This window comes from Grampus griseus (assembly GCF_964374135.1).
Source record: "Grampus griseus genome assembly, chromosome: 3".
NCBI lineage: Eukaryota > Metazoa > Chordata > Mammalia > Artiodactyla > Delphinidae > Grampus > Grampus griseus.
Genome location: NC_139019.1, coordinates 167,245,447 through 167,518,118, shown reverse-complemented (window position 1 = coordinate 167,518,118; position 272,672 = coordinate 167,245,447). Strand labels below are relative to the sequence as shown.

At 44.5% G+C, this 272,672-nt stretch overlaps 3 protein-coding genes across 4 annotated transcripts; 1 reads left to right on the top strand and 2 right to left on the bottom strand.

Moving 5' to 3' along the window:
- Positions 1-17,107: 17,107 nt before the first annotated feature.
- Positions 17,108-64,299, top strand: ADGRE1 (adhesion G protein-coupled receptor E1; the record flags this gene model as incomplete). The annotated part of the gene is made up of 22 exons (XM_082652082.1): positions 17,108-17,138; positions 20,540-20,602; positions 27,743-27,889; positions 31,277-31,432; positions 31,556-31,675; positions 33,323-33,469; positions 35,570-35,719; positions 36,616-36,756; positions 36,842-36,988; positions 37,699-37,787; positions 39,063-39,146; positions 42,470-42,647; positions 43,292-43,411; positions 45,389-45,588; positions 46,049-46,219; positions 49,252-49,446; positions 51,398-51,633; positions 54,758-54,824; positions 57,113-57,204; positions 60,800-60,968; positions 61,082-61,186; positions 63,926-64,299. 22 exons carry the CDS (start codon positions 17,108-17,110, stop codon positions 63,929-63,931), a joined length of 2,814 nt encoding a protein of 937 aa, XP_082508208.1. The 3' UTR covers positions 63,932-64,299.
- Positions 64,300-69,502: 5,203 nt separating this feature from the next.
- Positions 69,503-72,817, bottom strand: LOC309819976 (methyl-CpG-binding domain protein 3-like 2B; the record flags this gene model as incomplete). The annotated part of the gene is made up of 2 exons (XM_082650404.1): positions 69,503-70,087; positions 72,773-72,817. The coding sequence occupies 2 exons, from the start codon at positions 72,815-72,817 to the stop codon at positions 69,503-69,505; spliced, it is 630 nt and encodes a 209-aa protein (XP_082506530.1).
- A 38,403-nt stretch (positions 72,818-111,220) lies between these two features.
- INSR (insulin receptor) lies at positions 111,221-236,597 on the bottom strand. Of its 2 annotated transcripts, XM_082650447.1 has the most exons (22): positions 236,481-236,597; positions 219,178-219,729; positions 159,592-159,913; positions 153,004-153,152; positions 152,211-152,355; positions 150,832-151,046; positions 149,736-149,862; positions 148,347-148,597; positions 146,176-146,343; positions 140,673-140,874; positions 138,497-138,532; positions 133,613-133,887; positions 131,873-132,012; positions 127,124-127,283; positions 123,546-123,648; positions 122,062-122,129; positions 119,277-119,521; positions 118,147-118,257; positions 117,899-118,058; positions 115,549-115,678; positions 115,086-115,220; positions 111,221-112,502 (listed from the first exon to the last, which is right to left on the bottom strand). In XM_082650447.1, exons 1-22 carry the CDS (start codon positions 236,578-236,580, stop codon positions 112,148-112,150), a joined length of 4,149 nt encoding a protein of 1,382 aa, XP_082506573.1. In that variant the 5' UTR covers positions 236,581-236,597; the 3' UTR covers positions 111,221-112,147. The 2 variants fall into 2 exon arrangements, with proteins under 2 accessions (XP_082506573.1, XP_082506574.1); XM_082650448.1 differs by lacking the exon at positions 138,497-138,532.
- Positions 236,598-272,672: the final 36,075 nt, after the last annotated feature.

The window sequence follows — 272,672 nt, the reverse complement described above, 5'->3', positions numbered from 1 at the left end:
GATCAGTTCCCTTTTCCCTCTCCCACTGTCCCCTGGCAACCACTTTGGCCAGACTTTTATCTAGAGCCCTTGAGGGCTTAGATGGTGGGGGCTCAAAACCCAAGAATAAGCATCTTTAATTAGGCTTTTGAAGTTCGAAAGCCAGGATGGTGCTTTTTTGGTAAATCTCCTGCAGGAATAACTGTTAGGAGGAAAAAAATGATGGTGGCCAAGGCTGAGGATGGCCCATGGGCAATATATTAATTTGATGGAAAATAGTTAATACTTGTGAATATTACTCCACTCCCCTAATGATGGAGGCAGCCCTCATGTTGAACATTCAACGATGCCTGGTACCACGATAGTAAGCTCTTCACAGACGTTATCTAATATAATCTCACAACCAGCTTCTTGGAGAGTTGAGCGTCTTGGCCAAGGTTCCAGGAGGATTCGAAGGTCAGCTCTGCCCTTACAAAGTTAGCTGTCACATGTTGGAAAAGTGACCTCACCTTTCTGAACCAGAGAAAGCTAGATCACCTGTTTGAGAGCATAGTTAGTTTGTGTCTAAGTGTAAAGCCGCCTTCTTCACCTTCTTAACCATTGTTCCAGTAGCTGGTGGGGACCTAATCATTTCCTTGGTTCTCTCCCCAACCCCAGGTAAGCCAGTGCTCAGACAGCACCTGTGTACACCGGGCCAGGTGCAGGATCCAGAGTCTGGTGTGACGTGTGCTCCGTGTTTGAAGGGCTGTGAAACTGGAAACAGGGTATTGGAGAGGGAATGGAGTTCCAAGGGTCAGGGATTATGGGGAGGGGCTTCTGCCCTCCCCCGCAACTTCCTCCTGAGCCATGCCATGAATTTACCTAAGGTGGCTACCTGGGTTGTCTAATTCAATGGTGTCAATGGGGTTGAGGTCATGGACTTATTCTTGGAGGTCTTGAATCACTGTCCTCCAGCCCCAGGCTGAACTTTGAGCTTGAGTTCTAACCCTGGTCTTGGGGGGTCTTCGGTTGGGCCTTTAAGCCCCAGCACAACACGACCTGTATCAGTCACCTTGAGCTGAGTATTGCTGCTGTAACAAATGACTCCCCATCCCAACATCTCACAAACAGCTCCTTCACACATTGGCCTCAACTCTGCTGAAGAAGAAGTTTCTGGAAAGAGAAGGTGCTGCAGGAATCACACTGTTGGAGACCTCCAGCCTTGGGATGTGTCAGGCTTGTGGCAGAAGGAAAAGAGAGATGGCAGGACCACTCAGTTGTTCCTAATGTTTCTTCTTGGGGATGACGAGAAGACATTTCATTGGCCAGAGCAAGTCGTATGGCCCAGAGTAGCATCAGTAGGGCAGAAAGGTTTACTCCTCTTCCAGGGAGAGGCAGTGAATACTTGGAACAAAACCAGAACCTGCCAGAGAGCCCGTTCTATCATTCATTCATTCATTCATTTACTCACTTCATTTATTTATTTGGCTGTGTTGGGTCTTAGTTGCGGCACACGGGGTCTTTGTTACGGAATGAGGGATATTTTGTTGTGGCGCATGAACTTCTCTCTAGTTGTGGCGCGTGGCTTAGTTGCTCCATGGCATGTGGAATCTTAGTTCCCCAACTAAGGATCAAACTCACGTCCCCTGCATTGGAAGGGGGATTCTTAACCACTGGACCACCAGGGAAGTCCCCTCACTCACTTTTGTGACACTGGCAGTTATGGGTTGACTGTGTCCCCACAAATTTGTATGTTGAAGTCCTAACCTTCCCAGGACCTCAGAATGTGACTGTATTTGGAGATGGGTTCTTTTATTTTTGCGTTACGCGGGCCTCTCACTGTCGTGGCCTCTCCCGTTGCGGAGCACAGGCTCCAGACGCGCAGACCCAGCGGCCATGGCTCACGGGCCCAGCCGCTCCACGGCATGTGGGATCTTCCCGGACCGGGGCATGAACCCGTGTCCCCTGCATCGGCAGGCGGACTCTCAACCACAGCGCCACCAGGGAAGCCCTGGAGATGGGTTCTTTAAAGAGGTAATTGAGTTAAAATGAGGTCGAGGTCATTAGGATGGACCCTAATCAAATGTGACTGGTGCCCTTCTAAGAATTGGGATGCACCATCAACAGATGAATGGATAAAGAAGATGTGTGTGTGTGTGTATATCACACACACACACAACGGAATACTACTCAGCCATAAAAAATAAAATAAAGCCATTTGTAGCAACACGGATGGACCTAGAGATTATCATACTAAGTGAGGTAAGTCAGAAAAAGGCATATACTGTATGATATCACTTATATGTGGAATCTAAAAAGTTATACAGATGAATTTATTCACAAAACAGAAACAGACTCACAGACATAGAAGACAAACTTATGGTTGCCAAAGGGGAAAGCATCGGGGGCGGGGATGATTTGGGAGTATGGGATTAACAGATACAAACTACTTTATATAAAATAGATAATCAATGAAGTCCTACTGTATAGCACAGGGAACTATATTCAATATCCTGTAATAAACCATAATGGAAAAGTATATATCTACGTATAACTGAATCACTTTGCTGTACACCTGAAACTAACAATATTGTAAATCAGCTATACTTCAATTTAAAAAGAAAGAAAAATGGGAGGAATTTCGGGGAATGTGCAAATGAGCATTAACTCTGCTTAGAGGGGGAGGGAGAGAGTGAGGGTCTGGAGAAGTGGTTGGACCTGCTTCCTTATGTGCCCCTAGAGGGACCAGGCAGACCTCTGCTGGAGGAGGCCACCTCTTGCTGGCTGGTGGAGGAGGGGCCTCAGGTGTGCCCTGGAGTGGCCCGCTGATGGTTGGAGACGTTGGATCCAGGGAACAGCTGTCACCCGAATATACCGGCAGAGAAAGGTTCAAAAGAACACAGGGCAACCCCATGATGCCCTAACTCGGAAGTTCTCTGGTGCTGGCTGTCAGTTACATCCGGCTGTCACACGCACACACACACACACACACACACACACACACACACACACAGTATTAGCTCACTCAGTCTGCTGTAACAAAGTACAACAAACTGAGTGGCTTAATTAAACAATAGAAATGTATTGTCTCACGGTTCTGGAGACTGGAAGTCCAAGATCAATGTGTTCTCAGTGGGGCAGCGCTCCCTCTGAAGACGCCAGAAAGAAATCTATTTCAGGCATCTCTGTCTCTTACCTCCTGGGAGTTTTCTTAGCCTGTGGTAGCAAAACTCCAGTGTTTACATGGTGTCCTCCCTGTATGCGTTTGTCTGTGCCCAAATTTCTCCCTCCTAGGGAATTCCCTGGCAGTCCATGGGTTAGGACTCCATGCGTTCAGGGCCGAGGGCTGCGAAGCCACAACAAAACAAAACAAATTTTTCCCTCCTATAAGGACACCAGTCATACCAGATGAAGGGTCCACCTTACTCCAGCATGGCCTCAAATGAACTCGTCACATCTGCCAAGACCCTATTTCTAAAAAAGGTCACATTCTGAGGTTCTGGGGGTTAGGACTCCAACATGTGGATTTGTTTTTTTGCGGGGGGGGGAGTGCAATTTAACCCATAACACACATGATGGATACAAAGCCCCTTGTGAAGATACACCCACAAAACAGGCCAAGCATATGCACAGACTGTCATGAAGAAACACAGCCCCCCAAATACACAGAGACGGGCAAATACGGCAAAGAGAGACCAGCAAGAAGACTCACAGGTGGTCATAGACAGACAGACAGACAGACAAAAAGGATCTACTCACATCCACAGCAGATGCACGACACAGAAATACTCCCCCGCACTGCGACAGGCCGACAGACCCCAGACCCGAATACTCCCCTCCCCAAACACCAAAACGGACTGAAATATGAACGGAAACACATACACAGATGTAAAAATACTGACACCTCCTTTCAACCTGCAATTCACAGGTGCACGTATAAAGCTATAGATACAGAGACGTATGTCTACTCAGCCGGGCACGGAAACACACCCCAAACACATAACAGACGGTACCTGAAATAGGAAGACAGACTGACAGATAACACACCTCAAACGTATTCACTCATACACCCAGCCCTGGGACCTTACTAACTCCAATGAAGGCGTCCACGGGTGAAATCGGACAGATACCCATTGGATCAAACATTTATAAACATCCCAAAGACACACACACACACACACACACACACACACACACACACACACACATACACACACACACACACGAGGGCATCACAAAGGCAGATAGCAACAAAGTTAAGCCAAGCTTGCCCCCTGGTGGACACTAGCAGTAGTGCCCCAACCTCTTTGGCTGATACCTGGATCCCTGCTTAAGGCAGGGAGGAGAGACCAGAGAAACGTAGGTGTGTGTGTGTGTGTGTGTGTGTGTGTGCTTGTTCACAAACCTGTCTATATGTGCCTAGGTTTGGGCACCAGAAAGGGCCCCTGATGCTCTTGGCTTTGCAGCATCATCACACTGCCCAGGGGTACGCTCCCCCCACCCCCGATTCATTCACCCAAAAGCACAGGGAAGGGATCCATAGAGGTCTCATTTCAGAGTCTTGTTGGATACAAACACTCACAGCCTCCTGTGGGTGGGGCAAGAGGGAGAAACACAGAGTCGGAGGAGCCTAGAGGGATGAATTTCTTAGAAGGAGAGGTTGGATCTGGGTCTTTGAAGGATAAGCATGTGTTTATACTGTTGAGGAGGCACCTATTGTAGGTGGAGCGGGCTCTACCCAGAGCCTTTTACTGTGGTCCAAAGGCTCTGCCTCTTTAATCCCTTCCAGGGCTCAGTTAGTACCCTGTATCTCCTGGAAGATAAAGTTAAGCCAAAGAAATGACTCTCTAATGGTGGAATGCCAATGAAATCAGGCACAGGGCAAATTTTCTTTCTTTCTTTTAAAACCCAGTTTACTGAGGTATGATTGACATGAAAAATGATACACGTTGAGTGTATACATCACGATGAGTTTGGGGATACGTATCCACCTGCGAAACCGTCACCACCATCAAGACCATCAACACATCCATCACCCCCCAAGGTTTACTCCTGCGGTGGATTTTCATGTTGGGGCCCCATTACATTTCATGGGGACTGTTGACGAAATCCTATCCTCGGGGACCCAGCACGCTGTTTGAGATGCGGCAGGAGGGGATCAGGTCCCGTGAATCCTTCCCCACTGTGTCCTCACTTCACCAGTTTGAAGCTGTGTGCTGCCCCCTTGTTGCCTTCTCCGACTTTAAGCTTTCTGCTTAGACTGTTCCCCGACCAGGCTGGAAGAGCAGACTCCAGGCCAGGCTTACAAGTTTGAGATTTAAACTGCAGGAGGTAGGGAGCCATGGAGTAAGGAGATTTAATCAGTGGATGTTGGCGTGGCATTTTACACCTGCTGTGGCTGATTTAAAGTCATTTAAAGTATCATCACTTTCTTTGTCTCCAGTAATATCTCCCCAATTTCCAATCCATTCTGCAAAAGCACAACCAATATCATAGAGTCCAGGCACCAGGCTGAACCCTTAGGATGACCCACAGGGCCCTATATAATTTGCATCTCCCTTCTTTCCCTGGACACACTGACCTCTGGAAGCAGGAAGGGGCAGGAGAAAAAGCTGAGCAAAGATGCGGCCTCATCTTGAGTTTACTTAGAGATTAGCTTCATGGAGAAAAAGGATGTAGAGTAGCAGGGTAGAGAGTATCTTGATGGTGGTGGGTGGTTATTATTGATCAGGCAGCCACGGAAGCATCTCTGACATTTGAACTGAGACCCTGAGTGAATGGAGAGAGTGCACCATGGAAAGCGGGAAGGAAAAACTTGTGTCTCAAGCAGAGGAAATGGCACGTGAAAAGGCTCTGAGGAGGCTGTTGAATCAGTACCCTGTATTTTCTGGAAGAGAAATGCTTTTAGCCAAAGGAATGACTCTCTAATAGTGGAATTTCAGGCAATGAAGTCAGACATGGGACAGATTTCCTTCTTCTTCTCCTTTTTTTTTAAACCGCTTTATGGAGGTATGAGGAATGATCTTGGTGAAATCAAGAACTAGTAATAAGGTCAAAGTGATCTGAAATAGAGAAAAGAGAGAAGTAAGAGGTTGACAGGGACAAACCATGGTGAAAACTTGGGATTTTTTCTAACCTTAATGGGAAGCCAGTGTTTCTGTATATACTTGCATCCGGTAGAAAAGTGCTTGGTTAGGGGAATAAGGGGATACTGAAACTCATCCTGAGTTAAGCTGCAGGTGTCAAAGGGGGGCATTGTTCTCTAATTCTCACAAAGACTTCTTGCAGAACTTCAGTGGTTACCATAGGAAGCCATTGAAGGTTTATAAAAATTTATAATTTTTTTATTGTGGTGAATATGCATAATATACTCACACCATAGCTTGGACCCAAGTTTGGTTGGGTAACAGATAGATATACCATATTTTGTATGTCCACTCATCTGTTGACAGACATTTGGGCTTTTCCACCTTTTGGCTACTGGGAATAGTGCTTCGACGAGTGTTTTTTACCACTCGTAAATGGTTGAAGAGGGAATTTCCTGGCGGTCCAGTGGTTAGGTTTTTACTGCAGGGGGCGCGGTTTTGATCCCTCGTAGGTGGTAAGATCCTGCAAGCCGCGTGGTACGGCCAAAAGAAAAAAAAATGGTTGAAGAAAATCAAAAGAAAAACAATATTTCATGACAAGTGAAAAGTATATGGAATTTGAATTTCAGAATCCACAGGGAAAGTTTTATTAGCACACAGCCACACTCATTTACATGCCATCTAAGGCTGTTTTCACAGTAAGACGACAAAGTGGCAACAGAGACCCAAAGGCTTCCAAAGTAGAAAATATTTGCTACTTGGACCTTTACAGAAAAAGGTGCTGACCCTTGAGCTAAGGGACCGCAAGCCTGGCTTTTAGCCATCTATTTTGCCAGCTGTGCTTGGATGATATAATAAAACTCTTTTATTGCATTTTATTGTTATGTTCTCCCACGTTTGGGAACTGCAGCCTGACCAAGAGAGCGCCCCACTATCATATCCTGTAATAATAATATACATGTACATGGATGTGTATGTATGTAGTGTGTTGTAACAGTGATAATATAGTTGATGTTTGTTGACTGTGTACTTGTTACTCTAAATGCTTTTGATGTGTTACTTCATTTAGTCCCTATGATAACTTTTGAAGTAGACATATATCTTTTTTAAATTAATTAATTTTTAATTGAAGTATAGTTGATTTATAATGTTTCAGGTGTACAGCAAAGTGATTCAGTTATCTATCTCTACATCTGCATTCATTTTCAGATTCTTTTCCATTATAGGTTATTACAAGATATTGAATATAGTTTCCTGAGCTCTACAGTAAGACCTTGCTGTTTATCTATTTTATGTATAGTAGTGTGCATCTGTTAATCCCAAACTCCTAATTTATCTCTCCCTCCCCTTTCCTCTATGGTAACCATAAGTTTGTTTTCTATGTCTGTGAGTCTATTTCTGTTTTGTAAATAAGTTCATTTGTATCAATTTTTTTAGAGTCCCCATATAAGTGATATCATATGGTATTTGTCTTTCTCTTTCTGACTTACTTTGCTTAGTATAATCTCTAGGTCCATCCATGTTACTGCAAATGGCATGATTTCATTCTTTTTTATGGCTGAGTAATATTCCATTGTATATATGTGCCACATCTTCTTTATCCACTCCTCTGTCGATGGACATTTAGGTTGCTTCCAGAAGTAGACATATTTTTTTAGTAGATAAGAAAAGGGAGGGTCAAAGAGGCTATCACGTTTTAAGGTCACATGCTGAGTGGTTGGAGCTGGAATGTGAGTGTGATGGGTTGAACTGTGTCCCCCCGCAAAGTGTATATGTTGAAGTCCTCACGCCCAGGACCTCAGAATGTGACTGTACTTGGAGAGGAGGGTCTTTACAGAGGTGATTACATTAAATGAATTCATTTAATGGACCCTGATCCAATAGGACTGTGTCCTTAAGAGAAGAGGAGATTAGGACGCAGACACACACAGAGGGATGACCACGTGAGGACACAGGGAGAAGACGGTCGTCTACAAGCCAACGAGAGAGGCCTCAGAGGGAGCCAGCCCTGCCAACACCTTGACTGTGGCCTTCCAGCCTCTATACCATGAGAGAATATATATTTGTTGTGTAAGCCCACAACACCTAGACTGTGGTATTTTGTTAGGGTAGCCCTAGCAAACAAATACACTGAAACTAGTTCTATCTACCGGCATATTCTAAGCTCATGGACTATGAGCTTAGAATATTTCTTGTTTGGGCTGTCTCCTGAAGTTCCTTTCCTTCCAGAATCTTCCTTCCTTTCAGAGGCTCAGACCTCGAGGGCCACTTTCTCCTTACATTGTTGGAGAGCTGCTTCCTCAAATACTGGCTCCTACTAGCTTGCACTTTGGGGTGGGGGTGGGGCCCTAGGTTTAGGGAGCAAATATGATGATGTATTATTTTTCTCTCATAGCTCTGTCTATCCACATCTTCTTCTGGTTCTACTTCTGGTTCTGTCCAAACGAGGTCTAGTTACAATTCTTCTAGCTGTGAGATGGAATGATAACTAGAAAACCATTCAGGGAACTGAGTTTCTGCAGATATTTTGCAGAGGGAGAGTAGGTGTACAGCAGTGCTTGCGAACACCAGTGATGCACCCACAGGGAAATGGAAATGCAAATTATTACACATTCACTATGTAGGTTCAAGGGTGTACCCAGGCTCTAACTACTGATGTGGAAGGATTTCCTAGAAACATTTCTTATCTGTCAGGGTGCAGTTAGGAAACATGAACTGTACTAGTTTTTGTTGTTTCCTTTAAGTTTTAAAGAAAGTATAGATTTAGATGGTTCCTCAACTTGCTAAGGTCATGTGTATTTATCATTGTGAAATAACATGAGAAAGAGACCACACTTCACTGGAGAAACTCTAAACGCATGTCTTCTGATCCCTTTGCATAACATAAAATAATTTGGTCCCTTTAGACACAGTATGCACCATGTAACAATTGTGTCCCTTCACGTGGCATGCACAGTAAAATGATTTGGCGGAATGCTGGGTCTGGGTCCTCTTTCCTTTGGAGCCCATCTTACCAAATTTATGGAGGGGGTGATTTACGTACAACAAACTGCTTCCTTTCACAAGTGTAAAATTGGATGCATTTTGATAACTTCTGCCACAGTCAAGATACAGAATGTTTCCATCACATCCCTAAGTTTTCCTGAGCCCTTTTGTAATCCTTCCCTCCCTCCACTCCTGGCCCTAGGCAACTCTGGAAACTGGCACCTAATTTCCTCTGGACCTCAACCCTTTCCTCTTGTTGATTTTCTTTGTATCTCACTGTGACGATGGCTATAGGCTGAGTTCTGTAAGTCGTCCTAGGGAGTCATTGAACCGGGTGTGGTTCTCGGGGACTGTCAACAAACCACCCCTGCTGGGCAGGGGTCTGAGGAGCCCGGATAACTGGGAATCCTTCTAAGGAAGCTGTGGCTCTGTCCTTCATCAACCGCATCCCTCCTAGGACTCCTGTTCCTTTTGTCCAGCTCCCACGCCCTCAAATCTCTGGTCATCTTTCTGGGACCAGGGGAGGGTCAGGAGATTCAGCAGCTCCTCTTTCTTTCTTCCTTCTCATTTGTTTCTTAATTTTCTGGGATACAACAGCCAACGGAATTCCTTCCCTACCCCAGGGGATGCTCCCAGTCTTTGGAGAGAAACAGACATTCAAACAAGCATAGATCGTACTGAGTGTTGGGATTCGGGGAGCACAGAGGAGGCCTGTGCTAATCCTGAAGTGGAGGGCAGGGAGGGCTTTCTGGAGGAGGTGCAATTTACATGGGAAGGCTCCCTGGAGGAGGTGGTATTTACCCTGGAAACCTTCCTGGAGGAGGTGATCTTTATATTGGAAATCTCCCTCCCCCACTCCCCACGGGAGGAGATGATATTTACATGGGAAAGATGCATAGGCTATGGGGTGAGTACCCATGTCAGACCTGGGGTCAGGAGACAGCTTAGTGGTTAATGGCTGGGAGGGATTCTTAGGCCCTTCTGGAAGCTGACTCTGCCATGAGGATTCTTGTTTCAGGGTTGATTGAGGGAGGGCATTTAGCAGAGGACAAGTGAGGGGAACAGGGTAGGATAGAAGAAAGAGTTGAGCACGGAGGTAGTCCTAGCTGGAGCCCAGCCTCTGCCTGTCCCCATGGGCATCCCTGGAGCCTGAATAACACCACCCAGCTGGCCTCACTTGGTTTTTTTTTGTTTTTTGCGGTACGCGGGCCTCTCACCGCTGTGGCCTCTCCCGTTGCGGAGCACAGGCTCCGGACGCGCAGGCTCAGCGGCCATGGCTCACGGGCCCAGCCGCTCCGCGGCATGTGGGATCTTCCCGGACCGGGGCACGAACCCGTGTCCCCTGCATCAGCAGGCGGACTCTCAACCACTGCGCCACCAGGGAAGCCCTTGACCTCACTTTGGAGTGAGGTTTTGACCTCCATGACCATCGGTTATTGGCCGTGGGCTGGTTCTGAGGGTTTTGCAGGCATTGAACTGGAGAGCAGTTCTCTGGAGAACAGGAAGCTGTGAGCCGTTAGCAGGCAACACCCACAGCAGCTGGCGGATGGGTGTCCAGCTTCAAGGGTGGCTGGACATGCCATCGACAGTGTCCACTACAGGAGACTTTGGTTAGTTTAGGATGACTGAGGCTTTGGAGGGAGAAGGAAACAATGAAGTCAGAGGGGTACCAATATAAGACTAGGCAGAGTATTTTTGTTTTTGTATTTGCATTGTGGTTTTTATTTTATTTTTTAAAAATTTTTATTGGAGTATAGTGGATTTACAACATTGTGTTAGTTTCTACTGTACAGCAAAGTGAATCAGCTATAAGTATACATATATATGCTCTTTTTAAAATCCTTCTCCCATATGGGTCATTACAGAGTATTGAGTAGAGTTCCCTGTGCTATACAGTAAGTCCTAATTAGTTATCTATTTTATATGTAGTGGTGTGTATATGTCAATCCCAATCTCCCAATTTATCCCTCCCTCACTTTACCCCCCCCCCCAGTAATGATAAGTTTGTTTTCCACCTCTGTGTCTCTATTTCTGTTTTGTAAGTTCATTTGTACCATTTTTTTCTAGATTCCACATATAAGCAATATCATATGATAGTTTTCTTTCTCTGCCTGACTTATTTCACTCAGGATGACAATCTGAGTGATAGGCCCATCCATGTTGCTGCAAATGGCATTATTTCATCCTTTTCTATGGCTGAGTAGTATTCCATTCCTCTGTCGATGGACATTTAAGCTGTTTCCATGTCCTGTCTATTGTAAGTAGTGCTGCTATGAACATTGGGATGCATGTTTCTTTTTGAATTATGGTATATTAGGCAGGGTCTTGAGTGCTGTATCAATGAGCCTGCACTTCATCCTGAGGGTACTAGGGAGCCATGGGGGGTTTTAGAGTACAGGAGGAACACGTCAAGTTGGGTAGGGCTGCCCTGGGGCCACCCTCCCTCCGACACCCTCATTAAGAGTGAAGATGAGTATTGGATAAAGAAGATGTGGTACATATATATAATGAAATACTACTCAGCCATAAAAAGGAACGAAATAGTGCTGCCATTTTCAGAGATGTGGATGGACCTAGAGACTGTCATACAGAGTGACGTAAGTCAGAAAGAGAAAAGCAAATATTGTATAATATCGCTTATATATGGAATCTTGAAAAATGGTACAGATGAACTTCTTTGCAAAGCAGAAATAGAGTCACAGATGTAGAGAACAAACTTATGGTTACCAAGGGGGGAAGGGGGGTGGGATGAACTGGAAGATTGGGATTGACATATACACACTACTATGTATAACATAGATAACTAATGAGAACCTACTGTAGAGCACAGGGAACTCTACTCAATGCTCTGTGGTGACCGAAATGGGAAGGAAATCTGAAAAAGAGGGGATATATGTATACGTATGACTGATTCATTTTGCTGTACAGCAGAAACTGACACAACATCGTAAAGCAACTACACTCCAATAAAGAAAGAAGAAGTACAGATGAGTGACGTCTCTGGGGCTCCTCCAGCCTGACTTCTGTCGTCTTGAGTGTCCCTCAATTTCCCCTTTGCCGGGAAAGTCACAATAGTTCGTCTTCCACAAGCCACTTTACTAGAATTGTGCATTTCCTTCCCTTTCTTCGCCCCCTACACCTGCCCTCATCCCCGGAGGATCTCTGCCGTCCAGATTTCATAGCCTCGGTCACTTCTTTAGCGTTTGAAGGGTGACTGGCAGCTTGCATCCCCAATCACTCACCAGGATCCCAGACCCCATCTGCAGTCAGTAGAATAATGAGGCTCCCCCCAACCCCCGCCAGGTTGGCCACATCCTAGTCCCTGGAGGCTGAGAATATAGGACCTTCTACCGCAAAAGGGACTTTGCGGGTGTGATGAAGTTAAGGGTCTTGAGACAGGAGAATATTCTGGGTGATCTGAGTAGGTCTAATGTAATCACAAAATCCTTTTAAAGGGGGGTGGAAGGAGGGTCAGAGAGAGAAGGAGATGGAGAGAGAGAGGGAGAGAGACTGCAGACAGAGGGAATGAGACAAATCTATCATCTATCTATCATCTATCTATCTATCGCCTATCTATCTATTGTCTATCTATCTACCATCTATCTATCTACCTATCTATCTATCCATCTATCCATCTGTCTATCTATCCATCCATCCATGGAGTGAATGTGTGTGTGTGAGAGAGAGAGAGAGAGGGAGAGAGAAAGAGAGAGAGGGATTTTGGAGATACTGCATTGCTGGCTTTGAAGATGGAGGAAGGGGCTTTGAGCCCAGGGATGTCGGCTGTCTCCAGAAGCTGGAAAAGACAAGGAATAGAGTCTCCCTTAGAGCCTCCAGAAGGATCACAACCCTGCTGACATCTTGATTTCAGCCCCGCTAAGACTCATTTGGGACGCTGACCTCGAGACCTGTAATGTAATAAATTTGTGTTATTTCAAGCCACTATGTTTGTGGCGATTTGTTTTGGGAGCATCAGGAAACTCATCCACAACCTCGTCTCGCCCCCAGGCCCCCTGAGGAATCTGGGCTTGGTTGAAAAACCTCACCTCCAAAGGTCAATTCCTCCTTCGGTCCCAGACTCCCCACCTACATCCAGACATCCCCCCATTCTGCTGTTCCTGCCTCCTAAATTCCTCTTCGTCTCCACAGCCCTTGCCCTCCTCCAGGTCATCACACCTTTCTTCTCTCCATCTCCCCACCCATGACCACATCCTGTCTGACACCCATACTACACAACACAAGTGTTGTAAAATACCAATGCGACCGTTACTTCCTTGCTAAAATCTCTTTTACTGTCCTGCGGAGACGGTCTAAACTCTTCCATGTTCAATGGAAGGTCCTGCCTGAAACGGACTTGCTGACTCTTCTAACTGAGTCACTGCTGGCACCATGCCTCCGATCAGTAGCTGTGACCACTTATTATTGACACAATGTCAATAATAACTGATAATATTGAGTATTATTTTTGCCAGGCAGGATCTTATGGCTTTATCACATTAAACCTCAAACCCTATGATGTTATGATGATCCTTTTTTTTTTTTTTTATCTGACAGGGACAATTGCTTCTAAGTGTATCAGTTATCTCCTGCTGCGTAACAAATCACTCTCCAAATGTAACAGCTTAAAACAACACATTTTTAATTTTCTTACAGTTTCTGAGGGTCGGGAATCTGGGGGTGGCTTAGCTGGGTGGAGCTCGATCAGGGTCTTCTCAGGAGGTCACAGTCAAGCTGTTGGCTGGAATCTGAGTTCCCCCTCATGTGGGCTTCTCCGTGGCACTGCTTGAGTGTCCTCACAACATGGTAACTGACGTCCCTTCAGTGAATGATCCTGGAAAGAAGGAGAGAGAGGAAAACCACCATGATGCTTACAACCTCAGATGTCTCAGATCCCACACAAGGTCACATCTTCCTTTCTCTGTTCCTTAGAAACAAGTCACTAAGTCCAGCTCATACTCAAGGAGAGAAGAATTAGGTTTCCCCCTCTTGAAGGGAGGACTATCAAAGAATTTGAGTAATAACCAAGCCTTGGAGATTTTCCTGTGTGTCAGGATTTGTCACATACAGCCATTCCTCTGATGCTCGCCTCAACCCCTGTAATATGTCCTGCTTATCAAGCCCATTTTACAGATGGCATGTTGAGGCATAGAGAAATTAATTGCTGAAGAAGGTGTGGAGAAAAGGGAACCCTCCTATACTGTTGGTGGGAATATAAATTGGTGCAGTCACTATGGAGAACTGAACGGGGGTTCCTTAAAAAACTAAAAGTAGAGTTACCATATGATCTAGCAATCCTACTCCTGGGCGTATATCCAGAGAAAAACATAATTTGAAAAGATACATGCATCCCCAATGTTCACAACAACACTGTTTACAATAACCAAGACATGGAAGCAACCTAAATGTTCATCAACAGGTGAATGGCTAAAGAAGATGTGATATATTTATACAATGGAATATTACTCGGCCATAAAAAGAAGGAAATAATGCCATTTGCAGCAACATGGATGGACTTAGAGATTATCATACTAAGTGAAGTAAGCCAGACAGAGAAAGGCAAATATCATATGATATCACTTATATGTGGAATCTAAATAAGTGATACAAATGAACTTATTGACAAAACAGAAATTGACTCACAGACATAGAAAACAAACTTATAGTTACCAAAGGGGAAAGGGAGGGGAGGGATAAATTAGGAGTTTGGGGTTAACAGATACACATTACTATATATAAACTAGATAAACAACAAGGACCTACTGTATAGTACAGGGAACTATACTCAATATCTTGCAATAACCTATAATGGAACAGAATGTAAAAAAATGAATATATATATATGTATATATATATCTGAATCACTTTGCTGTACACCTGAAAATAGCACAACATTTTAAATCAACTATATTTCAATAAAAAATAAAAAAAGAGTAGGTCTGTGTCTTTATTTCCATCTTGCCCCTAGGTTCTTCATGACTTTTTTTTTTCTTAGATTCCATATATATGTGTTAGCATACACTATTTCTTTTTCTCTCTCTGACTTTCTTCACTCTGTATGACAGACTCTAGGTCCATCCACCTCACTACAAATAACTCAATTTCGTTTCTTTTTATGGCTGAGTAATATTCCATTGTATATAGGTGCCACATCTTCTTTATCCTACTAGAGAATGGACTTGAGGATATGGGGAGGCGGAAGGGTAAGCTGTGACAAAGTGAGAGAGTGGCATGGACGTATATACACTACCAAACGTAAAATAGATAGCTAGTGGGAAGCAGCTGCATAGCACAGGGAGATCATCTCGGTGGTTTGTGACCACCCAGAGGGGTGGGATAGGGAGGGTGGGAGGGAGGGAGATGTAAGAGGGAAGAGATATGGGAACATATGTATATGTATAACTGATTCACTTTGTTATAAAGCAGAAACTAACACACGATTATAAAGCAATTATACTCCAATAAAGATGTTAAAAAAATTAAAAAAAGAACTTCCCCAGGACCACACATAACTAGCAAGCGGTGGAGACAAGATTTGGACCCCTGGCGACCTGGTGCTAGAGTGTTTTTGGCCTCCAGAGCTTCTCTTAACATTGCTCCATTTATCTCCCTTCTTGGTGAACTTTACTGTATTTCTGTGCTGCTCTTAATTGCAGTCTCACTGGGTAGGGTCTCCTGATGAACAGAAGGAACCACCGATGAATCTGCTTCAGCGATCATAACTCCAAGGTGTATATTTTGCCTTGCACAGAGCAATAAAGGAGAACATGAAAACAAGTGGGGCTCTTCTTCCCAAGAACGTGGGGCTGGTCTTTGCACCTAAGTGTTGGCTTGGAGCAGGCGTTCTTGGTGCCCGTCCACACCTATGACCTTCAACCCTTAAGGCACACTAGACTGACATGTGCCGGCCACTGCATTTTGTTATCAACAGGGTTATGAACTGGAGCCCATTCTATCTGCTTGGAGGCCAGGTCTTGGGTTGACACAAGCCTCAATCAGTGACTGACAGTAGCTGGTGGATAAATACCCCAACTCCCTCCCCTGACAGTTGGGATAACTCTGAAGAATGTGCTCTAGGTTACCTTCCAGAGGTCCCCAGCCACATTAAGTTTCAGTTTCTTATTGGGTAACTTGCCTGATAAAATTCACTGCAGGCTCTTTCCCTTCCCTCTCTCACTTCCCCCATCCCCAGCTGGAGTTTTTTGGGGTCACCTCCCTGATGAACTACCTTCACGAGAATCCTTGTCTGAGCATCTGCAACTGGGGGACCCTAACTAAGGCATTCCTAGATCACCGTGTTTATGAGATGGCACGTGTGTGTGTGTGTGTGTGTGTGTGTGTGTGTGTGTGTTGGGTTGGTTTGGGGGCAGTGCTGGGAATGGGGTGTGTCACTGTCCAGTGATTGGTTCTTGTGGGGAGCTAAAGGCAAATGAAATGGTGAAAGCTCTAGACTTTGGAGTCAGAGGGTTCCGGATTCAAAGCTCGGGTCCCGGGAATCTTGGACAAGTCGCATCTCCTCTCTCAACCTTGGTTTCCATTTTAATTGTACTTTTTTGGTGAAATAGGTGGGGGTAGGAATCCCTAGTATACGATGTTGACATGACGGTGAAATTAAATTTTATTGGAAACGTGTTTAGCACAGTGCCTGGTACCTGAGGGCTCTGTTAATGGTTTGTATGGGGGCAGGCTGGGAGGAGACCGTTGAGTTTGGGGCTTGCTCATTGGGTAGTGGAAGCTTATTTATCATTGGGTGCAATAAAATAAGGTGCTGAGAGACAAGAGATAGATGTTGCTGGGGGAAGAAAAAAGTGAGTAGGAAGGAAGGAGAGAGAGAGAGGGAGATAGACCCACACAGGGACCCATCAGCCAGACAAACTTCTCTTCACTGTGGAGAAAGGAGAGGATTAGAGGTTTGTCAGACTCTCCTTTATGAGTGGAGGCAACTCAGCAAAAAGGGCCATGATGCCTTGGGTGCATTGAGCAATGCTGGCTCTGCCCTTCCCCTCTCCCCACACCCTCTGTTACTGAAAACCCTGGGAACAGCGAGAAAGTACTCTTCATTGAACGACAGAACCTGCACTATGTGGAGCTTCAGTTTTCTCCTCTTTTGGGGTGAGTACGAGCCTGAATGGGGGGTCTGGGGAGAGCCTGCACTGGAAATAGACTGTAAGGAAAAGGGAGGGCCTCGACTGTCCAGCCAAGAGATCATAATTCTAGGCTGGACACTGCAAACATCTTCACTGGGGAACCTTTGACCAAAATCAGTCGGTTCAGGGAATTCATCTGTTGAGGAAGAGTTTCGTTATAGTCATTCAGTTGACATGCATTTCCTGAGCACCTACTGTATGCTGGGTGCTGTTTTAGGCACTGAGAATAGAGCAGTGAACAAACAGACAAGGTTTCTGCCCTTGTGAGGCTGACATACCGGTGGGAGGAGATAGGAAGAAAGAAAGCCACTAACGGTAATAGCAACCCCCCAAGTAGCACCGTTCTAAGTTCCTCAAATAGAGAATGTATTCAATCTTCACTAAATGCCTCTGATATTGGGTCAATAATAGTCCCATTTTCTCAGGGTAGTGGGATTGCTGGGTCATATGGTAGTTCCATTTTTAGTTTTTTAAGGAACCTCCATACTGTTCTCCATAGTGGCTGTACCCACTTACATTCCCACCAACAGTGCAAGAGGGTTCCCTTTCCTCCACAACCTCTCCAGTATTTATTGTTTGTAGATTTTTTGACGATGGCCATTCTGACCGGTGTGAGGTGGTACCTCACTGTAGTTTTGATTTGCATTTCTCTAATAATTAGTGATGTTGAGCATCTTTTCATGTGCCTGTTGGCCATCTGTATGTCTTCTTTGGAGAAATGTCTATTTAGGTCTTCCACCCATGTTTTGATTGGGTTGTTTGCTTTTTTGATATTGAGCTGTATGAGCTGTTTGTATATTTTGGAGATTAATCCCTTGTCAGCTTCTTCATTTGCAAATATTTTCTCTGATTCTGAGGGTTGTCTTTTGGTCTTGTTTATGGTGTCCTTTGCTGTGCAAAAGCTTTTAAGTTTCATTAGGTCCCATTTGTTTATTTTTGTTTTTATTTTCAAAATTGGGTCATTTGTAGAGACGTGGATGGACCTAGAGACTGTCCTACAGAGTGAAGTAAGTCAGAAAGAGAAAAACAAATATTGTATATTAGCGCATGTATGTGGAATCTACAAAAGTGGTACAGATGAACCTATTCGCAAAGCAGAAATAGAGACACAGATGTAGAGAACAAACGTATGGACACCAAGGGGCGGAAAGGGCGGGGGTGGGATGAATACGGAGATTGGGATTGACAGATATACACTACTATGTATTAAATAGATAACTAATGAGAACCCTCTGCATAGCACAGGGAACTCTACTCAGTGCTCTGTGGTGCCCTAAATGGGAAGGAAATCCAAAAGAGAGGGGGTCTATGTATACACATAGCTGATTCACTTCGCTGAACAGCAGAAACTAACACAACATTGTAAAGCAACTATACCCCAATTCCAATAAAATAGTCCCATTTTACAAAGGAGAAAAATGAGGCCAAAGAGATTAAATAACTTGCCCGAGACCATTTAGCTAGTAAGGGGTAGAGCTAGGATTTAGAAACAGGCATCCTGGATCCAGAGTCTGTACGTCTCTAAACTATGCCACTCCAAATACCAAATAAACAAAAGCATTTCAGGGAGTGGCAAGCGCTCTGAAAGAAATTGTCATAGAGTGTGACTGGGGCTTACGTAGAAGAGGGAAGTCAGGGGAAGGTATTTCTGCAGCAGTGATGTTTGTGCTGAGGCCTGAACAATGAGATGGAGCCGGGTTTTTTTCCTCAGCTGTCAGTTTTTCTGGGTCTTGCTTATCTTTCATGTCATGGTTTCCTTCACGGGTCTCGTGAGTTTTGGTCTTTGGTTCAAATCTAAGAATGGGAGACCTTATCTAAGCAACACGTGTGGGTTTTCTCTGTGTTGTACATTGGATCCGTTTCCCTTATTTCACTGAGGAGAAAATTTGGTCACAAAGAGATTAGGTAACTTTCCCAAGGCCACGTAGTCTGTAATTGGTGAAGCCAGAGTTTTAAGCCCAAGCATTTTGACCCTAGCGCTGGTATGCTTAAACACTATGTTCTGTTGCCTTTAAAATAAGTAAAGAGCAAGAGAATTTCAGTTAGTGAAAATAAGAAAGTTGGGAGTTTGGGTCTGTGGGACTTGTCGACTGGCAGGTTTCATTAGAAGGAGCAGGTAATTTGTGGACCTCAAATGCTAAGATGCAGACTTGTTTCTTTGGGGTGTCAGCACTGGTGTTGGCCCTTAGCACTCTATTCTGCCCTTAATAAGCAAAGAGTGGTGATGTTGACATTGATGATGGTGGTGATGGTGTTGGTGATGCTGAAGATGATGATAATGATGATGATGGTGACGATGATATGATGTGATGATGGAGAGGAGCTAAATGTTGGGGGGTTGCACTGCCTTTTAGATGTTAAAAAAATTGTCTTACCCTCCCATTAAAATTTAACACTACAGATATACTATATACTTATTTATATATTGTATGTATATCTGTATGTGTCTTACACATGAAGAGTAAGATTTTTTTGCCTCTCTCCAAGAACCAAGTTTTGCTCTTGGGGGCAGATATCATTTCTTTTGAGAATGCATGTTTCAATGTATGGGGATTTTTTTTCTTCTAATTTTTATTGGGGTAGAGTTGATTTACAATATAGTGTTAATTTCAGGTGTACAGCAAAGTGAATCTGTTATACAAATATCCACTCGTTTTTAGATTCTTTTCCAATATAGGTCATTACAAAATATTGAGTAGAGTTCCCTGGGCTGTACAGTAGGTTCTTATTAGTTTTTTTTTTTTTTTCTTTTTGGACGTGCTGCACGGCTTGTGGGAATCTTAGTTCCCCAATGAGGGATCGAACCCATGTTACCTGCAGTGGAAGTGCGGAGTCCTAACCACCGGACCTCCAGGGAATTTCTTCAATGTATGTTTTTGAAAATCATCTGGAACTCTTTGTAAATGAAAAAAAAAATGAAGATAGTACAAACAAAATGAAAATGAAGTGCAGAAAAGCAGGAATGGTGGCTGTGAATGTTATATAAAATAATGTATGCTTGTCATTCACTTGGGACTTTCATCTAAGCTCATCAAACCCGTTTCTCTGAGGCTACACCAAGAGTAGTTTTTCAGGTTGAGTCCAAAGAGCTTCTTTTTTTTTTTTTTTTTTTTTTTTTTTTTTTTTTTACGGTACGCGGGCCTCTCACTGTCGTGGCCTCTCCCATTGCAGAGCACAGGCTCCGGACGCGCAGGCTCAGCGGCCATGGCTCACGGGCCCAGCCGCTCCACGGCATTTGGGATCTTCCCGGACCGGGGCACGAACCCGTGTCCCCTGCATCGGCAGGCGGACTCTCAACCCCTGCGCCACCAGGGAAGCCCAAAGAGCTTCTTGATGGGTCATGGTGTTTTTCTTTTTTTTTCACAGGGTGTTGTGGTATATACACCTGGGGAATGTTCACATTACCCTCACTGGAATCAATGGCAAGACGTAAGTTGGGGAATCTATATGCCCAGTGTGGCGGGGAGGAGAATCTTCTGACCCAGGAGGCTGAGACACAGCTGGACACTTGCCACAAACTAGTCCGTGGCTGAGCAAGGGATAACATCCAGGTCTCCCGGTTCCCACCCAAGCTTTTTCTCTTGTGCCTTAAACTTGCTGTGTGACCTCAGGCCAGTCACACGACCTCTTTGATCTTCAGTTTCCTCAGCTGCGAGATACAGGTAACGAGGGTTCTTACGTCACAGGGATGTTGTGAAGCTTAAAACCAAAGAGGTAACGTTGTATGCTACCTGGCATGTGTGAGAAGAGCTTCATGAATGATGGGGCAGTGGGGATGGGGATGGGATTTATTTAAACTACAACTCAACGTGGGGAAAAAAAGTGCATTTTTAGATGTTTTGTTCAGTATTCTGATCTTCCACACAAGCTCCTGCTGGATCCAGGAGGAGAAACATGGCCAGTTCTGTGTTCTCAGTGTCTCAGTTTCCTGGCCCCGCCTTATTTGGGAAACTCAGCCTTTATGGTACGAAGAGTTAATCTTTCAAATCTCCTCACCCTCCTCTCGTTCCTCCCGAGATGGTGTGTGGGTGTTGGCATAGGGATAGCTTATGGCATCTTGCAGCAGTGAAGTGTGGACTCTGAATGGGGTGTTTTGTCCGCTGGGGAAAAAAACATGGTAACAACTTGGAATAAACTAAATGTATGCTTACACCAGGGGACTGCCTGGTAAATTGTTGCATTTGTGAGACCAGCTCAAGCTACTGTAACAAATAAACTCCAAACTGTCAGTGGCTTAAGAAGAAGAAATTTCATTCTTGTTTGTTTAAGAGTCCAATGAGGATATTTCTGGCTGGTGGGTGGTTTTCCTACATGTAGTGATTCGGGGACCCAGATGCTTTCTGTTTTGTGGCTCAGCCATCCTAGTATCTCAGAGACTCGGCAGACAGTGGCGAAACCACATTATTAAAACTCAGGCTCTGCAGTGACACACGTCAACGGCCGTTCATGGTCACATGACCATACCTGGATGCAAGGTGAGCTGGGAAATGTAGTCCATGGCAGGGTAGTTGCCTCCTACTGTCAATTCTACACCACGGAAACGAGAGTGTGAAGTTTTTGTTTGATCTTGGGCTACCTAGCTATCTCTGGCACAGTTAGAGCCCATGGATATAATGGAGTGCTATACAGCTGATAAAAAGCTTAAGTTTGGTCATGGGAACTGACTTGGAAAATTGCCCCAAACATTATTTTCTTAATTTTTTTAACTATAGAAGTATTTAAACATTCAAAGGTAGGAAAAATAGTATAACAAACTCCCATGTACCCATTGCTCAACTTCAACACTTGGCAAATTTTGCTGCTCTTGGTTACATGAAAAAGAAAGGAATAGTAGAATAGAGCTGTCCAAAAGAACTTTCTATGACAATGAACATGTTCTAGATCTACAGTAGTCACCAGTCAATGGAGCTACTGAGAACTTAAATGAGGCTAGTGCAATTGAAGAATCAATGCTTCATTTTATTTAATTTTAATAATTTCAGTGTAAACAGCCATATATGATGAGTAGCTACTGTGTTGGACAGCACAGTGGACTGTATGTTGAGTGATACCATTTGTGTTCAAAAAATTGTGTGAATTTATAAATTCAATTATATTTAATGTTATATTTACATGACTGAGCTTGTGAATAGGACCTAGCCTTAAAGGATGCACTCTAAGCTTTTGACAGTGGTGACCCCTGAGTATAACGATGGGGCACAGGGAAATCTTCACTTTTAATTTTATATACTTCTGCCTTGTTTGAATTTTTTTACTATAAATAATTATTACCTTCTTTTTTTGTTTTTTTTTTTGCGGTATGCGGGCCTCTCACTGTTGTGGCCTCTCTCTTGCGGAGCACAGGCTCCAGACGCACAGGCTCAGCGGCCATGGCTCACAGGCCCAGCCGCTCCACGGCATGTGGGATCTTCCCGGACCGGGGCACGAACCCGTGTCCCCTGCATCGGCAGGCGGACTCTCAACCACTGCGCCACCAGGGAAGCCCAATTATTACCTTCTTAAAAACAGATAAAGACAAATGAAACAACAGATACACAGCACTATATATAAAATAGATAAGCAACAAGGTCCTACTGTATAGCATGGGGAACTGTATTCAATATCTTGGAATAACCTATAACGGAAAAGAATCTGAAAAAGAATATATATATATGTATATGAACTGAAAGAATATATATATATATAAAAGAATATATATATATATGTATATGAACTGAATCACTTTGCTGTACACCCGAAACTAATACAACGTTGTAAATCAACTATACCTCAATAAAAAAATTTTTTTAAAAACCCAAAGAAACAAAAATAAGGATCACCACCTGCTTTTGGTTAATTTCTATAGAAGCAGAGTCTGAGGTGAGGATTCTTGTGTGAGCAATTTATTAAGGAAGGGCTCTCAGGAGACACTTGTAGGGGAGGGAGGGAAGCAGGATTGGATAGGGGAAGAACAAGCCACTCAGAACGTGTTTCAGGAGAGTTTCAGCCACAGCCTGGTCCCAGGAGGAGCTCTGGAGTGTGAATTACATCACAGAGGTTCACCTGCTCAGAGACCATTACACTCCTGCATCTGTCAGGCAATACTTCTAGGCCAGCGAGACAGTGGCGGGGATGCGATGCCAATCAGGTAAATTGGATGGGGGTAGGGCCGAGAGCCGCTGCTATCCCCCCACCCATATTTTTAAAACTTTTTTTTTTTTGACCTCACCGCGCAGCATGCGGGATCTTAATTCCCCCACCAGGGATTAAACCCATGCCCCCTGCAGTGGAAGCACAGAGTCCTAACCACTGGACTGCCAGAGAATTCCCCCCACCTCCTTTTTTTAAACTGTTTTTAAAAACTGAAGTATAGTTAATATTCAATGTTGTGTTAGTTTCAGGTGTCCAGCAAAATGATTCATTTTTATACACACACACACACACACACACACACACACACACACGTGTATATATATTCCTTTTCAGATTCTTTTCCATTATAGGTTATTACAAGAAATTGAATGTAGTTCCCTGTGCTATACAGTGGGTCCTCGTTTACCTGTTTTATATATAGTAGTGTGTATCTGTTAATCCCAAACTCCTAATGTACCTCTCCCCACCGCCTGCTGTCCCCTTTGGTAACCATAAGTCTGTTTTCTATGTCTGTGAGTCTATTTCTGTTTTGTAAGTAAGTTCATTTGTATCATTTTTTAAAAATTCCACATATAAGTGCTTACTTCACTTAATATGATAATCTCTAGGTCCATCCATGTTGCTGCAAATGACATTATTTCATTCTTTTTTATAACTGAGAAATATTCCATTGTATGTATATGTGTGTGTATATATATATATATCTCACATCTTCTTTATCCATTCATCTGTCTGTGGACATTAGGTTGCTTCCATGTCTTGGCTCTTATAAAAAGTGCTTCCATGAACATTGGAATCCCATCCTTTCTTACTTGGCAAGGTGTGAAGAACTCGTGAGCTGACGGTGGTAAATCCCCAGGAAGAGGCTGGGTTTTCCTCTTCACATCCTCACTCCCTCTTAACACCCGTCCACTCTGCTTGGCTCTTCTCTTGCATCCTGACTCGTGGTGTGACCTGGGAACGGTTTTACAAACTCTCTTGGGCCTCCCTTTCCACATCTGTAGAAAGGAGTCCTAACGTTTACCTTGAAGTAGGGTGACCCACTATCCTGGCTTGACCCAGACTGGAGGGATGGGGTGTTTCCCAGGATGCTGGACTTTGAGTGCTAACACCAGGAAAGTCCTGGGAAAACCAGGATGGCTTGGTCATCTCTCCTCAAAGCATTATCGTGAGGACTGCAGAACATCTAAGGAAGGGGCTGGGCAGGTGGAAGACACCTAGGAAATGGTAGTTCTAGTTATATTTTTAAAAGTCTCTTTGCCTCCTTGAGTCTCATTTTCTATGTTCGTCAATTAAGTGACCATCTATTAAGTTGTTGTGCTCACGGTTGAGGATCATGTGCATGTCTCGGTTGGATTGTTGAAGTGGCTTCTGCCCCAGTCTCCTGTTTCCTTGCCCTTCTAAGAATGTCCAGAGGGCGCCTGTGAGCCCCTGAGTCAGATCCTGCCCCACCTCTGCCCACAGCCGTCCAGGGCTCCCTCCTCCCTCAGGGCAAAAGTCTGAGTCCTCCCTGCTGCCCACAAAGTCCTGCACGACCTGCCCTGTCTCCTCCCTGCCCTCCCTTCCTCCCTCTCTCTCCCCCTCGCTCACTCTGCTCCAGCCACCTGGGTTTCTTTGCTGTTCCTGTAACACACCAGGCACTGTCCTGCCCCAGGGCCTTTGCAGGTGCTGTTCCTTCTGCCTGGAATCTTTTGCTCCCTATATATACATGGCTCCCTCCCTCACCTTCTGTATGCTTCAGCTGATGAGTTATCTTCTCAGTGACTACCCTAGTTTTGACATTGTATGCCTCATCAGATTTTCATCTCCGTGAAGGTGGGGAATTTTGTATGTCTTGTTCCTCTGCTGAATCCACAGGGCTTAGAATATTGCCTGGCATATAGTAGGTGTTTGTATTTGTCAGGGTTATCCAGCGAAACAGAATCAATAGAATGGATAGCTACATATAAGTATATGTAAATATTTATTGTAAGGAATTGGCTCACATGATTCTGGCACGTCTCAAGATCTGCAGGCCAGAAAGAATTTGGAGAACTGAGCAGAGGTGAGTGTGGGTGGTGGGACCAGGTAGAAGATGAGCCAGAGAAGCTAGCAGGTGGCCAGTCACACAGGACCGTGTTGCTATTCTGGTTTGGGGTGGATTTGAGTCCTGAGAGATTGAGCTAGAGGAAGAAAGAAAGTAATGGGAAACTCAGAGTTGAGAGATCACAAGTGGCAATACACAGTAAATCTGCAAAAAGAAATGTTGCCTTTGCAGATGAAAGAGGAAGCTGGAAATGAGAAGAAGATAAAACCTGAGGCATAGTGCAGGGAAGGGAAATAAACAAGGCAGTGTGCAGGCAGCAAAGAGTCTGGGTCTCAAGACCTTAGTAATGAAAATCTGTCCCTTTTGTTTTTGCAGCACTTTATAAATCTGACTAATTGTTGGGGTCACTTCTGTTGACTTCTCTCTTTCTATTACATCCCACATCCAATCCATCGGCAAATCCCATTAGCATTACCTTCTGAATAAACCCAGAATCTTATGTGCGCCCCTGTTCCCACCCGGGCTGTATCCACCATCATCGCTCACCTGGACAAGTGCAGTTGCCTCCTACCTGGTCATCCTACCTCTGCTCCGATACAGTTCATCCTCCAACCAGTGGCCAGAAGGATCATGTGAAAACCCAAGTGATGCTGTATTCCTCCTCTGCTCAAACTCTCCCATGGCTCCCATCTGTCTCTGATAAAAAGCTGAAACCTTACAATGGTCCAGCAGATCCTACGTGATTTTGTCATATCACCTCCTCCCATGCACCTGTCATCCACTCTGCTCCAACCACACCCATCTTGTAATTCCATGACATCACTAGGCATGATCCTGCCACAGGACCTTTGCACTTGCTGTTTCCTCTGCCTTAAATAGTTTCATAACTCACTCACTCAGCTCCCTTAGGTCTTTGCTCAAATGTTACCTTCTCAGTGAGGTCTTCATTACCGAGCACCCACTATGCACTCGGGACACAGCAGTAAATGAGACAGACACAACCCCCTGCCTTCTGGGAGCTTACAGTCCATCAAGACAAAAGACTTGAAACAACCAATTGAAAAAGTTTTTGCATAGAATTGTCTTAGAAATTGCCTGAAAATTTATTCCGTTTCCAGCCAGACCCACCTCTTCTTGCCTAGCAGTAGTGAAAACCACGCACTTTGGATTTTGACAGATCTGCTGCCGCCTCTCACCAGCTGTGTGTCCTTGGGCAAGTCACTGAACGTCTCTGACCCTCAGTTTTCCACAGCTGTATAATGGGATCTGGATTCGTTTTCTGTGGGTGCTGTAACAAATTCCCATAGACTTGGTGGATTAAAATAACAAAAACATTATCTTATGGCTCTGGAGGTCAGAAGTCCGAAATGGGTCCTACTGGGCTAAAATCAAGATGTCAGCAGGTGGGCTTCCCTGGTGGCGCAGGGGTTGAGAGTCCGCCTGCCGATGCAAGGGACACGGGTTCGTGCCCCGGTCCAGGAAGATCCCACATGCCACGGAGCGGCTGGGCCCGTGAGCCACGGCCGCTGAGCCTGAGCGTCCGGAGCCTGTGCTCTGCAGCGGGAGAGGCCACGACAGTCAGGGGCCCGCATACCGCAAAAAAAAAAAAAAAAGATGTCAGCACGGGCTGCAATAAAATCAGTTGCAGGGCTGTAATGTTCGCTCATAACTCTTCTGTCTAGAGCTCTGATGTTCATTCAGGGACTTGTTAACAATGCAGAATCTTAGGTCCATCCTGAGACCCGAATCAGCATCTGATTTCCCAAGATCTCTTGGGGATCCCAGATGAGGCAGATGCTACTGGTCTGTGGACCACACTTGGAGCAGCAAGGGTCTGGGGTCTATAAGGTCCTTCACTGAGCTCCCTTGGTGGCTGTATCAGTTTCCCAGGGCTGCTGAAATTACCACAAACCAGGTGGCTCAAAACAACAGAAATGTATCCTCGCACAGTTCTGGAGACCAGAAGTCTGAAATCGAGGTGCTTTCTCTCAAGGCTGTAGGGGAGAATCTATTCCAAGCTCTCCTAGCTTCTGGCGTTGCTGGTCATGCTTGGTGGTCCTTAGCTTGTAGATGCGCCCTTCTGATCTCTGCCTCCATCATCACGTGCTGTTCTCCCTGTCTCTGTGCCTCGCCTCTTGTTCTTAGAAGGACACCAATCATATCAGGTTAAAGGACCACCCTGCTCCAGTATAATCTCATCTTAATTTAGGTCTTAATTACATTTACAAAGACTCTATTTCCAAATAAGGTCACATTCTCAGGGACCAGCGTTTAGGACTTCAATAACTTCAACATTTTGAGGAGGGGGGACCCAATTCAAGCCATAACAGTCACCTTCCTTCTCTTGCGCTGGCTTCCCTTGCAGCCCCGCTCGGTGCTCTAACCCAAATCCTTTCTTCTCCATTGCCTAGATATGAATGGGTGTACAGACACCACCATGTGTCCGGCGTACGCAACCTGCACCAACACTTCAACAAGTTACTACTGTACTTGCAAAAAAGGCTTCCTGTCCAGCAATGGACAGACGAAGTTCAGGGACCCACAAGTGGAATGCAAAGGTGAGTTCATGCCCCCTCAAAATCCGCTAGCATTTAGTTGGAAAATCAGGTGGAAGCTGGTTGGGCAGCAGATGTAGGTACTTTTTCTTTTTTCCCAAGCGTTATTTCCTCCCTCCTTCCCTCCCTGTCTCTCCCTTTCTTCCTTCCTTCCTTCCTTCCTTCCTTCCTTTCTTTCTTTCTTTCTTTCTTTCTTTCTTTCTTTCTTTCTTTCTTTCTTTCTTTCTCTTTCTTTATTTCTTAATCCCTTCCTTCCTTCCTTCCTCCCTCCCTCCCTCCCTCTCCCTCTCTCTCTCCCCCCTCTCTTTCTCTCTTTCCTTCCTTCTTTCCTTCCTCCCTCCCTCCCTCCCCCTCCCCCCCTCTTTCTTTCTTTCTGTTCCTGGTCACAAAAACCTCCAATGATTAGAGACAGGTGTTAGAATAAAAAGAAACAAAATTATGCTGTTTATCAATATCTGGAAATAACCACTGATTTCCTTCTGGTCGCCTCTCTATGCAAATCACAAGATTTTCTGCACGTATTGAGTGCCAGGCCCTGTGTGAGGGGCTTTACGTGCATTTTCACATTACGTCAAGAGTAGTTGTTGTGATGATCTCCACCGTACAGATGAGAAGACCGAGGCTTGGAGAACTGAAACGACTTCTTTAGGATCAGTCAAACTGGAATTCAAACCCAGGTCTTTTTGAGTGTAACAGAGATCTCTCAACCACTTACCTATATGCCACAGTCCAGTTGTGAAGCGTTGGGAAATTGTATGTAATCTTTCTCAGCCTCACTATTTCCATCTGTAGAATGGGAGTATAAGAGTACCTACATTAAAGGATATTTTAGATTATATGCAGTAGTGTATGCAGTGTGTTAGGCACATGCACAGTCCCAAGAGCTACTATCAACATAAATAATAGAAACTAAAATAATTCCCAGAATAAGCTAAGTTTTTGGTTTGTATCCCTTATATTTAGACCCAAACTCTCCTCTTGACTGTAAAGGTCCGACTATGCCTCTGACGTAGTTTGCAGGGGTCTGCAAACTTTTTCTGTAAGGGGCCAGATAGTAAATATTTTGGAGGTTGCTGGATGAATGATCTCTCTTGACTACTTAGTACTCCAGGGGTAGTGCAAAAGCAGCCATAGATGATACAGAAATAAATGAGTGGGGCTATGTTCTAATAAAACTTTATTTACACAAACAGGGAGCAGGCTGGATTTGACTTATGGGCTGTAAATCATTTGCTGAGCTCTGAACAAGATAACTGATTTGTATTATTATAGTTCCCAGGGAACCCCAAACATACTTTTTTTAAAAATTATTTTTTATTGAAGTATAGTTGTTCTACAATGTTGTGTTAATTTCTGCTATACAGCAAAATGATTCAGCTATATATATATGTATATGTGTGTCTGTGTATGTGTGTGTATATATATATTTTTTCAGATTCTTTTCCATTATGGTTTATTACAGGATATTGAATATAGTTCCCTGTGCTGTACAGTAGGACCTTGTTGTTTATCCACCTATGTGCAATACTTTGCATCTGCTAACCCCAAACTCACATTCCATCCTCCCCTCCACTCCCTTGGCAATGACAAGTCTGTTCTCTATGTCTGGGAGTCTATTTCTGGCTTGCAAATAAATTCATTTGTGTCATATTTTAGATTCCACATACAGGTGGTATCATACGGTATTTGTCTTTCTCTGTCTGACTTCACATAGTATGATAATCTCTAGGTACATCCACATTGCTGCAAATGGCATTATTTCATTCATTGTCATGGCTGAGTAATATTCCATTGTACATATGGACCACATCTTCTTTATCCATTCATCTCTTTATGGACATTTTGGTTGCCTCCATGTCTTGGCTATTGTAAATAGTGCTGCTATGAATATTGGGGTGCATGTATCTTTTCAAATTATGGTTTTGTCCGGATATATGCCCAGGAGTGGGATTGCAGGATCATATGGTAGCTCTATTTTTAGTTGTTTAAGGAACCTCCATACTGTTCTCCATAGTGACTGCACCAATTTACATTCCCACCAACAGTGTTAGGAGGGTTCCCTTTTCTCCACACCCTCTCCAGCCTTTGTTATTTGTAGACTTTTTAATGATGGCCACTCTGACTGGTGTGAGGTGATACCTCATTGTAGTTTTGGTTTGCATTTCTCAAATAATTAGTGATGTTGAGCATCTTTTCATTGGTCATCTGTACAAACATACTTTTTAAAATCTTTAGGCTACAGTTCGTGGGTTATTCAGTAAGCACAGTAGTCTTGTTGGTCCCTTGTTTTTAAATAATGGGTGAGGGCAACATTCCCCATCTACAAAATGGTGGATACTACAGTAAGGATCTTGTCCACTCTATGTCTTTGACCTGTGGTACCTAACACATTGTGAATATTTGATAGATATTTGTCAAATGAAGGACTATGCTACCTTATTCTTTATGTCAACTCCAGACCTAATCACCCTGCAATTGATGGACACTAGGTCTTTCTAATGTTTCATAACTTAAAGTTGGAATGAACATTCCTGTGATCTTATCTTGATATATAGTGGCAGGTACAGATTTCTCTCTAAGAGAGGCACAGTTTCCTGGGAGGGAGCTGCAGGGTACTTGCCTTTAAGTTCTATTTGCACGACAAGTGCATCGTAAGTGTTTATTCAGGGTGACTTGACAGAGTAGGGCTGAAGGAGATTAGGGGAGGACCACCCCATGGTACCATGACTGCACAATTCTATGGGTGCTTCAATGAGTAAATTCCTAGAGGTGGGTTTGGAAACTGTTCTGGTTATCTATTGCTGGGGAGCAGCCAACTTTGTGTATTAAAACACCAGCAATCATTTATTTTGCTCATGAATGAATCTTCCATTTGGACTGAGTTTTGCTGAGGATGACTTGACTTTGTTCTACACATTGTTAGTTGAGTCGGCTTAGCTTGGGGCTGGAGGATCCAGTTTGCAGGGGGCTCACTCAGAAGGCTGGCAAGCTGGTGCTGGCTGTTGGCTGGCTGCTCTGCCAGGGCTGTGGGCTGGAGGTCTTAGTTCTTCTCCACGTGGGCTGCTTTCTCATGGCTGGTTGAGCTTCCTCACAGTGTGGCGGCTGAGTCAAGCACCAGCTTCTCAAGAGAGCAAGGTGGAAGTGTGTGACATTTTTATGACTTGCATGGTATATTTAGGACCTAGTGTCACCACCACCATAGTCACAAGCATGGTCAGATTCAAGGGGAGGAAATGTAGACCCCAGGGCTCGATGGAAGGAATACCAATGAAAGGGCGTTGAATTAAGGGCATATGGGATGGAAGACATTGTTTCAACCAACTTTGGAAAATGCAAACTGTTTCACAAGATGAAGAAAATTTGTAACACTCTGACTCTTTTTCTCTCCAGATATAGATGAATGTTCTCAAAGCCACCCACCATGTGGTCCTAACTCAATCTGCAGAAACCTGCCGGGGAGGTATAAGTGCAATTGTTTGCCTGGTTTCTCTTCTCCCACTGGAAATAACTGGAACCCAGGAAAGCCAGGTCATTTCACCTGTACAGGTAATGCACTCAGGCTCTCAGGCATGGGTCTTTGGTGGACAGCTCCTACTGAGTTGGGTACCTGTGTTTCTAACCATAGACACCTAATCTTTTGTCTTCCCAATGTCCTCCACTGCTCCTCAGACATTAATGAATGCCTCAACAGTGGGATCTGCCCAGAGCACTCTGAGTGTACCAACTCTTTGGGAAGCTACAGGTGCAGCTGTCAAGTTGGATACACCTCTAAAAACTCCATCTGTGAAGGTATAGAGAATCTGATCTTCTTTACCTACTCGATTAATTAAGAACTTCATATAGTGATCCTATGTGGTAGGGATTATGATCCTCATTTTAGAAATAATCCAGTCGAGGCTCAGAGAGGTAAATTCATTTGTTTAAGAATACACAGCTATTAAGTAGAAGAACCTGAATTTGAACTCCCGTTGAGGGTCTACTATGAGTTAAGCAGTGGGTCAGGCAGTACTTGAGAGTAACGGTGGGGGGGAGCTCAATCCTTAGAGTGATTCAGTGACCACCCTGTGGGGGGGAGATATTGACAATGTCTGGAGACATTTTTGGTTGTCACAACTGGTGGCGGAGGTGGGTGGTTTGTGTTACTGTCAACTGGTGGGTAGAGACCAGAGACCCTGCTAAACATCCTCCAATGCACAGAACAGCCTCCCCACAGCCAAGAATGATCTGGTCTGAAGTGTCAGTAGCACTGAGATAAACTCGGTCCTGGGGAGAGCTCAGACCCAAACTTCAAAACTTTTCCCTGAAAGGTATTTGAATGAAGACCTGAGAGTTATTCTTGATCCTCCCTCCCCTTCCATATTAAATCAGTCATCATGTCATTGGGCAAAATGCCTGCTAAATATGTCTTGAATCTCTTCACTCTTTTCCATCCTTGGTTTAGATTTCATCAGTATTGCAACAGCCTCCTCACTAGTCTTTCCCTTTTTCTAGTGTTGATCCCTTGAATCTATCCTCTGCACTGCAGCCAGAATATTCTCACCAAGAGACAAGGGCTCCATCTTCCTGAGTCTGCTGCAGCACTATTATTTATTTAAAGGGAGGGTGACTCTATCAAGCAAGGCATGGAGTGATCAAGCCCTCAACATACCCCCTTGACTTGGATTTAGAGATATTTGAAGTCATCTCTGACTTTTCTGATCTATTTGTAGCAGTTAGCTATTGCTGAGTAACAAATCACCCCAGAAGTTGGTGGTTAAAACAACCACCATTTGTCTAGTTCTGGATTCCACATGTCGGCAGTTTAGGTTGGGCTCTGCTGGTCATTTCTTTGGGTCTCCACTGGGCTTGTTCATGTGTTTGTGGACAGCTGTGGGTCTCACATATCTGGGGCTCATCTGGGATGATCCAACTCTCTTGCACTTTGTCTTTTTTTTTTAAATTAACCTGGGGTTTGTTCATATGGCAGAGGCAAGGGGTCCAAAGTGTGAGCAGAAGCAAGTAAGTTTCTTGAGGTCTAAGTTTGGAACTGGCGCCACATTGCTTCTGCCATATTTATTGACCAACGCAAGTCATAAAACCAGCTACAGTCAAGGGCTGGGGAAACAAACTCATCTTAAAGAGAGGAGTGGCAATGTCGCATGGTACGGCACAAACCTCATCCCATGTTGTGGACACAGGGAGGAGTAAAGGATGACAGCCATTTCTGCAATCTATGATCATTGTGACTTGAAACTATTTGCCACCCTTTTGCTTGCATACGGTTGGCCAGCATTATTCTCAAGACCATGCTTAGATGCAAGGACGTTAGAGAGAAGAGGAAAGTCTGGGCATTGGGGAGCATCAGGTGGAGAACAGGTGGAGTGAATCTCCTGATTGCAGTCTCCTGTCCTCACTGCTTCCTCTGCCTTGACCGGGGTTTCCATTTCCACTCACCAGATGTGGATGAATGTGCTGATCCCAGAACTTGCCCAAAGCATTCAACTTGCCACAATAGTCTTGGAAGCTACTCTTGTGCCTGCAACCCAGGATTTGAATCCAGCAGGGGAAAGATGAGTTTCCAGGGCCTGGGAGAGACTTGTGAAGGTAGGTTCATGGGTCTCTTGGGGAATCAAGTCCAATCTGTTTGCAAAGACAGCGGTGGTGGGGGAGGATTTGAGGTGGGTCTCAGCTGAATTCAAAGCCCTCATCTGCAAAGCTGAAGCCAATAATCATTCATGCATTCATTCAACAAACACTTCCTGAACACCTACTACATGCCAAGCACTATTCTAGAGATGGAGGATACAGCAGTGTGTAATGCAGGCAAAAATACTTGTTGTCATGGAACTTATCATCCAGTGTGGAGAGAGATAGGGAACAAACAAAATACGTTCATGGACATATTGTGTGTCAGGGATAGTTAAAGGAGATGAAGACAAAGAAGGCAGGACAGGTGGGTAGGGAATACTCGAGGGTGAAGTTGTAGTTTTAATAGCGTGGTAGGGAAAAGCCATGCTGAGAAGTTGATAATTGAGAAAAGACCTGAAGGGAGTGAGATACGGGTTATCTGGGGAAGGGTGTTCCAGGAGGGGGAAACAGCAGGTACACAGTCCTAAAGGCAGGATCCCAGCCAAGGCACTAAGCTCTTCCATATATGTGCTCATTCAGTCGTCCCAACAACCTGATGGTATTAGTGGTACTTTATACCCATATTATAGATGAGGAAACTGAGCCTCCATTGTGGTGGAATCACCTCTCCCAAGGTCAAGTAGAAAGGAAATAAGAGAGTCATGGTAGAACTATGCCTAGCGTGACTTCATACCTCAGCCACCATGATCTGCTGCCTCTGAATGAGGCTACACCTGCTGGTAACTCAGGGTGGGCTTGTGCAGGACAGATATCAATTCAATCACCAAATTTCCAGTCTCTGAGACTCAAGACAGCCTGGAAAGCTGTCATGTAAAAATTCCAGAGCCAGACAGAACTTGAATTTAAATCCCGTTGTGCCTTTCACAAGGTATGTGACTTTGCACAATTTTGATGCCTCAGTTTCCTCCTCTGAAAAATGGAAATATTAGTTTGCACCTCACAGGGCTGCTGGGAGCATTTGTTGAGTGGATGCATGTAAAGGATCTTCCTCATTGCCTGCCACAAAGAAAGCTCAACACGTCTGCCATTAACTTTTTATTTTAGTTAACGAATACTTAACCTAGTACTTGCTCTGTCCCAGGTTCTGTTCTGAGTGTTTAAAGATAATGTATCATCTTACGTAATCCTCTGAACAACACTATGGGGTGGGTTCTATGATTACTTCCATTTCACAGATGAGGAAAAGGAGACACATGGAGATGAATTCTCTTGTCCAGTGTATTAGTCAGCTCAGGCTGCCATAACAAAGTACCGGAGACTGGGGGGGCTTTAACAACAGAGATTTATTATCTCACAGTTTTGGAAGCTGGAAGTCCAAGATCAAGGTGTCAGCATGGTAGGGTTCTGGAAACAGCTCTCTTCCTGGCTTGTACACAGCTGTCTTCTTGCTGTGTTCTCCCATGGCAGAGAGAGCTCTTGTGTTTCTTCTCCTTCTCCCTCATGAGGATCCCACCTTCATGACCTCATCTAAACCTAATTATTTTCCACATCCAAATACCATCCCACTGAGGGGTAGGGCTTCAACATATGAATTTGGGGGGAGGTGACGTAATTCACTCCGTAGCACCCAGTAACACACAGATTATAAGGGGGCAGAGCCAGGTTTTGAACTCAAGATGTCCATGCTCTTTACCCCTCCACTCTGATATAGTGATTTCTTGGAGAGGAATTGAGATTCATCAATGGGTTTGAGGCTGAGGAAACACAGGTGAGAGAGAATGAGCCTTTGTGCACCTACAGGTAATCGATGAATCCAGGTCATGAATTATGAAGGGATTAGAAGGAAAGGATGAGCTCAGCTGGGAACAGACTCTTAGGGTCTTATATGTTCTAATGAGGAGTATGGATTCTATCCTGAGCTGTGGGGAGCCTCATCAGAAGATTTGCATGGGTCATACACACGCCTCTAAATGTTTCCTTTTCATAGTGATGCAAATGTGTTTAAGAAGGTGAGCCCGGAGGAGCTGGGGAAACCCATTGGCTTTAGGTCAGTGGTAGGGCTATGAACTGCTGCTGTAGCCTCAGCCTCCTTCATCCTTTTGATTTTCTGCTTAGATGTGGATGAATGTTCCAGGAACTCCACACTTTGTGGTCCCAGTTCCGTCTGTACCAACATCCTGGGAAAATACAGTTGCTCCTGCCTGCCAGGGTTCTTTTCACCTGGTTTGTGGAGCCCTGAGAAACCTGAGGCTTTCAAGTGTACAGGTAACTCTTCCAGCCATTTTGGGGACTTCTCAGCGGAGGTCAAACTACCCTGAAAGGTAGTGGCTTATATCAACAATCAATTGTTCTTGCCCGTGATTCTGTGGGTTGACCATATGGTGTTTCTGGGGCAGTAGGATGGTTAGCAGGTGCAAAGTGACCTTGCTTACATGGCTGGTAGTTGGTACTGGTCTCTGACTGGAAGCTCAGTTGGCCCTTCAGTTTTCCTTATGAACTTTTCCTCATGGCTGCTTGGGCTTCCTCAGAGCATGGCAGCTGGTTCAGAAACCCTCTGAGGGAGATTAGTTGGGTCAGGGTTCCTCAACGTTGGTACTATTGACTTTTGGAGCTGGATAGCTCTTTGTTCTGGGGGACAGTCCTGCGCATTATAGGATCTTTTGCCTCGATCCATTGGATCCCAGCGACCAACAAAAATGTCTCCAGACATTGCCCAAGGTCCCCAGAGGGGCAAATCTCCCTCAGTTGAGAACCACTAGTTCAACATAATAGAAATTTCTTACTCTCAAATGAATCCAATATGGATATACTTGGCCAAAGGGCAGCTTTCCTCCACAAGGTGATATAGGTGTCCAGTCTCCTTGTATCTCTTGGTTCTTCTATCCCTTAGGGCATTAGAATTCCTGGTTCCAGTCAGGGGTGGGGAAAGAGAGAAAAGGCACACCCACTTCTTAACCACCTTGGCCCAGAAGTGACATATGTCATGTTCCCATAAGTGAAAGCTAGTCACATGATCCCATCTAGATGCAGAGGGTTCTGGGAAATGTAGTTCCTGTTTGGGATGCCATGTTTTAGCGACCACTCTCTGCTTTGGAAGGCGAAGCATGATTTTTGTTGGCTTGGTGGCCCACTCTGCCTCATGCCCATTCTCTACTCCACAGATATTGATGAGTGCCTTGATAAGTGCCTTTTCAATGCGACATGCACCAACACCCCCGGGAGCTACTTTTGTACCTGCCACCTTGGCTTTGCACCAAGCAATGGACAGCTCAACTCCATAGACCCAAAAGGGGACTGCATAGGTGAGTGGAGGGTTTGCTGGACGTCCCTGGAAAGAAGTATCTTCTTACTCCTCTGCGTTGTTTGATATTCTTGAGTTCTTCGCAGATATTGACGAATGCCTCCAGGATCCATCACCCTGTGGCCCAAATTCTGTCTGCACCAATACCCTGGGCTCCTACAGCTGTGGCTGCATGGTGGGCTTTCATCCCAATCCAGAAGTCTCCTGGAAATATGGCAACTTCAGCTGCAAAAGTAATAATCTCCTTGCATGTCTTGGCAATGGAATCTGTGTCTTGCTTTGGTTGTAGAATCCTCACTTTTCCCAACCTCTGTACCCTCTTCTTTTTGTACCTCGTCCACCTATTCTCTCTTTTTCTGTTCATTTACTCATTCATTAATCACTCATTTGATAAAGTATTTTTGAAGCATCAATCCATGGAGAAGTTTGAAAGGTTTACATTTTTTTTAATTATGGATTATTTGATATATGAAAAGTATAGATAACTTATATGGAGGCAATGAAGTATAATAATAAAATGAGTATATCTGAGGCCCTTGGCAACATAAGAACGAGAAGATCATCAATGCCACTGAGTTTCCTACATGCGTCTTCCCTACTCCGTACCCCTGACTCCTCCCCAGAGGGAACCACATGGAACTTTTTAATTCCCCTACTTAAAATATTCCCCCTCTAAACATTCCTTCCTTAGTTTGGTTTGCTTTGGAACTTTATAACGATGGTATCATATTATGTATAGTCTTTTCTGATTTGCTTTTTTCACCTACCGTCATGCTTCTCAGAGTTGCTGACGTAGCATGTAGCTGTAGCTTGTTCATTTCCACTGTTGTATAATATGACCATGGATGGATTTCAAGCAGGGGGTGAAGAAATCAGACTTGCCTTTTAATCATATCTTGCTGTGGTTAAGTTTGATTTGGTTGTTTTTGTTTATTCTTCTCAGGGGTTCCCTTCAAGTGTAAAGAAGATGTGATACCCAACAATGAGGGGGCCCAGTTATGCCAAGTGGGAGCAGCAGTGGAGCCTGGATATGTAAGTTTTTTTGAAGGTTCCTAGTTCTTGAAGTTTTCCCAGAAGGCACTTAGGTAGAATGTTGCTGTGCAGCTTTAACAAAGTCAAAAAATACGGTGGCCTAGACCAGATATAAATTTATTTCTCTCTTTGGGACAGTCTGAGTATAAGCTGCTGAGAGCTGACATGATGGCTTCATAATACTCTGCCATCAGCCACACAAGTCTCCCTCATTTTAGTCCAAAATGGCTGCTCCAGCTCTTGACATCAAGTCTGCATTCCAGCTGGTGGGCAGAAGAGAAGGGGAAGTGAAAGGCACAGTCCTTCCCTTTAAGAGTATGACCCAGTATCACTTTTGCTTACACATAGCTTCAAGGACAGCTGGAAGGGAAGGACATTTGTCTATCTAAAACTTGGGGATTCAGTTACTAAAAGAAGAAATGGTATTGGAGTCTCACTATTAGTGAAGGTGTATGTGCTGCATCTGTGTGATATGGGATGGGTGATAACGCAGCCTCCAGGCCAGGCAGAGGAATTTGGATGTCTTGATTCTCTAATGAAGTCGTTCTAGTGAGTAAAGACTCCAGAAGCATCTTCAGGTATTGATGTCACTATATTAAATATGAGTTTGTAAATTAGCTTTGGAATTCCCATGCACTTTGGTTCACTGTTGTTTTTTTTTAAATTGTGAAATGCACATAAAATTCACCATTTAAAGTGTACAATTCAGAGACATTTAGTACACTCACCATGGTGTGCAACCACCACCTCTATCTCCAAAACATTTTCATCACCCCCAGAAGAAGTCCTATGTACCCATTGACAGTTACTCTGTATTCCCCCCTGGCATCAGCCCCCGATAAACAGTAATCTAATTTCTATCTCCATTGATTTACCTATTCCGGATATTTCCTATAAATGGAATCACACACTATGTATCGTTCTGTGTCTGGCTTCTCTCACTGAGCATCATGCTTTCCAGGTCCGTCAGTGTTGTAGCTGTGTCAGTGTTTCAGTCCTTTTCATGGCTGAATTATATTCCACTTGGACCACTGGTCTTTTCCACCCCACTCAATAGTTTTACTGTTGGTTGATGTTTTCTTCTGTTATTTATGGAAGAGAAAGATGCTATGATTCCAATTCTGATCAAAAGGTGAGTTTTCATCTCCCTGAGAATTCTAGAGACTTGTGACACCTCAGGAATCCAGGACCATCCCACGTGGTGGGCTCAATGGCCCAGTTTGTACATTGCACACTTGATCGACGCTCACAAATGCTCTTCCCTCTGGGATGCAGATTTCCTTCTGTGCACTGATGAACGCCACCCTTGGCATTCTGGATGACGTCTGTAGAAACAAAACCACCGTCGTCTCTCTGAAGGTAACAGTGAAGCCTTCATAATCACGTTTCGAGTTTCAAACATATTGGGGGCACACTTCGGGTGCACGAAATCCCCTTTATCATGAATGGGTTGTGAGTTAACGTTTAATCTACTCCAGTTGTCAGGTCTGAAAAATTAACATGCAGGAATATTGCCCTTTTCTGTACAGTTTTGTGAGTTTTATTACCCGAGTAGGTTTGTGTAACTATCACCACAGTCGGACAACAGAACAGTTCCATCCCTCTCCCCTGACCCTCCTCTCCTCCCCCCACCCCCACCAACTCCACTGGGCTTCCTCTTCTTTTTTTAAACTTAATTTTTTTTTAACTTTTTGGCTGTGTAGCGGGGCATGCGGGATCTTAGTTCCTTGACCAGGGATCGAACCCATGCCCCCTGCAGTGGAAGTACAGAGTCTTAACCACTGGACTGCCAGGGAAGTCCTGGGCTTCCTCTTTATAGTCAGATATTCACTCCCTCTACTATTAGCTCCTGTGAATCCCTGATCTGTTCTCTGTCGTTACAGTTTTGTCTTTTCAAGAGTGTTTTGTAAATGGAATCACACAATTAGTGGCCCTTTGAGTCTAGCTTCTTTCACTGAGCACCATGTTTTCAAGTTTCATCCACATTGTAGCCTGTGTCAGTGCTTCACTCCTTTCTATGGCTGAGTAGTGTCGCATTTTCTGGATGGACCACAGTTTGTTTATCCACTCATCTTTGAAGGATATTGGAGTTGTTTCCACTTGACCGAGATCTCTTCATTCCTCCATCCCCACCCCAGCTTTTTTTTTTTTTGCAGTACGTGGGCCTCTCACTGTTGTGGCCCCTCCCGTAGCGGAGCACAGGCTCCGGACGCGCAGGCTCAGCGGCCATGGCTCACGGGCCCAGCCGCTCCGCGGCACGTGGGATCCCCCCAGACCGGGGCACGAACCCGTGTCCCCTGCATCGGCAGGCGGACTCTCAACCACTGCGCCACCAGGGAAGACCCCCACCCCAGCTTTTGGCGATTATCAATAGACCTACTATAAACATTTATCTGTGTGTGTGTGTGTGTGTGTGTGTGTGTGTGTGTGTGTGTGTACTTGAATTTTCATTTTTCTAGGGTAAATACCTAGGAGTGGGATGACTAGGTCATTACAATTGCAGATTAAAAAAAATAGTTTCTCTTAAGACTTTAAGTTGCAACTTACGGATGTTGCTATGTCATTTATAAATCTGTATGAAAATAAGAACACTTTCATTTGTATTCTGGTGAATTTGAAATTAATTTATTAGTATAACGTATTTATTCATGAAGTGTACACTTATTCATAGGGTTTTCAGATGAAATTTGTATAAACAATAAACCCTTTCAACAAATTTATTTAAATTCCCTCCAACATTTTCTACCATGTTTACGAATATTCTCATTTCTCCCCAGATTTTAAGTACTTAATGAGGAGGATTTACAAACCTAAAAGGCAAGGTCACTATGCCCTTAAGGGATTCATAAATCCACCCAGTCACATGCGTAAATATAATAATTCAGAGTTTTTAAAAAATGTGTAATACGGCGTATCAACAGCCGTGTTCTCTTAAATTGTTCATATTGAAATCACGTCTAATAGCTTTTTGCCATGAAATCATGTGGTTAATTGGTCTCCTTTAATGTGTCAAAGTTTTCCAGCCCTTTAAACAATAGATTTCCAAATTATGCCAAAGATTACAAAACCTTGTAAAATTAACACAGAAGTATTACTACTATGGAGTTTTAGCTTGCTTGCTATTTTTTTTTTCTTTCCTGAGGATATAAAATAAACTTCCTAGCTAAACAGAAGAGATTTAATGTCAAAGGGGATTTTGATGAGATTTCATCAGCCACAGAATTGAGAACCACAGTTTTTCAGGATGATTCTAGCTGAGATTTTTTGCTCTGTCGGTGGGGAGGGACCCAAACTCATGCCTTTCATTTGGGATATGGTTACAAAACTCAGTGCATCCTGTTTTTCCCAGACAAACGTCTCTCAAGTTTCACTCTGATCCAGTTTTTATTGAAATTCTTTTCATCTTCTTATCATCAAATTTGGATACATAGAAATTGGTTTCCCTGCTAAGATTTTAGTTAATTTCCTTCACCATTGGATTGGATTCAACTAATTTCTTCCTTTCATTTATTAGGTTGTGAGCTTGTGAATTCTCTTCATATATTTTTGTTGGGATTACATTTTTATAGTCAGTTTATTAACAGTAATCAAGGGCACAGTATCAGCATTAATATTAATATTATTATTGCTAGTCTTTCCTCAACTCTATTCCGTAGGCATAACCAATGTTAACATTTAGATGCATAGTTTTCCATATCTTTTTTTACTTTGTGAATGCTTGCGTAACACACACACACACACACACACACACACACACACACACACACACACATACACGTTGAAGCACATGTTGAGAACCTACTATGAGTGGTTTAGAGCAGTGATTAAGGATTCCACCTCTGAGGCCAGACTGCCAAAGTTCAAATCTTGCCTCTGCTACCTACTAGATATGTATCTTTGTTTTCTCATCCAAAATGGAAATAATAATAGCTTCTATCTCATAAGTATCTTCATAAAATTAAATAAATTAGTATATATAAGGCACTTAATACTTGGCTCATAATAAGTATTGATTATATTTATTTTAAAATCTCCATTAGTGACAGAAACATAAATACCATAAATATAAAATTTTAAATTAAAGTACTTGTTCTTTTTAAACGAAAGGAGGTAATGTAACATGTGATTCTGTAATTTGCTTTACTTGATCGTAGCTCATGGACCTTTCTGCTTGTTCATATACGTAGATATAAAGTCATTCTTTTGTTAACAGCGGTATACTATCCCATGATTTGACTTATCATCTTTTATTTAACCAATCATTTGGACATTCAGGCTTTCCGAATTCTTGCTATCACAAACCACACTGAAATGCACATCATTAGCCAAGATCCTTGCACAATTTTTAAGTATTTCTTGCAGGAGGGATTCCTGGAAGGGAAATCGCTGAGTCAAAGGGGTATGTGCAATCTATGCCGTGACAAGTGCTGACTTACTGCACGCCACGAAGGCTACATCAATTTGCATTCCCAGTGGGGCTTCTCGAATCAGGAAAAGGAGGCTGAGTGAATGTCCTTTTACATTCTTCATTATCCTAGACTGTCAACCCATTCTCTTGATGAGAGAGGGGACAGCTGCTGTTTCACTGATAAGAGAAAGCGAGAGAGAGAGAGAGAGAGAGAGAGAGAGAGAGAGAGAGAGAGAGAGAGCGCAAGAGAGAGCAAACACACCTTTCCTTGCAGAGTACGGCTGAGAGCTTTGCCTCTGTGATTGAACAAACATCCGTGTGGTCCAACTTCACCAAAGAGAAGACATCTACCCTGGCCACAGTCTTACTGGAGAGCGTGGAAAGCACCACTTTAGCAGCTCTTCTGAAACCCTCAGCGAATGTCAGTCAGACGATTCAGACGGACCACTTAGGTAGGACATAGCCTTCGTGTCAAGGTCACACCTGGGGGCTGATTTAGACGGGTGACTTTGGCCATGTGATTCTGCATGACTCTCCCATATACCAGTTCCCCAGCTGTTTCAAACCTCTGAACGTACAGCAAAGCAAGTCCAATGATCGTAACAACGTCTCCCATTTATCGAGTGCCTGGCATTGTGTTAAGTCATTGGTCAAGTTTACACAGCTGGTGAGTGGCGGAGCCAGGCCTCCCAGTTAGTGACTGTGGAACCTGAACCCTTCTTGTCCACTCTGCTGGGCATGCTCCAGACTCTTTCAATTGCCTTTGGCTTTGGAAAACCTGCCTAAATTTGGAGCAGTCAGAGGGCCATGACTCTGCTGCTTTCCCTCATTGTTGACTTCAAGCCCATGTTTCCCTGACGCATCCCCTGAGGATGTGAGCGCTCACTCCTAGAGTTCCAATTGGGTTTCTCATTTATTTGGTGCTGCCATCCTCCTGCCATTCATTAAGGGCCTCAGGATCTTTCCCATGACCAATCGTTCTGTCTGTCCTTTCCTTCTCTTGCAACCAGGGATGCGTCCCTTTCTTGGCCAGAAACCAAATTCAAGACCCACTTTCTGGGTGACCTCCTGTAAATTCTCTCTTTCTCCCTTTTAGACATTGAGAGCAAAATTATCAACAAAGGATGCACTGAAGAGAATGAGGTCTTTAGTTTGAAAGCGAAAGGGGATGAGATGAAGATCTGGTGCTCCACAATCAAAGAATCTGAATCCACAGGTACAGACCCACTCCTGAGAATCGGAGAGGGTGGTTATTGGGCATTCAAGCAGCAAATATTTATTTATTACCTTTTAAAACTTTTTTAAATTAAAAAAAATTTTTTCTAGCAGTCCCCTGTTGGTTATCTATTCTAAATATAGCAGTGTGTTCATGTCAATCCCAAACTCCCAGTCTATCCCTCTCCACCCTTCCCCCCACCCCGGTAACCATAAATTCGTTCTCTAAGTCTGTGAGTCTGTTTCTGTTTTGTAAATAAGTTCATTTGTATCATTGTTTTTTAGATTCTGCCTATAAGGCATATCATATGATATTTGTCTTTCACTGTCTGACTTACTTCACTTAGTATGATAATCTCCAGGTCCATCCATGTTTCTGCAAATGGCATTATTTCATTCTTTTTTATGGCTGAGTAATATTCCATTGTATATATGTACCACATCTTCTTTATCCATTCATCTGTCGATGGACATTTAGGTTGCTTCCATGTCTTGGCTATTGTAGACAGTGCTGCAATGAACATTGGGGTGCATGTATTTATTTTGTTTTTAACTTTAATTTCTTTAGCAAATATTTATTGATCACCTCCTAGGTGCCAAGACCTGTGCCAAGAAGTGAGGGAATCAATGACGGTAGAGGGGGACTTCCCTGACGGTCCAGTGGTTAAGACTCCACACTCCCAATGCAGGGGGCATGGGTTCAATCCCTGGTCGGGGAACTAAGATCCCACATGCCGCAAGGCGTGGCCAAAAAAAAAAAAAGTGATGGGAGAGGCAGAAATAGCCCATGCCCTCAGGGAGTTTTCCATCTGCTAGGGAAGTCAGACATTAACTAAATTATCTCTGGGAATGGAGTCTAGGAGAGAGTAGATATGTGTATATGTATGTTTGGTTCACTTTGCTGTAACAGCAGAAATGAACACAATATTGTAAACCCACTATACTCCAATAAAATATTAATTAAAAAAAATAATCTCACAGTACAGGAGTGTCAAGCCATTTCCTGTCCAATCCAGCAGCCATTGGTCATGTTTTATTATTGAGCACTTCAAGTGTGGTTAGGCTGTGAAGGTGACATACGTACTGGATTTCAAAGTCTTGGTGCCAAAGATGAAGGATGTAAACTATCTTATTAATATTTTTTATATTGACTACATGTTGAAATGGTAATATTTTGTAGGTATTGATTTAATATACAATTAAAATGACCTTTTTTTTTTTTACTGTTCTGAAATGTGGCTACTGGAAAATGTAAAATTGCATATGTGGTTTATGCGATATTTCTGGCAGACAGTGCTAATCTGTATCAGGGATTGGCAAACCTTTCCCGTAGAGCATGGTTTGTAAATATTTTAGGCTTTAAGGACAGTGCAATCTGTCGCAATGATTCAGCTCTACCGTCATAGTGCAAAAGCATTCATAAGCAATATGTAAATGAATGGGTGAGGCTGTGTGGCGATGAAACTTTTATTTACAAAAAACAGGCAATGGCCAGATTAGCTTGTAGGTCATTGTCGATCACTCCCTGATCTATATGCTCTCTGGAGGGCACAAAGAACAGGCTAGGACACATCCCTGGAGACCACCAACATTGAAAGCGGAAGCCCACCAAAGAGACTGAACAAGAATAACCATAAATGTGGGAGGGGAACTTATTTCCCACTGCTGAGTTGAATTGTTCCTTAAAAACACAAATTCAAATTGACTTTTAAATGTAGCCAAGATTTTTTCCAGGTGATAGCACCTCGAGATTTTTTTTTTTTTAAAGGTTATGGTACCTTTGGTACCAGAGCCTCCGGTAGGTGAGGCTCACCTACCTGGAAGTCCACTGGTGTTTCCATTCTCAGAGCAAGCCAGTGGTGCAGAGATGCATGGGATATAAAAGTGTGTATGTGTGTGGATGGGCTGGGTCATCTATAATAACTACTGAGCAAATGATTTCCCCCCGTTTTTTTTTTGCTTTTGGGGGAAATTGCAGGGGTCAACGGGGTGGCTTTTGTCTCCTTTGCGGGTATGGAGTCCGTTTTGGATGAGCGCTTCTTCCAAGACCCTCAGATCCCCTTGGCCAACTCCAAGAGGAAGTTGAAGTTGAATTCTCGCATTGCTGGGGGCATCATAACAGGAGAGAAGAAAGATGGGTTCTCTAAACCAGTCACCTACACCCTGGAGAACATTGAGGTTTGTGAAGAGGTTTCCATTGGACCCCCATCTGCCTTCTGAGAATTCCCCATTCTCAAGTGAGCTTACCTCTCATTTTTGATGGGGACCCATTAAAGCAGCAAGTGTCCACAATTCCTGATAACTCAAGCCACTTCCCAAAATCCACCACTAGAAAAATGAGCTCTCGCATTTCTATGTGGCATTTCCCCATTCATCAATGGGCAAGGTTTAGGTTAGATTAAGTCATGTTGACGCAGGAGCATTTACACGGATATTTACATTAGCCATGACCAAGTTAGTGGTAGAGACAGGTCTGGCACCCAAGACATTTCTTTTCATTACTGCACATTGAAATATCAGCATTTTTCTCCCTTCCCTACAGAACGTACCCACATCTTCTTGAGGTTGATCAAGTTGAATCCTGAATGGATTCCTGAATAGCGGGATTCTCAGGTAACCAAAGCCTTTGAATTTTCAGCCAAAGCGGAAGTTTGAGAGTCCCATCTGCGTTTCCTGGAGCACAGATGTTGAAGGAGGTAGATGGACACCGTCTGGCTGTGCAGTCCTTGAAGTTTCTGAGACGCACACTGGCTGCAGCTGTAATCGAATGGTGAACTTGGCCATCATCATGGCTGCTGGGGAGCTCACGGTCAGTACTGATGCTCTGTACTCTAGCTCCCCAGATCCAGTGGGAAAACATTGACTAAACAGCCATGGTATGCCTCTCATGGCATTGGGTGTTGTGGGAAGGGGTTATGGGGTATAGAAGGGGTGTGTGTCATACTTCTGCCCTTAGAGAATTCATGGTCTGGTTGGGAAGCCATGACACTCGTATATAAAACGATAAATGACCCTAAACAGGTGCAGGCACGATGACAACCACGGACCCCACTTACTGAGCACCTCCTATGGGCTGGACCCTTTATTTATTTTTTATTTTTTTATATTTTTAAATTTTTATTTATTTTTGGCTGCGTTGGGTCTTCGTTGCTGCATGCGGGCTTCCTCTAGTTGCGGCGAGCGGGGACTACTCTTCGTTGTGGCGCGCGGGCTTCTCATTGTGGTGGCTTCTCTTGTGGCGGAGCACGGGCTCTAGGCGCGCGGGCTCAGTAGTGGTGGTACACGGGCTTAGTTGCTCTGCAGCCTGTGGGACCTTCCCGGACCAGGGCTCGAACCCGTGTCCCCTGCATTGGCAGGCGGATTCTTAATCACTGTACCACCAGGGAAGCCCTGGACCCTTTGTTTTAAGTGTTTTTAGACCCATTTTGCAGGATGGGAGACTGGAGCTCAGCAGCCAGTCTAGTCATGAAGCCAGTAATTAGTGGAATTGTGATTTGAACCCAGGATGGTCTGAGTCCAGAAGTCTCTTTCTACAGAATCATCTACAGGCATACCTCGTTTTATTGCACTTTGCAGATACTTGTTTTTGTTTTTTTTTTTAACAAACTGAAGGTTTTGGGTAACCCTGTGTGCATTGAGCAAGTCTATTGGCACCATTTTTCCAGCAGCATTTGCTCACTTCACGCTCTGCAACATATTTTGGTAATTCTCACAATATTTCAAACCTTCCACCAGCAAAAAGATTACGACTCACCGAAGGCTCATACGATGGTAGCATTTTTTAGCAGTAAAATATTTTTTAATTAAGGTATGTACATTTTTTTGACATATGCTATTGTACACTTAGTAGAATATGGTGTAGTGTAAACATAACTTTTATAAGCACTGGGGATAATAATTCGTGTGACTCGCTTTATTGCCAATATTTGCTTTATTGTGGTGGTCTGGAATTGAACCTCCAATATCTCTGAGGTCTGCCTGTAAATGGTGTAAGAATTTGTGCTGTAGGAACTGAGTGTTGTGTCAGTGAGAACTGGGGATAGATCAGGGAGGAGATGGAACCTGAACTAAGCCTTGGTGAGGGGTTAGATTCGATAGAGAGAATAGACATTAGTGCTGTGGTGAGTATCCTTGGTCTATATTACCAGGTGGGAGGTTCTATTCCTTGTCAGGGAGATCCTAAATGCTATTTAGAAGAATGTAAGGCTTAGAACTTAAGAGTATTGGATCCAGAGCAAGACTAGTCTAGTTTCAAGCCCCATGTCTGTCACTTCCTAGCTGTGTTTCCATGGACAAGTCACTCAACCTCTCTGAGCTGAGCCCAGTTCTTTCACCTTAAAACTGAGAACAAGAAGGACTTCCCTGATGCTGGAGTGGTTAAGAATCTGCCTGCCAATGTAGGTGACACTGGTTTAAGCCCTGGTCCAGGAAGATCCCACATGCCACGGAGCAACTAAGCCCGTGTGCCACAACTACTGAGCCTGCGCTCTAGAGCCCGTGTGCCATAACTAATGAAACCCGCGTGCCTGGAGCACATGCTCTGCAACAAGAGAAGCCACCGCAATGAGAAGCCTGCGCACTGCAACGAAGAGTAGCCCCCGCTCACCGCAACTAGAGAAAGCCCACGTGCAGCAACAAAGACCCAACGCAGCCTAAATAAATAAATAAATGAGAACAAGTAAGAAATCATGATGTGAGAGCTCCCAGGCGGTCCACTGGTTAGGACTTGGGGTTTTCACTACCACGGTCCAGGTTCAATCTCTGGTCAGGGAACTAAGATCCCACAAGGTGCAGCCAAAAACCAAAACTAAAAAGCATCAACATTTCATTAAAAAAAAAGAAAAAAGAATGATGAAAATTAACACTTATATCATACATGTTTCCTGCACTGTTGTGAGTACTTTAAGCATTTTCACTGAATCCTCCTAGAACAATTCCATAAGGTAGTTACTGTTAGTATCCTCTTTTTAACAGATGAGGAAACTGAGACACAGAGCAGTTAAGTATCTTGCCCAAGCTCAAACAGAACTGTAGTCAGTTCTCTTAACTGCTACATCACAATATCATAGAGAAGAGCTCATGAGATGGTGCCTGGCATATCTTCAACACACAGAAAGCACCCAAATAAACTTAAAATTAATTACAAATTATGGCATAGAGAAGGACTCAACTTGTCATTTCTACTCCCAGAAGTTGGGGCATCTCTGAACACCTATTATCAGTCCTGGTTCAGAGCAGGAAACAGGAACCACTCAAGGTATTTCAAGCAGAAAAGTATTTAATACAGGGACTTGGATGCTCACAGAATCACAGGAAGGGATGGAGGACTTGAAATCAGGGGGCTGCCATTTGGAGTTTTGGCTTCAAGATCACCCCTCTGCAGCCATAATGCAGAGGTCAAAAACTGCAGCTGTCATTTCACCCCACATCCAGGAAATTAAAGATTAAAGATCGGATAGTCGGAAGGTGGAGTCCAGCCACAGCTCACTCCTGTCTGCAGAAGGCTGGTGTCTGCCTCCATCCTGCCTTTCAAAACCTTCATGCATACATCTCACTGGAGAACCTAAATGACATTCAGGATCTTAACCCCCAAGAGATCATGGGAAATGTCATTTGTAAACGTCCTGCCCTCGCAGAACAGGGCATAGGACAGGGGTGAGAATGGGTGCTGATGGATGCCAAAGGGTGATGATGAACAATATCTAGTTCACACTGAGTGTCAGAGGGAGAAAAGGCCTCCAACCTCTATATATCCAAGCCAGAAGACTGGATAATTCATTTTCCTGCCTGGGGGGTATGTTGATCCTTCTCTGAGACCAACAGTTATCTGTTTCCTGACAGATGGAGTTCACTTTGTACATCATTAGCCACGTGGGCATGATCATCTCTTTGGTGTGTCTCACCGTGGCCATCATCACCTTCCTGCTGTGTCGTACCATCCAAAACCACAACACCTACCTCCACCTGCACCTCTGCGTGTGCCTCTTCTTGGCCAAGATTCTCTTCCTCACCGGTGTAGACAAGACCGACAATCAGGTCTCGTATCCTTCAGACTGTGTCCCCATCCAGCCCCATCATCTCCGAATCTGCCTCTGCTCATCCTTACCCAACTCTGTCTATGCTACTTCCCACCTCAGGACCTTTGCATGTGCTGTGCCCTCTTTCAATACTCGTTCCCCAGCTTCTCATCTAGTTGACTCCATCTTGTGATAGGTCTCAGTTTAAAATCATTTCCCTGATCATGTTATATATTGTAGTGGTCCCTCCTACTACTCTTTAAGCCATTAGTGCTCACCTGGGATGATTCCATCCTCACTCAGGGGACACTTCGCAATATCTGGAGACGTTGTTAGTTGTCACCCCTGGGAGGGGATGCTGCTGGCAGCTAATGGGTGGAGGCCAGGGATGCTGCTAAACACATTACAATGCACAGGACATCCGCCCCCCTTCCCCCAGCAGAAAATAATCTGGCAGTAGTGTTACAAATATCATTAATGCTACAGTGGAGAAATTCTTTTTTTTATTGAAATATAGTTGATTTACAATATTGTGCCAATCTCTGCTGTACTGCAAAGTGACTCAGTTATACACATATATACATTCTTTTTTGTAGTCTTTTCCATTATGGTTTATCACAGTATATTCAATATAGTTCCCTATGCTATACAGTAGGACCTTGTTGGTTATCCATTCTATCTTTAATAGTTTGTATCTACCACCCCCGAACTCCCAGTCCATCCCTCTCCCTCCCCTCTTCCCCCTTGGCAACCACCAGTCTGTTCTCTATGTCTGTGATTCTGTTTCTGTTTCGTAGATAGGTTCATTTGCGCCATATTTTAGATTCCACATATAAGTGATATCATATGTTATTTGCCTTTCTCTTTCTGACTTACTTCACTCAGTATGATAATCTCTAGTTGCATCCACAGCTGAGAAATTCTACTCCTTATCACTCTATTTTGCTTCCTTTCTCAGCACCTATTTGAAACCATATTGATATTTTGGGTTATTTTACTGATTGTGTATCTACCTCCCCCACGAGACCGTGTGCCCCGTGAGAACAAGAACTTTAGCCAATTTACCCCCAGTAACTGTGCCAGAAACAGTAGGCTCTCAGGGTTTTTCCAAAGGGAGCGCTACTGACATTTCAGGTGGGGTGATCATTCTTTTTTTTTTTTTGCGTTACACGAGCCTCTCGCTGTTGTGGCCTCTCCCGTTGCGGAGCACAGGCTCCGGACGCACAGGCTTAGCGGCCATGGCTCACGGGCCCAGCCGCTCCGCGGCATGTGGGATCTTCCCGGACCGGGGCACGAACCCGCGTCCCCTGCATCAGCAGGCGGACTCTCAACCACTGCGCTACTAGGGAAGCCCGGGGGTGATCATTCTTGATGCAGAACTACCCCTCTCACTGCGGGATGTTTCACTTTCCAGACCCCTTGAGAACTAAAGGCTAGTAGTGCGCCTCACTCTCATCACGTGACCAGGGGTGGGCAAACTTTTCCTGTAAAGAGGCAGATATAAATATCTTTGGCTTTGCAGATACTATGGTCTCTGCTGTGACTATTCAGCTCTGCTGTTTCAGTGTGAAAACAGCCATAGAGAATACATAAATGGGGGTGGCTGTATGTCAATGAAACGTTCTTTACAAAACAGGCAGCCGACCCATGGCTGTAGTTTGTGGACCCCTTCCCCTCCCCCATATCTTCAACCATCCCCTAAAGAAGGGCGATCATGTATCTGTTTCCCCCCAAACTCTCCCAATTTTAGCGCTGAAAGTTATACGTCCTGAGAAAACCAGGCAAAGCTGGATGATTGGTTACCCTACCAAAAGGATGGAGCCATCCTTGGTGAAGAATAAGTACTTGTGGAATGAATGAAGGGGCCGTGTTTGGGGATCTCCAATCAAAGTAGCTTCTCCTTTGCCCTCTTCCTCTGAACCTGCTCTCTGGAGTAGGGGATCCTGAACGTGCCCGATTGTTCCCTGCAGATGGGCTGCGCCATCATCGCGGGCTTTCTGCACTACCTTTTCCTCGCTTGCTTCGTCTGGATGCTGGTGGAGGCTGTGATGCTCTTCCTTATGGCCAGGAACCTGAAAGTGGTGAATTACTTCAGCTCTCGAAACATCAAGATGAGGTATCTCTGTGCCTTTGGCTACGGGCTCCCGGCGCTGGTGGTGGCTGTCTCTGCCATCATACAACCACAAGGTTATGGGATGTACAATCGGTAAGTGACATCCTTCTCTCTCCCTGAAAATTATTAACTTTATGTACTGTTGGTCTCAGGGCTGCCATATACAGTAGCACAGGTTGTGCACTGCACAAATCCAGGAGCCATTGTTTGCGCTATAGTATCCGCGGATGGTAGTGATGTAAACAATGAACTTGATGGCACAAGGTTTCCATTCGTGGACTCTGGAACCAACCTGCTTGAGTCTGAATCCTGGCTCCACCACCGTGTTACCTTGGGCAAGTTACTTAAACTCTGTATGCTTTCATTTCATTATCTATTAAATGCAAGCTAATGACAATGCCTGTATCATAGTGTTGTTGTGAGTGTTAAGTGAGTTATTATCTGCAAAACATTTAGACCGTGCTGGGCACAGTGTAAAGCATTATATATGTTATTTTTACCACCATCTTTATTGCCATGGACTGTTTTAAACATGATTCCATTGTATAGACATGATTCCATTGATTCAACTTTTTACTTAAAAAGTTGAGTCAATTTTGAGGGCAAAATTAGGTAAGTGACAGGACAAGTAGTATGTGGATAGGGTAGAGACTGTAATTCAGTGAGTTACTTCATTTCATCCTAGGATGGACCCTTGTTATTGTAATTTACAGATGAGGAAAGTGAGCCTCAGAAGGGTGAAAAGACTTTCTCACTATCACACAGTGAAAAAGTGGCAGGGTGAGGACTAGAATCTGGGTCTTTCCAATCCCAGGGCCCCTGTTTATCACCCTGGTGCTATAGGCACGTTGCTGAGCTGTATTTGGGGGATTAAATATCTAGGTTTCCTCCCTGCCTGCTGATGGCTTATACTTCAGGTGAGGTCATGAGATGAAGGCTGAGGGAATGGAATTCACGTTAAAGGAGTGCCCTTCATAATCTAAACCCTGTAAGCTTTACAAATATATATTATCTCTGGTATTTCTCAACAAAATTTCTATGTTTCCACTGCGTACAGCAACACCATTCAATGACACTACAGTCTTAATACTGCCCTCTAGATTTGTGCGGTGCACAACCTGTGCTACGGTACATGGCGGCCCCAAGACCAACAGTGACTAAAGTAACCGCTTAATAAATGGTAGCTACAGAGGAAACTGAGGCTCAGCACAGTTGCAGGATTTGCCCAGGGTCACATACCTAGTAAGTGTCCAAGTTGAGTTCAGGTCTGACTGCCTTTTAAAAAAATATTCATATTTATTTTTTTGAAGTATAATTGATTTACAATGATTCAGGTGTACAGCAAAGTGATTCAGTTATACATAAGAATATATACATATATTCTTTTTCAGATTCTTTTCATTATAGGTTATTACAAGATATTGAATATAGTTCCCTGTGCTATGCAGTAGGTCCTTGTTGTTTACCTATTTTATATATAGTAGATAAATTCCAAATTTATCCCTCCCCCCTTTTCCCCTTTGGAAACCATAAGTTTGTTTTTTATGTCTGTGAGGTCTATCTTGTCAGGAGATAGTGGTGACAATGCAAGGGCACCATGATGAAGTGCCTGATGTTGGTGTGGGTAGTATAAGCCCTGACACAGACCAGAGAGGGATGAGGGCATATGGGAGTTGGAAAGTTCACGGAAGCCTTCCTGGAGGAGGTAGATTTTGAATGAGGCTTGAAAGCTCTACTGAAATGTACACCTAAGTGAGGACAAATCTTGCCTAAGGGAGAGCTCAAGCTGTATTTGGAGAATAGATGGATTGGATTGGAAGAAGAGGAAATTGCAGCGGGGCATGGAATTTGGTGAATACCTTCTAGGTAGTAGGAACTACAGAAAGTTTTGGAAGAGAGGAGTAGCACTGGCAAGGATTTGAAATGATCTCAGGAGGCACTAGGGAGTGGGGAAGTGAGACAGGGAAGAGAAGGAGGAAATACAGGGTGCATTCCTGAGCAGGTCCTGCTGTAGGTAACTGGGGCTCAATCCCATCAGGTACCTCTGGGGGACTGTGTAGGGCACATACCACAGTTATCCCACCCACGAAGTGAGGGAGCTGGACTATTTATCCAGCTACTGCCCATCAGCCATTGGTTGAGGGCTGCTCCCTGGGGGAACAAATTTTCTAAAGCTTTTAGTCTGATGCCCTCAGGCAGAGATGCAGATGCTAATGAGGAAATTGGCCCGTATTTACTGAAGTAGTTGTCCTTGAAAGGATATGGGCAGCATTTTCTCATGGCGTAAACATTTTCTTGCCTTTTGATCACTCTACTACTGGTGACTTACATTCCAGGGAGAGAACATCTGGTTGGCCAAACTTGATTATTTTCCTTCTCTTTCTGGGGAAGGCACACTTCTGCTAAAGGAATATTGGGATGCTGTTACGAAACATGGCAGAATAGTTGTCAGGTTGTGAAAACAGCCAATATCTACTAGAGGCATGATGGGAAAAGGCAATTAATTCTCCCTCCCTCCTTCCTTTCCCTTCTTCCCTCCCTTCCTTCTTTCCTTCCTTCCTTCCTTCCTTCCGTCTGTCTTTCCTTCCTTACTTCCTTCCCTCCCTCCCTCCCTTCTTCCTTTCTTCCTTCTTTTTCTCCCTTCCCTCCTTCCCTCCCTCCCTTTATTGCTTCATTCCTATTGACAAATAATTATGGAATGCCTCTTCCATGCCAGGATTTGCACTGAGTGCTGGGTATTCAGAGATGAATAAAACGTTCAAAGTCCAAATTCTCATGCAGCTCATAGTCTAGTAGGGGAAGATGGACAATTTACAATATATAAACAACTGAACAAGATAATTTATGATAGGTGCTATAAAAAAAAGCAGCAAGTTCTGTTAGGAAAGGACCAGGGTAGTGGCTTTTCAGAGGAGGTGACGTTCGAGCTGAGATTTGAATGACAAGGTATACTAGCGGAGAGGTCTGGATAAAGGGGTTACAGAGGTTATGGATTGAGAAATGAGCTCTACACAAGGCATTAAGTGAATATTTCAGGAACATTCACCCAGGAAGAAGGTCTGAAAGAGGAAAACTGAAATGTGACCTGGTCCATCATGAAAATTTTCACGTCGGTCTCATCTGCCAATATTCTCTCCCATTAGCACGTCTGGCAGGGTGTGAGTAATTTTAGGGTCAGGACTCTGAGACAATCACTGACTCCTGTTTTTCTCCATAGCTGCTGGCTGAATACAGAGACAGGGTTTATCTGGAGTTTCCTGGGGCCAGTGTGCACAATTATAGTGGTAAGCTGATTGCTTGTTGCAGTGTGTTTTGGAGGAGGATCAAGGAGACCCAAGGGATCAGGCAGTGCCAGTGGATGTTGCAAAGCTCTGGTCACTTATTCCTCAAAAGCGTGCACCATTCTGACCCTTGACTTCTGAGATTTCCAAGTTAGAGTGTCATTCCTTTGATTTGTAATATATTTTTTTAATGCCAGCGTGCAAATCCCCTGGAAGGGACCACAATCTTATCAATCCTTTGTGTTTCAGTAAGAATGGGTCTATTGCTCTCATCTGAGTACAGATGTTGAATAAGAGAAAAGATAGGAAGAAATTAAGAGCAATTGGTTGGTGGCGGGGGGAGTGTTGGAGAGGGAAATGGTGGGAAAGAGGCAAAGGGAAATCTGGAGTTTTTTTTTTTTTTGCTGTGTTGGGTCTTTGTTGCTGCACGCAGGCTTTCTTTAGTTGTGGCGAGCGGGGGCTACTCTTCGTTGCGGTGCACGGGCTTCTCATTGCGGTGGCTTCTCATGTTGCAGAGCACGGGCCCTAGGCACACGGGCTTCAGTAGTTGTGGCACGCGGGCTCAGTAGTTGTGGCTCGCGGGCTCTAGAGCACAGGCTCTGTAGTTGTGGAGCATGGGCTTAGTTGCTCCGCGGCATGTGGGATTTTCCCGGACCAGGGCTCCTGTGTGCCCTGCAGGCGGATTCTTAACCACTGCACCACCAGGGAAGCCCCATGGAGATTTAAAAAAAGTTTTATGGAGGTTTAATCGACAAAAACTATATATATTTAAGGTGTACAACTTGATGTTTTGACGTAGGTATACACTGTGAAATGATCAACGCAATCAACCTAATTAACAAATCCATCACCTCACATACTTACCATTTTTTCCCCTTTTCTTTCTTTGTTGTGAGAACCCTTAAGAGCTACCCTTCTAGCAAATTTCAAGTATATACTACAGTATTGTAACAGAAGTCACCATGTTGTACATTACATCTCTAGAACTTACCTTGCATAACTGAAACTTAGTACCCTTAGACCAACATCTTCCCATCCCCTGGGAGCCACCCTTCTACTCTCTGGGAAGCCTGGGGAGGTTGAGTACCATCTTCTTGCTTCCTTGCCTCCAATCTAGATTCTACAGTCCTGCAAGATGAGAGTCTTCTGACTCTCACTCATGGTGGCTTGTTTCCTTGAGTCATTTGTAATTGTTAATTGTGAGTTCATATTGGACTGAGCTAAATCTTGGGAATTCTTGAGGTTTTATTCCTCCAGAGGGGTTTTGCTTACTTCTATCAGGTTTTGGGGGTCCATGTGTGAGTTTCCTAGGGCTGCCATAACAAAGTATCACAAACTGGGTAGCTTAGAACAACAGAATTTTATTGACTCACAGTTCTGGAGGCTAGAAGTCTGAAATCAAGGGGTCAGCAGGCCATGCTCCATCTGAATCTGTTTCTCCATCTGAATCTGATTCTTCTATAGGGAAGAATCTGTTCCCGTCTACTCTCCAAATTCTGGTAGCCTCAGGCATTCCTTGGCTCGTAGATGTCAGTCTTCTCCCTGTATCTCTTCACATTGTCTTCCCTCTGTGCATGTCTGTCTCTATGTCCAAACTTCCCCTTTTTATAAGGGCACCAGTCATATTGGATTAGGGCCCACCTTAATGACTTCATTTTAATTTGATCATCTCTGTAAAGACCCTATATCCAGATAAGGTAGCATTCTGAGGTCTTGGGGGTTAGGGCTTCAACATATCTTATTTTTTGTGGTGGGGGGACATAATTCAACCCATGATGGGGCACTGGTCTTGATACTAACTTCCCAGATGCATCCAGTGGAAATAAACCAAGGTCTTCCAAGAGCAAGCAAAGGCTGTTTATTAGGAGATTGCTATGGTAAGGGAGTCAACCACTTGCATTGTCAAAGCGCTTGCATTGGTCAGAGACTAAAAAACAGGCAGATGAGTGGGAAAGCTTTATAGAGGAAAAAAGGGAAGGTTTCATGTGTGCCCTGCTTGGAGGCTGTAGGCATGGGGACCCTATGGGTAGGCTAACTGAAAGCAAGGCATTCTATGTGCTTGGTTAGGGTTATGTACTGGCTTTCTCCTTTTGGCCCTAAATTGGAATCAGGGGCAGAAATGAGGGAGGCTGTCAATTATTAGTCAAGTTCTGGTCATTTGGGGTCAGTTATTGTGTGGCTTCCTGCAGTGGTTACTGTAGACTGTGGGTCAGAGTTCTATTTTTATAGATGGTCTGGCCATTATCCTTTTGTATATCCAATCTCTCCATCCCTTCTGCTTGACTCTGTAGATCAATTCCATCCTCCTGACTGGGACACTGTGGATCCTGAGGCAGCAGATTTCTAGCGTCAGTACTGAAGTCTCCAAGCTCAAAGACACCAGGTACCGTCCATCCTTCCTTTCCCCTCCTCTTCTAGGCTCCTTTCCTTCTTTCCCCAAATGTTCACTGAGTACCTTTTGTAAGCCTGGTCCTGTGCCCCAAATGGAATAGCACAGTGTCTAGATCAGGCTGTCTCAAACCTCAGCACTGCCACTTAAAAGCTGTGTGACCTTAGGCAAGTTACATAACCTCTCTGAAACTCAGTTTCCTCATCTGTAGAACAGAGATGCTAACACTGCCCATTTCGTGTGGCTTATGAAGCATTTACTACAGTTCCTAGGAGGAGTGAGTGTTTCCTGTATTAGAACTATTAATATATTCTCTAATTCTTCTACTGTGCATACTTATATGTACATATTTACAAAACCAGAATCATACTATTTTATTTTTATAACCATTTTTCTCTTAACAACATGTAATGAATATTTTTCTATTTTATTAGAAATTGTTGACAATATCTTTTTTTTATATATAGTGTTTCAGTGTAAAGACCTAGCACAATTTATTTAAATCATCCCTTATTTATGGACATTTAAGTTGTTTCTTTTTTTTTCTTTCTTTTTTTTTTTTTTACTACTATAAACCATCCTATCTTGAAATACCCTTGTAGGCAAATCTTCTTACACATCTGTTGTTATTAAATACAATAATAGTATGGAGAACAGTATGGAGGTCCCTTAAAAAACTAAAAATAGAAGTACCATATGACTCAGCAATCCCACTACTGGGCATATACCCAGAGAAGACCATAATTCAAAAAGACACATGCACCCCAATGTTCATTGCAGCACTATATACAATAGCCAGGTCACAGAAGCAACCTAAATGTCCATCGACAGATGAATGGATAAAGAAGATGTGGTACATATATACAATGGAATATTACTCAGCCATAAAAAGGAATGAAACTGGGTAATTTGTAGAGATGTGGATGGACCTAGAGACTGTCAGAGTGAAGTAAGTCAGAAAGAGAAAAACAAATATCGTATATTAACGCATATATGTGGAATCTAGAAAAATGGTACAGATGAACCAGTTTGCAAGGCAGAAATAGAGACACAGATGTAGAGAACAAACATATGGACACCAAGGGTGGAAAGTGGGAGGGGGGATGGTGGTGGGATGAATTGGGAGATTGGGATTGACATGTATACACTGATGTGTATAAAATAGATAACTAATAAGAATCTGCTGTATAAAAATATAAATTAAATAAAATTCAAAAAAATACAATAATAGGCATGAAATTGCCTGAGTCAGAGTAGGTTGGATTGTAACACTGTTAGTATATATTGCAAATCGTTTTCCAGAAAATGTTTCCATTTACAATAGTGCTTGTTTACCTGCAGCTTTGCCAACACTAGTGTTTATCATTTTTATTGTTTTCCTGAATTAATATATGAAATTTACAATCTCATTATTTTAGTTTCATATATATATATTTTATCTTACAGATGTGGGACTTTTTCATATTCTTATAGGCCATTTGTTTTCTTAACTTCATCATTCAACTAAAGTTCATTTTAAGAACCTACTCAAACCAGACATTGTCTAGCTTTTATCAGCAGTAAACTGATAACGTCCTTTACTTATTTTCCTGTCAGTGTCCAGTCCCTCACTCCTCTTGAATATTTTTTTAAAGTTATTTTTTAAAAGTTAGTGCAAAAATTTAAAACAAAGTTAATACATACAATGGTAAGAAAAATTAAGTAGTGAAAAAGGGAACACATATAAAGTCATTCTCTATCTCTCCCCTGACCCCCTGGGTCCCCAGATCCCTCCTACCCTAAGCAGCCATTATTACTTAAGTTGACCTTCCTTCCAGAACATTCTATACTTATATATCCATTACATAAATGATAGGATACTGTACGTATTATTCTGCACTTTGTGTTTTCCACATATTATGTAGCTTACATCATATCAATACTTAAGGTTAAAAACAACTAACAAGGGGCTTCACTGGTGGCGCAGTGGTTGAGAGTCCGCCTGCCGATGCAGGGGACACGGGTTCGTGCCCCGGTCCAGGAAGATCCCACGTGCCGCGGAGCGGCTGGGCCCGTGAGCCATGGCCGCTGAGCCTGCGCATCCGGAGCCTGTGCTCCGCAAAGGGAGAGGCCACAGCAGTGAGAGGCCCGCGTACCGCAAAAAAAAAAAAAAAAAAAAAAAGTTTTTATAATCTACTCTTTATCTCTGTAGATTTGTCTATTCTGGACATTTCTTATCAATTGAATCATACACTATGTGGCCTTTTGTGTCTGGCTTCTCTCACTGAGCAGCATGTTTTCAACGTTCATCCACGTTGTAGCGAGCGTCAGTGCTTCATTACTCTTTATGACTGAATAATATTCTACGGATGGACCACATTGTGTGCATCCGTTCATCTGTTGGTGGACATTTGGGTTGTTTTAGTTGGGGGATAAGTAAATAGGGAATGGCTGCTTGATAGGTACATGGTTTATTTTTGGGGTGATAAAAATGTCTTGGAACTGGACGGTGATGATGTTTGTACGTTGTGGATGTGCTCAATGCCACTGAGTTGCACACGTTCAGTGGCCAAAATGGTTAATCTTATGGTATGTGAGTTTTGCCTCCAATAAAAAGGAAGGCTTCATAGTATTTCATATGATGGCTTCACGGTTCACTTAATGTGTCCCAAATTCTTGGACAGGTAGGTCCTTCTAGCCTTTAAAATTTTTTTTATTGATGTATGGTTGATTTACAATGTTGTGTTAATTTCTGCTGTACAGCAAAGTGACTTAGTTTTATATATATATAGATATATATATTCTTTTTTCATATTCTTTTACATTGTGGTTTATCACAGGATATTGAATATAGTTCCCTGTGCTATACAGTAGGACCTTGTTGTTTATCCATTCTATATATAATAGTTTGCATCTGCTAATCCCAAACCCCAAATCCATCCCTCCCCCTCCCCCCACTTTGGCAACCACATGTCTGTTCTCTATGTCTGTGACTCTTTCTGTTTTGTAGATAAGTTCATCTGTGTCGTATTTTAGATTCCACATGTAAGTGATATCATATGGTATTTGTCTTTCTCTTTCTGACTTACATACTTTATCATACTTAGTATGATAAAAATGGCATTATTTCATTCTTTTTAATGGTTGAGTAAATATTCCATTGTGTGTGTGTGTGTATATATATATATATACACATAGAAATGTACACATATATACACACATATATACATATATATACAACATATATGTGAGATATATATATATACACAAACCACATCTTCTTTATCTGTTGATGGACATTTAGGTTGTTTCCATGTCTTGTCTGTTGTAAATAGTGCCTTCTAGCCTTTTATTACTACAGACAATATTGCATTAAATACATATGTCCACACATCTTTGTGTCCATGTGTATCTGTAGGCCAATTGCCTTTTCAATGTCTGTAGGATTTGATTTTCCTACCTCTAGGCTTGGAGCCTCTGTTCCACGTTTATTCTCACCCAGGTGACGGGTCACATGGTGGCAGCCTCAGGCTAAACCTGGGAGAGTGGTGGCCCATGAGGACAACAGCCACCTCCTAGAACCTTATCCTCTGCAAATCTTCCCCTCCAGGTTACTGACATTCAAAGCCTTTGCTCAGATCTTCATCTTGGGGTGTTCCTGGGTGTTGGGCATTTTCCAGTTTGGACCCATGGCCAATATCATGGCTTACTTGTTCACCATCATCAACAGCCTGCAAGGAGCCTTCATCTTCCTCATTCATTGTCTGCTCAACCGCCAGGTAGGTAGCTGCCGCCTTCCCAGTCCCCTTCCTTCCAGGGCTCATGCCTCTGCCCACACATGCCCCTGCATCTAAGAGTGATTCAACTCCCCGTGATGTGTCTCCACCTTCAGGTACGGGAAGAATACAGAAGATGCATGACCAGGAAGACCAAACCCAGCTCCCAGTCCGAGACCTCAGGGATCGTACTGTCATCTGTTCCCTCCACTTCCAAAACGGTGAGAGTCTGCAGGTTCTAGACAGCACTGTATGTTGAGTACCTACTGTGAGCTAAACATGTACATGGGTATTAACTCATTTGATAAAGTTTGGGGTTTAAGGGTGGGGGTTTGGGAGCCAGACTGCCTGGGTTTAAATGCCAGCTCTGCCCCTCAGTAACTATGCAAACTAAAAGAGACAAAATCATGACTCACAGATATAAAATAAGCATCTGTCAAGGATTTTATTCTGCTCATTAATCAGTGAGGGAAGCAGCAGGTGTTATAACCGGTTCACAAGAGAACGCAAAGAACAGACGTGTATGTATAGTACATCATACATATAATGTGTACAATGTACATAATGTACACGTAACACATAGCACACATATAATGTACACAGTGTTCACAATGTATACATAACACATAATATCACTACTTTATATATATGTATGTTCTTGTGTTCTCTTTTGAACCAATTATAACATCTGCCTGGTTTCCTCATTGATAATTATATGTAATATATAGAACATATAATTATATATTATATAATTATACATATAATTGTAAATATACAGACATTATATATAATTATTCACATTATAATATGTAAATTTTATATTATATAATATATAAATATATATTATATATAAATTTCATATATAATATCTATAAATTATACATAATTGTATTTTATACATAATTATAAACATAAAGCCATTATATATAATTATTAATATATAATATAATCATACATATAATTATATGGACTATATAATTATTAGTATTATATAATATATTTAAAATTCATATATGTGTATTACTTATGTATTAATATATGTGAATTAAATACATATATAATCTCAATAATATTGAAATGAGAGTGCAAGTAAGGGAAAAACAGATTTTTCCATGAAATTATTTTCCATCACTGTCAGTTATTTAAAATTTACAGAATTGTAAAATAGCTCCACCATAGATCAGATAATACCCAAAGGGGTATCCTCTAACAATACATCAGTTTTGTTCGAAGCGCACATTTTCCTCTACACAATGGATCTCATTCAATCTCATGGCTACAAACACCATCTATCAGCAATGACCCCCAAATTATAAATAATGTGCAGTTTAGCCCCCTCTCCTGAATTCTAGACTCATATAACCTGCCACCTACCAAATGCCCCCACTTAGATGTCTGATAGATGTCACAGATGTAACACGTTCCAAATGAGCTTCTGATTCCCCTACCTCTCATTTCCACATAGGGTCCTCTATTTTTCTATTGCTCGGGAGTGAAGGTGTGAAGTTAACCTTGACTCTGCTTTTCTTCTCACTCTCTTCCATCTCTGATTCATCAGCAAATCCTGATGACTTTTTCTCAAAATGGATCCAGAGTCTGATCGCTTCTCTTTCCCTTCATTCCTTCCACTGTGGTCCAAGTCCAAGTCTCTAGCCAGGATGATGGAAATAGCCTCAAAAGGGTTCTTCCTGCTGCCTCTCTTACCTTTTCCCTGCTCTACCTTTGGTCTATTCTCCCTACAGCAGCCAGAGGGCACTCGTGAACCCCTGAGTCAGGTCACATTCCTTCTCTGCCTACAACACTCCATGGCTCCCACCTTAGAGTAAAAGCCAAAGTCCTCCTGGTGGCCCACAAGGCCTTGTTTGATCTGACTCTCTTTTCCTTTTTGACCTTGTCTTCTATTAATTGACCTCTCACTTCACTCTGCTCCACCCTCACTGGCCTGCTCAAGATTCTTCAAACATGGCAGGCTCATTTCCTCCTTAGGAACCTTGAACTGAATGCTCTTGAATGCCTTGAATGTTTTTATCCTGATACCTGCATGGACAACTCCCTCACTTCCCTCACGTCCTTCAAATCTTTGTTCCAGTCATTTCTTATCAATGAAATTTCCTCTGACAACTGTATTTTGTGCAGCCTCCTATTCCCCTACCCTGGTGTTCATGCTTCCTCCACGCACCTTGTCTTGATTTTCTTTTCTATGCTTTCCACTTTCTAACACTATAATTTCCTTATTCATCTCATTTAATTTTTATGGTCTTCCATCCCCCACTAGAAGGTCTTATTTTTTTTCACTGATGTATTCCAAGCACAAGTAACTAAGATCCAGTGGCTTAAATAAATATGAAATTCTTTTTCTTGCAAGAATAGAAGTCCAGAGTTAGGTGTTGCTGGTATTGGTTCTGTTGCTTAGTGGTGTTGTTAAGGATCTAAGCTCTCCCTAGATTTCCTTTCCACTGACAGCATGTTGACTTTTCATCAATTATTTTCATGGTTGCAAGATGGCTGCCATAGCTCCAGACATTGTGACCACATTCAAGGCAGGAAGGAGAGGGATGGGGCAGAGTGGTAAACTCTCCTTTCAACCTTCTCCCTTTAATAGGAAATAATAGCTTTTCCAGAAGCCCCTTAGCAGATTTCCCTTTCACCTAATTGGTCAGAACTGCATCACATGACTACTCATAATTACAAAGGAATTTGAAAAAACAAGCATTCTGCTTTCTAGCTTCTAGAATGGGAATATCAATAGTAAAGAGGTTGAGAATAGCTTTTGGGTCTGCCAACAGTGCCTGCCACACTAGGCGTAATCACTGTTAACATTTAAATGTTTATCCTTCTAGTTTTTATTGCCATATTTATCTCTGTCTGTATTTATAAGACCCATGCCCACATAGATCTGATCCCTGGACCCACATTTGTACTAATCCTGCCACTGTTTCTGATTCTGATTTCTCTCACAGGGTTAAAGTCCTTTCTTGCTTTCAAATACACTATGAAACAACATTTCGGGAAAACAGGTGCCTGCAGGAGCCTTCTCTGAAATCTTTTCTTCTCGGCTTAATATGGAAATGCAGGATCCTGCCAGCCCCAGAGCTCTCTGGGAAATTCGGATCATGGACGGATATGTGGGATGGTCTCCCCATGGCTTCATGCCCTGCTGAGAAACAAGAGTTCCTGTTCCAGCTTACCGTTTTATCTTCTGTGTTCTGCAACTCTTTGACTTTCCAGAGTTTTGCGGAGATAACAGATTGCAGTGCAATGGCGGGACCAAGAACTTCTGGCTACCATTTTGTTTTGTCCTAAGTCCATGGATGTGTGGCTTCAAGAGTGCCTCTCCAGCATCTATCACATGCTTGACACAGAGAGTAGCCCTCAATAAATGATGTGTCTTCTGACTGACTGCCTTACCTTTCAACAAAGAACCCTCCTGCTTTTATAGAAATGGTCAGTAAAATTGTAAGGAGAGCCTCAGGGGATACATAAAGCACACACACTTATAGGCAGAAACACTTAAAAGAGTTATGTTGGTAAGTAGGAGCAGTCAAAGGGAATTAAGAGGTACAAACTTCTAGGTGTAAAATAAATAAGTGACAAAAATGTAAGGTTCAGCAGAGTGAATATAGTCAATATTTTATGATAACTTTATATGGAGTATAATCTATAAAAATATCAAATTACCATGCTGTACACCTGAAAGTAACATAATACTGTAAGTCAACTATACTTCAATTGAAAAAAAAAGAAGGAAGTGAAAATTCAACAGGTAGATCTCCCCTCTGTGGCCACTTTAATAGCTCCCTAATCAAAGTGTAGTCTGTGGACCAGAAGAATCAGCCTCACCTTGTTAGAAAAGTAGGACATCAGGTGCCACCCCAGATCTGCTGAACCAGAGCCTGCATTTTTTTTTTACTTTTTATTTTGTTTTATTTATGTACTTTTTGGCTGCGTTGGGTCTTCGTTGCTGTGCATGGCCTTTCTCTTGTTGCGGTGAATGGGGGCTACTTTTCGTTGTGGTGCACAGGCTGCTCTTTGCGGTGGCTTCTCTTGTTGTGGAGCATGGGCTCTGGGCATGCGGGCTTCAGTAGTTGCAGCACATGGACTCAGTAGTTGCAGCACGTGGGCTCTAGGGCACGTGGGCTTCAGTAGTTGTGGTGTGTGGGCTCAGTAGTTGTGGCTCGCGGGCTTTAGAGCACAGAGAGCCTGCATTTTAATGAGATCCCCAGGGGATTTGTGTTGTACTCATGAATGTTCTAGAATATTCTAGAATATTCTTCTGTTTTCCATGCTGATAGTTCAGCTTGTCTTTAAAGCCAGAAAGGAAACATTTATTTTGGGACTTTACACCTGCCATTCCCTCTTCCTATGACATTTTTCCTCAAAATCTGATTCATTGTTATCCTCTCTTTGAGTCTCAGCTTAGTCATCACTTCCACTAGGAAATATTCTTTGAATCTCTCTTTTTTAAAAAAGTGAAGTATAGTTGATTTACTATATTATATTATTCTTTGAATCTCTTGAAGTAGGATTAGATATCATCTCTGTGTGTCTCCTAAGGCTTTGTTGAGCTGAAACAAATAGACTGTCAGATATTTCTCCAGCAAAAATGGGTTTATTTGGTATCAGTGGAGAATTGCAATTCAGGGTCTGCAATATGCAACGTGTGGTGAGCCACATGCAAGTTCCTGTACAGCAAGGGAAAGAGAACTCTTTTAAAGAGAGGAAAAGGAAGTTAAGAGGGCTATAGTAAACAAAGAGTCCAAGGCTTTTATTGGCTGAGTCCTTGCCAGGAAAGAAGAGAAGTCTTTCTTTTTCTTGGGCTCTGCTATCAACACAGGACTTGAGAACTCCCTTTTTTAACCTCCCAAATCTATTTACTTTAGCACTCTGTTTATTAATTCTTTTTGTACAACTTCATGCTTTCTAGCCCTGTACTATAATTTCCCTTTTTTTGGGGGGGTGTCTCCAACAAACTCTGAACTCCATCTGTACAAAGAATTGTATTTAGTAGGTTCTCCATAAATACGTTGAATGAATGAGGGAATGAATGAATTCTCTCCTTTTTAAGCTGAGACCCAGAGAACTTAAGTACCTTTCTCAGCATTACACAGCTGTAGGTGGCTGAGCTGGGCTTTGAGCTCTTGATAACAGAGCTCCTCTTCCAGACCCCTGGCCCCTTGCCTTCTCTTCCTTTGACCTCAGGAATTCTTGGGGACACAGAGAAGAGACTAAATATTTACTTTGAATCAACTTACCACTCAGGATTCAATTGGCTCAGTAATAATCATGTGTTGGACAATTTGATAGCAACATTAAACTTGGTTGTCAGAGGCTTGGTTTTTGTCATTTGTGGCAGCCACAACTTGGGAGGGGGTTGACACATGTTTACAAACAAGGGTTCATTTATGATAGGTGGGTCTTCAATGCTTGGTTTATCCAGAGTGTTCAGTACAGCGGTGACAGTTCTAAGGGATATTGAAATGAGATTGCACAGCTCTTACATTTAGCCAATATAGGTAGATTGATTGCATCAGTGGCCTCAAGACGTGTCTCCATGTCTCCACACCCCTTCCCCTGCAACTTTGTAACTCCTTCCCACTCTGACTCAGACTTGGCTTTGAGACTCGCTTTGGCCAAAGGAATATTAGCAAGTGTGACTCAGAGGTTTCAAAAGTGAGTGTGCCATTCTTTTTTCCCTTTACATGGTTAATCTTGCTTGATTTAGCATACCTGCCTCTGCCATGAGAATATGCCCAGGATAAACTGCTGGACATATGTGAGAAACATATGGAAGACAGTTTAGTAATCCTATTATACCAGCTGAGGTTTTCCATAATCAGCCACCTAGCCAACTTGTAGCTGACTGTCGTCATATGAGTGAGCCCAGCCAAGATCAGCACACTGCCCCAGCCAACCCACAGACTCAGCAGCAACAATCAAGCCTCATTTTTTTCAGACACTTAGTTTCATGAGTGGTTTGCTATGAAACATTACTTGTGGCAATTGCCCCATCTGACACAGTAGCCAATGGGTTGTCAACATTTTGTATTTGATTGCAACAACTTGAAATAGACAAAGAGAAAGGTTGGATCTCCATTTCCTCTTAGTTATTAGGACCTATAAATCTATAATGGTTGAATTAAAGTTCTTTCTGAAGAAGATCTGTGCAAGGCTTTATCTGTTTCTGCAACAGTGTTACATGTTGGTCTAAAATACAGTCACCTTCAGGAATCCTATATTTCTAAAGTAAGTGGGTAAAGTTGTGATCTCCACAATAGGATTTTTTCTTACTATAAACATCAAGCTTGGTGTATTTATTCACCCCCATGTCTCATATGCCTCCACTAGAGAGAGAAAAGAGACTTAGGATAAAACCTGCATAGTTTTTAAATCCCATAAAGTGCAATAACATTGTCCTCTTACAATCCAAATAATTTATGGCGTCCTCCCACTGCAAAATACAAATCCATCCAGTCAAGTAATATTTATTGACCACTGACAATGTGCCTTCCCATCCCAGATCATTAAAGTAGTTGAAAAAAATTGAAAAGTTGAAATGTAAGGATATTAGGATGTAAAATATTATTTTAAATTTAAATATTTTATTTATAACAACCAGAATTTATGAAAATTTTACTTTCTTTGTTTTACTAGAAGCAAACTCATCAATAATATTTTCAAAATCAAGTTCTAGGGAAAAAAATGAACCTTTAAAAAGTACATTTAAAAAGAGTATGTAAAAATGTTTGCAAATGAAGCAACTGACAAAGGATTAATCTCCAAAATTTACAAGCAGCTCATGCAGCTTAATATCAAAAAACCAAACAATCCAATCCAAAAATGGGCAGAAGACCTAAATAGACATTTTTCCAAAGAATATATACAGGTTGCCAACAAACACATGAAAGAATGCTCAACATCATTAATCATTAGAGAAATGCAAATCAAAACTGCAATGAGATATCATCTCACGCTGGTCAGAATGGCCATAATCAAAAACTCTACAAACAATAAATGCTGGAGAGGGTGTGGAGAAAAGGGAACCCTTTGCACTGTTGGTGGGAATGTAAATTGATACAGCCACTATGGAGAACAGTATGGAGGTTCCTTAAAAAACTAAAAATAGAACTACCATACGACCCAGCAATCCCACTACTGGGCATATACCCTGAGAAAACCATAATTCAAAAAGCGTCATGGGGCTTCCCTGGTGGTGCAGTGGTTGAGAGTCCGCCTGCCAATGCAGGGGACACGGGTTCGTGCCCCGGTCCGGGAGGATCCCACATGCCGCGGAGCGGCTGGGCCCGTGAGCCATGGCCGCTGAGCCTGCGCATCCGGAGCCTGTGCTCCGCAACGGGAGAGGCCACAACAGTGAGAGGCCCGCATACCGGAAAAAAAAAAAAAAAGGCGTCATGTACCAAAATGTTCATTGCAGCTCAATTTACAATAGCCAGGACATGGAAGCAACCTAAGTGTCCATCGACAGATGAATGGATAAAGAAGATGTGGCACATATATACAATGGAATATTACTCAGCCATAAAAAGAAACGAAATTAAGTTATTTGTAGTGAGGTGGATGGACCTAGAGACTGTCATACAGAGTGAAGTAAGTCAGAAAGAGAAAGACAAATACCGTATGCTAACACATATATATAGAATCTAAAACAAACAAACAAACAAAAAAGTTGTTCATGAAGAACCTAGGGGCAAGACGTGAATAAAGACACAGACCTACTAGAGAATGGACTTGAGGATATGGGGAAGGGGAAGGGGAAGCTGGGACAAAGTGAGAGAGTGGCATGGACATATATACACTACCAAACGTAAAATAGATAGCCAGTGGGAAGCAGCCGCATAGCACAGGGAGATCAGCTCGGTGCTTTGTGTCCACCTAGAGGGGTGGGATAGGGAGGGTAGGAGGGAGATGCAAGAGGAAGGGGATATGGGGATATATGTATGTGTATGGCTGATTCACTTTATTGTACAGCAGAAACTAACACACCATTGTAAAGCAATTATACTCCAATAAAGATGTTAAAAAAAAAAGTCATGTCTGATTTAGCATTTGACACAATGACAAAAAAAAGATGTTAAATGAGAAGTAAAAAGCAAGCTTAATAAAATTTTATAGCATTAATATTAAAAAATAATCTCTAGAGTAGGTATCATTTCTTGCCTAAGTGTAAGCAATGTAAGAAAATATTATAACCAAAAACATTAAATAATCCCCCCAGACTACATTACCTCTGTAGAATTCAATAGAGAAATCCTGACAGAGATTGAAGTGTACAAAGATAAGGAAAAATCATTTTGCTTGTCACATGAAACCCAATCTCTCACTCACAAAAACGTTTACTCTTGTCGTTTTTGTCTACCAAGAGTTTAATAGGGTACAATGTTCATCTAACAAAACATCTCAGTCCAGAAACATGGTTGACACTTAAAGAGGCAAGTAGAACGGAGGGCTGTCCTGCAGTGAACCACTTCCCAGGGGCCGCAGCACTCGGCTTCTTCAGGACAGTCTCGTCCATTTTTCACCTAGTTCTCAGGGCTCCTGGCTCTCTCTGTCTCCCTGGCAAGCCTGTCTGCCCTCAAGGCCATACCCAGTCTCTCCCTTGCTCTTTTCACTTTCCGAGCCTGTCGGCGAATATCTGCATATGTTACTCGTTGCCTGTAGAGGGTCTGTGGGAGGAAGAGACCCAATCCTGGGATCATCTCTGCCCCGTCTGAACACTGGGTAGTGATGGTTTCAGGGCTGGTGTGCAGAGACCCGGCACCAGCACGGCCCGGGGATTCACCAGCACCACGCAGGGCAATTACTCCGAAAATAATTGCGCTGTCCAACGTGCTGAAAGGTTCTCCTTCAGGGCTGTAGACCTGGAGCCCCTGCAGTCTCCTGAATGCACAGGCTTGCTGGGGCTTCTCCAACGTCCCCTCGCATCGACGGCGCCTGACTGCATTGTCAGGATGAGAAGTTATCTTCGTGACTTGCCTCTTGAAAATGCAGCTGGTCAGCCTCATAGGAAGTGCAGTTCCTTCACGATGTCTCTGCTTGGCCTTGGCTAAATGGTCTTGTCTTTTCTTCTCCAACGTCTCAGGCATCATATTTCTTTTGAGCTTCCCCTGTGAAAACAAAACGAAATGTACCATTTGAATAAAGTGGGGGATGAAACCACTGCCAGTCATGGAGAATGTCCTCAGCTCGTTTGGATAACCGCTCTCCTGTCTCCCTAGAGAAATGAATCTCAATTTACTCTGCGTCACAGTCTTTCAGAGGGTTGTTAGAACTCAGATTTCCGGATCTCAATGCAAGTCAGTCTGGGGTGGGGACAAGAAATTGCGTTTCTAGGTGATTCCAACTGACGCTGATGCTGCTAGTACCGGCACCACACATTGAGAACTGAAGCCTGGGACATCAAACAGATAGGAGTCAGGGACAGAAATCTCCAGGTCATTGCCCAGTACCAATTCCAGACTTTTCCCCTCCACCATCCTTCTTTGAGGATGTTTTCCTCTTACCACCCCTGTCACTGTCAACTCCGCACATGCTGGTACCCCCTAATCCAACACTATCTGGACAAAGAGATCACAGGGTTCTTTGAATACCAAGACATTAAACTTTTTTATATCTCTTTTTTACTTTGCTTTAAGACATGCAATCACCTAGTTTTCATAGTTCTTTAGTGCTTCATCTTCAGGGAGATCATGTACCTCTCAACACTCCAATACTTTTCTTTCAAACTCAAGTCCCATCTTCACTCAAATATCCTCCTGCTCATAACATAACTTAGAAAGGCCACATTCTCATCATAAAGTTCCTTTTTTCCACTGTAAATAACTTTTTTTTTTTTTTTTTTTTTTTTTTTTGCGGTACGCGGGCCTCTCACTGTTGTGGCCTCTCCCGTTGCGGAGCACAGGCTCCGGGCGTGCAGGCTCAGCGGCCATGGCTCACGGGCCCAGCTGCTCCACGGCATGTGGGATCTTCCCGGACCGGGGCACGAACCCGCATCCCCTGCATCGGCAGGCGGACTCTCCTCCACTGCGCCACCAGGGAAGTCCTGTAAATAACAATGTTTACTCCCTGACTCCCATCCTCCCCTCCTCCTCCTCCTCTCTCTACTATCTCAACACAACAATTGATGCTTCTTAGAAGTCGGTCCTGCTCTCACATCTGTTCTACATCCAAACCTTCTTCTAGGCAATCCCATCCGTTCCCCTGCCTTCAAATACCATTAATGAACTAGGAATGCTCACAGATTCACCGATCTGGCTTCAACTCTAAGACCCAAATATCCATCTGCCTACCCACCAGATCAGTGATAATATCCATGACCCAACTCACTGTGACCAGGTCCCAAGTTGAACCAGCCAATTCCCCAAATAGTTCATCCTTATCTCAATGTCTCCACAAACTCACTTGTTGGAAGTAATATCGCATTTGCCCCTGAATGGCATTCTGGACGCCCTACCACCCCACATTCTCATACCAATTAGCCATCCATTTGCCCTCCTGAATCCACCTGAAGATTCCCAACTTTTGAATAATTCTTAAGCATCTTTCATTTGACCTACAAAATGCCACAGAATTACCTTTCCTGTTCCCGTATCAAAATTAATCTTACATTTTCTCTGTGTAAATTTTTTTAATTGTATGTGGCATATTATGTACTTATTTGCGATTGCTTTTCTCACTAAGTTGGGTACTCAATGAAGAGAGGATAATAAGAATTTTAATGTTTCCACTGATACAGTCATTTAGTGTTTTGGTTTTCCAAGGTGCTCAGATATCTTTTTTTAAGAGAAGTTATGCAAACTCCAAAAACTACTTTCCAAATGTTTCTAATAAACGCACACAGCTACAATGATAAAAAGAGTTAGTCTGTTTTGGGGTGGACTGCAATCAAAGATTTCAATCCTTTCTCTCTGTGATCCATTCTGTCTCCTCACAATAATCTGTTTAAACTGTGAACCTAATCAGTGCACCTTTCCTTTTAAACCTCACACTTCTGTCTTCGAAGATATTTTTTTAAAGGGAAAACATAAAACTCACTTTATTCCTGTTGTCCTGACATTATAATTAATACTACCCCTTTCATTACTCAAAATGTAATGAAATGTTTGATAGAAAAATGTTTGATAGAACAATGATCTGCCTATTTATAGAGCAGCTGTTATATGCCCAGTTGTGTACTAAAACACACTACTCGGAATTTAACTTAACAAAGTCATTGCCCTAGATTATTTTAATCTTGGTAAGAGAAAAGGGTTATAGACTAAGGAATGTCTAGTAATAGCGTTAGGTATAATTAGGTGCTATGATCTATAGCAAGGCCAACACAAAGACAGAGAGGGAAGGAGCGGAATAGGGAGGAATAGAAGTGAGAAGGGAGAGTAGGAAAAAGAAATTAACTACAATGATGGATGACAAAGAAACTGGAGAGCCCTGTTTGAAGCAGAGAACAGAATTTTTTTAAAAAGAAGAAAAAAAGACCAAACACACTGTGGGCAAATAATTGTCCATAGAGGAGAACGATTTAAACACTCTAGGGCCAAATACTACTTCCACTACCTAATGATTTTGGTTAAAACACACACACACACACCACATTTCATGTATTATCCAAAAAAACTTCATATACAAAAATATACACAATCTTGACTATTTCTTAAGAAACATTAACACCTGGGAAATAACTTTCAATGAGATACCTTCTTGTTTTTGGAGCTAAATTCTGCTAAATTAGATTTTACAGAAGAAAACAGCATCCTAATGTACACTCTTGCCATCGGTATGGATTCCACACTCACCGGAAGAGGCTGGCTTGGAAAACTGGTCCATTCAGGTTCCCCCATCTTCCGAGAGCTGTCCTTGGACCCACCCTTGAGATGCAGACAGCCTGTGTCTTGCTGGAAAGTGCAGTGAATTCTGCCTCTGATTCCCCCTTTTATAGGGGAAGAGGGTGGACAACCCAATCAGGAGACAACCCAATCGAGAGGACACACTCTATCTCAGATCAGAGGCATTGGAGAGATTCCCAAATCTCTCCACACAAACACAAGAATTTGGGGCTATTGACAATATTAGACACTATTGAATAATATGAAATACTATATGAAAAAATTTAATACATTTGTGAATGGGGGTGCTGTTTGTACTTTCTGTCAAAAATTTAATGTTTCCTTTTTCACTCAGTATGGATACCTTCTACAAAACAAGTTATGGACGTTCCTATATGCTAAAATTTCCACACAACTTATGTTTTCATAGAAAAAACTACGATTGTATAAATGTTTATCAATAAAAGAATGTCCAAAATATTTACTCACAAGTCTATGAAGTCTATATCACAGAATCATTGAAAAGAACCCAATATTTTGTACATTTACATTTCACCTAATTACTGGTAAATTCGAGACTATTTCAACCATCTTACTCCTTCCCTACCCTCTGACATAAACAGTCTCTTTACTGTCTTTATTTCACTATAATTTAATTCTTTTATTTTTACATTTTCTCTCTGTAAACTTGCTAGTTGCAGTCATATACAGAACTTGTGAAGTTACTTTAGGGATAAAATTCTGACTCCTTTAACTAATATAGACTAATCCAGTTAATTGCTCTTACCACATCTCCCAAATGCTAATACCTTAGAACACTTTTAATTCCATTTCAGCTTTCCTGACTTTTCTGTTACTGTTGTCATGCATCTTAATTCTACATGTATTTTAATCTCCATGAGAGAGTTCCAGAATTGCTTTATGAAACAAACTTCACTTATATTTATTTCTAAATTATTCTTTCCTTTTCTTTTCATTTCCTCCTGCATTCCTGGCTTTTGATCTGAGATATTTTCCTTTGGACTTCATAACTCATTCTAGTATTTTGTCCAATTCAAGACTACTAACAATGAAATGCTTTACTTTAAGTTTTCAAAGAATCTTAATTTGGGGCAATATCGATGCTGGGTATAGAATTCTGATTTGATATGACTTTTGACCACTTTAAAAATGGTGCTCTGGGCTTCCCTGGTGGCGCAGTGGTTGAGAGTCCGCCTGCCGATGCAGGGGACACGGGTTCGTGCCCCGTTCCGGGAAGATCCCACATGCCGCGGAGCGGCTGGGCCCGTGAGCCATGACCGCTGAGCCTGCGCATCCGGAGCCTGTGCTCCGCAACGGGAGAGGCCACAACAGTGAGAGGCCCGCGTACCGAAAAAAAAAAAAAAAAAAAATGGTGCTCTGTTGATCTATATCTTATTTATGTTTAGACATCCCCAATTAGCATTTTCTTGCTTATTTGGTCTTTGCATTTTCTAAAATCTTTGATATTCACTCTGATTTTTAGACCATAGTGTAGCTCATTATTGTTTCCCATGTATTTTCTTTGCTTAAAGAATGTTGAGTTAATTACATGTGTGGGTTGACGTCTTTCATCCGTTTGGAACATGCTTGTGTATATTTTCATTGTGATATCAATTCCTCATCAAATTCCCTCTGCTCCCCCTTTTAATCACATCCCACTTCTCTTTTAACTCTGTCCTGAGTTTTTCAATATTGTTCACACTGTGCTTTTGTTGGGATATTTACTCTTGAACTGTCTTGCAGTTTTAATCCAGTCTTTTGCTGGAATCAAAACCTTCATAATCACTTAAATGCTTAATTTCACTCTAACAAAAACAAAATATATAGCTTTTTTTTTTTTTATTGCGGTACTCGGGCCTCTCACTGTTGTGGCCTCTCCCGTTGCGGAGCACAGGCTTCGGACGCGCAGGCTCAGTGGCCATAGCTCACGGGCCCAGCCGCTCCGCGGCATGTGGGATCTTCCCGGACCGGGGTACGAACCCGTGTCCCCGGCATCGGCAAGTGGACTCTCAACCACTGCGCCACCAGGGAAGCCCTATAGCTTTATTTTTAAAGAAAAGAGACAGCAGTTTCACAATGAGGGGGGAGATTATTCCTTTTGATACAATTAAACGCAAATAGATAAAAAAAAAATTGTAACTTCCATCACGTTAAGCTATATTCGGAGTCAAAGTTCACCAAAATTCACTAGGAAGACAGAAGAGATGGAAACTATGAGTGGGAAAAAGTTTTGAGTTACATACATCTGGAGAGTCACATTCTTTTTTTTTTGGCCGCACTGTACGGCATGTGGTGTCTTAGTTCCCCAGCCAGGGACTGATCCCATGTCCCCTTCAGTGGAAGGGCAGAGTCTTAAGTACTGGACCACCAGGAAAGTCTCTGGGTTACCCTCATCTGGTAAAGTACATCAAGACATTATATAAAGATAGTAATTCTGTCATGAAACAATGCTAAAACTGGTCTAGAAAAATGAGTCAAACTCTAGAATAGACATTCATAAAAGAGGATTAAAAAATACTTTGTGGGCTTCCCTGGTGGCACAGTGGTTGGGAGTCCGCCTGCCGATGCGGGGGACACGGGTTCGTGCCCCAGTCCGGGAAGATCCCACATGCCGCGGAGCGGCTGGGCCCGTGAGCCATGGCTGCTGGGCCTGCGCGTCCAGAGCCTGTGCGCCGCAGCGGGAGAGGCCACAACAGTGAGAGGCCCACGTACCACAAAAAAACAAAACAAAACAAAAAAACTTTGTGTGAATCTTTCTTACTACTGGATATCTTATAAAATCTAGATACAGATCAAATTTAACTTTTGAACTAGATGGGCTGTAATGTTAAAATACTATTTCAAGGCTCAGAAACATATCTTGCACTTCATTCTGATGGGGCTACATTTTGAAATGATAATATTAAATTTCTTCGGTTAAATAAAAGGGTTAAAAAACAGTTTCCTCTATTCGTGTTTACTTTCCTCAATGTGTGTTCCACCAAATTTAAAATTATGTCGGCCACGTTGTTCTAATTCTATTGCTGTTGGCTGGATAAAACCTTGCGGTTCATCACAGAAGTTATTTCTATATAGCATGTTATAAATTCTGTGCGCTTTTTATAACTCTTTCCTCTCAGTAAGGTTAACTTCAACAGGGGCAGTGAGTCTCTTTAGTTTATTTCTGGATCACAGATTTTACCCCAGAGTTTGCACATAATGTGTGTGCTCTATAAAAGGGGAGATCAAATAATTGTCCCTCTCAACTGGGATATATTGGGGAATGAAAAGGGCAGTGTTAATAATTATGATAGGAAAACAGGGTAAATATCTGCTGAAGACATAAATGAAAAGATTAAAAGTACCCTGCTATATTTAAAATGGATAACCAAAAAGGACTTACTGTATAGCACAGGGAACTCTGCTCAAATATTAGGTAACAACCTAAATGGGAAAAGAATTTGAAAAAGAATAGAAACATGTATATGTATAACGGAATCACTTTGCTGAAAGTGACTGAAACTAACACATCATTGAAACTAACTAACACATCATTGTTAATCAACTATACTGAAACTAACTAACCTGAAACTAACACATCATTGTTAATCAACTATACTCCAATGTATAGCTAAAAGTTTTTAAAAAAGATATTTAAGACTTTTTAAAAGTAAGGTAACTGATCAGGTTTGCATTTTAGATTGATGATGGTGTCTAGAATCTCATGATTGGATTACGGAGGGAAAGTTTGGAATCTTAAGCTATAATTGCTCATTTATCGCAGTGTATCACTTAAAAGATGATACCTTGGAGACCCTCAAGATGGCGGAGGAGTAAGACGCGGAGATCACCTTCCTCCCCACAGATACATCAGAAATACATCTACATGTGGAACAACTCCTATAGAACACCCACTGAACGCTGGCAGGAGACCTCAGACCTCCCAAAAGGCAAGAAACTCCCCACGTACCTGGGTAGGGCAAAAGAAAAAAGAAAAAACAGAGACAAAAGGATAGGGACAGGACCTGCACCAGTGGGAGGGAGCTATGAAGGAGGAAAGGTTTTCACACACTAGGAAGCCCCTTGGCGGGCGGAGGCGGGGGAGCTTCGAAGCCGCGGAGGAGAGCACAGCAACAGAGGTGCGGAAGGCAAAGTGGAGAGATTCCCGCACAGAGGATCGGTGCCGACCGGCACTCACCAGGCCGAGAGGCTTGTCTGCTCCCCCGCCGGGGCGGGCGGGGCTGGGAGCTGAGGCTCGGGCTTCCATCGGAGCGCAGGGAGAGGACTGGGGTTGGCGGCATGAACACAGCCTGAAGGGGGTTAGTGCGCCACGGCTGGCCGGGAGGGAGTCCAGGGGAAAGTCTGGACCTGCCAAAGAGGCAAGAGACCATTGTTTCGAGGTGCGCAAGGAGAGGGGATTCAGAGCACCGCCTAAACGAGCTCCAGAGATGGGCGCGAGCCGCGGCTAACAGCGCGGACCCCAGAGACCGGCATGAGACGCTAAGGCTGCTGCTGCCGCCACCAAGAAGCTTGTGTGCGAGCACAGGTCACTCTCCACACCTCCCTTCCGGAGAGCCTGTGCAGCCCGCCACTGCCAGGGTCCTGGGATCCAGGGACAACTTCCCCGGGAGAACGCACGGCGCGCCTCAGGCTGCAACGTCACGCCGGCCTCTGCCGCCGCAGGCTCGCCCCGCACTCCGTGCCCCTCCCTCCCCCCAGCCTGAGTGAGCCAGAGCCCCCGAATCAGCCGCTACTTTAACCCCGTCCTGTCTGAGCAAAGAACAGATGCCCTCAGGCGACCTACACGCAGAGGCGGGGCCAAATCCAAAGCTGAACCCCAGGAACTGTGCAAACAAAGAAGAGAAAGGGAGATCTCTCCCAGCAGCCTCAGGAACAGTGGATTAAATCTCCACAGTCAACTTGATGTACCTGCATCTGTGGAATACCTGAATAGACAACGAATCATCCCAAAATTGAGGCAGTGGACTTTGAGAACAAGGATATATATATTTTTTTCCTTTTGCTCTTTCTGTGAGTGTGTATGTATATGCTTCTGTGTGTAATTTTGTCTGTATAGCTTTGCTTTTACCATTTGTCTTAGGGTTCTGTCTGTCCTTTTTTTTTTAGTATAGTTTTTATTGCTTCTTATCACTGGTGGATTTGTTTTTTGTCTTGGTTGCTCTCTTTTTTTTAATTACTTCTTAATTTTTAATAACTATTTTTTATTTTAATAAGTTTATTTTATTTCTTTTTTTCTCTTTCTTTCTTTCTTTTTTTTCTTCATTTTCTTCTGAGCTGTGTGGCTGACAGGATCTTGGTCCTCTGACCAGGTGTCAGGCCTGTGCCTCTGAGGTGGGAGAGCCAAGTTCAGGACATTGGTCCACCAGAGACCTCCTGGCCCCACGAAATATCAAATGGTGAAAGCTTTCCCAAGCTCTCCATCTCAACGCTAGGACCCAGCTCCACTCAACGACCAGCAAGCTCCAGTGCTGGACACCCCATGCCAAACAACTAACAAGACAGGAACACAACCCCCACCCATTAGCAGAGAGGCTGCTTAAAATCATAAGGTCACAGACACCCCAAAACACACCACCAGATGCAGTCCTGCCCACCAGAAAGACAAGATCCAGCCTCATCCACCAGAACACAGGCACTAGTCCCCTCCACCAGGAAGCCTACACAAGCCACTGAACCAACCTTAGCCACTGGGGTCAGACACCAAAAACACTGGGAACTACAAACCTGCAGCCTGCAAAAAGGAGACCCCAAACACAGTAAGTTAAGCAAAATGAGAAGACAGAGAAACACAAAGGAGATGAAGGGGCAAGGTAAAAACGCACCAGACCAAACAAATGAAGAGGAAATAGGTAGCCTACCTGAAAAAGAATTCAGAGTAATGACAGTAAAGATGATCCAAAATCTTGGAAATAGAATGGAGAAAATACAAGGAACGTTTTAACAAGGACTTAGAAGAACAGTAAACAAACAATGATGAACACACAATAAATGAAATTAAAAATTCTCTAGAAGGAATCAATAGCAGAATAACTGAGGCAGAAGAACTGATAAGTGACCTGGAAGATAAAATAGTGGAAATAACTACTGCAGAGCAGAATAAAGAAAAAAGAATGAAAAGAATTGAGGACAATCTCAGAGACCTCTGGGACAACATTAAACACACCAACATTTGAATTATAGGGGTCCCAGACGATGAAGAGAAAAAGTAAGGGACTCAGAAAATATTTGAAAAGATTATAGTTAAAAACTTCCCTAATATGGGAAAGGAAATAGGTAATAAGTCCAGGAAGCACAGAGAGTCCCATGCAGGATAAATGCAAGGAAAAACATGTCAAGACACATATTAATCAAACTATCAAAAATTAAATACAAAGAAAAAATATTAAAAGCAGCAAGGGAAGAACAACAAATAACATATAGGGGAATCCCCATATGGTTAACAGGTGACCTTTCAGCAGAAACTCTACAAGCCAGAAGGGAGTGGCAGGACATATTTAAAGTGATGAAAGGGAAAAACCTACAACCAAGATTACTCTATCTAGCAAGGATCTCATTCAGATTCGATGGAGAAATTAAAACCTTTAAGGACAAGCAAAAGCTAAGGGAGTTCAGCACCACCAAACCAGCTAAAGGAACTTCTCTAGGCAGGAAACATAAGAGAAGGAAAAGACCTACAAAAACAAACCCAAAACAATTAAGAAAATGGTAATAGGAACATACATATTGATAATTACCTTAAATGTAAATGGATTAAATGCTCCAACCAAAACACATAGACTGGTTGAATGCATACAAAAACAAGACCCATATATGCTGCCTACAAGAGCCCACCTCAGACCTAGGGACACATACAGACTGAAAGTAAGGATAGGAAAAAGATATTCCATGCAAATGGAAACCAAAAGAAAGCTGGAGTAGCAATTCTCATATCAGACAAAATAAACTTTAAAATAAAGACTATTACAAGAGACAAAGAAGGACACTACATAATGATCAAGGGATCAATCCAAGAAGAAGATATAACAATTATAAATATTTATGCACCCAATATAGGAGCCCCTCAATACATAAGGACAATGCTAACAGCCATAAAAGGGGAAATCGACAGTAACACAATCATAGTGGGGGACTTTTAACACCCCACTTTCACCAATGGACAGATATCCAAAATGAAAATAAGGAAACACAAGCTTTAAAAGATACATTAAACAAAATGGATTTAATTGATATTTATAGGACATTCCATCCAAAAACAACAGAATACACTTTCTTCTCACGTGCTTATGGAACATTCTCCAGGATAGATCACATCTTGGGTCACAAATCAAGCCTTGATAAATTTAAGAAAATTGAAATCGTATCAAGTATCTTTTCTGACCACAACGCTATGAGACTAAACATCAATTACAGGAAAAAAATCTGTAAAAAATACAAACACATGGAAGCTAAACAATACACTACTTAATAACCAATACTGAAGAAATCAAAGAGGAAATCGAAAAATACCTAGAAACAAATGACAATGAAAACACGATGCCCCAAAACCTATGGGATGCAGCAAAAGCAGTTCTAAGAGGGAAGTTTATACCAATACAATCCTACCTCAAGAAACAAGAAACCACTCAAATAAACAATCTAACCTTACACCTGAAGCAATTAGAGAAAGAAGAACAAAAAAACACCAAAGTTAGCAGAAGGAAAGAAATCATAAATATCAGATCAGAAATAAATGAAAAATAAATGAAGGAAACTATAGCAAAGATCAATAAAACTAAAAGCTGGTTCTTTGAGAAGATAAACAAGATTGATAAACCATTAGCCAGACTCATCAAGAAAAAAAGGGAGAAGATTCAAATAAATAGAATTAGAAATGAAAAAGGAGAAGTAACAACTGACACTGTAGAAATACAAAGGACCATGAGAGATTGCTACAAACACCTATATGCCCATAAAATGGACAGCCTGGAAGATATGGACAAATTCTTAGAAAAGTAAAACCTTCCGAGACTGAACCAGGAAGAAACAGAAACTATAACCAGATCAACACAAGCACTGAAATCGAAACTGTGATTTTAAATCTTCCAACAAACAAAAGGTCAGGACAACATGCTTGACAGGCAAATTCTATCAAACATTTAGAGAAGAGCTAACACCTATCCTTCTCAAACTCTTCCAAAATATAGCAGAGGGAGGAACACTCCCAAACTCATTCTACGAGGCCACCATCACCCTGATACCAAAACAAGACAAGGATGTCACAAAGAAAGAAAACTACAGGCCAATATCACTGATGAACATAGATGCAAAAATCCTCAACAAAATACTAGCAAACAGAATCCAACAGCACATTAAAAGGATCCTACACCATGATCAAATGGGGTTTATCCCAGGAATGCAAGGATTCTTCAGTATACACAAATCAATCAATGTGATACACCATATTCACAAATTGAACAATAAAAACCATATGATCATCTCCATAGATGCAGAAAAATCTTTCGACAAAATTCAACACCCATTCATGATAAAAACCCTCCAGAAAGTAGGTCGAGGGAACTTATCTCAACATAAAAAAGGCCATATATGACAAACCCACAGCCAACATCATTCTCAATGGTGAAAAACTGAAACCATTTCCACTAAGATCAGGAGCAAGACAAGGTTGCCCACTCTCACCACTATTATTCAACATAGTTTTGGAAGTTTTAGCCACAGCAATCAGAGAAGAAAAGGAAATAACAGGAATCCAAATAGGAAAAGAAGAAGTAAATCTGTCACTGTTTGCAGATGACATGATACTATACATAGAGAATCTTAAGATGCTACCAGAAAACTACTAGAGCTAATAATGAATTTGGTAAAGTTGCAGGATACAAAATTAATGCACAGAAATCTCTGGCATTCCTATACACTAATGATGAAAACTCTGAAAGTGAAATCAAGAAAACATTCTCATTTACCATTGCAACAAAAAGAATAAAATATCTAGGAATAAACCTACCTAAGGAGACAGAAGACCTGTATGCAGAAAATTATAAGACACTGATGAAAGAAATTAAAGATGATACAAATAGATGGAGAGATATACCATGTTCTTGGATTGGAAGAATCAACATTGTGAAAATGACTCTACTACCCAAAGCAATCTACAGATTCAATGCAATCCCTATCAAACTGCCACTGGCATTTTTCACAGAACTAGAACAAAAAATTTCACAATTTGTATGGAAACACAAAAGATCCCGAATAGCCAAAGCAATCTTGAGAACGAAAAACGGTGCTGGAGGAATCAGGCTCCCTGACTTCAGACTATACTACAAAGCTACAGTAATCAAGACAGTATGGTACTGGCACAAAAACAGAAAGATAGATCAATGGAACAGGATAGAAAGCCCAGAGATAAACCCACGCACATATGGTCACCTTATCTTTGATAAAGGAGGCAGGAATGTACAGTGGAGAAAGGACAGCCTCTTCAATAAGTGGTGCTGGGAAAACTGGACAGCTGCATGTAAAAGTATGAGATTAGATCACTCCCTAACACCATACACAAAAATAAGCTCAAAATGGATTAAAGACCTAAATGTAAGGCCAGAAACTATCAAACTCTTAGAGGAAAACATAGGCAGAACACTCTATGACATAAATCACAGCAAGATCCTTTTTGACCCACCTCCTAGAGAAATGGAAATAAAAATTTAAAAATGAGACCTAATGAAACTTCAAAGCTTTTGCACAGCAAAGGAAACCATAAACAAGACCAAAAGACAACCTCAGAATGGGAGAAAATATTTGCAAATGAGGCAACTGACAAAGGATTAATTTCCAAACTTTACAAGCAGCTCATGCAGCTCAATAACAAAAAACCAAACAACCCAATCCAAAAATGGGCAGAAGACCTAAATAGACATTTCTCCAAAGAAGATATACAGACTGCCAACAAACACATGAAAGAATGCTCAACATAATTAATCATTAGAGAAATGCAAATCAAAACTACAATGAGATATCATCTCACACCAGTCAGAATGGCCATCATCAAAAATTCTAGAAACAATAAATGCTGGAGAGGGTGTGGAGAAAAGGGAACACTCTTGCACTGCTGGTGGGAATGTGAATTGGTACAGCCACTATGGAGAACAGTATGGAGGTTCCTGAAAAAACTACAAATAGAACTACCATATGACCCAGCAATCCCACTACTGGGCATATACCCAGAGAAAACCATAATTCAAAAAGAGTCATGTACCAAAATGTTCATTGCAGCTCTATTTACAATAGCCCGGAGATGGAAACAACCTAAGTGCCCATCATCGGATGAATGGATAAAGAAGGTGTGGCACATATATACAATGGAATATTACTCAGCCATAAAAAGAAATGAAATTGAGCTATTTGTAATGAGGTGGATAGACCTAGAGTCTGTCATACAGAGCGAAGTAAGTCAGAAGGAGAAAGACAAATACTGTATGCTAACACGTATATATGGAATTTAAGAAAAAATGTCATGAAGAACCTAGGGTAGACAGGAATAAAGATACAGACCTACTAGAGAACGGACTTGAGGATATGGGGAGGGGGAAGGGTGAGCTGTGACAAAGCGAGAGAGAGGCATGGACATATATACACTACCAAACGTAAGGTAGATAGCTAGTGGGAAGCAGCCGCATAGCACAGGGAGATCAGCTTGGTGCTTTGTGACCGCCTGGAGGGGTGGGATAGGGAGGGTGGAGGGAGGGAGACGCAAGAGGGAAGAGATATGGGAACATATGTATATGTATAACTGATTCATTTTGTTATAAAGCAGAAACTAACACACCATTGTAAAGCAATTATACCCCAATAAAGATGTTTTAAAAAATAAATTAATAAAAATTTTTAAAATAAAATTAATTAATAAAAATAACCACTGCGCCAGGGAAGCCCCCATAGTGATTTTTAAGTACAGATGCCTTATTATGTTGTTTAGTTGTTATTTGTTTATTTATAGGTTTCTCTCAATCCAGTGTATTTCTAATGCCACATACCTTGAGTCTCATAATTTAATGCAATAATAGAATAATAATGATGATAATAATAATAAACACTTCCCTGGACTCATCCTCCTTGGGACCCCCTGCCAAAAAATAAAAAATAAAATAAAATCTGTCCTTCCTAAACCCAAAGTCTTTCTCCATAGCTGTTTCCCCATTTCTCTGCTAATCTTCAAGGCAAACATTTGCAAGGATTGTTACTGTTCAAATATTCCTCTCTCCCACGCCCCATTCTTTTCTCAACCCACTGAAATCTGGTCTGTTCCAACTACACCACCCAATCCGTGCTGTCAAGGATGTCGACAATTTCTATTAAGCCAAATTCAACAGTTTTTCTTTTTAATCCTCATTTTACTTCACTGTGCAGTGTTCACTTCACTGTCCAGCTGACAGCTGTGCCTTTAAGACTCTACTTTCTGAGTGTTTTCATTTCTCGAATTTCTCTGTATTATTCCTATCTCACGTACGTCTCTCTGGAACTCCTATATTGTAGCCTCTTTATTTTATGAACCTTTAAATGTTTGGTACTTCTGGGAAATTGGAAACTCTGACCATGGCAAGACTGAGCCCGCCGTAGGCCAGGCCTGCAGAGACAGGCAAAACTGTGTCTCTCTCTCTTTTTTTAAATTTTATTCAATTTAAGTTGATTTACAATGTTGTGTTAATTTCTGCTGTACAGCAAAATGATTCAGTTATGCATACAGTATATATATTCTTTTTCATAGTCTTTTCCATTACAGTTTATCACAGGATATTGAATATAGTTCCCTGTGCTGTACAGTAGGACCTTATTGTTTATCCATCTTATATATAATAGTTTGTGTCTGCTAATCCCAAACTCCCAATCCTTCCCTTCCCCAACCCCCTTTCACCCAATCAAAACAGCAGACAGAAAGCTAAATTTTTTTAAATGAAAGCAATATAACAGAACTATGGGTTATATAAAGCATGCCTATCTACACATAATAGGGATCCCAGAAGGAGAAGAAAGCTGGGTCTCTTGATGTTTCTAATCCAGCCACCGCCAGGGAGGGTTCCACCAAACCTGTTAAGATTGTGAGATACAGTTAGTCTTTGCCTTTTAATTTATTAAATTAAAAATATTGTGGAAAAAATAAAATAAATGTTTGGGTCTTTTCTTTCATGGTTAGTTCTTTTGATTTCCTGTTAAAAAATTTTTTTTATATTTTGCTTCCCTCAATGGAGATATTGGACATCTTCTAAGGTTTTGTGTTTTACATTCTACCTTTAGATCTTAAATCCACTGCAAATTGATTTTTTATGCATATTGTGAAATAGGAGTTATGCTTCTTTTTTTAATATAAATATCTAGTTATGCACCACTGACTAAAAGACTGTCCTCTGTCTACTTCTCTGCAGTGGCATCTTTGACATAAGCCAGAGTTCCATTTATCAGCATGTGTATTTGCAGACTCTATATTCTGTTCCATCTTTTTTATCTTTGCACACAAGCCACACACTCTAAACTATTGTAGTTTTATGCTAAGTCGATATCTGGCAGTATACATTCTCCACGTTACTTCTTTAAGAACACCTTGGATATTCGTGATCCTTTTCATGTCCATATAAATTGTATTTGTTTTCGAGGTCATTGATTTTTGTTCTTTGGCTTACTTTGTGCTTATAGTGCTCTTTTCCTTTTTCTAATTTCCTGAGGTGGGAGTTTTGATTACTGATTTGAGACATTTCTTGTTTTCTAATATACATATTTAGTATTGTAAATTTTCTCTTGTCACTGTTTTAGCTGCAGCTCACCAATTTTGACATGTATCTTCATTTTCACTTGGTTCTGTTTATTTTTATTTCCTTTGAGAGTTCCCATCTGAACCATGGATTATTTACAAATGTGTACATTTCCGATTGTTTGCTGATTTTTCAGACAAAATTAATTTGAGATACGGTCAGAGAACATACTCTGTATGATTTCAATTCTTCTAAATTTATTGAAGTTTATTTCATGACCCAGAATATAATCTATCTTAGTGAATACTCCGTGGGTGCTTGAATAGAATGTGTGATGTTGGGTGACGTGTCCTACAAACGTCAACTGAGTGGCTTACAAAAGTCAATTGAGGGACTTCCCTGGCAGTCCAGTGATTAAGACTTTGCCTTCCAGTGCAGGGGGTGTGGGTTCCATCCCTGGTGGGGGAGCTAAGATCCCACATGCCTCGCAGCCAAAAAACCAGAACATAAAACAAAAGCAACATTGTAATAAATTCAGTAAAGACTTAAAAAATGGTCCACATCGACAACAAAAAAAAAGTCAATTGATACTGTTGTGTGATGGCATTGTTCGGTACTTGTCTATTCTTGTTTCTCTAATAATACTATCAGTTGTGGAGGGAGAAGTTGAGAGGGGGTGTGGAAGTTCCCAGCTGTAATTTTGGATTTGTCTATTTCTCCTTTCAGTAATATTAGTTTTTAATACATGTATACTGACGTTCTGTTGCAATTACCGTCTTCTTGATGGGTTGACCCTTTTTTCACGGTACATCATCCCTTAGTCACTAGTAATTTTCTTTGATCGGTAAACCATTTTATTTGACATTAGTATAGACACTTGGCTTTTTTTTAAATCAGTGTTTGCACGGTGTAAGTTTCCCTCCTTCTACTTTCCATGTAGAAAAGAGCCCCATCCCATCCCACACTCCACCCTAGCCTTATCCTTGCCACACATTCGTCTAGGAAACCTGCCACCCGCTCCCAGCTCCGCCCCTGGAGAGCCACGCCCATCGGGCCGGGGGCCACCCACAGCCTGGTCCCCGCCCACGGCGTCCCTCTTCAGCACGGTCACTCCCAGGTGGACCCCACCCCACAGCTGACCCAGCCCACAGCCCAACCTTGTACAAACTAAGCAAACTAAAAGGCCTCGTCCAGAGGCTGGGATGCGCAGGCGCCGCCCCCGCCAGCACACTCAGCAAGAGCCGAGACCGGAAGCGGAAGTGCGATGGCGTCGGGGTAGGGGCCAGGGGCTGGGCCGGCGAGGGGGTGGGAGCTTGGAATCTCGACAAGGGCACCTGGTCTCCTGGTGTCGGGATGTCCTAGCCAAAGCCCGAATGGCGGGCAGGACTCCGTGAGCGGCGGGCGGCCGGGCAGAGGGCTCTGATAGGAGTTCGGGGAGGGGGCATGGGTCGCACGCAGCCCCCGGTCACCGGCTCCGGAGCCCCCATACCTCCCCTGGGGCCTCAGGTCATTCCCTCAGGTTGGAGAAGCTGTTGTTTTCAACCAGCTCAGGACGCGCTGCCACCTCCTCAGAGAGTCTCCCGCATCACCCTCACCTATGGGCCATTCTGCGCCCCATCCCTACCCCAGGGTACTTTGGGCCATGTCTGGACATGCTTTGGGTTGTCGCAAACTGGGAAGGAGAGAGGGCGTGGTGGCCAGGGATGATGTTCAACCTTCCACAGTGCACAGGACGGCCCCCACGACAAGGAATTTTCCAGCCCCAATTGTCAGCAGCACCCAGGTTGGGAAACCCAGCTCAAGAGCCTTAAATGCTCCAAAGTCCTGAATGAACTGTGGAAATTGTTTGCAATTCAGCTGAGTCACGTATAGGGTCCCAGAGTGACAAGCTATGTTTAAAGTGTCCGGAGTCGCCATAAAATCTCTGTGCAGCCAAATGAGTTGAGCAAGTCAAATGCACACAATGTGACGCTGTCTTCTCCACTTGGGGAGCAAATGGCTGGCTAGGATTCAGGAAAACCCAGCCATGGTCAACAGTTAAATCAGTACGTACACACACAAAAGGTGAATGGGGGGAGGGGGTCTTTCTATCCAATAACTGTATTACTCGCTATGAAAAGCCTCAAAAGCAATATTTGTACTTTTTTTTTTTCCCAGACAAGAAACTCATCTCTGGAGCTCAAGCTTGTTTTGAAAATAGCCTCAAGTTCTACCTGTGCTCGCTGCTCTGTGGTTTTCTATGTGACCAGGTGAGTATTATGTGCAACTTATAACGACAGGTTCTGTTGCCGACCAGGGCCCTTGGACTCTTTAATCAATAGAAATCGATAAGAGGTCAGACGAGGAATTGAGGCAAGGCTTTTTGGGACTCAAGGGAGAGAAAACAAGTAATCAGTTCCCTTGCTCGCTCCCAGAGCGGGATGGAGGGCGTGCAAGCTGGTCCCTTAAATGGGGTGAGGGTGGGGGCAGATGGAGTATCATTGCTTCTAGGACCTCTCCACTGGATATAGCTAGGAAATATATATATATGTATATATATATATATATATATATATATATATTTTTTTTTTTTTTTGCGGTACATGGGCCTCTCACTGCTGTGGCCTCTCCCGTTGCGGAGCACAGGCTCCGGACACGCAGGCTCAGCGGCCATGGCTCACGGGTCCGCGGCATGTGGAATCTTCCCAGACCGGGGCATGAACCCGTGTCCCCTGCATCGGCAGGCGGACTCTCAACCACTGCGCCACCAGGGAAGCCCTATATATATTTTTAATCATGAATTTAAGATGATATTTCTAATTGAAATTTAACTTCACAGTGGTTTTTTTCTTCTTTGATTTTATATTAATCCCTTATATGTTATATTAAAAATATCGGTTCCTAATAACATTAATTTATTTAGTTAATGATATTTTCCCTCAGTATATATAACAAATTACACTCAGAAATTTTGCTGTTCTTACCTGGCAGTCTCACTTCTGGAAAGATACTCTGAACATAGACCTCCCAAAGTACAAAACAACATATACACACGAGTTTATTCATGGGAGTATTACTTGCAGCAGCAAAAGATGAGAAACAATTCACACGTCCATCAGTAGGAAACTGGCTGAATTAGCAATGTGCTTTGTTTGAAAGTCAGGTGAAAGCATTCTTTTTCAAACTGTGTTGTAATCCTGTTTCCAAGTTGATGTGCAATTAGGCTCATTTAGTTATTTGTTTTCAGTTTTGAGGATTACAGTTGTATTTTTAAAATATAGTTCCAAAGTCAAAAACATATAAAAAAACGTGTTCAGGGAAGTCTAGATTCAATTCCTGTCTCCTCAGTTATTCTTCTTCCCTTATTGGTTACCATTTACATACGTTTGTTTTATCCTCTCAGCATGTCTTTTGCATCTACCTGTATAAGCAGGTAGGGGGGTGTGTGTGTGTGTGTGAGAGAGATATCTCCTGGCCTTTCCCTTCTTATAAAAAGGAAACATTCCATACAGTGTTTTGTACCTTGATTTTCCCCCCTTATATTTACTGGGGAAAATTATCTCTATGAATACCTAGAGATATGCTTATATTTTAATGGTCACATGATTCTTTATTATGTGGATATCCCATAGTTTATTCCACCAGTTCCCTATCGATGGTCATTTGTGTCATTTCTAGTCATTTGCTGTTATAAATAATGCCACATTAAATAGTCTTACACGTGTCTTTTACTATCTCTGTGTCTTTGAGATAAAGTCCTAGAAGTGGTATTGATGGAGAAAAAAGTAAAAGGTTTTGCAGTTTTTCTTGATGGTGACAAATTTCCTTCTGTAGGAGTTGTACCCCAGCTGGGTATGAGAGTGCCTTTCCAGACAGACTTTTCAATAAAGGATTTTTCTTGATCTGATAGATAAGAAATAGTATCAGTATAGTTGCAGTCTGCATCTGTGTTACTAGAATAATATCACCAGGGAGTCTACCAAGGACATTGTCGTTGGATTGTTGTTGGTAGAAACCAGAAAACCAGAATGTACTGTGTTGAGTGAGCAATAGGGGAGAAAATGAGATAAAGTGAAAAAAACTTTGGCTGATGAGGGAGAGAGACTGGGTAGTAACTGGAAAGAAAACTGCTCTTAGGATAGATTTATTTCACTACCAAAAATACTTCATTGAGGGACTTCCGTGGTGGCACAGTCGTTAAGAACCCACCTGCCAATGTGGGGGACACAGGTTCAAGCCCTGGTTTGAGATGCAGGACCATCTACTAAAAGTGAGGCTGTATTCATTATCTATTGCTGCATGAAAAATTATCCCAAACCTTAGTCACTCAAAACAAACACATGAGGGAGTGTAGCTGGGAGTGTGTTTGTGACAACCACATAGATGGGAAGAATGTGCCCTGAGACACAGCACAGGCGAGGTTTTAAGGTGGATGGAGAAGTAGCCACCATTGTGGGCAGAGGCAGACGCGTTTTGCCATCACGTGATCCTGAGCTCATCACCTGCTAAGCAAAATGAAGACCCAGTATTAAAATATAGTACAGTTTGAAGGAGGACATGACAGACAGGCTGAGAAAGATTCATCCTCAGTAAACGGGAGAGGAAGAGAGGCTGTGAAGACTTCGTATTTTCCCGTTTATCCCAGAGCCCTGTCCTGAGTGCACTGTGGGGATAAGAGGAGGATCGTCCTTGTTCTGCTCCCTGTTGTTCAGGAAAACGTACCGTCTGAATCACAGGATGGCGACCATGGTTGTATCCCCCACTTGTGGTGAGTTGTGGGATCCTCACAGCCCAGGCGTTTAAGGCCCCTGCACCACAGAGCACATGCAGGGCAGGGGGCTGAGCAGGTGAGGTAGGCGTGGAGACGCAGGAGCCCTGAGGTTTCTGGTACCTGATTATGTGGTTCAGGGCTTTGGGACTTTGTGGTCATTTGAGTGTCTGTGGAGATGTCACCTTGGTGGTGAGTGTGCAGAAGCTTTTGAATTGTGCCTCTGATTCTTTCTACAAACTTGATAAAATAACAGTGATATCCCTCGAACTTCAGTTTCTTCATCTGTGAAATGGGAATGATAATCTCTTCCTTGAGTGCATTAAGACGCTTGGCCCTCTCTTCCGGCTGTGGGTGAGGCAGGGCTGTGCTCTGGTTTCTTATGAAAGCTCTGTGTGTGTGTGTGTGTGTGTGTGTGTGTGTGTGTGTGTGTGTGTGTTGGGGATACAGTCAATCACAAGTAGGTGGGGGAGCCTCCAGATTTGTGAGTTTGAGAACAGGGGGCAAGCCTGGATTCTTGGGACATTTCTTCTTCTCCAGCTCAGTCTTCCCTATACCCAGCCTCTCACCAGAAAGGATGCACAGAGGAGGAAGGGTTGGCTAATGGCCTCCTGACAGACTGGTTACAGGTGAGTCCGATATTCCTGTTTCCAAATCATTATTCCTTTGACCAGAAGTTGGACTTGTTATCCTTCAATGACCTGCAGGATCAGAGCCAAATCAGGTCTTCGGGCATCTGATGGAGGGTTTGGGGCAACCCAAACAGTGTTAGCATATGTCAGCATTTACTGCAATGTAGAGCTTCCTCCAGGGTCACTGTCTACACCGTGTTCTGCTGAGAGTTTTGAAGCAAAGACTTGACTGTGTCCTAAACTCAAGAAATTGATGATGACCATTGAGAAATCATTCATTCATTTACCAAGTGTTTCTCTGATTTTGACAGTATCCCAGGCCTATGCTCAAACTTGAAGATTGAGGGAAATAAGATTGCAGGAGCTCACACATTTTTTTTCTCAAAGGAAATGAAAATCACCTGCATGTTAGAGATGCATTGAACCTTGGGAGTGGGCACAAGTAGACAGGAGGTGAGCGTTGAGGGCTGAGCTGAGAAGCAAATGAGAGCAGAGCTTAGAACCCAGTCTACACAACTTGTGCTTTGGGTTTCTCATCCCTAGTTCTGTCATCCTCGGCCCTTTTCCTCTCAACTTTGGTGAAGGTGGTCCTTGGCTAGCCATGATGTTAGTGATGGTTTAGCACTTTGTGACCTTCAAGGATGTGGCCAGACAGTTTACCCAGGAAGAGTGGGCACTGTTGGACCCTTCTCAAAGAACACTGTATAAAGATGTGGTGCTGGAGAACTGCAGGAACCTGGCATCACTCGGTAAACCTAACATCATTCCTGCATTTATTTAATGACTCAGGTAACAAGACTTTAAAAAAAATTCATATAACATTAACAGATCAGAAAAATTCACCATTTTACTATTTTTAAATGTACAATTCAATGACTTTTAGTAATGTCACAGTGTTGGGCAACCATCACTACTATCTAATTCCAGAACATTTTTATCACACCAAAAATAAACCCCATAATCATCGTGTCTAGCCCCAGCCACTGGCCACCATTTATTTACTCTCTGTCCCTATGGATTTTCCTTTTCTAGTCATTGCATCTAAATGGAATCATATAATACATGGCCTTTGTGTGTGGCTTCTTTTGCTTAGCATAATGTTTTCAAGGTTCAGCCATCCTGTAGCATGGATTCATTCTTTGTTTTATGGTTGAGTGTTATTCTGTTGTATATATAAACCACTTTTTGAGTATCCACTTATCAGCTGATGGACATCTGAGTTGTCTCTACCTTTTGGCTATTGTGAATAGGGCTGCTGCAAACATTCACATATAAATTTTTGCTTGAACACTTGTTTTCAGTTCTCTTGAGCGTATACCTAGGAATGGAATTGCTGAATCATATGGTCATTCTGCTAACTTTTTGAGGACCCTCCAAACTGTTCTCCATAGTAGCTGCACCATTTACATTCCCACAACAATATATGAAAGTTTCAGTTCTCCACATCCTCACCAACACTTGTTTATTTTTCTTTTCTCTTCTTTCTTTCTTTTTTTTTTATTACTATAGTCATCCTTGTATGTGCAAAGTAGTATCTATCTCATTGTTGGTTTTATTTTTATTTCTTTAGAGAACAATGAGATCAATCATCTTTTCATATACTTGTTTGTCATTTGTATATCTTCTTTGGAGAAATATTTATTCAAGTCCTTTGCCCATTTTGGGAGGGATGGACTGATTTGTCTTTTTGTTGCTGAGTTGTAGGAGTTCTTTATATATTCTGAATGCTGGACCCTTGTCAAATATACGGTCCACAAATATTTTTTCAGTTCTATGGATTGTCTTTTCATTTTCTTGAAGGATAGTTTTGCCAGAGATAGAGTTCTTGTGTGACAGGTTTTTTTGTTTTGCTTTCAGTACTTTGAATATGTCGCTCCACTGCCTTATGGCCTTCATGATTTCTGATGAGAAATCAGCTGTTAATCTTATTGATTATCCCTTATACATGAAGAGTTTCTTCTCTCTAGCTGCTTTCAGGATACTCTTTTTGTCTTTGGCTTTCAACAGTTTGATTATTATATGTCTCAGTGTGGATCTCTTTGAGTTTATCCTGTTTGGAGTTTCTTAAGTTTCTTAGATATGTAGATTCATGACTTTCATCAGTTGGGGAATTTTTGGGGCCGTTATTTTTTTCAAATACTGTTTCTTCCCCTTTCTCTGTCTCCTCTGTCTCTCCTGCATAAAAGGAATCCCATTATGCATATATTGGATGTCTGATGGTATCCCAAAGGTTTCTTATGCTCTGTTGGTTTTCCTTTTTTTTTTTTTTTTTTTTTGTCATCTTCAGATTTGGCAGTATCAATTGATCTATCTTCAGGTTCATTGATTCTTTCTCCTGCCAGATCAAGTCTGCTAATGAACTGCTCTACTGAATTTTCATTTCAGTTGTTGTACTTGTCAACTCCCAAATTTCTATTTGGCTCCTTTTTATAATTTCTCTCTCTTTGTGATGGTGTATATTTGGTGAGAATTCAGTTTCCTTTAGTCCTTTGAATGTGGTTTCCTTTAACTCTTTGAGCACACTAGAAATAGCTGATCTGAAGTCTTTGTCTACTAAGTTCCTTCCTAGGGGACAGTTTCTATTAATTTTCTTTTCCTGTAATGGGCCATGCTTTTTTTGTTTCTTTGCATGCCTCATAATTATTTTATTGAAAACTATACATTTGGAATATTATAATATGGCAATTCCATAAATCAAAGATTCCCCCATCCCCAAGGCTTGTTGTTACTTGTTGCTGTTGGTGGTGTTTGGTGACATTTCTGAACTAATTTTGTAATGTCTGTGTTTGTTGTGTGTGGCCACTGAAATCTCTATTCTGTTAGCTTAATGGTCAGCTAGTGATTTGTCATAGATTCCCTTAAACACCTGGAATCCCCAAACTCTCAGTCTTTTTAGATGGTCTCTGTGTGTATGTAGGACCATGCCTTCAAAACAGGCAGTTTACAACTCTGCTTTAGCCTTTACTTCTTGCTTGTGCAGAGCCTGAAGGTCAATCAGAGGTGAGGTCTTAGTGCCTTCTCAGGTCTTTCCTGAACATGTACCCAACTGTACCCAGCTGTGGCTATGTGCATGGCCTTCTATATTCCTAGGAATATGTGAGAGCTTTTCAAAGCCCTTTTTCCCCAAAGCATCTAATTCCCTACTTTTGCTCCCAGACCTTTTGGTTAGTCTTACATTTGCTTCAATGATTTTCCCTTGCCCCAGGCAGCAGTGGCTGATACATTTAAATGTGTTCAGCCCATGCTCTGGTCCTCCATTCCCTGTTGCCACCTCAGCCCTGGGAGAGTTTGAAGTTAGACAAAATAAAAGCAAACCCTTTGAGCCAATCCTTCAGGAGCCACCAGATAGGTCAAAACAAACAACCACAATTCTTTGAGCACAAGATCCATTCTGCTCCCACCAATACTAGGAACGCAGACTGTTGATTTCAGTGTGGCTGCCAAAGTGAGGAGCAGGTGATGAGGCCAGGGTTAGTGAAAATGTCACAAAGCTCTCTTACCAGATTCACCTTTTGGTCTTGATTAAGTATTTTCCTGATTGCTGTAAACTTACGATAACTTTCAAGACTTTCAGTAAAGTTGATGCTGACAGTTTTTGCCAGTTTATTTCCTGTTTTTCTGTGGTGTATTGGACTCTGGGGGTTCCCTGCTCCACCATTTTTACTGACATCACTTCTCACAAGTCTTTTTTTTAATTCTTTTTTTATTGAAGTATAGCTGATTTACAATGTTATGTTAATTACTGCTGTTGAGCAAAGTGATTCAGTTATACACATATATACATTCTTTATATATATATATATATATATCCTTTTCCATTATGATTTATCATAAGATATTGAATATAGTTCTCTCTGCTGTACAGTAGGACCTTGTTGTTTATCCATTCTATATATAAAAGCTTACATCTGCTAACCCCAACCTCCCACTCCATTCCTCCCCCATCCCCATCCCCCTTGACAGCCACCAGTCTGTTCTCTATGTCCATGATTCTGTTTCTGTTTCATAGATAGGTTCATTTCACAAGTCTTTTCTTAAGCACCTCTGTGTACATAGGTCTGTGCTAGGAATTAGGAATACAGTGGTGAATGAGACACATATGGTCCCTACCCGCATGGGTAATCTAATCTCTTCCCTATGAACTGAAGATCTATTCCATGCCCTGACTATGGATAAAAGTTTTGGGGCTTTTAAGTCTGCATTTGAATTTGTGCATGAGCTTCTGGAACCAGTTATCCCCAAATCACCCTAGATATATTGACTGAGGACACTTGCATTTTTTTTATGAAAGATAAGTGGTTACTATATTATTCAAATTTAGGGATAAATATTCCATTGCTCCTGCCTGCTCATCTTCAGAAGTGTTGGCTTCAGTTTCACTGTTTTCCCCTGCATAGTCTCCCTATATCATGTATGCTTTCTCCATATATTGGTAATCAAATTGATAAACCCAGTCAGATCTCCAAATTGGAGCAAGAAGATAAAGTGATGACAGAGGAGAGAGGAATTACCCCAGACACCTGTCCAGGTGAGTACAAGGTAGATATGACTCCTTGTGAGGAATATCTCCCGTGGCTTGGGAGTTTAGTATTACATTAGGAAATGTCCTGGGAAACACTGTAAAATGCCCTTTTTTTCTGACAAGTCCAAGACCATTTGGTATGAGCTTCCTTGTGTACTTTCTTTTCCTTTCTCTTTAACTTTCTGTTCATCATCTCACACCTTATTTTGGCTTCAGATGAATACCTAAAACTTCATACCCATGTCCCTCTTATTGCAAACCTCCTAAAAAACCCTAATCCCTTAGTGAAGGGTCTGCCTTCACTAATATATGCTTTATACCTTTTCTTTTCTCATCAACTTAAATTTATTTTCAATTTTTTTCAGATTTGGAGGTTCTACTTAAAGCCAAAGGGTTAACTTCTAAGCAGCATGTTTTTAGAAAAGAGCAATCTAAAGGTATCACAATAGTAAGAGTTCTGATTTTCCACAGTGGAAAGATGCCATAAATTAGAAAAGCCACAAAGTTACCAAGAGAGTCATTTTCCCAAGAGAAAATGTTACCTCTGGAGAGATACCATGAAACTGTTGTGAATTTGGAGTAAAGTATAAGTTATCTCCAAAATTATTTTTTCTTTGAGCATTCCTACAAGTAATTGTTTGCATAAATGTGACTCAGATATTGAGTGTTTCAAACATAAATCAGTCTTAAACTTATCAGAAAATGCTCTGTGAATAGGATAAAGGCTTTGATGTGGCAAAACATCTATCTTTTTTAGCTTCTAAGAACTCAGACTAGCAGAAACCATATACAAGCACTCAGTGTAGCAAACACACAAATTATAATAATTTTATATATAACAGAGTCCCTGGGAGGGAGAATTCCTATGATAGCATTGAATATTAAAAGTACTGTAAATTATAGTTGTCATTCATCTCATAATCAACAGGAGAAACGTCTTCTTGGAGTGAAGCTCAAGGAATGTAATCAGTGTTTTAAAGTCTTCAGCATAAAATTAAACCTTACTCAGCAGAAGACAATTCATACTGGAGAAGAACCCTATCATTGTAATCAATGTGGCAAATCCTTCAGCAGCAGATCCTACCTCACTGTTCATAAGAGAATACATAATGGGGAAAAACCCTATGGATGCAACGACTGTGGGAAAACCTTCAATAATCCCTCAGACTGCATGTGAGAACTCACACTGGAGAAACCCCTATTCATGTAACCAGTGTTTTCATGTTTTCCGCACCAGATGTATCCTCAAAAGGCACAGGAGAATTCATACAAGGGAGAATCATTATGAATGTAATCAGTGTGGAAAGCCTTCAGCATGAGGTCCTTCCTTACTGGGTACAATAGAATCCATATGGGGGAGAAATTTATGAATGCAGTGATTGTGGGAAAACCTTTAGGAAGAGCTCACATCTGATGCAGCATGTGAGAACTCATACTGGAGAAAAACCCTGTGAATTTAATGATTATGGAAAATCCTGCAGCAGTAGCTTTTCTCTTACAGTGCACAAGAGAACACATAATAGAGAGAAACCCTATAAATGTAGTGACTGTGGGAAAGCCTTTAATAATCTCTCATCTGTTAAGAAACACATGAGAACTCGCACTGGAGAAAAACCCTATGGATGTAATCATTGTGGGAAATCTTTCAGTAGTAACTCCTACCTTTCTGTGCACAAGAGAATCCATAATAGGTAGATATGAATGCAGTGGCTCTGGGAAAGCGTTTGCTGACCTCTCATCCCTCAGACATCTTGGGAACTCTCGCTGGATGTGTAAATTATCTGTTGTGTAACAAATGAGCCCCAAAACTTATTGGTTTAAAACAACAGACATAATCTCACAATTTATGTAGACCACAAGTTCAGAAACAGATGAGCTATGTAGTTCTAGCTCAGGCTCCCTCATAAAGTTGCAGTCAAGATGCAGCCAGGGGACTTCCCTGGTGGCACAGTGGTTAAGAATCCTCCTGCCAATGCAGGGGACGTGGGTTTGATCCCTGGTCCGGGACAATCCCACATGCTGCGGAGCAACTAAGCCTGCGCGCCACAACTACTGAAGCCCACGCGCCTAGAGCCTGTGCTCCACAACAAGAGAAGCCACCACAATGAGAAGCCCGCACACCACAACAAAGAGTAGTCTCTGCTCGCCACAACTAGAGAAAGCCCGCACGTATCAATGAAGACCCAACACAGCCATAAATAAACAAACAAAAAGATACAGCCAGAACTAGAGAAAGCCCGCATGCATCAATGAAGACCCAACACAGCCATAAATAAATAAATAAAACAAATAAAAAGATGCAGCCAGATGGAGGTCAGCAGGAAGCATAAAACATGAGTAAATATAAATAAATATTGACCATATAAAACACCCTGTGTGGTTTTATAACTTCTTTGGAAATCTAAAATTTTTTAAAAGAATGTTCTAAAATCTCATTGAACCGACCCCCCAAAACTAGGGGTGTTGGAGGAGACACAGCAAGTGACCCCCCAGCTCACCCTCTAAGACTAGAGCTTATAGGAAGCCCACAAGGTGATGCTCAAAGTCTGCATCCAACTCTGGAGCTTACAGAAGCCCTATGAAGTGACCACCCGTCCCCTCCCAACACTAGAGGCAACAGGATCTCAGGTAGCAATCCCCCAGTCACCCCAAGCACAAAAGACAGGGTCCTAACAAGCAACACCTCTATTCCTTCAAAATGAGAGATGTTGGGAATTCCAACAAGCACCCCATAGTCACTTCAAATTCTAGAAATGACAGCAGCCCCAGAAGGGACTCCTTCAGCTTCCCTGCATCACTAGAGAATGGGCAACTCACTCCAGTAACCCACCCAACCTATACCAACAATACAGACAAGAGGAGTCCCAGAGAGTGACTCTTTCAGCCCCCCAACCAGAGATAAGTGGAGCCCCATCTAATGCCCCCAAACTTGTCCCCAAACTAGAGACAAGAGAATCTCCAGCCAGTAACTGTGTCAAGTCCACCCAACACTAGAAAAGATAAGAGCGCCAAGCAATAACCACCACCCCCCCCAGATCTCCAGACCAGAAATGGCAGGAGCCTCAGCCTATGACACCCCACCCCCACTTATCCCAACATTAGAGACAGAAGAACTTCATCAAACGATCCATATGCATCCAACGTAAATGATGATGGAAACCCCCGAAAGGAACAACCAATCCCCTACACGCCAAAGAAGAAAGGACACCCAGGAAACACCACACCATCCTCACCCAAACCACACCCCAGCCTGCTTCTCTTGTCTTCCCAAGACAAGATGTGAGTATCCCCAGCGATGATCAGAATCTCAACAAGTGTTCAAGAGGCAACCCACTAGGTTCTCCAACCTAAGTGACAAACAGAGTCCCAGAATACTTCCTCTCTTTGTCCCAAAATAAGAATTGGTAGAAACACCAGCAACCAACACCCTCAACCAAACAAGAAGCCACAAGTTAAAAAGTAATAAATTTGTGTTCATTAAAACAAACAAACCAAAAAGACCCCACATGGCAAAGACAAAAGACAGAGGGAAATGCAACTCATCACAAAGGCTAATTTATTAATATTAAAGAACTCCTACCAAGCAATAAGAAAAAGACCAAGAATCCATGAGAGAAAAGGGCGAATTTTAAGAACACACAGTTCACCAAAAAATTCAAATGGCTCTCGTAAAAAGAAAACTATAAAGTGAAACACCAAAATTCCTTTCATCATTTATCAATGAGAATTTTTTTTTAAGTTTAATAAGATCATGTAATGGCCAAGATGTGGAGAAAATGGCAATCACATACCATAATAAGGGGGACGTGAATTAATCCAGTTCCCCTCCACATGGACCTTTCCCTGGGGCTGCTTGAGTATCTTCATGGCATGGTGGATGGCTTCTAGAAAGGCAGCAACTTAGACCAAAGAGTAAGCTTCAGTGTTGTAATAGGGAAGAACCTTTGTATTCTATTACAAAGGGATGTTGCCTATAAGCTTAAATTATACATAATGGCCCATCTCTGGGAACCCTGCTTCCCAGGTGAAGAGCACGAAGCTAAACTATTATACCTCTTTTTTTAGCTCACAGGAAACCTCCTGACCAGCCCACCTGTGAATGGCTGCAGGAAGGAAGAAATTAACACATCCCCTCAAGAATCTGGCCAGAACCAAGAAATATTGATATTTGCAACAACTTACTGCCTTTTTTACTTTACCTCCTCACCTCCCACTCTTTGTTCTATAAAAGAAACTAGCATCCAAACCTGGGCAAGATGGTTCTTTGGGACCTAGCCCACCATCTTCTCGGTCTGCTGGCTTTCTGAATAAAGTCGCTATTCCTTAACCCAACAACTCATCTCTCGATATTTTGGCCTGCCATGCAGCGAGCAGTACGAGCTTGGACTCGGTAACACAAGAAATCAGCCAGGGGAATAACTACCCCGCCCTCCCTCTCCCCACTCTCCACCCTTCCAGGTCTCCACCTTGACAATGAAGAGCAACGTTACTGTCAGAACCCACTGAAGCCAGAGGGCAAGGGTGCCTGTTGCAGTCCACATAGGTCGGCCTTTGTGGGCAGAGAACATGGTGAAATAGCATGGAGAGTGGTCCTGGGGAGGGACAAACAGAAGCCATCAGCTTAGCATTTGATCCAAATCCAAACTCCCTTCCTGATAAACAGTGAATAAAATAGGAATTTGCACTACTTCCCCAATGTGATAGAAAAGCATATAAATTCACACTTCAATCACCAGGCATTGTGCTAAGGGCTTTCAGGTATTAACTCATTTAACCCTCTCACCATCCCTATAAGGAAGATATCATTATCCCTTTTTTCAGCCGTCATGCGCTGCTCAGATCTCCCTTTTTGAGAACCTGTCATGGGGATACAATAAATTGACCACCTCCAGCTGCTGCACCTTCAGACCTGCTTCAGGGTTCACACCAAAGCCACGTTGTCCCTGGGCTGCTCCCAACTAATACCTGAGCCTGATGGATGGGAGGACCAGAGCCAGGTCATTTCTGCCCAATGCAGGACACCTCTGACAGGCACTCTTTGCCCTGGGGCACCCCATTGGCCTTACAGAGACTTTCTCAGCACTGCGCTGAGAGCTCCTTTTCCCATTTATCCACACATCTGAGTCTGTTTTGGTGTCTGCTTTTCAGAGAACCTGAGTTACGATGCGATTTTTCAGATGAGGAAACAGAGACAGGGAGGCACAGAGGGATTAAATGACTTGCCCAAGGTCACGCAGCTCCTAAGAGATTAAAAATCTGACAATCTCACTCCAGAATCAGTACTCTTAAGCATTCTGCTACAAGAGACAGAGAGAGAAAGAGAAAGAGAGAGAGAGAAACAGAAGAGAAGCAAAACATCTGAAAGGATCCTTATCATCATGATTTTGTAATCTCTCTAGCCCATTTGAATTAGGATTTTCTGCTACTTTGATCCATTTTTCCAAAGGCTAAAAACAAAAACACCTGTAGAACACCCTTCTTTTAAATTCCCAAATACGCTCTGAAGATGGCAGTGTTTCACCACTCTAAACCCACAAACCAAAATGTTTCTAGAAACAAGGGTAGTAACCAGTGAGGCAGTACTTTGTTTTGTAACCTGCAGATACTGATTGTAGAGTACACATTGGTTAACTAATCCAGAAAGGAATTTCTTTTTCTTTCAGCATATGTATCAACTAACCAGAGGACCCAAACCCAAAATAACAACAAAGTAAAAGCAAGAAATGGGAATGCTCTCTATAGTCATCAGTATGAGAGACGTTAATTCACATTTGTTTTGGTAACAGGTGGTCCCCATGGACATGGAGTGACTAAAAAGAAACTGGGATCCTAGTATGGTGTCAAACAGCCTGGTTACAATGTATGAGAAGCATCTACATTTCAGGCTCATTTCTTTGTTCACAACCCAGATAACAGAGCAAAAACAGTTAATGATTGCAGTGAACTGTCTGTTGGCGCTGGCCAGCAGAATCATCTTTTCATCTCTTTGTGGCTTCAAGCTCTTGTTAAAATGCCTCGCCTGATGACCATCCTCTGAAACCCACCATCACCAATTAGACATTTAAGTCAATTAGCGCTTGATTTCTTTCATCCTCCCATTAAGAACCATAAATCGATCTTCTAGAATCCAACTACAAAATGATTCACTCAGAACAAGGGAAATTTCTTAAACATGATAGCCATGACATTTGTGAAAATCATGATCACTTGCCCAACAGTCACTGTTTCTGTGGTCATCTTATTTAAAAATGCAACCCCTCAGCCCCCTGTAACAGATTGAATGTGTCCCCCCAGAATTCATATGTTGAAGCCCTAACACCCAGTGTGGCTGTATTTGGAGATGGTGCTTCTAAGGAAGTAATTAAAGTTAAATGAAGTCAGCAGGGGCCAAATCCAGTAGGATTTGTTTCCTTATAAGAGGAGACACCAGATAGCTCACTCTCTTTCCCACTGAAAGGCCATGTGAGGATGCGACAAGAAAGCAGCCGTCTGCAAGCCAGAAAGAAAGCTCTCCCCAGGATCTGAATCAGCCAGCATCTGGATCTGGGACCTTCAGCCTCCAACACTGTGAGAAAAAAGATTTCTGTGGTTTAAACCACCCAGTCTGTGGTATTTTGTTAAGGCAGCCCTAGGAAACTAATACACTCCATACCCACTTTCTCTGTATTTTCCTCCTAGAACAGATCACTTCTAACATACTGTATATAACTTTCTTATTTCTGTTTTCATAGTCAGAAATGTACAACCTGAGATGCCTACAATTGAAAAGAAAAAAAAAAGCTGAAAACAAATGAGACCAATATCCAGCTTAAGAAATTATAAACAGAACAACACAATAAACAAGTAGAATGAGGGCAATAATAAAGACGACAAAGCAAAAAATTTAAAACAAAGATACAGGGAGAGATAAATTAGGAGTTTGGGATTACCATATACACACCACTATATATAAAATAGGCAGACAACAAGGACCTACTGTATAGCACAGTGGACTATATATATATATTTTGTTTGTTTGTTTGTTTTGTTTTGTTTTTGCGGTTCGCGGGCCTCTCACTGTTGTGGCCTCTCCCGTTGCGGAGCACAGGCTCCGGACGTGCAGGCTCAGTGGCCATGGCTCACGGGCCCAGCCGCTCCACGGCATATGGGATCTTCCCAGACCGGGGCACGAACCTGTGTCCCCTGCATCGGCAGGCGGACTCTCAACCACTGCGCCACCAGGGAAGCCCCTCAATATTTTTTAATAACCTATAAAGGGGTGGGGGTGGGTGAAATGAGTGAAGGGGGTCACAAGGTACAGACTTATAGCTATAAAATAAATAATTCCTGGAGATGTAATGTACAGCATGGTGATACAGTTAATGATACTCTTGTATATTTGAACGTTGCTAAGACAGGAGATCTTAAAAGTCCTCATCACAAGAAAAAAAATGTAACTGTATGGTGACAGATGTTAACTAAATTTATCGTGGTGATAATTTCATAGTATATATAAATATTGAACCATTATGTTGTGCATCTGAAACTAACATAATGTATGTCAGTTATACATCAATTTAAAAGAAAATGAGGATTCACATTTAAAAACAAAGACTGGCACATGAGGATGCCTTCTGCCAGGAGCATCTTGACAATATCAACGCTGGTGATGAGTATTAGCTAACACTTAGCAAGGACTCTCTATGCCCCATACACAAAATAACTCTTAATCTACAAGATATCTCGAATCAGGTAACTCTGCTATTGTATTAGTTTTCTACTTTTTTTCTCATGAAAATTTTTATTGAAATAGAGTTGATTTACAATGTTGTGTCAGTTTCAGGTGCACAGCAAAGTAATTCAGATAGATAGGTAATAGATAGATAGATAGATAGATTCTTTTTAGACTCTCTTTCATTATAGGTTATTAGAAGATATTGAGTATATTTCCCTGTGCTATACAGTAGGTCCTTGTTGGTTATCTATTTTATACAGAATAGTGTGTATCTATGTATACACACTAGGAGTTAATCCCAAACTCCTAATTTGTATTAGTTTTCTATTGCTGTGTAACAAATTTAACAACTTGAAACAACACACACATTTATTGTTACACAATTTCTGTGGACCAGGCAGGAGTCTGGGCACCCCTTAGCTAGGTCTCATTGTCTCTCAAAACTGCAATCAAGGTGTCCACCAGGCTGCATCCTCATACGGAGGCTCGACTGGGGAAGAATAGGCTCCCAAGTGCATTCAGACTGTTGGTAGAGTTCATTACCTCCAGGTTTGGGGACAGATGACACCAGCTTTGTACCAGCTATTCATTGGAGGCCATTCTAAGGTCCTGGGGCTGCCACAGTTCCTTACAAGTAGTCCTTTTCATAGCCTTTTCAAGGCCACCAGTAAAATCTCTCTCTCCGACTTGCTAAGATTGGACTCATACAATGTTCCATAAACATGAGAGAGACATCTCATCATTTTTCCCACAGTTAATTAGTCATATATCTTGCCCATCCTCAGTGGGAGGAGATTATACAAACTGTGGATACCAGAAAGTGGGAATTATTGATCAGAGGTCACCTTAAAGTGTGTCCATCACAGCTATAATCCCCAACGTGACAGGACACAGAAAAGGGGTGTCCTGGTGATGCTCCTTCAACTCTCTGAGGCTGGGGTTCCCCATCTGTGGAACACAGGGTTGTCCTGAGCATTCCACCATGGGCGGTTCATGCAATGACACCACACACCATGGTACTCGTTCCCTGAGGCTTGAAAGTGTGTATTTATCAATGATAAAAATGTTCTTAAGGCCTTTTCAGTCTTATACAATTTAATCTCACAACAACCCTACAGTGGAGGTTCTATGATGACCTCCTTTTAAAACATGAGGAAACTGGGGCTGAGAGAGGTATAATGAGTTGTCTAAGATCACCTGGTGGAAAAAACAGGCAATTCACAGATCTCTGAGTTTAAAGACTTGTGGTGAACCAGTTCATACCCCTGTGATACCCTTAACCACGGGAACCCTTCCTTTCCTTTCCTCTACGGGTTACTGTTCAGCATTCTGTAATTTCCAGGACCTCCAGGGAGGGGCTATGTCAGAAATCTCACAAGGGTATCTCTTTGTCTCTCCCAATGCTGGAATGCCACGTTTACCCATAGGTGTATCAAACAGCCTAGTGTGAGACAGAGTAACTTGCTCTGTGACCTTTGGGAGTTCACTCTCCCTCTCTGTTTCAATTCCTGAATCTGCCAATGAGAAGAAGCTCCTTGAGGTCCCAACATCTCTGGCTGTGGTAGACTGGGTTCTCTGAGAAAAAGACTCTGAGATCTTTCAGCCTGCCATCATCTGACAGATGGGTAAACCATCTCAAATCATTCACCCAGCCAAGCCATCAGCTGACCCAAGAGATCACACACGGCAGCCTGGACTAAAAGAACTGCTTGGCTGGCTCATGGAGTAGTGAGAAATAATCACTGTTGCTTGTTTTAAGTCACTAAGTATTGGAGTGTTTGTTACACAGCAATAAACAGAGGTTTACATGGAGGAGGTTTGTCTGGGATAACGGGATCAACATAAGTAAGGGAAGTAAGTCTGAACGAGGGAAAGATGAAACTTCAAGCAGCTGCAACCAGCACCTTACCTGATCCCCTGCGGAGCGTTAAAATGGTGGTGATTCAGCACAGTTGTCCCACATTGTACTAGTTTACCAGAGCTGCTGTAACAAAGCTCCACAGACCGGGGGACTTAACAGACATTTATTCTCTCACAGTTCTGGAGGCTGGAAGTCTGAGATCAAGGTGTCTGCAGGGTTGGTCCCTTCTGAGGGCTGTGAGAGGGAATCTGTTCCTTGCTTCTCTCCTAGCTTGTGCCTTTTTGCTGGCAATCTTTAGCATTCCTTGGCTTGCAGACCCATTACCCCAATCTCTGCCTTCATCTTCACATGATGTTCTCCCCGTGTGCATGGCTGTGTCCAAATTTCCCCCTTTCGTAAGGATGCCACTAATATCAGATTAGGGGCCCAGCCCACTCCAGGTCCACCTCACCTTAACCAAATGAATTACATCTGCAATGTAATTTCCCAGTAAGGTCACATTCTTTTTTTAAATTAATTTTTATTGGAGTATAGTTGCTTTACAATGTTGTATTAGTTTCTACTGTACAGCAAAGTGAATCAGCTATACATATACATATACATGTATCCCCTCTTCTTTGGATTTCCTTCCCATTTAGGTCACACAGTGCATTAAGTGTAGTTCCCTGTGCTATACAGTAGGTTACCATCAGTTGTCTATTTTATACATAGTATCAGTAGTGTATATGTGTCAATCCCAATCTCCCAGTTCCTCCCACCTCTTTTCCCCTTGGTATCCATACATTTGTTCTCTACGTCTGTGTCTCTATTTCTGCTTTGCAGATAAGATCATCATTCTGAGGTACTGGAGATTAGGACTTAAATGTATCTTTTTGTGGGGTGGGGGGAGCAATTAAACCCATAAAATGCATTTAGGCACAGGGGTCAGGCATTTGTACCCCTGGCCAGTTGTCAGATGTGGCTGCCCCTATGGAGGGGACATAACCTTGGACCAAGCAGCTCCCTTAAGCTGAGGAAAGTTCTGGCAAAAAGGACTCAGTTGTGAGCCCCCAGCAGACAACCTCCCTGGTAGCTGGAAGAGTGAGCCCCTGGGTTCCAAAGAGATGGCATGGGTGGTACAACATGGCATCAACTCCTGTGAGTCTCTGATTATAATGAGGACTTCTATTGAAGATTCTGGGTGAGTCACCTTGAGGACCCAATCCCAGGCAGAACAGTCAGCTTCATGGGGCGGGGGGAGGGGTGAAACCATGCCCCAGGGGGTTGGGTCACCAGCAGTCAAGGAGGTTGGAGATCAACAGCTAGAAAACTTGGATCTCATCACATCTCAGAGTCTAGACCACCCGCCAACCCTGTTATCCCTGATAAGAGAGTAGCACTTCTCTCTTCTGTTGAGTACTTCAGAGATACCAGAGCTTCCATGTGCTTCCTTTTGCTTGTATACTAAGCTGGTGACAACTGTCTCATCTGTCATGCTGCTCACACTTGAGTCGGAGCCAGGGCCAGGGCCCCAGGGACCCTAATCTGCATTGTCATCACCTGGCCACAAGTTTGAGGAGTCTGCATGGCCCACCTGGGCAAAGAGACCACCCACCCACCTGCACACCTGAGGCTGAAGCATCCTTGAGATTCTTTCCTGAGGAGGAAAGCATTTTCCCTTTTCCACAAGGCTTCTATTGAATTTCACAAGCCCAGGGAGGCACAATTCAGGCTACCACCTAGCAGTGGCATCCATTTTTTGGAGGATGGGGAACCTGGAGGGATATGGGGGTGTGGGAAGGACACCCTGGAGGGAGCATGGAGGATAAACGTTACCTCACTTTATCCTCACTATGGTCACATGACGGAAGGTCTCTCATCCTCAATCATAGCAGGGTAAAGTGAGACATGTGGGCAATTGTTGCAGGATTGACTCAGTTCATTCACGCTTCCCCCACCTCCCCGAATGTAAACCCTCGGGCAGTCCTCCCCTCCCCCCGTGCTGACTCTGGGGTCATCTACGTGACTTCCTTCAGGCAACGGGACAGTAGCAAACACTGCACTGACCACTCACCCTGCGGGGCAGGTCCATGTTCCCAGGATGACATTTACAACACCTTAGCATCTAAGTCTCCAGCATGGTGCAATGGAGCAGTGTCTTGGGGGTCCCCTTGTATTCTTGTAGTGAACTGCTTAGTATTTGGATCCTGGGGAGGTCTGGGGTCCTTGAGGTAGCAGTACCTTACCAAATAGTATAGAAATAGTTCCATATTTAAAGCATTGGTTCAGCTCTACAGGTATGTGTCAGTGGATCATCAGCCCTGCTGCTAACAATATTTAACCTCCTGCTTCACTGATAGGAAGAACCTGGAGGTTTGTTCCCTCTCAAAACAGACACCCACAACATCCCGGGAGATTTCCCTTTCACCCACCCCCTAGCCACAACCCCACCCAGTTCATAGGTCCTCGCTTGGACACCACACAGAAACAAGAGTATTCTCAGATAATTTATTCTGAATTTTCATATAAACAGGTAATTATCCCATAGTTTACATGCAGAGCAATTTTGATATTCCAAGAAACAAAACAAAACAAAAAGGCAAATTCTGTACATGGTGCCACTTGGCTCTTGTAGGAAAACATTGAAAAAGTAAGAATTGATCTCTTGGTGGGTTTTGCGTCTCCGAGTTGGTTTCTGCATGTGCCGAGGCACACTTGATCCTGCGTGGCTGACGTTGGGTGGGAGGTGTCTGCCGCTCACACGCAGGGCCCGGGACCCCCAGGCCCACAAGGTAGAGAGTAAATAAGCCATTCCTGAATGTGTGTGGGTTGGGGGAGACAGTTCCTTTCTTCTCAAATGGGACCAAGAGCCCCAGATCCCTGGTCTGAGTTTGAACAAGGATTTTTAGGGCCCACATCCAGATTAAAACGTGGCTGGAGGCTGGTTCTGGACCTTGACTGGTATGAGAAGTTGACAGTGAGCTCAAAAAGTCATTGTTTCCCTCTGTTTCTGGGAGACCCCTAAGGAAACATTCACTGCCAGGCGCAGCCTCTGAATGTCCATTGCATTCTCTCACGTCTTTGAAAGAACAAATGCCCATCTGTTCCTTCTATCCAACCTCAACTCTGGTATAAATCAATATTCTGAAGAACATTCCAGAAGATTTTCTGAAGGGACACCATTCTACAGGTATCATTTCTATACAAACAGCATGTCCATGTTCCCCACTCCCAACAAAACCATCATTTCTGAATCGCCTATGGTGCCAAGTGGCATCCGAACCTCAAACTTCCACCCACCACAAAGTAGAAAAAGATTGTCGTTTGGGGGACTACAGCACGTCCCATCATGTACCCAGATGGCGAGCATGGGTTCCTGTCCACTGACCAATGTTATGACGGCTACAAATAAACACCTCCCAACCCAACAAGCACATTTCATGGCAGACCATCCACTCTGGTTGGAGAGAGTGGAAGATCCGTCCATCAGTTACAGGCAGTCTCCAATGGTCTCGGCGTTGTTGGTGCAGATCTTTGCACCAATTCCCACATTTTCTTTCAGTTGTGCTCAACGTCTATCCAGAGAACCAGCAGCATTTCTTGCTTCTTACTGGCTTAAAAGGACAGAAAATCACCCAGAACAGCTCCCAGAATACAAACATTTCCAGACGTGTGTTTGACATCACTGGTCCAGAGAGAAACAACTATGTGGGTTTTGCCACATAAATAAAAAGGGGTTTTAAAATACTGAGACACCTTTCAAAACAAACAACAAAAAGTGTCATCCAAAGCTGGCTTTGTTGCTTTTTTTGTAACCCATCGCTACAATCCTCCAGGACATCCATCTCTAGGACTAAAGTTCTGTTGTGACAGAGTCAACATTATCTGATGCAAAAGGAGGCTGTGACCCAAGCCTGCTTCCTCTTTCACTGCAGCAGCAGAGACAGCTAAATGAAGTTAGGGAACTCCAGTTTACAAAGGGCGGGCCCAGCACTCTACAGTACCTCTGCAGGGAAAGTGGAAGAAAGGAGACTCTGCAGGGGTGGTGCCTATAGGTATGGGAAGGGCAGCGAGGTTTGGTGAGTAGACACCACTGCTGCTGGCCCTGCCCAGACTTACACACGGGTTATCAAAGTGCCCCAAGGTCAAACAGTATCAGCTTGAGGTCAACTGAACCAAAATACAGGGGGTCCAAGGTTTTGTTGCTAAAAGATGTGTTCAGCATCTTGGTGGGTTTGGGGTTGAAATTTCTCAACATGCTCCCTTCCCACTCAGAAAATAAAAAGAGACTCTGCATTGGGTGTTTGTGTGTGAGGTGCCCATGACAGTGATTTTTTCCACCCCCAACCCCCCAAAAAAGCATCTCAATCTGAAAGGAGTGGAAATAAACCATGGAGAGCCCAGGGCACCTAGGTGCTCACACCAGGGGGATGCCATGGGACAATGGGGATGCTGGCTCTGTACCAAAGCCTGTCTTTGCCCCAACAGGGGAACTTCCCTCACCAAAGAAGGGTAACTCAGGACTGGATGCCCCCCATACCTCAGATACATCGTGATGGCCTGAAACTTGGTTCATTTCAAGGGCCACGGTATCAATGGATGGAGGATCAAAAAAAAAAAAAAAAAAGGAAGATTAAATTCAGAGGAGCATATTATCAGCCAGAAAAAGGATCTATGCTCACATGAAAGCCATACTTCAGCCCAACTCCCTCCCTCAAAATTCTTACTGGTCCCTGGCATTCAGAATCAGCTGATACAAATTTTCCCTGATTCAGATCGGATCCAGGAAGAATTCTGAAGTCTCAAAGATGTCCATTATTGAATCACATCCTAACAATACACTGAGGTAGATTGTGCTGGGAAAAAAAAAAATCATTACCCCACATTCACCTGTTTATTTTTCTTTGAAAAAAAATTTACATGCACTCCATTTCTTATGAAAGTGATTTTTTACAGTGATTTTTATATATTAAAATAAATAATTTTCCCCTAATATAAGAAAACCTTTCTGAATTAGAAAAATGTGAAAATTGCTGCTAGTGTAGTATACGGCCACTACAAATTTACTACGAAAAGAACAAAATACCTAGATCTACGTGTTTTGTCTTTTTAATTTACGTACAGACCCTCTTTTATGTACAAAATAAATTTGGCGAAAATAATTTCTGTGCTCCTTGTACCCAATCACTGAGGCTCCCCAGAAATATTTTGACATGCTGTCATTTCTCAAATCATATAAATAAGATAGCCAGAGGCAACTAGGATGTGTGTCTACCTGTGTTCTTCATCAAGAATTGAGAAGGTTCGGAGGTCACCATGGCATCTCTATCCTGTTCTTAAGCCCACAACTCTTAAGAGGAGAAGAGAAGAAGGAAGCAATCAAAAACTTGTGAGAAAATGCACTCAAGGGATAACCCATGGGTGATGATTTGGATGAACCAAAGTGACGAGTTCACCGTGTGCTTTATTTGAGCAGCTGTAGTTCTTTCCCCAAAGGGAAGCAACTGTGGCATCACGCTCCTTCGCAAGTTCTTGGTAGTGTGAAGGTCCTTAGCGGTTTCTCCTCCGGACTGTACTCTCTTAGGGACTGCAAGATCGTGAAGTACCTGAGAATTCAGCTCAGGCCCCACACCTGGCCCAGCTGAGGTCACTGGGCGCAAAGCAGCTTCTGGGAAGTCAGCTCTGAGGACAGACGGATGCCCTGAGGGCGGAGGGGACCAACAGGCACGTCTTCATATGGCTAGTGTTCTCAAAGTCCACCTGTGCTGTCCCACTTTGGGATGTGATCGTGCTGTGTTTGCACAATCCTTGTAGGACGTGCGCACACAGCTGAGGAAGCTCCAGAGGTACGTACAGGGAACCAGAAGATCCAAGGGCCACAAGTGTGTTCAAAGGCAGGGCTCAGCTTACCAGAAACCAAACTATCCATCATACACCATCACCCACATGCTCAGCGTGGCCTGATCACGACGTCCAGAAGGGTTAGCAGCTAACGTGGCTTTAGTCCCAGAAAAATGGATGCCTTGAAGACCAAGGAGAGAGGCCATTGGTGCCTGGGTCCCCCTCCCCACACACAGGCAGACAAACCCCCATGCCCTACCCGCCCCCCGGGAAATGGTCAATAACTTATGAGGCTGATGCTGGAGATTTTTTTTTTAAATTAAATATGTTACAAATATATTCTCCAAACTCTTCATCATCTCAGTTCTTCTTCTTTTTTTTTTTTTTTTTTTTTTAATGTCCTGGCTTTGTTTGGTCTTGAAAAGATCCATTATCACTCCAAACAACTCCCATGGCTCCCGGGAAACATTTTTCACCAAAGTTAAGGGAGAGAAGACTCCTGAGGCTAGACTCGGGACTGAAGGAGACTCTTGAGGGCACAGTGTCCCAGTAGATTAGAAGGAAGGGAGGTGGAGGGAGCAGATCAGGGGCTCACACACTCCAGAAGGGCAGAACCTTCCTGGGCTGATCCCCAAAGCGGCCACTCAGCACGCATGATTTGCACACACACACACACACACACGCACGCACGAGTACACACGTGAGCCACACCCCAGGACTGCAAAACTATATCCAAAATACAAAAGCAGCAGCTATTGGTCAATTTGAGGAACTGATTCTGTGAAGGAAAAAAAAAACAACTTTCTGGATGAAAAAAACTTTCCTGAAGCCCACTCTGCAAAGTCTGGAATTCTACTAGGACAGGATTTTGATTTTTGTTTTTTTCTTTCTTTCTAACTTTTGTTCCACAAACAAGATTTATGTTTTACACCGTAGCTCAGACACCAGCAAAAAAAAAAAAAAAAACTTTGTAAAAACAGGTGCTTTCTTTCAATCTGCTAGGAAAAAAAAAAAAAAAGTAACACCCGGGCTTGAAACCTCGGTGGTCCAAAAGGACAGCAGCCGTGGAAACCCCTCTCCCATCTAGGTTCACAGTTAAGTTCTCAGATGACCAGTCAAATTGGCAATCAAACCAATGTGTTTGAAGTCAGAAGAGGAACAGAAATGGATAGTCATGATCTCTGAGCTCCATTTGACACTGTGGCTGAGTTGTGTGAAAATCCTGAGTTTTCTGAAGGCCTTCAAACCAGAGGAAAGCGAAGACAGGAACCATTCCCCAGAGCAGGGGCCGTTAGGAAGGATTAGACCGGGGCAGAGTCAGAATGCGTCCGTTTTTCTTGCCCCCGTTCATGTGGGTGTAGGGGATGTGTTCCTGATAGTTTCTCTTTAGCCCCAGTGCGGACCCTCCATCCCGGCCCCCAGCCTCCTCCCTCTGCACATGTGAGGACCGGTCCAGGGGGACACTCTCCATGTCCTCAAATTCCATCTCCAGCTCCTCGCTCTCGGGCACCTTGTTCTCCTCGCTGTGGAAGAAGGAAACTTCGGGAAAACTGGGGTGCAGCTCGTCCTTGAGCAGGTCGACAATTTCCAGGAAGGTCGGCCGCATCTTGGGGTTGAACTGCCAACACATGCGCATCAGGTCGGTGCTGCAGGACAGAGGGCACGTGGAGGGTGAGGCGCGCGCCGCCCCGCCAATCGGCCCCCTCCCCACCCCTCGCCGGTGGCCCACACCCACGGGGACAAGTGCCGACACCGGAAAGGCGACAGTCAAGCAGAAACAGCGATTCTAGGGGCGCTGAAAGGTGGTTTTATAAAGAGCGTCAAGGGGGCTGTCTCCTCCCCAAACCAGATCCAGAAGGGCCTCTCCTGATGTTGCTACAGGCTGAAGACCATGGTTCACCGTTTTTTTTTCTTTTAACTTTTTAATTTGTATTATTTATTTATTTTTATGTTTTTGGCCGCGCCACCCGGCTTGCGGGATCTTTGTTCCCCGACCGGGAATCGAACCCATGCCGCCTGCAGTGGAAGCGTGGAGTCCTAACCACTGGACCGCCAGGGAAGTCCCCATCGTTTTTTAAAATATTGAAGTATGGTTGATTTACAATGATGTGTTAGTTTCAGGTGTACAGCAAAGTGATTCCGTTATATATATATATATATGTATATATATACACACACACACATATATATATTCTTTTATATATAAAAGAATATATATATTCTTTTTAAGATTATTTTCCCTGATAGATTACTACAAAATATTGAGTATAGTTCCCTGTGCTATACAGTAGGTCCTTGTTGTTTATCTATTTTATATATGGTAGTGTGTGTCTATTAATCCCAACCTCCTAATTTATCCCTCCTCCCCCTTTCCCCTTTGGTAACTGTAAGTTTGTTTTCTATGTCTGTGGGTCTATTTTCTGTCGGTTCCTCCCTCTATATGTACATCCCTGCACCTGATGAGGGCAGCTGGGTGGACTGACCCTAGGGGGCTCGTTCTGAGTGGCTGTCCTGCAGGCCCAGCCCCCGCTCTCTGGAGGGTGCGGGGTGGCGGGCGGGTGGAGACTATGACTTTACCTAGGACAGGCCCAGCGGGCTTGGGATTTCCATTTTACCTCGTCCTTTCCCCACTGTAACTTCTTCTAGGGCAGGGGTTGGCAAACTTCAGCCCTGGACCAAATATGGCCCCGAGTGTTTTTGTAAATAAAGTTTTATTGGCACGCAGCCACACCCATCCAATTACGCATCACCCACGGCTGCTTCCAGCTACAAGGCAGAGAGCCACCCAGCCCACAAAGCTGAATATATTTACACTATGGCCCTTTAGAGAAAAAGTTTGCAGGCCCCCACCCTAGGGTCTACATGTAATTTCCCTGGTCCTGGAACTACACCTGGCTGCTCATTGGCTTGGCAAGGAAAGGCCCTTCATGAGGAGATGTTTAAAAATATTTTACTCAGAGTTTCTAAGTAACTCTGCTTCATATATATTTTTTTTTTTTTTTGCATATGATGTTTCTTCAAACTACGTTTTCTAAACAGCTATCTTATTCTTTTGAGGATGAGGCATCAAAATGGCCTCCCTCCATGGATTTTTTTTCAGGAGGGCAAAGTTTTTTCTTAAGAAACACTGATAAAAAATAAATAAAAAATTAAAAAAATTAAAAAAAAAGAAACACTGATAAGGGAATTTATATGTAGTAAATGCTTATTGTAGAAAGTTAGAAAACACCCCAAAATATGGAGAAAATACACCTTGCACACAACTCTCCTTCAGATATAACCTCTTGTCTTTTCTATCTGGATACATTTGGAAATGTAACTTACATACATTTATTACACTTATTTTAACATAAGCTAATCCACTGAGTTATAAAATATATCACAAGCATCATCTGAGATGTCAATTTCTGTTTCCTATCATTTTATCAATGTACTTGGCAATTCTCATATTGCTGGGTGTTTTGATCATTTCCTTTTTTGAGATTTAAATAACGTTGCTGTGAGTAGCTATGACAACAGGGTGATAAGAAAGATTAGCTAACCACACCATTGACAGAATTGAATATTAAAACTCTCCCTTCTTTCCTCCCTCCCTCCCTCCTTCCCTTCCTTCCTTTCTTCCTTCCTTCTGTTGCTAGTTTAGGAATATAGTACTTTCTTTATTTTACATTTATTGGGCTAGTATGACACTGGATCATTTGGTAAGTGTTTAATGATGTGCATTTGGTGTTTGTGTTGTACAGTTGTTTCTACAACAAAAATTTAAGACAAATATTGGGAGAGGAATATGTCATACATGCCCCTGACAATTTTTTTTTTTTTTAGTGTTTATGCTCAGCGATTTCTTTTTTCCACTTTTAATGAGATATAATTGACATATACCATTGTATTATTTTCCTGACAAAAATGTTAAGTGTATAAAGAATAGGTAGTTAAACCTAAGCCTCCACTCCAGCTCCCCAGTTTCCTTCCCAAAGTAACAACTGCTGTGCCATTTCCTATACAACCTTCCAAAAATATGAAACGCAATAGAGCATACATCTAAAGATACAATACACAAACACAAGCATGTATGTAGACACCATATGCAAACACAAATGTGCATGCAAAGAAAAAATCTGCAAACACAAAGACATGTAGACATACGATACACAAACGTGAGTATCCCGGCAAAGGGCATAGACGTTTGAATGAGCACCTCACACACTGTACCCCGTTTCTACACTTACACTCTCTCAGGACAGTTGTCGGGTTGATCCAGAAACCCTCCATCCATGACAAATTTTAACACCTGCTCGTTTGATAGGCCTTGGTAAGGCTGTTCCGCCAAGCTGGTAATTTCCCAAAGGACCACGCCAAAGGACCTGCCAATGACAGTCGGGGATAGTAACAAAGAAGCCGTTAAAATACACACAACGCGCGCACACACACCCCTTCTTGGTTTACTAGAACCTGGTTGGCCAGTTCACTAAACAATTCATGCTGCAGCTCAGAAATGCCTATAAGATTAGTGTCCGTTGGAATGTCACAGTGGTTATGCTAGGGTCCCCAGACATGCCATCCCTTCTTTTTCTAGACGGAGAAGCCCTGAGGAAGGCAGTTTTCAAGTGACCCCTCTCACACTGGTCATACTAGCAGAGCAACCTGGAATCCAAGTGCAGTGTTCTGTCCACCAACCCACACATGACTCACCACATGTCCGAAGAAGTGGTAAAGACCCCGTCCTTCAGCGATTCAGGTGCCATCCACCGCACGGGGAGCAGACCCTTTCCCCCTTTCCGGTAGTAATCCGTTTCGTAGATGTCTCTGGTCATTCCAAAGTCTGACAACAAACAGTAGTTCACATGCTCTTAGCCTTCAGTGTGGCCAGCTGTCTGCCATCTTTCCTGCCCCACCCCTGGTAGAGCCCTCAGATGAAGGCACCTGCCCCAGGTGTGAGCTCACCTGCCTCAGGTGTGTGCTCACCTGGGTCACAGCCAAATCCAGTGAGAATGGATTCTGAGTGTACTCATGAGGATGTGGAGGGAGAGGATGGGCCACCATTTAAAGGGAAAGAAAAAGAACCACCAAGTAGCAAAGAAGTGACGTTCTGACCTGGAGCTTGGGAATCTCACCCTCAGCAATGCTTCCTTCCAACCCACACCTCTCAGGCATCCCAAACTGAACTTTTCATGCTCTGCAACCAACCTACTATTTGCCACTGGATCTGGTCCCACCACCCACCCAGCTGCCCAGCCAGAAACCCAGTGCTGGGTCTTCCCTTGGCCACCCCCTTTCCTCACACCCCACAGAAAAGACAGTGGCGAGTCCTGCCCCCTCGACCTCCACATCCCTCTCTAGTCTGTTCCTCTCCACAGCCCTGGATGTCCCCAGGCCCGCCACCATCTCTCACCTGCAGGACCCTCCCTCCATCCTGACCCTGACAGCCCACTGCCCAAGAGAAGCTACATAAATAGAATCGTGTCAATTCCTGCTTCACACTGGCTACGTAGAATAACATCGAGATGACCCACCATGACCAACAAGGACCTTCCCAGCCTGGTTCCTGCTTCTCTCCTCAACCTCACATCTCACACTGCTCTGCTCCCCTCTACGTTCACCTTATTCACACCACATCAGCCATCCTTCCAACCTCACAGCCTCTGCGTGTGCTGTAGCTTCCCCTGAGACGCCATCTCTCAGGTCAACTTCTAACCCTGCAAGTCTTGGTTAAAACGTCGCCTCCTTATGGAGAGAGAGGCCTTTCCTCTCCATCATGGAACTGAACTCTTTACTTCCTTCAGTGCTCTCTTCCCAGTCTCCATCATCTTATTTACATGTCAACTATTTTACTGTTCATCTAGAACAGCTCTGCCCAGCAGAACTTTCTGTGATGATGAACGTGGTCTATACCGCACTAATATTGTTCAAGGTTCCCAGTTCGACCGATGGACTTAATATTTTATTTTATTTTACTGAATTTATTTTATTTTATTTTACTGATTTTAAATTAATGTAAATTAGTTCACTGAATTTTATTTTATTTTACTTTACTGAATTTATTTATTTATTTTACTTAATTTCATTTTATTTTACTATATATGGAATCTAAAAAAAAAATTGTTCTGAAGAAGCTAGGGGCAGGAAAGGAATAAAGATGCAGACGTAAAGAATGGACTTGAGGACATGGGGAGGGGGAAGGGTAAGCTGGGACGAAGTGAGAGAGTGGCATGGACTTATATACACTACCAAACGTAAGGTAGATAGCTAGTGGGAAGCAGCCGCATAGCACAGGGAGATCGCTCGGTGCTTTGTGACCACCTAGAGGGGTGGGATAGGGAGGGTGGGAGGGAGACTCGAGAGGGAGGGGATATGGGGATATATGTATATGTATAGCTGATTCACTTTGTTATACAGCAGAAACTAACACACCATTATAAAGCAATTATGCTCCAATAAAGATGTTAAAAAATTAATTTAAATTATTTTACTGAATTCAAATGAATCTAAATTAGTTTACTGAATTTAAATCATTTTATTTATTTTTACTTAATTTCATTTTATTTTACTGAATTTAAACTCATTTAAATTAGTTTACTACATTTTAATTATTTTATTTTACTGAATTTATTTTATTTTACTGGATTTAAATGAGTTTAAATCAGTTTACTGAATTTATTTTATTTTATTTTACTAAATTTTATGTTATTTTACTGAATTTACATTAAACGCAGTGGCCAGTGGCTGCTGTGCTGGGTGGTGCAGATACAAATTGCAATGTGCATATAATAACCGCAAGCTACACAACAGCAGAAGAATCACGGCGACTCATTCAACCTCGCCCCTGTAACACCTCCTGCAGCGGCCGGCACAAATGCTACTTAAAGAAGTGAATGAGTGACTTAATGAACAAATGCAATTAAACTACAGCACGAGGACTAGGTCCCCATCCAAAGCCCGCCCCTTCCCAATATTAGAAAAGACGGAAGCACTTGCTAGAGACAACTCCTCCTGAAATCAGAAGGCCTGGCCCATCCATTTCAAAGCAGAAAGCCAGACGCACCTCCGATTTTGACGGTAAAGTCGTGGGCAACCATGCAGTTTCGAGCTGCGAGGTCCCGGTGTACAAACTTCTTGGCGTTCAGGTACGCCATCCCGTCGGCGATCTCCGCAGCCATCTGAATCATCTCTTGCAGGGTAGGGGGAGGGCGGCCGGGGTTATTCTAAAGTCGAAACATGGGGTTGTGTTCAGCGACACCAGTGCCGGAGGCCGGGAGCGGGCACCCCACCGGGTACCCGGAGGCAGCTCACCTCGGCCTCAGGCCGCAGGGAACGGAGGTAGCTCTTCAAGTCCCCATGAGCCATCAGCTCCATCACCACCAGCGTCGGCTGGCCTTTGGATACCACCCCCAGGAGGCGGACCTGTGGAACAAGCATGGGGGAGGGGGCAGGGGGGCAGTTCTTGGATGAGGGTCTGCGGGAAGACGTCCACTCACCCGGGTCTCCCTGTCTGGTACCTACATCACACACAGCACCCTGCTCCTGACTGGACTGTGGAAAGCCCTGGTCTGCCTGGCTGAAACACCAAGGTCAAGGTCTCGTTGGGTTGGGGAGTGGGAGAATTCAGAACTCACAGTCTGGTGGGAGGGGGGAAGCAGACAGACCTGCCCCCACACAGCAACATGTCAAGGCAAACCCTCGTATCTCTGAACACAAAGGCCCACTTCCAGGCCTTTGCATAGCTGTTCCCACTGCCTGACCCTCTGTTCCCTCGCCTGAGCTGACTGTCCTCAGCTGAGCTGTCCACACAGCTCGGTCCCTACACTCTGAAGTCTTTGCTCAAATGTACCTTTGCCACTGCTGCATTCCCAGTCCCCCAACTCTGCCCTCCTCTCCCTGTTGCCATAGCATCATCTCCTTGTGGACAACATCATTAATCTACTGGGTTTAGACTCTGTCTCCGCCCGCGGGATTGAGAGCTCCAGGAGGACAGACATCTGCTGCATCCCAGAGAGAATGGAGCTCAGTACAGAGCAGGTGCTCCTTGAATATGTGTGGGGCAAGGATGAAAGGACACAGGCTCAAGGAGAAATTAAGGGGCCATGGCGGGAACAGAAAGGCAGGGAGAGTCTGTGCTGACTTGGGGGAGCAGGGAAGGGGTGGACCACTGTGTTTAAAGGTTACAAAGGAGCCAGGAAGAGGGAAGAGATGGAAGATTCTGGAAAGCAATGGTACAGCGGAAAGGGTATTGCTCTGAGTGAGGTGGGAGAGGATGGGATTTGAGAAATGAGAAGGGAAGGGCCACCTTTATTTGGACGTTCAGCAGAGTCGGGGCTGGGCAGGAGGTCCACACCCAGCATCCTCACTGCTCTATGCAATAGGAGGAAGGACAGGTATTACAGGAAGACTTTTTCTGCTCCTGGAGCCAACTCGGGACTCACCACGTGGTGGCAGGTGAAGCCCTTCATGACTGAGGCCTCGTTGAGAAATTCGATCCGCTCTCGCAGGCTGGCAGACTCGTTCACCGTCTTCACCGCCACTCGGGTCTCCGCCTCGCCCTTGACAATGTCCCTGGCGTTGCCCTCGTACACCATGCCGAAGGAGCCCTGCCCCAGTTCTCGCAGGAGCGTGATCTTCTCTCGAGGCACCTCCCACTCATCCGGCACGTACACAGAGCAGGGAAACACTACACCTCACTTATCTACACAGCACCCTTGGAGGATCCCTCAGGGGTCCCTGGCCATCTCCCACCTGAGCTCCCCCTCCCCAACGTTCACTGACTCCTGTGGTCCAGACCCTGTGCCGGGCAGTGGGCACAGAGCCAGGAACAGGACAGGCAGAGACTGGGGAAGGAGTCCAGGGTTCTGGCCAATAAATGCTGAGCTGAGCCTGCATCCCCATCCTTTCTGTCTGATTTCAGAGCCCTGTTACCAAAGGATGCTAATTCCCAACTGAGCCTGTTATTTCTGCAAAGTACCAAGGGGATGGGGGATGACCCTATCTGACAGGTGAGTGAGCTCACCCAAGACCACCCAGTGCCAGTGGATCTGCAGATGGGATGCAGCCACATAAGTGAGAACAGAAGAACCCAGGTGGCGAACCCACCAAATGGTGTTTGTTTTAAGCCACTAAGTTTGGGGTGGTTTGTTACGCAGCAAATAATCTGCAGACAAATACACATAGTCCTCATAAGAAAAGCCAAGATGTTTTCTGCCCTCCTCTGCACCTGGTATGGGCTGAATTGTGTCCTTAGCAAATTTATGTTGACATCCTAACCCTGGTATCTCAGAATGTGACTGTATTTGGAGATGGAGTCTTTACAGAGGTGATCAAGGTAAAATGAGGTCATTAGGGTGGCCCTAATCCAGTCTGACTGGTGTCCTTGAAGAGGAGATCAGGACACAGACACACACAGAGGGAAGACCATGTGAGGACACAGGGAGAAGATGGCTGTCTACAAGCAAAGGAGAGAGGCCTCAGGAGAAACCAACCCTGCTGACCCCTTGATCTCAGACTTCCAGCCTCCAGGACTGTGAAGAAATCAAATTGTTCACTAAGCCACCCAGTCTGATCACAGCAGTCTGAGCAACATGATACGGTCACCAATGGCTCTTTCAAGGACATTGGATCAGACAAGCGTTCTGCACCCAAATGAACTCACAGATGCTCACTGGGGGGCCCCTCAGGGTTCTGAGCTTGGACCTTTCCCTGTGTGTATCCCTTGGCCCAGAACTTCCTGGCCTTAAAGACCCATGAGCCCCAGTTTCTAGCTTTCACTTAGTACCCCTGTGCTCTCAGCCATTGCTTCATCCCCGGAAGGAAACAGGACAGTAGGGTGGAGAGGTGGTCCTGAGGTTCAGCTTCCCCATCTCTGATACGGTTAACAATGCCATTCTCAAACGGGCAGAGGAGGCTCTGGGTTAACATTCACCCGCTCCTGCTCCTGGGCTCTGTGTATAGTCCCACTCGGAATAAACTCCTTGTCTAGCTTCTCTATTCTGATGCTTTGAGGTCTTGCTGAACCTGCCAGGACTGCCCACCCCAGGGGTGGCCAATTCCTACCGACAGTAAATGACGTGCCTGTGAGTCCGCTTTTCATATGCAGACCAAGCAATCCACAGCCCACACCCCAACCCCCTCCGTGATCAGGTTCTCACACTCTGGGCCACTATCCCCCCGCCCTGATCACACCAGGGCCAGTTTGCAGACAACCAAGGACAGCCCCTATGCCCCAGACCCTGCTGAAACAGTTCAAACTAGCTCATCCTATGTCTCACCCTGCCTGACCTCTCCTTTCCCATGGAAAAGACAATAAAGCCTCTTGCCGACGTTTTTCCATCACTCCCTCTGCCTCCTGGCCGACCCTGGTGCTTCCCCATGTGGCCCTGCCTCCTGTTTCTCCGGACTCTGTGAGTCTAAACTTCTTCCTCATGATAGTCACTTGCAGGTCTGCACGTCTCACCAGACTTATTTAAAACAAATCCCGGGTACCCTTAGAAACACCATCCCTGTACCCCTAGGCAGCATCCTGTCAGGCAACAGTGTTCGTGCCTTGAAAGTCGCTTTCTGAATTTGCTGCACGAAGCATTTTAGAAACTTGTAGTGCAACAGCTGCGTTCACATCTGAAGAAACAGCCACGCCTTTTCTTCAGGGGTCACTCACTGCCTTTTGGGACAATCCAGGGGAATATGGCCACTGATCTGCCATATCAGCGTCAGCATCACACCCATGGTCAGCTGACAGCAATAGCAGATGTGTCCCTGGTACACACCCAGCCTCCCACCTTCCCCATCTTGTCCCTGCTTCTTGTCTGCCCCATCCCTGATCCCCAGTCTCTCACCTTGGCTTCTGATTCCCACCTCCGAGCCTGGATGGCCAGTTTGGTCACCACTTTCTGGCTCTGACCCTCGGCATTCTCTCTGGCACAGGATCCAAGCTCTGTACCCCCACAGCTGGGGCACCAAGGTCATGGCCTCTCAACCAAGCCCACGCATGGGTCCCAGACCAGCTAGATCAGCCCATTCCCACAAGCGCCAGACAGCAGGTGTCCGACTGCTCCCGGTAACAGGGTTTCTGCAGCAAGGGGCAGGTCCGCAGACTCAACTGAACGAAAGGACGCTTCTCAGCCCCCCAGGGTATCAACCCTTGACTGTCGCTGACAGTGATGGCAAAGGAAACTGAACAGCGGGATTCTGGTCACCCACAAGGGCGGGGATCATACTCACCATCGCTGGCACTGAGGTACTCGGGGTTTGAAGAAGCATACAGTGGTCCCAGTGGCCCATCCGGCTGCCTGGATGAGAAAAATGGAGACATTCCATCTTGATATCCTCACAGAACTCTGTGGGTGATTAGCGGGAGGTTACAGCCTCCCCAGTGCAAACAGACACCCTTATTAGCGGCATGCACATAATCCTGGATACAGTTTGGGGTGAGGATGGGGGACCCTTATCTTTTTAGCAGAAGCCCATCAGATGGCCACTTAAGTGCATCACCATGGAACCGCTCACTCATAAGCTACAATTTATGGTCGTCAATATAACACCTAAAAACTGCTCATCTACTGCTGCTCCGGAACCATCTCATTCCAGCTCATAAGAAACAACTGTTGAATTTTCAGGAAATTTGCAAGCCAGTTGTTAAATACAATCACCATTTAAAATTAAATTACACGGGCTTACAGCTAAATACATTCTATTCAAAGCAAAGGTAATGAATATTCAAAACCAATTATCATGCTACCTCTTACTTGGATGGACTGGACACTCTTCAGCCCTTCTGTATTACCTTATTTATTTATATGATTGCAATCATATGGCAGAAATACTACATATCTGTGATTGACTGCATATCTCTTCCCAACTCTGCGTTCAGTGACGTCATGTCTGTAGCTTGAAATTGGCCACGGTGGGAATATTCACAGCGGGTGTAAAAAGGCAAATGATACATACCAAGACCGATTTATTGTTCTGTTGCACATCCAGGCTTGAGAAAGCGATGGCAAAAATGTCAGTAATGCGGATTAAGCTTAAATGTGTGTCATCTCTGTAGCCATGACATTGCCAATGGCACAAAAAATGAGGAAATATGCTTTCAGTATTTAAAAATTATTATCTGATTCTGCAAAAGTCATTCCTATGGTCGATGAACATATATGCCTTATTTCATTTTTATCTCGCTCTTAAATGTAAACAAAATATCAATCAAGATTCATCTTGGAACTACAGCCGTTCTTCAGTTGCACTCACAGGTTGGTTATAGATACAAAGGTTCAGGGGAGAAAAAATTGACAAAAACATTTGGTGAGGATCAACTGGCTGTAGGGAGTTTATGATGGCGAGTACTGTATATTGTATTATGATAATTATCTGTAAGTTGCATGCTATGCATCCTTTAGATCAGTAAGATTTACAGTAAATTTATTTATTTAAAAAATATCTATTTATTTTGTTGTGCCGGGTCTTAGTTGAGGCAGGCAGGCTCCTTAGTTGTGGCATGTGAACTCTTAGTTGCGGCATGCATGTGGGATCTAGTTCCCCAACCAGGGATCGAACCGGGGCCCCCTGCATTGGGAGCATGGAGTCTCAGCCACTAGTGCCACCAGGGAAGTCCCTACAGGAAATTTAGATATAACTCTATCTACATGTAGGCATACTTTTCCCCGAGAGAGCTGGTTGTTAAGCATTTACCAGAACACCTCTGTGCTCACCTCTTTCTCAGGAATAGATAAATACTCCCGATCACGACACTGAAGAGAAAGACAAAGATGAGGGGCCCGATGATGATTTTTGCAATATTTGATGGCATGTCTACTGAAATAGAATAAGAAAATATAGGTTTCACATCAAAATGTGTTCACATCAGAGGTCACACCGGAAAACACATCTACATGTCCAACGGGCCACACACACTTGTCCCCCTTCTCTAGTCCCTGAACCTCTCCTGCGGTGACCCCAGACCACTGCCCATCACCAGCTTTTCTCCCTTCACCATCGAAGGCCACCTTCACGGGCACACAACCCAAGCCGTCAGGCAGGTCCGCACACTCAGAAGGTTCTGCTCTCTGTTTAATGCTCTATTGTCCCTGTCTGGAAAGTCTTAATAAGTTTTAAAGAAGGAGCCCTGCATTTTCACTCTGCACTGGACCCTGTAAATTAAATAGCTTATTTAAATCCCAACAGCACCTCTGGCAGATGAAAAATTCACCAGAAGTGCCCTGTGTTTGCTGGGGGCCGCGTCCCAAAAAACGAAACCGACGGAAGACATGCTATGTAGCCTTAATTCTTTTTAATTCCCACACAAGGCTGAGTTGTCTATAATTACAAATGCAGCCACGTATTCAGATTCTTCCAAGCCAAGGAAGAAAGTGAGTTCCGGGAAGCCAGAGAAGGAACCTAGTCCTTCAGGTCTTTAATAATAGTAGTTTACTGAACACTTAGGAACACACCAGGCACCGTTTGAAGTGCTTTGCCTGGGAGATCTTAATTAATCATCCCAGAAGCCGAAGTGGGAGGTGCTATGATCAATGCCAGTTAACAGACTGGGAAACAGAGGCTCAGAGAGGTGAGGGGTCATGCCCAAGTCCAAGAGCTGATCCACGGTGGAGCAGGGATTTGAACTCGGGCCATCTGAGCAAGTTCTTGACCACCGTTCCATGGTGCCTTTGGTGGCCGTCTCTATCCAGAGACATCTCATCCTCCTGGACCTCCCTGAATTGACAGCAAACTTCCTCCTTCCACCTCTGGTGGCTCCTGGCATGGAGAAAGCCTCCCTAAATATTTGCTGATTGAATGGGACATGAAAAATGGAAACCGTCTGGTCACGTGCCGTGGTCGGCAATGTCTCTCTTCCCCATCCTTTGGCAGGGGAAGCTGGAGGCTACCGATTGCTCAGAACCCAACACATCTCACAGTAGAATCTGAGATCCATGCTGCCTGCCCCACCCCGTCTCTGTGTCCCAGATCCCACAGTCCTCAGATTCCAGTGGCCACCAGAACTAGGGTGTGGGAAGGGAAGCACCCAGAGTGCAAAATTTGAGAGGAACTCGTGCGCTTGGCCGCGCCAGGGCAGAGTCAGCCCCTGAGGGTGAGTGCCTCTTTAAATTTTGCACCCTAGGTGCCTTGCTCGCCTCCCTGTTATTTAAGAAAGAAGTTTTTAAAGTAATCTAATGTGTCAAACATTTAATTCTCCAGTTGTTTTGCTATTGTGAGTAAGCAGTGCTGGATTTCCTTGAACATTTATCTTTTCTGGACATCTCTGGTCATTTCCTTAGGATGAATGTCTAGAGCCAGCACTGCTGGTTGAAATAGTAAAAGCCTTCGTAAGCTTTTTTTTTTTTTTTGCTGTACGCGGACCTCTCACTGTTGTGGCCTCTCCCGTTGCGGACCACAGGCTCTGGACGCGCAGGCTCAGCGGCCATGGCTCACGGGCCCAGCCACTCCGCGGCATGTGGGATCTTCCCGGACCGGGGCACGAACCCGTGTCCCCTGCATCGGCAGGCGGACTCTCAACCACTGCGCCACCAGGGAAGCCCCGTAAGCTTTTTTGATACATACTATTAAAGGACTACATTTTAGGACTTGTCTACCATGAAACAGAATGTCCGTGTGTCTGCACCCTTGGACAACACTAAGTACATACTTCAAAAACAGAAACAAACAAAAAACTTGCAAATTTGATAAGTTAACAATTCTATCTCACTTTGACTTGCTTTTCTTTCTTTTGGTGTGGTTTTGAGTGAGGCTGGACCTTTTCTTCCTTACGTATTCTATTTTTTCTATTTCTTTTTAAATAGGTTATTTATATCCTTTGCTTATTTTGTGTGAGGACATATATCTTTAACTCATAGGAGACATATATACGTACTCACTTTGTATGAAAGATATTAACTCTTTGTCGACGATGTTACAAATGTTTTTCCCACTTTGATATTTTCCTTTGAATTTTATTCATGGTGTCCCTCCAAATCCTTGAAAAATCCTGAGTCTTAGGAGTGTCTTTGTTTTTGATGATCCCCTTGGAACATACCTGAGTTTATGCTAAGACATGAGATGGTTCGGGATGGGGGCTGGTCACCAGAAAACCAAGTGTGTGATTAGAGGGGTGGGGTGGCCTCCAGACAGGGGGAGGGGCTGGAGGTGGAGTTCAATCATGTGGGCAGTGCTTCAACCAATCACATCTGTGTAGTGAAACCCCAATAAAAACTCAGTTCACCAGAGCTCAGAGGAGCTTCCTGGCTGGTGAACACATCAGTATACCAGGAGGTGATGTGATGTGTCCTGATTCCATGGGGAGAAGACACAGGAGCCGTGTCCAGGACCCTCCTAGCCTCCACCCTATGTGTCTCTTCATTTGGGCGGTCCTGATTTACATCCTTTGTAATAAAGCTGTCATTGTCATATAGCATTTTCCTGAGTTCTGTGAGCCATTCTAGCAAATGATCAAATCTGATGGGGCTGTGATCACATCCAAATTTGTAGCCAGCCATTCAGAAGTGCAGGTGGCCTGGAGAACCCCCAAAACTTGCATCTGGCATTGAGGTGAGGGCAGTCTTGGTGGGAACAATGCTCTTTTTAATTTGTAGCGTCTGTGCTAACTCCAGTGGAAAGCATCAGAATTGTAGTGCTATATGTCCGGTTGGTGTCAGAACACTGACACCACCCAAGTTCCCATTCCTCCTGGTCTAGAATCTCCGTTCCTTCCAAGTGTCTGGGTTCCTACCACATGTCGGGCTGAACATCTTCCCCCCCAACTCATACATTCTTCCAGTTTCTGCCAAGATATCACCACTTCCAGGAAGTACTCCCTAACCAGCTCAGCTCTCCCCACCTGTCCTCACCCTACTGTCCATAGTGTATCCAGCTCACCCCATGGCAGCACTTCCTGCCTGCAGGCCAAGAGCACACCCAAGGCCGAGCAGATGAGCGCCCACATCCTCCATTGGAGGGCATGGCCTATCTAAAAACAAAGATGAAGACACAAGTAACTGGAGCTAATGTGTTTATCAGATATGCCCTGTGCCAGCCACTTGACATTCGTGATGTCACTGAAACGTCCCTTCACTTCCAGGGGTGGTCCTAGTATTATATCCATGATCAGATGGGGAAGTGCAGGCTCAGAGAGGGCATGCCTCTTGCCCTGGTCACACAGCAGCAGCCGTTGGACCCAGGAGTCAAGACAGAGCCAGTACCCACAGCCTCCATGCTTCCCCAACCATCCTTTGAAATGTTCTGCTGTGTTTAGCACCAAGTACAGACCCTACCAGTCGAAGTGGCTGTGCAGACTTACAATAGTCTGTGACGTAGAAATAGGTGGCTTCCGTCCAGGAGCCATTGCCCGCCAGGGAGGTGGCCCGAACTCGCACACTGTAATTCCCGGGTGGCAGACCACGCAGCCTGCAGCCCCGCTCCAGAGCAAAATGCCTGCGGGAGACGCAGAGGTGCAGCTCCTAGAAAACAAGGATCCCACTCAGAAATGACACGGACGGAGTTAGGCACAAACACTGCAACGGGCAAGCGACTTTGAGACTCGAGGAATTACGGAACCTTAGCTCTATGGATAAGGCACAGACAGAGAGGTTATCATTGATACACGATAACAGTCAACCTTCCTAAACCACAGCCAAGCCTGTGGCTCAGATCATGTCATTTAATTCTTATAACCACCTCATGCTTAGCCTCATGTTAGAAACAGGAAAACTGAGGCTTGGGGTGGAGGTCTGGCAAACGTTTGCTGTAAAGGGCCAGAGAGCAAATATTTTTGGCTTCAAGGGGGCCAGATGGTCACCGTCACCGACTCAACCCGGCCATCATAGCTGAAAAGCAGGCAGAGATGGATCCTGAATCCTGAATCTATAACATCCATAAACAACTGAACGTGGCTGTGTGCCCATAAAACACGGTGGACGCTGAAAGCTGAACTGCGTAGCAATGTACACACGTCAAGAGATGCTATTCTCCTTTGGATTCTTTTCAACCATTTGAAGACGTGGAAGTGATTCTTAGCTCACGAGCTGCACAAAAACAGGTTTTACATAAATAGCTTGCCCTCCCCTGATTGGGGAGCTGAAATGATTTGTCCCAGATCTCATAGCTGGTAAGTGGCAAGGAAGCCCTTGAACCCAGAACTGTCTGTCTCCAAACCTCTCCTTGAAACCACCATGGGGTATTTTCACCAGGACTCCAGGAGGTCAGGAAAACAGGGACCCAGATCACCTAAATCACCTAAGAACCAACCGGTTACATGGGCTTAAGGACAAATTTTAAAACACCTTCCTTGCCTTTTGATTTATTTTACCACCATTAAAAGAGTTGGGATCTACTTAAATGTCTGGCAAGAAGAGAGGAGATAAGTAAAGCATACATGCCCCAGCAATAAACATGTAAAAAGAAAGAAACCCAGAGCTTATTAGGAAAGGCGTGAGGCTTACTGGGAAATACCACCACGAAACCTGCAAACGTGGGCCAAATTTTGAAAACTTTCCAAAACAGCTCCAGGCTAATAGTGCATGCAGAGAACTGGACTGGAAAATTTCAGGAAGGAGTGGAGAGAGAGAGAGAAACATAAAAACTCCCCTGCTTATCATGTGACAATAACAGCAAGAAAACAGATCGGGCTGGCGGCAGGGGTGGGGAAGTCTAGTCCAAAGGTTCTTCCAAGTAAAATGAGTCACCAAGTGGAAAGGGACAAATAAGCAAATATAGAAACGAAAGGTAGCTGCTATCCGGGATAAAGGGGAAATACATCCTACAGTGCTGGCCATGTACCTCGAGGGGTGGGGATGGAGAAGGGAGCATGTTGGAAGGAACTAGAGGCAGCTCTCTCCATAGACACCAAAAAAGCAAAACAAAAAAGAAGCAAATCTGATGAAGAGTGACAAAGCCAATTACAGAAGTTTGTGCAAACAAGAGAAAAAAAAAAAAACAGCTAAAACTGCAAAAACGTACTGAAGCAAAGGATATAAGGGCACAAAAACTGAAAATCGATGCTCTTTCCAGGATGGGGGTGGTCCCTGGTACCAGGATCCCCCAAGGTGGGAAGGGAAGTGGTGAGGGGAAAAATGACTCTAATGCAAGGTTCAAGGAGGGGCAGAATCAAAAACAATGCAGCTAGAGGTGATTTTGGCTGTTAAACTATCAAATAAGGGGGGGAAATGACCCCCCACCAAATGCTGGAGAGAATTTTGTAAAACTAGCAAAATCATATCCCAACAGCACAAACGGTATAAAAATAGTATTTTTTATATTACTTTTTACTTTACCAAAGCGATGCTAGACAATTATGGAAAATGGAGATAATCGCCCAGTTTTGCTTATAAGTTTTTTTTTTCTTTTAACGTATTGTAACCTCTCACTCCTGATTTTCCCTCTATCCCCCTGTTCCCCTAAAGAGCAAAGAGGGCTCGTCTGTCTAGGATCAGGGTCCATGCAGGTGCCAGGGCTATGCAGGGCAGAGGTTATGGTGGAGATTGGTGGTGAGAATTCCTACTGGCAACACCTGGGCTCCAGGAACGAGAGAGGCAGGCCAGTGAAGGCGGCTGCGAGAAGTTAGGGTTGGGTCCAATGCCAGTAGGGTAACAACTGTCCCAGTTTACCCAGATTATCTCGGGATGCAGGACTTCAATGCTCAAACCTGGGAAATTCCAGGCAAATGGGGATGAGTTGGCCTCAGCAGCAGAGACCTGTCTCCATGGAGACAGAAGGCAGATTAGTGATTGCCAGGGGCTGGAGGAGGAGGGAGCAGGGAAGATTGGGGGTTGATGGCTAAGGAGGTGGGCTTTCTTCGCTGGGTGACGAAAATATCCTGAAATTGTGGTGATGGTTGCAGAACTGTGACTGTATTAAAAATCATTGAATTGTATGTGTTAAATGGGTATATTTTATGGTACGTGAAGGTACCTCAATTAAGCTGTTATTTTAAAACCCTCATGCCTGAGCCAATCAGCACACAGCACCGTCATGGTCATACGATTGGGTGTCACGTGACCTCAGCATGGCTGGAAATGCCGGGACACAGACTCTCTCTCCCTCTAGGCTTGGCACTGAGAGGATATGAAGATTGGAACCACTAAAATCACAGGACGATCAGGAGCTGCTGGGATCACGGCAAGGACCCCTTGAGGTGCAACAGATCCAAAGGAATTCTGGATCCAGCTGTGCCTGATCTCCTTCGACTGTTCATTTATGGGAGCTAATAAGCTTCCCTTTTGTCATAAGCTACTTTGGATGGGGTGGGGGGGTGTTTCTTGGCTGCTGGTGGAAGATGAAGAATAACAGCTTGGAAGATCTGAAATCCAGAGCCTGTCATCTCAACCTCTACATTATACTGGACAACGGTCACCCCAACATCATTGTAAAGGGCTGTACATCCACGAGTTTTATGGATATACCATCCTCTATGTAGCCATTCTCCAATGGACAGTATCTAGTGGCTTGTACTTTTTGCTAGTGGTGAAAATCTTACGCAGAAAGCTTTACCACCACCCCAAATTTGAATTATTTCCTTAGAACAGGGATTGGGATAAGATATTAAATCAACTCTGCAATAACGGCTCCCTATGAATCATGCCTCTCTTTATACACCCCTGAGGGATCCCCTCCTATACTGATGCTGGGCTTGGCCACTGGACTCACGCTGGTGCACAGTTTTCCTTGTTTCTTTTGACAACGCTCTGCAGGACATATAAAAACAGGCCGAGGGTCAGATTTGGTCCACAGATGATAGTTTGCAGATTTCAGTTCTAAATCATCATCAAAGCTGAATATTTGGACATCAAGAGATGTGGTCCCAGGAAGGATCAACAGAGAGAGGTCCATCTGTCCTCTCTGGCTTGCGGAAGCCAAGCTCTGCCCACCTGGTTACAGGATGACTCTCCCTCAAAGTTCCAAGAAGTCGAACAGTTTTGCTACAATTTCTGTTAGGGGTTGGCAAACTAGGGCCCGCAGGCTGAATCCGGTCCACTGCTTGATTTTGTAAATAAAGTTTTATTAGCACACAACTACTCCCATTCATTGTTGTATTGTCTGTGTCTGCTTTGGAGCTCTAACAGCAGAGTTGAGCAGTTGATCCAAGACTGTATGGTTCCCAAAGCTGAAAATATTAACTCCCTGGCCCTTTATAGAAAATGACCTCTGATCCACCTAATCACCCTTAATTACCGACGTCAGGCACCAGAGCCCAAGGATCTGGGTTTGAGTGTTGGGTGTATGACCTTGAGAAAGTCTCTTCAGCTCCCCAAATTTCCATTCTCTCAGCCGTAAATGGAGACACTAGCAGATTTTCCCTTAGAGGGTCATTGTGAGGTATAAATGGATCATTGCAAAGGGCTCAACTGATGTCAGGGTACACCCTCCGGGTCAAACTCAGGTAGGTAACTTGACATCTGCCTGAAGTCACCCAGTAAAGGGGAGAAATATCCTTAATCAGGTCCACGCCCCAGCAGTGCCTCTCTTGACAGGTGTAGACCCCAAGCCCTTTCTGGGGATAGAGATCCGCCCCACAGTGGTTACAGGCTTAAGAGTAGGGACCAGCGAATCCCAGCCTGCTTGCTGCCTGTTTTTGCAAATAAAGTTTTATTGGCACACAACCATACCCCTTCATTTACGTATTGTCTACACGGCAGCTTACACAATGCAAAGGCAGAGTTGAGTATTTGCATCAGACACCATCGCACCACAAAGCCAAACGTGTTTCCTATCTGGCCCTTTACAGAAAAGAATTGCCGACCCCTGGATTAGAACATCAGAGAGTCTTGGGTTTGAATCCTGACTCTATTCTTATAAACCTTGGATGCCTCATGTTTAAATTCTGGATGCTTCAGTCAGTACCAAGCTCATCTTGGTTATTCTGAGGATGTATTGCCCTTCATTGGTCCCGAGAGACATATTATTTTCACATTTTGACATTTCTGACCCATCTCCCTGGAAAGTCACATATCAAGGCTTTGAGTCCTCACGACAAAGCACCTAATGAGAGACGCACTAGAGCCAGAATTTAAGAAGAAGAAGGAGGTACATCCCCAGGCGTCAAGGATCTTACCTCTTCGCCGTATCGTCGGTAACTCACTTCGTACAGCACGATCAGACCGTTGGGTTCCTTGGGCTCCTGCCACATCAAGTGAACGACGTTGTTCTCGAAGATTTCGTGGGTCACGGGGCCAACAATATCATCTGCCTTGGCTGTAAGGGGCAGTGGTTAGAGGCAGGGACCCGATCCCTGGATCAAATCCCACCTCCACCACTTAGCAGCTGAGTGACCTTAAACTGGGTACGTAACTTTCTTGTGTGCCATTTCCCATATTGGAGAATGGACATATAGAGCTCGTCTCATGGGATTCTCTACATATTTATGTCTGTCTGTCTATCAATCAATTGATCTATGTCACATCCTGTTGAAATGGAGCAGGGGCCCTATGGTCTGTGTCCCCCATGTCCTCCGCCTGCCTTTCGTCTCTGGAAAAACTGTAGCCAAAGAATAAGTTTAATCAGAGAAGGGAGAAAATGCAGAAACAAAGGAAAACAGTCAAAGGAGACCAAATAATAATAATTTAGTCATTAAGCAAAGTCAGGGACCTTGAGTTCCTTCTCAAGGGCTATAGATAATATTCTGAGCCCTATCCTGTGAGCTGTCTTATAGATACTGAAACCCTCGCCAGGTGGACACGTTAACTACATGATGACCAGACTGTACCCATGACATAAGCCGCCACAATTCCAAGAATTGGCCTCAAAGTAATGGAAACAAACCAACCCTGGAACTAAAGACTAACCATACTTAAAACAATCAAGATGACGCTGGTCAGACCACTGATGACCAATTTCAAGATGACTGTCAGAGCTGACTGTGCTGTTTCTGCGTGTAGCCCCCTCCTTCCGTCTAGAAAAGCTCTTGCCTACTGACTGTCGTTGGGAGGGAGTTGGCCTTTGGACAAGTGTCCGCCCTCCCCTCACCCCCCAGTTGCCACCATCCAAAATAAAGCAAATTTTCCTTTCCACCCACCTTGCCCCTTTATTGGCTTTTGAGCAGGAAGCAGCCGGACCCCACTTTCATTTACACTGTTGGTTCTGTTTCTCTGGAGAACCCTAATACACTGTATAAGTATTCCTTAATTTTACTTTCTTTTTCTTATGGCCCGTGTGTACTTTCTAAAGTTTATATAATGGCTATGATGACTCATATAATTACAAAATAATATAGGTTAACATGGATGGACCTTGAGGGCATTATGTTAAGGGAAAAAAGCCAGACAGAGAAAGACTCATAGTGTATGATCTAACTTATATGTGGATGATAAAAAAGCTGAACTCATAGAAACAGAGAGTAGAATGGTGGTTCCCAGGGGCGGGGGGGTGAGGGAAACGGGGGGATGTTGGTCAAAGGGTACAAACTTCCACTGATAAGCTGAATAAGTTCTGAGGATCTAATGTACAGCATGGTGGTTATAGTTAACAATATTCTGTTGTATACTTGAAAGCTGCTAAGAGAGTAGATCTTAAATGTTCTCACCACAGAAAAGAAATGGTACTTATGTGCCCTGACGGAGATGTTAGCTAACGCTACTGCGAGAATGCTTTTGCAATATGTAAGTGTAGCAAACCGACACACTGTACGCCTTAAATTTACACAATGTTACACATCAAGTACATCTCAATAAAGCTGGGGGAAAATGAAAAATGATTGAGGCGAATAAGTTAAAATCACATATACGCTGCCTAGAGGGTGGAAGGCTTTTCCTTGGTCAGCCTGGGGCTCTTGGCCCCACGATGTGAGCTGACCCACCTTCGGGCATGGTCCTGGCACTGACATAGGCAGCCACGCTGCACCTCTCCTCGGGGGAATCCTGGTTGCAAGCCTGCAGCTCAATGCGATAGCCAGTAAAGTGACGCAGGCCAGAGATGACCAGAGACTCCTTGTTCACCACTTTCTCGAATGGTCTGTGCTCCTCTGAGCTCGTAGGTGCGCTGGTTGAGGACGTATTGGGGAATCCCGGAATGGTGGGCACGGCCGCTGTCACATTCCCCACATCACCAAGGGCCCTGCGTTTCCTCGACGGCCTGTCACGACAGTAGGACACACTCGGTCAGGCAATCACCATCTTTTAAAAAACGTTGCCGGAGAATAAAAGGCTTAAAACCAAAGACTGCGGGTGCAGTGAGATTCCAGGGGGAGTGTGGATTACAATGTTAATTTCCAGGAATTACAACCCAGAGCAGTTTTCAGGATGCCCTCATAGGCATCATGTCGGGCAGGTGCACCCCAAGAGGGAAGTAGGGGGGGAAAGGGCTCCAGGACCATCCGTAGGAGACACACCAATATTCCCCTCAACATGCTTGATTTCAGATTCTCATTTTGCAGGTTAATAGCCCAGCCAGGGTCAGTGTTAAAAATAGGATGCCGAAAGCGTGTAAGAGTCTAGCTTTTCAGGAAGCCCTGCAAACGGTCCAAGCTGCTTGACAACATCACCAGTTTCATCAGGAGAAATGCTTCTGGTCCTATGACCCTTTAGGACACCTGCATAATCTAAGTGATTATACTTCAGTTCTTGGGAAAAGAATCTTATCACTCAGGTTGCTAACGGTAACTCAAAAAATGTCTGCGATTGGCACATTTTCCCCCTTAAAAAGATAGATGAAGAAAAATGTTAATAGCCTAAAAAATATATAAATCCAAAAAAACAGTATCAAGAAAGTTTGAATTTACTCATTATTCTGCTGGCCACTGTGTCCTTTGGGCAATTTTTTTATTATGTGTGGGTATGATGGGGACCAAGCTAGTTTTATAATCCATTTTGCTCACTTGTATTAGAAGCATTCTCAGATATTTCCCTGAAAACATAATGTTTGAAGTAGGACAGAATTTACATTTTTTCTTTTTCAATGTAAACGTTTTCCCTCCTCGTTATGAAAGTACCACGTGCTCATTGCAGAAAACCTGGAAAACTGTAGAATATTCCATTTCATACGTGAGCCATAATTTACTTAGTCATCTTCTTATTTTTTAATGTAAGCATATTCTTAATTTTTTGTTATTATAAATATTAATTTGATCAGCATCCGATTGTCTTATTAGTTCCTAGAAGTAGATTCTGAGAAGAGCAATCAGTAGGTTATGCCTCTTTACACGTATGGCTAAACTTCTATCCTCCAGACCCTTTGTACTGACTGTGGTCTCACCAGTAACGCATGAAACTACACATCAGGATAATCTCAGCAACGTTGAGGGTTAAAAGGAGTTTTTGTTTTGTTTTGATTTTTCTTTTTCAGATTTTCAACCTCAGGAAAGAAGTTTTTTAAGCATTACTCTACTGCTTTATTTGCACCTCTGTGTCCTGCTGAATGTAAAGTCTTCTGTCCTTCATTGATTCTTTTGTGTTTCACTAAGGATTTGTCCACCCTTTGCCCATCCTTTCTATGAAGTTCTAGGGCCTTCCTCATTCCTATTCCTGAGCTGTTCATTCACAAAGGACATTAATCCTTTATCGATTCACCCTGGTTTGCTGTGTGCCAGTGAGTTTTCTTGAAATGATTTGAAAGAATCTTTCACATTTATCTAGGTAAGTTTATATCTCAGCAATTTAAATAATTTTTTTTCCTTTACAGCTGATTTTAGATGGGATTACTAAGGTTTTAGGGCAATCATGAAAGGGACCTTTCCCCTGATTTATGTTTTAATTGTTGCTAGTATATCTACTGCATTTTTGTTTCTTTCTATTGTACCTACTTTCCCAAACTCTCATTCTAAGAGTCTCAGGGTTGATTTTCTTAGGTTTTCAAGGAACATACTTGAAAAAGGGTCAGCAAACTTTTCCCATACGTGCTAGATAGTAAATATTTAGGGTTTTGCGGGACATGTGATTTTTGTCACAACTATTCAACTTCCAATGGCTTTCAAGCCATGGCAGCTTGAAAACAGCCATTGACACAATGTAGACAAATGGGCGTGGCTACATTCCGATAAAACTCATTGACAAAACCAGGTAGTCTGCTTACCCTTGCACTAGAATACCTGAAAATATCAATGACTTTATTTCCCACAATCCATTCCTTACAATTCTAATTTCTGTATCACTGCATTGGCTAGATACCCAGAGAAATGTTCCTTAGTAATGATGAGATTGGCTTCCTTCCAAAGCTAACAGGAATAGTTTTGAGAAAGATGTTAGCTCAGCTGTTGGTTTCATCTAGGTAATATTTATCTTGTTGCAGAAGTTTTCTATTCCTAGTTTTATAAAAGGCCTCTCCCCCTCCCTTTCTCTAAATTAATAATTTTTAATAAATGTTATTGAATGAGATTATTGTGATTTTCCTCACTGCACCTCTTAATGAATTAGATTCTATTAGCAGAATGCCTGATCTTGAACCATCCTTGCATTGTGAGATAAATGATATTGCCAGCACAGTGTTTTATTTAGGACATGTGGATCTAAAATCCCATATTAGCTGGTTCTGGGCTTTCTTTCAACATAGCATCTTTGTCAGGTTCTGCTAAGGGGTTCTATGTTAGTTTTATCAAATGAACTGAGAAGATTTTCCATAGATTTCTATGCTCTGGAAAAGTTTCTGTATTACAGAAAATAGTTGCTCTTTGAGAATGTGAAAGAACTCAACTAGAAAACTCTCCAAGCCTGAGGTCTTGTTTTTTTTTTTTTGAAGAAATTAATTGACACTTTTTTTTAAAGTCTTTTCCCAAGGTTATTAGGATATCTTTCTGCTGCTTCTTGCATTAGCTTGGACAAGTTAAAATTTCTCAACTCTCTGAAAGTTTCAAATCTAATAGCTCATGATTATCCATAGACTGCAACATAGTACAATCTTTGTCAGACTTCAGTTTCACATCACCTTCTTCTAGTTATTTGTGGGTATCTCCCTTTGATTACATTTACCACAAGTTAAGCTATATTGATTTTCCCCTCCCTTCCTAATACATTATATCTTACATTTTAAAGCTTTTTCTTAATTTACCATTTAAGTCTACTAATTTGCAACAAAGTCCAGCTTCGGCAATATTCTACAAGTGAAGGTATGTGACGTTCACGTCCCCGTTATTTTCCAAACGGTTTTTAATGAAACTTTCCATTTCGACTTTCACCCAACAGAAGTCTAAGTGATCCACTTTTAATCACCAGGAAGTAGAGTTTTCTGGTCAATCTTTTGAAGTTTACCTTTAGTTTTTATTGCGCTGTAGTCAGAAATCAAACCCTACTTCGGGAGTACTCACTAAGATTTTCTTTGTGGTCTTTTTGTGTGAAAAGACCAATGACATTCTTGAATGGAAACCGAAGTATTAAACCAAAGATGCACGCATATTAGCAAGGTTCAGAACATTTCTGTGCAAGCACAGATGGGCCTTCCAAATAGGACAGAGACCCTGGGGCCTCGTGAATAACCACTGAGAAGTTGGTATCTGAACGAAGGGAAACGTAAATGGCCTCAAACAGGCTAACTATGCATACACCAGAAGGATTGTACCCCAAAAGACCACGTGGTCATGAAAGACACCCCCATGACAAAGCATCAGCTGACTTCTCTCTCTCCCTACATACACAGCACTTTATTATCCCACAGTCTCACAGTAGACCAGTGGTTCCCAACCAGGAGTGACTCTGCTCATGGTCCCACCACCAAGGGGACATTTGGCCTGTCTGGAGACAGCTTTGGTCGTCACTATTTGGGGTATGGTGTGACACTGGCTTCAAAGCGGTAGAGACCAAGGATACAGCGCATGATTCTACAATACACAGGGCAGTCCCCACAACTGAGAACGATCTGGCCCCTAATGTCAAAAGGTCTGACATTGATAAGCTCTCGTCTGGATCAAGGCCTCAAATTTCTAGACCTTTCTTTACTACAGATTATATTCCTAATGACCACTAGAGGGCAGATCGGGACCGCACACGGCCTAAAAATAAATAAATAAACCCTCTGCTGGAAGAATAAAGTCCCTCCGCATGGCCCCTACCCTGCCTTTCCAGTCTCTCCTGTTCTTCCCAAGAGTCCAGGATTCTTTCCACCGACTTGCCTTTCCCCAAGTTCCCTCTGCCTGTACTCTCCTCCAGGACACGCCCCCTGCTTAATTCTTTTTTTCTTTTCTTTTTTTTTTTTTTTTAATATTGAAGCATAGTTGATTCTTTAAGACACACGTCAAAGGCGAGCATCCTTGACTATCCTCAGTGGAATTGAGGGACTCGGCACACCTGTGCTCACTCACACCTGTCATCCCGCACTTGTCACCCCCAATAAAAATGTTCCGCTCCCGGATCAGCCTTCCCCACTACCTGCCGCTAAGTGGTTTCGACTCTGGGCGCCGGGCACAGTTCTGCAGCTAGATAAATTAATCTGTAGTTAGTAAATGCATGGAGGAAAAATGGGCGGCACCTAGGAGGTGCCCAGAAAGTACGCCCTCGATTCTATGTTTTAGTAAGAGTGTGTTAGTTAGGATTTTTCCCCCCACATTCACGCCCAGATCCCATTTCAGGGTGAAGGCACTTAACGTGTGAATTTGTGAAGCGCCTGGTCGCGGCAGAGCAGAGCGGTGCATGCGTCAAACCACAGAAGCCCCCTGGGGTCTTAAAGGGGCACAACATGCTTCCTGACCCGTTGGCCCACTGGCCCCGCGCTGTGCAGCCACCACGGGCCACGCCTACGTCCCACAGGTGAGTCGTACCTAGTGTCCTCGGCAACAGGGCCTGAAGAGGATTTTCTGTGAAAACAAAACCAGCCGCTTTGAGGACAGCCCTGGACCATGGACCACTTGTTCCCATCACTTGAACCACACCTTCCCCAGCAGATGCGGAGAACACAGCCAGGGGCTGGGGGGCAGGGGGGAAGCAGAGAAAACACCCCGCAGAGACCTGGTCATCTGGGGTTCCCATGGGATGTCAAACTTAACACCACTTTTAAACCTCACAACTGACTCAGCCATTATCTTAAAGTCTGGCAGTGTTTTAACAGGTAAAACAGTAACTACCTCCAGGCCTGGGCTGTGTCATTTAGTGGTCTTTTGGACTCAGGGTCAGATAAGAATGCAAGAAAGAGAAAAGAAGAAATGTTATATATTGATGGTTCTGGGGAAACCTCTCCCAGGAGCATTGCTGGGCCTTTGAAGAGACGCATTTTAGAATCTTGTTTTATCCTGATGTAAATGTGGGGGTGGGGGGGGGTGTCGATATACTTTGGAAATGGCCAATTGTATTGGACATTTCTGAGTAGCCTTCTGGTGAAGTCCATGGCGGGAGGGGGAGGTCAAGTGTGGAGAGGGAGGGGCAGCTGAAAGCCCTCAGCACACATTTGATTAAAAACCTGGGCAGGGCTTCCCTGGTGGCGCAGTGGTTGGGAGTCCGCCTGCCGATGCAGGGGACGCGGGTTCGTGCCCCGGTCCGGGAAGATCCCACGTGCCGCGGAGCGGCTGGGCCCGTGAGCCATGGCTGCTGAGCCTGCGCGTCCGGAGCCTGTGCTCCGCGGCTGGAGAGCGGCCCGCGTACCACAAACAAACAAAAAACCCTGGGCAGAGTCATTCTTAAGCAAAAAACAAACAAAACCACAGGCTTTGGACCCCTAAAAAGGAGATGGCAAGTGCTTCAGTGGGTTACTGTAAAAATTCATGAACTCATAAGATGCAGTGCTACTGCCATCTAGTGGGTGGAGGCCAGGGACGCTGCTCAACATCCTACAACGCACAGGACGGTCCCACCCCAGAGAATGGTCTGGCTCCAAATGTCAACAGCGCCAAGGTTGAGAATCCCCGTATCACTCGTATAATCCCATAATCCTAAAAAGCAGGAACTACTTTTCTCTCCACTCCTCAGATGAATAAACTGAGGAACCGAGCGAGGTAAACTAACCCGCGACCCACAGAAATTTGCATTCTACCTAAGGGTCTCTGCTTGCAGGAAAGGTAAAGAAGTATGAAAAAAACAGCATCATTTTTAAGGCAAGCCCTCTCTGTAGATCAGATGTACATCAGCAAGCAAGCCCCTTCGCTCACTAAAGGAAAAATATTTAAATAGGAGAAGCTCCGGAGTTTTTAAGAGGTCATGGAAAGTTCTGGAAGGGTAAGAAGGTGACATAGATTTTAAAAAGAGAATGCACTGAGCTTGAGACTCATCCACAAACCAAGCATGGGGCCAGACAGGCACTTCTCGGTCATCTAATCTAATAATTGAATCTATTGATTCTTGATTATTATCTATAATCATCTATTAGATAATAATCAATTGTTGGGAATCTAATGGAGATCGTTTCAGAACTCAGAATGAGGCCAGAGGCTGGGGTAAAGAGTTCATGAGACATCAGAAAGAAATGTCTTCAGGGATTCCCTGGCAGTCCAGTGGTAAAGAATACGCTTTACAATGCAGGGGACACGGGTTCGATCCCTAGTCAGGGAACTAAGATCCCACATGCCGTGGCACAACTAAGCCCGTGCGCCACAACTACTGAGCTCACGCGCCTCAACTAGAGATCCCGCTTGCCACAAACTACAGAGCCCACGTGCTCTGGACCCCGTGCACCATAACTGCAGAGCCCACACGCCCTGGAGCCTGCATGCTACAACTACAGAGAAGCCCACATGCCTCAACAAAGATCCCATGTGCTGCAACTAAGACCCAACGCAGCCAAAAATAAATGAAAGAAAGCAAAGGTTGAGTTTTTTAAAAACACCCCCCCCACACCTTTTTTGGCGATTATTCACTCTTCCTGGTACGGTAGTTGTTGAAATCGCAAGATCTCTCCCTCCCTCCAGGGAAGTGGCTCAGCATGGACTCTGCCCACTCTCTGCGTCTGCACTTCATCTTGTTCCCTAAATAAGGACCCCAGACCCCAAGCCAATGACAAATGCTGACCTGGGGATGAAAACGACATTGTGCAGGTAATCTTCGAATGTTTTCCTGAATGAGGACTCCTCCAACTCCTTGAGGATCTGAGAGTCGGTCTTCGGGCAGGAACAGCATTCACCGGCAGACTCTTCGTACTCACTCTGATTGTGCTTCTGGGACCCCTCAGACTCGAACGGTGGAGACCAGGTCCGGGAGGGCAGCTTCAACCCTGGAGAAAGCCAGAGCGGGGCTCAAGTTCCACCCCACTACACACATACATACACGCAGAGCAAAGGGGGCCTTCTCAGAGCTGCTGGGCACAGGCGACAGAGCTGGGGGCCAGGGTCTTTGTTCAAGGTCTACTGGGAAAAATAAGATCTCTCACTGGAGGGTCCTGACAACTGAGAAGGCACCTGTGGATGTGCAGCAGGAAAATGGCAGACACCACAACCCCATAGGGCTAGATGCTGAAGGTGACGAGGTACGTCCCTGCCATCACAGAACCTACATTCCAGGGGACGAGGTACGTGGGGGTGGGAGGAATACACAATAAACGAATAAATACATATGCCATGGGTCCGATGGTGGGGTGACAGGACAGAGGGTGTCTGGGGGGGGGGGAATGTCTCTGAGAAATTGACCACTAAGCAGTCCCCAAGGAAGTAAAAGAATGAGCCATGCACATATCTTGGTGTAAAGCAATTCAGACAGCAAAGAGTGAGTGCAAAGGCCCTGAGGTAGGAATTTCCTTGGCATGTCAGAAGACGCCAAGGACCCAGTGTAGCTGGAAGGGGATAAGGGAGAGAATGATGGGAGATGGCATTAGAAAAGGACTGGGGACCAAGTCACAGTTGAATGAATGAATCATCAATCAACCAGGTAACTATAAAGGGATAAGAGGACAGAGCAGAATTCCAATGGAGTTCTAAGGGGTCAGACTTACAGACCCAGTGTTTATACTGAGCAACCAAACTTTGCAGCACAAATGAAAGAATCTACAATCTGTTCAGGAAAACGGAAGTCAGAGCAGAGCAGTGGTTCTCACCAGGGCAGGGGTGATTCAGCACTGCCCCCCCACTCCCCTCTGCAGGACAACGGGCTTGGTCTGGTGACATTTTGGTGTTCACCAGGGATGCCGCTCAACATCTTACCTGACACAAGACAGCCCCCACCTCAAAGAATTATCTGGCCCACAATGTCAACAGTGATGGATGAAAGACATGAAATTGGGGGAAGAACTTTTTCCAAGAAGCACAGAAAGAGAATTTTTTAAAAAGGGAAAAAAGAACAACTGCTCAAGGTCATGCTCTTAAAAATACCACACTGTTTTTGTAAGTACCACAGCTGGTGTGTCTTGACCCCTGAGGTCCAGTCCCGGGGATGCCCGCTGCCTGTCACTTCTGGTACAACCTGGAGGAGGTAGGTTACTCCTTAAGGGCAAAAAGCATGCCCCTGACCCTAGGTGCCTACTCGTGTCTATTGCGCAAGGGAAATTCCATCTCTTCCTCTCCCTTTCAATGGCTCTGCTAGACAATGAGTTCAAAGTATCTTCCTGTGAGTGGTGAGTACCCACTCGGAAGCTTTGCAAAATCCTTAAAAAATACTTCTTCTTAACGTTTATTAATAGACATGGAATCACCTGTGTGGGTTAGCTGTTAGAGGGGCTATTGATGGCATTATGGATAAAAAAAAAAAAACACCTTCAGATTTCCTTAGTAAAAGGCTGGGGTGGGGTCCTGATCTTTTTCTGGGGAGGAAGGGACTTTTGATCAGGCATGGACATAGCTCCTGACACCTGTCACCCCTTCTGCATGACACTTGGTGCCCCACGGATTTTCTGTGACTATATAGTGAGGTATCTAGGACAGTCAAATGCATAGAGACAAAGTAGAAAGGCGGGCACCAGGGGATGGGGGAGGGGGTGGGGAGTCAGTGTTTAATGGGGACAAAGTTTGCAGTTTGGGAAAACAAGAAAGTTCTGGAGAGGGACACTGGGGACGGTTGCACAAGAGTGTGAATGTATTTAATGCCGCTGAACTGTATACTTAAAAGTAGTTCAAATGGTAAATTTTATGTTATATATATTCCACAATAAAAAGCCATATAGTTGATAAGACTGTACTGTATAAATGAAATAAACAATTCGATATCAGAGGAGAAGCTGAAAGTTCTCACCAAAGAAAGAGATAAATATGTCAGGTGATAGATGTATTAATTAACTCGATGGGAAGGATCCTTTCAAAATCTGTATGTATATAAAATCATCACAATTTACACTTTAAATATCTTGCCATTTACTTATCAAGTACACCTCAATAAAGCTGGGAAAAAAACCACTTGTGATACTAAAGGAAGCTACTACTGGGCACGGTTAGTAAATTCTCGATCTTGCGTGTGTTAGAAAGCTTATTAATTTGTGTGTGTATTTGGGTTTTTTAATTGTGGCAAAATGTACATGACAAAAAAGTTACCATCCTAATCATTTTTAAGTGCACAGCTCAGTGGCATTAAGGACATTCACATTATTGTGCAACCGTCCCCACTCTCCATTTCCAGAACTTTCTCATCTTCCCAAACTGAAACTCTGTCCCCATGAAACACTCACTCCCCAGCCCCTCCCCCAGCCCCTGGCACCCACCATCCGGCTTCCTGTCTCTGTGGATTTGACTCCTCTAGGGACCTCCTAAGAGTTGCATCATACGATATCCATCCTTGGTAAGTTTATTTTTTAATTACATAAACTTTGGCATCATTACAAATAAAACCATGTCAAATTGTCATATGGTAATGAGAGATTCAGACTTCCAGAATAAAAGTTGTTGCTCTAAAAAAGAAAGAAAGAAAGAGAAAAAGAAAACATGGCCTATCCTGATGCTGCTGGCAGTTCTAGCTGGCGGTTTCGGTTACTCACATGCAGGGCCGACAGCTGACAGCTGAGCCTATGACTTTGCTTGCTCTCAAGTTATATAAAGCATCCAAGGAGATAAATCACGTTTGCAACCCTCTGCTCAGGCGGGGGATGAGGTCACAGGCATACATATAGCACATGATCTTAGAGCTGGGACAGCGTCCAGAGATTATCTGGCCTCCCGCCCCTTCTCCCCAAAAGGAGGCAGCCAGTGACAAGCTCAGTGACTTGCCCAAAGCCCTACAGCAGGTCAGAGAAGACCTCAGGCTCCCGACCTCAGCCACGTCTCATCAGCGGCCCCAAGGTCTGAGGATACCAGTAACTCAAAACATCTAAAGAAAAAGAAATACAGGCCAACCAATCAACAACAACAAGACAACTAAGGGATAAATCAGGAGCTTGGGATGAACATACACACACTATTGTATATAAGATAGATAACCAACAAGGATCTACTGTATAGCACACTGTACTCGGTATCCTGTGATAACCTATATGAGAAAAGAATCTGAAAAAGAATGAATCTAGGTATATGTATAACTTAATCCCTTTGCTGTACACTTGAAACTAACACAACATTGTACATCAACTATACTCCAATAAAATTTTTAAAAAATAAAAAAGAGTCTAGGGATTGGGGGAAAAATACTTTATATAGACTCAAACAAAACAAAACCACTAACGAAAAAACAAGACTTCTGTTTCTCCAGTTTGATGGGCTTTTTTAAAACCCACTTTTAAAATAATCTTAAACTAATTTATACACACTAGCTTGAGGCTTCAAATATTTTTCCCTTTTCCTGTAGATGGATGGAAGCCCATTAAGTAAATGAGATTAAAGACTGGAAAAAAATGTGTCATTAGTATAAATTTTGAATGGAAAGCCCAGGAGGGAAGAGATGACCACTCTTTGCTTTCTCTGGTCCTTACAACTTAAGGGTCTAAAATTAGGGGCGAAAATTCTTCCCTGACTTCGCCAATCACCATTCCACACATCGGCTGTGTTTCTAGCTTCGGAGAGAAGTCTTGCGTGGGTTAACACAGCTACACCCCTACCAGGGGAGGTGGATAAGGAAGGGAAGGAGGAGAAAATTCCAGAGGGAAATGATGCCAAGACATGGGGAGTGTCTGTTTTTGACAGGAGTCTTCAGAGCGTGTCCTCACGCTGTGATGTTTAGAAATGCGAACAGGCAGGCAGACCTCCTCCTCTTATTGTGTTTTTCTTACAAATCGAAAGTTTGCGGCAACCCTGCGTTGAACAAGTCTATTGGTGCCATTTTCCCAACAGCGTCTGCTCACTTCGTATGTCTGTGTCACGCTTTGGTAATTCTCACAATATTTCAAACTTCTTCATTTTTATTATATTTGATATGGTGATCTGGGATCAGTGGTCTTGGATGTTACTATTGTAATTGGGCATTTTTTTTTAGCAATAAAGTATTCTTTAATTAAGGTATGTGCATTGTTTGGGGTTGTTATTTTTTTTAGTCTCGATTTCTTCTTTGTTAAATTTTTATTGAAATAGAGTTGATTTACAATGTTGTGTTAGTTTCAGGTGTACAGCAAACTGATTCAGTATTTTCTTTTCAGATTCTTTTCCATTATAGGTTATTACAAGATACTGAGTATAGTTCCCTGTGCTATACACTAGGTCCTTGTTGGTTACGTTACCTATTTTATATACAGCAGTATGTATATTTTTAATCATTTTTTAATTGGTGTATAATTGCTTTACAATGTTGTGTCAGCTTCTGCTGTACAATGAAGTGAATCAGCTCTATGTATATCTATATCCCCTCCCTCTTGGACCTCCCTCCCACCCTCCCCGCCATCCCACCCACCTAGGTCATCACAGGGCATGAGCTTCCTATGAGCTTCCTATCCTTCACAGCATGTTCCCACTAGCTATCTATTTTATGCATGGTAGCGTATATACGTCAATCTTAATCTCCCAATTCGTCCCACTCTCCGCTTCCCCTCTGTGTCCGCATGTCTGCTCTCTACGTCTACATCTCTATTCCTGCCCCGCAAATAGTTCACCTGCATCATTTTTCTAGATTCCACATATAGGCCAGAAAGAGAAATACAGTAATATGTAGATTTTAAGTATATTTTTTCTTAAACATAATGCTATCGCACACTTACAGTATAGTGTGGACATAACTTTTATAGGCACTGGAAACCAAAAAATTCACGTGACTCAATTTATTGCAATATTCACCTCCTTGCGGGAGTCTGGAACCAAACCTGCAGTATCTCTGAGGTCTGCCTGTATGTGTGTTTTTGTCAGAGATAAAATGGAGTGTGTGTACCCATATGCACATGATGGGAAGTGGAAGGGGAGAGATGCTTCCCCAAAAGGAGAACAAAGTGGATCAGATGTTATACACACTACTATGTATAAAATAGATAACAAGAACCTACTGTATAGCACAGGGAATTCTACTCAACATTTTGTAATAGCCTATAAGGGAAAAGAATCTGAAAAAGAATATATATGTATAACGGAATCACTGCATTATACACCTGAAACTAACACAACAGTTTAAATCAACTATACTTCAATTTAAAAAAAAAAATTGAAAAAAACCCGGCCCCTCCCCCGCCTCTGCCTGCACTCACCTTTGAGGCAATAATCTAATTCATACAGTTCACCGTCTTCCTCCTGTCTCTCCCAGAATACCAAGTAGTGTGTGATGTTGCCATTGGGGTCAGAGGGAGGCTTCCACTTCAGAATAATCTGAGACGAAGAATTAGACACCGAGATGGGATCCAGGGGGACAGAAGGATCTGCCAAGGAGAAAGGAGACAGGTCCACTGTGAGGAGCAGGAGGAGGGTGCAAGCCATCGGGTGGGCATGAGGGGGAGAACCCAAGTTCGAGAAATCATGAGGATGTTCTCTGCAGTGTTATTTAACATCAGAGAAAACTGGCAACATGTGGAATGCTTGCCCAGTGAAAGCATGGGTTACAAAATTACAATCCATGGGTACCACAGACTATGTAGATTTCATGTTCCACCATTTTTGCAACAAACATTTACGGCAGCAGTCCCCCACCTTTTTGACACCAGGGATCAGTTTCGTTGGAGACAATTTTTCCACGGACTAGAGACGGGGATGGTTTCGGGATGATTCAAGCACATTACATTTATTGCGCACTTTATTTCTATTATTATTACATTGTAATATATCATGAAATAATTATACAACTCACCAGAATGCAGAAACAGTGGGAGCCCTGAGCTTGTTCTCCTGCAACTAGATGGTCCCATCTGGGGGTGATGGGAGACAGTGACACCCGACGTGTGTTGCTTATGTCCAGTCTACTCTGTAAAATGCAGCTTAAGTGTCACTTGCCACTCACTGATAGCGTTTTGATAGGAGTCTGCAAGCAGTTGAGTTATTATGGTCTCTGTGCAGTCAGACCTCTCTGCTAATGATAATCTGTATTTGCAGCCGCTCCCCAGCTCTAGCATCACAGCCTCAGCTCCACCTCAGATCATGAGGCATTAGATTCTCATAAGAAGCGTGCAACCCAGATCCCCGAGTGCACAGTTCAGAGTAGGGCTCATGCTCCTATGAGAATCTAATGCCACAGCTGACCTGGCAGGAGGCGGAGCTCAGGTGGTAATGCGAGGGATGGGGAGCGGCTGTAAATACAGATGAAGCTTTGCTCGCTCGCCGCTCACCTGCTGCTGTGCGGCCTGGTTCCTAACAGGCGGCAGACTGGTACCAGTCTGTGGCCCAGAAGTCGGGGACCCCTGATTTACAGAGCTCCAACGACGTGCCAAGCTTTCTCTGTTCTGGGCACTGAAAAGGCGCTGGGGAAAAGGAGGATTGTGGGAATAGACAAAGCCACATCTTCTAGATAACATTAGCCCCAATTGAACCCAGTCCTGGGGCAAATTTCGGCAGTGGGATACCATTCAATCTTATCCCTGAGCTGGCAGCCCATCTAACATTCCCCCCAAAGGCACCACCTTTGGGCTCCACAAAAGCTTCCCCTCAAGAACGGAGGTGGCTGAGGGAGTCGGTGAGGGGTGGGAGTGGGGGGCTCAAGGCAGAGGACACAGTGTGTACAAAAGCCTGGAAGCTGGAAGTTTCCAGAAACTATAAGTCCTGCTGGAGGTATTGCTGGAGGATACAGGATGAGAGGGCGGTAGTCAATAAAGTTGGGGCTGGTTCATAAAGTTTGGACTCGATCCTACGGGACAGGATTTCTCAACTACTGACTTGCGGGGGCTAGATAATTCTTTGCCGGGGGGCGCTGTCCTGTGCATGTGATATGTTGAGCAGCATCCCAGGTCCCCAACCCCGCCTCCCCAGTCATGCCAACCAAAAATATCTCCAGGTATCACCAAATGTCTCCTATCCCAGTGGTTGGAGAGGGCTTATGCTTTATGAAAATACAACTAAATTGCTATGAAACACTCGTCAAAAAATGGAGATGGGGGAAAAGGCATAGTGATGAAACAAAAATGGCAAAATATTGATCATTGTTGAAGCTGAGAGATGGTTACAAGGTGGCGGTGGGGGGGATCTTTTTTTTTTCCCCCTACTTTTGTAAATATTTGAAATTTTTCCATAATGGGAAGAAGAAATGTATGTTCCCCTCTGAGGTCTTGTTGCTACTGCCTCATCTTCTGAAATTATAACCTCAGTGCCCGGCTCTTTTAGAAGCCAATAACCATGCAAAAAAAAAAAAAGCATTTCATATGACATCACCAGGTCAGCCTGTTAAACGCAAGACGTCTGATTCACGCACAAATTCACATCCACAAGAAATGCTTACTAGTGGCATCTGTCTGGACATAGATGATGTCGCTCTTGGCCCCGTATGTGCGGCGTTCATCAGAAAAAGTGACCAAGGTCTTGACAAAGATGGCGTACTGGGTCCAGGGCTTGAGACCACGCATTAGCCACCCAGGGTGGTTCTGTGACTTGGGGTCGTTGGACCTCATAGGCGGGTCAATATCTACCACGGTCCAGCTGTTGGAGCCACATGCATCCTGCCCATCAAACTCCGTCACGTTCTGATAAGGGCTTTCAAGACGAAATAGGAAAAGTTGATTACCATTTCTCAACTATAGCTCTAAAGACCAAAGAGATGTGGCCGGGCGAAGTTACCTCCTATAGGCTTGCACCCTGTTCACCAACAATCTTCTACCACAAGGAAAAAAGACACAGGAATAGTCAAAGAGAAAGGGACCGCTTCCCTTGTGCCTCAATTTCCCAACAACAATAATAACAGTGATCAGGATGATGATACTAACTACCAGAGTTATTGATAAGATTACACAAGAGGATGTGTGTTGACTTCGCCACACACAACCTGACACGTAGTAAATTTTGAGGGATGGGGACCTCCCTCGTGGTCCAGTGGTTAAGAATCCTCCTTCCAATGCAGAGGACACGGGTTCAATCCCTGGTTGGGGAACTAAGACCCCACATGCCGCGAGGCAACTAAGCCCACGCACTCTACAGGCTGTGGGCCACAACTAGGGAGCCTGGGCACCGCAACTAGAGAGACTCCCACGTGCCACAGCTAAGACCCTATGTAGGCAAATAAATAAATAAGTAAATAAATATTTAAAAAAATATGGAGGGATGGAACAATTATTCCTATTAACACAATCACCACTTCCATTGTCTTCCTTTAAAATTTCAGCACAGTCATATACTCAAAACGACTAAGTGTTATTGAAAGGCGACAGAGTTTCAGCGTGAGATGATGAATAAACTGTGGAGAGCGATGGTGATGATGGTCACATGATGTCATGAATGTACTTAATGCCACTGAGCGGTACACTTAAATGTCATTAAGATGGTCAATTTCATGTATGTTTTACCACAATGCTTCAAATGTTGGAAAAAATACAAAATAGATAAAAAATAAACTTTAAGGCACCTACTAAGTAGACTAAGTGACTTTTTGTTGAGGATGTCTGGTGAGATGTACATATAAGAAGCAAAATGGAATACTGCCCAATCTGGACCTCCAAAAGAAACCTGCCTGCTTCAGTTTCTGGCTTTTGACAATAGGGAATGTTATTGACGTCATACACCATCAACTGGTGAGATCTATGATATTTATTCCACAAGTAAGGAGATAGAAAGGAACCTCAGAGGGGAGCCTCTGAGAACATATGCAACAAACACACCTCTTTATCCTTCTACTTACGCCTCTTTGTAGAAGAGCATGAATCCCAGGAGGTCTCGGAAGTCGGGGGGCCAATACGGCTCCCATTTCAGCAAGATCTTGTCATAAGATGTCCGAATGTAAGAAAATTTAAGTAATTCATTTTCACCTAGATAGGTTAAAAAAAAAAAACAAACCAGTATCAGAATTAAATAATTTATTTCAACCCAAAGCAGATGATCCCATATTTTCAAAAGTATCCACGAGAAGGAAGATGGCAACATGCTGTTCCTCTGAGAGGTCTTATTTCCACATGCCTCTCCTATGTTCAGAGTCAAGAACAGGTCGTGCAAGTTGGCCCTGACCGCAAGTCAGGTACTTGGCCAGATGTGCTCAACCAAAGAACCACGGTCGGCACCAACAGAAGGACAAGTGGCTAATCGCTACTGGAAAAAGGGACTTTCAAGAATAGCATTTATTCTGACACAGTTCTGTCTTGTGTGTGAATTTTCATGCCCGACGTGTCAGAACACATAAGTCCAGTGCAAATGGACACATGCCAAGTGGGTTTAGGGAGCGTGCAGACCATCATACCTTGGAGTGTCAATTCCTTGGAAGGACAATGCCTTGGACAGAGTAATTCCCTCTGCCTAGATTGCAAGCCCTCCCTTAAGCTCTACCCCTTAAGTTCCAACCTTGCTCTCTACCTCCCCTGAATTCTCACAGCTTCTGCCATAAGGAACCAACTTCACATGAGGGCATTACGGAAGCCTTGGCACCTCAATGCTTCAAGAGAAAACCTGTCAGAGGAGGGCAGTCAGCTGACAGTCTCCAGCTGTAGCAACTGTAGACCCTGCTGTAGCATTCGAGCCAAGGCCATATGTAAGATAAGTGACATTCATTCATTCATTCATTCAATGTTTATGTGGCATCTTCCAGTATCAGGCACTGTGTTTAATATTTGGCAAAGAGATAACATGTATACATTCTTCCTCAGTATTTCAGAGAGCCTATCACACACATAGTTGTTTTAGCTCATTGGGGGGAAGCGACACTCCCCCGGGGGCCAGTGTGGTGGGGGAGGGGGAAGGCAGACAAGTTATCTGGTCCGTGGAAGGACAAGGGCATCACCACTTACAGGACGCCTGGTCCCCATTGGTCTTCAGGGCAATGTCGTTTCTCTCCTGGCGCCCCTTGGTTCCTGAAACTTCCTCCATCTTGTGAATTTCTGACAAGCAGAGTTTGGGATTATAGTGGAAGAAGAGTTTCCCCTGAGTGATGGTGAGGTTGTGTTTGCTCCAGTCCCACAGCTGCCTTAGGTTCTGGTTGTCCAAGGCATAGAAAGAGTAGTTCCTATGGAAACACACACATGCCTAATCATTCATCAGCTTGTCGTCTCCAACTCCAAGATGGCGGGGCCATGGCTGGAGTTGATCTTGTTCAGTGCTCCGTCCCCAGTCCTAACCACTTGCTTGACACATACTCATTACATGTTGAAAGGAGGGTTAGATGGACAGGGGAAGTTGAGGAAGTCTTCAGGGCCAGGAAGGTATGTGAGATCAGTCTTGTGGGGGAGGAGGGTAAGACTGTGATGGATTGAGATATGGGTTTTGAAAAGGGGAAAGACTGAAGACACAGAGGCACGTGAACTGGGCCCAGGGAAGAGCAAAGTAGCCTGTTCTGGCCAACAGGTGACGGGCAAGACCAAAGAGATGCCATGGGCCAAACCCTCTAGTATACTGCATGCCAGACCGAGACCAAGAATACGTGATCTTCCTTGGTAGGCAGAGGGGGACCACTGAAGGTTTTATAACAACTCAGTAACCCAATTAGACCTGTGCCTTAGAACTAGGAGTGGGCCACCAGTACATAATGAATGGGAAAAGGGCAGCACCTAGATCTGTGTTATCCAACACTGAAACCACCAGCCACATCTGGCTATTAAGTACCTGAAATTTGGCCATTCTGAACTGTACCAGAAGTAAAAAACCACAGATTTCAATGACTTTGCATTAAAAAAAAAAGGATATAAAAAATCTTCTTTATAATTTTTTGTATTGAGTCCATGTCAAAATAACAGCTTCAATGTAATGGGTTCAGTAAAATACATTATTAAAATTCATTTCACCTATGTCTTTTAAAGTGTTTTAAATGTGGCTACTAGAACATTTAAAGTCTCGTATGTGACCTGTATTATATTTCTGTTGGATGGCCCTGGTAGTTCTAGAACCAGCAAGAAAGTCATTGGAACGAGCCAAATGAAAGGTGTGAGCTTCGGCAAAAAGATAGTTTTATGGCGAAATAATATTCCACTGTATATATATATATACACACACACACACACACACACACACACACACACACACACACACACATATACACCACATTTCCTTTATCCATGCAACCATCAGTGGACACTCAAGTTGTTTTCATGTCTTGGCAAAAAAACCTAAGTTTCTCTACAATAACTCACAAACTTCCTAATGAGCCCACAGATAGAGCAGCAGGCCCACATACCCGATTTCCAAGGTCTCCCCTCGAATCAGACGTAACTTCCGGAAGAAGGAAAGTGACACGAGGGCATATGATCGGCGGATTTTCAGATACCCTGAAATTTCTTCAATGAGTCCAAGGTTGGCCTCTAGCTCAGCTGCCAGGTTGTCTAAGGAAAGGAGAGAATGAATATCCAGTGGGCTTCTACCAAAATATTTTAACCTTTCCAGAATTCCCCATAGTGAAGGGTTAACCTACAGGCTGAAAATGATTTTCACGAGCCCTGCTCAACATACATCTACAAGGCAGAGTAGTTATGACAGAGATTGTCCTGCCTGCAAATCTGAATATATTTATTATAGTAAGATGCCAACCCTTGCTCCCTCCATCACCTTGCTTTGCTTGCCTTCATAGCATGAACCACTGCCTGGGTTTACATTATACGTTAATTTGTTTATTTGCGATATCCACCACGCACGGACTTTGCCTTGTTCACTGTGAGTATTCAATAAATGTTCGCTGAATAAATAAACAGAGAAATGCCTTTTTGCCTGTGACAGAAATTTCTGGAGACATGGTCCCCAGACCTGCAAAAGAGGGCATGTTGCCTGCTTGTTAAAAATGCAAATTTCTGATGTCCCAACTCCCAGCTTTGAAAATCAGAATCTCGGGGTGGGGGGTGGTAAGGCCAGGACTGAGCTGTGAACTCCAGGTTTGGAAACAGATTCCCTGCATGAGTTTCTGGACTGTTTTCCTTCTGTGCTCGCAGGGAGAGTGGCTCCCAGCAGACAGCAACCCCTCCCCCTAGAGCACTCACTGCCCCCTCGAATGTTGATGATTAAGCTTCCGTTGATGATGGTGCAGCCTCGGAGCTCCTGGGCAGATGTCACTGAGTCAATGGTCTTCTCGCCTTCCAGGAGGTGGCACACCTTGGGACAGGGGCCCAGGCATGGAGTGCACATCAAGCTGCAGAAAGAGTGGAGAGAGAGAGAGGTCAGGGCACACAGGACCACACACACACACGCACGCACACACAGCAGTGTATTGCACAGGATCCCAAGTGACCATAAGGCAGGATGCTTTACCCACAGAGCTGGTGACGTTTGGGACCAGAGAATTCTCTGTTGTGGGAGGCTGTCCAAACATGGTCCCCTGGGGGATGGAAGGGCAAATCACCCCCGGGTAAGAACAACTGCCTAAAGTGATAGGCTTGGGGTGTCTCTCCAGGGGGGCAGGTCCTACAGCATTACCTCAAGGTCAGGAGACTCATGTTTTTACTCCAAAATGATGGGGCTCCTGCCTTACCCCAAAGCGAGAGGATTCACACTGTACCCCATGGAGAAACACCTTCTACCCTGTGGAGACCAGACTCATGCCATTACAAGGAACTGATGGGACTCCCGGCATTACCATGGTGACGGCAATGATGCAGAGCTGACGGGCCTTACGCAGGACTCATTTTGCCGCTATTCGAAAGTGGCTGAGCTGCTACTGCTACCCCAGCTGGTGGAACTTAGGCTGCTGCTGCAAGGTGATGGGATGTTTGCTGTTCTGTGTGGGGTCTGATGTGACCAAACAGCTATATAGGACGCGACTCCGCAACCTACGGGCTACAGCACAACCTCACATTTGATAGTGGGTAACTGGAGGCAGACTTTGGCTTTGCCTTCCTGCAGCCTGATGTCCTCAAATTTATAGCCCCCAGGAGTCCTCTGGGAATCAGCCCTCCCCTACGCAGTGCCTCTGAGGTCAGTTCTTGGCTGGTACAGCCCTCCTAGGTCCAAGCAGGACACAGGACCCAGGGCAGCCTGAGCACAATCTTCCATCCCGCTGGGAATTCAGAGGTGGGCACACCCCCAAGCCAACCCAGTGAGGATTTTGCTAGAACTTTCTGGAAGGAAAAATTGTCTTCCTTCTGCAGTATCTAAGACGGTATGGCTATGTTGCTAGCATGGAGCAAGGGACAAGGGAGAGGCTGCTGCCTGAGACCAAAACTAACAGAGACAGAAATAAAGCTTAGGATGGAAAGAAACTGATCGTATACATCCCTTGAGCTCCTGGATACAGCTGTACCTAAAGCGATTCCCTGAGCTTTTTGGTTACAGTCATCAGTAAACTCCTTTAATCTTGCTTGAGCCAGTTTGAATTGGGGTTCTGTCGTATGAAACCTCAAGATTCCCAACTGTTACGTTCTCAAGGTCTGTGTCCTCATCTGTGAAACGGAGGCAATCTTCACGGGGCAGGTAGTGATAAGGACTGAATGATATATACCACCTAAAGCACTCGGCACATAGAAACTAAAAATCGTTGGTCCATTGCTATGATGATCACTTTTTATTAGTGGTATCATTGTTGCTACTGTTGTAAATAACAACAGTAATTGTTGTTACCACACCCCTGCATATTCGATTCTTCAGAAAGATCTTGGTCACGGGTGACCACCTAGAGGGGTGGGATAGGGAGGGTGGGAGGGAGATGCAAGAGGGAGGAGATATGGGGATATATGTATATGTATAGCTGATTCACTTTGTTATACAGCAGAAACTAACACACCATTGTAAAGCAATTATATTCCAATAAAGATGTTAAAAAAAAAAAAGAAAGAAAATTGAAAGAACAGAAAAAAAAAAAAAAAGAACACATCTGGTCTTTGTCCCAGGTCCTGGTGCAGAGCTTCAAAAGCCCTTGGAATTTCCTGAGTTATAGGAACATCTTTGTTGTGCTAATGAGGTGACTTGTAGGGGCTGGTCACCAGAAAGACCAAATATGTGATTTGGAGGGTTGCATCAACCACTTGACCTCCAGAGAGAGAAGGGGGGCTGGAGATGGAGTTCAAACCCACGGCCAATGATTCAACCAATCACACCTATGTAGTAAAACCCAGAGGAAAACTCTGGACACCAACTCAGTCCATTTTTCCGGGTGGTGAACACACAGCTATGCTGGAAGGGTGATATCTCTGATTCCATGAGGGGATAGGAGCCCTGCGTCTGGAACTCTCCCAGCCTCTGTACATCCACAATAATAAGGCTGTAATTGCAATTGTAAGCCTGACATGAAGCTTTCTGACTGCTGAGGCATCTGTTACAAAACACATCTGTCAGGCTTCCCTGGTGGCGCAGTGGTTGAGAGTCCGCCTGCCGATGCAGGGGACACGGGTTCGTGCCCTGGTCCGGGAAGATCCCACGTGCCGTGGAGCGGCTGGGTCCGTGAGCCATGGCCGCTGAGCCTGCGCGTCCGGAGCCTGTGCTCCGCAACGCGAGAGGCCACAACAGTGAGAGGCCCACATACCGCAAAAAAAAAAAAGACATCTGTCTTGAGTAAATGTAACACCAGGTCTATGACCCAGCCACTAGCAAAACAACCAGATAAGGAATTAGGCTGCCCCCACCCATGAAGGGGGCTCTTTCAGAAAGCCCTGGGGAACCTAGATAACTGACCACTTGACTGACCCTGCTTCCCCCTTCCTGTACCCTAATTCCTGCTCTTAAGCTTTAAATTCACCATAGAGTGAACCCATAAAACCCTAGACACCCCACCCTCATACCCTAATAAAAGCAGACCCCCCCCAAGGATTCCTCTCTCTCTCTCCCTTCCTCCCTCCCACTCTTTTTCTCCCCTCTCTCCCTCTCCCCACCCCTGCTCCCCACGACTCTACTGTGTGGCTCTCCAGGACCTGTGAGTAACAAATCTTGTTCTTCGAGGGTCCCTGATGGTTTCTCACTGAAGTGCATCCTGGGATCATAATAGGAACCTCAGAGCTGCCCCAGCCATAAATAGGGGCCCCAATGGGAGAGTGTCTGTAGAGTTCGCTATGAGTGATGCATGCCCAGGTAAGCACTGCAAGCATCCCTAACCCAAGCTGCTACCATCAATAGGCTTGGACCAACAGAATAGTATAGACTTTTTTTTTTCAGCTCTGTGAGTGGTCCTAGCAAATTATTGAACCCAGGGGGTTTATGGGAGCCTCAAAATTTATAGCCAGCCAATCAGAAGTGTGGGTGACCTGGGGACCCCCAAATTGTGGCTGGCATGTGAAGTAAAGTGGGTCTGATGGAGAACCAAGGCTTTAACCTGTGGGTCTGATGCTAAGCCAGGTGGTTGAGGTTGAGCTCTATCGCAGTACACCCAGTTGGTGTCAGAGCAGCTGGGGTGGAAACAGAATAATGACCAAACGTTTGGGTTCTTTTGTTGGTTCTACAAATATTCACTGAGCATTTATCATGGGATAGATGATGCTCTAAGCCAAAGGCAAGCAAACTACAGCCCACAGGCCAACTCCAGCTGGCCACTGGTTGTGGTAAATAGAGCTATATTGGAACACACCCACAACCACTGGTTTGACTATCATCAATGGCTGCTATCACTCTATAAGGCCAGAGTAGAGTAGCTGCAACCATACAGACCTCAGAGCTGAAAATATTTACTATCTGGCCCTTTGCCAATGGCAGTTATAAACCACAGGCGCACAGAAGTGAACAAACAACCTACTTTCCCTGTGGGAAATCCACACGTTCTTTCCAGCCCTTCCCACCAAGAAGTGGAGTCTGCCTTCTCATCCATGGAATCTGGGCTTGGCCATATGAATTGCTTTCCCAATGGGAGGTTAGCAAATGTGATACAGCAGTGGCTTAAGAAGTGCTTACCCAGTAAAGCATGCCCTTCCTGGCTACACACGGAGAGAGGTCCCAACTGCCCATGCAGGATATGAGAGGTTACCTTGTCCCATCTCATCAGAGCTCACCCAGCCCTCCAGTCAATGCACAGACTCCTTAGAAATCATACATGAGTGTTGTTTTAAGTCACTAAGTGCTGGGGTGGTTTGTTACACAGCATAAGCTAGCTGATACACTTGTGAAGCGTATGGTCTCGTTGGGGAAGATTAATCAATTGACAATTAAAATATCAGCTAGTGGTAAATAGCATGAAAAGAGTTAAAATGGAGTGTTGTGCCCAAGAGCAACCAGATGGCTAGTTCAGAAAGAAGGTCATACAGGGAAGGAGTCTCAAAAGAAGTGACGTTTAAGCCTGTGACCTGGATGACAAGGAGAAACCAGCCATGCGAAGATCAAGAGGCAGAGAATTCTCCACACCCTTAACATGCACCCCAAATATCTAATCCTCCTCATCTCACTAAAGAGCACCCCACCAGGTATCTGGGAACGACCATAGATGGTGACGCCTCTTAATGAACCCACATGGGTTCCCAGACCTCTGCTCTAATAATCAAGAACTACTTCCCAGGGACTTCCCTGGCGGTCCAGTGGTCGGGACTCCATGCTCCCAGTGCAGGGGGTCTGGGTTTGATCCCTCGTCAAGGAACTAGATCCCGCATGATGCAACTAGAAGAGCCGCATGCCACAGCGAAGATCCCGTGTGCCGCAACTGAAGGATCCCGCATGCCACAACTAAGACCCAGTGCAGCCAAATAAGTAAATAAATAAATACATATTAAAAGAAAAAAAAAAGAACTAGTTCCCAGATAAGCCAAAAGAATGGAAGAAAACATATCTGGCCCTTTTTAATAACAAACCACATTAGAAAACACGACAGCACTGAAGTCTTTCACAAAATAAAATAAAAGCTTCAGAAGGAAAAGAAATTTTTTTTTAACCTACAAAGTAAAATACTGCCATGATGGGTCATAATTAACATCCCTCACTATCCCCTCTTTCACTCAGTAAACGTCCCAAGCATCACAGGACAAGCTGTCAATTTCCTGGGGCTTCAATCCTGGGGTCACCGGCATCCGCAAAACATCAAAGGAAGCTGTTCTATTTTTCAGATCTTTGTTATGATCAAAAAAAAAAAAAAAAAACTTTAAAGCCAACGTCTTTTAGTGGAAGATGTTAATATCCATGCTTTATCTCAAACGTGAAAAAAAAAAAACAAATAAATCAAGAGGAATATGATAATTTTCCCAATCTTACTGATAAACTGGCCCCAAAGAAGAAAAAATAGCTCTGTCTGGCATGCAAAGGTGATTTATAGAAGCCTATTTTTGGTCAACAAAGCCACTTGATAGGTTTTATCAAAAATGAGTAAAACAAAACATACTGTACTTGCAGGTTTCACAAACACTCAAAGAGAGGCTCCTAGGAACCGGAATAAAGATTGTTTTCCTTCCCACCCTCCCCACTCAGGGAAATAAAATTTCCCACCAGAACCTGCTCACTTGGCTCATTTTCAAGTCTGAAGAGGAAGGTTTTTTACGTATGCAGGTCAGCTCAAGGCCCTTAGACGTACGTCTGTTTCTGACCTGTTTTTGGGTTGTTTTGTGGGTTGGTTTGTTTTTTTCAGACCCTCAACATAAAAATCAGGAAACAGGTTTTTAAAACTCAGTTACAGCCCTGAGACACCAAAATAGCTCATCTGAGACGCTAACAGCATGAACAAAAAGTCTGAGATGTGGGTAGGAAATCTGACTCACCGTCGGGGAGAGAAAACCTTGCTTTTTCTCACCTAAATAGTAGGAAATGGTTTGATGGCATTGTCCTTCAAAAGACAACAAAGCCTTGAGAACAATCTAGAATTGAGTCCCTCTTCCTGGCACTCCAGGTTAATCTCAGGACACCACCCAGATCCAGCTTGGAGAAAACATTGAAAACATCTGAGTTCTGATCTTGATTGTGAGAATCAGGCAGCTACATCAGTGGGAACAATCGGACCATCTAAAGGGCTGTAGACAAAACCAAAACTTCTATTTTCTTTTTTTTTTTAATTGTATTTATTTGTTGTTTCTGGCTGCGTTGGGTCTTTGTTGCCGCACACGGGCTTTTCTCTGGTTGCAGTGAGCGGGCGCTACTCTTCGTTGTGGTGCGCGGGCTTCTCTTTGCGGTGGCTTCTCTTGCTGCGGAGCACGGGCTCTAGGCACACGGGCTTCAGTAACTGTGGCACGCGGGCTTCAGTAGTTGTGGCTCGCGGGCTCAGTAGTGGTGGCTCACGGGCTCTAGAGCGCAGGCTCAGTAGTTGTGGCGCACGGGCTTAGCTGCTCCGCGGCCTGTGGGATCTTCCCGGACCAGGGCTCGAACCCGTGTCCCCTGCATTGGCAGGCGGATTCTCAACCACTGCGCCACCAGGGAAGCCCAAGACTTCTATTTTCAATGCTAAGCATAGAAAGCTTTACATTTTCGGTATGCAAGATGCAGAAAATATTTACCCTCTGGCCCTTTGCAAGAGAAAGTTTGTTGACTCCTGTTCCAAAGGCCAGCACCAAAACCAGGAAGCAGGGATGGCATCCGAGAGACCCACGCGTGTCACTAATCACCAGCAGCTTCCTCACTCACAGTCAATTAACTCTAGTTTTCCACACAGTTTTAATAGGCAGCATCACCAACACCAACCCCATGCCCCTTCCCCTCTTTACCACCTGCCCCCAACCCCGGAACCCGTACCCAGGACTCACTTGCTGGAATTCATCGTGTACCCGGAGGGGCACTCAGGGATGCACTTGTTATTGTGAATGACATACTGGTGGCAGCCCTGCCTCCGAGAGTTCTTGCATTTGTTGTGCAGGTCCTGGCAGAAGCTGAAGTTCACACAGCGCCAGTCTTGGAAGTGGTAGTAGGGGGGCGGGCAGGTCTCCACGCACCTGCCATCCAGGTAGAAGTTGCGACAGGCCACACACTTGGTGGGGTCGTCAGGCTCAGAGCAGTTGCCCAAGCACTCACTGTGGCAACAGAGACCCTCAGCGGTGCAGCCGTGAGACTTACAGATGGTCGGACACACTGGAGAGAGAAAGAAAACAGCTGGTCAGTGGCTTTGCCCAATTCCTGTCTGCACAACAGCGAATCTGGATGAGGAAGTGCAAGCCAAACAAAATAATAACAGTAACAGCTCACTTCTGCAGCACTTGCTACGTACCAGGCACAACTATTAACTCATTTCAGCCCCCAAGCCAGTGACGTGCTTGTAGATGCTTAACAGCTTCTTCAGGGAGCGGGGCAGAGATGCTCTGCTTATAGCGTTTGCCAATTTCCATGGTGTAAATACTCCCACTACGGTTCCTTTCAAGCTACCCGACCTAGAGTTACTGAACGTGGAGCCAGTAAGAGATACACAGTATCACAGCATTAAATAGCACATCTATGGTATAGATGCAATAGTAGCAAATAACCTCAAAAGCATAAATCGTAGGAAAATGTAGTGAGATGATTAGGAAGTGGTGAGTTTGGAGTATTTATTACCTTTGTTTTAAACATAATTTGTTTAATTGTAAGTTGATATCATTTAAATTTTAACAACAGCTTGTTGAAGAACCAGATTTCCTGAAAATTACACAATTGGCTTTAGCAAGCCAGCTCCAGCACGCAGCTGCAGGACTGGTGTAAATAGATATATCTGGGGCTTCCCTGGTGGCGCAGTGGTTTAGAATCTGCCTGCCAATGCAGGGGACACGGGTTTGAGCCCTGGTCCGGGAAGATTCCACATGCCGCGGAGTAACTAAGCCCGTGCGCCACAATTACTGAGCCCACATGCCTAGAGCCCGTGCTCCACAACAAGAGCAGCTGTGACAGTGAGAAGCCCGCACACCGCAATGAAGAGTAGCCCTGGCTCACCGCAACTAGAGAAAGCCCACGCACAGCAACGAAGACCCGATGCAGCCAAAAATAAATTAATTAATTAAAAAAAAAATTTTTAAGATAAGAACTCTTTAAAATAAATAAATAGATAATGATCTCCATTTTACAAATGGGGAAACTGAGGCACAAGGTGGTTAAGCAAATGGCCCAAAGGTCATTCATTGCTTCAACACACATTTGCTTGCACTGATCTAGATATTACAGCTGCTGCAGGAACATGGTGGCCACAGACCCTGCCTTTGGGACCACATGGTCCGATGGAGGAGACATATTCATTATTTAAAAGTATAACTGCATAAACAGCAGGCACCGTGCTGGAAGTAAGGAGGTGGCATTTCTGCTGTGACCTGCGGGAGATCATGAATGGGAAAGGAGGGGGCTCTGCGGATGGCGGGCAGAGGCTGTGCGTGGATTTTGCGGCTGGAGTTTCTTATTTGATGCAACCGAACATGTCCACTGAAGGCTGGACTCTTCCCTGGCTTCCTGCAGCAGCTTGGAACACATCCCCTCTCTCCCGATATCTCACTACTCATGACTTCCTGATTCCCCTTAATATGGGTCCCTCAGCATCTGACCTGGGCTTCCATGACCAGCCCTCCCTTTCCAGGCTGCCAGCAAATTTGTCCCTGGACCGATGGCTTCCCTGAGGCTGGAAAGACCTCGGCCACAGCAGAGCCTGTTCCCTGGATGCCTTCTTTGCTCACTCCGTGCACACCTTGGAACGTGGTTTGGAAGCTGGAGAGTGTTCTTCACTCCAAATCCTCAGGCCCTTTGATTGCTGCAATGAACATTCCGGCCCACGTGGACCCCACCAACCAGACCCAGGGAACTGACGAGGCTTCTGAAGCCATACTCCCCCATGAGCATCGCTGTTGGATGCAACTTTCTGTGATGATGGAAATGGTCTCCCTTGGCACTGTCCAACACGGTAGCCACTTCCCCGCGGCTGTGGAGTGTGGTTAGTGCAACAAGGAACCAATTACTTTTATAATTGCAGCAAAATAGGCGTAAAACTGACCATCTTAACCATTTTTAAGCGCACAACTCGGTGGCATTAAGGACATTCACATTGTTGTGCAACCATCCCCACGGTCCATCTCCAGAACTTTCTCATCTTCCCAAACTGAAATTCTGTCCCCGTGAAACACTGACTCCCCAGCCCCTGGCCCCCACCATCTACTTCCTGTCTCTGTGGATTTGACTCTTCTAGGGACCTGCTATGAGTGGAATCAGATCGTGTTTGTCCTTTCGTGTCTGGCTTATTTCACTGAGCATCATGTCCTCAAGGTTCATCCATGTTGTAGCATGTGTCAGAAGTTCCTTCCTTTTTAACAAAGGCAGAATTCTTGTTGACAACATCACCAGTGGGTGCTTGACTATATCTTGATAAGGAGGAAAACATCTATACACAGTAAGATGAGCTAGCTTGAATAACTGTAGCTGCTTACATTTATACAATGAAAATCAATCATGTATGTCAAAAAGGGGAGAATCCGGGGCTTCCCTGGTGGCGCAGTGGTTGAGAGTCCGCCTGCCGATGCAGGGGACACGGGTTCGTGCCCCGGTCCGGGAAGATCCCACATGCCGTGGAGCGGCTGGGCCCGTGAGCCATGGCCGCTGAGCCTGCGCGTCCGGAGCCTGTGCTCCACAACGGGAGAGGCCACAACAGTGAGAGACCCGCATACCGCCAAAAAAAAAAAAAAAAAAAAAGGGGGGGGGGAATCCAAGCTTTGTATAGGTTCTTAGGCAAAATTTTCTGGAATTTTAATTCTCTCCAAGCTTGTTATGATCCAAAGGGGAAAAAAGAGTCATTGAATAAGAGATGTGGAATGTGCAAATCATGATTAACAAATAGAGCTGGTTTTGCCATAAAAAAAATAAAAGGTTCCTTCCTTTTTAAGGGTAGTACTATTTCATTGTGTGTATATACCACACTTTGTTTATCCATTCATCTGTCAGTTGACTCTAGGGTTCCTTCGACCTTTTGCTCACTGTGAATCATGCTGCTGTGATAATGGGTGAACAAATATCTCTTCAAGACTCTACTTTCAGTTCTTTTATGTATATACCCAGAAGTGAATTGTTGAATCATGTGGTACTTTTATTTTTAATGTTTTTATTGAAGTATAGTTGATGTACAATGTTGTGTTAGTTCCAGGTGTACAGCACAGTGATTCAGTTTTATATATATATACTTCTATTCTTTTTCAGATACTTTTCCTTTTAGGTTATTACAAAATATTGACGTAAACCACAGCAATATCGTTTTGGATCCGTCTCCGAGAGTCATGAAACAAAAATAAACAAATGGGACCTAATTACACTTAAAAGCTTTTGCACAGCAAAGGAAACCATAAACAAAATGAACACACAACCTACAAAATGGGAGAAAATATTTGCAAACAATGTGACTGACAAGGGATTAATTTCCAAACTACTTTTAATTTTTTGAGGAACCACCTTACTACTTTGCACAGCGGCTGCACCATTTTACATTCCCACCAAGACTACACAGTAGAAGGTTCCAGCTTCTACTGAGGAACCAAACTTTTCATTGCATTTTAATTTTAAAATTTGGGGGGCTACTGGCTCTTGTATTGGACAGCAGAGTCTTAGCGAAAGAAACTCCTTGCCAAAGCCTACAGGTCTCATGTGGTCTAGTGCCTGCAGTCTCTCTGAGTCCTTCTCCCAAACCCAGGCAGTCGCCACTCCAGCATCCTTCCTGCCCCTCACACACCCAGGCTCAGCCCTACCACAGGACCTTTGCATCTGCTGCTCTGGCTGCAGCATCCTCCCCTTATCCTCCCATAACTAGCTCCTTCTCAACCTTCAGGTCTCAACCCCTTAGAAAGACCTTCCCTGACCTCCCCTCTGGAAGTCACTTCACAGAGGAGAGAAGACTTGCTCAGCTGAGATGCAGCATGAACCCGACATTCCTGGGTCTCAAGAAGGACACGGCCATCCACAGGGTCCACCCAGTCAGGGGGAGGAGTGACACGCATACAGCTCTCCACCCACAGGCATGCCACAAAGCTTTCTCTAAAGAATCCATGACAGCCTCAGTTTTCTTGTCTGTCAAATGGGGATGATAAACCCTTAACTCCTTCTCACGCTTAAAAGAGGGGATGCGGGTAAGGAACTGGATTCTTTGATAGACACAGTGTAGGCTGGATATCAGTTAGCTACTCTGGGCATTATTATTATTTCCATTGTCATTAATAATCTGTCTACGAGGACCCAAGGAACTCCATGGCAGGAAGCAATATAGAAAGCAGACAACTATTTAGGACCCACAAAGACTCCACCCTCTGGGAAAGCACATGTGCGAGCAGGAAAGGGCCTGTTTCCTGGGCTGGCGCTGCATCTGAGGGTCAGCCCTTAAGTTCAAAAGAGGTGTCAGCAAAGACCTCACAAAAACTTCCCAAACACATAAGCTTTCCGGCCTAGACAATGCTAAGAAAAACGATCCAACACTCACAAACAAGGCCAGAGGTTAACCACAGGGCTATTCAATCTTCCTCTGGAGCCCTGCCTAAGAGGCCCATCTGAGAACAACTTCATTCTCCAGCAAAGGAGCTGGCAACATTTTCCCATGGAGGGTCACAAAGCCTATGTTCGGGGCTTATGTTCGGTGTCACAACTAGTCCACTCTGCCGCTGTGGCGTGAAAACAGCCCAGAGAAGGCTTATGGGGACAAACGCATTGTGTCCAATAAAACTTTATTTACAAAAGCAAGCAATGGGCTGGATCATTTGCCAACCCAGGCAAATGATCAGAGGTAAGTTTCAATACAGTGAAACTTACCTGTGATTGATTAGTTTTTTTTTTTTAATATTTATTTATTTATTTGGTTGTGCTGGGTCTTATTTGCCGCAGGCAGGCTCCTTAGTTGAAGCTCGAGGGCTCCTTAGTTGCAGCATGCGAACTCTTGCTGCGGCACGCATGTGGGATCTAGTTCCCTGACCAGGGATTGAACCTGGGCCCCCTGCCTTGGGAGCGTGGAGTCTTAACCACTGCACCACCAAGGAAGTCCCTGATTCACTATTTCTATTAGCACCTCAACTCCAGGAAGTCAGATGTCAACTTATAGATGGATATGTTGTAAATCATTTTTTATCCCATAGAAGAAATAACCTCCAAAAATGACAGGTTTATTGCCCCTGGGACATTAAGTGTCCCCATATCTAACTTTGCAATCCTAGTTCAGTGACTATACATGTTTTGGCTTTACCATCCAGCCGGTGCCCTCACTAAAGGGTTAAAAGTGTTGACAGGTGCTTTTTTTTGTGCTTTTTTTTTTCTTTGCATAAGAGTTGTGTATTTTAACTTTTGAAGACTATACTTTGATAATGATAAGTCTGCTCTGGGTGTCTCCCATTCCGTTTCCAAGTACTTTATCTTATTTAATAGAAATGCCACTGTGGGTGTCCCCCACCCAGGTTGAATTATGAAAACCACACATCTGGCAAGATGAAAATGGAGGAGGCGTCTGACTCTCCTCTCCCTGTGCACCTTGCCCTGCCCTTTTATAGACACCAAATGAGCCACAGCCACAGTCCCAGCAGCCCTGGCTCAGAGGGCCACCACACCCAGGCTGTTTCTGCCAGAGACGATGGCAGCCTTCTCAAGATAATGCCCAGCAGTCCGGGAGCTATGGACCTTCCCAGGACAGGTACGTGATGTGTGTGTATGCAACGTCCACACGCCCAGACCTCCCTCCTCCAAACACACAAGTTCCTTGTTCATCCCTCTCCCATCCCCCACACCCCACCCAAGCTGCCGTGGGCTGCTGGCCTCAATTTCCTCCCAATTCTCCCCTAAAGTTTCCAAAAGCCCCTGGTCTCCAGTTCCACTAGCAGAAGCAGCCACTACCCTCAAGTGGCTTTTTCACTACACCCCGCTGAGAAGATTGAAAACTGAACTCTAAGCAGACCGGCAGAGCGGGAAGGAGGGAACAGAGTCAGCGTCCTCTGGTTGGACCCTCTGAAATAAGTGGAAGGTTCTTCACCAAATGATGCTTTCCCCAGAGAGAGATCTACAGAAATGCCAACTGGTTTAAGAGATGTGGTATAAAGCAAAGGAGACAGGTGCAATTTGACCTCAGTATTTCTACTGCTAGGAATTATCCTGCAGACAAGGACCATATGTGCACTTAGACACCTAGACAAGGATATTCTTTACCCTACAGGACATTCACCATTGGGGTTTATAACTGCAAAAGCCTGTAAACGATGTAAAAGTCCAAAGCAGGAGACCGTGTAAATAAATTAATGTGGATCAAGGAAGTAGAATAGTACGCAGCTGTGAAAATGGAAGTGGCTCTATGTATTTTGATGTTGGAGTCACTTCCAAGATAGCATTAAGGGGAAAAAAGTGTCGAAAGCACATAGCTTGTTCGTGGAAAAAGGAAAGAGATGTACATTGTGGGAATACAAAATGGACAGCTAGTGTGGGAGACAGTTTGGTCGTTTCTTATAACCTTAAACATATACTTCTGATCTTTACCACAGAACCTAGGGCTTTACCCGGGTGAAGCGAAGAACAAAACACTTATGCACACACAAAGACCTGTATTTGAATGTTTACAGTGGCTACATTTGTAATCACCCCAAACTGGAAATAAACTAAATATCCCTCAACTGGGGAATGGATAAACATTGTATCTCCATGCCACAAACTCTAGGGAGCCGTCAAACTAGAATGAAGGGCCGATTTCCACAACACAGGGATGAATTTCAAATGCAGGGCATTGAGTGTAAGAAGCCGGTCTCCAAAGCTACACATTCTAGGATCCCATTTTATATGACATCCTGGAAAAAGCAAAACTCTAGGGACAGTGAATCCATTAGTGGTAACCAGGGGCTGGAACTGCAAATGACACACAGAAATTTGGAAGATGATGGAACGATTCCGTATCTTGACTGTGGAAGTGGTTACATGACTATATAATCAGTGAAAACTCACAGAACATTACACCAAAACGGGTGAACTCTGCTCTACGGAAATTACATCTTAAAATGAGGGGGAAAGAAAAGGACAAATAGGACATATGTCCGTCTGGAAGGGACACAAGAAATGTGCCCCGTGACTGCCTGTGGGGAGGGGAATGTGGATGAAGTGGAGGGTGGGTAGCAACATCCTTGCATGTCAGCACAAGTTTTTTAATTTTTTCCTATGTATGTGTACGCCCTTCTATAACTGACCTCTATTTAAAAATACATTTTTAATATAACTGAATCACTTTGCTGTACACTTGAAACTAACACAACACTGTAAATAACTGTACTTCAATAAAAATTTGAAAACTAAAAATACATTTTTAGAAACTCTGCTAGATGATTAAGAAATGTTTTTGATCCATTATACCATTCTACCCCCAAATATTCCTGTAGTGACTGTGTCAGAATAGCCACCAGGCATCAACGAGAGCTTTACAAAGTTTCTCTTAAGATCTTTTTTTGCCTTAGTACAAAATCAACAGTCAAAGCAACTAAACACCAAGTGTGCTCCGAGGTTGGAATCCAGACCAGGTAGAAATATTATTGATGATAGACAACACTGGGACAACAGATGAGATTTCTATAACAGACTGTGGATTCAAATACTTTGTCGGTGTTAATGCCCTGTTTTTAAGCACCATAGGGAGGTCGTGTAAGAGCATTTTCTTGTTCTTAGAAAATACCCCCGAAGAATTAAAGGCAAAGGAACACCAGATGCGTGCATCTGACTCTCCGATGATTCAGGGGGGAAAAAATTAATATGTTTATAATGTGTACATAAATATATCAGAGAGATAATAAAACAAATGGGGTAAAACTAGTGAATTTAGATACAATTCTTGCAAGTTTTCTGTCAACTTGCAAACTACATCAAAATTAAACGTTACCAATTTATAACCAAGCAAGGTTAAAAGCTGCAATACTGGGAGAAAACAAAGGCCCTGCGGTAAATAACATGCTTATAAAAATATAGCCACTTTTGGTTTCTTTGCCTTTTTAAGTTCAAATCAATTTGGTTTTTCTCAGTTAAGTAGATATATGGTAAAAACAAAACAAAAACTTTTTTTAAAAAACCCCTTTTAAATGTTTCCATAGCACGACATATGTTAATAACATCTTGCTACATTCCTTTCCAAAGCCCGTGGTTAAAAAAAAAAGATTTATTATTCCAAAAATTACTGCTTTCCAGAAATTTCCAAACGGAACAGTTGCGTCATGGGCCTGCAGACACATTAACCACAGGGCCTCGTGGCTCTCCCTGAAAGTGTGAATATTATAAACTCCATAGAGTAATTTACTTTGTTTCCATCCTAAGCCTTTCTCTGCCGCGCCCGCCCCAGACCCTGACAGACGAGGTTCGAATCCCCGGAGCCCCGGGGCGCGGGCAGCACTTAGTCGGGAAATTCCTCCCCTTGGAATCTAGTTGATTTAATGGTGGGATTGGGCGGGGGGAGCGCTAGGTGAACTTTTGACGGCTGGGTGGTCAACAAACGCCCTTTCGGGTATGCGCTCCCTGAGAAGCGGCGACCGCAGGAGGTCGCGTCCTTGAAGCTAGGAAGCTCCCCCTTTCCTCCCCAGACAATGCCACCCCCGCGGGCGCGAGTAGATTCGCTTCCGAGATGCGTTTGGAATCGAGTGGCGGAGTTCTTCGGAGAAATACGGCGTATGCAGGCCAGAAAGGAGGCGGAGCCCCGACGGGGTGGGGGCCTCCCCGCTAAGGCAGCCTCAGGATTGGTTGGTTCCAGGCATCTATGTGTGTGTTCAGGAGGGGCGGACGCTGGGCAGGAGAAGCCCCGCCCCCGCGAGCTAGTGGCGGCCGCGAAGCACAAAGCCCGAGGCGCACTCCGCTCCTGGGAATCCAGGCCAGGCAGTGACGGCGGCCGCAGCACCGCCCTCGCGCTCAACCAATGGGCGGGCGTGCTGCCGGGGCGCTGGCCCCGCCCCCGGGCGCTCGGGGCTCCGCTCGTCCGACTGGCGCTCCGGCAGTCACCGCCGCCGGGCGGTCCGCGCTGGGGGCTCCGGGAGGGCCTCTCGAGGGTGCAGACCTTGAAGGGCGGGTCTGCAGAGGATGGAACTTTGGATAAAGTTAAAGAAAAGGTGAAACCGAGTGTGCGGGCCGCCTCAAGCAGCCACCGGGTGGCTTGGGCCGCGCGCGGAGCTGGGCTTGTGCCCGGGAGATCGGGTCACCGCGTGGCAGGCAGCGCCTGGGATGGCCGAGGGGGGCCCTGGCCCCAGGCCTCACTCGAGAGGGGCCCATAGAGGGGCAGCGGCTCGCCGGGGGTCGCACAGCACAGTCTCCCAAATTGGGGGTGAGGGGGGCGTGGCAAGGGGAGAGTCCCACTCTGTCGGACCCTACCCACAAGGTTTCGACCCCTCACTCGCCCGGAATACCAAGGACCATACTCATAAATTACATTCTTAATAAAACTTACAAGGTTTCTTTTCGGGGTGCCCTCCGGCCACTGTTCCCCCAGCGTTTGAAGATGTCCACCTATACTTGCAATTCTAGGAGACCGAAGCAGCAAATGGGCATTCACTAATGCCCCCCACCCCATTCCACGTGAATACACTTTAAAATGTGTATTCCGTTTGCAGAATACAACATTCAACCCATATCGGTTAATAAGCTTTTATTAACCCTATTATTCAAACAACCATCTCCATTACAGATGGAGAAACTTAAGCACAGAAGGCGGCTTTGCTAATGCCAGCTCAGCTAGCAAGCAGCAGGGCCAAACTGGAACCCAGCTCTCCCAGGGAGACTGGGACGGCGTGTGGCATCAGGGACTTGTGACACTGTGGGTTTCATTCAGTGTTTCCCACTCTGACCCACCTGGATTTGGCACCTTCCTGGCATTGGGATTCAGAAAGGGATGGTGACCTTGACTCTACTCTCCCAGGATGCACAAAAGAGACAGACAGGTAGGGCCCATGAAGGGGAAGCTTATTACTGCGTCTGTCTTCTTACTGCATCCCAGTGCCAGGCACACACAGCAGGAGCACAGTGAAGCTCATGGGGGGGGGAGTGGAGGGAATCAGGTGACTGGCTTTATCCCAGCAGGAGAGGGACAGTACATGCAAATGTGTGAATCATCAGGGCTGCCTTTTACTATAAACAGTTCAGAGTTGATGAAGGGCAAAGTACAGAGGAAAAGGTATGGGACATCAGGCCAGGCAGGACGGTTAGGGAGCCGAGGGGCTTGGACTTTGCATCACAGGAGGAGCCAAAGAAGGGCTTCAACCAGAAAAGGCACCACCAGATCCACATTTGGGGCCAATTTTCTGGCTCTCTGGTGGGTGGCTGAAGAAGGCAAAAGGGAACAGGGAGGAATAGGCTGGCTTCTGAAGCCATCGGGGAGGTGGAGTCATCAGGACTTATCACATGGATGACTCCCAAGTTTCCACCTTGGGCAGGTACACAAGACGAACTAAGAAGAAAAACTAGGTGCTCAAACTTGGACCATCTGAGTTTGAGGTGTGGAGTTCAGGATGTCAGGACTTCTGCAAATGATTGATTGTTTGCAGTTGCTAAGTCACACCTCAAACAACCCCAGCCTGCTCCTGAAAACCACTCTTGCTAAAGTGCCTGGGTCCTTGTTTGTTGTGGACATTTTAGAACTTACCCCTCATTTATGTATGTAATACATACGCATTTTAGGCAATTAACTGTAGCAATGACTTCTTAAAAGTTGTTGAGTTTTAAGGGCTTCCTTGGTGGCACAGTGGTTGGGAATCTGCCTGCCAATACAGGGGACACGGGTTCGAGCCCTGGTCCGGGAAGATCCCACATGCCACAGAGCAACAAGCCCATGCACCACAACTACTGAGCCTGCACTCTAGAGCCCACGAGCCACAACTACTGAGCCCACATGCCACAACTACTGAAGCCCACGTGCCTAGAGCTCATGCTCTGCAACAAAGAGAAGCCACCACAATGAGAAGCCTGCACACCGCAACAAAGAGTAGACCCCGCTCACCGCAACTAGAGAAAGCCCACGCGCAGCAATGAAGACCCAATGCAGCCAATAATTAATTAATTATTTTAAAAATTTCTAATTTTTTTTAAAAAGTTGTTAAGTTTTAGCCTACTTGTGTTTTCTACTTCTTGAGCCAATGTAACTTTTACAGGATTTAGAAATTAATGGCAAGAGAGCACAACTTATGAGATGTGGGCATAGCTGTTCTCAGGGGCAAATTCAGAGCCTTAATTTCTTGCAAAAGGAAATGATTAACCTAAATAAAATAAGCACTTAAACCAGTAAATGAAGTTATTTTAATAATATTCCCCCAATTATTTATTACCAGAGCTGGCTTTATAATTTTTTCATGGATTTTAAGTTACATTTCCATTTTCCTTCTTTATTTTATGTACTTGTTCTTCCCACATCCTTTTTTTTTCTTAGTTACACTATATATATAGTGTAACTCTCTATATACAGAGTCTTCCTGCTAAAACAGCACTGTCCAATAAACAGTCTGCATTGACAGAAAAGTTCTGTATCTGTGCTGTGCAGATAGTAGTCGCTAGCCACATGTAGACACTGGGTGTTGGAAATTGGCTAGTGTGACTGAGAAACTGAATTAATTTTCCTGTGGCTAATGGCTACCCTATTGCACATTGCAGCTCTAAAAGCTCCAGCCCTTGAACTTGTCAGTTCTGTTTTTTTTCTAATCAGTTAGTCCCTGCTAATTTATTATTTCCTTCTTCCTGTGTAGATTTGTTTCATTATTCGTTGTCTCATTTTTGTGATTTCTCTATATAATTATTTAAGTCTGCATTCACATCTCCCCAGTCTTCTAAAGCATCTATCCTTGCAGTGCTGAGATCCACCTTTGACCAAAGTTAAGAGTTGTGTTTTGTTTTTAATTATCACATGGCGGGAGTTTGTCTTGCATGCTTGTTTGGTTAAGCTTTTAAAAATTAATTTCCAGTTACGTGTACTTGCAGCCAGAGATTAGGCAGTTCAACGTCTGCTTTTTGGAATGCGTTGGGTTTCATTTTTTTTGTTTTTGTTTTTATTTGAGATTTAACAGATGATTAGTTTTTCTAAATATTCCAAGAGCACTTTAAAATGTGTATTGTTTGCAGAATACAAAGTTCAGCCCATATCTTTTACCACGATCTTATTAACGGTATTATTCAAACTCCTTGTTGCCTAATTGAGGTTTATCTACATAATCAAGGCTATGTTTGTGACTCCCCTGAGGTTTCTTTTTTTTTTTTAATTTATTTTTGGTTGCATTGGGTCTTCGTTGCTGTGTGCGGGCTTTCTCTAGTCGTGGCGGGCAAGGTCTATTCTTCATTGCGGTGCGCAGTCTTCTCATTGTGGTGGCTCCTCTTCATTGAGGTGCGTGGGCTTCTCATTGTGGTGGCTTCTCTCTGGTGGAGCACAGGCTCAGTAGTTGTGGCACGTGGGCTCAGTAGTTGTGGCGCACAGGCTTAGTTGCTCCACTGCACGTGGGATCTTCCCAGACCAGGGCTCGAACCTGTGTCCCCTGCATTGGCAGGCAGATTCTTAACCACTGCACCACCAGGGAGGTCCCTCCCCTGAGGTTTCTTAATTCTCCTTGTATTTCCTACAATTTGTTCTCTAAAGTTGGTTCTATGAATACTCTACCCTCATTAAAGACTGTCCCTTCACCAGTGGAAAACCTCTCTCCCCTTTCCTCCCGGATAATGCCTGCTGCCTTGAATTCTCTGCATATTTTCCTCGTTCATATTTGCCCACAGGTTTAAATTTTCCGTGTCATTTTTGGAATTAGGTATAACCATTTTCTTTTTTTCTTAATTGAAGTATAGTTGATTTACAATGTTGTGTTAATAGGTATAACCATATTCTAGTGGGGAGAGTTGAGAGAGAGAGAGAGAGAACCACAGCCTCCATGGGAACAAGGGAGTGGGAATGGGAAATGTCAGAGTCTGAAATCTGTCTCTGTGGAAGGTCTGCATTGCAAGAAGGGTTTCCCTGGGGACAATCTCAACCATAAAAAGGTCCACTCACATGACTGATGGCTTCTCATAACAAGTACACGGTGGTCTTGAATAGTGTACATGTCGACAGAAGCCAGTTTCCCTGAAGCTGCTACACCCACAGGCTGGCAGAGTTTAGGCACAGTGACAGGGAATGGAGAACATTTCCTCAACTCCTAAAGGACAAAAATAAACAGTAGAATGTACTGCCTCTCTGTGGAGACACCATGAGATGGAATCATCAGAATGAAAAAAACACCTATTTTAAATTCCATCGTGACCAAAAAGAGACAACGTTCGGCTTATTTCCTTATTGAGTTGGTTCCTAAAGCCAGTCTGGCTGCCTTCTTTTTCCATCTAGGAGAAATGAGAAGCTTGGTGTGGCGTGTCCATTCCAGGAGCCCCGTGGCTGTTCTTGGGACACTCCAGTGTGTACACTTCAGACACTGCTATTCTACTAGAAAAAGATGGAGTTCTCTGATGGGGGTGGGGGTACCCATTTGCTGCCCATGTTTATTTCGACTTAAGAAAAGAATGTGTTTGTCCCTTTGCCACTGGATCCTCAGACTTTTACTGGGTCTTTGGATCCACTTTGCAGCCCTCCATCTACCTGAGTAAACACCCCGTACACCTGGAACTTCCTGGCTCTGCTTCTATCTACGATGCCAAGCCCCAGCACACACTTGGGAGAAATGCATGAAGGAAATTAAAGCTGTGCGAATGCTTTCCCATCCGACTGAATGCAAGGTATCATCTAAGAAAGTTCTAAGAAAGATGGATGGCATTTCAACTCCCAAACCAAGTCACCTGATGGCGAGAAAGCTTACTGGTAAAAAACGCCTCTCTGGGCTTCCCTGGTGGCGCAGTGGTTGAGAGTCCGCCTGCCGATGCAGGGGACGCGGGTTCGTGCCCTGGTCCGGGAGGATCCCACATGTCGCGGAGCGGCTCGGCCCGTGAGCCATGGCCGCTGAGCCTGCGCGTCCGGAGCCTGTGCTCCGCAACGGGAGAGGCCACAACAGTGAGAGGCCCGCGTACCTCAAAAAAAAAACAAAAAAAAACCGCCTCTTTTACATGCATACTACGATCATGGAGGAATTTTCTTTCCCCACTCGAATCCACAATAGCCACTCCCTCACTCTCCCGCCAGTATTTATTCACAGGTGGATGTCTTCTGCACCATGGAGGTGCCCCAGAAACCCTTTTGACCCCCTACAGACAGGTTCTCTGACTACTAACTTTTAGTTTCTTAATTAAAACGTTGACTAGGCAGCAAAACACACCCTGTTGCCAATCCCATCACCATCTTCCTTCTCGGTCCCTCAATCAACAGCTCTGAGCTCCTACTGAGTGGCAGGGCACCACCCTGGGCGCTGAACACAAACCGGTGAATAGAACAGACACAGTTCCACCGCCTCCTGGGGAGACAGAAATCGGTGCACCAGCACAAGAACATTTAGTTACAAATCAAGAACATTTTGTTACAAATCATACTCCAAGCAAGTTCACAGTGGGGCTGTAACAGGCCTAACCTGTTCATTTCCTCAGATGGTTATTCTGTAAAAGCTAAAAGAGTTTCTTTCTTGCCTTGAACAGCCAGAGAGCCAAATGCCATCTACTGGCTGAACCCTCTGCCTTACCTTAGTCACGCCAGTTTTCCCCTCCATCTTTGCCATGTGATCAAGTTGATGGACAGACGGACAGTCAACCATGCTTCCCGGTCCCTCGGCCTCCAGGCCTGGGATGGGGAAGGTGTGATGGGCTCAGATCGTCCAAACGGGCTCTCTCGAGGCTCACCCGTCACACCTGGGATCCACAGCTTCAAATCACTCACGGGTGGAGCGCAAAGAATTATGAAGCCAGGCAGACCTGGGTTTGGAGTGGATGCAGCCATTTCCTCATCACATGACACCACTTTTTGTGCCTTGGTTTCCCCATGTGTACACGGGGACAGTAATAGTACCTTGGGCTGTCCTGAGCATCAGATGGGATAATGCCTGAAATGTGCCTGACACAGCATCTGGCCCCTTGCAGGGTTTGCAAAGGTGTCATCAGCAGCAGCAACAGTTTCAGACATCTCCTTTCTCAGTCTCCTCCATAACAGTGTCCAACATCCTATGGGGAAGTTTGTGGTACGCGGGCCTCTCACTGTTGTGGCCTCTCCCGTTGCGGAGCACAAGCTCCGGACGCGCAGGCTCAGCGGCCATGGCTCACGGGCCCAGCCGCTCCGCGGCATGTGGGATCTTCCCGGACCGGGGCATGAACCCGTGTCCCCTGCATCGGCAGGCAGACCCTCAACCACTGCGCCACCATGGAAGCCCTAAATGACCAAATTGAAAGCGTGCCCCCAGAAACATTTGTTTCCTTCCCCTTGAGGTGTTCTTGGGGAAACTGTGTTCATCCTCACTTCTGCATGTCGCTCCACAAATCTGCCAGGTATGGGAGGAGGGACAGACTGAGACATGGTTTCGCGGGTGACCCTGGACTGACGGCTGATCCTGCAAATCCAGCTCGTGGCTGTGCTCCGTCCAATTCAACGAATGCAAATATATACCTGTTCTGTGCCAGGCATGGGAGGCAGCAAAGAATGGGCTGTCCCTGCCCTCCAGGACTCCCACGACTGAGCACAGAAAGGTCCCAGCTGGACACTTCCGTATGTCCATCGGGACCTGAACCCACAGTCTCTGCACATTCCCATCAACCCAACACCGCCCTCTTCCTCAAAAGGAAATAGCCTAAAAGAAGTGCACAGGGGGACTTCTCTGGTGGCGCAGTGGTTGAGAATCCGCCTGCCAATGCAGGGGACAGGGGTTCAAGCCCTGGTCAGGGAAGATCCCACATGCCGCGGAGCAACTAAGCCCGTGCGCCACAGCTACTGAGCCTGCGCTCTAGACCTAGCGAGCCACAACTACTGAAGCCCATGTGCCACAACTACTGAGGCCCTTGCGCCTAGAGCCCGTGCTCGGCAACACGAGAAGCCACCGCAATGAGAAGCCCGCGCACCTCAACGAAGAGCAGCCCCCGCTCAGCACAACTAGAAGAAGCCCGCGCGCCGCAGCGAAGACCCAACGCAGCCAAAAATAAATAAATAAATACATGTTTTAAAAAAAGAAGCGCCCAGGGCTCTAAATAAAACACACTGCATGCTCTTTCCAAAGCCCAGCTATGCCATAAAATAACTGCACTTCCCAGTGATATCACAGTGGCCTCTGAAACCACTTGGAAGTTTCTAGAAGGGCTCTCCCACAGTAGCAGAACACTGGGACTGAAAGGGAAAACACAAGATGCCCAATTTTCCTCTCAGAAATCAAGATTTAATAGCCTCCTAAGGAAACCATAATTGGAGGGCCATGGGGTGCATTCCTCCCCAAGGCCTGTGATTATGGAACGCCAGGAAAGGTTGGGAATTTGGACTGAGAGCAACTCTGGGCTCAAACTAAAATGAGTCTGACCCAAAGCAAGAGGTGTAACTAAGTCCCTTCACGCACACACACAGACACTGAAAGAGAGCTGGATGGGGCACAAAGAGATTGGAAAGAAATTCTCATGCAGAGAAACAAAGCTACAGTCAATTAAAATATGGGTCCGGGGTGGGGGACGGCCAAGATAAGGACTGACCCATTGGTGGCAGAGTCAGCCACCCCTCCCAGAGAAAGCCAGGAGGCAGATGCTAAGCTGAGGGAGGGTGGTCTCATGGAGGGATGTGAGACAGGTGGTCCTTACACCCCACTTGGTATTTTATTTAGGGTAGGGTGTGCCAGTGGTTAGAAACTAAGGCCAGAGATTATAAGATCCAAGGTGGGCTCTGCCATTCCCTGATTCTGGGCTCTTGGGTAAGTGTCTTAGCTTCTCCAAACCTTGTTTGCAACCTCAGGGCCTTTGCACATGCTGTTCTGACCACCTAGAATTCACTCTGCCCCCCACCCCACCCCATGCCGCCCATGGCAACTTCCCCTTCATCCTTCTGGTCTAAGCTCAAACCTTAGCCTCAGAGGGGCTCCCTCAACCTCTTTATCTAAAGGAGACCCCTCTCACCTCACCCCATCTTGTCACCCTGATGTAACTGCTTCCAGGATTTATTGCCACCTGAAATTATCTTGTCCATCTCTCTGTGAACATGTTTACTGCTGCCTGGCCCACTGGAACATGGGCTACAGGAGAGCAGACCCCTTGCATTTTTTAATTCACTGCCAGACCCCAGAGCCCAGCACAGATGGAGAGCTCCACAAACAGTAGCTGCTGCTTTTAATAATGTCCTCATGTGGGCTAAGGATCCTGCCAGCCCACGGTAAACACGGGGGCCGGTCACAGACCTGAAGGCTGACAAAACTGAGGCTTCCCTAGCGATGGGTTGGGCCACAGGGCAATGCCACATCTCAGCTCCCTGTTACTATCTGAGAAGTGAATGACAGCCTTTTCTGCTCACCGTATTTATAGGGAAAACGGGGTTAGGTCCACAGCAGTCAAGCACATCGTCAGTGGCACATAATAAAACAAGAATCTAATTTTAAAAAAAGAGTAACAGTTCTACACATGTTAAATGGTTAAGAAATACACGATCACGGCAAGATATAAGACACTTGATCTTGAAAGAGCTTGAAGTTTGCTTGTACGGAAGTGGGTGTCGGAGGGTTGTAGCCTGTGAGTGACGGTGAAAAGATGGAGAGGGAGGGCTGTCTGAAATCGGATGCAAAGTCAGAACCTCAGATGCAGATGGTGGCGGCTCGTAACCCACGAGGGGCACTGAGGGGGCTGGTGGGTGTTTGAGGGGCGTGCCTGCGTTTTGTGTCACCTGGGTGGAGTTTTCAGAGTTCAGCTCCCCTGGTGTTTCTCGGAGATGAGATCGCACAGAAGCAAACTCAAAAAACAAAATTTTGTTCTAATGTCTTTAATGGAGTATAATTGCTTTACAATGGTGTGTTAGTTTCTGCTTTATAACAAAGTGAATCAGCTATACATATACATATGTCCTCATATCTCTTCCCTCTTGCGTCTCCCTCCCTCCCACCCTCCCTATCCCACCCCTCCAGGCGGTCACAAAGCACCGAGCTGATCTCCCTGTGCCATGGGGCTGCTTCCCACTAGCTATCTATTTTACGTTTGGTAGTGTATATATGTCCATGCCACTCTCTCACTTTGTCCCAGCTTACCCTTCCCCCTCCCCATATCCTCAAGTCCATTCTCTAGTAGGTCTGTATTTTTATTCCTGTCTTGCCCCTAGGTTTTTCATGACCTTTATTTTTTTTTTTAAGATTCCATATATATGTGTTAGCATACGGTATTTGTTTTTCTCTTTCTGACTTACTTCACTCTGTATGACAGACTCTAGGTCCATCCACCTCACTAGAAATAACTCAATTTTGTTTCTTTTTATGGCTGAGTAATATTCCATTGTATATATGTGCCACATCTTCTTTATCCATTCATCTGATGATGGACACTTAGGTTGCTTCCATCTCCGAGCTATTGTAAATAGAGCTGCAATGAACATTGTGGTACATGACTCTTTTTGAATTACGGTTTTCTCAGGGTATATGCCCAGTAGTGGGATGGCTGGGTCGTATGGTAGTTCTATTTTTAGTTTTTTAAGGAACCTCCATACTGTTCTCCATAGTGGCTGTATCAATTTACATTCCCACCAACAGTGCAAGAGGGTTCCCTTTTCTCCACGCCCTCTCCAGCATTTATTATTTGTAGATTTTTTGATGATGGCCATTCTGATCGGTGTGAGACGATATCTCATTGTAGTTTTGATTTGCATTTCTCTAATGATTAACGATGGCAAACTCAAAATTTGCATCATGCTCAAATTGGTCCTGTATAGTGTTGGAATAAATTCAAGTCTTCAAATCGAGCCTTAGAGCAGGGCTGACCGTACAACCTTGCAAACAACACAGACCAGGTGGGAGCGTCCAGTGTAATGTCACCCACACTGGAGCCTGGATGCATGACCCACCTGAGGCCAGTGTGGGTCTCAGCACAAGCCTGACATCGCCGTCATAATTAAGGCTTCATTCCTCCAAGCACGCCTTGCAGGGAGCAGTGAATGTACAACACACCTCCCGCCCCTGGGCAGCCTGCAGAGGCTAGACATTTATTTGGAATCTCCAGCTTACGCTCTTAAGTGTGTGCACACGTGGAGATCGACTCTGCAGAAGTCATGTATCTGACTGCATAAAAGAGCTGTGTGGGTTTGAGGATCAAAATCACACGTGAATAACTCGCAGGTTAAAATCCAGAATGTTCTGCATCACCCCCATCTTTGAATACGAATTCACCTGCACCTTCCAGTGCCAGAGCAAGGTCTGGGATGCCGTCAGCATCCCCCGAACAAAAAATGCTGTACCTTTCAAGGAGAAGGATACGCAGCAGCTTCACCACTGATAATAACAAAGGGCTGGAAATGTCCATGGATTGTGGGTTGATTAAATACATCCCTAAGGACCGTGGTCACAGAAGAAAAAGTTTCTGACAACTTCCAGGAACTGCTGTTAACGGAGGAAGCCGAGCCACAGAGCAACAGGGAAAAAAGGGTATTTGTGTAAAAGGGGGGCAGGCAGATGTGTCTAACAGCCACACACGTGTACACATAAAATTCCACGGGGTGAACAAGAAATGTCTGGGGAGAGAGTGGGCGAGGAAAGGCCTTACTTACTTTTTCTTGTAAATCTCTTTAAAATGGGTTTGACCGTTGCGTTTTTAAAATTAGGTTGAATGGAGGGAAGGGAAGGGGCAATATAGGGGTAGGGGATTAAGAGGTACAAAGTACTGTGTATAAACTAAGCTACAAGGATATATTGTACCACACGGGAAATATAGCCAATAGTTTATAATAACTATAAATGGAGTATGACCTTTAAAAATTGTGAATCACTGTACTGTACACCAGTAACTTATGGAATATTGTACATCAACTGTACTTCAATAAAATTCTAAGAAAGAAAAAAAATAGTGCATTAATATACTGAGGGGGGAGCTTCCCTGGTGGTGCAGTGGTTAAGAATCCGCCTGCCAATGCAGGGGACACGGGTTTGAGCCCTGGCCCAGGAAGATCCCACATGTCGCAGAGCAACTAAGCCCGTGCCCCACAACTACTGAGCCTGCACTCTGGAGACCGTGAGCCACAACTACTGAAGCCCGCACGCCTACAGCCCGTGCTCTGCAACAAGAGAAGCCACCACCATGATAAGCCTGTACACCACAACAAAGAGTACCCCCACTCGCCACAACTAGAGAAAGCCTGCACATAGCAACGAAGACCCAACGCAGCCAAAAATAAAAAATATTTTTTTTAATTAAAAAAAAAATACTGAGGGGTTTGGTGTTTTTGTTTGTTTGTTTTGGCGTTGCTTTATGTTTTGTGCTCATGGTCCCCATCCAGAGACTTCAGTCAAACTGCCCTTGAAACAACCAGGTAATTCTAGAAAAATTGACCCCTTTGGGGTCAAGGTGTTGCTTTATTTAGCAAGAAGCTAAATTCCATTTTCAGGAGCTGATGCTGCCAGCCCTTCCATTCCAGGGAAGGATTTTATTCCACCCTCTGATTTTTCCAAAGCCAGCCTTTAAGAAGGATGTACATGCCAAGCTTCCTCGATGAGTGACCTGGGGCATCAGGACCAGGTCAGTTCCGGGTTTTATTATTAGCAACAAATTAAATTAACTAACGACAAAAGCAAAGCACACAACCCAGTGACCCTCTGAACCAAAACATGCACAAGCACATTTACACAGGGGCCAGAGTTATAAGCGGAGCAGCTGTGTCCTCTCCCACGGATGGAGAGCTATGGGGTGGGCAGTCATGGGGTAGGACGCTGTGCCCATCGACACAAACTGGACCAATCCACAGAGCTTACTGAGGGAGGTGGCCTGGGCAAGAGGCAGCAAACACACCTTCTGCCCAACAGGACTTTGGAGGGGATATTGGGTAATGGAGGCAGGGCAGGACCCCGCTACCACCCCTTCCTTTATCCTTGCCAGTTTCACACCTGGTAACTCCGGGGTACTTTCCCAAGTCACCAACTTGGACCAAGAAAGATCTCAGGCTGAGAATGCCATCTCTGTGGTCTTAGAGTACGGTTTCTCAACTGTTGACATCTGGGGCCAGAGCGTTCTCTGTGATGGGGGACGGTCCTGGGCACTACGGGGTGTGGGACAGCATCCCCGGTCCCCACCTACTAGATGCCAGGAAACGCCGCGTCGCCCCCAGGTGTCACAACCCCAGATGTCCCACAGATGCCAGAATCACCCTCGGGTGAGAACCACTGCCTTAGAGCGTCACCCGTGGCAAAGACAGAGGGTAATCGTAAAAGCAGATGGGGCTGAAATGTCCGCCTCGCCCTGACTTACAGCTTCAGAGGCTCCAGCACCCCTCCCCCAGGCCCCCCTGCAGGTCACTCTCCAGTTTCTGGTCATCCCCACACTCCACTTCTCGCAATGCCAGCTCAGCTCCCAACTTGCGCACATGCGCGGAAGTACCATCCACCTGTCGGAATTTTGCTGAGAGCCAGCCACGCGCTGGGCCATGGGTGTCCTGTGGCCACGGCCCTCGTGATGGTTCCAGCCTAGCAGGCAGCGAGGCAGAGTTAGAGAGAAGTTCCTACCTGCTTCTGGGCCACCCCCTGCCAGCCTCCAGCAGCCCCAGTCCCTCAGTGACTTCCTGCAGCAGAGGGGGACCCCAGGCCAGCAGTGAGGGTCCTTTCTCGGCTCCATTTAAAATACGAGCCTTGGAACCAATGCTGAGGATTCCTCAAACTACTGTAGGGCACTGCAAGAACCCACCCTCGATGAAGTCTGCAAAGAATTATTATTAAAGACCCGTTTTCCTTTTGTTTCTCTCGCCGGGGAATACTCAGGCTAAATTCTCCTTTCTGGGTTTTTAATACCTGGAGACAAAGAGCGTCTCAGGACGATTTCAGAAGCCAAGGTTGCAAGTCATTTGCCCACCTTTGGAGTCAGATAATCTTTAGCCTGGGTGCGTGGGCTGCTAAAAGAACTCACGAAAGAAAAGGACACCATCCGCAACCCAACTCCAGCGGGGAAAGGCTCCTAACAGAAAAAGTTGAATAGAACCGCTCGATGCGAGAAGGAAGCAGACTCTTGGGGGTCCACGTTGGTTGGACATTTCCGAGCAATTTCAAGTGTCTTGTTTCATTCCATTCCCCAAGGTCATCTTGTAAAATGGGTTGGGTTTTCTCATTTCTCCCAGAGACGTGACTGAGGGCGCACACAGCCAGGGGGTAGAAAAGCAGGGCTTTATCCTGTACTTACTTGCATGTGGTGGAAAATCTGCTAGTTGCCCACATCCTGGGCACACGTGTGCGAGATGTCAGTGCAGAGTTGGGTTTTCAAACCCAAGGAGCACCATTGACACGTGACTGGATAAACCCGGTGTGGTCCATCCATGCCATGGATTACTATTCAGCCTTAAAAAGGAGGGAGATTCTGACATCTGCTCCAACATGGATGAACCTTGAGGACATGAAACTCAGTGAAAGAAGCCAATCACGAAAGGACAAGTACTGTCTGATTCTACTTATACGAGGTCCCTAGAGGAGTCAGATCCATAAAGACATAAGGTAGGATGGCGGGTGCCAGGGGCCGGGGGAGGGGCTGGGGAGTCAGTGTTTCATGGGGACAGAGTTTCATTTTGGGGAGATGAGAAAGTTCTGGGGATGGATGGTGGGGATGTTTGCAAAACTGTGTAAATGGACTTAATGACAGTGAACTGTACACTTAAAAATGGTTAACATGATAAATTCCACATTATGTATATATTACCACGAAAAAGTGGGGAAAAAAAACAACTCAAGAAGCAATAATGGTAGCCAGCCCTATGCCAGGCATTGTAGTAGGAGACTCTGCATTCTCCCATTCACCACATCAGGTCCAAAATTATCCTCATTTTGTAAGTGAGGAACAGAAGGTTTGGTCATTTGCTCAAGGTCACACATCAAGGTCATGGTGGATGGAGCCAGGATTTGAACCAGGCAGTCTGGCTCCAGAGCTGTAAATTTTTAATATCCACATTGTACAGTCTTCAAACTCAGGCTTCCCGACTCTTCACATCCACCAGTACCCCCTGCCTTCCAGTAAATTCCTTGCACTTGCTCGCATGAATCTCCAATAGCTGCCTTTTTTCCCATGACCATCTCGACAACATGTGAGAATTGTGACGATCACAGGACCCCCAGCCAGACCACACTTGCTCTTTCTCTAGTTTGACTGGCCTTGAGCTGGGCCCTGGTGACACACAGGGGGACCAGGGGCTCCCAGTCCAGTGGGGAGCAGGACAGAACTGATACCAAGTAGAGCTCAGAGCTCAGGCTCTGAGGTCAGGCAGATACGTGTTCAATAACCAACTCTACCTGCCCGTATGTGAGGTCCTGCCGATTCTTGGGCCCCAGTTTCCCCATCTGTAAAACAGAGGTAATGAATAACCCTCCCTCCATAGCAACTGATGAGAAAATTAAACACATGTAACCATGGAAAGCAACTAGTCCAGGTCCTAGAAAAACCAGAAACCCTTGATCAACAGAAGATGCTACTGTTGTATATCATATTACAAAATTTAAAATCTCTAACAATCCTAGTTATGGTCAAACAGGACCCAGAGTAAAGAGACGGAATTCTCTACGTCTGAGAAGGCGTCCTGGAGGAGATACGGGTGTTTTAAGGAAACGACGGCTAATACATAGGACAGAGGCACTTGCACTCCCTGAGACCCAGGCCAGTCGGCTATTAACATCCTCGCCAAACATTCTATGAATCAGCTCCTTTTAAGGATGGCAACTTGGTGAAAGGGTTTTCTCACTGTAATTAAACTACGTGCTCATCCGAAGGGGGAAATTCAGTCTAAGAAGCAAACCAGGTAGGAGAGGAAACATTTTCCCTGAAGGGAGGAGGTCACCTCCTTTCCTACCGCAGCCCCTAAACTCATTCCTTCCAAGGCCTTGTCATTTACGTCCACCGCAGCGCCTGAGAAAGCAAGGCCTGGGTCAAATTTCCCCCTGTGCCCGCCTTCCATACACGTTTACTGAACAAATAAACAAATGGGTTGGAGGTGACAGAAACCTCAAGATGATGGGTCATCAGCTGCCTGACTGGAGGGAACCAGTTGTATGCACTCAAGTCAAAAGTTAAAAGACTCCCCAAGGTCACGGAGCTGGGACTCTAACCTGGCCTGAGGTCTTTGTTCCTCTCTGCTGGGCTTACCCAGGTTAGACCATGACTTTCTTTGCAGGTGGGCAAACGTTTGGAGGTTTTAAACCTACCATAGCTAAAGCCCAGGGAGACAGAACACAGGTCAGCTTCAAGTCGGGCACTGTGTTAGGGAATTTTCAAACACTGTCTCATGAAACCCACCCAACAACCATACACATCACATGATATTATTTATCCCAAATTTTTTTTTTTTTTTTTGCGGTACGCGGGCCTCTCACTGTTGCGGCCTCTCCCATTGCGGAGCACAGGCTCCGGACGCGCAGGCTCAGCGGCCATGGCTCACGGGCCCAGCCGCTCCGCAGCATGTGGGATCTTCCCGGACCGGGGCACGAACCCGTGTCCCCTGCATCGGCAGGCGGACTCTCAACCACTGAGCCACCAGGGAAGCCCTATCCCAATTTTACAGATGCGGAAACAGAGGTGTTAAGGAAGTCCCAAGGTCACACAGCAAAGAAGTAGTCAAACCTGGATTTGAACCCGGGACTAGGGCTCCTGCCCACGTATGTTAATGTCATCACCAGTCAGCTCGGGCACCCTCTCTCCCAGAGTGTCGAAAGCTTCTAACCAGGATGCAAAGGAACCCGCTCCACGTCATCACGCCTCCAAAGACAGAGACTCAAAGCGCGACACTTTGCACAAATGGTCAGCAAGCCAGAAAATACTGAGCCTCCTTTGCTGAGGACATTTCCCATTTCTGCTTCCCCGCTCTTCCTCCAGTGCCATGTTCACACCACGAGACACAGCTCCGTTGGGAATTAGGATGCAAACTGAAAGAGGTTTTCTGAGCCTCATCTTAGGGGAACATGGTGAAGAAGAAAACATAGACCTGTGCCGGCGCGTGGTAAACACCCAAGAAAGAGTCATGGTTCTTCTGCATGACACCATTTGCGAGAGGCTGCATCGGAGTCTGGGTGGGCTGAAGGAGGGAGGACACACAGAGACCACGTCCTCAATAAGCCAGCAGCGTGCCCGGTGGTCCACTGAACAGCACTGGGAAAGGAGGAAAGATGGCAGAGGCGCTAGGAAGGAGAAGGGACTCTTAACCAACATCTGACCCAGCTTGACCCTTTGGGCTGCAGCCTCCACGGAGATCCCTGGCCTCCGATGACCTTGAGCGGTCTTGGCCCTGAATCCTAGCCCTGAACCTGTTTCCTATTTACTCTGCTAAGTCCTGACACTTGACACAGGCAACTTCGCTAGTGGATGATGATTATGCCCTCCCCTCGCTCTTGCAGGCAGGCAGCTCCAATCCTTGGGGAGAGCCAGGCTGGAGGAATTATGCTACAAGGAAACCTGATCACGCCAGGGACGTGGTACCAGCTCCCACACAGGGCAAAGAGGAAGGTCAGTGTACAACACTGACTAAAACCCCAGGGGTTACTGTGTGCCGGATGCTTTGCTTAGGTCATCATAAGCATTAATTACCTCATTTAATTCTCACCCAAACCAAGAGATGGAACCGTCTAGAGAAAGAAGCCCAGCATGAAGATACGAGGGGGCCTTTGGGGTGATGACCATTGTTGGGGATGAGTCAGAGAGAATTCAACAGGTCTCCGGGCTCTGGTGTAAGAGTCTGCTGCTGGGTGAAACCTAGGGTGACCACCTATTCCGTTGCCTGGGATTGATGGGTTTCCCAAGAAGCAGGGCTCTTAGTACTAAAACTAAGAAAGTCCTAGGCAAACCAGGACAATTTGGTCACTCTAGTGACCTAATTCTGGCTTCTAGGTATTGGCCTCTGGCCAGCTTTAAGAGGAACAGGAGGCTGAAGTCAGTACAGGATGTGCTTCTTCTTCATCAAACTCCTATTCACCCTTCAAAACCCAGTGCAGAAGGACCCTTCCTCTATAAGGCAGAGTATAGCAGGAAAAGCTGAGGTTCTGAAGCCATACCCTCGGTTCAAATCCCAGGTCCATGAAAAGATCGTTATGAGGTCCATGTACCTGGTAGATGGTGCTTAATAAATACTGGCTTGTGGATGTTCCCAGGCGCTTCAGAGCCCTTAATCCGCTGTATCTGTTTCCTGTCCTTGTCCTCCATTGGACCCAGAGTTCCCCATCTTCCCTTGCCTGAACCACCGGAACAAACTAGCACAGACAAACACACACACACACACACACACACACACACAAGATAAAATCTCGTAACGTGCAAACCAGTTAATGCAAATCTCCACTGCAGTCTTTCCCCCTCACCCTCAAGCCCTGACACCAAGCAGGGCTGTTTTTCACTTGGTTTTTCCTCTCCCAGTGATTTCACAAGAGCCCACAGAGAGGCGTGCAGCGAAGTAAACAAGAGAAGCTCTGAAAACCCATTCATGGGCAGCTCAAAGGTGTCGGGCAGCCCAAGAGTGCCGCCGCCGAGTCTTCAGCTGTGGGGACAGAGGCTCTGTGAAGCTGAGGAGACTTGCCAACGGTCCCACTCCGGGCAACCAAGCCACATCTGGACCAGAGGAACAAGAACGCACAAAGAAAGACACTGTCGCGGCCGGAGGATACAGGTCTTAGGCAGTACCCAGGGAGGGGCAGAGAAAGCAGAGAGACGTGCAGTCCCAAGGAAACGCACTGTGGCTCGACATAGCAGGGAGTGTTTTGATGAAGATCATGTATGAAAGTGGAGATGGTCCGGGCTAACCAATCACTGGTGGGCTTTTGCACAAATAAACCAGGGCCTTTTACACAGGGGCCTGGGGACTGTGCAGAAGATTCTAAACTCCGTGAAATATCCAGGTTACACTTATCTCTAAGTTGGCTGGCTGAAAAAGGTCTTCGGCCAAACGGCACCAGAGGAGTGGGGAGAGAAGGAGAAGCAGCAAGGTTAAGGGGCAAAAGGGGGTGGTGGGGAGGTCACAGCTGACTGAGGAGAGAAAAGAAGACCATGGAGAGACAGGTGACTGCCCCATCAGGGCAGCACGAGAAAGGAGAGTCTGTCCCCATGCACTGCCTAACGCTCGGACAGCGCTTCCTACCTGCCAAGCACTGTTCCGATGGCTAACCATTTATGCCTCCCAACAACCTTAGGCGCTACTGTTATCTCCATTTAACAGATGAGAAGAGAGGCACAGAGAGGTTAAGTCACTGCCCATGGTCACAAAGCTAGTGAGTGGCCGGGCCTGAGTCGGACAATCCAGCGTTGCCGTGAGCCAGTTGCCATCGTGGGTATGAGACGATTCTTTTGTGTTCCGCCCTACTGTGTGTGATGTACTCAGGGGAAAATGCTGAAAGTCCCCTTCCCTGACTCTTCCTCCAGATCAGTTTAGGGGTGCTAAGTTCCCAGCACCCACCCTGAACCAAATAAACTTAACTGGCATCCTGGACTTTTCTAGTCTCCGATGTCACTGATCAGGTGTTTAACAGATGGCTTCCAAGGCGGGGGGGGGGGAGCATCTGCCTGTTTGCTCCCCGCTTCTGTGTCCTCCTTGTCACCTCGTACAGCACCTGGGAAATCCATAAACCCACCCGCACTGGATCGTAATCACATTTCCTCAGATTCCTTGGTCCCCGAAGGGTGGAGATGTGGTTTCTGTCAGCAGGCAGCACTGCGATGCCAAACCACTGATTCTACACACACGCGGCTGACAACTGGGCCCTGGTTTCCATTTTGCCATGAAAAGGAATAGAAAACAACTGCAGAGTGCCCTCCCTTCCCCGCATTCCATCATCCTCGTCCAGTGGTCCTCAAACGGGGGTGAGTCTGCACCCCCCACAAGGGACATTGGTGATGTCTGGAGACGTTTGTGGTTTTCACAACTGGGGCGATGGGTGCTTCTGGCATCGAGAGGGTGGAAACAACCCACACGCAGGGCACAGGACAGTCTCCGACATGGAGAATTATCCCTCCTTGAACGTCGTTAAGCGCCAAGGCAGAGAAATTCTGTCCCAGAGTGAGAAGATGCCCTCTCAACGGCATGAAAGCCAAGGTCTCGATGTTTCCAATTCCGAAACAAGCTAAGGGGAAAAGTATGTCTTTCAAATGGTTGGCTGCAACACTTTTTTTAAAAACGCCCCAAAGCGGAGGTAAATCCCAGAAACCAGCCCAAATTTACCCCTGCTCCTAACAGGTTTCCAAATTGCAAAAACACTGATAAAAAAAAAAATCCCTTAAGCTGACAGGATGCCGCCCCCCACCCCGCCTTCTGCTACTCTTAAGCAACATCTCAGCAATTCCACTAGGACACTGGAAATATATGCCAGAGGAGACTTATTACGCTAATTTCCTTTAGTAAACAGTTCAAATCTTACCTTGGAAACCCATGAAACAAGGAAAGCCAGCCCCAGGGCCATGCAGAATCCTTTCCTCTCAACGCTAAGCATCAGACTTTCTGTAACTTTTGCTCTTGAGGTGGTAAATATGGATGTTTCAAGAATGGCATGAGTTTCCCAGCATATGTTTTTTTTTTTTCATTTATTTTCAAGAGGCTTTGGTGTGAAAGATTAGACGACCAGGAAATAAGTGACGGAGACGATTAGAAAATTAATACATTCACTGTTGGCTGCTGGAGAGCCCCTCTGGGACAAAGTGAGCTGCGTGTTAAATAACCACTTCAAAATCGAGGGAAAACTTGCATTCCTGCCTAAGAATCGCTTGTGTTTTCCAAAGCACTTCGAGTTTACTATCGATTCTAGCTGGCTCAGAACGATTCCTGACATCAGTCTCCCCTTTCACCAAGAGGACTGCTGTTCTTACACGTTCTCTTGCAAGTTACACAACAGTTTCTCCACTGAGCCACACAGGATTATGGATTAGAAAAGCAGTCCACCTCCGTGATAACCGTACCAGCAGCATGACTGTTTCGGTTTTGTTGGGTTTTTTTTTTTCTGAAAGCCATCATTTATCGCCAACTATTAACATCCTGAAAGGTGTTTTTCTGTTTCTTAATATACCTGGAACAAGGTAGTCTGACACCTGTACCTTCACACAAAGATCCTATTTCAACACAGGAATTAGGGTGGCATCACCTAGAAAAACCACTAGCAAACCTGGACCAGACTGTCCCAAAGCTGGGGCCTCTCTCAGGGCATAAGAAACAGCTACAAAAGGACCCAATAAGTCCTGCTCACAAAGGCAGTTTTGCTCTGGCCACCACTGTGTAGGGCAGCTCAGAAACTTAGCCAGGGGGTCTCAAGTTCCCAGGTCTGGGGCCCACCAGGACCCCCACTCCATGGAAAGCTGCCTCAGAAATGATTTGGCCGTTTGGACTCTGCTTGAAAACCGGGCTTGGGTCTTAAAGGCTATTTTAACAGCTTAACACATTGAATCTGCTGTCCTCACAAACGGACAAATGCCATCTGTATCTCTCGGATATATGAGACAGTCAAGAGTTCCTGATTGCATCCCATTTACTAAGAGAGGCTCAAAACCGGAAGGTCAAGAGTCTTAACCATTATATAATTATCCTCTGCAGTAAAACAATTGAAGCATTCCACTCCAATTAGAAGCCAGCGGGGCTAACCACATTCAAGTCTGTCATTTAACACCGTTCTGAAGGCTCCTGTCCTAACGAGGTTAACATCCGTAACCGACATTATTGGTAAAGGGCAGCAAATCATCGCTATCTGCAGGTGCTGTGATTATAGCGTTGGAAAATTGAAGGGAACCGACCGCACGGCTTTTAGAATTAGTAAGCACCTAATAAAGTAGCCGTGAAATGAGAAAACACAATCCCTGCCCCATATTCTGAAAAATTACCACTTTCAATGCTTTTTTGAGGGGCTAGGGGGATGAAAACTGATTTTTTTTAAGTACAGTTGATGTACACTGCTGTGTTCGTTTCAGTACACAGCGAAGTGAATCCGTTATATCTATTCTTTTTCAGATTCTTTTCCATTATAGGCTATTCCAAGATACTGAGTAGAGTTCCCTGTGCTATACAGTAGGTCCTTGTTGTTTATCTACTTTATATAGAGTAGTGTGTATCTGTTAATCCCAAACTCCTAATTTATCCCTCCGCCCCCCCATCCCCTTTTGTAACCATAAGTTCATTATCTATGTCTGTGAGTCTGTTTCTGTTTTGTAAATAAGTTCGTTTGTATCATTTTTATTAGATTCCACATATTAGTGATACATGAGATCTGTCTTTCTCTGTCTGACTTCATTTAGTATGCTAATTTCTAGGTCCATCCATGTTGCTGCAAATGGCATTATTTCACTGAGTGTTTTTTTAAAAATCTCTGTCACATTAGATAGATAGATAGATACAGAGAGAGAGAGAGAGATAATAGATGGATAGTTAGATAAATAGATGATAGATAGATACATAGATAATAGATAAAGTAGGTAGATGGATGTCTAGATGAAAGAATGGGTGGGTAACGGCTGGATGAGTAGGTGAGTCGATAGACAGATGGATGGGTAGGCAGAAAGCCAGCCAACCTACAATTCTATTCTATTCTAAGAATAGAATTATTTTATGATTTTTCTTCAGACAGAATCTAATTCTTATGTGCGTCATTTGTGGGTTGGCTGGCTTTCTACCTATCCATCCATCTGTCCATCGACACACCTACTCAACCACCAAAAGAACCCTTGGGAAACAGAGATACAAGAAAATATTATCAAGATGTCACTTCCCTCCAAATCAATTGATAGGTTTAACATCCCACAAGAAAAGTCTCCAAGAGCCTCTGGGTTTTCTCTTTTTCTTTTACTTTCTCTCCTTTTTCTTTCTTGACGCTTGGCTACACTTTTTTACATTTTAAGAAGAATAAACAAAGCTAGGGTGCTTTCCAAAAATGGGAAGGAAGACTTACCTGGAAGATCCTTTTAGGATCATTTTACAATCATTTTCATTAGGACACGAAGGCCAAAAGGAGTGCGAAGATGGATGGTTTAGCATACATGGCTCTAAAAACAGATTTCTGCTATGTACGTTCGCCACCCACCCCCAAAATAAATAAAGGAAATGTGAGTCGCCTGCCCACGAGGTGGACCATAGCTGTACAAATTTATGTCACATTCTCACCTCTAAACAAAGGTGTAATAGACCCCAGATGCTTCGTATATATGGTACAAGGAAAACTTTTCAGAATAGAAGCAATGGTGGCATCACAGACTGGGGGGTTGACAGGAGCCCAAGTCCAAATTTAAGAGACTTAAGAGATAGGAGTGTCATGGAATATTACTTGGCCATAAAAAGAAAAAATAATGCCATTTGCAGCAACATGGATGTACCTAGAGATTACCAGGCTGAGTGAAGTAAGTCAGACAGAGAAAGACAAATATCATATTGCTTATACGTGGATTTTTTTTTAAATGGTACAAATGGACTTAGTTACAAAATAGAAATAGAGTCACAGATGTAGAAAACAAACTTATGGTTATGGGTTGGAGGGGGGAGGGATAAATTAGGGACTGGGATTGACATATACACACTGCTATATATAAAATAGATAACCGGGGACTTCCCTGGCGGTCCGGCAGTAAAGACTCTGCCCTCCCAATGCAGGGGCACAGGTTCGATCCCTGGTCAGGGAACGAAGATCCCGCATGGCATGTGGCATGGCCAAAAAAATAATAAAAATAAAAAAGGAGGGACTTCACCTTCCAATGCAGGGGGTGCGGGTTTGATCCCTGGTCAGGGAGCTAAGATCCCACATGCCTCGCGGCCAAAAAACCAAAACATAAAACAGAAGCAGTATTGTAACAAATTCAATAAAGACTTTCCAAATGGTCTACATCAAAAATAAATAAATAAATAAAAATTTAAAAAACTAAAAGAGTGGATATATGTACAACTGATTCACTTTGCTGTACAGCAGAAACTAATACAACATTGTGAACCAACTATACGCCAATAAAAATTAAACACACACACAAAAGAGACAGGAGTGTAAACCCCAGACCCTGATCGCGTGAACTGTATTGAGGTTTCCAACCCACTTCTTTTCAGAGATAGAATCTGTATCCATTTGCTAAGGCTACGGTAACAAAGTACCACAGACGAAGCGGGTCAAACATCATAAATTTACCATCTTATAGCTCTGGAGACCAGAAGTCCGAAATCAAGGGGTCAGCAGAGTTGGTTCCTATTGTGGGACTGAGGAAAGGATCTGTTCTAAGCCTCTGTCCTTCACTTAGAGATGACTGTCATTCCTCTATCCCTTGTCACATCATCTTCCTGTACACGTTCGTCTCTGTGTCCAAATTTTCTTTTCTTATAAGGACACCAGTCGTATTGGATTGGGACCCACCCTAATGACCGCATTTTGACTTGGTTGCCTCTCTAAAGAATCTATTTCCAAATAAGGTCACACTCTGAGCTCCTGGGGGTTAGGAATCCAACATATCTTTTTGGGGGGCACACAATCCAACCCAGAACAGAGCCCTTCTGGGCCACGGTGGTGGGTGGGATCCCAGGATGTGGTGCACGCCCCCTCCAGACCACAGCAAGCCCACCAGGGATGGAACACAGAACCCACCTCTCTCCTCCACTTTCCAGTCCCCCCTTGCCCTGAACACACTTAACCGTGCCTACTTCTTTCCCCAAACAGACCCAAATTCCTCATTCCTTCATCCACTGAGTGTCACTGCTGATTGCCATGTTGCAGCCACCAAGGAAATGCCAGAGACGCAAAAGACAAAAAGGGCACAGAGCTCTCCAAATGAGACAAGATACTTGCAAGCCTGCCACGGGCTTCCTGGGCTTCATGACCCACTGGAATGAAATCCCAGCTTTTCCCTGGGGCCTACGGCATTTTTTTCCTTCTTTCTTTCTTTCCTTTTTCTTTCTTTCTTTCCTTTTTCTTTCTTTCTTTCTTTCCTTTTTCTTTCTTTCTTTCTTCCTTCCTTTCTTTCTTTTCTTCCTTTCTTCCTTTCTTAATTTATTTTTTAAACTGTGATGAAATATACAGAACGTAACATTGACCATTTCAACCTTTTTTTTTTTTTTTTTTTTTGCGGTACGCGGACCTCTCACTGTTGTGGCCTCTCCCATCACGGAGCACAGGCTCCGGACGCACAGGCTCAGCGGCCATGGCTCACGGGCCCAGCCGCTCCGCGGCATGTGGGATCTTCCCGGACCGGGGCACGAACCCGTGTCCCCTGCATCGGCAGGCGGACTCTCAACCACTGCGCCACCAGGGAAGCCCTCAACCATTTTTAAGTGTACAGTTCCGTAGCATTAAGTACATTTATGAGGTTGGGCAACCATCACCACGTCCATTTCCAGAGCTTTTTCATCTTCCCAAACTGAAACTCTGTCCCCATTAAACACTCACTCCCCATCCCCTCCCCAAGCCCTTGGAACCCACCATCCTACTTTCTGTCTCTATCAATGTGACTACTCAAGGAACCTCTTATGAATGGAATCATACAGTATTTGTGTCTTTTTTGTGACGGGCTTATTAGCATGAAGTCCTCAATTTGTAGCATATGTCGCAATTTCCTTCCTTTTCAAGGCTAGATCATATTCTATTGTAAGGATATACCACATTTTCCTTATCCATTCATCCAACGATAGACACTTGGGTTGCCTCCACCTTTCAGCAATTGTGAATAATACTGCTATGAACATGAGTGTACAAATGTCTCTCCAAGTCTCAGCTTTCAAAGATTTGGGGTATATCCTCAGAAGTGAAATTGCTGGATCAGATGGTAAACCTATGTTTAATTTTTTGAGGGACCACCATATTGTTTTCCACGGAGGCTGCATCGTTTTACATTCACGCCAGCAGCGCGCAAGGGTTCCAGTTTCTCCACACCCTCGCCAACACTTGTTATGTTCTGTGTTTTTGATAGTAGCCATCCTAGTGGCTGTGAAGTGATGGCTCATTGGCCTACAGCTAATCAAGGGCATCTATCGCTTCCCCAAGGGAACGTCAGCCTCGTGAGGGCAGAAACTCTGATCTCTACTGTTTCCAGCTACACCCTCAGGGCCTAAAACAGTAACTGGCACTTGGTAGGTAGATTGAAAGCCAAAGTCAACTAAAGAGCAACTTGGACGGGGAAGACGGATTTGAAGGATATTTAAGGAGTTAAAGAGACAGGCTTCCCTGACTGATCAGGTAAAAGGATAAGGAGAGAAGGGTTTCCAGCTCCAGGCCCAGGTCGGGCTGTGAAGGGGAGGGGCAGGGGGAGTGGGGTGGAGCTGTATCTTAGGGGCGGAGCTACCCATCTTGGTAACAGCTGGGTCTCCTTAAGCGTGGTCCTGATTTTTCTGTGAGCCTCAATTTCTTCCTCTATAAAAGGGGAATGATGATGGTGTCCACCTCACTGGGTCACCAAACAGTTGGTGAGATAATTCACCCAAAGGGTTCGGCTTACAGCACGGCACACTGCCTTACATCCACGTTAGCTCATGGTCTCCCCTAGGAGAGATTAAATCAGGCCCTTCCTCACACAGTGAGCCCTCCAGCACGCCCAAGAACCCCAGAGGTCTGTGCAGAAGAGAAACTATCTAGGGAATGTGTTTTCAACAAAGTGAACGCCAAAGGAACACGTGTCTATAGCCGGAGCTATGGCCTTTAAACGCCTCCAGCTTCCCTGCCTGGCTCGGGGCACTCACTCCCTTGTCTGGTCCAAGACCTTGGGCGGCCTCCGGAACGAGAGCCAGGAGCCGCGAGGCGCACCAGCCTGCTGAATTGCAGAAACTCAGAATTGCCCACTTAATCTGCACAGCCTGCGCCCGAGGAAACTGAAGAATCCCGGTGGAACATTCTAGCTGTTCAGCAAAGAGGGGAGAAAGTTCCTGATCCTGAAATTGCTTCTGCCAGCACTGTTCTGGTTCAAACTCTTCCCATTGTCTTGATAAAGTTCAAAGTCTGGGTGTATATCTACCACCCAGCAAACTGCCACCTGTCCTTCCCCCTGCCACCAAATTCTTGGTCTTCGAATCCTAATGGCTCATGGCAGTGAATCTCATTGACCACGACCTGCCAACATCTCTCCAACTTTTCCCACAAAACTTTTCTTAGGCTGTGTCTCAGGCTCGGCCATGCACTTTTTGCGTGAAAGGTATGAGAAGTCTGAATAACAAGGAATTAACTGGGAAGAGTGTGAGTGAACTCCTGGGGTGATGTCATCTTGTTTACGGTGGTGGTTACACTTGTTAAAATTCACTGAGCGCTTAAGATCTGTGCATTTTATTATATGTTACATGTCTTGGTTGTTAAAATCAACTAAAAGGGATTACAAAACAGCAACACTATGACTACAATTTATAAGTACAATATAAGTGAAATGATAGCAACAAGGTAACTGCAATTTATAATTACAACATATTACAATAATAACAATGTAACTATACTGTCTATCATTCCTGCATTATCTCATTTGGTCCTTATAACCACGTGATATATTTCTGCAACAGTCCCCCCCTTACCCATGGGGGACACCTTCCAAGACCCCCAATGGATGCCTGAAACCAAGGAGAGTACCAAACCCTATACATACTATATTTTTCCTACACATACATACCTACGATAATGTTCAACTTATTAATTAGGCACAGAAGAGAATATCCCAATGGCCAGCATCACTAATCTTATGCTTCGGACCCATTATTAAATAAAATAAGAGTTACCTGACACAAGCACTAGGATACCATGACAGTCAATCTAATAACTGAGATGGCTACTAGGTGACTCATGGGCAGGTAGTATATGTGGATATGCTGGACAAAGGGATGATTTCTGTCCTGGGTGGGACAGAGTGGCAAGATTTCATCACGCCAACTCAGAACTGCATGCACTTTAAAACTTATGTCACAGCAAGATCCTTTTTGACCCACCTCCTAGAGAAATGGAAATAAAAACAAAAATAAACAAATGGGACCTCATGAAACTTAAAAGCTTTTGCACAGCAAAGGAAACCATAAACAGGACGAAAAGACAACCCTCAGAATGGGAGAAAATATTTGCAAATGAAGCAACTGACGAAGAATTCATCTCCAAAATTTACAAGCAGCTCATGCAGCTCAATATCAAAAAAACAAACAACCCAATCCAAAAACGGGCAGAAGACCTAAATAGACATTTCTCCAAAGAAGATATACAGATTGCCAGCAAACACATGAAAGAATGCTCAACATCATTAATCATTAGAGGAATGCAAATCAAAACTACAATGAGATATCATCTCACACCAGTCAGAATGGCCATCATCAAAATATCTACAAACAATAAATGCTGGAGAGGGTGTGGAGAAAAGGGAACCCTCCCGCACTGTTGGTGGGAATGTAAATTGATACAGCCACTATGGAGAACAGTCTGGAGGTTCCTTAAAAAGCTAAAAATAGAACTACCATACGACCCAGCAATCCCACTACTGGGCATATACCCTGAGAAAACCATAATTCAAAAAGAGTCATGTACCACAATGTTCACTGCAGCTCTATTTACAATAGCCAGGACATGGAAGCAACCTAAGTGTCCATCAACAGATAGATGGATAAAGAAGATGTGGCACATATATACAATGGAATATTACTCAGCCAGAAAAAGAAACGAAATTGAGTTATTTGTAGTGAGGTGGATGGACCTAGAGTCTGTCATACAGAGTGAAGTAAGTCAGAAAGAGAAAAACAAATACCGTATGCTAACACATGTATATGGAAATTGAAAAAAAAAAAAAAGGTCATGAAGAACCTAGGGGCAGGACGGGAATAAAGTCTCAGACCTACTAGAGAATGGACTTGAGGACACAGGAAGGGGGAAGGGTAAGTTGTGACAAAGCGAGAGAGTGGCATGGACATATATACACTACCAAACGTAAAATAGATAGCTAGTGGGAAGCAGCCACAAAGCACAGGGAGATCAGCTCGGTGGTTTGTGACCACCTAGAGGGGTGGGATAGACAGAGTGGGAGGGAGGGAGACGCAAGAGGGAAGAGATATGGGGACATATGTATATGTATAACTGATTCACTTTGTTATAAAGCAGAAACTAACACACCATCGTAAAGCAATTATACTCCAATAAAGATGTTTAAAAATAAATAAATAAATAAAACTTATGAATTGTTTATTTCTGGAATTTTCCATTTACTATTTTCGGACCTCAGTTGACCACAGATAACCAAAACCATGAGCTGTGAAACCACGGATTGGGGGGGGCGGGGGGGACTAGTGTATTCCCATTTTACAGACGAGAAAACTGAGGTACCCCCAAGAGAATTCCAGTAACTTGACTGGGATCCCACAGCTAGTAAGTGGCAGTCCCAGTTTACAAATCATAATAGCTTCCTGTGTGCCCTGGCGTGTGCTAGGTAGGGGTATTCAAAAATTCAAACATGACTACAGGTTTCAAGAAACGTCCCCACTGAAGCCCTGAAGCCAAGTGCTCTGAGCCACTGCGCATGACAGAACATCACCAACAAAGATAGAAACTCCATCTCACGCACACACACACACACACACACACACAGCCCACTGAACTTCCCTATCGTCCATGACATTCAATACCTTCATACCAAGGCTGTCCAGTCCCTGCAAATTTGAACAGCCCAGGAAAGCTATCTTTTATTTATTTTCTCCCAACTATTAAAAGATCTATTTATTCTGACTCTTAGCAAAGTGCAGCGTTGGAAGGAATGTAAATTGATGCAGCCACTGTGGAGAACAGTATGGAGGTTCCTCAAAAAACTAAAAGTAGAGTTACCGTATGATCCAGCTATCCTACTCCTGGGCATATATCCAGACAAAACTCTAATTCAAAAAGATACGTGTACCCCAATGTTCACAGCAGCACTATTTACAGTAGCCAAGACATGGAAGCGACCTAAATGTCCATCGACAGATGAATGCATACAGAGTATACATTTCTGTATGTGTGTATGTGGTGTTTTGTTTTTAACAAAACAAATTAGACAAATATTTTTTACAGTGTGGTTGATAGACGACTGCTTTCTCCTTCACGCGCCTTAATCTGAACTGGGGTGTCATAAATGACGGCTTACTATGTGCTACATATTTTATTCGTGTTACCACGCAACTCCATGAGGAGTTTTATCTTTTACACGTGGGAAAGCAAAGGCCCCAAAAGGATAAACAGAGTTGTTGTCAGTTAACAATGGGCTGAGATTTAAACTCATCTGAGCCCTTCATCGCGACGACAAAGTGTTTCCTTGAACCTGACATCTGAGTTGTTTTATCTAAAACAAATTAAAATTGACAATTTGATGTTTGTGGACACAACCCTGTTGATGGAAACTTCTGAACAGCTTTAAAAATACAGCCTGGGGTGGGAGGTAAACTGGGAGATTGGGACTGACATATACGTACTGCTATAATATAAATAGATAACTATAATATACGATGATATAAAATAGATAACTAATAAGAACCTACTGTATAGCACACGTAACTCTACTCAATACTCTGTAATGACCTATATGGGAAAAGAATCTAAAAAAGAGTGGATATATGTATAATTGAATCACTTTGCTGTACACCTGAAACTAACACAACACTGTAAATCAACTATACTCCAATAAAAATTAATCTAAAAAAAATGCAGCCTTGGGCTTCCCTGGTGGCACAGTGGTTGAGAGTCCACCTGCCGATGCAGGTGACGCAGGTTCGTGCCCCGGTCCGGGAGGATCCCACATGCCGCGGAGTGGCTGGGCCCGTGAGCCATGGCCGCTGAGCCTGCGCGTCCGGAGCCTGTGCTCCGCAAAGGGAGAGGCCACAACAGTGAGAGGCCCACGTACCGCAAAAAAAAAAAAAAAAAATGTAGCCTTGGATACATGAAAAGATGCTCAATATCACTAATCATCAGATAAATGTAAGTTAAAACCACAATCAGATATCACCTCACACCTGTCAGAATGGCTATTATCAAGCATAGCACAGGGAGATCAGTTCGGTGCTTTGTGACCACCTAGAGGGGTGGGATAGGGAGGCTGGGAGGGAGGGAGACACAAGAGGGAAGAGATATGGTGATATATGTGTATGTATAGCTGATTCACTTTGTTATAAAGCAGAAACACACCATGGTAAAGCAGTTATACTCCAATAAAGATGTTAAAAATAATAATAAACAGGAAAAAACAAAATGGTAGCTTCTTAAAAAAATCGGATTTTGAATGAGATATTAAAAAATCATGCATCATTAAACATATGAAAAAAAAGAACACAAATAACAAATGTTGGCAAGTATGTGAAGACAAGGGAACCTTCGTGAACTTTTGGCAGGAATGTCAATTGGTGCAGCCACTGTGGAAAACAGTATGGAGGTTTCTCTAAAAATCAAAAATAGAGTTACCATATGATCCAGCAGTTCCACTCCTGGGCATTCACCCAAAGAAAATGAAAACACTAATTCAAAAAGATCCATGCACCCCAATGTTCATAGCAGCTCTATTTACAATAGCCAAGACATGGAAGCAACCTAAGTGTCCATTGACAGATGAATGGATAAAGAAGATGTGGTGTATAGACACAATGGAATACTACCAATGAAATAATGCCATTTGCAGAAACATGGATGGTTGTAGAGCTTATCATACTAAGTGAAGTAAGTCAGACAGAGAAAGACAAATACCATATCGTATCACTTATTTGTGGAATCTAAAAAAAAAAATTATACAAATGAACTTATTTACAAAACAGAAACAGACTCACAGACATAGAAAATGAACTTATAGTTACCAAAGGGGAAAGGGAGGGATAAATTGGGAGTCTGAGATTCACAGATACACACTACTATATATAAAATAGATAAACAACAAGGACCTCCTGTATAGCACAGGGAACTACACTCAATATCTTGTAATAACCTCTAGTGGAAAAGAATCTGAAAAAGAATGAATATATGTATATGTATAACTGAATCTCTTTGTTGTACACCTGAAACTAACACAATATTGTAAATGAACTATACTTCAATGAAAATAAATTTTGTTAAGAGCATGAGGGAACTTTTGAGGGTGATGGAGACATTCTGTATCTTGATCGTGGTGGTGGTTACATGGTGTGCACTTTTGTCAAAACTCATCCATGAAAACCAACTAGTGTGTGTGTGCGTGTGTGTGTGTGTACTAGTTAGCTAGGGCTGCAATAACAAACTACCACAGATTGGGTGGCTTGAACAACAGAAATGTGTTTTCTTATGATTCTGGAGCCTAAAAGTCCAAGATCAAGGTGTTGGCAGGGTTAGCCCCTTTGCATGGCTTACAGATGGCCATCTTCTCCCTCTGTCTTCATGTGGCTATCTCTCTGTGCACACGCAGGTCTGTGTCCAAATTTCCTTTTCTTAGAAGGACACCAGTCATACTGGAATCCAAATGACCTCATTTGAACTTAATTACTTCTTCAAAGGTCCCATCTCCAAATATGGTCATATTTTGAGATACTGGGTGGGGCTTGGGACTTCAACATATGAATTCTGGGAGGACACAATTCATCCCATAAACATAAAATATGGGTACTATTTTTCCAAATTAACTTTGAAAAACAAATATCCAAAATTTTAAAAACCAAGATCTAAATAAAGGTGAGCTTTATTTGCACCCTAAAAATCACAGGTCCCAGAGGACAGTCAACCCACCTTCCATGTGTGTATCCCCTACCTCTCAGTCTTGGACTGGACACAGGGCAGGGCTGGAATAAAGACACGTCTCTCCATTGTTCATCCTGATACCTTGGCATATGAGACTGTCACCTGCAACGTCCCATGCCAATGATAAACTGTAAACAACCTCAAAATGTCCACCAACGCAGGAATTAAAAGTGTGACATAGGGCTTCCCTGGTGGCGCAGTGGTTGGGAGTCTGCCTGCTGATGCAGGGGACACGGGTTCGTGCCCCGGTGCGGGAAGATCCCACATACCGCGGAGCGGCTGGGCCCGTGAGCCATGGCTGCTGAGCCTGCGCGTCCGGAGCCTGTGCTCCGCAGCGGGAGAGGCCACAACAGTGAGAGGCCCGCGTACCACAAAAAAAAACCCACAAAAAAACACACACACAAAAAAAAGTGTGACATAGGGACTTCCCTGGTGGCACTGTGGTTAAGAACCCGTCTGCCAATGCAGGGGACACGGGTTTGAGCCCCAGTCCGGGAAGATCCCACATGCCGCGGAGCAACAAAGCCCGTGAGCCACAACTACTGAGCCTGCACTCTAGAGTCCGCGAGCCACAACTACTGAGCCCACGTGCCACAACTACTGAAGCCTGCACGCCTAGAGCCCGTGCTCCGCAACAAGAAAAGCCGCCGCAATGAGAAGCCTGCACACCACAACGAAGAGTAGCCCCCACTCGCCACAACTAGAGAAAGCCCGCGCGCAGCAACGAAGACTCAATGCAGCCAAAAATAAATAAATTTATTTTTAAAACGTGTGGCATAGATTCATATTTACATGGAAAGAGCCTTAATAGATGTAAGAGAGGGAAAAAAAACAGGCAACATTGGTATCATATGGCATCATATCATCTCATTTTCTTTAATGCATAATAGGATTCCAGTTGACACATATATGTTTGCAGAGAAAATTATGGAAAATCTTGCATCAAAATTAAGAAGTCATAGCTCTTGGACAGTGGATATTAGGGCAACCTGATACCTTTATCTATATTTTTCTGAAATAAACATAGATAACTTATGAAATAAATATTATGCATTTTAAAAAAGACATAATAAAAGGTTTTGAAATGGGCAAGAATAAACCATAGAATGTAGGGATGCCCTTTGGGTGGTAAAACTATACAGAAATGCAAGGCAGTGCTTACTGTAAGTCAGGACACTTGTTGCTTTGGGAGACATGAAAGGAACTGGGGTGGACATGGCCCATAGAGGGGATTAAGTGGGAACTGGCAAAAAGAAACAAGGTTCTTGAACTGGGTGGAAGAAACAAGGTTATTTGCTCGAGAGCAGTAGTTCTCAACCAGGGGACATTTGGCAATGATGTCTGGAGACATTTTGGATTGTCACCACTTGGTGGGGTGCTACTGGCATCTAGTGGGGGGAGGCCAGGGATGCTGTTCACCATCCTACAATACACAGGATGGTCCCACCATGACCAAGGATTATTCAGGTCAAAACGTCAGTAGTGTTGAGGTTGAGAAACCCTGCCTAAACTCATGACATTTAAAAAAGAAAAACTAGGGCTTCCCTGGTGGCGCAGTGGTTGAGAGTCCGCCTGCCGATGCAGGGGACACGGGTTCGTGCCCCGGTCCGGAAAGATCCCACATGCCGCGGAGCGGCTGGGCCCGTGAGCCATGGCCGCTGAGCCTGCACGTCCGGAGCCTGTGTTCCGCAAGGGAGAGGCCACAGCAGTGAGAAGCCCGCGTACCGCAAAAAAAAAACACAAATAAATAAAAGGTTTTGGTTTAAAAAGAAAAAGGAAATAAATACAAGGGAGGACTCCTTTAGGATCAGCAACCCACCCTCAGTCTCTGGCTGCAGCCAAGACAGAGAAAATGAGGTTTTGGATAACAGACCTAACCCTCTGGGTGGATGTTCAGTCTATGGCCAAAGCCACCCTCCCCGACACCACTCTCAGTCATGAACCATAAAAACGTGTAAGAGACACAGATTCCAGATGGCAGATTAAAACCTCTATTCGATTTCAAATGAAAACTCCTACTGTACTATTTCGAATGTGACACACAGCCCCATAAAAATAAAGATGAATCACAAGCCATTTTCAAGGAAAGGTTGGACTGCATTACGTCACAGCAAGTCACACTGACTCTCGGCACCCTCACGCTGAGAGCAAGACCCAGAAATAGAAATGAGGGCCGAACGGCAGGTCAGCCCACGGGTCAGCTTCAGCCCTGGCCCAGCCCTCCCCCTTTAAGCCAGCATCACAAAACCCTAAGCCCATGATGAGGCAAGGAGAGAGAAAGTGTGTTTGGAAAAACTAGTTCCAGATGTCTTGAGAGGCAAGGCAGCTGGGATAACAGAGGGAGCATGGAATGAGAACTCTGCAGAAACAATTCCTAACTCTCGTAGGGCAGAGACATTCTGCCAGTGAAGTTAAGCCTTTATTTTCACACTCCACATGCATGCGGGTCCCAGGGGAATGTTTCCTTGTGGCATTGTAGATTCTGAGCTTTGATTCTAAGTTCACTGATTCTTCCAGCTTGTGTACGACAATTACAGAAGCCAGAGTAAACAAACACTCAGCTACCAAGAAGCCACAAGCAATTATAAAGTGCAGAAACTCGACAGGTCACAGCAAGTTACATTTTTTTTAAAACCCTATCAACTGGAAATGGAGACAACCCATTAAAATGAACAGTTAATGGTTTTTAAAACCCTAACTCACTCAACTGGAGAGGCAGTGTAGCATAGTCAAAAAGGCCCGTGGTTTAGAAATAAGACCATGAACTAAATTCCAGTCCTACCCTACCCCCATCCCATTATCTGTATGACCCTGGGCAAGTCACTTTACCACTTCTGGAGCTAAGCCAGGCTGTAAAACAAGGACTATTCTTAGGGTGCCTACGAAGACAGAATGAGATAATTTATATAAAGTGATTAAAAGATAGTAAACAGGGGCTTCCCTGGTGGCGCAGTGGTTGGGAGTCCGCCTGCCGATGCAGGGGACGCGGGTTCGTGCCCCAGTCTGGGAGGATCCCGCGTGCCGCAGAGCGGCTGGGCCCGTGGGCCGTGGCCGCTGAGCCTGCGCGTCCGGAGCCTGTGCTCCGCGACAGGAGAGGCCACAACGGTGAGAGGCTCGCATACCACAAAAAAAAAAAAAAAAAGATAGTAAGCAGCTTTCATGATAATGATTATCAAAAATAACAAATCAAAATTAACTTCACAAACTCTTTAGAAAACAAAAATGTTATATAGCCAAAATCTGTGAAGGCAGCCAAAGCCATGTTTATAGGTGAATTCATGGCCTTAAGAGCTTTAATTGTATTAAAAGTACTAGCTCTTTCCATATGAAAGAATTCTCCTTATTTAAATAAAAAAAAAGTATGGTATTAAATTCTTCACTCATTCATTCCCCAATTTATTCCAAAAAGGATTTAGGTGCCTGCTGAGTCATCTAAACATTTCACACCAGAGGGGAAAAAAGAAGCAAAATCATGACTCAGAATAATCTAAAAATGAAAAGAATTCAGATTATAACAGTAACTAATGAATGTGAGAAAAGAGAATTGATAAATAAATCCAAGATCTGCTTTGCTGAAGAAAAAAAAAAAGAGCAAAACTGGCAAATCTACATAGATGTAAAGGAGAATATGCCAATGAGATATTTAATAACATGCTATTAAATCTGAACATTTCAATGAAATGATCCCTAATAAAATACAAATCACAAAAGTTGACTCAAAAAGATCTCACCAGAGGTTAAAAAAAATTTTAGACTGAATTCTCTAACAAGCTGGTATACAAATTTTTTAAGTTACTAAAGAATTGTTTCCTCAAAAGTTTATTGCACCCTGTGATTTCTCTAACACATAATCGGTTTTTTAAGGAAGTGTTAGTCCTGATGCCATAATTCTAAAACATTTAAAATGGAAACTTGTCGCGTTCATTTTATGTGGCTAGGATATCAGATAACAAAACCTGATGAAGAGATTGCAAAATAAAACAGACCAAAAACGTAACACAGTTTATCTCGTGATCACAGGTGGCAAAGATCCATAAAAACAAAACAAAACAAACAAACAAAACAAAAAACAAAAAAAACCAAAACAAAACAACAACAAAAAAAACCAAAACAAAGCAAACCTAGCAAATCAAATTCAACATTATATTAAAAGCATAATTCATCACAACCAAGTAGGGTTTACCACACAGGAAAGCAGGGGTGATTTTATACTAGGAAATCTATTGAACATGATTGTCAGATAATACCATTGTTAAATATTTAATATTAGTCTTGAAGCCCTGGTCAGTAGAATAAGATTTAAAATGAAATGAGAGGTACAACATTTAGACGAGATTTTTTTTTTAATTGTAGAGAATAAAATTGCACACAATGAATAAAAATATTTAAAACCTACGAATCAATTTCACTAAAGGATCTGTATTCAGGAGAAATATGCTTATTCACAGTAGCAACAACTAACAACCAAAACTCCGTGTTACAGGAATCAGAAATCATCACAGCAAGAAATATATGGGATAAATATTTTTTAAAGCACCATATGAAAAGATTTGAAAAAACAGAGACACTGATCACATACCTGCATGGAAAGGAAAAATATTAAGGTATCAATTTCTCAAGTTAATTTATAGATTTTACAGATTAATGCAATTTTTTAATCAAAATTTCGGTGGATTTCATGTGTACTGGAGGAGGTAGATTTGGAGATTCTTAAATTCAACAAGAAGAAGAAACACTTTGAAAAAGTGTAATAGGAAAGAAACCTGAATCTATCATCAATAAAACATGTTCTAAATCTATAGTAATAAAACCAGCATATGGTACTGAAGAGGCACAGATGAATGCAACAGAATTGATATCTCTGAAGCAGATCCTGGTTTTTTTATTGCACTTAATAAAAGATAAAGAAAACATCAAAAGTCTTTAGGAAAGGAATTGATTATTCAACAACTGGAATCCGGGAAATGAAATAACTACTAGGGAAAATCACTTTAGATTCTCAGTTATGCCATACACAGTCTTGGGTGTTTCATCAAGCTCTAAGTCCTGGCTAAAATGTTTCATGAGTCCCATTGTTGTTTCCCACCCTGGGATTTTGTGGCAAAAAAAAAAAAAAAAAAGGTCACAAATGCTTCCCCTCCAATCCACAGGTGGCATCTATATCCACCCTCTTCCTTCAAGCTTGTCTTAGCCATGTTACTTGCTTTGACCAACGGAACATTAGCATACGTGATGCAAAAAGAGATTTGAAAAGCACTTGAGGGCTGGGGATTGATCTCTTGCTGCTCTTGGAAGCTGGAGACCATCATAGGATCCAAACCCAAGCTAGGGAGGGAGAAAAAATTGATGTCTTTTCTGCAGGGAGAAAAAACAAAGCATCCCAGCTGACAGCCAGCACTGAATTTGGCGCTCAATGCTGAGCCAAGAAGACAAACTCAGGCTGAGGTTCCCTCCCTCATTCCCTTATCCATCCTGAGTCTACTTCCTCTCTACCCACACCCATTCTATTCTGCTTACACTGAAAGCGCTCTGTTCCCGGTTCCCCAGAGAAAGAGGAGAAGCCGAGAAGGAGCTGACACATTCCTCACTCTTGGTCACCCATAGACATGATGACACTCTCACCCCCAGTCGACACACCTACCCCTTCCTTGTTCCTCTTGCTCAGATGTCCCTATAATGGCCTCTTTGTTACGTTCAACTTTCCTAAGACACTCCTTCCTCTGTTCCAGAGACTCTCAAGGGCTTACAAAGGTCGAAAAAAAATTCATTGTTATACCTTATCTTCAAGGGGGGAAAAAATCAAACTCAAAGTAGAGAAGAGGAATGGGATTTTAAAATTTTTATCAAAAGAAGAGGTATCAGAGCTTCCCTGGTGGTACAGTGGTTCAGAGTCCGCCTGCCGATGCAAGGGACACGGGTTCGTGCCCCGGTCCGGGAAGATCCCACATACCACGAGGTGGCTGGACCCGTGAGCCACGGCCGCTGAGCCTGCGCGTCCGGAGCCTGTGCTCCGCAACGGGAGAGGCCACAACAGTGAGAGGCCCACGTACCGCAAAAAAAAAAAAAAAAAGAAGAGGTATCAGTTAAAAGTAAGGAAAAAACTTTGAGGCTGGTTCCCTTACCATTTCCTCATTACAGATGAGGAAACAGAGGCTAAGAAGAGCAAGTCCAAGGTCACACAATAGACTCAAGATTCACAACCAGCTTTGTCCGACTCTAGAGCTATCTTTAACCATGAAATGAAATGCTTCAGAGCAGTGCTACCCAATAGAACTCTCTGTGGTGATGGAAACGTCCTACGTCTGTGTTGTCCAAATGTGGTGAGTATGACCAAGGGAGAAAAGCTTCATTTTTAGTTCATTTTAACTTAGTCCCTTGTGGCTATTGGGGCTACCTCATTGGACAGCACAGCTCTAGAATGCCACCAAGTTGGTTCCACACCACCATCAAAGGTGGGACCCTCAACATCCTTACCCTCCCTGAATCCCATTCACCCACCCAGGAGAAGTGGCAACTGAAAGATGATAAGACCTTAAGGGGAAAAAAGCATGAGGGTTATGGCCAAGCCTAGCAAAGCCCTCCATAAATACTCAAACGTCCTCTAAAATAAAACAAATAGACAATTTGTTACCCGAAAACTGGGTTCCCCTCCGGGTAGGTGTTGAACCAATGGACACAACCAAGCCAAAGATCGGGAGAAGAAAGGATTTATTATTACTTGCTCCAAGTAAGGAGAACACCGGGGATCTTTCCCAAAGCAACGTCTCCCCAAACAGCAAAATTGGGGAAGTGTTTAAGCTAAGGGTGCATGCATATCTATGAGGGGACTTGAGCAGAGGAGAATTCAGGATAGAATTGGGCCAAAGGTTGACAGAGTCCAAGCTTTAGTTGGCTGAAGTCGGGACATCATCCTTCCATCCTCCACCTGGGTGGGGGCTTTAGTTCCTGCAGAACTCTAAGGTATATTATTATGTATATAATATGTATGTATATTATGAGGAACCAGGACCCTGCCCTAAGGCTGCACTATTGTTTCTTGACTGTTCCTCCCTCGTTTCTGCATTCCCTCCCTTAAGATCATTAATTGCTGGGTGTTCCCTGGTGGTCTAGTGACTAGGATTCCAGGCTTTCACTGCTGTGGCCCAGGTTCAATCCCTGGTCAGGGGAACTGAGATACCGCAAGAGACCTATTCAAGGTAAGCATTACAGCTGGGCTTAAATCACAAAAGGGCTTAGGCCAAAATGGGTTCTCTTATGTCAAGAAAGCCATCCCTGGCTCTCTTTGTCCAGGGACTCCCTACCCTATCTGCTTACAAAACAATGCCATGCTACACTTATTCAGCTAGCAAGAACAGGTTCTGAAGAACTGATTAACATTGTCCACTCCCGGCTGGCCAGACCCCTTCCTAGAGCTACTTCATGGAGTCAGGAAAAACTCAGACATTCGTTTACCTCTGTATAGGTAACATTTGCACTTTTCATCAAGGGGGAAAGAATTGATGTCATTTTCGGACTTCTTTGATTCTGAATTTGTAACTCTTATGAACTGGGTCTATGTTAGCTTCCTTCCTCCTTCCTCCCAAGACCTTGGGGCCAACATGCCAACATATCCTCACTTTAGGTCCCGCATCTCCTATTTTTCATTCTACCAAATGCCCACCGCTGTTATTTGCATTCCCCAGTAGGAGACACTATCGCATAAATATAACCCTCCCAATGGCCAGGAGTCCTCAAATCAAGTCAGGCAGTGCACCAGGCTTGTGGGTCACAAAGACATCCTTTCGAAACTGAAAATCCGTGAAGAATTACGCCCTCATCTGAACCACATGGGCCTCTTTAAGACAATTCTCCAACTTTTTCTCCACCAAACTCATCCCACCGTGGGACATCTTTCCTTTCGCAGATTCACCTACTGCTTTACTTCTGACATGTCTCTCAAGGTCTTCTGACTATGCTGTCTTCTGTACAACCACGAATCCTGAGGTCAACTTCTTGGGTTTTTTTTTTTTCTCGCCCTTGTAAAATTCCTCTGCAAATAACCTTCATACCTCCCTCGCTTATAAAAATAATTTTCTTAGCAAAACTTGCCTTGGTAAAGAACACAGAGTTTTGTTACAAAGTTCAGTCTGTGCCTTGTTTATCACGAACTGAAAAAGGGAGGCCAGTGAGTACTATTCGACTACATAACAAGATTTTCAGATTTCTGAAAAAGAAAAAAAATAATGATTGAAGAGCACACCACCACCCATAGCCACGCTCCAGAGAAGAAGTGGCCGAAATGATCACCTCTCAAAATGGTCTGTCGCGGGCTTCCCTGGTGGTGCAGTGGTTGGTTGGGAGTCCGCCTGCCGATGCAGGGGACACGGGTTCGTGCCCCGGTCTGGGAGGATCCCACGTGCCGCGAAGCGGCTGGGCCCGTGAGCCATGGCCGCTGACCCTGCGCGTCCGGAGCCTGTGCTTCGCAACGGGAGAGGCCACAACAATGAGAGGACCGCATACAGCCAAAAAAAAAAAAAAAAGAAAACCCAAGTTTAAATAAAGTTAAATATGTTTCAAAAAAAAAAAAAAAAAGGTCTGTCGCAAATAGTGCTGGGGTGGGGGTGGGGCAGGTGTTAAATAAAGTCCACTGAAGGAATAGAACCTGAGTCTGACCCTGGTTCTGGGTCCAGAGGACAGAGGACCATGCCGAACTGTGCCATGAGAGAGCAGTCAGCAACATTCACACTGGGGGACGTGCCCCAGATGGAACGCCCAGTTCTCCAACAGGAAGAAGGGAAAGAAAAGAAAGGGATGGAGGGGGAACCTGTAGACAAGGGTTTTCACCCTCAGCACTGAGACATTTGGCCCTGGATCATTCTAGGTGGTGAGGGCTTTCTCTGCATCGTAGGGTTTGAGCGGCATCCCTGGCCTCCACCCACTCGATGCCAGTAGTACCCACCCCCCAAAACTTGCGACATCCAAAAATATCTCTAGACATTGCAAATGTCCCCTGGGGTGGGGGTGGGGGGGCAAGTCACCAAGGGAATCACTGCTGTAGGGCCAAAGAGATATATCCGTTTTTTTTAATGGTCAAGACTAAACTATATCGTCTAGAGAGTCACACTCGAGTGATAAAACTATACAGAAAGAAAGAAATGACCAGTAGAAAAGACAGGACAGTGACCATTTTAGGGAGAGAGAGGGGGCTGTGTCTGGGATGGGAACCATGGTAGGGCCTCTGGAGACAGGATTGCTGGCAAAGTACTACTGCTCAACTGGGGGAGGTGAGTTATGAGGTTGTTTGCTTTAAAGAAATTCATTAGGTTGTACATTTGGTTTGTGCGGTTTTCTGAATCTGTGTGTTCTTTGATAATCAAATGTTTATTTATTTATTTAGTTGCACCGGGTCTTAGTTGCAGCACGTGGGATCTTGGTTGCCGAGTGCAGGATCTTCAGTTGCGGCATGCAAACTCTTAGTTGTGGCATGTAGGATCTAGTTCCCTGACCGGGGATTGAACCCGGCCCCCCTGCATTGGGAGCATGGAGTCTTAGCCACTGGACCACCAGGGAAGTCCCTAAAATGATTTTTTAAAAAAATAAAACCAAAAGAAAAAAAAAAAAGGAAGAAAGGAAAAGAAAGAAACCTTGACTCTCTACAAGGACATAGAACATACTTAAACATAGTACTACCAAATGACCCAGCAATTCTGCTCCTAGATATAGCCCCCCAAGAGAATTGAAAAGAAGTATTCAAACAAAAGCTTATACACAAATGTTCGTAGCAGCCCTATTTACAATAGCCAAAAGGTGGAAATAACTCAAATGTCTGTCAGTCGGTAAATGGATAAACAAGATATGGTATATCCATACAATAGAGTTTTACTCAGCAAGAAAAAGGCATAAAGTCCTGGTATATGCTACAATGTGGCGAAAGCTCCAAACCACAGGTAATGAAAGACACAAGATGTAAAAGGCCACATGTTGTATGATTCCATTTATATGAAACATGCAGAACAGGTAAATCCACAGAGACAGAAAGAAGATTAACGGTTGCCAGGGGCTGATGGGAGGGAGAATGGGGGTGACTGCTAAAAGCACAGAGTTTCTTTGTGGGGGTGATGGAAAGATCTGGAACTAGATAGTGGTGATGATTGCACAGCACGGCTTATGTGCTAAATGTCACTAATACTAAATCTTACGTGTATTTTACTACAGTGAAAAAGATTGTTTTTAAAGAATAGAAATCTTGAATGCTTCAGGTCAAGCCTGCTTTGCATATCTCCTGCTATGATATCCGATTTCTCTGCACACATGAAAACCTTAACCTTGTCACCACTAATGAGATACCCGTGTCAAGAGTCCTGTTTGCTTGCGGACAAGCGTTGCAAGTAGTCGATAAACAATGCTGGCGCTTCACACGCTGGGTGCCAATGTGACTAGGTGCCAGGGCTTGAAACCCTGTCCTTATAAGATCTTCCAAAGAAAACAGTTTCTTCCATAGGCGAGCACTTGGAAACACTCCATAGGTATAGCCTGTCCATCCAACTCCCTTCCTAGACTGCAGCCATCATTCAAGACCCAAGACCCTCCTTGATGGGACAAAAAAGAAGCAAAAAAAATTGTATAATAAAAAGGTCAAATGATCCTTTACCCAAAACCCTCCAGGCGTTCGACAGCTGTGGGCTTTATCTACCAGCTGCCCCTCCAGAGCCAATTTGATGACCTGTGCCTCTGTGTCCTATGACTTGAGTCTGGGTTGGGAGACCTCAATCCACTTCCTAAACCTGGAATTGGAGGAAGGTGGCCCAATCTACTGCTACTCAGATGGCCCCACCCATGACAGACAACAGGGTCCCAGAGGAAAGCAATTATTTTTGTTTGTTTGTTTCCCACTCTTGACATTATTTATCTCTAAGTGTACGCAGACATTTAGCCTGAGCTAGCAAAGACTCTAAGTCCAAGACAAAGAGAGGGGAGAGGGGGAAGGGGAGGTGGGGAGATTGAGAGGAGAGGGGAGATGGAGAGAGGGGAGAGGAGATAAAGGATACAATTTTCAAACCCCACCACCCACATCAGTTCTCTTTTACTGGGAAAGGGAATGTTCTATCAGGCACAGGTGTGTGGAGAGAGAAGTACTGACCACAAAGAGCATCTGGGCTCCCAGCCTGACAGGAGCTGAGGTCCACAGGACCTCCCTGGGGCATTTCAGGTGTTCAGCCACAAAGAACAGATTTTAATTCTGACAAAGGGTCTGGTGTCACAGTGGGAAATAACTGGTCAATGAATTTCATCAAGTAGGAGGGAGAAAAAGAAAAACTCGTCAGACCAGTTACCAAGTTACCAGACAGCCACATTTCCATAATTATTTAACCCCACCCTACCTTCTTCCAAAGGATTGGGTTGATTTATTTCTCTAAGTGAAAAGGTAGCTAAATGGGTATCCCTATGTCTCCTCCAGGAAGCCAAGCACTTGTTAGAATTGTAAGTCTGTGCCTTCACTAATAAATTGTCGGGTAGTACTGTCCCCAAGGTGCCAGGTGACGATGAGGCTAACTGGCCTACCATTCTCCAGTGCTTTCATGAACCTACTGAAACACCTTCTGCCTACCTAGCTTATTTCCTTATAGTTATTTCTTTGACTTTGTCCCAGACTCAGCAAGGACTTTGGGGTCCCAGCAACATACCTGGCTCAGCACAACTGTCCACTCAATACCAGTGGAAACAACACATCCTGAATATAGCCCCAAATGTAACCTCTGTGATCACTCCATCACACCTGCAGGTAAACTTCTGGCACTCAGAACACACGAGGGCACAAGCCTCTCTTCACAGCATGAGGCGACCTCCTTACTCTTGCCCACAAGACCTCTGTGCTTTTGTCACCGCCTTTCCACCCGTCTGGAACACCCTTCCCCCTTATCCTCTTTCTAAGCATCATTTACCACCCAAATCAAACCACATCTCTTCAACCACTCCAATCTGAGACAATCTCTCTCCTTCTACAGATGCCCGTGACAACTTACCATCAATCTCGGGGAAGGTAGGGGAGGCTCAGAAACATGGTCTCTAGAGCTCTTGTTCTTTCCTGCTATACAAAATCTAATCATCTCCAAAAATAAAGTTCATTTAAAATCTTCCAGGGACTTCCCTGGTGGCGCAGTGGTTGAGAATCCGCCTGCCAATGCAGGGGACACGGGTTCGAGCCCTGTTCCGGGAAGATCCCACGTGCCGCGGAGCAACTAAGCCCGTGTGCCACAACTACTGAGCCCACGTGCCGCAACTACTGAAGCCCGCGTGCCTAGAGCCTGTGCTCCGCAACAAGAGAAGCCACCACAATGAGAAGCCCGTGCACCGCAATGAAGAGTAGCCCCCGCTCACCGCAATTAGAGAAAGCCCACGCACAGCAACGAAGACCCAATGCAGCCAAAAATAAATAAATAAAATTTTTAAATATATATTATATGATATTGCTTATATGTGGAATCTAAAAAAATGCTACAAATGAACCTATTTACAAAACAGAAATAGAGTCACAAATGTAGAAAACTTAAGTTTACCAAGGGGTAAGGGTGGGAGGGATAAACTGAGAGATTAGGATTGACATATACACACTACTATATACAAAACAGATAACTAATAAGAACTACTGTATAGCCCAGGGAACTCCACTCAGTACTCTGTAATGACCTTATGGGAATAGAATCTAGAAAAGAGTGGATATATGTGGATATCGTATCGTATAAGTGAATATATGTATAACTGATTCACTTTGCTATACGGCAAATAGAATAGAATAGAATCTAGAAAAGAGTGGATATACGTGGATATCGTATCGTATAAGTGGATATATGTATAACTGATTCACTTTGCTATACAGCAAATAGAATAGAATAGAATCTAGAAAAGAGTGGATATACGTGGATATCGTATCGTATAAGTGGATATATGTATAACTGATTCACTTTGCTGTACAGCAGAAACTAACACAACATGGTAAATCAACTAGACTCCAATAAAAATTAATTTTAAAAAAAGAAAAGAAAAAGAGGGGATGAGAAGGGCTATAGGAAAAAGCAACCAGAATGTCGGCAGGGGCAAATTCTAGGGCATCTCCCCACCCCAGCTTTCTTTGTTCTCTGCAGTTCCCCAACTTTTCACAATGAGCTAGGAAAGCACAACGGTTAAGGGCTCAGATTCTGAGCCAGAATACCTGGGGTTTGGGTTCAAATCCCAGCTCTACTACTTACTAGCGATGTGACCCTGGGCAAGTGGCTTAATCTCCTGGGACCTCCAGGACCTCATCTGTAAGGAGGAATTGCTGGGAGAACTTGCTGCAGTATGGTAAGCAAAGCGCTTAGAACAGTGTCTGCCACAAAGCAAGCCTTCACTGTCGAGATGATTCTGATTATTACAGTACCAAAGGCAACGTTAAAAAAATGAAAAATGGAACAAGGGGAGAACAGTTGTAATCTGAAGCTCAAACCTCTGTCTAAAAGCAAACCCTTCGGGCTTCCCTGGTGGCGCAGTGGTTAAGAATCCGCCTGCCAAGGCAGGGGACACGGGTTCGAGCCCTGGTCCGGGAAGATCCCACGTGCCGCGGAGCAACTAAGCCCATGCGCCACAACTGCTGAGCCTGCGCTCTAGAGCCCGTGTGCCACAACTACTGAAGCCCGCGTGCCTAGAGCCCGTGCTCCGCAACAAGAGAAGCCACCGCAATGAGAAGCCCGCGCACCACAATGAAGAGTAGCCCCCGCTCGCCGCAACTAGAGAAAGCCCCGCACAGCAACGAAGACCCAACGCAGCCAAAAATAAATAATAAATAAAATTAATTTTAAAAATAAATAAATAAATCAAAGCAAACCCTTCAAGAGAGAATGTACATGCACTTAAATAGGTAGTGTTTAATATAAATGGAGCACCTCAGCTTTCAGAGACTCTGAAACATGGATGGAAACTCAAACTCAGGAAGGAGAGAATCGCCTCCTTTGCCTCCTGCTCCTGCCGTATGTGGCATCAACGACCAGTTTCCTGGCACCCATCGTGCCCCAGACTCACCCACCCCTCTAACTGGCAGCGAGCAGCTGGGGTGGCCTCCCAGGAAAAAAAAAAAAAAATGCCAGTGGGTTTTCCTGGGGCAGCTGGTCAAGCAAGTCCTGTGGTTTCTGTTCCCCGCCCCCCCACCGAAAGCCCAGAGCTTGGGGTCCCCAGAGCCTCGGAAGCTGAGGCACCAGGTAAGCACAGTGATCTTCCCTCTGGGGCCACAGGTCCGAGCACCCAGCTCTCATCAGCAGGTCACATGGTGGGCTTTCCTCTGCCTGCCCCAAGACCAAAGTCAGAAATGGAGCCAAGCTTTGGCAGACACTTACCCAGTGGCTGGTCTGCCCAGAAAGGGTAGTGGACTCATGGTGTCTAGGAGAAGCTTCCAGAAAATTCACAAAGTGTCAAGGGCTGGGATAAGTGTACCCTGTGCATCATTTCATTTAGCCCCCAAAACTGCAACCCTGACAAGCAGGTGCCGTAATTACCCTCACTCTTCAGATGGGGAAACACTGGTTTGGTCCAGCTCATGAGCCATGACCGGCAAAACAGGACTCCGAACAATTCTCGTAACCACTTGGAAACGGGTCCAGTGAGGCTGACCTTCGGGTCTTTATGACACACCTATGTGGGGGGAGGGGAGATATTTTCTGAAGACTAGTTTAGGTCTCCATCCCATGCTTTCACCCACAGATCCCCCTCTTGTAACTCTTCCTACAAGTGCATTCAGTCACATATTCAATGTCTATATTTGCCATCAGAAGGTCCTCTCCAAGGATGCAGGGGCTTGTCCCTACTGTGGCCCTGAGGACCCCAATACCTGGCACATAGTAGGTTCACAATAAACACATTTTGTGACCCAGCTCACAAAGACTCCATCTCCACTCTGCCCATCCAAGGCTCCTTGCACTTGGCCTCCGTTGGCATCTCCACCCCAAATATGTAGACAGAGTGATGGAGAAGAAGCATCTCAAGACATACACCACAGTGACTTTCCTTTTAAATACTTTCACCACTGAGAACCTTCTTTTCCTCTCTCTGCCAAAAGCAGCATTGTTTTGGGATCAGGTGGAAAAAGGGACATTTTAGAGAATGTTTAAACTGTGTTCAGAGGACAACCCAACACCTTCATCCCAAATGCTGACCAGACCTTAGATGTTTCCAGAACCTGGCAATCATGCAAGAAAGCGGCTCAAGGAGGTGTTGGAGAGGATTCTAGGGGAATTGAGGGCTTGCCAGATAGTTTTCACAGGTCTGTGTCTGTTGCCTAAGACAGGGAGGTATCTTCTAAAGGCTCATTTCGGTCCGTTTAGCATTCAAAAATCCCATGAAATGGTGTGTAAGCCACAACAACAAAGAAACATAAGCATTTTAAAAGCCAGAAATGTACACCCAGGTTCATAGCAGCATTATTCACGATAACCAAAAGGGGGAAACAACCCAAGTGTCCATCGATAGAAGAATGGATAAACAAAATGTGGTCCATCCATACAATGGCATATTATTCAGCCCTAAAAAGGAAGGAAATTCTGACACCTGCTACGACATGGATGAACCTTGAGAACATTATATTCGGTGAAATAAGCCAGACACAAAAGGACAAATACTACATGATTCCACTTATACGAGGTCCCTAGAGAAGTCAAATCCATAGAGACGGGAAGTAGATGGTGGGGGCCAGGGGCTGGGGGAGGAGATGGGGAGTCAGTGTTTCATGGGGACAGAGTTTCAGTTTGGGAAGATGAGAAAGTTCTGGAGATGATGGTGGGGATGGTTGCACGACAGTATGAATGTACTTAATACCACTGAGCTGTGTATTTCAAATGGTTAAGATGGTAAACTTTATGTTATGTGTATTTTACCACAATTAAAAAATTGAAAGGGGAAAAAGCCTGAGCTGAGTTATTCTTGATAGACAAGAGTGTAGGTTCAAAAAACAATCATTTCTTGACATCTGTGACCAGGACAGGACAACGCTTCCCCTAGGGGACACCACCACTGATTACAAACCAGGAGCAAACATCGATGCCAGATGCCAGGAACAGGTATCTGGCAGGTCTCCGCCACAGCCGTACGTGCAGAACCACACCTTCTTCCGTGATGAAACCCCCAGTGCTGGCAAAACAAGTCCTGCTCTCAAAGGCACAAGATAAAAAATTTAAAAAATAAAAAAACCTGCTCAAAACATCAGGGACATTTTTGCAGATAATACCATCCTGGATATTTTGACTAAAATGAGTACAGAAATAAATCCACAGAGGAATGTCTTAAATTATATCTCAAGATATGTAAGCCTGGAGCATTTCAAACAAGAACCTGAATTTGGAAAACGGAGCATTGAGATAAAAGACTATTCACTGTTTTCCCTGGTACCCCAGCTAGAAGTAGCTCACCCGTCTTTAAACAGAGGGGGGCACCCACACACACAACACACCACACACACACACACACACACACACAACTATTTTTGTATCTCAGATGCAGTGCAGACCCCAGCCATCTTTTCTTAGCTGTGTGGCCTTAGGCAAGTTAAGTAACCTCTCTGGTCTCTAAAACAAAGATAACGGGGCTCCCCTTGCAGCTGTGTGTCCTTGTAACATGGTAGGTCCTACACAGCCTCTCCTCCCCTCACCATCAGAGAACACCACCCCCTCACCTCCAAATTCATCTGAATGGTCTCTCCCACCCAACTTATTCACCCACACCCCGACCCCCACCCCCACCTCGAAGTCTCCCTGTTCTACGAAATTCCAAACCCACAGGTGGTCCTCTACTTCAGCCAAGACTCTGCCCCAGCTTTGATCCTTCTTCTTGGTCATAGCTTGGCTTCTCTGCGTCCCTGACCTACCGACGTTCTCAAGATTTTTCCACAATATAATAATCATCGTTCCCTCCTATATCTACAAACCACCAGATTCTCTTTTCCTTCACCAACCGCCCTCTCAAAAGGGAGGTCTCCACTCTCTCACCTCCTGTTTCCTCCCTTCCAGCATTCACAGAATGGAAGGACTCCCTGGGGCTCGAAGGAGTCCTCCCTGCTGAGTCTATAGAGTCTACTCAGGACTCACCCTGTGTGGCTTCCCCATAGCTTTGGGCTCAGGTGAGAAGACCCTCCTTTCTCCCTTCCCTTATCTTTCGTGATACAACCCTTAAGCCCTCCCTCCCCCCCACCCGCTCACTTTCTCCATCTCACATTTGCTAAGTCTTCCCAGGGGATTTCACAACGTGTGAAAAAAGTCAATAAAACAATAAGCAAGTAACGAGTGTGTGTGTGGAACTAGACTTCCTGGATATCAAAACATTATAAAACTATACGTATTAGAAAAGTAACAGCCCTGGTGCAAGAAAGGGCAGACATATTTATGGATACCCAGAAATGACCCCAAATTGATGACGAACAGGTAAATTTCTGCAATACCTGGGGTTGAGACGCCAACTAGTTATTTGGGGGGAAATGGATACCCTTTTGAATCACAAACAGGTCCCAAATGCCCAGGACAAAAATTTTTTTAATGATAATAATTAAAGTTATAGAAAATTTGGAGGAAAAATACGTTCATTTTATGGATAGAAAGGGACTTTCTAAGCATAAAATAATGAGAGGCATGCACAAACCCAGCTCTGAACTCCATAAACATTTTAAGCTTCTCTGGCAACGGACAGCCAGAGTATATTCGTCAAAAACACCTGAACAGAAACACCTGAAAACATAACTGGCAAAGAGTTAACAGTCTTCGCTAGGAAAACAACATGCAGATTAATACTTCAAAAACCACTAAGGTACTAAAAGATAAATGGACAAAGGATATGAACAGGAAGAGAAAACCCAAATGATAAATAAACATGTTTTAAAAGGTTCAACCCTGATAGCAATCAAAGAAATGCAAATAGAAACAATGACAACACACCAGCTCCTCCTTCCAGTAAATTATGAAAGATTTTTCAAACAACACTCAGAGCTAGCCAAGGTGTTCCCTCTCAGCCACTGCTAGGAGGAGTGCCCGTTGGTACGTTTCCGGAAAGCCATTTGGCAATCGGTATCAAGAAACTCTGACCCAGAAATTTCACTTCTGGAAGAGCAAAACCCGAAGGAAAAAAAAAAAAAATGTTCGATAAAGCTTCGACACCAAAACGTTCATCCCTCTTTGTGGAAACTAGAAATAATCTAAATGCCCAACGACAGAGAAACTTAACTAAATTCAGACACAACGGAGCCACTAGCAGGAAGTATCCCCCCAAAACTGTGAAATAAGGATGTTTTGCTTTTATCCTTTACACAGTTCTTTTTCCAAATGTCTACCCCAAGCAGTCATACTTCTGGAATCAGGTAAGAAATACATTTGCTTTTGTTTTGTGTTGTTTTTGACAGTAAAGCCCATTCTCATCTGGTCTCTCAAGCAAGAGGAACATTCAACCATCTAGCTCAGGGGTTGGCAAAATCCGGCCCGACACTTGGTTTTGTAAATAAAGTTTTATTGAAACACCGCCACGCCCACTTGTTTATTGTGCCTCCTTGCAGGGTGGCTGCTTTCCCGCTCCAATGGCAGGGCTGAGTAGTTGCAACAGAGACCATACAGACCTCAAAGTTTAAAGTATTTAACATCTGAGTCTTTGCAAAAACGGTTTGCCACCACCTGAGCTAGTGAATGTCTCCAGCTTCTTTCTAATGAACAAGCCACGAGAAATGGCTTAGAACCCCCCAAAACCTCAACGTACCTTTCTGGCAGTGGCTGTGCGTCCAACACCGCTCCACAAATTGCCCGTTGATGACGGTGGCAGGGCAGTTGGTCTTGCCCTTCGCAGCGCCTGGACAAATGTCCCCACACTCCTCATTGTCGTCTTTGTTCAGCACGATGTAATTATCCTCCACGGAATCCAGGATGCGAGACCAGTCGATAGTGGCCAGGTAGCAGAGTTCATTGTTCTTCTCGATGCGAACGGAGCCCCGGGTGATGTTCATCAAGTTGTAGAGGCCAAGCTCCTTCAGGTGAACCATCTCGAAGATGACCAGCGCGTAGTTAAAGAAGAGGCGGGAGCCCCGGATGACCGTGAGGTTGGGGAACAGGTCCTTCAGGCTCTCCAGCCCGTAGACCCGGAAGAGCAGCAAGTAATCAGTGATCATGATGAGCTTGGGGAAACTGAGGTCTCGGAAGTCCTCAGGTCTCGTTTTGAACATCAATAGGATCTGCAAATGTCCTTCGATGACCGAGCAGTTGGCCAGCTCGTGCAGCCGGGTGAGGTTATTCCGGATATCCATGCCGGGGCACACTAGAAGCGCAAACAAGCAGAGAGCAAGACAAGTGAACAAACACCCCCCGGATGGTTTATAAGAATTAGTGGCAGGGCCAGCCACATGAGCATGTGACCTGGGTCCCACGCCCGCTCAGAAGGGCCCTGCCCTTGGCTTACTGCTCTTCCGTCTTGAAATCCTTAATTATTTTTGAGTGAGGGGTCCCAAGGTTTCATTCTGCACTGCACCCTGTAAATTCTACAGCCAGCCCAGTTCAGTGGCTTTCTCTGTAAGGTGTCTGTGCCTAAGTAATTACTCCTGAAAGGCAAATCATCATCATCATAATTCCTTTGGCAGGACCCATTAGAAGCCTTAAAAGCATCGCATCAAATATGATGCAGTGAAGACATTGGGATTACAGGGGATTGAGTAATGCAGCAGGTGTGGAAGGGGAAAGGGGAGCCGTCCCCAGTGCGTTGGTGTGGAAGATCTTCAGGAAATGGATTTATGGGGATAAAGGTGCCCACATCAGAAATGGGGCAAGGAGGGCTTCCCTGGTGGCGCAGTGGTTGAGAGTCCGCCTGCCGATGCAGGGGACACGGGTTCGTGCCCCAGTTCGGGAAGATCCCACACGCCGCGGAGCAGTTGGGCCCGTGAGCCATGGCCGCTGAGCCTGCGCGTCCGGAGCCTGTGCTCCACAGCGGGAGAGGCCACAACAGTGAGAGGCTCGCGTACCGCAAAAAAAAAAAAAAAAAAAAAAACCAGAAATGGGGCAAGGAGAGCTGACTTTGTTTTGTCAATTCTCCCACTTTCCTAACACTCCTTCCCAACCCGCCCTCCTGGCAGGCAGCCAAGGTCTAATTACCTTTTACCTGGGTGTGGCAAGGGCTTCCCAGAGACTCTGATCTCCCCTGCACAAACACCCTGCACACCCATTCTCCTGCAGGTGGTCCCTCCCTTGCTCGGACACCCTCTATGTCTCCCCATGACCCTGCACTTTCCTCTCGCGGCCCTCAAGGTTCTGCCCCACCACCCCCTGCACCATGTGAAACAGGCCTGCCCACTACTCTCCAATTCCAAGGGGGCCTTCTCAAGCCTTCCCTATAACATGACCTATGAAAAGGAATAAGTGAAATAATGCAGGCACCCAAGCAGTGGCTGGCACACAGTACGTGCTCAATTAATGTCAGCTATTTTGTTGCTGTTCATTTCTCCCAAACATATCACGGTGTCACCTCTAGGCTCCGTGCCTTCATTCCCCTAGACCAGGGTGGGAAAATATTTTCTATAAGGGCTCAGATAGTGAATACGTTCAGCTTTGCAGTCAGTCTCTGTTTAGACTACTCCACTCCGCCATTATAGCTCAAAAGCAGCCAGAGACAGTGAGTGGATATGGCTGTGTTCCAATAAAACTTTATTATAAAAGCAGGCTGTGGGTTGGTGTTTCCCCCTGGGGTGGTAGTTTGGTGACCCTTGCCTTAGTCCAACAAAGTTCAACAGAACTTCTGCAATGATAGAGATGTTCTATATATGCACTGGCCATTATGGAAGCCACCAGCCATTTGTGGCTGTCTAGCCCTTGAAATGCGACTGATATAAGACTGAGGAACTGAATATTTGATTTTACTTTAGATAGTGTAAACAGAAATAGACACATGTAGCTAGTGGCTACTGGACTAAACAGGGTAGCCCTAGCCCCTCTGACTGTCAAAGTCCTTTGTACCTTAGCTCCCTATTTTGAAATCCAGCTCATCATCCTTCAAGATCCAGTTCAAATGTCACCTCCTCCAGGAAGCCTTCTCTGATTTCCTTTCCTCCATATACTTATTTGGATCTTTCCCTCCTCCTGTGTTCCTTATATTGGAGTTAACATTCAGTAGAACTGAATTCTTCAGACAGCCTCTCCTTGCCAAAACGCAAACACACACACATACGCTCACTCACTCAGAAATTGGGAGGCAGCTTCAAGGGGACCGGGATGGCAGTTCCAGCCCCACACACTCATGCCACCCAAGGCTGAGGCTCCCAGCTTCAGTCACATCAACAGCATCTACATACAGAGGTCTGGACAGGTACCACGCCACTGACACCTCCCAACAAGCTTCATCCGCACCCCACAGAAGGAAAAACTGGATCTCTAGGAGGCAAAGCCAGTCAGTCAAGGACAGACGACCCACCAGTAACATTCAGGGTTGCCAGACTTAGCAAATAAAAATGCAGGACGCCCAGTTAACTATGAATTTCAGATGAGCAGCAAGCACATTTTAGGATAAGTATATCCCATGCAACGTTTGAGACATACTTATCCTTAAAAATTACTCATCGTTTATGTTAAATTCAAATTTAACTTGGTGTCCTGTATTATATCTGGCAGTATACAGCTTAGATTCAGCCACAGGTCCGGGCTTCTCAAGCCTGAGCCTCACACTCTATGTTTTACACACACACGCACACGAAATTGTGAAATTGATACAGGTACAAAGAACACCAGCCCACCATCCTCCCCAAGTTGAGTCAGAACCAAAATCAGATATGAATATGCATTCAAAGATTAACCAGCTGTTGGACATCCAGGAGATGTAAATCCAAACCACAATGATACCACTTCACTCCTACCAGGATGGCTAAAGTTAAAAAGACAGACAATAACAAGTGTTGACAAGGATGTGGAGAAATCAGAACCCTCCTACATTACTGGTGGGAATGGAAAATGGTACAGCTGCTGTTGTGGAAAATAGACTAGCAGTCCCTCAAAAGGTTAAGCAAAGAGTTACCATATAACCCAGCAACTTCACTCCCAGGTAGATACCCAAGAGGAATGAAAACACAGGTCCACACAGAAATGTGTGTACAAATGCCCAGAGCATCATTATTCGTGATAGACAAAAAGTGGAAACAAGCCAAATGTCCATGAACTGACAAATGAATAAACAAAATGTGGCATGTCCATACAAAGGAAGATAATTCAGCAATAACAGGGGAGAAGCGCTGACACCTGCTACAACAGGGATGAACCTTGAAAACATCAGGCTCAGTGAAAGAAGCCCGTCACAAAAGACCACATGTGGCATGATTCCATTTACATGAAATGTCCAGAATAGGCAAATCCCTAGAAAGTAGATTAGTGGTTTCAAGGGGCTTTGAGAGGGGAAAATGAGGAGCGACAGCTAAGGAGTATGTGATTTCTCTGGGGGGTGTTGAAAATGTTCTAAAATTGATTGTAGTGATGGTGGCCCAACTCTGTGAATGTACTAAGAACCACTAAATTTAAACTTTAAATGGGTGAATTGTATGCTATTGAATTCGATCTCAATAAAGTTGTTATTTAAAAATTAAGCAACTATAACTGTAGTGGACAACAAAGAACGGCTTTTTTCTTTTAAATCTCCAATGACTCTAACTCAACTCATTAAAGCTGTACGTGTCCCTATTCGTCTAAGACGATAGAGCAATTTACTGCGTGGACAGAAAATACCCAGAGGATGTTAGAGATGGTGCCAGCAGTAGATGTCAGACCTCGTACTGGCTTTTAATACCTCTGGGTGGGAACTGAAAGATGCTTCAGGTCCTCAGTAAGTGACACCTGGTTAATCAGCACTCTACACACAGGAAGGGAAGGGCCATGAGGACCGGGGGAGGATGGGGGGTCCTGGTGACAGCTAATTCCCATGTAAAGCACTTGGCCATGTTCTGGCAGGTACGTTCTCTTGATGAATTCTCAGAATAATCCCAGAGGAGGCGGATAAACGAAATGTGGTCCATGCCCATTTTTGTGATGAGCGAATCAAACTCACACAGGCTGAGTTTTAAGGGGTAATGCTAGGACTTCAACCCAGCAATGAAATGCAAAGTTTATGCTTGAACTATGTTACAGTTTCTCCGTCTTTGTTCTTTAAAAACATACCAAATTAAGAAGCAGGTGAATCTGACTTAAATAAGGAAACAATGAAATAATGTTCATGCAGTGACAACCTGGAGGAAGCTTGTTAAAGACAGTTTCTGTCGTTCACTCCTTCAGCAGCTATCTGCTGAGGACCTGTTTCTGCTGTTCCAAGGACTGGAAGTGCTTCAAGGAATAGGACAAGAGGGATAGGACAATAGGATAGGGAGATACGTGTATACATATAGCTGATTCACTTTGTTATACAGCAGAAACTAACACAACATTGTAAAGCAATTATACTCCAATAAAGATGTTAAAAAAAATAAATAAAAGGAATAAGACAGAGTCTGCCCTGGATCTCACAGACTACTAGTTGCTATTAACTACCCAAATCAACTGAAAGTATAACTGAGGAGGAGATCTCAGTTATTCAAGGACAGCTTCAGGGGCTAGAAGAGATAATGAAAATGAGCTATTTGACTAAGTCCAGGACAATCAAGGAGGGCTTCCCGGAGGAGGTAACACCAGAACTAAAACCTACACAAACAGTGCAATAAGTTCTGCCTACTTCACTGGAAGGTCAAGAGCTGTAGCCTGTCGCTGTAGGTCACAAGGGTGAGTAGGGCCTAGAGCAGCCTTATCCAATAGAAACATGATGCGAGCCACACAGAATTTAAAATTTTCTCTAGAAAGGTAAAAAAGAAACAGTGAAATTAAATATTCTTAATTTAACCCAATGTATCCCCAAACTTCACTTCAGCATGTAAGCAATACAAAAAAAAAAAAATCTATGGGATTCTTTTCACACTATGCCTCCCCAACGCCACATGTTTTATACACTTGCACCAGGTCTCAATTCAGATGCTACATTTTTATCAGAAATACTCAATCTGTATATGCAGATTTCACAAAATGAATCACCGAAAAGGTAGGTTCTTGGTATCCCCAAGTTGTTCCAAGCAAAAGAGTTGTTCAATAACAGAATCAAGCATTGATTTTTTTTGACATTTCAATCAACTAATGTTAAATAAGACTTTACATTCACATTTTTTACATTTAAATGAATTAAAGTTAAATAAAAGTAAAAATTTAGCTGCCCTGGCCATAATTTCAAGAGCACCATGTAGATAGTGGCCGCCATATTGGATGGCATAGCTATAGACCATTTCCATCAAAGCAGACCGTTCTGTTGGACCGTGCTGGTCTAGAAGTTGCCCCTCGGCCAGAAGAATCTAAAACTTTTCCAGAAGGAGAGAAGACTGACATGAGAGCCATCTTGGAAAGTGTCCCCTCTCCCCTGGTTTTCTCTCTATCATGGAAACAGCAAAGAGGTACTAAGGATCTGGGAGAGAGGTATCTAGAAGATTCTGAAACTCCTTTACAATGCTAGAGTTATACCTTCTGCTCTCAAGCCTGAATGTACTCATTCCTTAGTCTCGACGTTCTTCAAATGCTCCCTGGTGACGTATCTGGGGCCACACGTTCCTCCCTGCACTACTTCCAGTCTTAACAGGGCTTCTTCCAAAATTCAGGCATGCCAGCCAACAAGCCTTGGGTTCAGGTGTCAGGCCACCACCCACACCAGTTTCAGGGCATGCCAGAAACCCAACAGATCTGGCTTCCCATTCCAGCACGGACACCTGTCAGCTGTATAATCCTGAGCCATAAACTCAATTTCTGTGTGCCTCAGTTTCCTCACCTGTAAATGATGACGATCGCATGAAGAACAGATGAGAACTGGGGTCTGGCCACGTGTATATATTAGTTCTCCACTCTAAGATACATGGAACCAATTCCCAGATTTATTCCCTTCATAAATTAGAACTTGGGCACACCGAGGTACCAGATACCCTTAAGATTCTCCACCTGCCTGAAAGACTGGCTCTTTAAAATTGACTTCAGCCAAGAAATCCCCTGGTGGTTCAGTGGTTAAGACTCTGCGCTCCCAATGCAGGGGGCATGGGTTCGATCCTTGGCCGGGGAACTAAGATCCCACATGCCATGGGTTACAGCCAAAATTAAAAAATAAAAATTGACTACAGCCAGAGCGTGTGAGATGGATTCTGTTGCAAATTGCTGGAAACGGAAGGGCAGTAAATATCCCGAGGGTGCAGGCAACAGGCAAACTGTCGCCCAGATAGATTTTCTAGAAGAGGAAAGAAATTGAGGCTGAGAGGAACATGTCCTCCTCAAGGTCACAAAGCAAGGAGGAGACAGACCTGGGATTTAAACCCAGTATATGAGTCCACTGGGGCCACCCTAACAAAGGACCACAGACCAGGTGGCTTAAGCAAGATAAATTTATTTTCTCCCAATTCTGGAGGCTAGAAGTCTAAGAACAAGGTGTGAGCAGGATTGATTCCTTCTAAGGCCTCTCTCCTTGGCTTGTAGATGGCTGTCTTCTCCTTGTGTCCTCACATGGTCATCCCTCTGTGTGTGTCTGTGTCCTAATCTCCTCTTATAAGAACATCAGTCTTATTAGAGGCCACCCTAATTATCTCATTTTTACCTTGATTACCTCTTTAAAGACCCTATCTCCAAAGATGGTCACATTCTGAGGTGTTAGGGTTAGGACTTCAACACGTTAATTTGGCAGGGGGCGGGGGGGGGGACACCATTCAGTCCATCACATAGGTCCCCAGGGCACCAGCACCTGTGCCCTTAGCCATCACACAGGGGTCCTCAAAGTGTGTTCTGTGGACCGACAGCATCAGAATCACCTGGGGCGGCAGGTGTATGTTAAAATGCAGATCCCTAGGCCCAGCTCTAGACCAAATGAATCAATATCTCTGGGAGCCAGGCCCAAGAATCTGCATTTTAAACAAGGTCCCCAAGGATATGATAGGGCCTCAAGTAGGACAGACGTACTGTCTACCCAACCTGGGCCACCTCTCCAGCAGGGGCTCTTTCCAGCTCCCATTCTTCTGCCCCACCCATTCCTCTGAGCACTTTGTCCCAGGATCAATGCCATCAGATGCCTTCTTTGGGGCTGTTGACTGTTGCTAGAGGGAACGGCATAAGCACGGTGGACTGGCCCCCACGAATTTCAAAGAAAGCTAGACCCACACCCATTTGGTCTACCTGAGTTCCTAGACGCTGTGTTTCAGAGCCACTTCTGACCTCAGTTCTTGTCTTGGTCAGCTTGGGCTCCAATAACCAGAGGCCATAGACTGGTGGGGTTAAACAACAGACATTTATTTCTCACAGCTCTGAGGCTGGAAGTCCAAGATCAAGGTAGCTAGCATGGTCAATTTCTGGTGAGAGCTCTCTTCCTGGCTTGCAGACGGCCGACTTCTCACTGTGTCCTCACGTGGTCTTTCCTTTGCATGCGTGCAGAAAGGGAGAGATCTTTCTCTGTCTCCCTCTTCTTTTAAGGTCACCAGTCCTATCGGTTTAGGGCCGTCCTCTTATGACCTCGTTTAACCTTAATTACCTTCTAAAAGCTCTCTCTCCAAATACGGTCACGTTGGGGGTTAAGGTTGCAACCCATGAATGGGGAGGAGGGAGGTGGCCATTCAGACCATAGCAGTTCTTTTTCAGCCAAACCTTTTGCTCCTAACTTCAAGCCATCCTATCCTCTCCAGGACCTGCCCCCTCTGGGCTAGACTTTGCTTCCTGCTTTGGACAAACATGTATCAATTCCTCCTCCAACCCATACTTAGGAGTATGGTTTCATTTCCCATGCAGTCAGTGTTTCGCTAGAACGCACCTCCAATGTGCAATGTCTATGGGGACCCAGACAGATATACCCAGTCTGTACTGAAAGGGAAGGAGAATGGGGTGGGTGATGAAGCCAGAGAGGGGAGGAAGGAGGCCTCTGACCCGGTTCCATAAGGAGCAAGCAGGCATCCATGGGTGAAAAGGGGGAAGAAGGGTGCTTGGGGCACAGGAAGCAAATGCAAGCACATGGAAGAAGAGGGAGCCCCAAGGAACTGCAGTCATGAGCCTGGCGAAGTGAGATGGCGCACCACACAGCTGAGGCCAGGCTCCACTGCCAGGGGTATGGACCGAGCTGGCAGCTATAGAAGGACCAAAGCAGGAAGTAGAAAACTCTCTCTGGCAGCAGGGAAGAGAAGGTACTGGACGAGGCACTCTGGGACCACATCTACGGCATGGCCTGGGGGGCCTATTCTGGGGGTGGGTACAAGGGATTAGCATCAAGGGGACTTGGTCCCCAGGGAGGTGGAAGAGAGGGGGAAGAAGTGAGGGCCCTCTCTTAGTGAACCTGGAGAGGACCGGATAGGACCAGTTTAGGGTGGCAAGGACAACAGGCTCAGGTTGGGGCATGTTGAGTCCATAGGGGCTTTGGGATGCTCCCAGATGCGGGTCCAGAGGGCACTGGGAAGATGTGGATCTGGAGCTTGGGAAAAGGGGCGGATGCTGGCAGAAGGGATGAGAGTAGGTGATGAAACCAGGAGGAGAAAAGGATGGAAGGGGGGCGTGCCTCTGGCGAGCACAATATTTAAGGCCAGGGAACCAGAGAGGGGACCAAAGACGCATAGTCATACTGACACCAACACCTTCTACAAGCCTGTCTGAAAGCTCTGGAACATCTAGGCTAATTCCTCCAGTCAGTTCCATAGTTCTGTAATCCCAAGGACATCACACATCCAACCACAAGATGATAAGGGGCTTCCATGACATTTCAGGAGTCCTACCTCCTCGTGTGTACAAATAAGGATGGATACTGCCCACAGAAGACACCAGAAAGAAAACCAAGAGAAGTCTTGCAAGAACAAAAAAGTAGCAGATGTCTTCGATACAATGTAACTGGATATAATTAGGAAGGAACACCTCAGTGAGAACTCACCCCTTTTCTGATCTTCTGTAAGGAAACAGGATACGTCTTTGAAAACAGATTAGCCACAAGAAATCAAGAAAGGCCATCAGAAAACAGGTGGAGCCCTGCCCTCTATCCCTTTGGGTCCAACCACTACCTTTATCCGCACCGTTGACAAACACAGTTTTTGGAAAGTACCTATGTTTTCCACATTACCACAAAGACATAGGAGAGAAGCGAGAACCTCCTGGTAACAGGCTGCTCTTCCTGAACACAAAACAGAAGCTAACCTATAAACCTGACGGGACACCACACCCTTAAGGAACTGAAAGAAAAACTCAGATTTGACATCAAATTTTAATCCTCATCCGTCTGCCATGAACTCCAACTGGCACTGATATCCAGTCTGCACTGGGCAACACAGAACAGCAAACCTCGCTCTGCCAGAAACGAAATATGTTTCTAAACCCCTGAAAGCCACTGGGGCGCTCCCTGGCACCAGGGTCAGCAGAACACGGGAGAGCCCTCCTCAAGACACAGACCAGGGGTTTCATGCCATCTCATGAACTTTCCGAGAGGTAACCAAGGATTTGTGCCCAGATGAAAATACGACAAAAAGGGCGGATGCGTTCAAAAAGGATTCTACACGGATGCGGACAAACGCAGTTTCACAAATTTTAAACCCCAGTGATAGGAAACCACCTACAGCAGATTCTCTTTGTTTATGGAACAAAGTGTTCTCAAGAACACTCATTTGCAACTCCATCAATACCATAACCTTGTTGTATGTGTGTTTCTGTTTAAAAACACCTTATTTAATATACATTGTTGATTCACTAAACACTATACAGTTCACGCCTGAGAAAAGTTTATCCAGCAGATGTATTTTCTCCGGAAGGTACATCACAGCCTTCTAGTACTTGGGACCCTAGACAGCGCTTCAGAACTATGCATGCAGACCATGGTCAACCACAAAATCACCAACAAAAAGCACAAGAAAGTGTGAAAAACATGGCACTAAATACATCACAAAAAAGGACATTTTGGGGGAACCTTCCTACACTGTTGGTGGGAATGTAAATTGGTGCAGCCACTATGGAAAACAGTGTGGAGGCTCCTTAAAAAACTAAAAATAGAGTTGCCATATGATCCAGCAATCCCACTCCTGGGCATATACCTGGAGAAAACTCTGATAAATGCACCCCAATGTTCATTGCAGCACTATTTACAGTAGCCAAGACATGGAAACAACCTAAATGTCCATCGACAGATGAATGGATAAAGAAGATGTGATATATATACACAATGGAATATTACTCAGCCATAAAAAAGAATGAAATAAAGCCATTTGCAGAAACATGGATGGACCTAGAGATTATCATACTCAGTGAAGTAAGTCAAAGACAAATATCATGTGATATCGCTTATATGTGGAATCTTAAAAAATGATACGAATGAACTTATATACAAAACAGAAACTGACTCACAGACATCAAAAACAAAGTTATGATTACCAAAGGGAAGGGGGTGGGATAAATTAAGAGTTTGGGATTAACAGATACACACTATTATATATAAAATACATAAACAACAGGGACCTACTGTATAGCTCAGGGAACTATATTCAATATCTTGCAATAATTTATAATGGGAAAGAATCTGAAAAAGAATATATACACATACGTATAACTGAATTACTTTGCTGTACACCAAAAACTAACACAAAATTGTAAACCAGCTATACTTCAATTAAAAAAAATTTTTTAAAGGACATTTGTTTTCATCCTTGGGAATTTATGAATTCACAAGGGGAGAGATGCAACAGGAAGGCAAGATGTCACCTTGTTTGATCTGAGCTGGAACATGCATGTCAGATGATGCCAATTTTTTGCCACTTGGTGCATGTCCAGGAATAACCATTAAAGCGCTATTTATTTTGGAGTTACAAATAAATTTTAGTGAATAGGGGAATTCACAAATATGGAATCCAGGAATCATGAGAATCTTCTGAGTACTTAGGTTTTCAATTTTAAGAAGATTGATCCAATTATAAGATACTTTAAAAAATATTTTAAGTTAATTTTTACTGGGGTATAGTTGATTTACAGTATTGTGTTAATTTCTGCTCTACAGCAAAATGAATTGGTTATACATATACATATATCCGCTCTTTTTTATATTCTGTTCCCATACAGGTCATTACAGAGTATTGAGTAGAGTTCCCTGCGCTATACAGGAAGTTATTCTTAGCTATCTATTTTATATATAGTAGTGTGTATATGTCAATCCCAATTTATCCCTCCCCTACTTCCCCCTTGGTAACCATAAGTTTGTTTTCTGCATCTGGGACTCTATTTCTGTTTTGTAAATAGGTTCATTTGTACCATTTTTTTAGAGGTATCACCTCACACCACTTAGAATGGCCATCATCAAAAAATCTACAAACAATAAATGCTGGAGAGGGTGTGGAGAAAAAGGAATCCTCCTACACTGTTGGTGGGAATGTAAATTGGTGCAGCCACTATGGAGAACAGTATGGAGGTTTCTTAGAAAACTAAAAATAGAACTACCATATGATCCAGCAATGCCACTCCTGGGCATATATGCAGAGAAAACCATAATTTGAAAAGATACATGTACCCCAATGTTCATTGCAACACTATTTACAATAGCCAGGACATGGAAGCAACCTAAATGTCCATCGACAGAGGAATGAATAAAGAAGATGTTGTACATATATACAATGGAATATTATTCAGCCATAAAAAAGGACAAAATAATGCCATTTGCAGCGACATGGAGGGATCTACAGATTGTCATACTTAGTGAAGTAAGTCAGAAAGAGAAAGACAAACATAATATACTTTTTAAAGTCTAGAGAAAACTATAGGGATGGAGAAGGATCAGTGTTGCCAGGGGTTTGAGGTAGGGATGGCATAACGATAAAGGGATGGCTGGAAGGAGTCTGGGTGGTGATGGATGGGACACTTCTGTATCCCGACTGTGGGGACAGCCACACAACTCTATGCGGGGGCTAAAATGCAAAAACTGTGCACCAAAAAAAGAGTCAGTTTTACTGTATGACCATTTTAAAAATAAAAATGTTTAAAGATACGCACCGGGCTTCCCTGGTGGGCGCAGTGGTTAAGAATCCGCCTGCCAATACAGGGGACACGGGTTCGAGCCCTGGTCTGGGAAGATCCCACATCCCGTGGAGCAACTAAGCCTGTGCGCCACAACTACTGAGCCTGCGCTCTAGAGCCTGAGAGCCACAACTACTGAGCCCACGTGCCACAACTACTGAAGCTCGCGTGCCTGGAGCCCGTGTTCCACAACAAAAGAAGCCACTGCAATGAGAGGCCCGCACACTGCGACAAAGAGTAGCCCCCGCTGGTCGCAACTAGAGAAAGCCCACGCACAGCAACAAAGATCCAATACAGCCAAAAATAAATAAAATAAAAATAAACAAATTTATTTTTTTAAAAAGTCACACAAGAAAAAATAAACTTTAAAAAAATAGGAAAACAAATTCATTGGCCAGTACTTATGTTAAAAAAAATTTTTTTTAATAAATAAATAAAGATATACACCCAACTGATAGCATGGTCATTTCCCAGGACAGAAATGCAATGGTTTTAGGGACAAAGGGGGACTCTGGTTTTTTCCTCTCTATACTTTCATAATTTTTTTGGCAATGAGAATGCACTACCTGTTATTATTTTAATTTGAAAATCATAAATACGGCTTTTTTAAGATTTTTTTTGACGTGGACCATTTTTAAAGCCTTTACTGAACTTTTTACAATATTGCTTCTGTTTTATGTTTTGCTTTTTTGGCCGAGAGGCATGTGGGACCTTAGCTCCCCTACCAGGGATCGAACCCGCATGCCCTGCATTGGAAGGGGAAGTCTTAACCACTAGACCACCAGGGAAGTTCCATAAATATGGTTTTTAAGTTGCAAAACATAACCCAAGCCACCCCGATGTGTTCTTAATAGAAATTAACATAAGGGCGGGTCTCAAGAGAACATCTCATAGCAGATACCACTTTCTTTTGGTACTAGAGACAGGGCCAGGAGCTCGGAATCCTCGTTCAATGCCAAGAAGACTGTTTAAACAAATAAATCCAAAGATCGTACACACACAAACACACACACAAGGAAGGAACATCACTGTTATTTTCTCACCATCGGAACCCCTACATTCAGCACAGCACATGGTATAAATTTCTTTAATACAGCTTGCTCCGTAAAGGGGAAAACACAGCATCAGCATCCCTGGGCGCTTCATTTAACTTGATTCATTCAAAGTTGTATCAGGGACCACACAAGCTATGAGGTATGTCATCATGATTCTCAAGGAGTTTGTTCTAAATCAGGAGTTGGCAAACTTTGGAAAGGGCCCAAGTGTAAATATTGTTGGGAGCCACGCGCTCACAGCTATTCAGCTCTGCCTGTGGAGCACAAAAGCGGCCACAGAGGGTGCATGAGCGAATGGGCATGGCTGCGCGCCAGTAAAACTTTATTTACAACAAAACTGGCGTGGGTGGGCAGGATTTGGCCCCTGTTCTAGATAAAGGCTTTGACCATATATAAATTAAAAACCGAGTGAGACAGAGAGAGTCAAGGGTAGAGAATGGCCCTCTGTGAAGAAGGGTCTAATAGCTTAGCCTAGGAAAGGAGCAGAGGAAAGGAAGAAAGAGGATGGGAGAAGTCAGACACAGGTGAAAACTCACCAGGAGACGGTGCCTTCCAGGGGGAGGCAAAACCCAGAGAAGTCAGCTGGGGTGAGGCTACAATTGGGAGGTGAGGGATGACCTTCTCTTGCGCCATGGGCAAAGCGATGGAGACACAAGCCAGATGCCGTGGGCAGAGCAGTGGGTGAAAGGTGAGAGAGCGAGGGCGGTGGGGACCCATTGGAGGGGAGGCTTGGCAGGGGAAGGCGAGAGGTAAGTGGTGAGTAATTGGGCCCAGGGGAGTGTTGAGCGTTTATAGGCTGAAAAGAGAAAGGCTCCTGGGTAGATGGAGATCCCTGAACAAACAGAGGGGAGAGAGCAGGGGACCCAGGTGGGTGAGTGTCCTAGAGAAGGAAAAAGTTATCTCCCCAAATGCAGTGATTCTTAGGACGGTTGGCAATGTCTGGAGACACTTTTGGTGGTCATGACTTGGAGAGGGGAATTGCTACTGGCATCTAGAGATGAGGGATGGCGCTCAACATCTTAAAATACACAGGACAGCCCCCTGCAACCAAGAGCTATCCAACCCCATATGTCGAGAGCAGAGAAGTCAAGAGGTTCTGCTCTAATCACAAAAGAAAGGAAGTCAACGATGGAGTGGAGTGAGGTGGGGACCCCAGGGGGCTCACCCCAATGACCTCTATGAGTAAGTGGGGCAAGGGCGAGGGGTGGGTCACCAGGAGGGAAGCAAAGCCTGGGAAGAACCCCAGGGAGGTGACCCGGCGAGTGGAAGTTCTGCTCTAAGGGTCCCGGAGCACACAAGAGAACACACAGGAGAAACATCCGGTGGGATCTGAAAGCAGCATTTCACACCTCAGCTATACAACTCACTGCCCACCCCTCCACCCCTGCCGAAACTCTGTGGGTTTTCACTGTAATTAATCCCACTTTGCCTTCATTCTCTGACTTTGCAATGCCCCGGGTCATCTCGGGCCGGAGCGGATCAACCCGAGGAGAAATGGAGGGGAAAGCCATTGCCCAGGTCAGCCAAGCCACAGAGACTCCATGGGGGGACGAAGTGGGATGGCACACACCATGTGACATCTCTGAGTCCTCAGTCCTTAAAAATCCCATTGATTTCCCTCTACCCCACCCTCACCCACCCCAGCCAAGATGCCATATTGGTTGCTGTTGGAGATAAGCCATCTGTAAAGTTTCAGCCCCTCCCTAAACCTCCAAAGGGCATCACATGTCATCTCTTCAGTAGTATTTTGTTAACCTTTACCACGGGGGTGGGGAGGTTCAGACTCCAAAGAAGAACCTTTTATTAAGAAACCTTTTATTCACAGACTGGGGTTCTAATCACAGCTCTGCCATCTCGCCAAAGTTCCTCACCTTCCAAAAGGACAGTAAGCCTTACCTCCCAGCACCGTGGTGAGGATTAACTGAGATTACCTATGCAAAGTGTATAGAACCGCGCCCGCTGAGTGTTTGCTTATATTCTCGTTAGTTAGGAGTTATTTGGAGAATAAAGCAGCTGTGACTTGGACTACTCCTGGGGAGGACAGGAAGGATAGGAGTTGAATCTAGAACAAATATTTATCAAATACCTACTAGGTGCCAGGGACTGCTCTAGGCTCTGGAAATGTAGCAGTGAACGAAAGAAACGTAAACCTCTGCCCCTGTGGAAACTGTACACAAGTAAGAAGCGGAAAAATCCATCTACGGACCCCTGAAAGCCCAGGCACAAATCCACCGTTAATTACCAAAGCTACCAGGAACAGAGAAGCAAGGAAACATACGGGGGTGAGCCCACGCACACATACGCAAAGCCTAACAACTGGTCTCGGACTTTTTTAACAAGACCCTAAACCACTTGCCACCCTCCTTCATGAAGCACCCACTGTATACCAGGGTGCTTGGAGACAGTGCCTAACTGGCAAAGGGGCTCAGCAAACCCGGTCTGTCAACTCCAGAGCCTGCGTGTGCTTTCTCACGCCCCTCGCTCACCATCAGGGAGCTCAGGAACTTCAGTTTCTTCCCTCCTTGACCCCTTCCTCCTCATGACTGATCTCCTTTTATGGCAAAATCTGAAGAAGTAACCCTACAGATATTTTGAAAGCAGGGCCTGAGCCATCATGGTGGGAAACCCCAGCTACATTCTCTTAAACGATTCTTCCGTCCTTGACCTGCAGCCGGGAAGACCTGTTGTGAAGCCCAAGAAGGATGCTGGGATTTGCCCCTGGTGGCTGCCAGCACAGGGACACTCAGGAGGGAGGCTTTGGGGGCTGGAATGACCACAGGTTAGAGACCTCCCGGAGCTGACAGGTAAAAGGGCAGAGGAGGAAGGTTATTAGGGAGGACGTGGGCCGTGGGCAGCAGTCCAGAGCCTTGGGCCCTGGCACCACTGGAGAGGTTCGTTTTTCCCTCTGGCACTGACTTTGGGGCAAGTGAGTTATGTGTCCTTCCTGAGCCTCAGTTTACTCCCTACGAACTGGACCAACAACGGTATCAGCCTCAAGAAGCCGCCGCAAAGGTCCAGAAAGAGGGACTTCCCTGGCGGTCCACTGGTTAAGACTACCCCTTCCAATGCAGTGGGTGAGGGTTCGATCCCTGGTCGGGGAGCTAATATCCCACATGCCTAGCGGCCAAAAAACCAAAACGTGAAACAGAAGCAACACTGTAACAAATTCAATACAGACTTCAAAATGGTGCACATCAAAAAAAATCTCAAAAAAAAAAAAGGTCCAGAGAGATAAGACCGACCAGCCCGTGGCATTTGGTGACACTAACTACAATAATCATTAAAGCCGACACTACCTCTGCTACTACAACTGCGCTGTTGCCAAGGCGCTAGAGTTTGCCTCCCGATATCTGGAAACAGAACCCAAGAGTGTAAACATGGACCTGAAGTCGGGGTAGCCATGGGTCTAGATACGAGGAAGAGGGGGGTGGATTCTACAGTTCCCCGCCCCGGGCAGCGTCACCTACCAGCAGGGACCCTCGAGGGACCCCCTCCCCAGTCCGTCACCCTCGACTCCGGCTCCAAACCGTCTGTGCCCCAGGAACTTGGCTGTCCGAGAGTGTCCAATAACCCCACTTCTCAGAGGCGACTCAGGACGCGTGTCCCGTCTCCGGAGCCAGTTGGGCTCGGGGAGGTCCAGGCACGGCACAGGTCCGAGGAGCGCTCGGGGGAGGCGCCCGTGGAGGGGCGAGCACTGGGGCAAGGTTCCTCCAGCCCGGGGCCCGCACGCGGAGCGTGGAGCCGCGAGCCCAGGCGGGCAAAGGCCAAGGTCAGCGGCTTCCCGCCCCCCGCGAGGCTGGAGCTACAGTCCCGGCCACCCGCCCTCCCACGGAGGAGGGCTCCCAGTCCACAGCAGGAGTTCCATTTTGGCAAAGGGTCCCCTACCCACCGCGCTGGTCCCCGCCCACTCCCGGACCCCCAGACTCACCCTCTCCAGGGTACAGGTGGCCCGCGGCGCCCACCAGCAGCGCGGCAACGGCCACCAGCAGTGGCACGGCCGCCGCCCCCCGCCCGCCCCCGGCGCCCATGGCTACGGGAGCGCGGGGTCCGGATGGATCAGAGCGCGCGGCGCCGGCCCGAGGGGTGCATGCTCCAAAGCAGCCGCCCGAGAGGCGCTGGGGGCCTCGCGTCCTTCTCTTCCACGCGGGCGGCCCAGGGGCCGCAGCCTCCGCCCGGGAGGGTCCTTGAAACAGCCCCAGGAGGGGCGCGCGGCCTCCGCCGCTGCAAATCCGGCAACGCGGCCCGGTGGAGGCGGCCCCGACTCCGGGCCACCGCGGCCCGGGCCCCGTCCCGCGATCTCAGGGCCCCGAGCCCGGCGCTGCGCCCCTGCCTCCTGGCTCTCGGCCCCGAGCGCTCGGGGGCTCAGACCTTCGGACGCGCGGACAAACGGACGCGCGGACAGGCGGGCGGGCACCTGGGCAGGCGGGTGGCGAGCGGGCGGCGGGAGCGAGGGCTGCTCGGCCCGTAAACAACGCGGCCCGTCAGCTGGGCCCCGTGCGGGCCGCGGGAAAAGGCGGCGCGGATCCGGATTCGGAAGGGACTCGGCGCCCGGGAGAGGCCCGAGAGGGGTAGAGGGAGGACCGACAGGGGGGAGGCGCCGCCCCGCCCCACCCGCCAGCGTCCTTGTCCTGGGCCCCGCGCTGGAGGCCCCCGGCGCGCCCTAGCCGAGGGGGCGCCACAGATCCCTGCCCAGCCGGAGCGCCCCTTCCAGCCCCGTGACTCCCGTCTCAGAGCCTGGGGGCGCCCCAGATGCCCGACCCAGCGAGACGGATCCTGTGTTTAACGTTTTGCTATTTTGTTCATCATGGGACTTTGGAAAATTCATTTTGATTTTTTAAAAATATTGCATTAAAATATTGTTTATCTAGGTTACTCGGTTTTTTTGTTACTCCCTTAAATGTTGTGCTCGTCTCCCCCTCGTCCCAGTCCCGCCAGCGAGTCTGGTCCTCGCGGGCGCCCTGTCCTACCCCGAGTACTCCCCAGCGCAGCGCAGGCCCCTGGGGACAGCCACGTGCACGCGCGCCCCGTGCGCTCAATGTACTGGTGGCCTGGGCCCCTCCGCGCGGTCTGTGGTTCAAGTTGGAGAAATGACCCCTTGGAGAACGTGCAGAACCTCGCAAAAGTGCAAACCGGGCGGTGGAGATCTTGGATATGACACAAATGGACACACGCAGTTTTTCAACACTGCAGACCCAGAGTCCTCTCTCTGGATCAGCCTCACCTGTATGATGCATGTGAACAGTACCTGCGGGTCAGATTTGGGGAGTTGCAGGAGAAATAAAGTATGACAAAGCACCCAGCACAACTCTTGTCTGAGGGCGTTCGTTCTTTCTCTCGTCTATTAAACAAATATTAATTTGCCAGGAGGTGGGCCCACTGTCCTTTTAACTCAAACCTATTCCTGCCTTCCCGTCCCTCCAGTGTCTGGCTTCACCTCTCTGTCCCAATGAGCCTTCCCTGACCACACTTTGCAAACGCTCCCCAGCCCTTCCTCCCTTTGTTCCCCTCCCTGTTCTTGACAGCACGCCAGTATCCCTACCTGTGTCTTCGCCCCACCCCAGGAAGGCAGAAATCTTGTCTGTCTTGTTCACAATTTTATACCCGGTGCCTGACATATCCATTGCTTAATAAATATTTGTTGAATGGAAGAATCAACATGCAGTAAGTAATGGGGATTTGCAGGGAGCAAAATAAACACCATCCATTTCCTCGTAGAACTCACAATCCAGTGGGGGAGAAGAGCGTTAATTATACATCAGATGTGTAATAAGGTGGGGTGGGGAGACACTGAAGGATCCTCCGAAGAAGTGATTTTTGAACTGAAATCTGAGGTTGAGGAGAAACCAGCCCAGGGAAGCAGCAGGGAAGTGTTCCAGGTAGAGGGAACAGCATGTGCAAAGGCCCAGAGGAGGACAGGTTGGTGTTCTCACAACTGAACCAGGCATTGTAGCTGGAACACAGAAAGAAAAGAGGGGAAACTGAGCTAGACAGGGTAGAATCTTGATATGCCATGTGAAGGGCTGTCCCCACCACCACCTTTATCCTGAAAGCAACGGGGATGCATTAGAGGGTTACACCGAAAGGTTAACACAATCAGATTTTCTTTCCAATAATATCTCACTGTGGACAATGGGGCAAGAATGGACCCACGGAGAACAGACAAGAGGCAACTGCAGTCCCAGAGTACCAAGAATTGTAGGTCTGATCAATGTTGTTCCCCTTCTTTGAGGGGCTTCCCTCTGATCCACAGGGGCCCCCAGAAGCCACCAACAATTCCAGGCCAGTGGCATTTGCTGAAATTCCAGGGGATGTGATGCTCTCTGGAAATCTTTCAGGACGCAAGACTTCCATGTTGGGGATAAAGTCAAGAGAATCATTGTAGTTGTGACTTGCTGGATGGAAATGAAGACACACCCACTTCCCGAAAAAAACTCATTGTTTCTTTTGTAAACCACCGTGCCCCCCCCCCAAAAATACAATCATCTAAAAGTTGAAAGTCAACCTCTGCCTTTTATTAAAATCAATAGAATGGAAGTAGAAAATCACCATTTGCTAATCTCCAAAATAATTGGTTCCGGTAAGAGCCATCCACAAATGCTAAGTGATGGTTGGAAGTCTGAAAAGTAACAGGGTATTTCCACGGTCTGCAAGTATCTCGCTGCAGGACGCTTGTCAATAATAAAAGAAAGGAAAAATAGAAGCTTCATGGAGGAGAGAGCTGGCTTAACTAAATGATCAAAGTTGCTCTTGGATTTTCTTCTGTAATAAAAGATATTACTGGAGCAACTGGGGAAGACTGAAAAGGGTGTGTCGATCTGACAATGGTATTGTATCAATATTAATTTTGATCATTGTACTGAAGTGACGTAACAGAATGTCCCCGGCTTTAGGAAATACACACTGAATGAAGTACGCAGGGGTTAAGGAGTATAATATCTGCAACTTACTCTCAAATGGTTCAGAAAACAAAAATGAGACAGAGACGGAACAAAGTAGATGTGATAGAAAGCGTGATAAAATTGGTAAATCTGGCTAAAAGTGTGCATATAAGGATTGATTGTACTATTCGTGCAGCTTTTCTGGAAGTCTGACATCATGTCATGAAGCATGATGTAATGAGAGAGATCTTTTCATCGTTCATGAATATAAACACCAAATACTCTACTTTTGTTGTCCATCAAGGAGGGCTAAGGGAGGCCCACCACCACCCTACTGGGGGCTTCCTTTAGCCGGTCCCTCTGGGACAATCTCCCTCAATCTAGCAGTTTTCCGTTACATTAAAGCAGGAAATCAAATGTAAATCCTGACTCCTGTGTTGTCATGGAAACCTGCTTTAATACATTACATTTAGGAGCGGGGTGGGGGGGGGGAAACTGCAAACTGATTTCATTTGTGAACAACAGGGCAAAAACACAGCAGTGAGAATTTACCAACAGAATCAGGCTGAAGATTGAAAGAACACAACACCTATACCAGGATTAAGTGGACCTTGGGCCAGGAGGGCAAAGACGGTTCAATGCTAGGAAGTCTAGTCATCAAGATCACAGTATTCGCATGTCCAAGGAGAGAAGGTACAAGAACATCTCCATGCTACTAAAAATGTATTTGATGAATTCCATAGCCATTCAAAAATGAAACCATAAGACTGCAATTTGGAAATTTTGTTTTATAATTGCAAAGTAAGGAAAATCTCTTTAAGCAAGATGCAAATCCCAAATCTAAAAATATGGACTTCCCTGGTGGCACAGTGGTTGAAAATCCACCTGCCAATGCAGGGGACATGGGTTCGAGCCCTGGTCCGGGAAGATCCCATATGCCGCGGAGCAACTAAGCCTGTGCACCGCAACTACTGAGCTCGAGTGCTGCAACTACTGAGCTCGAGTGCTGCAACTACTGAAGCCCACGTACCTAAAGCCCGTGCTCTGCAACAAGAGAAGCCACTGCAATGAGAAGCCCGTGCACTGCAACAAAGAGTAGCCCCCGCTCCCCACAACTAGAGAAAGCCCACGCGCAGCAGCAAAGACCCAACGCAGCCAAAAATAAAATTTAAATAAATAAAATAAAATAAAATCTAAACACAACAAATCTGGCTATGAAAAAATTAAGTTATTTGAATAGTAAAAAAAATCCATGCATAAAGTTGAACGTCAGATTTTTAAAAGTGAGAAAAATATATGCAACTTAAGTGACAGATAAAGGGCATGCATTATAACATTTTACATAATGTATAATACATAATACTAATTTTTTCAGTGAGACAAAAAAGCCCAAACTCTTATTTGCCAAAATAAAAATGGCAAAGGACATGAATAGGCAGCTCACAGAAACAGACCCACTGAAAAGAAAAAAAGAAGGAATACTAAAGGTATTCAAATATATAAAAGGATGTTCAGTCTTCTTCATAGTTAGACATATGCCCATGTCATCTTCACTGAGTTTGCCAACTGTCAGGAAAATGGGCAACACAATGTGAAGATTTGTGAGAATCCGTTCTCATCAACACTGGTATAAATGAGTTCAACTAAGGGGTGTGGCAGGGGGGAGATTTGGCAAAGACTTTCAACATGTAAATTGCATTGAGACTTTTTCCCACTGGTCTCACTTCTAGGAAATTACATGCTGCACAAATATCCTCCCATGGGTGTCAAAAGAAGTATTCTCAAAGATAATCATTGCAGCACAACCTGGAATCACCCTAAATTAATTTTTCCCCCAAGAAACAGGGAGACCTCTACTTTCTCCAAAAATGCCTCATCAATTCAAATATTTCAAATTTTCCTTTTTCTCTCTCTCTCTTTTCTTTCTCCTCTGATACCACTCACATATGATTTGCATTGACAAGTTATAGTAATTCGTAATATTCTCATGTGTTTTCCTGGGTTTTATTTTTCCTCTGGGGGAACTTTGAGGATATAAAGGCAGGGTGTGAAATTGGTATAAGAAAACAGACATCCTGTACTTACACAGCTTGGTGTCTACCCATCCTGGTCACATGGGGGTTTATTTCAACACTTCCACATAGCTCTGTTATTCGTAAAGTCTTCACTTCTGATCCTTATTCAAATACACCGGGCTCTCGTTTTTGGTTGCTTTTTCTTATTATGGTAAAATACACATAACATAGAATTTACCATTGAAACCATCTTAAAGTGTACAATTCAGTGACATTCAGTACACTGTTGTGCAACTTTTACCACTATCTTGTTCCAAATTTTTTTTCATCACCCCGAACAGAAACTCCATACCCATGAAGCAATCACTTTTCAGTCTCCCTCCCCTCAACCCCTGGCAACGGCTAATCTACTCTCTGTCTATATGGATTTGTCTATCCTGGACATTTCCTGTAAGTAGGATCATATATTAGGTGACCTTGTGACTCTCACTACTTAGCATACTAGTTTTCAAGGTTCATCCATATTGTAGCATGAATTAGTGCTTCATCTTTTTTTATAGCTGAATGACATTCCATTATCAATAGATGTAGATATGGATTTTGAATCCTCAGACCCATTCCATGATCCCATGTTGCACCTACATTTGAAACCACACTTTCGGAAATGGGCAACATGGCTGAGCTGCAACCCATGAGAATTTTTGAGTGTTGGGCTTCCCTGGTTTCTGATGCTACTGGGGTCATCGTCCAAACAGAGGCTTCATCTTAACCCGTTTCAGAGAGAATTTAGATTGTGACTGGACCTGACAAATAAAATGCTTAGGAGGTGGATAAGCTTCCGAGACGAATTATTTGTACCCGAATAAGACAAAAATATTAAGGAAGTACTGCCAACTAAATCTAAAAGGATTAACACTGTGGTGTTTGCCTCTCCTTCTGCCTCCTTCCCTCCTCCCAATGTAGTTTTCAAGAGAGATGAGAGACGGGATGAAACTCATGTAAAATATTTTTATTTCTCAGAAACATTTCCTTTCATTGTTGCGATGTCCAGGACTCTTTTCTACTGGCTTAGAGTGACACCCAAATCTAGATGGAAAAATATATACATAAAAATTATAATTGAGAGAAAACTGTTTCCCAGGCTCACAGACATAGAGAACAGACATGTGGTTGGCAAGGGGAAGGGATAGAGTGGGAGTTTGGGGTTAGGAGATGCAAGCTATTATATAGAGAATGGGTAAACAACAAGGTCCTACTGTATAGCACAAGGAACAATATTCAATACCCTGTGATAAAACATAATGGAAAAGAATATGAAAAAGAATGTATATATATGTTTAACTGAATCACTGTGCCGTACAGCGGAAAGGAACACAACATTGTAAATCAACTATACTTCCATTAAAAATAAATTAAAATAAAATAACTGTTTTCTAACATAAATATAATAATGGAAAAATATTCAGTGGGGTTCTGTGACCTTTTTAGAAAACAATGAGTTAAATCCACAGGTACAGAGATGACAAAATGTCCAAGATACATATTATTACACAAAAAGAATTAAGTGAAGAATAGTGTAAATAGAGCGCTATCATTTGCATTTTAAAAGGGGAGTAGACTACAGCAACACCAGTTAGCATATACACATTCACAGATGTGAATGATCTCTCAGGAAATATCCCTCAAAGAAGGCACAGGAGCTGGTAATCCTTTTTTATCTGTTTGGATTGTTTTAACCATGTACGTGCATTCCCTTTTCAAAAATCAGCATAAGACAGAGACTTTTTTCAGAATAGCATCATCATATCTACGAAGTGAAATAAAATAAAATACAGAGGAAAAATTTTAACAGCAATAGCTCTGACCCATATCTTTAAAAAAACTATAGTACTTTTTAAGGGGACATAAAATAGGACTTGAATAAATAAATAAATATGCCTTATTTCTGGATAAGAAAATGGAGTGTTGTCTAAGGGCCACCCCTCCCCCTCCAAGAAAATAATTTACAGATCCAATTTAAATCAAAATCTGTATCTAAAAGAATATAGGGGGATGGACTTCCCTGGTGGCACAGTGGTTAAGAATCCGCCTGCCAATGCAGGGGACACGGGTTCGAGCCCTGGTCTGGGAAGATCCCACATGGGCCACAACTACTGAGCCTCTGCTCTAGAGCCCGCAAGCCACAACTACTGAAGCCCACGCGCCTAAAGCCAGTGCTCAGCAAGAGAATCCACCGCAATGAGAGGCCCCCGCTCGCTGCAACTAGAGAAAACCCTTGGGCAGCAACAAAGATACAACGCGGCCAAAAAATAAATAAAATAAAATAAATCTACTTTAAAAAATGAAATAATGCCATTTGCAGCAACATGGATGGACCTAGAGATTATCATACTAAGTGAAGTAAGCCAGAAAGAGAAAGACAAATACCATACGATATCACTTACATGTGGAATCTGAAATATGACACAAATGAACGTACCTACAAAACAGAAACAGACTCCCAGACATAGAGAACAGACTTGTGGTTGCCAAGGTGGAGGGGGGTGGGGGAGGGATGGATTGGGAATTTGAAATTAGCAAATGTAAAGTATTATATATAGGATGGATAAACAGCAACGTCCCACTGTATAGCACGGAGAACTGTATTCAGTATCCTGTGATAAACCATAATGGAAAAGAATCAGAAAACGAATGAATATATGTTTATGTATAACTGAATCACTTAGCTGTACAGCAGAAATTAACACAACATTGTGGATCAACTATACTTAAATAAAATAAATTTTTAAAAATAAATAAAATAAAATGGAAAGCATGGGGGAGGGATGTTTGAGGGCACTGTTCAAGTCCACTGTGCCACTTATTTGAGTGCAATCTTGGCCAGGTCCTTCATGTCTCTGGACCTCAACTGTGCAATAGCCTCATCTTTAAAACGGCACCTGCCGTGTACCTTCATTCTGCAAATATTGAGCTCCTACCGTGGGCCGAGACTGGGGATCTAGAGGTGAAATTAGAGCCATTTAAACTCCCTTTTTCTCATACAGCAGTGCAGGGAGACACACAATAAGCAAAATATGTGACTGACATATACAGACTCAGTCGGACTGGGCTGTATGCTGTGGAGAAAAATGAAAATGGGATAGAAGTTACCAGTGGGTGAGAAAGAGGTGAAATTTTAAATAGGAGGCCTTCTCTGGCATGACAACATTTGAGCAAAGATCAGAAGGGAGTGGCGGCAGATCTCGTGTGGGTATGTGGAGGAAAGGCATACGAGGTAGAGGGCACAGCCTGTGCAATGGCCCTGAGGCAGGGTGATGACTCGCATGTTGGAGGAACAGAGGGAGGCTGGTGGGGCTGCAGCTGAGTGAGCAAGTGAGCGGAGATATCAGACAGGTAAGGAGGGGACACTCATATACCCGAGTCTCACAGCCCATCATGAGGTTTTCAGATCCAACTCCTAGGTCATCACGGGGATTAAAGGAGTTGGTACAGACCATGCACTTCACACAGAGCCTGGCATATAGCAAATATTCAGCCAACACCAGCCAAGGATTCTTTCTCGAGACCGTCAGCAAAAACCAAAACGGAGCCTTCTGTAAATTGCATTGGAAAATGGACCATCATAAACGGTCCCAGTAATAAAATAACCATCTCCCACCAGCGCGTATCAGATTACCAAGAGCCAAGAGAACTCCTAGAACTCAGCCTCAGCTGTTCTCCAAGCGGCCCGACCTCTGAATCCAAGGAGTGGGTCCATCTGAGACCTCAAGGCATGTTCCCATCCCAGGAGAGCCCAAAGGTCACATCCTCCTTCTATCCAACAGGCAAAGCCCCAAACGAGCAGAGGCTGAAAACCCAACTCCATTCTGAGTAAGTTCCCACACACCCAGACTGCCCTGCCCTAAATGGAAAGACACTTCTCTCTCCTTGGCTGAGAAATGTGACTATATTCAAGGGCACAGGAAAAAAAAAAAGAAATAAAATGATTCCAAGAGGGGTGTTCATTCAGTTAGGAGAGGTTTTCTGTTGACATTTTGGGCAGGATAATTCCTTGCATTGGGGCTGTCCTGTGCACTGTAGGATGTTTAGCACCATCCCTGGCCTCCACCCACCAGAGGTCAGTAGCACTCTCCTTTCCAGTTGTCAAAATTGTCACCAGACACGGCCAAATGTTCCCTGGGAGGCAAAATGACCACCAGGTGAGAACCACTGTATTAGGATAGCGCCAGCTGCTATAACAAATAAACCCCAATGTTTTCGTTCTTCCTTGCTCATGTATGTGACTGTTTATTTCTAGAACTCAGTTTCTGCATCTGTAAAATGGGTATTCTGGGTTGATGGATGATGATTCTGGGATGTAACCCCCTTCCATCTTGTGCCATCCCTAGGATCTCTGCACATGTTTGCAGTAGCATCCCTTGAAAGGCAGGGGGAGGGAAGGAACAACCCAACTGTCCCTCAGCAGGGGACTAGGTAAATAAACACTAAACAAGATTCAAGTCATAGAACAAGGGTTGGTTTTTGTACAAGGCTTTATGGGCACACAGTCATGCTCATTCATCTTTTATACTGTCTGTGACTGTTTTTGTGCTAAAGCAGAAGGGTTTTAATTGCAACAGAGACCATTTGGTCCATAAGGCCTTAATATTTACTCTCCTTCCCTTAGAGAAAAATTTGCAAAGTCCTGCTGTGGAATATACCCTCTTTAAAAGTAGTGGAATCTGGGACGAAGTGAGAGTGTGGCATTGACATATATACATTACTAAATGTAAAATAGATAGCTAGTGGGAAGCAGTCGCACAGCACAGGGAGATCAGCTCAGTGCTTTGTGACCACCTAGAGGGGTGGGATAGGGAGGGTGGGGGGGAGACACAAGAGGGAGGAGATATGGGGATATATGTATACATATAGCTGATTCACTTTGTTATACAGCAGAAACTAACACAACAATGTAAAGCAGTTATACTCCAATAAAGATGTTAAAGAAAAAAAAAAAAGTAGTGGGACTTCCCTGGTGGTCCAGTGGGTAAGACTCAGGGGGCCCGGGTTCGATCCATGGTCAGGGAAATAGATCCCACATGCATGCCGCAACTAAGACCCGTCGTAGCCTAAATAAATAAATAAATAAATAATAAAAGTAGCATGATAAATCTTGTTTTCCAGGTAATGACATGGAAAGACGAACGCTATCTATTACTATTTTTTTTTAAGTTGCAAAAATTATGCATCGTACAATTCCATTTTGGCAAAATGTATGGGTATTATTTATTCATTTGAGTCTATGTATGCTCATTATCTTCATTATGATGATGGCTGTATGTCAGAACTCATCAATTTTTTTACTTTAAATCTGTGCAGTTTATTGTTTGCCAGTTATATGTCAACAAAGCAACTAAAGGTAAAAACAATGAGATGCATTTAGTCCAAAGTAGTTCTCCTGCACACACAGCTGGCAAAGAGGGTCACTACTTTCCGTATCCTTTTATCTCCTTCCGGTACTGCTAAGCGCCCCCTTCCTGAACTCCGAGCTTCCACTTCTGCCCCCTAGAGGCCTTTCTCAGCACTGCAGTCATGGGACTTTTCTTTATGTGGTGTCCCTCCCAGGGCTCCATAGGGCCAGCAAGGCCACTCGTGGGCCCCCCTGCTGACCTCCCATCACACTCACTCTGGCTCCCTATGTTCCAGCCATTGGAGGTCTTTCGGCACCATCCATCAGCTACAGATAGGCTGTGTTCACTGCTGTGTCCCCCACATCTGGACCGAGGTTTGGCACACAGCAGGCATCCTAGGAGTTTTTTCCTCCATAAATATTTGTGGATGCCCACGTTGGACCAGTTCCTTAAGTTGGTACTAGAAAACAGTGGTCTCTGCCTTCGTGGAGCTTCCAGTTGAATCAAATAATCACACAAATAAATATATTAATATATTATAGTATATCATAAATATATTAATTCATTGTGTTATATGATAAACTTAACAAATAAATTATTGCAGATGCCATTTATTCGTCCATTCAACTGCACCTTGTCAATGATCAATTCTAGAACACAACTGGTCTTTCATTCCTCTGTGGCTGGTGTCTCAACTGGAAAGAACCTCTTCTCCTTCTAGAAAACTCCTACTCATCCATCAAAGCCCAACTTAAAGTATACTTTCCCTGACTCTCCTCTCTCCTCCACATCATGAGATGAATACCTCCCTCCACTGTGCTACTGTGGAAATAAATGAACTGCTGAAGCATTTAATTCAATAAGTCAGAAAGAGAGAAACAAAACAAGCAAGGAAGGAATTTGTAATGAGTGCCAGAGTAGGTCTTCATCAGTGAGAACACATAAAAACACTAGAATAAAGAAAGGAATTCAGGAACTGAAGAACCGTATCTTTAGCCCATTTATTCAAGAAACAGAAAAAGAAAACAAATACAATTATCTAAAACCAGATATAGAGGGGGTTTTTTAGTAAAAGAATATGACATACAACTCTAAGCTGAGAAATTTGAAGATCTCAGTGAAACTGAGCTTTCTACAAATAAATACATTACCAGCATTAACTCAAGAAGGACGAAAACACCTGAATGAATAAATAAAAAATGATGGGAATAAAACCTAAAGATATTATCAAAAATAAACCCTCCCCAAAAGGTCAAATCTCAAATGCTTTCACCATTCAACCTTCAAAAAGTTCAATCTTCAAAAGGTCAAGAAATAGATAAAGATTTCTAAGCTAGATGGAAAATTTCCTAATCATTCTGTAAACAGCCCAACCCTGATACAAAACCTGACAACCTAGGAAAAAATGTTTAAAGACTGAGCTCATCAAAAAAATAAAATAAAAATAAGAGGAAAAGTACTAAATATGACCCAGGTTCACAGACTCTTATCCATAATTCTGAAAAACCAAAAAGTTCTGCAAAGTTCCTTTTTTTTTGGTAAGTTTGGCATCAAAACTAAGTTAATAGCCAACTTGACCCAAAGAGATGTGAGCCTCTTTATAGTATTTATGACACAGAATGTGAATATTCATGCATCTTTGCTGCTGAAATATTAATGTGCTTGATTACAAGGTCTCCTACAACCCACTAGGGGTGTTAAGTGACAATTTAGTATATGCACTCTGTTGCATATGTATGAGTGTGTAAAAACAGTAATTTGCCGTGACCTTAGAGGCTTATGCAGGAATGCAAGGATGAATCTATGTTGGCAGTTGGGTCACAGGAAGCATCAGGGTGCATTTCTCCATCTCCTCATTTAGCGATATCACGTTGGTAGTTTGAAATCATCCGTGGGAAGAGTCTTTACACCACAGAAATTGGCAAGTGCTTCTGAAATTTTCCCCCCATTTACCAGCACTCTACCGAACATTGAAAAGTCTTTTAAATAAAATTCAGTATCGGTAAGTGAAAGAAACGATAGTAGATGTTCATTTCCAGAGAAGTCAGAAAGTTATTTGGTAAAATCTTGATCCATTCCTCATATAAAAGTTTACTAATGCCAGGACATTTTTATTGTCCAGGAAGGCATTTTAGCATACAGTGAAACACACGGGCTCAGAAGTTCTATTCCCTGTTTTTAAACCTTGATTCTTCCATTAGCTGTTTTTTCTCGGGTTCTCTGAACCTAAGTTTCCTCCTGTGAAAATGGGAATAAGAATAGTACCTACCTCTGAGGACTGAAAGAATTAAATGAAACCATCCTATGAAACACATAGAAAAGTGATAAGCAAATAGTAAGAATAGTAAATGGTAGTTATTGTTATTGTGTTTTTGTGTGCGAAAGTTGTTTTTTTTTTTTCCGTTGGAGTATAGTTGATTTACAATGTTGTGTTAGTTTCAGGGGTACAGCAAAATGAGTCAGTTATACTATTAGTTATACATATACCTATTCTTTTTCAGATTCTTTTCCCATTTAGGTTATTACAGAATATTGAGTAGAGTTCCCTGTGCTCTACAGTAGGTCCTTGTTGATTATCTATTTTATATATAGTAGTGTGTATATGTCAATCCCAATCTCCTAATTTATCCTCCCCGCCCCCCAACCTTTCCCCTTTGGTAACCATAAGCTATTAATTGTTAAATATGAAAAAAATAACACTTTCCTAATAACAAATTATTTTATCTCAACCAGTCTATTATGTTTAACATAGAAACACAAGCTTTCTTGTCACAATTAAGGAAAGACTATGTTGCTATTATTAGTTAACATTTGGATGTTCTAACCAACACAATAAAACAAGAAAAAATAAATATCAAGAGAAAAGGAGATCAAATCATCTTTATTTACAGGTAAAGCCTTATTTGCCCTAGAAAATCTAGCTGAAAAACTATTCGAGTTAACAGGAAGTCGGGAAGGCAACAGGGTAGAAAAAAATACACAAATACTAATTACTTTCCTATAGACCAGCAATTATCAAATAATATAATGGGGAAATGACTCATTTTATAATAGCAACCCAATATATGTATGAAATGTGAATGAAATCATTAAAAATTTAATGTGAATAAATGTGAGTGAAATCATTAAAATCTTAAGGAATATAAAAAATGAATCAAATAAATATTCCTGAATGGGAAGAATATTATGAAGAACTACTATGGTACAGAAAACAAAAAATACAGATTTATAGAAAAAAAACAGAAGATCCTTAAACAGACCCAAATATAGATAATTATTTCGTATTTATAAATGAGGAACTTCAAATCAGAAGGCAAACAGCTACTTATTCAATAAAATGGATCTGGGACAACTGACTAAACTTTTGGAAAAAAAAGTTACATTTGACCTTCATTTCAACCCTCACAACCAAATAAATTCCAGATGGATAGAGAAGTAAAATGTAAAAAAAAAAAAAAAAAAAATTGCAGTAACACACCACTAGAAGAAAATACAAGATGGAATATTTACCAAAGTTATCAAGAATAAAGAAAAAGACTGAGAAATTTGACTAGATACAATTTTTTTTAATTCTGGGGGCCAAAACCATCTTCAAAAAGTTAAAAAAGAAAGGAAAAACTAGAAAAGGCTATCTGAAACCTATTTGCCACTGGATTATTTTATACGTAAGAAATCTTAGAAATCAATAAGGAAAAGATGAAAGGCTCATGGCCAAGAGACACATAAAAAATGCTCAACTTCGTTAGGTATCAAAATGTTACAAATTAAAATGAGATGCGGTATTTGCCAATCAGTTTGGCAAGACAAGAAAAAAACACCCTTATGTATTCTACTGTGTATACAGAGTATATACACTGTATACTATAGTAGCTTTATTTATAGTTGCCATAAACTGGAAACAACACAAATGTCCCCCCACAGGATAAACAAACTGTGGCATAAGCCATACACCAGACTACTTCTCAACAACAAAAAGGAACAAATGCCAAACACACGCAACTAGAGGAATGAATCTCAGATTCATTCTCCTGAGTGAAAGACTCCAGGCTCAAAAAGCTAAATATTGCATACTTCCACTTATACAACATTTTGGAAAAAGCACAACTGTAGCAACAGACATCAGAGCAGTGGTTTCCAGGGACATGGGTGGAGGGAAGAAGTTGAATACAAAAGAGCCTGCAGGAATTTGGGCAGATGACAGAAAATTCTGCAGGTATTTGTCAAAACCTATAAAATTATAGACTGAACTGGGAGAATCTTACTGATGTAAACAATACCTCAATAAACCTAAAATTTTAAAAAGAATTATCTTAAGGAAGAGTATATGCAAAGAATTGTATATACGGTTGGTTGACATAACATAATACAAAATACATAAAAATGAATCATTTAGAAAAATCTAACTGTATAATAACTGAGGACTGACACAGTAGACTGTGGAATATCCATATGGGGTCCTGGATTGATTCCTGGAACAGAAAAGGGACATTAGTGGAAAAACTGATGAAATCCAAATAACGTTTGTAGTTTAGTTAATAGTAATGTACCAATGCCAATTTCTTGGTTTTGATAGAAGTACCATAGCTGTATAAGATGGTAACTTTAGGGGAAGCTGGGTACAGGATATATGGAAACTCTCTGTATTGCTTTTACCATTTTTCTGTAAATCCAAAATGATTTTAAAAATGAGTTTTTTAAGACTGTTTAAACATTCATTATGCAGACATAGATAAGAACTCTGGACATGTATGCCAAAATGTTAACATAAAATCACAACTGGCTTTTATGTTATTCCTTCTATCTGCACTTGGATTTCTTCACAATAAATATACATGTATAATTTTTTTTACAGTGTTACAATAAAAAACAAGAAGCCAGGGACTTGCCTGTGGTTTGCCATAGATTGAAAAACAAACAAACAAACAAACAAAAAACAAGAAGCCAGTATGACTTTCCATGAAGCTTGGTCTCGTAAGCTCACCTTGTGAGTTTTTTATTCATAAATCACCTACTATGTGTCAGATCCAGAGTCCACCTTTGGACAGATGTTGTCGTCACAGAAAATCCAAAGTGATAGATGGTATGTTTTCTGCCCCAAGTCATCAATTTCATGAGACAAGTCCATCTGAGCCCATGCTCTAAGAATTGCATTGGTGAGCTGTGAATAAACAATAATTTCCTTAAAAAACAAGTGGGCACAAGTTTTCGATAGTTTTCCTTCTCCCCCACCCTCACCATCTCCATGGACAATAGCCTCCAAGCCCCTAAAATTTGTTCAGATTGTTGGAATAATTGACTCCGTTTCTTGCTGGCTGTTGGACAGGGGACGTTTTCAGTTTCGTGCCATATGTTCCTAGGGCAGCTCACAACTTGGCAGCCTGTTTATTCAAAGCCATCAAGGTCGAGAGAGAGAGAGAGAGAGAGAGAGAGAGAGAGAGAGAGAGAGAGAGAGAGAGAGACTGCTAGCAGAAGACAGTATCATATCATCCTAACATCACAAAATTCTGAGCACATCATCACAAGCATCCCGTCACTTTTGCAATGTTCTATTGGTAAGAAGCAAGTCACAGACCCAGCTCCCACTCAGAGGAGAGGCTTACACAAAGATGCGAATCCCAGAAGGTAGTCACTTCGGTGGGGTGGAGGCGTGGCAATCTGAAATCCGCTTGCCTCTATAAATCAGATCACTGCTTCAACTCCATTTTAGCTCAGAATCTCAAACACAGCAGCCAAGAGATTCCATCAGGGATTAAGGCTGGGAACATCAGAACATTATGAGCTGCCTGAGAGCACACAGCTCACAAGTATAGTCAAAGCTGATATATACATAGGTATGATTCTGACACTTATCCCAAAGATGTTTCTGCGAGCAATTCTCACACAGCAGCTGGGTGTCCTAAATTCAGCTCAATTCTGTCTACCTGGAGATCGTGTCAGATTCCATAGGTTAAGGGCTCAGTCCCACAGAACTGGCCCCACCCCCAACTTCAGATGCCAATTGCAAGTCCAGGCTGTCACTTGTGCTTCTGACCCATCAGTGTATAAATAGGAGGTTCCCACGACCCCCTCCTTAGGTTCGATTAATTTGCTGGAGCCCCTCACAGAACTCAGAGAAACAGTTTACTTACTAGATTACTAGTTTATTATAAAAGGAGATAACTCGGGGGGGGGGGCGGGTGATGAATTGGGAGATTGGAATTGACACATATACACTGTTGATACTATGTAAAAACTAGATAACTAATGAGAACCTACTGTATAGCACAGGGAACTCTACCTAATGCTCTGTGGTGATCTAAATGGGAAGGAAATCCAAAAAAGAGGGGGTCTATGTATACGTATAACTGATTCACTTTGCTGTACGGCAGAAACTAACACAACGTTGTAAAGCAACTATACTCCAATAAAAATTAATTTAAAAAAGAAACAGAAAAAAAAAGGAAAGTTAGAACAGGATTAATATAGGGGTGTAAGTTTTCTTCTTGTGTCTTGCCTATCCAGTCCAAATGTGACATTTATATAATTACCTGCATACATTTTAGTTTTCTTTCTTTGGGAAAAAAAAAAGATAATGAATTCTGGATAATTCTCTCTTAACCATTCTGAAACCTTCTTCATTGAACTTTAGCCTACCAACATTCATAACAAAGGCAAGTTTTTTTTTTTTTTTTTTGCGGTACGTGGGCCTCTCACTGTTGTGGCCTCTCCCGTTGCGGAGCACAGGCTCCGGATGCGCAGGCTCAGCGGCCATGGCTCACGGGCCCAGCCGCTCCGCAGCATGTGGGATCTTCCCGGACCGGGGCACGAACCGGTGTCCCCTGCATCGGCAGGCGGACTCTCAACAACTGCGCCACCAGGGAAGCCCCAAAGGCAAGTTTTATGTCGACTCACAATATGTCTCAGAATAGGGCCAAAGTTATTTTTTATTTTTAAGATTTGAAACTGTGCACTGAGAAAATTTTTTTAAATATATCTATTACTGAATACAGAAAAAAAAAAGAAAAAAAAAAAAGTAACTTAGGAGCAGCGGGATGGAAGAGATGCCCAGGGCAAGCCATGGGGGAGGGGGCGGAAACTCCATGACCTCTCCAGGAGCACCACCCTCCCAGCACCTCCACGCGTTCACCAACTCGGAAGCTCTCTGAACCCCATCCTTTTCGGTGTCTATGGAGGCGTCATTACACAGGCATGGTTGATTACATTATTGCCCACTGGTGACTGACTCAACCTCCAGCCTGTCTTTCCTCCCCAGAGGTCAGGGGGTGAAAGTTCCAAACTTCTCATCACAGAATTGGTTCCCCTGGTGATCAGCCCCATCTTTAGGTAACCTGGGAAGCTTTCCAAAAAGCACTTCATTAACATAACAAAAGACACCTTTGTCACTCTCAGCACTTGAGAAATTCCAGGCATTCTAGGAGCTCTGTGCCAGAACAAGGGATGAAGACCAAATATATATTTTTTTTTGTTTTTTTTTTTTTGGCTGCCCCACTCGGCTTGCGGGATCTTAGTTCCGCGACCAGGGGTTGAACCCGGGCCCTCGGCAGTGAGTGCGTGGAGTCCTAACCACTGGACCGCCAGGGAAGTGCCCCAAATATATATTTCTTATTATATCACAATATGCTACACTAAGTTGGTCCAGTTGTAGCTTCCTCCTCCAAGAAGACTTCCCTGATGTCCAATGCCCCTCCCAACCGTGGTGGGAAGAAGTGTCAATTAGCATTTTCTGAGCTGGTCTCAGACGCTCCTCAGAGGGGCTAAAAGCCTTTTCCTCTCTGCACTTGCCCTGCCCCTACTCTGTCCACACAATGACCCTGTTGGGACCCTCCGTCAGAACCATCTTCCTAAGCTCAACCCCAGCTCCTAGACCTGGGAGTTTTGATGTGGCCTCCAGCCCTGGCCCGGCTGACTCACTCAGCCTCGCGGTGATGGGGGTCGATATGAAATTAGCTCTAACCTTACACATCAAGCAAAGCCATGGGTATACAGCTCTGGACCACACCCCCAGACTCAAGTCACATCCCAGAATGAGATATCAAAGAAGTTTCCTGAAGGGGCAGACCCAGGAACGTGGGCCAGAATACCTCCCCATTTTGATTTGCTCTGTTTTTTAATTCTGGGAAAATAAATACACATAACGTGAAATTTACCATTACAGCCATTTTTAAGTGCACAGCTCAGTGGCATTAAGTTACATTCACATTGTTGAGTAACCATCCCCACCATCATCTCCAGAACTATCTCATCTCCCCAAACTGAAACTCTGTCCCCATGAAAAACTAACACCCCCCTCCCAGTCCTTGGTACCCACCATGAAACCTTCTGTCTCTATGAATTTGGTTCTTCTCGGGACCTCATATAAGTGGAATCACACAGTATTTTTCTTTTTTGTTTTTGTTTGTTTGTTTGTTTTTGTTTTTGTTTTTTCGGTCCGCGGGCCTCTCACACTGTTGTGGTCTCTCCTGTTGCGGAGCACAGGCTCCGGACGCGCAGGCTCAGCGGCCATGGCTCACGGGCCCAGCCGCTCCGCAGCATGTGGGATCTTCCCGGACCGGGGCACGAACCCATGTCCCCTGCATCGGCAGGCGGACTCTCAACCACTGCGCCACCAGGGAAGCCCTATTTTTCTTTTCTGTGTCTGGCTTGTTTCACTGAGCATGATGTCTTCAAGATTCATCCATGTTATAGCAGGTGTCAGAATTTCCCTCCTTTTTAATACGGAATAATATTCCATTGTGTGTGTATCACATTTCGTTTATCCACTCACCCATCATGGCCATTTGAGTTGCTTCCACTTTTTGGCTATGGTGAATATGTAAATCTACATATTTTTAATGATTATAATATAATATAGTTGTCTATATTCACTATACCATGCATTAGGGTCCTAGGTCTTTTACTTACTACTTGTTGCAAGTTTTTACCCTTTAACAACATCTGTCCTATCCTCCCACACCCCCATCTCCTGGTAACCACCATTCTACTCTCTGTTTTTACAAATTTGGCTTTTTTATTTATGTTTTTTTTTTTATTAAATTTTTTTTGTCTGCGCTGCACAGCATGTGGGATCTTAGTTCCCCAACCAGGGATCGAACCCATGGTCCCTACAGTGGAAGCATGGAGTCTTAACCACGGGACCACCAGGGAAGTTCCAGTTTGGCTTTTTTTTTTAAGTTATTTATTTTAATTTATCTATTTTTGGCTGTGTTGGGTCTTCGTTTCTGTGTGAGGGCTTTCTCTAGTTGCGGCGAGCGGGGGCCACTCTTCATCGCGGTGCGCGGGCCTCTCACTGTCGCGGCCTCTCTTGTTGCGGAGCACAGGCTCCAGACGCGCAGGCTCAGTAGTTGTGGCTCACGGGCCCAGTTGCCCCGCGGCATGTGGGATCTTCCCGGACCAGGGCTCGAACCCGTGTCCCCTGCATTGGCAGACGGATTCTTAACCACTGCGCCACCAGGGAAGCCCCAGTTTGGCTTTTTAAGATTCCACATATAAGTGATATCATATAGTACTTGTCTTTCTCTGATTTATCTCACTTAGCATAATGTGTTCAAGGTCCATACATGTTGCGGTACATGAGAAGATGTCCTTCTTTCTCATGGATGAATAGCGTATTTTTATTCCACATCTTTTTTATCCATCCATCCATTGATGGGTACTTAGGTTTTCCATATCTTGACTATTGTGAATAGTGCTGCAATAAGCATGGGGCATGGGAGTGCAGATACCTCTTTTATATTTTTTATTTCCTTTGGGTATATACCCAGGAGTGGAATTGCTGGATCATATGGTAGTTCTACTTTGACTCTTTGAGGAATCTCCATACAGTTTTCCATAGTGGCTGTACCAATCTGATTTCCTACCCACAGTGCAGGAAGGTTCCCTTTTCTCCACATCCTGGGAAACACTTGCTATCTCTTATCTTTTTGATAACAGCCATTCTGACAGGTGTGAGATGATCTCACTGTGGTTTTGTTTTGCATTTCCCTGATGATTAACTCTGCTGAGAACATTTTCATGCACCTGCTGGCCATCTATATGTCTTCTTTGGAAAACTGTCTAGTTAGTTCCTCTACCCATTTTTTTTTATCAGATTGTCATATTGTTTTGATTCAGTTTTTGTTTTTGTTTTACAAACCTCAGTTTTGACAAGGGAAAACAACACGTTGAAAGGGAGTTAAATAGAGAGGGTCTGAGCCAGCTACAGACTGTATGATAGGGGGAAATACCTACCTTCTCTGAGCCTCGGGAACCTGACCTGGAAAATGAAAATACCTCCCAAAGAGGGAATGAAAGTTCAATGAGACAGGCATATAGTATGTGCTCAGCAAATATTCACTGGTATCATAATTACTATTATCTTTTAACTTCAGCCTCTATGGTGTGAGCTTACTGGTCTGTGCCTCTCTTTTATAGTTGACACATAGCAGGTTCTCAACTAACATTTGTTGAATGAATGAATCTTTGCATTAATGGAGCTGTATGCCCAGGGAATCTTCCTTCCTTCCCTCCTTCCTTCCTTCCTTCTAGTAAGATTTTTTTGAGCACTTGATAATAATAATGGATAACTTTTGAGCCCACATGTGCCAGACACCATATTCTAAGCACTTCCCATGGCTTTACTCTGAATAAAGAAATATTATCATACCCATTTTATAGACCAGAAAAATGAGGCACAGAGATGTTAAAGTGCTTGCCCACATGGATGGTAAGTAGTGGAGTATGAGATTCAGTTAGAAATAGACCAGATAAGACCCTGACCACACAAGTTTCCATTCTCTAATTGCAGAGAGGAAAAAATAAGCCCAGTAACAAGAAAGAAACTCAGAGTGTCATAAACATAATAAAGAAAATAAAGTCAAGTGATGTGATAGTGAGTGATGGGGTGGTGGTGGGGGATTCACTTTGGAAGGGAGGGAGCATTTGACCTAAGACACAGAGAATGAGAAGGGACCAGCCATGAAGATCTAGGAGGGAAAAGAGTACCAGGGAGCAAAAACAGCAAGTGCAAAGGCCCTGAGGCTGGAGAAAGGTCCGTGCAAAGGACAAAAATGTAGCTGGTGTGTCTGGAAGGCTGTGAGCAAGAGGAGAGGGGTCCAAGTTATTGGGAGGAAAATAAAAACAGCATTTATAGCATCTCAGCCCTGGGCCTGACACACAGCCCACACTCAATAAATGTCACGATTGTTCTGACTGAACTCAAAGAGGTAGGAGCTGCCTTTGTTGCCTCAGAGGCTGAACTTTGGGAAGTTCCCTGGCCTTTAGGTGTGGCTGAGGCCCAAGTGTCAGCCATGGGAACCTCTCCAAGGCCTAGCTCAGGAACACCCTGCCTGGGAAGCCCTGACCAGTCGGTGCACCATTCTTCCCAAGTCCTCAAACACTGCCCTGAGGTCACCCACACCCACCTGCCAGGAACAGGGCTGGAGAGTCAGCACCACCTTCCCACTCTCCCAAGACGCCTCCGTCAGAGGTCAGCGACTCTTTTTCACACAATAGTGAAACCGAGGAAAGGAACAACCAAAAAGAAGAAGATGGAGAAGAAGGAGGGGGAAGGGGAGAGGGTGGGAGAAGAAGAGGAAGAAAAAGGAAAGAAAGAGAGAGAGTGAAAGAAAAGAAAGAAAGAAAGAAAGAAAGAAAGAAAGAAAGAAAGAAAGAAAGAAAGAAAGAAAGAAAGAAAGAAAGAAAGAAAGAAAAAGAAAGAAAGAAAGAAAAGAAGGAAGGAAGAAAGAAAAAAGGAAGGAAGGAAAGAAAGAAAGAAAGAAAAAGAAAGGAAGGAAGGGAGGAAGAAAGGAAAAAGGAAAGAAAGAAGGAAGGAAAGAAAGAGGGACTTCCCTGGCGATCCAGTGGTTGAAGCTCCATGCTCCCAATGCAGGGGGCGTGGGTTCAATGGGGTCGGACAGCTAAGACCCCACATGCTATGTGGTGTGGCCAAAATATTAAAAAATGAAAAAAAGAAAGAAAGAGAGAAAGAGAGGAAGGAAGGAAGCAAGGAAGGAAGGAAGGAAGGGAGGGAAGGAGGGAGGGAGGGAGGGAGGGAGGGAGGAAGCTTTGTTCAAAATTCATCTTTACTCAAAATGCTTGTAGGTATTAACTATATTTAAAGCACCTGCGATGACTGATGATCAGGGCAGGGTTTTCATGGACGCTTGTGTCTACCAGGGACTTAAAATCCTGAAACATGGCCTTTGAGCTGGGTTCCTCCTTCCCGTGGGAAGCACCATGAACCCTAAGCCCCTGGTCTTGAGGCTGTACAGGGCTATCCTGCTTGATCAGAAAACATGACTGTAATTCTTCGCAAGTCTGTTAGGAAGCGGAATCCACTTCCCCAGACCTGGAATCTGGGCTGGTTGTGTGACGTTATGACTTGGTCTGACCAACAGAATGTGGTTGTACCATCTAATGTTCCACTAGCAGAAGCACGGAGAGTTCCAGTTGCTTCACGATTTTGTCAACATTTGGTATCGTCGGAAATGTCCACTCTGGCCATTCTGGTGAGTGTATTGTGGTACCTCATGGTGGTTCTAATCTGGGATGGCTGAGGACACTGCGCATCTTTTCATGGGCTCACTGGCTATTCACCTGTTCTTTTGTTTGTAAGCATCTGATCACTGAGGATGCTGGGCATATTTTCGTGGGCTCTTGGCTATTCACCTGTGCTTTTGCTCTGAAGCATCTGTCAAGTCTTTTGCACCTGAGATACCTTTTATGTCTCTAAATTCAGCCCACGCTTCAGGATCCTGTCTGTCCCCAAAAAGACTTACAGGAGAGTTTCTCAGCCTCAGCACTGCTGATATTAGGGGCTGGCTCGTCCTTTGCCATGGGGAAGGCGGTGTGCTGTCTTGTGCCTTGTAGGATGTTTAACAGCGTCTCTGGCCTCTACTCACTAGATGAGAGTAGCACCCCACTCCACGAGAGTGACAATCAAAAACACCCCTAGATATTGAACAATGTCCCCTGGGGGCGAAGTCACTCTGCAGTGAAGGACCACTGGCTCAGAGTGACCCATGCTTGAATTAAATCTCTCTGGGTCTCCCTAGCTCTGAAATTTGGACACTACTGACAGTGCCCCTCAGGGTGTGCTGAGGGTTTGGCACCTCAGCAGGGTGTGCTGAGGGTTTGGCACCATAGCCTCTCAGGTTCACCATCCAGGTACCCACTGGCTGTCCAATAGATCACCTCTGATTTGTTAAGTATCATCTAATTCCACATGTGAACTCAGCAGTGACTTCATGGAGCTGAATCCTGCCAGCAGAATCAGACCCTGAACATCCCAGAATTTGTGGTCCCAGCTCTTGCCCCCTGGGAGCCGGGGCCCCCGTCCAAGAAGATTGTTCCCACTCCAGACAGCTCTGGATCCCTCCATGGGAACCACAGGGAGGCCCGGAAGCTGCAGGGAGGAATTTCCTCCACTGCATCCTTGTTCTCTGAAGGCGAGTTTGGCTTGGGGGGTAGCCAGAAGGTTCAGAGTCAAGGCTGGGGGACAGAGGAAGTCAGGGCCTGTCAAGCTCTTCTCTCAATCTGAGGGCGTCGGGAGATCCCTTAGCTCAGGACACGCTAGCTCTGAAGGCGCGTGGGCACCACTCATGGACACACTCAGACCTGGGGACACACGCAGGCGTGTTGGGGACACACGTGTGTTCGTGTGGGCACATGCGCAGACGTGCTCAAGCATACATCTGTGCGTTAGTAAGCACATAGGCAAGAATATCCTCCAAAACACGTGTGCAAACACACACACCCACTTGCTCAGGGGCATGTGGACACCTGTGTAATCACACACTCACAGATATGCTCCAACACACTGACATGGGCACACACACAGGTGTCATCAGGTGTGTGCATGTGCCTGTTGGGCAGATGTGCACAGATTCCTATGTGCAAGGTACACCCGTGTGGGATGGCACACAGGGACTCGTGTGGGCATGCACCTTAGACAGCCTCGGGCACACATACAGATGTGCTCAGCACACGCAGGTACCTGCGTGGCACATGCAAATACATGCGGGACACATGCAGAGATGTGTTCAGACCCATGCACAGACCAGCACAGTGTCACCCACATCCTGTTTGCTCATGCCACTACCCCCAGTGCCCAGCTGCATATACACTTGTCAGATTCAATCAACAAATGTCTACTGAGTACCTTGTGTATGCGGGGTGGGGGGGCTGGTATGTGCTCTGCTCTTGGGATCCAGTGGGGACTTAAAAAAAACAAACTGGTCTTACTATTTACAAAAGTCAAGACATGGAAGCAACCTAAAAGTCCATCAACAGATGAATGGATAAAGAAGATGTGGTACGTACATACAATGGAATACTACTCAGCCATAAAAAAGAATGAAATAATGCCATTTGCAGCAACATGGATGGACCTAGAGATTATCATACTAAGTGAAGTAAGTCAGAAAGAGAAAGGCAAATACCATATGATATCACTTATATGTGGAATCTAAAAAATAATACAAATAAACTTATATACAAAACAGAAACAGGGCTCCCCTGGTGGCACAATGGTTAAGAATCCACCTGCCAACGCAGGGAACATGGGTTCGAGCCCTGGTCCGGGAAGATCCCACATGCCATGGAGCAACTAAGGCCGTGCACAACTACTGAGCCTGTGCTCTAGAGCCCGCGAGCCGCAACTACTGAAGCCCGCACGCCTAGAGCCCGTGCTCCACAAGTGAAGCCACCACAATGGGAAGCCCGTGCACCGCAACAAAGAGCAGCCCCCGCTCACCGCAACTAGAGAAAGCCTGCGCGCAGCAACGGAGACCCAGTACAGCCAAAAATAAGTAAATTTATTTAAAAAAAAAAAAAAACAGAAACACACTCATAGACGTAGAAAACAAACTTATGGTCACCAAAGGGGAAAAGGGGAAAGGATAAATTAGGAGTATGGCATTAACAGACACACACTACAATATATAAAATAATTAAGCAACAAGGATTTACTAGATAGCACAGGGAACTATACTCAATATCTTGGAATAACCCATAATGAAAAAGAATCAGAAAAAAATATATATATATCTGAATGTATATATGAATCCCTTTGCTCTACACCTGAAACTAACACAATATTGTAAATCAACTACATGTCAGTAAAAAAGAAAGAAAAACAAACAAACAAGCGGGTCTTGCCCTGCAGGGGTAGAGAGACCAGAGGGGAGCCCAAAGCTCAAATCCAGCCACCTGCCAAAACAGACTTGAAGCGGGGAGAAATGTCTGGGGACATGTGGGTTCCCAGAGTTCCACAGAGATGGCAGGATCGGGCCATGGCAGGAGACCCAAACACGATTTGGGAGTCAGGAAAGGTGTTGTGGGAGCGAGACTCTGACAGATGGTGTGTTTCGCTGACACACTTACACATGCCACACCGGGGACACGTGCTTAAACTGGAGGGCACACACAAGCTTGCATCCCCACCTCCCTCGCGCCCCTGCATTTCCCCAGGCCCACCCCACACGATATTTATCCCCAAAGTAAAGAGAAGCAGCCCGGAGGACTCACATGGGGCTGGGGGGGGGGGGGTACGACTCACAGGGAAGCAACTCCAGGACTCTCCCCAGCCTCCATCTCGTGGGATCTCCCGCCTCCTCGGCGCCCCCAAGTCGGGGTCTCGGGACTGTCTGGCACCCAACACGCTCACACTCAGGATCTGACATTCCCCGCAGCCAAAACTCTCAGGTTCATCCTTGCCTCCACCAAACGTTCTTTCGCCCCCCAACTGTCTGCCCTCCATCTTGAACTGTAGCCGACCTCAAATCTTACCACCAGCTCAGTCTTCAAAATATACCCAGAATCCAGCCACTTCCTTTTCCCACGCTCCCTCACCTGGTCTGACCCCAGCATCGCTCACCTGGACCCGTGCAGTCCCCTCAGCCCTCGACCCCGGCTCCCACTCTCGCCCTTACAGTCGGTCCTCCCCGAAGCCGCCACCAGAGGGCGCCTGTGAGCCCCCGACTCAGGTCGCGTCCCTCCTCTGCCCACAGCCCACCAGGGTTCCCACCTCCCTGGGGTAAAAGCCCAAGTCCTCCCCGTGGCCCACAAGGCCCTGCACGGCCTGCTCCTGTCCCCTCCCTGACCTCACCTCCTTCCTCTCTCCGCCTCGCTCCCTCTGCTCCAGCCACGCGGGCCTCCTTTTTGTTCATCCAACAAGGTGGGCACAGCACTGCCCCAGGGCCTTTGCACGGGCTGTGCCGTTTGCCCAGACAGCTCTTCTCCCTGATATTCAGTCTCACTCCCTTAACCTCCTCCGGTCTTCATGTCTGTTCTCTGTCCCCTGCCGCTTGAAAAGTCACTCCAGACAAGGATGTCTGTGGGCTTTGTGCTCTGCTGGTGTCTCGGTTCCAAATGGTGCGGGTGCACAGTATGTATTCCATAAATATCCCTTAAAGCTGCGTAAACGTTAGACATCATTGTTGCTGTTATTAACCTATCTACTATCTGTCTTTCACTCCTCCGGGGATGAGGGCTTTCTCCTCCTTTCTTTTAACAAATGTTTATTGAGCACCTACTATGTGCCTAGTGGGCAAAGGAAATAGACGAAAATCCCTGCTCCCAAAAAACTTGCATTCAAGAAGGCAGAAGGCAGGTCAATGTGTGCAGAGCAAGAAATGATTTCAGATACAGCAGAAACTAACACAACATTGTAAACCAACTATACTCCAAAAAATTTTTTTAATTTATATATATATATAATAGATTACTAATAAGAACCTGCTGTATAGCACAGGGAACTCTACTCAATACTCTGTAATGGGAAAAGAATCTAAAAAACAAAAGAGTGGATATATGTATGTGTATAACTGATTCACTTTGGGGTTTTTTGTTTGTTTTGGTTTTGTTCTGTTAATGTTTTCCATTTATTTTTTGGATGAAGGAACTAAGTCATGCCGTCATAAAATGTAATAAAGCACCCAGTGAAGGTACAGAAGAGTACCTGCCAGCCTTAGAGCTGTGATCATCTGATTCACTTTTTTGTACACCTGAAACTAACACAACATTGTAAATCAACTATATTCCAATAAAAAAAATTTTAATTAAATAAAATTAAGTCCAATCTAAAGAGTGCAAAAAATATGATTTCAGAAAGTGGCAAGAAAATGCAGACAATAGAGAAAATAAAACAGGGAGAGAGTGGAGAGTGGGAGGGGGAGAGGCAGAGTAGTGGAAAGATGGGGAGGCAACCACTTTAAGTCAGGCTGGCGCTGTCATTTCAATTCCAGCTGTGATGGGCGAATGAAGGAAGGAAGGAATGCACACAGCAGAAACACGTGCTCCAGCACGCAAGACACACCCCCAGGGCAACATGCACACACACGTGTCCAGATAACCAGCTCCCCAGCCCCTCACCGCAGACCTGGGCTTCTTTGACCCCTAAGTCCTTGAGGGCGTGGGAAGAGAGGTCCCCATGGCTGGGATGCCCCACCCTTCCTCCAGGTTCCAAGACGCCCTGCCAGTGGGCTCCCCAGGAAGGAAAAGGAAGAGCGTCAGCCCGGGGCAGCCTCTCCCTTGTCGGGTGGGCCAGCCACTGGGGTGGGGGAACTTCTTCCCAGCACTCTCCCTTCCAGGGTGGCCAGAGGGGTTGCTGGAAAATTCCAAGCACGGGAAATAGAGACGGGCAAATGGCGGGAAGCAGGCAGAGACGTTACACCCATAGACTGGTGGGAAGTGAAGCCATGCGTCCCAAGTGCGGAGCCCCGGAGCCTCTCCCAGGGCCTGTCTGCTAGGGAACCAGGCTGATATCCAGGAGGCATCCTCACTCCATACCCTCCCTCCATATCTACATCCAATCCAGCTCATTCTGCCTCCGGAATCCCCCTCAAAGCCACCCGTTTGTCTCCCTCCTGTGCCCTGGCCAAGCAACCACCCTCTCCCCACCCCGCCACCGACCTGCTTTCCATCCTGCTGGTTGCACCCTCTCTCCATCCTGCCCCCACCCAGCCCCAGCCAAAGGGATTTCTTTCTAAAACAAACCACAGACCTTGCCACCTGCCCCCAGCATAAATCCTCCCATGGCTCCCCATCGTCCTTGGAGCCAAGCCTAAACTCTTCCCAAACCTACGACCTCCAACCCAGCACACCACGGCCTCTGTCTCTAGCATCCTTCGTTATAGCCTCTCCCCTTCATGGTTCTGCTTGCAGCAGACAGGTGGAATCACTTTGGATTCCCCTGCAGCTTTGTCACGGGGTCCCCCAGCCTCCTCTATCCTTCAAGGGTCTGCTGAGCATCGCTTCCTGAGGATGGCTCCCTGGACTCCCAAGTCCAAGTCCACCTGGGCTCCCGCTAGAGCACAGGCCATATTGCTTTTTTCTTACCTGTATCTCTGTCTCCCCAGCAGACTTGAGCTCTGCAGGGGCCTCTCACACCTGGCACGATGTCTGGTTCAAAATAAATGCCTAACAGATAACACAAGAGGTCCTGTACAGGGAGGTGGGTTTCAGAAGACTGGGCCAGGCAGGGGACAGCCTGCTACTGTCCTAACCACTGTTCCATGGTTGCGATGGATGAGTGGTTACCAGGCACTTACTAGTAATTCTTCATGGTTCACACGGAGGATGGACATAGGTGATCATTTTCTCTGCTCTCTTAGCCAAGATGAGCTTCATGGGCCAAAAAAAGAAACTTTCTCAGTGGTGCCCAGGGCAGAATCAGCATCTAAAAGTTCAAAGCTTAACTTTCCCTAGCAGGGGGGGCTTGATTAACCCTGGTGTTGGGGTGCTCACTACCTCTCACCATTGATGACCCTAACCACGAGAAGGCAGGTTCTGGCACCATCTCTCCCGAGCCTCTGTGCACCCCACCCAGCAGTGGAGGATGCAGTGGAGGATGACCCCTGCCCCACCATAGACACACCTCAAGAGGGAGCTTGGGCTGGAAGAAGCCACAGGACTCATGTGTCCAGGTAACTAGCAGAGACAGGCAGGGCTATCCATTTCAGGACTCATCTTACAATTGGAAGTAGGTAAGGAAATGATGCTGTGCTTCTGTGGGCATCTCGTTGTGAGAACGTTGGGTTCTTGGGTTATATTAAGATGTGGTTTTCCTGTTGGAGCCTCTCATGTCCTCTGTGGTTTCTCCGGGGGTTCAACAGGAGGGGAAGGAGAAGGTCCTCAATAAGGAGTGGGCATGAGAAGGGACCCAGCCTCCCCCTACCTCGTGTTGCTGTCTGAACTCAGAATCCAGCCCCCAGGGGACCCCAAATGGTCCCTGAATGGGTTGCCACAATTCACAAATAAAAATATAAGATGTCCGGGGACTTCCCTGGCCGTCCGGTGGTTAAGACTCCACGCTTCCAATGCAGGAGGCGGGGGTTCGATCCCTGGCCTGGGAGCTATTGTATAAGATCCCACATGCCACGCTGTGTGGCCAAAAATAAATAAATATTATATATATATATATATAATGTCCAGTGGCCTCTACTTTATTTGGCAAGCCTGAGTATACAGGTATGCTAGGGAGCCTCTCCTGCCTGAATAAACTATGTGCCCTGCATAGAGGTAGGTCTCTTTTTGTAAAGGGAGCAGGTACTGTTTTGCTTTAAAAATACAAATGGATTAAAGGCATTAATGAAAGAATCATAGCTTTTTGCCTACACACACACACACACACACACACACACACACACACACACACACAGGGTTATGTAGTTAAAAGGGCACCAGAAGAGGACTATTCCAACAGACGGATCTGCAGGTGCAAAGGCCCTGAGGCTGGAAAGCTATTGGCAGAAATGGAGAGAAAACTTACCTGGTGCCTACGGTGTACGATATCCTGTTCTGAGTCCTTTACCTGCATCACCTCATCTAAACCTCTGTTACAGAGGCGGGATTGCAGCACAGACAGATGTAGGTGCTTGTTCACACAGCAAGTCATTGGCAGAATCAGGAATTGAATCCAGACCCCACACTCTTAGCCCCTGCAGATCCTGTCACCTCCACTTTCCATCCAGGGATAGTAAAAGCCCCAAGAGCAATCATCCAAATTTTCTGATGTCACAAATACAGACAACCAACTAGTGGTTACCAGTTGGGGAAGGGAAGGGGGAGGGGCAAGAGAGTGGTAAGGGATTAAGAGGTACAAACTACTATGTATAAAATAAATAACCTGGGGGTTCCCTGGTGGCTCATTGGTTAAGAATCCGCCTGCCAATGCAGGGAACATGGGTTTGAGTCCTGGTCCAGGAAGATCCCAAATGCCACGGAGCAACTAAACCTGTGCACCACAACTACTGAGCCTGCGCTCTAGAGCCCGTGAGCCACAACTACTGAGCCCACATGCCACAACTACTGAAGCTAAGACCAAATGCAGCCAAAGATAAATAACTAAATAAATATTTTTTTAAAAAAATAAATAAAATAATCTACAAGGATACATTGTACAGCACAGGGAATATAGCCAATATTTTATAATGACTTTAAGTGGAGTATAATCTATAAAAATGTTGAATCCCTATGTTGTACACCTGAAACTAACATAATATTGTAAGTCAACTATACCTCAATAAAAAAAGGAAGGAAATCAACATTGGTAACAATGTAGCTATTAAAATTTTTTCTGATGTTATAAAGGGGCCCTAACACAATGAGAGACCACTACACACCAACTGGAATGGCTAAAATTAGTAAATGACAACACTAAGTGTTGACAAGGGCTTGGAGCAACCAGAACTCTCAAACGTTGCTGGTGGGAATGCAAAATGGTATATTATTAACACTATTTTGTAAAACAGTTTACATCTTTCTTATGGAGGTAAATACACATTTACCATATGACTCCCAGTAATGCCATGTCTAGATATTGTCCCAAGAGAAATGAAAACTTGTCTCCACACAGAAACTTTGACATAAATGTTTATTGTGGCATTATTCATAATTGCCAACAACTAGATACAATTTAAATGACCTTCAGTGGGTGAATGGATAAACAAACAGCGGTATATAGCATACAATGGAGTACTTCTCAGAGACCGAAAGGAATCACCGATACACACAACAACCTGGATGAATCTTTAATGCATGAGTGGAAAAGGTCAGACTCAAGGCTAAAAAGCTGAATGATTCCGTTTATTTAATAGTCTGGAAAAGACAAAACTATAGGGACAGAGAAGAAATCAGTGATTTTCAGGGCTAGGGAAAGAGGATGCCTACCAAACTCTCAATCCATCCCTCTCCCACACCCACCCCCCTTGACAACCACACATCTCTTCTCTATCTGACTCCATTTTTGTTTTTTTTTTTGTTTTTTTGGGTTTTTTTTTTTTTGCGGTACACGGGCCTCTCGCTGTTGTGGCCTCTCCCGTTGTGGAGCACAGGCTCCGGACGTGCAGGCTCAGCGGCCATGGCTCACGGGCCCAGCCGCTCCGCGGCACGTGGGATCTTTCCGGACCGGGGCACGAACCCGTGTCCCCTGCATCGGCAGGCGGACTCTCAACCACTGCGCCACCAGGGAAGCCCCTGACTCCATTTTTAATGAGACTTCTGTTTATTAATTTCAAACGGGCAGCCTCAGCTGTGATTGTTTATGGTCTATACATGTTAGAGGAAGAGTAACTAAACATATGATAGATGTCCCAGTACCCTTTTCTCTGCATCTCTGTCAGCAGTAGGTGTTATCACTTTTTAATGTTTTTTTATCACTTTTAAAATATTTTAGGACAATTGCTTGAAATTTTTTTGTTCAGTTTTAGAAAATATTGGATTTTCCATATCATAGACAAGTTAAACCTGTAGAATTTCACAAATTTTCTGATTTCCACCACAATTTAACTACAATAAGATGATAATTAAATACATGTTTTTCCCTTTTGTTGGTTGTTGTTTTCGCGCCTCACTTGGGTGTGAAGTGATAGCTCATTGTTACTGAAATTTGCACTCTCTGGGCTCCCAGGGATTATATTTTCTCATATACTTTGGCTCTTGGGTCTGAGACGTACCTGTTCACATCCTTTCTAAATTTTCTGTTTACGTTCTTTGTCTTTTTCTTATCAATGTGTAGAAACTCTTTATATATGAAAGTCTAACCCTTCTCAGACGACTAATTGATTTTTACTTATTGGTTTTGTTTATAATATCAATTCCCTAAAATTTTGTAAGTTTATATATCATCATATATTTCTTTCATTTATGCCTTCCAAGTTTCCCGTCTTAGTTTAAAAAACAAAACAAAACAAAAAAACAGTTTTTAACCCTAAGTTGTAAAAGTAGCTTTGAAATCCATTCTACCACATGTGTTGGGTTTCTCGTTTTTGTTTTTTTGTTTTTAATATTTATTTATTTGGCTGCGCCGGGTCCTAGTTGTGGCTCAAAGGATCTTCTTTGCTGCCTGTGGGATCTTTAGTTTCGGCGTGCATGTAGGATCTAGTTCCCAGACCAGGGATCGAACCTGGGCCCCCTGCATTGGGAGCGTGGAGTCTTAACCACTGAACCACCAGGGAATTCCCTCGGTTTTGTTTTGTTTTTACATTTTATCTTTAGCCCTTCTGGATTTTTCTGCAGCACAGAAGTATTTCACTCAATCACATTTCAATGAACAGTGGGAGAAAGAAAGGTAAACCTAAGGTCCACGTGTGTTCCACACCCATGTCCCTCATTAACTCAGCCATGGTCTGGCCCCTCGGCCTCGGGTGTTCTATCCCTGGTCTGGTTTTTCCTTTTTCATCTCTCTGTGGTCTTAGCTCAGCCAGAGAAGCCCCGGGGAAGCACTGCCTTCTATTGGCTATCAAAGTGATAGCACCCACATTCTGAAGAAAAAGCCATCTCTTAAAGCTACAAGCAGGATCTATTCACATGCCTGGGCTTAAAACTCTCCAGCAGCAGATACCAAAAGGATTGAAATTAAGGACTCAGACAGGTATTTGTACACCCGTGTTCACAGCAGCATTATCACAGTAGCCAAAAGGTGGAAACAACTCAAGCGTCCATTGACAGACGAATGAATAAACAAAATGTTCTCCATACACACATGGAATATTATTCATCCTTTAAAAGGAAGGAAATCCTGACACATGCTATGACAGGATGAAACTTTTTCTTTTGGCTGAGTTGGGTCTTCATTGCTGTGCGCGGGCTTTCTCTAGTTGTGGCGAGCGGGGACTACTCTTTGTTGCAGTGCATGGGCTTCTCATTGTGGTGGCTTCTCTTGTTGCAGAGCACGGGCTCTAGGCACGCGGGCTTCAGTAGTTGTGGCACGCGGGCTCAGTATTTGTGATACACGGGCTTAGTTGCTCCGTGGCATGTGGGATCTTCCCAGACCAGAGATCAAACCTGTGTCCCCTGCATTGGCAGGCAGATTCTCAACCACTGCACCACCAGGGAAGTCCCAACGTGATGATACTCGAGGACATGAAACTCAGTGAAATAAACCAGACACAAAAGGACGAATTCCACTTATATGAGGTCCCTAGAGGAGTCAAATCCATAGAGACAGAAAGTAGGATGGTGGGGGACTTCCCCTTCCAATGCAGGGGGTATGGGTTCGATCCCTGGTTGGGGAGCTAAGATCCCACACGCCTCATGGCCAAAAAACAAAACAAAACAGAAGCAATATTGTAACAAATTCAATGAAGACTTTTAAAAAAAAAAGGTCCACATCAAAAAAAATCTTAAAAAAAAAATAAGAGGGCCTTCCCTGGTGGCGCAGTGGTTGAGAATCTGCCTGCCGATGCAGGGGACACAGGTTCGTGACCCGGTCCGGGAAGATCCCACATGCCGCGGAGCGGCTGGGCCCGTGAGACATGGCCGCTGAGCCTGCGTGTCCGGAGCCTGTGCTCCGCAATGGGAGAGACCACAACAGTGAGAGGCCCACGTACCGCAGAAAAAAAAAAAGAAAGAAAGAAAGTAGAATAGTGGGTTCCAGGGCTGGGGGAGGGGATGGAGAGTCAGTGTTTCATGGGGACAGAGTTTCAGTTTGGGAAGATGAGAAAGTTCTGGAGGTGTCTGGTGGGGCTGGTTGCCCAACAATGGGAAGGAACTTGATGCCACTGAGCTGTGCACTTAAAAATGGTTGGCATGGTAAATCTTACGTTATGTATATTTCACCACCAAGGAAAGCAGGAAAGGGTAGCACAGGCGGGGGGCGGGGTGGGGGAAGCCTCATGGAGGTGAGACGGGGTAGTGGGTGGGGAGAGGGGAGCCAGGGGCACACGGCTGAGAGGTCAGCATCCAGGAGGTCAGTGGGGACCTCAGCAGGGAGGACATGGGGCCATGAGGATGGAGACTGAGAGTCTACAACCTTCTCAAGCACTTGGGCCATAAGAGGGGGCAGCAGGGCAGGGTGGCAGGGAGAGGGCAGTGGAGTCAGGGGACAAGCCTGAGAGAGTTTAAACTCTGGAGGAGGGGGAGCCCAGGAAGAGAAGAGTAAGAAGAGAGATGGAGAGAAAATCAAGGTACAGGAGAGAGAGACAGCAAGAGAACGAAAGAGGAGGAAATTCCTGCCGCCCAGAATGCCCTTTCCCCAGACCTTCATTTATACGCCTGGCCCCTGGGCACTCAGGTCTCAGCTCCCATGGCCTTCCCTGACGCCCTTCCCCCTGTGCCCAGCTAAAGCAGCCACCACCCACCCCCACCCAATCTCTGTCACATCACGATGTTTACTTCCTGTCACAGCAGTTAACAACATCTGAAGTTACCTTGTGGGTCTGTTTCCTGGTTCACAGTTTGCTTTCCCCAATGAACCGTGAGCTTCCCCAGAACAGGGGGCTGCTTCTATCTTTTTCACCACAATCCCACGCCTACAAAAGTGCCCAGCATACAGTAGGCGCTCAATCAATGCGTGCTGCATTAAACAAATAATCAACTGCTTGCAGGATGTGTCGTGCACGTGAATCTGTATGCCTTCGTGTCTCCTTGGTTCCAGGTGTATCTTGCATTTGCACGTTTCTGTGGACCGTCGTGTGTGGGTCCCAGAGGACAAGCACGGGGTTCTCAGTCAGCAAGGGTTTGTGTTGAAGGCCCCTGGGTCTGTGTACTTGTGGCTTTTGTGTGTGGGGGGGGCGGGTTGTGTCACAAGACAACCAGTGTGTCCGTGTCTCCCCGTGTGTTCTCACAGGTGCCCAGCATCTGCCCTTGTGTGCATGTATGTGTGTGTGAGTCATTATGTGGCCCCACGTATGTCCAGGGGTGTGCACTCTGTGTGTATGTCCTCATGTCCATCCTGAGTGTCTGCATGATGCCACGTGCTCATGTGTGACCATGTGTGCATGAGCACAGCGGTCTATGTTAGTATCTCCTTGCCTGCCCCCCTCTGGATGCATCTCTGCAGGTTCATGTTTCCAGGAGTCCAGGAGCCTGCTGTGCCTGTGTGTGTCTCTGGTGTCCTGTGGGGGGAGGGGGGCTCCTGCGTTCATGTATGAGGTGTCACACGTGCAGGTGCAGTGGTGTGCTAGTAAATGGCGAACAGCTGGCTCTCAAGCGGAGGACGCTGATTTGCCCATTTGCATGGTGTAAATACCCTCACCACGATCAACTTCAAAGCACCAATGTGATGTCACCAAATACAGAATTGCAAAGATACAGTCCAGTATGCAAAGGTATATCTTGATAGATAGATGATAGATCTATATAGATATATAGATATGGAATATTATATAACGCCTTTATATACTATTTCCATCAAGCAGTTTCAGTAGATATAAATAACCTCAAGAGCATGAGTAAGACAACGTAATAAAGGCCATATATAACGAACCCACAGCCAACATCGTTCTCGATGGTGAAAAAAGGAAACCATTTCCTCTGAGACCAGGACCAAGACAAGGCTGTCCACTCTCACCACTATTGTTCAACATAGTTTTGGAAGTTTTAGCTACAACAGTCAGAGAGGAAAAAGAAATAAAAGGAC

What these genes read in the sequence shown, in the direction of transcription:
- INSR (XM_082650447.1), bottom strand. Translation starts at nt 236,580, where the DNA reads ATGGGCGCCGGGGGCGGGCGGGGGGCGGCGGCCGTGCCACTGCTGGTG. An exon ending in AATGTCGTTTTCATCCCCAG is followed by an intron (nt 138,533 to 140,672) that starts GTCAGCATTTGT and finishes TTGTTTTCACAG; the next exon opens with AAAATCCTCTTCAGGCCCTG. An exon ending in CCTGTTGCCGAGGACACTAG is followed by an intron (nt 133,888 to 138,496) that starts GTACGACTCACC and finishes CTGTCGTGACAG; the next exon opens with GCCGTCGAGGAAACGCAGGG.